Source organism: Hydra viridissima, unplaced genomic scaffold (genome assembly GCF_058129835.1).
Source record: "Hydra viridissima isolate aposymbiotic clone 2 unplaced genomic scaffold, HvirCarnegie_v1 scaffold_6, whole genome shotgun sequence".
NCBI lineage: Eukaryota > Metazoa > Cnidaria > Hydrozoa > Anthoathecata > Hydridae > Hydra > Hydra viridissima.
The window spans coordinates 2,917,484-3,129,839 of NW_028324305.1; the positions used below are offsets into that span (position 1 = coordinate 2,917,484).

The 212,356-nt window shown below is 30.8% G+C and overlaps 10 protein-coding genes, 2 long non-coding RNA genes and 3 pseudogenes across 17 annotated transcripts; 8 read left to right on the forward strand and 7 right to left on the reverse strand.

The window, feature by feature from the left end:
- Positions 1-3,388: 3,388 nt before the first annotated feature.
- On the forward strand, positions 3,389-21,998 carry LOC149886629 (uncharacterized). 2 transcript variants are annotated; one of them, XM_090090601.1, is made up of 4 exons: positions 3,389-3,501; positions 9,826-10,086; positions 14,329-15,636; positions 17,137-21,998. In XM_090090601.1, exons 2-4 carry the CDS (start codon positions 9,837-9,839, stop codon positions 20,184-20,186), a joined length of 4,608 nt encoding a protein of 1,535 aa, XP_089946727.1. In that variant the 5' UTR covers positions 3,389-3,501; positions 9,826-9,836; the 3' UTR covers positions 20,187-21,998. The 2 variants fall into 2 exon arrangements, with proteins under 2 accessions (XP_089946727.1, XP_089946728.1); XM_090090602.1 differs by lacking the exon at positions 14,329-15,636 and having other exon boundaries at positions 3,424-3,501.
- A 21,255-nt stretch (positions 21,999-43,253) lies between these two features.
- Positions 43,254-44,186, forward strand: LOC149886630 (uncharacterized). Its single transcript, XM_090091394.1, has one exon. The coding sequence runs from the start codon at positions 43,254-43,256 to the stop codon at positions 44,184-44,186; it is 933 nt and encodes a 310-aa protein (XP_089947520.1).
- A 16,882-nt stretch (positions 44,187-61,068) lies between these two features.
- On the reverse strand, positions 61,069-62,016 carry LOC149886631 (uncharacterized; annotated as a pseudogene).
- Positions 62,017-66,918: 4,902 nt separating this feature from the next.
- LOC149886632 (uncharacterized) lies at positions 66,919-99,314 on the forward strand. The gene is made up of 4 exons (XM_090091050.1): positions 66,919-67,224; positions 77,720-77,980; positions 95,923-97,230; positions 98,731-99,314. Exons 2-4 carry the CDS (start codon positions 77,731-77,733, stop codon positions 99,312-99,314), a joined length of 2,142 nt encoding a protein of 713 aa, XP_089947176.1. The 5' UTR covers positions 66,919-67,224; positions 77,720-77,730.
- On the reverse strand, positions 86,886-87,628 carry LOC149886633 (uncharacterized). The gene is made up of 3 exons (XR_016453532.1): positions 87,593-87,628; positions 87,412-87,462; positions 86,886-86,961 (listed from the first exon to the last, which is right to left on the reverse strand). It is a non-coding gene; the product is annotated as an uncharacterized LOC149886633 (long non-coding RNA).
- Positions 90,654-94,976, reverse strand: LOC149886634 (uncharacterized). Its single transcript, XM_090090437.1, has 2 exons — positions 94,880-94,976; positions 90,654-92,677 (listed from the first exon to the last, which is right to left on the reverse strand). The coding sequence occupies exons 1-2, from the start codon at positions 94,974-94,976 to the stop codon at positions 91,305-91,307; spliced, it is 1,470 nt and encodes a 489-aa protein (XP_089946563.1). The 3' UTR covers positions 90,654-91,304.
- A 1,637-nt stretch (positions 99,315-100,951) lies between the features above and the next one.
- On the forward strand, positions 100,952-105,542 carry LOC149886635 (uncharacterized; annotated as a pseudogene). Its single transcript, XR_016453510.1, has 2 exons — positions 100,952-104,704; positions 105,377-105,542. The product of XR_016453510.1 is annotated as an uncharacterized LOC149886635 (transcript).
- Positions 105,543-112,665: 7,123 nt separating this feature from the next.
- LOC149886636 (NACHT, LRR and PYD domains-containing protein 9-like) lies at positions 112,666-153,834 on the forward strand. 3 transcript variants are annotated; one of them, XM_090090723.1, is made up of 5 exons: positions 112,666-112,758; positions 113,698-113,958; positions 126,118-127,428; positions 135,749-136,805; positions 153,695-153,834. In XM_090090723.1, exon 4 carries the CDS (start codon positions 136,302-136,304, stop codon positions 136,773-136,775), a length of 474 nt encoding a protein of 157 aa, XP_089946849.1. In that variant the 5' UTR covers positions 112,666-112,758; positions 113,698-113,958; positions 126,118-127,428; positions 135,749-136,301; the 3' UTR covers positions 136,776-136,805; positions 153,695-153,834. The 3 variants fall into 3 exon arrangements, 2 of the variants coding, with proteins under 2 accessions (XP_089946849.1, XP_089946848.1); XM_090090722.1 differs by lacking the exons at positions 135,749-136,805; positions 153,695-153,834 and having other exon boundaries at positions 126,118-128,025; XR_016453429.1 differs by lacking the exons at positions 112,666-112,758; positions 113,698-113,958; positions 153,695-153,834 and adding an exon at positions 135,324-135,364 and having other exon boundaries at positions 125,673-127,428; positions 135,749-137,116.
- LOC149886637 (uncharacterized) lies at positions 114,435-118,240 on the forward strand. The gene is made up of 3 exons (XM_090090724.1): positions 114,435-114,873; positions 114,967-116,137; positions 116,364-118,240. The coding sequence occupies exon 3, from the start codon at positions 116,473-116,475 to the stop codon at positions 116,986-116,988; it is 516 nt and encodes a 171-aa protein (XP_089946850.1). The 5' UTR covers positions 114,435-114,873; positions 114,967-116,137; positions 116,364-116,472; the 3' UTR covers positions 116,989-118,240.
- Positions 119,748-120,292, reverse strand: LOC149886638 (uncharacterized). Its single transcript, XR_016453097.1, has 3 exons — positions 120,242-120,292; positions 120,088-120,150; positions 119,748-119,809 (listed from the first exon to the last, which is right to left on the reverse strand). It is a non-coding gene; the product is annotated as an uncharacterized LOC149886638 (long non-coding RNA).
- On the reverse strand, positions 131,241-132,424 carry LOC149886639 (uncharacterized; annotated as a pseudogene).
- On the reverse strand, positions 144,150-157,582 carry LOC149886640 (uncharacterized). Its single transcript, XM_090091395.1, has 13 exons — positions 157,397-157,582; positions 150,604-150,632; positions 150,338-150,420; positions 150,153-150,199; positions 149,923-150,038; positions 148,200-148,342; positions 145,956-146,054; positions 145,754-145,845; positions 145,510-145,636; positions 145,065-145,195; positions 144,885-144,987; positions 144,656-144,735; positions 144,150-144,510 (listed from the first exon to the last, which is right to left on the reverse strand). The coding sequence occupies exons 1-13, from the start codon at positions 157,580-157,582 to the stop codon at positions 144,229-144,231; spliced, it is 1,518 nt and encodes a 505-aa protein (XP_089947521.1). The 3' UTR covers positions 144,150-144,228.
- Positions 157,583-180,290: 22,708 nt separating this feature from the next.
- On the forward strand, positions 180,291-189,692 carry LOC149886641 (uncharacterized). 2 transcript variants are annotated; one of them, XM_090090725.1, is made up of 4 exons: positions 180,293-180,382; positions 181,357-181,617; positions 184,705-186,015; positions 187,909-189,692. In XM_090090725.1, exons 2-4 carry the CDS (start codon positions 181,368-181,370, stop codon positions 189,690-189,692), a joined length of 3,345 nt encoding a protein of 1,114 aa, XP_089946851.1. In that variant the 5' UTR covers positions 180,293-180,382; positions 181,357-181,367. The 2 variants fall into 2 exon arrangements, with proteins under 2 accessions (XP_089946852.1, XP_089946851.1); XM_090090726.1 differs by lacking the exon at positions 181,357-181,617 and having other exon boundaries at positions 180,291-180,382.
- Positions 189,693-189,737: 45 nt separating this feature from the next.
- Positions 189,738-190,409, forward strand: LOC149886642 (uncharacterized). The gene has a single exon (XM_090090727.1). The coding sequence runs from the start codon at positions 189,738-189,740 to the stop codon at positions 190,407-190,409; it is 672 nt and encodes a 223-aa protein (XP_089946853.1).
- A 9,200-nt stretch (positions 190,410-199,609) lies between these two features.
- On the reverse strand, positions 199,610-208,486 carry LOC149886643 (TBC1 domain family member 5-like). Its single transcript, XM_090091396.1, has 12 exons — positions 208,406-208,486; positions 206,488-206,587; positions 205,804-205,850; positions 205,583-205,689; positions 203,851-203,993; positions 201,612-201,718; positions 201,418-201,525; positions 201,161-201,287; positions 200,712-200,842; positions 200,533-200,635; positions 200,304-200,383; positions 199,610-200,158 (listed from the first exon to the last, which is right to left on the reverse strand). The coding sequence occupies exons 1-12, from the start codon at positions 208,484-208,486 to the stop codon at positions 199,877-199,879; spliced, it is 1,416 nt and encodes a 471-aa protein (XP_089947522.1). The 3' UTR covers positions 199,610-199,876.
- Between the last annotated feature and the right edge of the window lie 3,870 nt (positions 208,487-212,356).

Consider the following 212,356-nt stretch of genomic DNA (forward strand, 5'->3'; position numbering starts at 1 on the left):
GATGGTATTCATTTTTATGGTGTTCTTAAATTAAATCTATGTGTCTTGTTTATTAGCTACATAGCAAAAAATTACAATTAAAGGTTTCCTCGGAGATATGCACGAATCTTTGTCTTGATAGTGCTCATTATCTTGCACACAAAAATTCTGAAACTATTTCACTCTCTTTCTCCCATGGTTTCAACATTGCGTCGGCAGTTTGAATTACCTGTAACTTCTTAGACATGTATCTCTTGATAATCGCCCAGAAATTCTCGATCGGTCGTCATTGAGCTCGGTGTGGAGAATTCAGCTCTTTCGGGACGAAAACTAACTCTTTGGCATTTATCCAATCAATCATGTGTTTGGCAAAATGACAGAAGACGAGGTCTGGTCAGAAGGTGGGACCATTATGGGAATCGATAAAAGGTAGCAGAAGTTTTTGCAAGCACTCAGAAATTTAAAGTTTCTTAGTCATTATCTGAGAAGTGACAAACACCTTAGACTTACCGCCACAACTGCATATCACTTGCCATATCATGAACTTTTTACAGAACTTGTCGCACTTAAACTTATCGTGAACACCAAATCGCTTGTTTGAAATATAAAATTGGCGATCTGGGATCTGTTTTAAGTCAGTTTTGACGTAAGTTTTATCGTCAATTCAAAGGCAGCCATTTTGATTTGTCATCACCGAGTCAAATAACTTTCTAGTTCGATTTTCGGAAGCCAAATTCTGTTTCTCATTGCGATTAGGTACTTTCATGATTTTAAAAGACTTCAAATTAAAAAATTCACGTACTTTCATCACGCACTTTCATCACGTACTTTCATCACGTACTTTCATCACGTACTTTCATCACGTACTTTCATCACACACTTTCATTACAAATGATCTTGAAGTTCCGTATTGTTGAGCTCGAGCTCTCTCAGATAGATTGGAATTTTGCTTGAATAATTGCTTTAAGTTCTCAACTAATTTCTTATCGAGGAACCCTCGTTTTCTTCCTGCACCTTTCTTCTGTTGAGTAGTTCCAGATTCCCGGAATCTAGAAATCACACGTTGGACTGCTGATCAAGGTACTTTGTTTGGCTTTGCGATTGAACATTGTGAAGCGCTTAAAATCCAAATTAATTTGTGCAATACGTTTTTAATATACTAATATAATTAGTATATTATAATAATTAGTAATAATTAGTATAAATTAAATTTGTGCAATACATTTTCGCGAGCTTTTACCTGTTTTGACGGCATTTTAAAAAGTATGAGAAATTTCTTTTATAATGTTTTATTTTTCAATAGCTAAGACACATAGCTTTAATTTAAGACATAAACCGAAATTTTAGACTGATGCTTTATTTAAAAAATTCTCTGTTAAAAAGTGCTCAAACCATATGTAGCCAGTCTTTATTTCTTATAATTTTTAAGGAGGAAAATAAGTTTTATTTTGTATTTTACCTGCTGTAAACTCACAAGTTATAATATCACCTGTTATGTTGTCATCTGGAGTGTTATTGCCATCTGGAGTGTCACAGTTAAAATTTTACGCCCAATAACTTTTTCTGACAAATCACAATCGAAAGTATATTATAATAATCATATACATAAATGTTCAATCTAATTCATTTCAATTTAATTCTGATGTTATCTTTAATTTTAACTTAATTCTGATGTTATCTCCTCAAAACATTACAATGTCTTCTAGACATTATAATGTTTCGACGAGCTGTTTGAACTATGATGTCTTAGTCAAACTCAATTGTAACGTGCTGTGTCAAGGAATGGAAACTATTAGCAGGCATATGAAAAGTATTATGGGATACATGCTGAGAATCAAGACGAATCTTGACCATCTTAAGTTACCTGCGGGTGTTAAAAACCGACATTCCGAAGGTGGTTAAGAAGCGCTTTAAATAATAGGCCGTTGCTACTTGAAGCGCAATGCGCTCTATTCAGCCATAAGCTACTCGGAACGCAATACTTTGTACGCATGCGCTAAATTTTTTTTTTCTTTTTAAAATCTTGTTGATGTTAACCCTGTCCCCATCCCTATCCCTATCCCTATCCCTATCCCTATCCCTATCCCTATCCCTATCCCTATCCCTATCCCTATCCCTATCCCTATCCCTATCCCTATCCCTATCCCTATCCCTATCCCTATCCCTATCCCTATCCCTAACCCTAACCCTAACCCTTACCCTAACCGCCTATCTAACCAGCTTTATTGTGAAATATAAATCGCACTGTTATAATAAAATAATTGCGCATGCGTGTACAATATTGCACTCTGAGCAGCTTATGACTATGTAGAGCGTATTACGCTCTACGAAGACACTTCGTAAATAATAATGCATTTGCAATTCATAGAGTTTAGGTAGAGCTAACAAACCACCCAAATAAACGTTACTTTTTGCGCGTTGGCTGCTTGTCGTTATAAGAAAGCAAATGGTATGATGATGGTATTCTATCTTGATATACTATCTTGTATTAAAGCTGTGACGCATGATGGTTTGCCTAATCCAGCTTAACCAACAATATATCAAGTCAACTTACTGAATAAAAATAGTGATAATGAAGAAGAGGAAAATGAGGAATCATGTCATTATGGGAAGTCTCACTTTTCCAACCAACTAAAACTTGATGACTAAGTTAAAGATTTAACACTTTCAAAGGTTTTTACAGAACTGCTTGCTTCGAGGTTGAAAAAAATGAATCTGTTGCAACCTTACGTGTATATTTTTTAACTACACAACAAGACAAATACCTTGTTTTCACAACTACTTTACATTACTTTACATTACTTTACAACAGACCAATCGGAGAGAAGCATTAAAATTAAACTACTTTTTTTTACTTTAACTTAAACTTTAAACCTTCCAAGTCATGACGTACGAAGAATCAGTAATTACAAATGAATTAGTAGTCACAAAAGAAGCACTAATGTAATTGGTGCTTGTTGTCAAATGTAGAATTAATAAATTCAGGTTTAAAACTGGTTACAAGAAATCCTCTTTTTATCTACAAAAGAAATTCAAATTCCTATATCTCAAAATTCATAAGCAGTTTTAAAATTGACGTATAATCCTCTAACTTGCTGTGTATTGACTATTTAAAAACATGGCGAAAAGTTTTTCAAAGAGAAACATTTAAAATGACGCCTTCAGGTCAATAATCAGCATTTCTAAAAAATTTCAACTTTAATCATGACATAGAATAAATTCGGTTCAATGTACTTTTTCAAACTTTGTCTGCATTTAACCATACTAAATAAATTTATAAATTATTATATTTAGTAATAAAAGAAGTTTAAACTAATGTATTTAAATCTAGGCATTTTACCATTACTAAGCATAAAAACAGCGATTAATATTTCCACCAACCAGATTGTGTTATTTTACATATATACAATCATTGTGTTATTTCAGTGACTTTTAAGAGACGTCAGCGTGATTTTTTGCTTCGTTGCTTGAGCTCATAAGAAATTCTTTAAACCGTGCGTAACAAGAATAAGTGGCGTACCGGTGAGTTTTTTTTTTTTTAAATAACTTTAAAATTTCGAATATAAAAGCTTAAACTAATATAAGACAATAATATTTGATTTCTCGCTTTTATATTCTTTAATTCTATTGGTTTTTTTTTTTTTAACTTATAAAGAATAGCCGGCGTTTCTTTTCAAATTTTAATTGGAGTACTTTTCATTTTTGGCAAATGGAAAATACTCTTATTCACATTCGAATCTAACAAAATAAAGTTAAAAGCAGCGTCGTTTTTATAGAAAAATTGAAAGACTCAAATGTGAATTAGAGCATTTTCATTTGTCAAAAATGAAAATGGATACCATATTTTTCCGTTTCGGTCAAAGATTTTTCTGAATCTACCAAAAAAAATTGCGCGATTGGCTGCAAAACCAGAAAGGCGCTAAATATTTTAATATCGTTTCTACGTTTCTAAATTAATTGCAATCATTTTTAATACTTCCATCAATTGATCAACAAGATCATTTCCTTCCAATCGATAAAATTAGAGGAGACCGGGTTATTTGGCTGCAGGGGTAAGTTGACATATTCGTTTAACATAGGAGTACTCCACCAGAGATTTTAAGAATTCACATGGAACCTTCCTACTTAACAAATTCATCTTCTAGTAAAGTATCAGGACAATTAGCGTATTTGTAGTTATAGGAGTTATAGCGATTTTTATGTTCTTTATTAATTTTGTAACTTTCGTAACAATGTTACTTTTGCAATTTTAAAAAGAAATAGTACATGCATACATACATACATACATACATGCATACATACATACATACATACATACATACATACATACATACATACATACATACATACATACATACATACATACATACATACATACATACATACATACATACATACATACATACATACATACATACATACATACATACATACATACATACATACATACATACATACATATATACATACATACATACATACATACATACATACATATATACATACATACATACATACATTAGCTACATGTAAACTCGAATAGATGTAATTGTTTTACGGCTCACTCGAACTTGTCATACTTTGTGTTTTTCAATAATTTAAAGGATCTGTGGCCCTTTAAATTATTGAAACTTACCCCTATTCACATTAGCCGTAAATTCACTAAAGTTATATGATACTAAAGATCAAAAGACATGCGAAATTACAAAAGAAAAACAGAGAGGGCTATAATTCCTCAGAATTTAACAAAAAATGCTATTGATGCTATTTTAGTAGGAGAAAAGTCTATTCGGAAGACAGCAAAGACTATAACATTCCTGCAAGAAGCCTGTGCCAATATTGCAAAAAAAACAACAACAACAAACCAAACAAACACTAGGTTATATCAAATATAGAAAGGTAGACATAGGCTTTTTTATGCATATATATTATATATATATATATATATATATATATATGTAACATTTGTAACACTTTAATCAATATATTTGTCTAGGTCTTCAACAATTTACAAAAAGATCTTTTAGCACAATATTTCACAAAAGCTTCTAACATTTGTTAGGGCTTTCTCCATAAGAAGTGAGGAAACTAACCTTCCAGTATAGAAAAAGCTAATATTCACAAAATGCCACAAAATTGGGCTAAATGAAGCAGCAAGAGAAGACTGGTTCACTGCTTATCTCAAAAGACACAAAATACTATCAATAAGAAAACCTGAAGCATCAAATCAAGCACGTGTTTCCAGTTTTATTCCCACTAAAGTTAGAAAGTTTTACAATTTAGAATCTGTTCTTAATCATTAAAAGCTGGAAAGTGGAGATATTTAGAATATGGATGAAACTCTTGTAACCACAATTCAAACTCAAGATTATGTTGTAGCTCGTAAATGCTTTAAAAAAGTTGGACGAGTAACTTCTACTGAGAAACCCTTCTTGTTAGATGAATGAAGTTCAGTTTTAACAGTTTTCTCATCATTTCCTCAAACATACTTGAAGATCAAAGGAATGACTTCTCTTATCACTATTACTCATGTTGACTTAACAATATCAGAGAACGACATGCCAGAAGAAAATTGCTCAAAAGATTTAGAACCATATTGGCTTATCTCATCTTCTGGCAATAATGATGTACTCAATCCAGATAAGTCGATTGCAATTTTAACTCATGAAGTTTTGAGACCATTCAAAAAACTTCAGTAACAAAAAAATTTTAAATAAAAAGGGGAAGAAAATGGATGGTCATCAGTTCCACAGTTTCATCAAATATGAGCGTTTAAAAAAAAGACAAAAAAATCTGCGAAGAAGAAAAAGTTAGATTTAGAAGAGAAAAAGAAAAGAAAAAAGTTTGTTTAGTTTAAAATTGAAACGAGTAAAAAGCCAAATAGTAAAAGAAGCATGCATGTAATAGAAAAAAGTCAAAATCATTAAATAACTTAGATGATGAGAAATGCTTTTATTTGGTTTGTGCTGGTACATTTTCTAAAAATATACCTGTAGTTATATCGCAACACACCGGTGAGATGAAAACAATATTTTCTTCAAAAAAAAACCCCCCTTTACAATGTTTCTCCTTCTTTTATACCGGATAATAACCATCAAAAATGCGATAAAAACCAACACATATTTACAGCCAACACTTATTTACAATTATTTTTGCAACAACAAACTTTCGCAACGAAATCTTATTCCTCCTTGATCCTTACGGATCGTAGAGATAGCATTCAAGATACTTTGAAGTCGTTCTCGACTACTCTGTCGCAAAGGAAGGTATGCTTTCATAGTTTGTTTCTAGCACACTTTTAATTTGGTATTTATGTTTTCCGCGTTACCTTGACAAGTGTCAGTACTCATTTCCATTTAAAAGCTAAGGATAGTTCATAACAACTGAGTATCATTTCGAGGTCTGGTGTGCTTCCCATGACGTCGAATACCGTTCACTTTTATGGTTTCGTTCAACGCATCTCAAGTTATTATAGCTGACTGCCACTTGGTATGGCGCATCGCATTTGGTAGTTTCAGCTAAACTTTATCGCCAATTCAAAATCTTTTGTCCGTGTCATTTTTCGCCGAAAAGGTCTCCTTTCACTTGGTTAAAAAACCTGAGGGTTTTAATATGTATCTATAAAAATAAGCATTTTTTAAAAGTTGCGTATCAATTACAGCTGCTTAGCAAGATTTTATGATACTTTCTTGATTTCTTTTCTTCATATGAACCATTACTCATTGACTTCCTAAATTATTTAAAAATAAACAATAAAATTTAAAATGTTAAAAGTTTCATTATTATAATAAACAGTTTAGAAGTCTAATATAAAGTTCTTATTCTAATAATAATGCATTCAACAAAGAATTGTATTCACTCTAATAAATAGATATAACTAAAATGGAATTAAAATTAAGGTTCTGAACAAGTCTTAGGAATCCTTATGTGGAACAATGTTTAATATTTTCAACAAGCCTTCAAAATTGAGTCAATTTAAAGCTGAGTGACAAAATTCTTTCTCAAATGCAAAACGCTTGGGATTCTTATCTTTTCAACTTTTCTGACAATTAATTATTTTTAAATTTTTGCAAACATAAAAAAAACATACGTACTGCGTTGTGTGAAAAGACCTCAGAAATATCAGATCAGCCACCACTAGCATATACACAAACTGTCAATTTTGAATGGCTTTTAAGATTTAGAAATAAGATCAAACGAACGTTAAAACTTCTGCTTGAAAATTTTTATATCCGGTCATGTGGTTGTACTGTTAATACAAATACTTTAATCATACTGGTATCCAAATTTAAAATTTTTCTAATCACAGCTGGCTTATTTTTGGCTTTCGAAAAATTCATGGCTATTCTTTGGTAGAATTTTTCTTTGTTATTTCACTGCAGAGATTTTGTAAACAGTGTTGAAGTCCCAATCCATGCTCCGAATCCACCATCATTCGTTGTGGTATAAATAGTTGACAAACTTTAATTTACAACAAAAGTGTTGTCATGAGGTGTAAACTCAAGGTTTTTTAAAAAAAGATTTCATTTTATAAATGTTCAAACATCCTGAATAAAAGCAATCTCTTATGCAAAACAAAGATATGGTGACGGGTTGTATTTGGACTGTTTCCCAGTGGGCATGCATCGTCCGCACGACGTCCCACGGACGTCCCAAGGACGCCTGGACGTCTTATGGACGTCCTACGGACGCCGCGCGGACGATGCATGCCCACTGGGTTGGATTACAATTTTTCCATGTTATTTATTTCCCATTTCAAAACTCCAACAGGACAAACACTATACTATACATATTGCGATCATCCACACCTCTCATTTTAGTTCCTGCATTGTGAAACTCAAATTGTTTATTTTGACCATCATCTCCCACCTTACAAATAATATGTTATCGCGTTCCTCGTGCTAAATTTTTAATAAAATTATCTTCATCTTTCTAAAGATATTCAAACACTTTTATGAAAATATGCCTTCGGGGAACATGTAATAAAAGTTGACGAAGAGTGAAAGTACCATTTTGATAATTTGTCAAAGCCATAGGAAGGTAAGACTTAGTCAAAAAAAAGGTTAAAACAGAGAGTCCTAAGATAAAATATTGATATACCGAGTTAATACTCATATACCGAGTTTCCATTCAGAAAAACAACACAAAATTAAACCGGTTTTTGAATAAAACTCACAATAGTAAGAATTATTTTAAAGCCAGTTGTCACAGAGGTCTTCTAAATATTTTTGCATAGCAATTAAGTCAATTCACAAAAGCTTTATTTTGTTAAAAAAAAAAAAAAGTCGACCTTTCTGACCATGTGCTGAAATCAATCAATGTTAAAGAAAACAAAAAAGCAACAAAAAAGTGCTTTGAGCAAAAACCTTTTTTTCTATTTCTAATATTACATTCAATTAAATATATAATTGTTCTAAATTCGCATAAAAATAATATAGAAGTTTAAAATTTATCATATACTTTGAAAAAATGTTAACAAAAATAGGAGTTTTTTTGAAACCTTGAAAAAATCCTTTAAATATCAAAAGGTTAAAAAATTAAAAAACAATTTTTTTTATAGTGAATTTAAAAAGAAAGAATAATGAAAAACTTAAAAAGTTTTAATATAAAAAATTACTAAAAAATATGTGCAAATTCCTGTTTTTGATTAGCGATGCATAGAGGGCTTATCCAATGCATCGATGAACCTTTCCTTCAAGCGTTTCTGCCTTTGGAGAGTTTTAGCGTTTACGTTGATTCTTGGACAAAAAATTTTGATTTAAACATCCCTTGTCTACCATAGCTGTCTATACCATACCATCAGCTTTTAAATGAACAAATGATAATGTGTTAATTCCACCCTTGTTAAGAAGCGAGGTGGCGCAGATTCCTCACTCCTGCACTCGTTTCCCTGCAGCTTCAAATATTTTGATGCAACACGTCAGTACCACATTTAAAATATCGAAGGTTCCTCGGAAACAAATTCTTTACAAGTGAACAGTTCAAACATATACTACAATCTCATATTTGGCTCAATGGCCCGATTGGCCTGTAGTTTTCTCGCAAAAAATCAATGAGTCCTGCATAATTGGAAACATTATTTTACACATATTTGTGACAATTGTAATGGTGACGATAAGTAGTGTATTTGTCACTACTCATATTATATAATAATGAAGTTAATATTTACTCTTTTGTTCTAAATATTATATTGACTTAAGGGCAAATAAAGTTAAGGTCAAAAAAAGTTATGGTCAAATATATTTTTGGAGAAAAATTATCATCAGTTTCAATAAAAAAGATGCATTTGAAAACGATGGTTAATCTTATTAAACTTGTCTCTTTTTATATTTTATGTCAACTAATCCTGCTGGTGTGGGTAACTCACTCCGGGACGGGGTAAGTTCGCACACCTTTCTTTCTTTTTTGGAGGCCCTTTTTGTTCTACCAATTTTTTTTTAAAATAGGGTTTGACATTTGAATATGGTTGCCGACTTTATATTCTTTTGAAATCCAGTTTGATATTTTCAAAAATACTCACCCGGAAACACACAGAATTAAAAAACTATAACTGTAGCCAACTAGCCCCGGTTCCACTTACCGTGTTTTTTTTAAAATTGGCAATGAACCAGTGAAATCTCAATCAATATTTTTGTTTAAGCTCCATTTCCGCACTACTAGGAGTTAATTATTGATAAGTTCGGCTTATCTTATCTAAATTGTAAGCATTTTTCAACAAGAGTTTTTTAACAACTATATTTCAACAATATTGCGATGCTTTTAAACGGCTTAAAATGTTTAGTGTAAATAAAATTATGAAAAATCGATTTGTTAAAACTTAAATACAAACATCTTGTATTTTTTCAGACACGTTCATCATGGATCCCAGAATAAAATCCATGTTGGTTGATAAGATACCTTCTGAGTGGAAAAGATTTGCACATGATGCTGTTTTTTCCCAAGCTGCTATTGATTATATCGACCTCGATAAACACTGTGATCAATGTAGAATGGACGAGCTACTTAGATTGCTCGTTTTACGAAATCATTCTGACTTTATGTCTGTGGTCAAAACGTCTCTTACGCTGATGGGTAGAGAAGATATTTTGAATGAGATCCAAATGATTTGTAAGTGAAGCTCCATTTTTTAATGGACTTTTTAAAACACATTTATCTTCTATGAAAAAGAATATCCTGGTAGTATTTGACATCGTCATTAAATTATAATATCTCTAAGAAATATTGGTATCTAAGACAACGTCACATTAAAATACAAGTTCCGCAAAGTTTTTTTGTGAAAAGCTTTATCGTTTTTTAAAACAAAACGTTTTTTTTTTAAAAAAAAAATGTCTAATGGGAAAAGCTTTATGTAGATATTTCTTTTTATGCAAATAACAATAATGAATTTTTAGCAGCTTTTTGCAATTCGCTTTCAGAAGCAATAATGCGTAAAAGTAAAACAACAATATAAAAACATTTTCTTCATATATTTAATATATACTCATTTAAGAATTCTTTCTGAAAAATATTTATAGATAATAAGTTGCGGCATATATGCTCGGGTTCACATTTTATGTCAAGTGAATAACCTATCTATACTCGCTTATATACACTTAAGCGCAAAATTAATGCACCGCTTATAAATTCCGACATATTTTGAAAATTATTGTGTATTTCCTGGATTTATCAATTACAAAGATGATAATAATGTTCATTGTTACGCCTTTTGTAAGTTTTATTCCGTTTCCCTTATTTAACTTGGAAGTTATAACAGCTTTTCAAAAGTAGCATGTTTTGCTGTAATTAAACCTCACTTCTAAAAGAAAAGTATGTGTTGGCTTTAAACTGTTTTAACAGTGCAAAAGATAACTGTCATTTGAGCAACAGATCTGTTCGTAATTCAGCGTTCTAGACCAAATATAAGTTGTGATGAATGTGTAGAGTTGTTAATTTTTCCAACGAAGTGTTAACAAATCGCGAACTTAGTAGAAAATTTGGAGTGTCTCATACAACAGTTGGTAAGGTTCTACAACGGTTTGGAGAGACCATTGATCACGCTAGACGACTTTGCCAAGGCGGACCACGAGCTACCAACGCCGTGGAGAACCGATTTTTAATGCTATGAATACTGAGAGAACGGTTCACTACAGCACGAAGTCTCCAAATACAACTTGCAGAGGTTCATGGACCTGCTAATGGTCAAGTTACCATAAGAAGAAGAGTTCGTGCTTTAAATTTTCGACCTCAGCAGCAGCTATTGGTCCCAGATTGTCTGTAGACCATCGAAGGAACAGATTGAATTTTGCAAGGAGGCGTATGAATTGGGAAATACATGATTGGGGACAGGTCTTATTTACTGATGAGTCAAGAGTTTGCCTTGTAACTTTTGATCGCCGTCCAAGAGTTTACAGAAGACGAAATGAAAGATAAGATCAATAGCCACTATATTCACCATGACAAAATTCAAAATACGCATACAATATTTTAATAACAATCTCAAGAATTTCACGAGAATTATAGAAGCTGGTTGTATTTTTGTTAACTCTAGGGATTCTTCCATGATATTATAAACAACAAGACTTCCTTTTAGAATTGGTCTTGAAAGTAGCAAGTTCTTTTGTGTTTTTATGTCACATAAATTCCTCGAAGCATCATGAACTTTTGTTGCAGCACTTTCTTTTTCTGATACTTCTTAGAGAAGTTGATCTAAAAAAACTTTTTCTACAAAATTAGTCACAAAACAAGAAACCAGAGGAGCCCAGATTGGAATTAGTTTTCAAATCAATCTCTTTAATAAAGTTAATAATTGGGACAAAAATAGCAGTTATATTGCTGGCATGTGGCTTGCACAAAAGTTGAGGAGCATTCCAAACAACAAAGTCAGTGTAATAATCTTCAGATAAGCCTTATGTATATATAAAAAAACCATAACTTCACGACTTACGATTGAAAATTAAATTCAAATTGTATCTTTATTTGACAAATTTGAGAATTTTCAAGATGTCAGAAGGCAACGGAGAAATTATTTATTATTCCATCATCTCATGAGAAAACGATTTGATAATTGGTTTACAAGTTTATGAAGAAAAGCAGTGTCACAATGATTCGTTCTATTGAAAAATTGAAAAAATTGGAGATATGGTTGAAGAAACGAAGAATTTGTCTATTCAAAAGGCCGCTATCTAAATGGGGATGAGGACAAGCAGCCATTATCGTGCTATTCAAAAAGTAGGCTTTCGATCATTTAGACCAAGTACAGTACAAGAGCTAAGTGAAGATGATTTGGACAAAAGAATGGAATTTTGTGAGACTATAATTTCAAATTTTAAAGAAACTTCCAACTTGCTAAACCAAATGATTTGGTCATATAAGTGCCAATTAATACTGAACGGTTCTATATTCAGTCTCTATTTTTACTGTTAGGCCTCCTCCAATAGACACAACAAACACTTTTATAATGGAATAATGATGTGGTGATGAGTAACTTCAGATGGTCTAATTTTTCCATACATTTTTGAAGTTTCCATCACAGATGGTTCATATCTACAAAGGGTTTTTACGTCTTCAGTTAAACTAAATGGCATATACTTTCAACAAGATGCCCATTAATTCTGACAAGTTAGAAGCAGGCTTGATTGAGCGTTTGCATAATGATGCAAAGGCAGATGAAGCCCAATCAATTGGCCTTCTTGTTCTCTCGACCTTTCTCCTCAGGACATCTTCCTTTAGGGCGACTTAAAGAATATTTTATGTAAAGACAGTCCCTCTATAATTGGTAAACTTCATGAATGGATTGAACAAGCGTGTGCAGAGATAGACATAGACATGTGTAAAAGATCCTACGAAAACGTAGTAGTCCGTTTGAAACGCTGCTTTAGAATAAAAAAGTTGAAAAGCCGCATATACCATTTCTTTACTTTGATTAATTATATCATTAAATGAAGTTATAAAGAACAATCAATGTTTATTACTTGTTTAAATATTTCAATCAAAAGCATGTACAGAACTTATGAAACACCCAGTATTATATTTAATTAATGTGATTTTTAAAAAAAGCTCTATCATTTCTTGCTTGAATTTGCTTTGATTACACGAGAACTCACTGCTTAAAGGCTCTACATTAAATGAGTACTGTTTTTAGAAACTTGACATTTAAAGTTATCTGGCTAAGAAAAAAGATCCCTCCTAACCTTCTATTTTCTAAACTTTCATTATTATCCATACCTTCAACCAAGTATTAAACTTTTATAAAAATTTGTTCCTTAATGAATGAAGAATTTTAATATTTTTCGCTTTTCGTTTTTTGCGGCGTTAAAGTAGTGCTTAGATGATTTATAATGTCAAACATCTTAAAGTATAGTTGACTAAGCAAAGAATCTTGAAAAAGTGAGCTAACGAAATGAATTGCTGCTTTTTTTCCAATGGCAGTTTTCATTCTCTAAAAACTCTGCTCTATGTTAAAATTAGCTGCCTTACAAAAATTGCATAAAACTAACACTGTTCATTAAGAGGAAGTATTTAGAGAAGATAATATACACTTTTTAAAACAAATTATTTTAATCAATTTTTTAAAAATTTTTTGATACCAGAAGCCTTATTGTATCAACCTCAACAAAATAAACTTGAAATATACTCATACGCTTTTTTGGGAATTTTTGATTATGATGTTAATTTTTATCCATCTTCACCTTAAAAACCGGTTTCAAGCTAAACCAAAATTAAATACAGATTTTCACATGCTAACGTTCTCAGAATTACTTTTGGGCGTTTTCTTATCTAAAGCTAGTCTTCAAACATAAACACATCTTTTACAATAAATTTAGTAAAGGAAAACCCGAAATTATTCATTTACCTTGATTTATGTGTCTTTCTTATAGACTATCGTTTTAACATTCCCATGAGATGCACATTCAACATATTGACAAGCTTCAAAGAAAAGATGAACAAAACTCCGTGCTTGTAAACTTTTGTCAAAAGTCTTTTGTTCTAAAGTTTAGTGCAAAAAGTTCAATCAAATTAAATCTAACTAACTATTTACCATCTATCAAGTTCATGTCCATAAAATACTCTCAGAACAGTTTGTCAACTGCATTATTAGAGATAACTCTCTCATTTGAATTTATAAAAAAATGATTTAAATTTAAAGTAAAATCTAAACAATATTGAAAAATAAAAGACTGCATTTATACTAACTTTCCAACAAAGTTGCAAAAATATTTTACTTTTTCTTTAAGAAAGTTCACTCTTGTTAGATAGTGTAAGAAATGCTTATTCAAAGACAGCAGATTACATTTTTCGATTTTTCGAGGAAAGAAAAAATTCCGCAGTTCATTTATTTCAGTCCTGTAACTTCACATACCTCTTGTTTAGATGCAAGTGACCAGCTGAAAGCACATTATCAAAATACTTACGGGACATGTCGACATAAACAAAGTCAAGGAAGCGATCCCAACCCTGTCGTTAACAATTTAATGTTAGCTTCAGTAGAAGATTCAGACTTAAAGATGGTTACTGATGACTTTAACGAATGGGAGTACTTTTGTCATAAACAAACCAGTTACAAAGAAATAAAGTACGAGGAGGTGTTTGATAGAAGCTCACGTTTGATTTTGATTTCAGGACCTAAAGGTGTTGGGAAAACGAACTTTCTGCAAAACTGTCTTTATCAGTGGTCAAACGGATTACACTGGAAAGATTTAAACTTTGTATTTTATTTCGATTTCAATAGATTCAACGAACTGCAAAATGTTTCAAGCATGAAACAACTCATAAAGAAATTTTACAAAAATATTTTAAAAGGGTACGAAGTTTCTTCGTTTAATACCACAATGTTTATTATAGATGGATTAGATGAGTTCCTTTACATAGAACAATTAATTAATCATAAACCATCAAACACCATTCCTATAATAACAGTGCTTAAAGATGCCTTTAGTTTAGAAACATGTAAATGTATTATAAGCGGAAATGTCTCTGCTGCAATGAGATACTGGAGCACACTTAAAGATTGCAAAGATGCGTCAAGCATGCAAATTATGGGTTTTAACATAAGTGGAACAAAGAGTTTCCTAGAAGATTTGTTGGAGAGTAAAACTCTAAAGACTGACATAGAAAAACTTTATACAATATCATGTAATAATGCGGCTTTGCTCTCTGTTTCACTTTATTTGAAAGCAGTTTCTTCAATGCTGCTCACTTTAAACATTGAGTCTATCAAAACTATGACAGAACTACACGCGCTACTTTTTCTACACTTTATGCAACAAAACAGCAAAACGAAAGAACCATTACCTCAGCTAATGCAAATATTCCAGCAGCATATTTTAAAGGTCTGCGAAGTAGCCTTCGCTCTGTTGGTTAGAGGAAAAGTGAACCTTTCGCCAACTGAGCTTGGCTTGGTTCTAGATGTAAATGGTTTTGAACCGCTTGGTTTTATAAAAAAATCAATCGTAAGTCAACAATATGAGTTTGTTCATTTGGTTTTAATGAGGTTTTGCGCCTCTATTCATGTATTATTCAACGTTAATTTTCATGAAACTATTAAAAACGAAAGATTGTGCCACTGCATGCCCTTTATTAGCGGTCTTGTGCACTGCAACGAGAGAAGCTTTTTAAATTTAATTTGCAAGCTAAAGGAACCATTACACAAACAGGCTTTTTGGCTGAGAGACGTCTGGGGTAAGACAACTTATTTTTTTAGTAGTAAAACATTTTTGTCATATGATCATAAGTTTTTATATATTTCCCCAGCTACTTCTAATATAAAACATTAAAGATTAAAGATTTGTTGAGGAATTATAACAAAATTTGGATTTGTTAATAACTCTCATTTTAAAAAGATTGGTTGTACAGTTCGGTTATGTGTCGTGTATCGATACATAATCGATACATAAGTTCGATTATGTGTCGATAATTGCTAAATATTGGATTTCTATGCGCTTATTAAAAAAAAAAGCAACAACCAAAAAGCAGCTTTTTAAAGGCATAAAGCTATGGTGATTTATTTACCATAAGAGTTTAGCAACTTATACTCAAATCCCTTGTATATGACTATGATTGGGCTAAAACCTGTTAAAGCTGTTTTTAAAAGCTTTTTGTAAGAAACTGATCAAACTTGTATTACAAAAAATTACATCAACACGGCTTTTAATATTTGTTTCCGCCTTAAAATGATAATGCAATCTACATCTTTAGAGCACTGATTTATCAACTTTTCTTTCTAATCAACCTCGAGTACTCAAAGAAAAAATTAAGTTTTCATTTATATAAATTAAGTTACATTTATCGAAAGGACTTTTTTGAGTTTATCTTATCTTTATCTGAAAAACTCCAGAAATACCTTTCACTACAACTTTCAAGAAAATATACAAGTGATTAAGTCATTAAACAAACATAAATTACGTATTCGGCGAACATTTCCATTAATGTAAGGATAAAAAAACTCTTCTGTGAAAGTTCTTTATCATCTAGTTTAAGAGTTAACCTCAGAAAAATTATTATTAAAATACGTGTTGCTTTGTGTCATGAAAACAAAAGATTGATGAAGCAATCTATCTGTTAAATGCAATTTTATTTAAAAATCGATTCCCTAAAATTACTTATTAAATTTGTGGAAGTAATGTAAAAAACAAGTATCTAATTTGTGACATTTCTAAAAAAGTCTTTGACAATATATATTAATATATATTTAAGTAATAATGCATATTTTAGGAATTAATATTCTGTTTTTTAAATTAAAGAAAGTTTTATGTCAAGTGTTGAAGGTTTCCTTTGAAGTTGTTTACCAGTGATAATTTAAAAGTAATTTTTTTTACTGAAATTATTTTATTGTATCGTATAGGTTTTTTTTTCAATTTCATTTTCAGCAATTGGTTTCAGAACCTGTTAAAACCTGTTTTCTTTAACTGTTGATGCTGAGTTAATCAAAATTTACTCTTTTTCTTTGCAAAAATATTTTTTCATTTCAAAAATATTTTAAAACCTTTCAAAAAATTAAGTTAACTGAGAAAAACATTACCCAGAAATAATGATTTTTAAAATTAGTTTAATTATGACTGAGAGATTCCCAGATATCTGCATGAATATCATTTAACTTTAAAAGTTAGACAATTAGAAAGAAAAAGTAACTATCGTTCTAGGAGGATGAACAATGAAGATATTCTTTTCTTTCTTTTACAGAACACAATGATCGTGAGCTTTTCGTCGAATGTTTCTATGAGGCACAGGTTTCCATTAATGAGAATTTAAAAAATCTAATTGAAAATCAATATAGTTGGATCAAAGAGACCGGAATGGGAAATGCTGCTGATCAAATATCAAAACAAGAATATTTTAGAGACAAACTAATAGAGGCAGGAATCAAAATAAATTACTTACAGTTCCTTAAAGATGAATCATCCAGCAGATTAGAAGATTTCAATGAGAAGGGAAAAGATATTAATAAAATTAATCGAAACTTCAATATCGCAATGAGATTGTATGAAAAACAACTAACTTGTGAGGCAGAAAAAATCCTGCAACATGTAGAAAAAATGCAAATCGAACATTTAGGGGAGAAAAATGAAGATACACAAAAAACTAAATACTGGATTGCAATGTGCTTATATAAAAATAAACAATATGATAAAGCTGAAAAAATGTTTAGAGATCTAAAAAATATGGAAAATGAAGCATTAGGAGAGAAGCATGTAAATACACTAAATACTCAATATCTGATTGCAAGATGTTTATATGAAAAACAAAAATTTAAAACTGCTGAATTAATATTTATAGATGTGGAAAAAAAACAAAAGGAAGTTTTAGGAGAGAGGCATGCAGATACATTAAATTCGCGATACTGGATTGCAAGCTGCTTATTCAAAATGAAACAGTTTGATAAAGCTGAAAAAATGCTGAGAGATTTAGAAACTATGCAAAAAGAGGTATTAGGAGAGAAGCATGCATATATCATAAATACTCAATACTGGATTGCTATGTGCTATTATGAGAAACAACAACTTGACAATGCTGAAATGAAGTTTAGAAATGTGGAAAATATGCAAAAGGAAGTTTTAGGTGAGAAACATCCAGATACAATAAGTATTAAATATTGGATCGCAAGATGCTTACATGACAAACAACAACATATTAATGCTGAAAAAATATTTAAAGATCTAGAAGTTATGCAAAAAGAAGTATTTGGAGAGAAACATGAATATGCGCTAAGTAATAAATACTGGATTGCAATGTGCTTATATAGAAATAATCGATTTGATGAAGCTGAAATAATGTTGAGAGATTTAAAAAATATGCAAGTTGAATCTTTAGGAGAGAAGCATATACATACACTAAATACTCAATATTGGATAGCAAGATGCTTATATGAAGAACAACAATTCGGTAACGCTGAAATAATGTTTAGAGATGTAAAAAGAAACCAAAAAGAAGTGTTAGGAGAGAAGCACACAGAAACACTAAATTCCCAATTCTGGATTGCAAGTTGCATATTTAAAATGAAACAGTTTGATGAGGCTGAAAAAATGCTGAGAGATATAGAAGAAATGCAAAATGAAGCATTAGGAGAGAAACATAAAGAAACAATAAATACTCAATACTTGATTGCAAGATGCTTATATGAAGAACAACAAAATGGTAACGCTGAAATAATATTTAGAGATGTAGAAAGAAAACAAAAAGAAGTTTTAGGAGAGAAGCATACAGAAACACTACATTCCCAATTCTGGATTGCAAGTTGTTTATTTAAAATGAAACAGTTTGATGAAGCTGAAAAAATGCTGAGAGATTTAGAAACAATACAAAAACAGGTTTTAGGAGAGAAGCATGCATATATTATTAATACTCAATACTGGATTGCTAGGTGTTATTACGAGAAACAGCAACTTGATAATGCTGAAAAAATGTTAAGAGACGTAGAAGTTATACAAAAAGAAGTTTTAGGAGAGAAGCATGAAAATACAATAGATACTAAATACTGGATTGCAATGTGCTTATATAAAAGTAAGAAATTTGATGAAGCTGAGAAAAGGTTTAGAGTTTTAAAAAAAATACAAAGTGAAGGACTAGGAGAGAAACACGTAAATACAATAAACACTCAATACTTGATTGCAAGATGTTTATATGAAGAACAGCAATTCGGTAACGCTGAAATAATGTTTAGAGATGTAGAAAAAAAACAAAACGAAGTGTTTGGAGAGAAGCATGCAGAAACACTAACTTCCCGATACTGGATTGCAAGTTGCTTATATAAAAATAAACAATTTGACAACGCCGAAAAATTGTTTAGAGAGGTAGAGAATATGCAAATAGAAGTCTCAGGAGAAGAGCATGCAGATACAAAAAACATTAAACGCTGGATTGCAGTATGCTTACACGATAAACAACAATTCAATAATGCTGAAGGAATGATTAGAAATGCAGAAAACATGCAAAAAGACGTTTTAGGAGATAACTATAAAGACACAATAAATACCCAATGGTTGATTGCAATGTGCTTTTATAAAAAGAAACAGTTCAGTAATGCTGAAAAAATATTTAGAGATGTAGAAATAATGCGAAAAGCAGTTTTAGGAGAGAAGCATGCAGATACTCTAACTGCTCAATGTTTGATTGCAAAATGTTTATATAAAAATAAGCAATTCCATAATGCTGAAACTATGTTTAGAGATGCAGAAGTTATGCAGGAAAAAGTTTTAGGAGAGAGCCATATAGATACACTAAATACTAAATACTGGATTGCAAGGTGCTTATATGACAAAGAGCAACTCGGTAATGCTGAAATAATGTTTAGAGATGTAGAAGAAATGCAGAAAAACGTTTTAGGAATGAGGCATGCAGACACACTAAATTCCCAATATTGGATTTCAATGTGCTTCTATAGAAATAAACAATTCCAAAACGCTGAAATACTATTTAGAGATTTAGTAAGTATACAAAAAGAAGTATTAGGAGAAAAGCATGCACATACAGTAAATTCTCAATACTGGATTGCAAAGTGTTTATTTGAAAAACAAGATTACAATAACGCAGAAAAATTATTTAGAGATGTTGAGCTTTTGCAAAAAGACATTTTAGGAGAGACGCATGAATATACACTAAAAACTAAGTTCTTGATTGCAACTTGCTTATATAAAAAGAAAGAGTTCCATAAGGCTGAAAAAAGGTTTACTGATTTAAAAACTTTGCAAAATGAAACATTAGGAGAGACGCATGCAAATACATTAAATACTTAATTCTGGATAGCAATCTGTTTACATGACAAACAACAATTCAATAGCGCTGAAAATATGTTTAGAGATGTAATGTTTAAACAAAAAGAGGTTTTAGGAGAGATGCATCCAGATACACTAATTACTCATTATTGGATTGCAAGGTGCTTGCATGACAAACAGCAACTCGATGACGCTGAAAAAATGTTTAGAGTTATAGAAAACAAGCAAAAAGTTATTTTAGGAGAGAAGGATGAATGTACATTAAATACAAAATATTGGATTGCAAGTTGCCTATATAAAAATAAGCAATTTGATGAAGCTGAAAAAATTTTTAGAGAATTAGTAACAATACAAAAAGTGGTTTTAGGGCATAAGCATGCATATACACTCAATACTCAATATTTGATTGCAATGTGCCTATATGAAAAGCAACAAATTGAAAGCGCTGAGGAAATTTTTAGAGATATAGAAATTTTTTATATGGAAGTTTTCGGTGAGAAACATTCAGGTACGATAAATCTTAAATACTGGATTGCAAGGTGCTTACATGACAACCAACAGTTCGATAATGCCGAAGAATTATTTAGAATTGTAGAAATTATGCGGCAAGAAATTTTGGGAAAGAAGCATGCTGATACACTGAATACTCAATTCTGGATGTCAATGTGCTTATTTAAAAGTAAACAGTTCCATAAAGCTGAAAAAATGTTTAGAGATATAGAAAATGTGCAAAATGAAGCTTTAGGAGAGACGCATGAAGACACACTAAGTACTCAATACTGGATTGCAATGTGCTTATATGCCAAAAAACAATTCGATGACGCTGAAAGAATGTTTAGAGATGTAATGTTTATACAAAACGAAAATTTAGGAGCTAAACATGCAGATACATTAAATTCTCAATACTGGATTGCTAGGTGCTTACATGACAAACAGCAACACGATCTCGCTGAAAACATGTTAAGAGATGTGGAGTTTGTGCAAATAGAAGTTTTTGGAGAGAGGCATGAATTTACTCTTAATACTAAATACTGGATTGCAATGTGCTTATATAAAAACAAACAATTCAAAAAAGCTGAAAATTTGTTTAGAGATTTAGAAAATATCGAAAAAGAGGTTTTAGGAGAGAAGCATGCAGACACACTAACTACTCAGTTTCGGATTGCAAAATGCTTAAATAAAAATTAAACCAGTCGTTAAAATCAACTATTCAATTATAATATTTTCCAATTGAATATTTTTCAGTTATTTGTCAATTTTTTATTAATTAATTTTGATTAATTAATGAAGAATATTAGTTTACTACAAATCGAGCTTTATCAATATTTATGGATGAACAAAAAATTTGCGGAATGATGTTTAATGAGCGAATCGTGCATATCCTCTAAATGCTCACTTTGATTAGCAATAATCTAATATAAAGTTTAACAATTCCATAACGCTGAAAAATTGTTTCTAGTTATAGAAAACATGCGAAAAGACGTTTTAGAAGAGTAGCATGCAGATACAATAAACTATCAATGTTGGACTGCAAGCTGCTTATATGACAACAACATCTTAATAATACTGAGCACATGTTTAGAGATGTATAATTTAAACAAATAGAGGTTTTAGGAGGAAAACATTCAAATGCCCTGAATACCAAGTTCAGTATTGCAAATAAGTTATATAAAAAATAGCAGTTCGATCGGGCTGAAAGGATATTGGCTAAAGAGTGTTAATAAACTTTAAATTGGCTTCGATTGAAAACCTATGTTTTTTTTCTCGAAAATTTTGTTGGTCTTTTTTATATATATTGTTTAGTCACTGACAATTAAGTTTCATTTAAAGCAATTAAGCTCTTTTTTTAATCCAGTTATCCAATCCAATATTTATGAGATATGTCATTAGGATCTGTAATGGTGGTACTTTATATCATAAACTACTGAAGCATGTTTAGAAAGTATTCAAAACATTAAGTTTTGGTGTTTAACATTGACTTGTATCTTTAATGTTACTGAAGGCTCCAGGGGGAAAAGCACAGATATTCATTTTCAAAAATTTTCTTATTTGCAAGTTCTTCATCATGTACTGGTACCTAATACTTCTGAAAATATCCAGACCGAAATCTTCCCCTGTTGTCTTCAATAGTTGCAGATTGATAAACTAAGAAAAAAGAGTTTAGTCACTAAAAGTCTTCATGAATAATAGACCGACTGCCTGATTTTTAAAATTAAGATAAAACTTAGCGTACTTAAAATTTGTCTGGATGAGTGAATTTACAAGTACGCATTACAAACAAACGAGTTTTTATAACAAAACCAATTGCTCAGAGACATAAATATTGAAAAGAAACAATTTCCTTCAACTATTTTGAGGGCATCATTTGAAATTTTTTCAAAACTAAGTAGCAACGCTGTTCTTATTTCTTTAATCCTGTTTTGAAACCAGTTTAAGAAAATAAAAATGTTGCAGAATCTCATTCATTTTTACTTCAACTAAAACAGAACAAAAGAGAAGAGGGAAAAGAATTAAAGAAGAGAAACAAAATGATGTTGTAATTTACATTGACATGTACCAGTATCTGACAGGTGTCAATCTGATTTAATTTAATCAACATGCTGGCCCTAATAGAAAGTTAACCGTTAATATTTTTTTAGCTTATTTGAGGTTTTGATTTAAGTGTTTCTTTTTCGTTTATGAACTATGTTTTATCTGAGTATATGAAATTTGTATTCTTAAGTTTAAAATCGAGAAGTTTTTACTGTGGGTAGAAATAACTTTAAGTGTCATTAAGGAATTTAAAGGTAAACTTAAGAATAGAAAGGAGAAAGTAAAATGAAAATGAGAATCGAATTAAGTTTGACGTATTTAACTTTTTGAGATCCATTGAAACTTTGACTGTTGTAGTAATTCAAGCTGGAAATCACATAACGTTTATTTAAAATAGAAGTTTACGGTTAAAGCAGTGATATTTAAATTCTAAATCTAATTTCAATTTCCATTTTTACTTCGTTCTTGTAGTATTGATTTAATTTCTAATTTTAATTTTACTTCTTTTGAATCAGTTGTGATGAAATTAATTTCAGTTCAGTTCTTATGATTTTAATCATTTTAGTTCTTATTTCAGTCACTAAATCAGTTCATACTTTACTTCTATCAAATTTTACAGCAATTAGTAGTCCTAACGACACATTTTTTTGAAAAAATTAAAGTGTAGTCTTGAAGTGTATGAATTTGGGTAACTTGTACTAGATACATTCATTTAAAAAAAAAATCTTATGGCTCCTTCCGGGGCCTTAAAAAAAGAAAATCTTGCACTACCCCGGGGTAAGTTGGCGCAAACTATAAAAAAGATTATTAACGTATTAGTCAGTAAAAATGTATAAAAATTATTTATTATTTCTATGAGCTAGTAGCAGTTAGTAGTTTGAATATGAAGCCAAAACAACACCCCACCTTTGTTCCTGGTTACAAAACAATACCCCACCTTTATTCCTGGTAACAAAACAACACCCCACCTTTGTTCCTAGTAACAAAATCCCCTAAAAAAATGCAAAAATATTTTTTTTGTAAAAATAAATTTTTTCAATATTGTTAGAAATAAAAATTTAAAAAAAAATTAATTTTATAAAGACATTTTTTGTTTTCCAGCTTCCCCTGTGAAAATTTTGCCAATAAACCCCAAAAGCTTTTCAATAAACTGCCTATAGATCCTGAAAAACGACAAGTACTAAAACAACCTGACTGATAATAGTAAATCAACTGTGACTGGAATATTTATAGTAGTTTTATTCATAGGACCCAACATGAAATGGTCAATTAGGAAGGGTCCCTGAGATTTCTGATACTTTTTGATAAAAGACTCTGCAGATAAACGCAATTCGTCAACTTACCCCTGCTGACAACTAGTCCCGGTCTCCCCTATCATTATTTCAAGAAATAATGTAATACATAAATTTCAAGAAAAATATTTAAACAATTTTTTAACTTAGTAACCATAGTAACCACCTTAGTAACATCTAAATAAGCATACAAATAGTCATAAAATAGTCATTCAATGATTCAATTGAGTTATAATAAGATTTTTTTTTCGAAATTGAAAGAAAATATCTGGTTGAATTATAATTACAAGTTTTTGTTCAGTTTCATAAAAATTCTCATCTCTAATGATTTTTTCATTCGATTGCTGCGACCAACAGTTAAAATTCCACAAAGTGAAAATATTCTTTCTACAAACGCCTGTAATGCTGGGGCGGACAAAATTGCAATCTTGCTATACTTGCTTTTGTTTTGTTTCCAAAAGAGCAGGCCGTTACTTGGTAGCGCTTCATCACCGCTTATGTCTATCAAATACCTTGACAGCTGACTTGCAACAGTGAGATTGTCTTGGTTATAAATTTTTCCTTCTTTTGTAAAGATTTTATTTAACAAGAACTTAAAGCGCTTTATGGCAGCAAATTCACATTCAGATCCATTTGACTCAGCAGCAGCTTGTAATTCTTGTTCTACTCTACAAACATTTATTATATACATCTTTGCTGTATGGAGCAAGGTGCCCATTTCCGGTGTAAGGATAAAGACAGCAACGCACAGTGTATCGCTTCATACAAGCTAGGTGGACAAAAGTCATATCAAGAAATCAACTAATTGATAATATTTTCACAATAACAGTCCCACATTAGTAATAACTTGCGGTGTTAATTATGAAAAACATTACAGAGCAATGAGTTATAAGCAATTAAAGAAGCATTAAAATGTAATTTAATTTTTGAAAAAAATTAATTAAAAGTTTACAATGGTTGCAATTAACATTTAACAAAAATTAAAGAAAGCAATCATTTTAATGCAGCAATGGATTTTACTTTTGAGGGTAAGTGCTATTTAATTACATTAAATATTTTATCTAAAAGTTAAGCAATATGTGTTAAAATATGGTTTAAAAAACTGGGTTAAAATTGTAAAATATTTTTTAGTTTTTAATTTTTAAATTTATACAACTTTTTGTATCCACATGTATCCAAGCTAATTTAATAACAGTGTATAGCTAAAGTCCTAAGGTGTACAACAAAGAAAAAATTTTTACCACAAATTCGCAAAAAAATGGTCTGCAGCACATATGATGATGGAGCGTTTTTTAAACAAAAATAAAATTTGATTAGAGGGGGCATATGTAGAATTTAAAGTAAGTATATACCAAAAATGTACTTTTTCATCATCTGGAGATATTCAAGGACGACCAAAAAAGAACTTTGAAGACTCGTCCTTTAAAACCAAAAAGCGAAGGGTTGAAAACTTAGTAAAATCGCAAAGTGCAACTGAGTTGACCACAGCTGCTGAAGTAGCATGCTGTGCGTTGGGGCACAGAAACCAAGCTACTTTAATCAGAAAAAGTCTGGAATCATCAGAAAAAATTAAATCAAAAGACTTTATTTGTGGGGGCAGGCAGTTAAATCGTGACGAGGAATTAGCTTATTACATTGACTCTAAATGTACAAGTCATTCTTATAAACAGACGAGAAAGTGGTCTTTAAAGGCAGGGCATATATTATTTCCATCTTATTATAGTCTATGCAAGTCGAAAAAGTTATGTTATCCATTAGATGAACATATTTCTGTTACAGAAACACGTGCCGAAATTAGCCTACAAGCTATACTTGATAAAACTACTGAACGCCTAATTGAAGCCCAATGCGAAGTTCTTAAAAGTATTGCTTTTACTACGCCATTCACACTAATTAGCAAATGGGGATGTGATGGGAGCTCCGGTCACAGCACATACAAACAGAGATTTAAAAACTCTGATGCTACTGATGAATTTCTGTTTGTATTTTCATTTGTTCCGTTGAGACTGAGTGACGGTCAAAATATTATTTGGCAAAATCCACGACCTTCATCCACGCTTTATTGCCGACCAATTAAATTTATTTTTTCAAAAGAAACAATTCTTTAAACTACAACAGAAACTAACCAAGTTTTAACGGAAGTTTCTCAACTTGTTCCAACATCTATAAGACTCAAGGAACCTCAAATTACTGTTAAACACGACCTAATACTATCAATGATAGATGGAAAAGTTTGCAATGCCTTGACTGACACAAGTTCCCAACAAAAATGTTACATATGTGGTGCGACTCTTAAAATGATGAACGGTGAACTAAAAGACTTAGTTGTTAAAAAAGAACATTATGGTTTTGGTCTGTCTACTTTGCATGCGTGGATTCGTTTTTTTGAGTGCATGCTACACATTAGCTATCGTTTAGATATAAAAAAGTGACAAGTTAGAAGCGATGAAGATAAATTTAGTGTCCAAAAACGTTCAGAAGATATCAAACAAAAATTTAAAAAGCATATGGGTCTTATTGCAGATAAACCAAAACCTGGCTTTGGGAATACAAATGATGGGAACACAGCTCGCAGGTTTTTTATGAAGCCAGAGTTGAGTGGCGAGATTACGGGTTTAGACATCAATCTCATTAAAAATTTCAGTATTTTATTAAGAACACTTTCCTCTGGCTATGATATTAACTATTATGAATTTGAAAAGCTTTGTTCTGAAACCAGAACTCTTTATATTAATCTGTATCCGTGGTACTATATGCCTGTTACTGTGCACAAAATACTTGTACATAGCACGGAAGTTATAAAACATGCCTTCTTTCAATAGGACAACTGTCGGAAGAGTCTCAAAAAGCCCGCAGTAAAGATTTTCGTCGATTCCGCGAACACCATACAAGAAAAAATTCACGTATTTGCACAAATATAGATTTGCTCAATATGCTTTTGGTAACATCAGATCCTGTCATTAACTCACACAGAGAATTTTCAAGTAAGAAAACTGGTAAACTACCGTTGGAAGTTTTGAATTTAATTATCCCACCTATAATACCACCACAGCTTGATGAAAATAGAATTATGTGTGACGATGAAGATTATTTAGAGTCCGATTCATCGGGTACTGAAAGTAACAATGATTCATCCGATAATAATTAATTATTAATAAAATATTTTTTTATTTTACGTAGTGTAGTGAGTATATTTTTATATTTTGTATATTTGTAGTGAGTGTATTTTTATTTTAGGCAAAATTTTATTACATTATTTATGTGTTGAAATTTAGTTTTTATTTTAATACTTAATTATCTTTTTCAAGACAAAAACTTTTAAAAACTTAAAAGTAATAAAATATCGCCTTTTTTACAATAAAATTTAAAAAAAAAAAATACTTTTATAGTAAAATTGACTTTTTGACGCCCCTTTAAGCTTAAACGGGGTAATTTGGCCTCTGCCTCCCCCAGGCTACCCAACTGCATAACTAATCAATAAAACACCAAAATATTATTAACTACATTCTCAGGAATGAAACTAAAAAGCAAAATATTTTTGTCCACCTAGCTTGTATGAAGCGATACACTGTGCAACGGTTGTTTCTAACAAACATGCAGCAGACGGAAGAGGATTAAACGTATCTGAGTCCGGCTTCAGAATTGATTGAAACCGTTGACGTAGATCTCCAAGAAGATTCGCTGTCAAAGACTAGTTGGTAGGATATTCTTGTAAATGGCATTCCAAATTGAGTATAGATGGTAGAACCTGTGAAAGAGACTGGGCATTGGTCTGAAGTATATCTGTTTGTACTGCAAAGGGTTCCAAAAGTGAAGAAATGTTTTGAAGACGAACCCATTCACTTGCTTTGAATGTGTCGATTCCTAAATTTAAGTAAACCGTCTGAAATTAAAGTTTACTAATAACAATTGCAATAACTAATAATTATCATTGATATACGTCTCTTTTTTCCATACTGTTGTGATGTGGTTTAAAAGGCAGGGTAAAGTATTTCCGTGCTATTAGTAAACCTAATTTAAAGGCTATATACCCTGTCTTGTTTTTTAATGATAATGACTAATGAACTTTTTACAATTCATTACCATTTTCGTTTTTTTAGTTTAAATAAGGTAAGACGCAATTTTATCGATTTAATAAAATTCCGAAAATAATTTATATACACTAATAACATAAATGATAAAATAATATGTACGAATTTCTGTAAGAGCCTCGTTCACCGATGTCTTTATTTTCAACGGTCAATCATCTGATATCTACTGTTCCATCTTGAGGTGCGGTCAGTTATCACAGACCTCCCACACTTGTCAATAAATTTCTTAATTGCCACACTTGATTTCCTAATTCTTGATACAACTTGTCTCGTTTCTAAGATGGTTGCACTATAATGTTCATAAACTGGTTTTATGAGAAGCTGGAGTGTGTGAGCCATACAGGGCATTCGACGATATAGAATATGATCTGGCAGAGATAAATCAGTTTGTTCTGACTGAGACTGGATCTCTTCCTCATCAGTTTCATGTTCAGACTCGTCAGATTCAAACTCATAAGATTCAGATTCGTCAGATTTCTTAGCTGCATGCACTTCCGGTAAGAGCCTGATGGCTTTAACCATATTAGACCCGTTGTCTGAAACAATCAACATAACTTGATTTTCTCCAATACCCCACTGGTCAAGAAATTTTTTTAAACATTCGGCAAGCATCTCACCTGTGTGGGGATGTTGGAGTTCCATCAAATTTAGGAAAGCATGTCGTGCTTTATCAATGGTGGTGTCATAGAAACAAGCAGATATTCCAAGGAACGATGCTGTGAGACCCTTCTTCGTCCAACCATCAAGACAAATTGTTACTTTGCGTGTACGATTTATCAAGTTTTTCAGTTGTGCAGATTGTAAAAGAAAACGCTCGTTTATCCGCTTGTTCAGTGTTGCAGACCCTGCAATGTAAAATTTAAATCAGTTAAAATTTAATGCACATCAGTTTGTGTTTTTAGTTACTATAGTGTTACATTAATGATACTATAATTACAGGGAAATATTTAAAAATTGTTTAGGATTGAATGAATTTAAAACAATAATTTAAAAATTTATTTGTGTTAATTATTACCTGGAAATTTAAATTTTGGGTCAAGCGTTTTTATCATCTTTCGAAACGACGGCTGATCTAGCAATACCATTAGATAGCTGGTATTAACAATCATTTTATCACGCTAACCTGACGCACTTGATATTCACTTGATTCCGTTGGCCACGCGGTGATTCGGTGTTCAAAGCACTCTCTTATTGTCTGAGTTTTTGTCTTTCCACTATTTCGGAAAGATGTAGAATTGCTGTCATCAATTTTATGTTTCAAAAATATTTTTTCTGCATTTCGTTTTTTCTTTTCATCCGTGTAACATTTGTGTGTGTCTTTATGTATTCTCTGAATGTGCGCCACCAAGTTACTGGAATTTTTTCCGGCAAGAGGTGCGCCACATACGCTCTCATTATTTATGTCCTGTACTAGACACATGGATTTGTCATTTTTTTCATCGTAAACGAAGAATTTCCATACAGGACTGTCATGCTTCCTACCAGCCAACAACCTTGATAAACTCATTTTTCTGTTACTGATTGATTTGCAACTCTTAAGAATCTTTAGATGTTTATTTTATTTTACAACAAAAGATTGAATGCATTGAATTTATACTTAACGTAATGACAAGCGCGTGACCAGTTTTGTGGTCCATTGATACATTCTATAATCATTCCGAATATCATTGTTATGGTCAAACATGTGCGCCAATTTTAAAGCAAGTATGTAAAATTTGTAAATTAATTGTCAAAAAAAACTAATTAGTGTATCAAATTTTTTTAATACTCAATAATTTTCGTTCGGTAATAATTCCTAATTCTATTCCTATTTTTGTTTATTGATGCTTATATTCAATTCTGTTTCAGTTTTCGTTCTTCAGATATATCCTAATTTTAAATTTTTATTCACATTAACGAAATCAATTATTTTTACTTCAAATTTTACTTCACGTTAATGAAAATATCACTGGGTTAAAGAAGGTGTGGTAACCGAGCAACGATTAATCGAATAAAAAAAACTAATAGTTATTCGATTTATTTCCAAATAATTTATCGATTAGTTTACCGTTTTAAAAAATCAAAAAAACCAGGCCAAATTTTTATCTGATTCAGCTGAGGAATGTGAACAATACATTTTCATTGCGGTGCACAGTGGGTCAGATATCGAAAAAGCTGGTCAAAGTATGAAAACGTTGATTTGCCTGAAATTTCATGGCAAATATGTTTTGAGGTTATTTATTAAGAATTTGCTGAAAAAAAAAGGAAAACAAAATGGCGTATCCAATATGGTGAACATTCATGTTAAAAAATTGTTTAAATTGTTCATAAATGGGTTTTAAGGATAAATAAAGAATTTGACAAAAAAAAAAATTAAAAAAATTAAAAAACAAAACGGTGGATCCAATGTGTCCATAAATGCTAAAAAAGATGGCGTCAAATATAGAAAAAAAAACATTCTGTTTTAGTTACAATCATTTTAGTTCTTTTTAATCTTAATCTGTCTCTTTGTTGAAATCTTCATTTTATTCAAACCCTGTTTCTTAGGCATCTGCGTCAGAGTCTTCATAATCTTCTGCTACAGGAACCAAAAGGGCAGCAGCCTCTAGCAACAAAGTCCTCAATTTTTTTGGTGTTGATTTTTGTAGAGATAAAATGTAGGGGTCTGTGGTTTCCAACAATCTAATGAACACGTCTTCCATAGTCTTAGCTCTTGAAAACTTTCGAGAAAAACCCAAACGATATTGCTTTATTAACTTATTGGTTGATTTTTGAGCATCCTCGGACAGTTGACCATTAAGTAAAGTAGCCGAAGAAATAATGTCTGGTCCGTGGATCAGCAATCTATGTACTGATGTTTGCAAAATATTCTTTTGTTATAATGAAGATCTCCTTCCTCGAAAGTTCATATACGGCAGCCAGTGGATCTGATAAATCTGAATTTAAAAAATCTATATTATACTTATTTAAAATTTATCTACTCAATATTTAGTTCAGTTTTCTAACTTCTTATTTTAGTAAAGTATATAATTGTATTTATACCGTCATTTAAATGAGTTCTATCCATTTCCAAATCATTTGCAAAATATTCCCTTTAGATTTTCCCATTAGATTTCTTTAGACTATTTGTTACAGAAGAGCTTATAAATACTATGGTATTTGAAACTAATTGCTACGCAACGCAAGAAAAAAAGAAACAGCGTCCCCTCAGAAGAAGCTCACACTTTAAAGATTGGAAACCAATAAATTCAGAAGATATGTGGCAGTTCCTTGGAGTTCTTCTTCATATGGGGTGTGTCAAAATGCCATCTTTAGAATACTATTGGCATTTTATTAACAATGAAGATTCGGGTAGTGGACCCTTGTTTAAAATTATTGGACTTCTCGATCATTTAAATAATGCAATGGATAACATCTACTGTCCTAATAAAAATATATCAATCAATGAGTCAATGATGCTTTGGAAGGGACTTCTTGTATTCAGGCAGTATGTAAAAAATAAGACATAAGTATGGTATCAAGTTCTATGAGCTTTGCGAATCAGATGGTATTGTACTAAAAGTAAAAATCTACTCTGGCAAGACAACTCTTGATAAACATTTGTTGGTCAAACGGGAGCTACTGTTTTAGATTTAATAGAAAAACTTTTGGGAAAAGGTTATCACCTGTACACCGATAGCTTTTACAAGTCCTTTGAATTAACAAAGCACATGATAAATCAAAAAACATATATTTGTGGTACTTAAAGAACTGACCAAAAGTCAAATCCAAAAGAGTGTACAAAAGCAAAGCTGAAACAGGAAGACGTTATAAGCAGAAGCAGAGAGGGTGTAGTAGTTGCTAAATGGAAAGACAAAAGAGACGTGCTAATGATTAGCAACTTGCATTCGTTGCAAATGATTGAAGTGACAAATAGGAGAGAAGAGAAGAAAATGAAACTCAACATTATTAAAGATTACAATTACTATATCGCGAGGTTAGAATTATTTTGTTCTATGTCCTATTTTAAAAGTTGGGAGAAAATTAGTTATTAATTTTAGTAAGTAATGATTACTTTTAAAACACGCTAAATTTTAGAATTTTTTTTCTAAATAATTTGTTTAAACATAAATTACTTAAAGTGTAAGTTATTATTTCTTTAAAAATTAAAGCTAAAATTTTAAATAATTTTTTCTTTAAGAAAAAAATCAAAAACTTTCTCCTAACGTTTAAACTTGGAGATAGAACAAAATAATTCTAACCTCGAGATATGTCAGGAGTAGATAGGGCGGAACAAATGGTATCATATTATGATTGCCTAAGAAAGACAATCAAATGGTATAAAAAAGTAGCACTTTATCTCTTTGATACTTGTTTGTTTAATGCTTACTGTGTAAACAGCAAATATGGGGTAGATAAAACAATTTCCTTACTTAAGTTTAGAGAATTAGTTGTTACGGATTTATTGGGTGAACGTTTGAACGAAACTGCGCCTTGAATTACCAATAATAGTTTCCACTACTTGTTTTTAATACCACCGAATGAAAAGAAAAAATTCCCAACCAAACCATGTCGAGTCTGCTCCAAAAGAAAACGTAAAGAAACACGATATGAATGTGCTGTTTGTGAAAATAGACCTCCGTTATGTATTGGCGAATGTTTCAGAATGTATCATTCAACAGAATATGTTTACACTTAAATTTTCATGAAAAAAAATTAAATCAATACCAATGTTTTATTTTTATATGTTTTAAGCTATTTCTGTCTTTATCCGCATTTAATTTAGGTTCCCTGGATTTTTAAAATAAAAACTTGAATGCTATACTTTCTGAAACCAAATGTGAAGCTAAGAAAAAAAAAAATGAACAGACAAAGCCAGTCATGCACAAATAATATTTGAAATAAATTAGTATAACTACGAGTTAATTCGTAGTTGGCAAGCTCATGACGCCGGCTTACTACCAGTATTCTCGTAGTTAGTAATTATCAAAGTCACGCTAACTTCGAGTATACTCGTAGTTGGCAAATAAATGACGCCAACTTACTACGAGTATACTCGTAGTTGGCAGCGAAAGTGTTAAACTCCAAATAACTTGAAAAATACAGTAACCTTACTAAAAGTCTGCAAAAATATAAAATCCCAATTTAGGAACAGTAGGAGGGTGCAGTATAAAAATTAATCTTTTGACATAATCTATTATGCTAAGTTAAAAAAATTAGGGTTTGTTTGATTTTTGCTATACAATAATGAATTATCATACTTACATATAAACAAAAAAGAAATTTTATTTTATTGCTTAACAATTAGTAAACTGAAAAAGAAATAAAGTTATTTTTAACTACGCAAAGATGATAAGTCTAAAAGCAGGTTTGCCACTCCAATTTCAAATGTTTTTCCCTAAGTTTTCCCTTAGTAAGGAATGTTTTACCTCAAGTTAAACTTTTGGAACTTCTAAACTTCTCCAGGTTATTCCGAAGATTTTATTTGCACGTATTAAAACATATTATTTATACTAACAAGCTAAAAAGTTTTACAACAACAATTATATCTTGCAAATTCACTGTTATCTGTTTGACAATTCATTCTTTAAAAAAAGCAAATCATGGTACAAAAATGGAAAAAACATTTTTTCTGTAAACAAAGTTTTCTAGGTATTCCCTGGATTTTTGCTCCATCTAGGTTTGCTAGGTATTCCAGGTTGAATAAAAACCCTGTAAAAAGCACCACGTATTAGCTGCATTTGTAACTATCCATTAATAAAAAACATTTAACTATAAAGAATCATAAGATTATAGCTTTTCTTTTTGGCATCAACTAATAATTCTTACCAATACCGCTTGAAAACTCCCAGTTGATAAAAGCCTTAGTGCTATTAGTACTTTTGCTTCTGAAAAAATTGGGTTGGTTCTAGGGATCGCCGGTTACAGTATACGGTATACTAATTTTACGGTATACTTTACCGTATACTTGGTATACTAAAAGTTTGTCGTTAGCGTTCTATCGGATGATTCAAAATAACATTTTGAATTTTTAAAAAAACGCAGACCTAGAATGTTTTTATATGCTCGTACGCATGCGTTTAAAATGAAAAACTACCACGCTGGATTTTTTATAAAACGAGTTTCGTTGACATAAATAATATATCTATATAGTTTTATATATATATATATATATATATTAGGGCGGGCCTAATTTTTTGTCGATTAGAGCCGCCCCATAGGATGATTCTATGGACAATTCTATGCATTTTTGGTGAAGGAACCATAGGTCTATCTCGATTTTCGAGTCTCCCACTTTTCAGAAAAAGATTTTTTCCCATAACATCGTTTTCATTCAAAATTCGATTTTTATTCATCGTTATATTATCTTTTTTATGTGTATATAGGGGGTTTTTGGGGTCGAGAAATTAATTTCTGATCTTGATTGTTACCTTTGACCACCGCCAGAGGGCGTTTCATTCATATTTTAACTATTTTTTGTCTATTTTCCGAGAAAAATTACAAGTTTTTCGGTAAAATTGATCTTTATTTTATTTTTTTCAACAGAAATTCAACTTAAAAAATAAGAACATGTATAAAAAATAAAAAAAAAAAAGAATTTAGTAAGAAAAAAAAGCGACAAACTGTTGTTGCTTTCAAGTCAACAACGTATTTAAAAAAAAAAAATTGGTAAAACATCATTACCGACATATTTGGCCGAAAACCAAACTGATTCTTAGGGGCGAAATGTCGTTTGACATTTCGCTTTCAACTATATTCTGTTTCCGTTGCTCATTCATTCTAGAAAAATCTGCGAATGTTAGCACATGAATTTTCAGTTTTGGAAAAGAGAATAAAATTAATCTTAAAAAATAATAATCATCGTGCGTATTTACTACAACATTTTATATGAGAGTATTTTTTTGTTTATGTTTTGTAAACAAAGCGTCTTCGAGTCATTTATTTAGCTTCGTTTTTCGTTTCAAATAAAAATTTGATATTTGAATATAAATAAAATTGTCACCATTTTTACCATTGTGTATTTACCAATTTGTAGGTGGAAAAAATATATTCAAACCAAATGCTTTAAAATATACTAATTTCAGTTATTTTTTAATTCTTTTAGTAAAAGTATACAATGGATCCAAATACATTGCCGTCTTCATCGCAAACCGCAACAACATCAACAAGGACCGAAAGTCATTTGAAGCATTTGCCTTCGCACGATGTTACTGTTTTTGGTGCATCTTGTGATTTGAGTGGACTAAATCTGCCAACGAAACAAGATATTTTAAAATGTTTTTTTTTCTTGACCGAACGTGCTAAACCGCAAAACAAAATGTTTTCGTATAAAACATTCGTACCGCACGTAACAGACAAATTGATTGAAATTTGGAGTCAACTTAATGTTGGAATTCTAACAAAAAAAAGTGTTGTTAGAAAATTGGGTACATTGATTGAGAAGTATCAAATCGAAACGAAACATCCAAAAATCGCCACATTCAGAACGTTTGTGCAATCTACAAAATAATTATTTTACATCGGCAAATGTCAATGTGACTCGAAGGCAGCATTATGCTCATGTGGATTGATTCCAGATCGTTTGAAAGAGTTCATGCGAGATCAGTCTACTGTCAGAAGATTGACGATACCGGAATTCGAAGAGCCAGTACCAACGTCAACAATGGTATCAACAAGTGTTGAAGAGAGCCATTTAGCATATGAACCAAGTACTGATACAGATGAGCCAAGTACAAATCCACAAGATGTTCCGCCAGTGATACGAGGACCGTATACTCCCAGATACGATGCTTTGAACTTCGCTGCGATGTGTGATCGATTTGGTGTGTCTGATAGAATAGCAGCAGCACTCGCAACATCTCTTATGCAAGACATTTACGTAAAAGATGAACATGGCAATCCTATCATCATGGATAAAAATAAAGTGCGTCGAGAAAAAGCCAAATGCAGAAAAGAATTGCTTCTTAAGCAGTATGATGCATCCAATTTGATAGCACTTTCATTCGACGGCCGAAAAAATGATGCTTTAACAATGGAAAAAATCGATGAGAAGTTCCATGCAAGGATCGTGAAAGAACCACATCTAGTTGTTTTGAAGGAACCAAATTCTCAATTGATAGGCTACACAAAAGTCAAAAATGAAGATGCTGAACACAAATTGATGACATTCAATGCATTTTTCGTCGAAAAAGAAATTGCTCTCGATGCATTAATCGGCATATGCTGTGATGGTGAGCCAACAAATACTGGCGGAAGAAATGGGGTTTTGCGTTGTTTTGAATTGCATTTGAATAGACCGCTGCATTGGTTTGTGTGCCTTCTGCACTTCAACGAGCTGCCATTTCGTCACTTGTTTGACACTTTGGAAAGATCATCGACCACTGGACCACGAACAACAACCGGAACGTTGGGCAAACAAATTGAAACGTGTGAAAATCTTCCGGTATGTATCATTTGTCATTTTTCTCATCATTTTTTTCCATTATTAAATGGTAAAATTGCATTTAATTCATCTAATTTCTTTTATTTCAGCTTGTACATGAATTCGAGATAATCGTGCTAGAGAACATGCCACCTGATTTAGATCCATTTGAATTATCCACCGATTTAAAGTACTTATACAAAATGGCCAATGCAATTTCAAATAGTGTTGTTCCTGCGGATTTGTCTCACATTAAACCAGCACCAATAGCACATTCACATTGGCTCACCAAGGCCAATAGATTGTTGTGGTTGTATGTGTCAACTGAAAATCCATCAAGGAATTTAAAAATTCTGGCAACATACATAATTGTGCCGATGCACTTCAACATCAAGTACTATAACTCGGTGGTCTTCGGTAGTGTATTATTTTACAAATTCATTCGTTGGACACAATATTTGGATACAAATCTACGCGGAGTTGTGAATAATGTCATTAAAGACAATTCATATTACGCACATTCCGAAAATATTTTGTTAGCTATGTTATTTGATGAAAAAAAAGAGACACGAAACATCGCAGTCAAGAAAATTTTACAATACCGAAGAAATCTGTACGACCCGGGACATCTTAGAGTTTATCAAAAACCTTTGATAAACTTCAATTGTACAGATTATACGAATATGATTGATTTAAATAAAGATGATGTCTTATTCGAACCACCGTTTACGCATAGCATTACGTATGATCATTTGGAATAATATTTAGAATACGATCATCCACCATTGCCTAATCCAAGAATTCCGGTACACATACAGGCAACGGAAAGACATGTTCAATTGCTGGCTAGCGTTTCTAAACGTGTTTTAGAAAAAAGTCGACACAGTGTTATGGCAGTTTCATCGGAAAGCCGTGCAAAATACCCCAGACTTGAAAGCAAGAGAGACTTTCAAAAAAAACTTATTTTGCTTTTCTTCCACTAAATTCACTTTTTTTTTTATTTTTTACACATGCCCTTATTTTTTAGGTTGAATTTCTGTTGAAAAAAATAAAATAAAGATCAATTTTACCGAAAAACTTGTAATTTTTCTCGGAAAATAGACAAAAAATAGTTAAAATATGCATGAAACGCCCTCTGGCGGTGGTCAAAGGTAAAAATCAAGATCAGAAATTAATTTCTCGACCCCAAAAACCCCCTATATACACATAAAAAAGATAATATAACGATGAATAAAAAATCGAATTTTGAATGAAAACGATGTTATGGGAAAAAATCATTTTTTGAAAAGTGGGAGACTCGAAAATCGAGATAGACCTATGGTTCCTTCACCAAAGTTGCTTAAAATTGTCCATAGAATCATGCTAGGGGACAGCTCTAATCGAATTTTTCGGCTCCATACAAATTGGCCCACTCTAATATATATATATATATATATATATATATATATATATATATATATATATATATATATATATATATATATATATATATATATATATATATATATATTAGGGTGTCCCGTTTTTAGGGACACATTTTATTTTGACTGCTCCTATCATTTTTCTGCTGCATATATGTGAGAAAATGAGATCTGTAAAGTTTTAGAGCTCAAACTTTATTTTTGTGACTACACAAGCCAATTAAGTTTCAAAAATCATGATTTTTGGGTGAAAAAGCCTATTTTTACAGTGCTTGTGTAGTCACAGTTTGAAAGATACAGGCTAATCTTATGTTGAACCATGAACTATTAACTCTCATTTGTTAGAAAAATATTGGGAGCAGTTTGAATAAAACAGTTAGTTAGGTTTGAAGTGAGTTCAAAGATACGCAGTTGACACAATTTACCCATTTTTATGTGGTTTGATGCAGTTGACAAAATCAAACAAAATACTGATCTAAAATCCTAAGATCAAAAATAACACCCTTCTCTGCTGTGGATTCTCTCATGATTTCAAGCTCATTTGTGAGGAAAATTGTCAGTATTTGGTTAAAAAGGTCACTGCTATTTATGAAAAAGCTGGAATTCCAACATCCAGAGTGGACAAAGTACAGAAGAAAATAAGTGAATTACTGATTTCTCTTCAAAAAAGGCATACCACTAAAGAAGTAGAAAAGAGAATAATTTTCAAAGACAATATTTCGACTGCTCTTTTTCATGTTATGCCCAGTGATGTGATACAGATATTAGAGAAAGATAAGAAAAGATCTCAGGTAGACAAGGCAGAAGATATCATTTTCATAAATGATCAAAGAAGTTGCAGGAAAATGTACATTAGGAAGAAAGATAAAAGGTACATTTATTCTGCTCAAAGATCTCAACAGGCAAGAGTAAGAATGTCTGGAGCAGATCATGACCAGAGTTATCAGTCTGAGCTGCAGGTTTCATCTTCAAGTGAAACAGAAATATCTTCAGAGGAAACAGACACCTCTAATTCTACAGACTTGAGTAAAGATGAAATAGATCCACAACCATCTACATCTGCTGGCATAGTAGGAGATACTGTCCTTATTTAGAAGATTAAACATGTAAGCATCAGAGCTCAATCCGATATTTTAAAGCAGGTTGCTGATACAAGTGGACTTTCCAGTAAAGGTATGTCAAAATCCAATATACACAGAATTGGTAGGAAGGTCATACAGGAAACAGCGGAGGAAGCCAGGGAAGCTTTAAAAGCAAAGGCTGGATCAAACATGATTCTTCATTTTGATGGAACGCTAGTCAAAGAGTATACTGATGGAAAGAAACACAAAAGAGAGCGCTTAGCATTGAGTGATGGAGAACATTTTTTGCTTGGAGTACCTCCTGTCACTGATTCTACTGGAGCTTGTCGTACTGAGAAGATTATTGAGATTTTAGAAGAAAACTCACTAAGCTTTATTATCATAAAATTTAGAGGTTTAAATGAGTTTTATTTTTAAAATTTTTGATCTTTCTTTCACATTTAGCTTTAAAAGAAATGCAAATCAAGCAAGGTAATATTGTTAATCTGTTATTTATTTACCCTTTAAAATCTACTTCATTTTTTTTTTTTTTTTTGGTGGGGTGTGAGGCTCCTTGACTACAGTGAAGGCAGAAAAAAAACTATGATACAAAACCTTAATTTCAATTTTATTTAAGGTTAGGAGGAGTTTCACGTTAACCTTGGACAGTAATCTTTTTAGTGGTAGGATAACGTGATAAAATACTCCTTCTTTATCTGCAAAACAGGTAAAAATCAAGAAGGGCTATCTGGTTGTAAATAAATGCTTTTACTCTTCTGTAATATCAATTATGATATGGCATTATGTAAGGCCATGCAAACCACACAAGTGGGAATACATGAATCTTTAAAAATTGGTTGGTTTCGAATTAATCAAGTATATTTTGGACCCACTTTTTTACTTCTATTTAAGCATATTCACAATAAGTTTTTGTAATTAGTTTGAATATTACCAGTTGTTAAAATTAATTATCTAGTTTAATATGTATTTTTTGTTTTTTGTTAAAATAACTTATTTAGTTTAAAATGTACTTTTGTTTATAGTTCGAAAAAAGGTGAGTTGGGTACGTAGTATGTATTGCAATTTTAGCTAATTTACTAATTTTGCTAAAAGTATTGTACAAAATTGCATAAAAGCAATTTGTACAATATTTTTCTTTTCTTTTCAGCTAAAAGAAAAGCAATGCTGGGTAAAAATAATGTTTATCTGTTTATTTTATATATTAAATATCCTGAACGTTATTAAGTTAATATTGAATGAGTTACAGTTTGTTGACCTTATTATCCTCAAGAGCCCATCATTACCCTAAAAAAAAAAATGATAAGTTTGTTTGGTTTGCTAAATTTATTTTCTCGTTTTACTTTTTAAGTTATGAATCATTAGTTTAGTTATTCTAATGTATTTGAAATGTGTTTGCATTACTGGTGTCTACAAATTAAAAACCTTTAGAAATCTGTATAAGCTAGATTAAAATAAGTAGTTTAAGTATAAAGAAAATTATAATATTCATAATAAAATTTGAATAGTTAGCAAATGTTTAAACAAAAAGTTTATTTAAGGACCACAAGAAAATATTTACACACCACAAGAGAAACGTGTGTCATTTTTTAACACATTTTACTTTTAGTTTTGTCATGTGATTAATTTCTTACTCTTTCGCATTTTTTACATTTTATAGGACTTACACGAGCTGATTTTCAAAGTTGGCGACTAGAGCACCACGGGCCGATTCTCGCTGTGCCTTCAAGGTTTGGAGGCGAAATGGCAAGGCAGATTTTCCAAATTTCCGCAACATGTCACGTCTTGGAGGTGGTCGAGGTGGGCGGGAAAGAGGTGTCGTGGTGAACCACTACTGCTAGGTTTAATATAGTAAAATAATGTTGATACTGAAAAAATTAGCAATTACATGTGAAAAAATTCTGTTTTAATATTGTTAACCTACTTTTGTGCTTTTATCTTAACTTTGAAAAATAGATCTGAGTCAGCAAAAAATAAGAATAATATACAGACACCTTAAAAACGTTGCAACTCTTCAAGGATACAGCCTCTAAACTTTAAAAATGCAGAATATCTTTGTTGCCAACACTGCAGCAGAATTTATATATATATAATGATCGTTATTAAATAATAAAAGAACGCGGGAACTCGTAGAAGACCATACGGCCTTGTCGTCAAGTACCGCTAAGAAATGATTGTGGTAAAATTTATACGATATTTGAGTTCTTTAAAGTTATTTAATTTAAATTTAAAATTAAAAAATGAATTCTTTAAGCTTTCGTTTAAAAGAAAAGTAATTACTTTGATGAACAAAATCCTCAGTAAAATTTTTCAAAACTATTTTATTCTGTAAGAATGGTCCGCGATAATCAATACAAAATTTAAAAAGACTTGTTAGAAAAATGGGCTGCTTAATAAAGTTATCATTGCGTAAAATGTATTTATTTTTATCTTTTGATGAATACAAATTATAGAAAGAAAATGGGGATGAATTCGTTTTACATTTAAATCTACAAAAGCTATAAAAAGTTTTTTTAACATAGTAAAAAGAAGCAAATATAAGGTATTTTTCTAATCAGCTTGATAAGCATAAACTCGACACAAAGAGGACTTGGGCTGTTAAAAATGGACTAACAGAAAAAGAAAAAAAGAAGCACACTTGCTTACCAGAAAAACTAATTTCCGATAAAAAAAAAAATTATAACAAGCGAACCAAATATATGTCAAGAATATAACGAATATTTTGTTAATGTTGGCCCCTCCCTTGCTTTTAACATTGTGCAACCAAATCAAACATTTGATAATTTTATTGGGAGAAAAACTAAAAACTCGTTTAATAAAAATCCAGCGTGGTAGTTTTTCATTTTAAACGCATGCGCACGAGCATATAAAAACATTCTAGGTCTGCGTTTTCTTAAAAGTTCAAAATGTTATTTTGAATCATCCGATAGAACGCTAACCAAAGTTTGTATACACATTAGTTTACCTATTTACTTTTACTTGTGAAATATTTTCGGACTGACCTGATAATCTGATAATTATATTATCTTAATTAATTAAATTACTGGGCCATGTCTAGTATTTAACTTATCATAATTAAAGTGTTTTTTTTTTAATTCAATTTTTTTTCCTTAGGTTTACTTAGGAAAAACTTTAATTTGTTAAGTTGTTATATTTTTATACCACGCTGTTTGTGCTGCTCTTCACCGTTTTAAGGTTGTTTTTTTTACTGGTTTTTTGTTTATTCAATGGATTTCTCTGATCTGAAATAAATTAATGATAACATATGTTTGTATCATACTCTTGTATTTAAGTATACTATTTAATGTCTGATCAAATTTACAAGCATGTCTCTTTCTTTGGAAAAGGTTCAACAAGAAAAATTTATTGCAAATATTGTGATAAACAAATAACAGCACACTCAAAATTGAGATGGGTACAGCATTTAAGGGGATGTGAAAGAGTGTCTGAAGAGGTTAAGTTGTGCTTCAAAAATAAAAAAAGAGAAGTTCAGAGTGTTTTAGTTGAAACAAAAGGAAATCATAATATGACCTCACAAACCTCTGAACATTCAGTTTTTAAAGAATCTGGGCAGCCTGCTAAAAGAACTATGCTAAATTCATACTTTGACACTATAAACAAATATGACATCAAAAAGATAGATAAATCATATGCAAGGATATTTTTCCATACAGGAGTACCTTTTGCATTAGCTGATTCTTCTGCTTGGAAGCAACATCATGCTAATCTTAGACCTGCATATAAACCTCCATCTAGTAAATGCATTAGTGGGCGCCTTTATAAAGATGCATTAAATGATGAAAAATGTAGAATAAAAGAATATGTTGATAGTTCTGAATATGTAAGTATAGTGACTGATGGATTTTCAAACATTAATGCGAATCATCTCATTAATTATTCAATTCATGTTGAAAATAGGACCATGAAACCAATTGCTTACAAAATTGAGCCTACTGGTCAAGAGCAACAAACTGGTATTAATATTGCAAAACAGATAGAAAATGTAATTCTTGAGGTTGGTGTTGATAAAGTTACAAGCATTGTAACTGATAATGCATCAAATATGAGAGCTACATGGGATATTATTGAAAGAAAATATCCAAAAAATTTTGTAATGGTTGTGCTGCCCATACAATTAATCTTTTAGTGAAAGATATATGCCTTCTTCCTGAATTTGTGGATATTTTAGAAAAGTCTGAAAAACTGACAGCATTTGTTAAACAAAGAACATCTCTTGTTGATCAATTTCGTATAATTCAAAATCGTGTTAAACAAGAAAATAATTCGAAGGAAATGCGAACATTATCACATGCAGTTTTAACACGATGGTATAGCCATCATACATCAGTTGCCCGTAATCTGGAAAACAAATTAGTTCATTTGAATTTAGTCAACTCAGGTGCTTTCTCACGTATATCTCCATCCACAAAAAAATCAGAATACATAAACATTGTACAAGATGAATTTTTTTGGGAAGACTGTCAATGTTTTATTAATGTTATGAAACCATTATCAAAACTAGTAGGTAAACTGGAATCAGATAGTTGTCTACTTTCTGAAGTTTATATAGGATTTATTAACTTAATGCAAATACGGTGTGAGGACTCAATATTGAAAAGTATTGTTTTACGTCGATGGGAATTTATTCACACACCATCTATGGGATTTGCATATTTTCTTGATCCACGAAATCATGGTGGTAGAAATATGTATAATGAGCCTCCTCCATCCAGTAAAAGTGATCTTGTTATGGTCCTTGAATTACTTCCAAAGTACATAGTTGAAACAAGAGGATTTTGCAATTATCAAACTTCAAAAAAAGAAATAAAATCTTTTCAGAGACTATGTGCAAATCCAACATCAGATTTTTTAGCTCAAATTAAATTAATGGATCCTGATATCTGGTGGGGAGTTGAGGGTGCAAGTAAATTTCCAAATTTAGCAAAGGTTGCACGAATAGTCTTTACTATTCCAACTTCTCAAGCTGCAAGTGAACGAATATGGAGTTTGTACGATTTTATACATTCCAAGCGTAGAAACCGACTTGCAAAAGAAAAAGCAATTGGCTTAGTGCTCATGTATGCAAATGCCACACTCCATGAAAAAGAAGCAAATATTGCTGATATAATGCTTGGTAATACTAGTGATCATGATAATGATGAAGATGATGTTTCTATTGATTTCACTCTAGAGACTTCAGTTGATTCAAGTGATTTGTCATCTTAAATGATTAATTAAAAACTTTATTAAATTACTAATAACAAGTTTACAAAATCTATAAATATTATCATTGAGAAATATTGGAATTTTGTGCAAAAGATTAATATAAATGTTTCTGTTTACTTTTGTATTTTTTTATTTCTGTTTATATTTGAATATGATTATTTTACTGTTTTTATTCAAAATTATTTGAAAACACAAGAGTTTTTTTTAAAAAGCTATGTTCAAAAAAAAAACAAAAACATGTTTGCTTTAAAAATGAAGCAGTAAGATAACAATCCAGTAATATGTGATTGCTGATTTTGATCAACACCTTCATCTTTTTTCTTTATCTAATGAGGATGTAGTGCAAATTTAATAGTTACTATTTTCAAGGGGTTATCTGGCCCATCAAAAATTAAAAGCAAATTTTTGGGGTAGTACGACAGTCTGGACCTACAGTATTGATATTATATATATTAATTTTTAGCAGTGCTTATTCCTTATATTAGTAAACATAAAAAGTTAGTCAAAATTTTTCTCAATTTTTTTTTTGTTTTCTCTTTTAAAGTAGTTAAATGTGAAATGCAACAACAAAAAAAAAAGCATTTTAACCCTGCGCTAATTTGACTATTTTAGCTGGGTGCTTGGTTCGGAAATAAAGCAAATTTGTCTGGTTCCATCGTCGGCTTCTATAATCCAAAGATAAAAGTAATATTGTCCGTTTGTGCCAATTCTCCCTGCCAAAAAATTATTTTAATTTTATGTTAAAAGCAAAAAAAAAAAAACAAAACAAAAGCAACTGGAAGAAATGAACCAGGGTCACCGGCCAATAGATGCTTATGCTTTCCCGATCAACATAACTCCACCAATTGTTTATAAAAAAGCATTTCTTATATAATATAACTTATATTAAGTATCACAATAAAACGCAAAAACAAAAACATTGAATAAAAAACAAACAAATATGTTTTAAACGTGGTAAAAATTCAAATCCTTAACACCTCTTTACAAATTTGTATTACGGTTTCGCCAAAAAATCAAAGAGTAAAAAGTTTAGTTTACGTCATACTTTACAGTATACTTTACGGTAAACTATACGGTAAACTATACGGTAAACTGTGTACTAAATTTTTAGTATACCGTATACTAGCGATCCCTAGTTGCTTCTCAATATGATTGGTGACAAATCATTGTGTAACATATTGACAAAATCTCTTATATTTTTTTTAGTAAACGAAGTTTTTGAAAACATTCCAAATCAGAGTATTTGCTTAAAGCAACACGCTGAGTCTCATGCCAAATTTTATCTTGACCATGTGCAGCTAGAATAATTGGAAAATCCCTAAATTTGTATAACGCTGTTAAAACAACAATATGAACTATGATTTTACAAAGATGTCATACTATTATATATATATATATATATATATATATATATATATATATATATATATATATATATATATATATATATATATATATATATATATATATATATATATATATATATATATTAGGATGATGACTTTTATACAACCTCGTTTCCCTGTATCATAGTTTGATGAGCTTTCATTCAAGATTAAATAAAATATTACATTCAAGGCGATTTGATAAAAAAACCTCACGCACAAAATGGTTTTAACAATTTTATTTATTAGCTTTTTGGGCAAATTTTTTAAGTCACTGTAAGCAGATACAAAATTGAACACAAACTGTAGTGTCACATGCATACAGCATTATATAGGATCATCAAACGCACAAGGAAGTCAAATATTCACGATAATGTCATTAGAGAGGATGAATCTCAGTGGGAGGTTGTCCTTATTGCGGCAGGAGTCGTGCAATTCTTGCATAACTTTAATGTCACGCTCGCAGCATTGGTTGCTTCGGCAATATTGATTGGAGAGTCATCTGTTTTCCAGTGGGTTTTTAAGCAACTGAGAACTTTTGGGTAGTTATTCAGAGCTTCAGATGGTTCTTCAAAATCTTCAACGCGGAATAATTGATTGCTGAACCAATGGTCAGCCCATAAGTAACAAATGAATGAACAGATTTTACGCAACCTGATCCGGGTTTCTGGCATCAGAACAAACTCAAGAAGGGCTAGAATAGCACGGGAGTTCCAGCGTGCATTGCTGATGTTTGGGATCTGTTTGAAATTCACAAAGGGGGTCTCATTCCTCTCAGTTAAGTGACGGAAGACACGAGTGAGGTGGTAGAGAAACTTCATGTCATCTCTCCAGCCACCTGTTTCCTTAATCTCAGTTTTACCGTTGCTGAAAGTTGCTTTCTATATATCGTAATTGCTCATTAAACCCTGCACAAAGAAATACTCGTTGTTTGGTGATTTAGTCGACCCATGGAACTCATCGTCCATGACAACGCGAAGAACGTGGTCTAGCACATGGTGCTGGCAACTGATGAACTTGGGTTTGGGGTGACCTTTCTCTTCGAACATTTGCTCCAGCCGAACAACAACCCCTGCTTCTTGCCGGTATTCACGTTTGTTGTGTCGGCAACAATCATCACAACTGATCCCCACAGTTTGAACTCCTCTAACACATCCTGGAGTCCTTCTGCGATTGTTTGAGCTTTCCCATCTTTCAATTTTAGCGCAGTCAACTTAATTTCTTTAGATTCATTCTTGAGGACCACGGCCTGATATTCAAAGCCCTCAATGTGTTTCCCGTCAAAGTGCATGCTCCACTTCTCCTGATGAAGCGTGCTCACCAATTGTTTCTTCACCTGAGCAGCTCTCGTGTAGATAGCCTTGTGGATTGCTGATTGACATAGGGTTAGGATTTTAATGCCCTCACCAGAAAGCTAGCGGCACACCACTGCTGCGCCGTGGGACGACAGCTTTGAGCATGAAACAAGACGTCTTGCAACGCCTGTTGGGTTATGCTTCCTTTACTCATTGATGTTGCATTGTCATCCTCCCAAGGACTGTTTGCACTATTCTCGGATGAGTCCGTGCTACTTTCGGAAGAATCAGGTAGCGCTAAGCTGGTAAGTGTGGACACAGTCGCTTCCATTGCCCTCTTTCGCTTGGATGGGTGGATGGTATTGAGACTAGCAGGTTTGCCAGTCGAGTAACCAACGTGACCTTTGCTCTCAATATGCAGTTTGTAGAGGTTCTCATACTCTTTGCACAGCCATTCGCCTTTCATCTCGGTCATGTCAAACATTTCATTCAATGAATCAAAGTTTTGTTTTTCTGCAGCGCTCGTAGTCTTTCAGAAGTTTCGCTAGTTTTGCACAAATGGCTTGATCAGATACATGCGGGAAGTTCAACGTTTCGCTCCATAGGTCTTTAAGCTCTACAGCAATTAAACCGATCCTCTCTCTCCGTTCTTTGGCAGTGGATTCAAGAAATTTGAAGCGTCCAATGACGTGCTTTTTCAGGGGCATGCAACTCCGTTCGCTCAAGAGTGCTTCATAAATTGCCACGTTGCCTCTTCTTGGTGGGGCTTGAAACTGGACTAAGTTCTTTTTCCAGGTTTCCTTGTTCTTCTTCGTGTTAGAAGAGCTCTTCTTGAACGACATGTTGCCTTCTACTCAGCAACTGAAATAGGAAAGGCCTTAGCGTCAATATTATTTACGTAACAAATTAAAGAAACTGTTATTAAGATTTCAATTGAACTGATATTGTTAATATATTTTATTTCAAAAGAAGCAAATAACGATTATAGAAAATGAAAAAGGCAGACACTAATAAAATATTATATGTTCAATTATAATTTGCGAAAGAGTTAAATGTAACTTACCAAAAATACAAGAATCTCTTTACACTTAAACCATAGACTGCAAACTGCAGACTGCAAAATAGCTGAAGAAAGTTTTAGAACTTTCCAGAAGCTTCCCGAATAATTATGTTACTGTGACGTCACTTTCCTGGCTGATGGCGCATAAAGATACACGATGTTTTGAAAAACTCTTTACATTTCTCTGCTATATAAATTATTGCACAAGTCGGCTTAATGACTTAAGTTATATACGGGATATATATATATATATATATATATATATATATATATATATATATATATATATATATATATATATATATATATATATATATATATTGTTTAGAAAGTTAAATAAAATGCTAAAATGCCTTCATAAATAATATTTCAAAGTGGTTTGTGCGTGACCTTTTTCAATATTTTAATGGAATAAACGTAATTTTAGTCATTAGTAGGCAAAAGTTCATTCATTCGTGCTACAGGAAATAATGTTTGAGAAAATAAATCAAAAAGTCATCACCCTAATATATATATATATATATATTAGGGCTGGCCAAAATAAAAAATGTTTGCAAATTACCCCTGCCTTCATGAAAACTTTTTTCTTAAAGTATAAAAACCATTATTTAAAAAAAAAACATGTTATAGGATGGTTCTGAGTACTGCCGAAGTTGCTTTTAAGATTCAAGTTTTTATGCTAAAACACCCCCCAAAAAATATATCAAAAGCGAAGATAAAGAAGTGAGAGGGGGCAAGGAACATTTTGTATCAATTCCAAATGTTCAAAATGCAGTTTTTATAATGAAAGATGTTTTACTTTTATAATTTAACTCAACGATTGCATATAATCCTGTTTCCTTCAGTTTCGGTGTTGTGATAATGGAAAAAAAAGTTAATCTTTGTATTGAACCATGTCAGAGAATAGTTGCTTTTTATTCAAATTACCAACAAGTTTTCTATGATTTTTAGCATTTCAAAAATTTCGTTTCGTACTGGATCATCCTAAAGTTAACCAAACATTTTATATATATAACGTATTAAACTTTTCAATATGTTTTATAAATATCTTTGTTTTATATTCGTAGGGATCAAAAGATAATCCGAGCATAACTTGATTCCTTGCTCAGCAGCATTGTTGGTAACATTGACTGTTTTAATGAAAAATTTCATCTTCAAATAGTTTTCATCTTCCTCCCATTCTGAAGGAGGATGTTTGAGCCATTTGGCATCATCGTTCATATTATAAAAGAGCAACCAAGGTTGTTTCCCATTATATGACAAAAGCTCTGACTTCATTTGAATTGATAGAAGAGTAGGTTTTCCAGAATTGATAGCAAGTGGCTCTCCCAAAATCTTTCAACTTTAACACAATTTTAGTTTTTTCATTTGCAGAAAGTTTATTAAAAAAGAGACTGAAGACCGACACCTCCTCATTTTGAAACCAAGAGTGCCTGTTAAGAACTTCTTGAGCTTTAAGAGCTGCGACAGAGAAGCCTGAGATCTGTCCCAGAGCTCCTAGATCTTTTTATAACTGAATATTATTAACTCGTGCATCAGTACCTTTTTTATCTTCTAGCCAAGCTTTAACATACAGAACTGAGCTGAAGGTCAAAAAAATCATTAATTTTACTGGATCAGAATTAAATAAATCTTCTTTAAAGATAAATATCTTTGTTGCATACAATAAATGTGACATCCATCTGGCATGATGTTTCGCTCCACTAGTTTCTGGTTCTGATCCGCCTAAGAGATAAAGTGCTAATTCCGCAGCTTCCTTATAATCATTTCGTAGATGTTTAGATTTTTCTTTTTTCTCTATGAAAACAGTTTCGTCTGCTTTCTTTTTGAAGAAAGAATTTTCGAGATCTAAGGAACTATTGAAATTTTTTAGTGGAACCTTCTCTGAGCTAATCCATTCTTTCTGAAAATCTTTGAAATCTAAATTAATATCAGTTTTTGTTTCATTTTTAAATAAAGAGTTTCAAAATGCTCCTAGGATCAATTCTAAATTATGATAGCGACAAGCAAGCCAAAGAAGAGTTTTCATTGATTTGCATTCCTCTAGAAGAGTTGCAGCTCCATTCTTAACTCCTGTATTACAAGCAGTTGTATTAAAAACAACAATGATAGCTTTAAGATCCCATTTCTCAAAGTCTTCCAAGACGCCCTTGCAGATACCAAGTCCTGTACCAGACTGTAAAGGTTTTATTGATAATATTTTGCCTTCAACACAATTAGGAAAACCACTCACTAAAACAGTTAAATACTCAAACATTTGGCCAGAGATTTATTTCAAAAGTTTCCCATCCTAGTAAAGTGTCAAATAATCTGATTTAACATTATTTTTAAATTATGTTATTACTTTTCTTGCCATCACTTGGCAATTTTGCGTTTTTGATCTTCCTATGGTATTTATTGAAGTGTTCGCATCCTCAGGTTTAACACCCCCTGCATAAAATGAAAATAAAAGATTGTTCAATAATACTTTTTTTTTTATTAATACAAAACTAACCTAGAACTTGCACAGCAGAAGCATTCATTGTTAGCTGAGAAAATATGATAGCTTTGTTCTGTCTGCAGCTGCTGTTATCATTCGATGAGAAATAAAGTTTCTTTTTAAAACCAGAGTGATAGCATCTGATCCAGTATCTTTCCTTGCTTAAGGTTCACTTTTAGGAGAATTCTAAGATGCAGGAGCCATAGAACTATTACGTTCATTAACTTGAGATTCTTGTCAATGAACCTAATAGATCAATGGCTTCTATGGCTAAAAGTCACTGCTATAATCATCCAACTGAACAATTTCTTCATCATTCATTTTTATTTTCTTTTCCTTCTCAGTTGCCATCTGTTTCTTTGCTACTATTGCTTTTTTTCTCTTAACACTGAAGTCTAGCACATTATCTTTTACGCCAATATCTCCAGCTTTTATTCCATTTTTGAGAGCTGTAAACCAGGCAATATCTTTATTGGCATCTTTAGCTGGTCTAAATTTTCTAATGTCATCTTTACAACTAGGAAAAGTAATATTAAAAACTCCATCTAATGCTTGATGGAAGCTCTGTTTAAGTAAATTCTTCATATTGAAGTCTTACTTTTAGATTTTGCAAGTAAACTCCATTTTTCATGTAGCTTTAGAATATTTTCAATACTGTACTTGACTTGGTTATTGGGAATATTGGCTTTATCCCAGAATAGTTTGGCTGACTTCATCGTAAGCATTGCAGCTAATTTAGATTTTAAAATATTGCTTTGAGCATGGAATGCCTCCCTAACCTTAGAAAACTCTTTATAGGAACTATCAATAATTCTCAAGTGATATCATAAAAAGAAAGACACAAGTTAAATTAAAATTCTAAATAAACTTTCAAAAGCTTAAATTATGTCAGTCAGACTTAAAATTGTGTTAAGTCTAACCTAAAAAATTTGTAAACGCTTCTGGTAGTGGGCAGAGAACTTGTTTTTAAATCTTCTAAAGAATATCCAACCAACCATTATTTGTTTGTTGACTTTAAAACTTTCCTGTATTTCTTTTTCACAGACTTTCTCAATTTTCCAGATTTAATACCTTTTTTCTTCTGTTTAAGAGGTGATGTTCTTTTCATTGTCTTTTTAATTTGAAACTGTAATGTGTGTTTAGTAATATGTGAAACTGTAATTTAAAAAAAATGAGCATCAATTATCTATTATACCTTGTTTATTATTACGCCTTTTTATGAACTTTGTTTACGATAATAAGAAGCATTCCGCAATTATTTAATAAGTGTTTTACAGAATATGTTAAAAAAGACACCCCACAAAAATCTTTTTATATAAAAAAATGTTTTCAATGATAAAAGGAATTATATTTATTGCAACCATCCTCACAATATCTTTTTTGAAAAATTTATATAACAGTGTGGCTAGTATAGCATCTATATAAGATGTTCTATGTTACATTATAAAGATGTCAAATTATGTGATATAAATAATATGACAATATATCATCTAATATAAGATGCTGTATCATTATATTAAGCTTTATATACATAATATAACATCTTAATAAGATGTTATATCATTATGATGCAATTATTTTTTATTAATATTTATGATTAAACCTTATTATAATATATATTATTTATGTATGTTAAGATACCTAATAATATATCAATTTGACAAAAGAACTACATATGCATCATAACAATGTAATGGCATTCTCATTATTTAGTGATTTTAAAATTACGCCAAAGTCAAGGCAGCTAATAGCAAACTTAACTTTTTTTCTAAGGGTCTGCGTATCGTTTCATTTCCATATCGTTATCATACCGATATGTTATCGGAAAAAAAAAAGTGTCATCTGAATGATTACAACTTAATATTGTTATAAAAGTTTTAACCGGTATTGTAGTTAGTTTAATTCTCGGTATATACCGGAACCCTTGTCAATCCCTTAATTTTTTTTTCCGATATATCGGAATGAAAACGATAAGAAAATGAAATGATACGCAGACCCTTATTTTCTTCCGTAAATTGAGTAGAGCGAGTTTCTAAAAACTTTGGTCAACCCATTTCAGTTTGGTGAATATCGATAGTTTAGGGCTGAACTTACGGAAAAACTTATGAAGGTTTTTTTGAAACGCAACTGCGCAAGTTTTGTGAATACGACCTTTACAATTTTAAACTTATGCCAAACTGACGTCAGACTGACGCTAAAAAAATGGTGAATATGCATCAAGAAGAACTTTTGCGGAACGTTCTTAGAACGGGCCCGAACGTTTCTAACGTTCGTCGAACGTGCTCGAACGTTTTGTGTTAGCTGGAACAGCATCAAAGTTGAGCGTAGGTTCTTTTCGGTTTCTTACACTTATATTACCTTGCTCTGAGTCTCCTCTAACTTTCAGAATCATGATAAATGCAAAAGTTCTATTTTCATTTGGCGAGCTAGCAAGAAGAGAAATTAGAAGAGGCTCAGAATGAACATGAAATGCCCCATTTTGAATAGACTTTGTAACGGCATCCTTAACTTCGATTGTTTGACCTCTTAATAAATAAAGAAGTTTGATTAGATGATTGGGATCATCGACAATCAAGTGTTTCACCTTGATTCTAAAACACATATGGAAGTATGCTTGAGCCACGAACTGAGAAAGAACTTTTAGATTTTTTAAAACATTACCTTCAAAGCCATGTTCACTAATGTAAAGCCAAAGGATTGCCAAATAAGTTGTGAGCCACCTGCTATGGCGAAGATTTCCACATTTTTTGTTGATATGTGAAGGATTCAAGATACCTGATTCAGGAGAAGAAACTAACTGCAGCTTAGTAGAGCGTCGGTGGACATTGACTTTAAAATGTAATCTGGAATTTTAATCAGTGGTTCAATCTGTCTAATTGGCTCAAACTTTTCTAGTCGTTTTAAGTGATTTAATTTTGATAATAGTTGCCTATAGGCCCTTTAAATCCATCCTTGGAGTTTGTAGGCCCATCAAGAGTTGCAATTAGGTGTCTTAAAGGTATCTCATTTGTATGCAGCATGCAAATTGACCAAAAACATTTTCTTCCAATAAGTTTTCCCAGATGAATTAACTATACACCATCGTTACCAGACCCAGTCATTGAATTTATGGAATCTGATCCAATCACAGTTATAGTTTGATCAATTCCTCTAGGAACCATCCAGTTATAAAGTCCAATTGCAACTTCTTTAGTTGGTTTGTTTGGACCTTTTTAAGGTGTGTAATGGATCAAGTAGTTTCCATCTGGTTCAGAATTAACACTTATTTTTTCTTGCTTTTCTATTCTTCGACAAATCGTTTTAGTAATTAAATCCTCCATCAAAATTAGAGTCGGATCTTTTCTTCCTTCTACAAATATGCCTTTGATAGGCACTTCAACAATAAGTTTTTCTGATGAAACTCTAGTTTTATCTAAAAGCTCTTGACTGGCTCCAGAAATTTTTTTAGGATCACATGCTAAATTAGCCATTTTGGTAATCAAGTAATTAGATTTGATCAAATCTTGAAGAAAAGCAGATACACTTGCAGATGTAGCAGCAGGTGATATGTCAAATCGAAGAGATGCTAGTGCTGTATTGGGGATCTTTATATAATTCTGTTTAATGGTAACAAATGGGGAAGTTTTTTGTTTGATATTATTAGAGCTCTCTTCAGAAAATATTTCAGTTGCATTCCTTATATTTTAGGTGAAGTGTGAACCTGTGTATTTATATGAGCTTTTTTAATCGAATTTTTTCTCTTTTCTAAAGATGCAGTATCTGTTATTTTTCTTTTCCCTGCCTTAACTTGTCTTTCTGTTTCTAGCTTGTCTATTTGATACAATTGGTACCCTGATTTTCACCAACCTTATCTCGTTGAGATTTGAGCCATAATACATGAAGTTGTGGTACCTTAATAACTTTAGAACAAATGCGTAAAATGTGAACTTCAGCAGCACATTTTTTAACTTCCTTACATGGAGAATTTTCATCTGTAAAAACTAATATTTTGCACCTACATTTTGTTACATCCAACAACTTGTCCAGCTTTCCTTCCCACAACTTGACAACTTTTTCTTTGTTTCTTTTTGATTAGAAATGTCTCTAAACTTATTCAAGGCAGTTAAAATTTTATCTGAAAGCGTTTTTTGAGATATGTCTACAGGAGTCTTAAACAAAGCATTGGATTGAGACAATTCTTTCAATACCAAGTCTGCCAATATCACAGAGATATCTTTTACAGATAGATGATATCTCCAACAAAAATATAAAAATTAAACTGTTATAAAATCGTTTGTTAGAAATACTTAATATTGTAATGTTTCCTACCCAGGTGTCAGTTGCCGTCCAAAGACACTCAGTGGACCTCCAGAAGTCTAGTGTATGTCCTAAGGGTGTCATCACACGTCTCACGCCCCACTAGTTATATATTGAAAATGCACTTATCAATATCGTGTCAAAAAATTCACTTATCAAGATCGTCAGAAAAAAGCAAATTTTCTTAAATATCTTTCCTTGTTACATCCCTCAGTGTAGGAACTTAAGTTTCCAGCCAATCTTTTGCAACTGCGAGATATTTAGTTAAGCTAGTTGTAGTATTATGTCTAGTCTGTTTTAACTTTGAACTCTCCATGACACAATATTTTATTTAATTTATTATTCACTGAAAAACAAAAATAATTATAGTAAAAAACCACAATAAAATCAACAAAAACTAGAACTTTTTGATATAACAGGCACATAAATAAATCCACATAACACAAAGCAAATACTAAGTACTAAGTAATTGTGTTCTATAATTCATAGATTACAATTAGAAATGGACTAAATATCCATTAAAGTCCATTTGTCTAAGTTAGATAATTAAAAATTTAGAGTTTTGTTGATTTTTTGTTTTAAAAATAGTTTTTATCGTATTTTTACATTTTTCAAGTTGATTTTTACACAAAAAAAAAATTATTTTTTTGTAATTTTTGGTTGAATATTGCTTAACTTACCCCAAACCATAAAAAAAATCTCTCCCCAATTGTCATTTTCAAAATATTTTTAGTATGACATACCCTAGTATGTAAATTTACTATATATTCTATAATAGATTGTATTTAGATATCAAGATGTAATGTAAAAAGAAGATTTAGGAGAGAAGCACGCTGTTACAATTTATGCTTAATTCTGTATTGTAAGGTGCTGATATTCTAAAAAACACTTCAGCAATTCTAAAAAAAGGTTTAGAAATTTTGTGTTTATTTGAAAAAATATTTTATGGCAGAAGCTTGTAATTATATTATAAATACAACAGTAGATTGCAATATGCTTAAACAAAAAGAAATATTTTAATAATGCTGAAAAATTGCTAAGACATAAAGAAGTTTTGCGAAAAATGTTTTAGAAGGTATTAGTGCACATGCACTAAATACTAAGAACTTTCTTTCAAGATGGAAAAACTAATTAAAGCCACAAACATTTTTTGGGAAGATGTTACTAAAAGAAAAATTCCTTACTCAATCTAAAAAAAAACATCATAATTCGCTGAAGCCGTCTAATATCGATACTGATGGGAGAGTGAACCCAGTCGATAACGCTAAAAATGTGTTTAGAGAGTTTGAGGTCATGGTAGGTTAAGGTCAAGTAAGTTAAAGGAGGGGTGCATGTTGATAAACTAAATATTCAATAGTTCATTGCATGTTGCTTATATGATGAGAACCAATTAGATAACGCTGACGTAACATTTATATAGAATTTATTCGAAAAGAAGTTTTAGATAAGCCAGCCATATAAGGCTCATAAAGATCAACGTTTTTGCTCACTCGTTTATGGTCGGGGTGAATCTATGAGGTAAGGCAAAACAAAAAAACTTCAATTAAAGTAAACAAAACCTTTAACATAAGGTTACTTATAGATTATATAAAATCGCTCAAGCATAGCAAATATTTATTTAATCACATAGGAATCTAAATATTAGCATTTAGTTTATCATATGTTCGTCTTCATAAACGTTTTTTCGCACATCTACTATATCTCCATACAATATTTATATCTTTCAAAAAGGCAAAAGAATGTTTCTCTATCAAAACCTCTTTTCTTTAGCATTCTATATCACTAAGCAATATTCAGCACTTTCAAATTCAATTCAAAACATATTTCAATTTGCTGTTTTTTACTTCTCTCCTAACTCTACTTTTCGCAAACTTTCTACAAAAAAATATTCTATGAAAACGTTTCCTGTGTAATCTAATTATTTCTTTTTAGATTAGCACATTGCGATGCAGTATTGAATATTTAAAGTCATCTTGCTTCTCCTTACTAGAATGTACACCCCTGGTGTTCGATCTCACAAGTTTATAAATTCGCAACTTTTTAATCATGTTTTGGTACCTAGTACTTCTGACAATATCCAAGCGTAAAACTTCCTTTGATGTCTTCACGGATTGATAAACGAAGAAAAAAAAACATTTGGTTACTGAAAGTTTTTTAAATAAATAATAGACAAACTGCTTGACCTTTAGCCTGAGTTAAATAATATTTCAACTATTTTCGAGCTATGAGTTTTGAAATTTTTTGAACTTAGCAACTATAATACGGACGCTGAATTTGTTGAGCAAAGCATTAATTTTTTCGACTTTGTTTTATGCAACAAAGTCATAAAGTGGGCACTTTACTTTTTGTTAAATGAACTTTACAGTTAGTGAGTTGTAAATCTTGAGAACAAACCACTGAAATATCACTTCCTAAGAAAATTTCTGCAGAAATACTTCCAGAGCTTTTTATTGAGCATCCTCTACAACATAAATCTAATAGAAGAAAAAACCCTCGATTTGTTGATAAGTTATAACGAATATTTTTAGCTATACCAACGCAAAGCAATTTGTGATTATGTAACAGACTTTAAAAAATCTTTTGGTTTGTTAACTTTGTTTCTTGTTTAGGCGGCACATTTATTTCTACTACAATTTTTTTTTGCTACAATAATATTCAAAGGTAAGGAGAAATTGGTGTAAGTTTGTGGGCATGCCTTTTTGTTCCGCGTAATGACGCTCCAATTTTTTTTGTATTACGAGCGCACTTCTCTTCGCGCGCGAAATACTTTTTTCTATTTTTGATCATGCAATCTTTTCCTTCGGAGAATGTTAGTATCAATAAAAAACTCTTTACATTAAAAGGTAATCAAACGGTCCGACGGTTTCTTTTAGTGTCAATACGAAACTCATGTAAAATAGTTTTATAAACGCGATTTCTCGCAACACGAATCGTTTTGTGTAAACATAGAAGTGGAATAAAAAATTATGTCTTACAACTTTTAACTGTGCAGCAGATCAGAAGTGAACTCAAAAGGGAATAAACTGCTTAAAGTGTTTATGATGGCATTGGTTTGAAGTATAGTAAGTGTTTAACCCTATACACTTAGTGTTTAAGACAAAAAAAAAATTTAAGTAAAACAATCTTGTGAATAAAGTACTTTTTTGGCAGTAACTTTTTTTATTTTTGAATTTAGATAGCATTCGTTGTTAATCATACAAGCTCTAAAGATAACTTAACGAAAAAATTTATCCTTAAAGCTTATCTGAATAACTACGCCTGATATCAGTGGAAAATTGAGTGGGCGTATAACATTTGAAGTTTTTTATTTGTGAAAGATTTCTTTTTGTGTTTTTTAATGAAGCTTTTAAGTTTATATCGTAAATATTGAGATCTTCGTAATTCTTTTCAAAATACCAACTTTAGAACCAATCTTCACAGCTTGTCAAAATCTTTTTTATCTCACTTTTTTCTTTCGAAAATGATTCCTTTATCCAAAATCAAAATAATTTGTAGTTCGTTCATCAGTCAATTTACGGTCAAATTTTTTAAAAATGTATTTTTTATTTATATATATATACAGGCTCTGCAAGCAAGCTTTCAATTCGGTATTTGTGAAGCATTCCGCGATAATGACCTTATTACGGAGAGTACTTGGGACAGTCTACTGCGTTTTATAATAGATATCTTCGAATTCGGTTTAAGTTGTTGGAAGAAAGTTATTCCTGTTGAAGAAAACTACTAGACTAAAAATATTTTTCAAACCTAATCTGATTTAAGCTTATTTAGACTTTATTTTTAACTTGTGAAAATTATTTTTTGGCCGTCTTTGGCCAACTTAGGAGGTATATTTTATTAAGATCGTCATCCGTATGATTTATAAAAAGTTTATAAAAATGACTAATGTATAAAACATATAATAACATTATCAAAAGTCAGAACCTCTTAGAAAGCTCACAAGCAACTCATGCTTCATTTTTGTTCGTTAACTGCTACACTTGAGGTATTGAACTTATTCTTCCAGCCAGATGCCTTGCAAACTGTCTACCCTCCTCCGGGGAAGACCCTTGAAACGCCATCCCAGAGTTTGCCTACACTTCGCAGAGTGGACGATAAGCATTGGATAAATATTTGGTGCACCAGCATAATCCGGATACTACACCTGGTCTTAACCATTAGGCAGAGAAGCAAGCTACTACATATCAAATAAAGTAAACGATTAAAATAAATTCTTATTCATAACGTTGATAAAAAAAATGTTGTTCTATTATTAACGATAATCGCTTCAACTTCGACTTGTGCGAAGGAAGTTTTTTTTTTAATTTACATAAGAAAAAAAAAAAAAAAAAAAATCCAACACTTTTGTTTTATTAATAATTGGTAACGAAATAGGAATTAGAGAAATATTCTGAAACAAAATTATTCTCTGACCGAGTATATTTAACCGTGGTTTGAAATATTGATTGATTATTGAATAAAGAGAATTCATGTTGCATACAAACAAAGGATTACAAAAGATGCACAATTTAAAGTTCAAAATCATTAAATAAAAATAAAACGAACCTGAAAACACACGGCAGAGCTGTAAATGTTTACTTGTTTAAAAGTTTTCAATTCACCATAACGTTCATCTCACTGGATTGAGATTCCTCAGATTAAATGGTGACCGCCTTATTGCCCTCCCAAGAAACAACCTGAAGACTTGACTCAGAGATCTTCATACTTCAAAAGTTGTTCAAACTTTGAACTATCGGAATGTTGGTAATGGCTCGTTATATTTAACAACAATCCAAAACGATACACATTCATCACTTATAAGCGAAGCTTGTACTTGATTTAATCTCCTTAAAAAACTTTCAGAGAAATTCTTTAAACTAAACGATCTCAAGATAATTTTTAAATGTTTGAAGAAATCTCAAAAAACAATATTGAAGTCCGAAAATATTTTTAAGACCCTAAAAGACCTTGGAATGAGCAAAACAGCAAATTCAAAGTCTTTGTCCAAACTTTGATCTTTAACAGCAATACAATTATTTTCATTTAAAACAAATTTTATATTACTAAAGTTACTAATAGAGATACAAAATGCTCAAAGCTCAAATCAAAATTTGATAAATTTACTGTAGATTATAAAAGCTTGGGAACTATACGACAAAACTACCCAATTTTATTCCAAAGACAACCTAACATTTAATTTTTTATAATTCTATTTGATTTTTATGAGGAACAGAAATAGCAGAGCTTTCTACGTGATCCAAATTGGACTCAAAAAAGGGGTTACATATTATTACATCGTGTATCTTCTTTAGTACATCTAAGAATATGAAGGGACCGTATTTTATGTATTTGAGATACTTTACAAAGAAAATATACATTTCAAAGTAATGTTTGTTAACTTTGCTTTTATTTTGTAGTTGAAGACATCTAAAATTTGCATATCCGAACTGTATTATTTTATATGACATTATAGCATAAGTCTTCATATTGAAAAGGGTTCCCAAACAAACCCCGTTTCAGACTCCCTAAAACTTATGGCTGGCATTAATAATAATTGCACTCTCCTACTTTTAAGTGCGATTCGTTAAATGGATCACTATTATTAGCAAAAAGTTTGATAAACTCTTCTTCGTATTCTTCATACCATTTGTGTCTCTCCTTTCAATATTTGCATTTTATTTCTCTATTGTGACTTGCAAATGAAATTCTTTATGATTCCGTTTTGGTTTTACAATCAATATTTCATTGTTGTGTGAATATGCAGTGCTACATAATAGGTTAACCTTGTTTCTTTAAAATTCTGTCTTGAAGAAAATTACCAGCTCGAGTTTTTATTTGAACAACTAACTACACTCTAAAGTAGTATGGTGTTTTGAAGAACCTTAGAGGGTTTTATCATTACGTTGATTTGTTATGCGAATTGATGAATTAAGCAACCACTAGACTTACATTTGGAAGGTTACTCAAATATTAATGATGTATAAATATAAATGTTATGTTACAAATAAAAATGAAATGTTAATTATTTTAAATTTGCAAAGTAACCTTGCAAATTTAAAATAATTAAGATTTTATGTGTTTTGTCATATATTTGTAAAATTATTTTTATTAATTAACATTTTAATCTATCTTTAGTTAATTTTTTAGGTATTAAGAGTAAGTATTAAGATTTTACTACATATAAATATTATTTTTGTACAAATACAATAGACTATGGCAAAAACAAAAAACCTTTCTGCAAATTACAGCAAAACACCCAGTTTTGACAAAATTGAATAATGCGATAAATTTTGAAAAATGAAGGAATTTTCTTCATCTAGTAAAGCTAAAATAACTGTATTATGCACGTGATATCGAATTCTATCTATAGTAATAATACTACACTTTCAAGCTATTTCCTTTTTATCAATAATATCATTAAAAAAAAAGATAATAATTTTTCCTGAAAGCTTCTTGCTAAACGATTCGAACATAGATTTGATTATCATATTTTTCATTGAAAAAAATCAGAATATCCTATCTCTCAACACCGTCTCAGCTGATGCCAACTTGCGAGATTATCAAAACTTCTAGAGGAAGCAAGCTTTTTGAATATAAGTATTTAGCTTCAATACGCATGCACCATAAATATAAGGTAATCCATTTTCATTAATCAGATGAGCATAATGGAGCATGAAACGAAGCTCGAGCGTTAAATTATTGGGAAAAAGTTAAATAACGTTTTGCAAAAACTCCTCTATTAAAAATTGCAGACATGTCAAAACAGTTTTTGAAATTTTTGGAGCAAATACATAATCTGCAATATCTCGCAGCTGTCAATAAAGTAATCAATACACTTTAGATATTGGTATGCAGTTGCCAACCATGAATGTTAGTAACCGAAACAAATGAAACTTCTGTGATGCAGAACCAACAAAATTATAAATGCATCAGTACAGATAGCAAATGGTACTAGTTTGTTTTTCCTGTCATTTCTGCAAATTTCAAAAATGTTAAGCTCTGTATTTATCTGTTCTATTGTAATTATATTCTGTACTTTGAATTTTAACAACATTAAACTTACTAATTGTGGAACTGTTCCTTCTAACATATCATGCATGATGTGTGGTGGAAAAGACTGTAAAACATTAAAGTATGATAGGTCTAACAAAGGGCATCATTTTTCAATAGCATACACACTAGAAGAAATGTGACCGGGAGCAGAAATACCAGCTAAATGACAATGATGCACTTGATTGGTACAAATTGTTGTATCAGATTCAGCCAAAATTTTATTTTTGTCAACATAAGAAGTTATGCACTGACGACAAAAACGACCAGAATTAAAAACACCAGCAATTTAGTGGAAGCCAAAAACCAGCTAGTTCATGGAAGCAAAGAGTATCAGCAAATATAATTGCAACCCCATCAAACAATCGAACCTGGATTTTATCAACTGTAACAAAAATGCCCTCATTTTGCAACACCAACAAATCCTGAATTAAAGGTCTTAAAACTTGCTCCTGTGTTTTATACATCTTGATAAACTTCTTTTATACGAACACATAAATTTATATTCTAAAGTTGTGAAATAAATATTATTCTTCAATGTTGCAATAAGAAATAAAACTTTATATACTGAGTGATGAGCTCCAATTGGATTGCACACTTCAAATTCATGACAATATGAATGGATACTTAATGCCTTCTTTTCTGTAAAAATAACATTTTTGTTTACAATTTAAACAATCTGCATATGAATGTAATAGTTTTTATTTTGTTTTGATTATCATTTTGATAATTGTTGATAGACTCATCTTTTTCAAGTTTTCCCTTTATTGAATTCCAGATAAGCTCATTTTAAAGTATTTTAGTAATGGTAAAAAACTGCTACATATTGAAAGGTTTCACAGCTTGGTGTTTTTAAACCATTTTCACATTGATTTTCATTCATGGAGTGTCATTTTGTTTCAACTGCCAAAATAAGACCTAAGTTTGACTTACAAAATGAAATAAACTTTTGGATAGAATTGACCACTGATAAAACTTTATCTAAAAGCAAATCACTGTTTAAAAGTTGATTTAAATTCCTGTTATATACCAGGTTTTTCCCAAGTTGCTGCTTTATTAGATCACAAAAAATGTGTCTAAATTATGTTAACAATGATTGAACTTCGTTCCCTAAATGAATTTGAACAACAGAGAAAAAAAAATATTTTTCTGCTCTTGCAACTACAAATATAGCATAATGTTTCTGCAAGCGACTGAGTAGATTAACTAGTGAGGATAAAGATATGTCACCTAAATCAGAATCAAAACTACTTGTTGCAAGACTGCAGTTGTCAGTGGTAGAATCAATAACAAACTCTGTTGTGGTGCTATCACCACACTATCTGCTAATATTTGATTTTTCATCGTTTCACTCACAATTTTGTCAGAGTTATTTCGTAATACTTGCGCTAAAAACTAGACATACTTTTTGCACATATGGCGACATAAACATTTTACAGATTTATATTTGGCTGGACAACAAAACATTACGCACTGGGAAAAAATAAGGGGTATGTTCATGAATGATGCACAAAAGTTGTAAATAAGTTTGCACCGGGTACTTCTGCATACCACATGTACAACAAATCAAACACAATTTTTTATTACATGCAGCCATTTCAAAAAAAAATATGTTCTAAATACAAAAAAGGAAATTAAGTTCAACATCAGTATAATTACTATAAAACAGTCAAACATTTAAAAACTCAAAACGCTTGTCTAACCAACAATTTTTTTTGCCTTAAATCACCTATACATTTCTGCCCTAAATGCAAACAAACTTCTTCAGTTGACCAATTTAAGAATTCTCCCATTCCAAACTTTGACTGAAAACTCAAAAAAAATAATTCTACTTTTAAATTTGATCTCACTTATACAACAATGTAATGATTACTATTGTAATGCAAATGATTACTATTGTTCTAAATTACGTTTTGAAATATGTTGGGATCATTGTATAGAATCCAAAATTTATATCGTATCTAAAATAAATTTTACTAACTGATAAAGTAAAATCGCATGGAAGCTAATAGCCATTGATAGTAAATAATTTTGTTTCAGAATTCATATCTCGTCAAGTTTATAAAATCCACGTTGTAATCAACTAACACGCTAAGTAAGATAATATATAGAGAGAAAAACAAAATGGTGTTGTTCTCAGTTTCAATTTTCATTATTATTTTAACTTAACTTAATACGTGAAATAAAGTTTTGCTAAACTTCTGTAATTATTAACTGCTTTACATCGCGTTAGGACAAAAAAGCAATATTAATACTGAATGAATCATTTCCTGTTTTGGGAAAAAAGAGAGTTTTGTTTTATTGAACCATTTAAAATGAGAAATAACTTTAGAAAGTAAACATAGAAGACTTTGTAATAGATGTCATGTTAGTGAGCACCAGTTGTTTCTATTACTTTTGCAATGCTTTATGCTTTTAAGTTGTGCTACGATGGATATGCATTTTTTTTTTAAAAAAAATTAAACACTGTATTTATAGCTGCTCTACGTTGAGATCTACAAAAGTCCTTATAAAGTTATTTCTGATCACGCTTTTAGAAATAAGGTGCTCCGTTGTACTGCAACGACCTTTTACATTAAGTTTTTATAGCATCTTGTAGCTTCTACGTTTAAGACACAAGTCATTTTATTACATTCTCGTTAGAATAGAATAAGCAAGTTCTTTTAATTTGATTATTTAATCTTTCAGATATTATTGCTACTATTGCGAACTCAAATAATGATGTTCACTTTTATGCTATTATAGATATTTAATTTTTACTACAGCTGCTTTTTTACATCGTTGTAAATATAACAATTAAAGTCCGGGTACGTAAAATTTGAGCACATTTTAACGGAAAATGTTTTAAATAAAATATCAGTTTAAAAGTTCGGTCTTATATTAAAGCTGTGTCTCATTTATTAACTAAATAAAAAATTACAATTGGAGGTTTCCTTGGAGGTTCAGGAATCGTTGTCTTGATACTGCTCATTATCTTGCACACAACAGATTCTGGAATTTTTAGCCCGACTTACGGCCAAATCTGCATATCGCTTACCATATCATAAACTTTATACAGAACTTGTCGCACTTTAGAAACTTAAACTTGGCGATCTGAGATCTGATTTAAGTCAGTTTTGACGTAATTTTCATTGTTCATGTTTGAAACATAAAATTGGCGATCTGAGATCTGTTTTAAGTCAGTTTTGACGTAAGTTTTATCGTCGATGAAAAGGCAGCCATTTTGATTTGTCATTACTGAATCAAATAATTTTCTAGCTCGCTTTTTGGTAGCCAAATTCTGTTTCTTATTGCAATTAGGTACTTTCATGACTCTATAAGACTTCAAACTAACAGAGTTTACGCACTTTCATGACGAATGATCTTGAAGTTCCATATTCATGAGTTCGAATTCTGTCCGATAGGCTAAAAAATCATTTAAGTGTTAAAGGATTTTTTTAAATTGTCCAATTGCTTCTTTATGCCTTGGGTTTCGGAAAAACTTAAAAAAAATTTAAAATTTTAGTTATTTTTACTACATTAACTTTTCTTTAAATTAGAACTAACTTTTTAAAAATATATTAGTTATTTTCGGTTCCGGTTTCTGCTCCTGTTCCGGTTTGGATTTATTTTCGGTTCCGGTTCCGGTTAGGAATATTTTGAATCTATTACCGGTTTGGTTTTTGTTCCGGCAAAATCTCTGTTCCGGTCGATCACTAATGACATAACTCTAAGACATCAACGGAAATTTTAGACTAATGCTTTATTTAAAAAACTTCCCGTTACAATATGTAGTATGTAAAATGAAAATGTAACTTCATGTAGCAAATCTTTATTTCTTATAATTTTTAAGGAGGCAAGAAAGTTTTATTTTGTATTTCGCCTGCAGTAAATCCACTTGTTATAATATGACCTGTTATAATATGACCTGTTATGTTGTCTTATGGAGTGTTATTGTCATCTGGAGTTCTACAGTTTTAAAAATTATTTTGTACGCTCAATAAGTTTTTGAAACCACTGATCTCTATAATAACTGGATAGCGCAACTCCGAGCAAAACTTCTTATTTTTTAACGCCAAAGTCGCCATATTGGAAAGCCCCGAAAATTTTAATCCCGTAAGCTTTAAGTTCTGTTTTTCGGCTTATCGCTTTATCGCTTTATCGCACATATCAGATTTCATTGTTCTGGGGCTTTCCAATATGGCGATTTTGGCGTCAATTTTGATATTAGAGATGCGCTATCCAGTTATTATAGAGATCAGTGTTTGAAACACATCACAATCAAAAGTATATTAAAATACTCATTTGCATAAATGTTCATTTGTATTCATTTCAATTTAATTCTGATAATATCTTATCACTAACTTACTGGATAAAATGGTGATAATGAAGATGACAAAGAACAGGAAGATGATGAATCTTGTCATTATTGGAAGTCTCTCTTTATCAACAAACTAAAACCTGATGATTGAGTTAAAGATTTGACACTTTAAAATGCTTGTGCAAAATTGCTTAATTCGACGTTGAAAAAAAGGAATCTATTGCAACCATACGTGGGTATTTCAAACTACACAACAAGACACACACTTTACGTACACAACTTTAGAACAGACAAATCGAAGAGTAGCATTAAAATTAAACTACTTTTTTTACTTTAACGAGTCTTAAAACTTCCAAATCATGACTTATGAAGAATAAGTAAGAGCTTTAGTTAAAACGCTACTTAAGTATGTTGGCACTTATGAAAAGTAATCTGCGGAATCATCAAAAACAGTGTCACAGAAGCAACGGTAAAAAAGATAGTGCTGTTTTAAGCTGATTCTATTTACATACATTCATCATATGAGAGCTTTATCAAACGACACGGGTTGAAATTGAGACTTTTCTAGAGAGCGAAAAGCTTTAGTCACAAAAGAAGCACAAATATATTTGGTGTTTTTTTTCTAACCTTGTGTTTAAATGCAGAATTAATATATTCAGGTAAATAACTGGTTTTAAGAAATCCTCTTTTTATCTACTAAAAGAAATTTTAATTCCTATATCTCGAAATTCATTAGCAGTTTTAAAATTGACGTTTAATCCTCTCACTTGTTGTGTATTGACTATTTAAAAACATAGCGAAAAGTTTTTCAAAGAGAAACATTTAAATGGCGCCTTCAGGTCAATAATCGGCATTTTTTAAAAATTTGAACTTTAATCATGATACAGCATAAATTGGGTTCGATGTACTTTTTCAGTTTTTGTCTGCATTTAAACCGTAGTAAATAAGTTTATAAATTAATAGATTTACTAATAAAAGAAGTTTAAATTGAAATACTTAACTCTAGGCATTTTACCATTACTAAGCATAAAAACTGCGATTACCATTTCCACCAACCAGATTATGTTATTTTACATATCTCCAATAATTATGTTATTTCAGTGACTTTTAACAGACGTCAGCATGGTTTTTTGCTTAGCTGTATAAACTCATGAGAAATTTTTTAAACCGAGCGGAGCAAAAATAAGGAGCGAACCAGTAAGTTTTTTTTCGTTTAAATAACTTTAAAATCTTATCTCGAGTATAGTAGCTTAAACTAATATGTAACAATAATCTTTACTTTCTTCGTTTTTATCTTCTTTCATTTTATTCGTGTTTTTTTTTTTTTTTAATTTAAAAAAAGTAGTCAGTGCTTTTTTTCAAATGTGAATTGGAGTACTTTTCATTTGTCAAATAACAAAATGGATACCATATTTTTCCGTTTCAGACAAGGATTTTTCTGAATCTGCAAGGAGGGGGGGGGGGGTAGGGATACGAAACTATACAAGCGCTAGATATCGTAATATCGTTTCTACATTTCGACATTAATTGCAATCATTTTTAACGTTTTCCATCAATTCATCAACAAAAACATTTTCTTCTAATCAAAAAAGCTAGGGGAGGCCGGGGCTTGTTGGCTACTAGGGTAAGTTGACATACTCTATTTAACTTAGCAGTTTTCAACGGGAAATTTTAACAATTCTCATGGAACCTACTTATTTAACTAATTCATCTTCAAGTGAAGTGTCGGGGCAATTAGCGCACACATATAGAAGTTACAGCAATTTTTATGTTTTTTAGTAATTTGGTAATTTTTGTAACTATATTACTTTTACAATATTAAAAAGAAATAGTATTAACTACATGTAAACTCCAATAGAGCTGATGAAAGTGAAAATGTTTTATGGCTCACTCAAAATTCTTATACTTTGCATTTTTCAATATTTTGTGTTTAAAGGATCTGTGGGCCATTTTGTGAACAAATAGATTTTAGGGTCAAGTTGGTACAATAATTGTAGGGCTAGTTGGCAACATGTGCCAACTTCCCCTTATTCAGATTGTTCAAAATTCATTATATTTATATGATAGTAAAGATCAGCCGACATGCGAAATTACAAAAGAGAAACAGAGAGAGCTTTAACTTCTCAAAATTTAATAAAAAATGCTATTGATGCAATTTTGGTAGAAGGAAGGTCTATTCGGAAGACAGCCAAAACAATAACATTCCTACAGGATGCCTGTCCCAATACTGCAAACAACAACAACAAACCAAGCAAACGCTTGGTTGCACCAAATCTATACAGGTAAGAATAACCTTTTTTATGCATATATATATATATATATATATATATATATATATATATATATATATTACATACTGTGTGACTTTTTTAATACTTTAAGAATAGTTCACTGCTCACCTCAAAAGATGCAAAAAAACTATTTATTAGAAAACCGGAACCAACAAGTCAAACGTGTTTCCAGCTTTAATCCCACTGACGTTAGGAAGTTTTACAATTTAGAATCTGTTCTAATTCGTTTAAAGCTGGAGAGTGGAGATATGTAATTTCTGCTGAGAAACCTTTTTTGTTAGATGAATGAAGTTCAGTTTTTACAGTTTTCTTATCATTTTGTCAAGTATACCAGAAGCTCAAAAGAAAGACTTGTCTTATTAGTATTACTTTTGTTGACAATATCAGAGAACAACAAGTCAGAAGTTTATCGCTCAAAAGATTTAAAACCATATTGCCTAGTCTCATCTTCAGGCAATAATGATATACTTAATCCAGATAAGCCAGTTGAAATATAACTCCTGAATACTTGAGACCATTCAAAAAAACTTAAAAAACAGAAGTTTAAATAGGGAAAGAAAAAAGAATTACATTATTACTAGCAAGTTCGTTAAAGAAAGTTTTAAAAAAAGAAAAAAATCTGCAAAAATGTTAGATATCGAAGGGAAAATGAAACGAAAAAAGTTTTTTAAGATTAAGGTAAAAGGCTAATTAATAAAAGAGGCATATAAGTAACAGAAAAAAGTTAAAATTATGAAAATAACTTCGATGATGGGAAATGTTTTTGTTTGGTATGTGTTGGTTTTTCCTTTCCTAAAAGCCAACACAGTTTTAAAACGAACACTTATTTACAACCATTTTTGCAACTATCAAATTTATTAATTCCGTAAAATTATTAAAGCTCAAATAAATTTCGCACTGGAGTCTTATTCCTCCTTGATCCTTACGGATCATAGAGTTACCAATCAAGCTATTTTGAAGCCATGAGTCGTTCCCGAGTACTCCATCACAAAAGAAAGTTTTACAAAGGAAAGTACACGTTTGTTTCTAACACATCTCTAATTTGGTATTCATAGTTTTCCGTGTTCTCTTGAAAAGTTTCAGTACTCATTTCAATTTCAACTTTAGAGATAGTTCATAACGACTGAATAACATTTAGAGGTCTAATGTTTTTCACATGACGCGGAAAACCGTTCACTTCTACGGTCTGGTTCGTTGAGCTGGGCAACTGCTAATTTTTTTGAGTCTGATATCAGAAAGTCCAATGGTTTGAGTTTCTAATCCGATATCGATAGTCCGATATTTTTATGATTTGCCCGTCCGATTATCGATAATCCGATAGACCGATAGTTTTAAAAATTTAAAAACTTTTTTCTAATTTTTTTCATTTGTTTTGAAAAAAACACACCATTTGACCAGCGAGAACTGCTCAAATGAGATGTGGGTCCTGCTGTTGCCTCTGACTCTGTTTCATCTATTAACGGTTTTCTCAATGTCTTCTTCCAGGCGGCCCTGAGTGGCCACTATATCGTCATTTCTCATATAGTTGAAGTGGTCATCTTCAGCACCTGCTATCAATTCGATCCCGCCAATATCCTCAAAAGGTCTTAACTTCATCACTACCCCAGTGATGATACTTCTCTTGACGTTGGCCTTCATGAACATGTTCTTGTGCCCAACAACTCCTAGCTGAAGTAAGGGTGGAGCAATAACAAAAATTCAAAGGTAAGGATTTAAATACTGAATATTAGGACCTGTTACTTTGTGAGGTAGGTATGTAGGTACAGAGACGGTATAATTGCCAGGGTTATAATTAGGTTTTTTCTACAGGGGGGAAGGGTTTAGCTCTTTTTTTTCTAACCTACATTAGACTAGCCTAACCTACCTTAAATAAAATTAGCTTAACCTAATCTATCCTATCTTAGCGAAGGCAAACCTAACTCTATTTTCATTATCCATAAATTATCCATTATGAATAAACTAAGTAAATATTGAATAGATAATAAAAAGTAGCTTTTTTGTTAAGAATTCTGAGGCAATTACAGTTTTGTACATTAAATTTGTGACGAACTTTAATTAATTTCAGAAACGCTACTATAACTAATGAGTAGAAAGTCACCTTGCTAATATGTACTGTATATATATATATATATATATATATATATATATATATATATATATATATATATATATATATATATATATATGCCAACACAGTCAAGTTAATTCAAAAAAATTTGATAATTTTTCTAAGCTTATTAATTCAAAAACCTCCATAACTTTATTGCTGCAAAGTAAAAAAAACTTAAAAAGGCGCAAAGAGAACATGGAAAACCTCTTCGAAAATATAATATCAGTAAACTTGTAGAAAATCTCAAATGATTAAATAAAAATCGCCACAAATACGCTCTTAAATATCTTAGATGAAAAGAGCCACAGCTAAATAAATTCTTCAAGTTTCAGAAAAACTTTTTAACTTGAAGAGTAGAACTATTTAGGTTTTTTTTGTTTCCAATAAAAGTAATAAAATTGATAAAAACAAAAAAGTTAACAAAAGACAAACTAAAAGCTAAAAAAAAGCATGTTACCTTGGCAATAATTAAAACAATTAGTTGTCTCAGATTCGTTGCTATAACAACAAAAAGTTGTGTGGATACAATCTCTCCGTCTTCGTATTGAACCATTGCCACAAGTCACATAACATTTTGACCAATCATTCAATTCTGACCAAATAGCTAAAACATTGCTGTGCGTATGAGGTGAACATAATACGCTTTTACACGTTTTTTTTTTTTTTTTTTAAGAAACCAAACAAGGGTAGCTTCATTGTATAAGGTTTTTTGAGAATGTTCAAATAGTGCAGGGGTTCTCAACCTGGGGGTCATGACCCCCAAGGGGGTCATATAGCTTTTCTAGGGGGGTCATGAAAGTATTCCATTTTATCCATAAGGGGGTCATTTACTTCTAGCATTTAATACAATTTTTTAAATATGCATTATAGTTTATAATAATTACAAAAAATAAGTGATAAATTATTACAAAAAATAAAGTGATGAACTTAAGATTATTGTGAAAACCAGATCACTCAGTAATAAGAAGCGTACACATCACATGACTTTGTTTCTTTACTGATTGATCTGGTGTTGAATGTCATGAGTGATTATTATTTTGACCTGAAACTTGGATATTTAACTGACATTTTCTGAACTGAATCATCCTTACTTGCAACTGCAGAGCAGAGAAACCAATACCATTGATTTTAGAGACTAAATTAAAGCTTTCATCAGAAAATTGGCAAATTGGCACAGAAAGATAAAGTTAGAAAATGTTGCAATGTTTTCAAAATGTTCAGATATATTGGACAATCGTGATGTGATGCTATCTTCAGAAATTAAAGAAATGATTAATGAACATTTGAAGCAGTTGGCATCTTAAATCAATAACCATTTTCCAGAGCTGTCAAATGAAATAGCAACATTGGTCAAAAATCCATTGAATGCTCCCGTGACATGCATTCCAGATAAAAAATATGCTGCACAGACACAGTTAATGCAGTTGCAGGAAGATGCATCTGCAAGATTGATGATCGAAAAGGAGAACTTAGTTGCATTCTGGTCAAAAAATAGTGCCAGTTACCGAATGTTATCTGAAATGGTAATGCCAGTGCAATTGGCATTTGCATCAATTTACAGGTGTGAATTTGGTTTTTCCACAATGGTTAAATTAAAGATAAAACAAAGAAGTGTATTGAACATTGATTATGATATGAGGCTTGCAAAATCAAAGATAAAACCAAGAATAGAAAAACTGTGCTAAAAAGTAACAACAACCATCACACTAACCTAATGTATAAATAAAATAAATTATTATCTTTTTAAATTGAAAATCAATAGTTTTAATGTTTTTTTGGAAAATATATTCAATATTTGCTAAATTGGGGGGGGGGGGGGGTCACTGTTTTCTGTTAAATCTTAAAGGGAGTGCTGGACTAAACAAAGGTTCAGAACCCATGAAATAGTGTCTAGCATTACTGAAAATGATTAATGTTGTGTTACAAACATTATCAGCAGGATTGCAAATTGATCCAGGTGCTTTCCAACTGTATTGTGAAAGGGGTAAGAAAATAATATTACGAAAGTTTTTGACTGGCGTATAAATGCAACTAGTATACTGTTCTTTGCATGTATTTTATCAGATATTTAGTATATAAAAGAAGTCAACTTTCAGATTTTTTCATAAGAACATCTAGCTTACAAATATAAGAGTTCATAATTTGTATAGATAAAAGAAAGATGAGTACAAAATGCTACTCACTAACTATATTACGATGAGTTATAAAAATATTAGCATTAATTTTATGGGCAGAAGAAAAACAAAATGTAAGGAAATCATGATAGACTCAAAATCAGGCTGCACTAGTATACTGTTCTTTGTGTGTATTTTATCAGATATTTAGTATGTAAAAGGAGTCAACTTCCAGATTTATTCATAAGAATATTACGGTACAAATAGATATACCTCAAATGTCGTTATCACAATTTCTGAATTTGCACTTCTTTAAAAAAAAACAATTTATTACACATATCAAAATTAGGAAGACGGAAATATAAAATTTAGACGTTCCGACAGTCGAAGTACGGTAGTTAGTTTTTCAGTCCGATAGTCCGGTACTTTTAACTTAATCCGATAGTTATCAGAATATCGGATATCTAATACTAACAGTCCGATTGTCGAAGTCCATTATATATATTAGTTCGATAGTCCTAAAATTTTTTCTTAGACCGACAATAGCGGAATATCGACTTTTATCGGAAGTGCCCACCTCTGTTAGTTCGATACATCTTGAGTTATTGAAGCTGGCTGCCACTTAGTATGACACTTCGCATTTAGTTGTTTCAGACAAACTTTATTGCCAATTCAAAATCTTTTGTGCTTGTCATTTTTTACAGGAAGGTTCTCTTTTCACAATTGTTTAATACCAATCGGGTTGCTGCATATTTTTGTCCATCGGGCTTACACCGTTTTGGTCGGCAGAAAAATTCCACCAATATTCCACTTCTCCTATTGACATTTTTTATTTTTCTGATATTCTCTTAATCGTACGGTGGTTTCTTTCCGCAAATCCGTTTCCTTAACAATAATTAGCGGCTCGAAATCTAGTACGCATTCCCCAACTATTAAAGGAGCTCTGTATTTTTAAAGGTCGGCTCGTTGTCTGTCAATATTTCATACGGTGCTCCTCGTTCATAAAAGATAAGACGGTGGATTGAAATTATCGAAACATTTCCGTATGAGTTTGATAGTTGTCGCTACAATGCGTATTTTGAAGGTTAATTTTGCTCAGAATCTTTTCAGCACCATAATGTGTAACATCCTACCAAATCTGTTCCAGCTTTCTTTCACACCCAATTTCCCTTTTACCCACCGTATGAACGCTGGATCTATAGACTGACATGGTTAGAAATTTTTGATCACGTTTAGAACGTCGTTTTCATTTGCATTTGCAGTTGCTTTGCGAACAAAATTTAACGCTCGATTCACTCCAAAGTGTCCACTTCTTTGATGTATATCGGAATTGTGTTCGGCCTCCACTACTGCAACTCCAACTCAACAAATCTGACACTAAGTCACAGTCAGTTAGTTTAGCCGTCTGCTCAATTATTAATGCATCAGCTCAATTATTTTCAGAAGGAACGAGTTTTACTTTAGCAATAAGATTGTATTCTCCTATTAGTTATTTCAGCACGTTTAGTCTTCTTCGAATCATTATTTCACCAGTTTCTTTTGATCTTAGCCTTGATTCTCCAAGCAAAAACCCAGTGGAATAGTGTCACGGAATCGGTAAAAGTAGTCACTTCTTCAGTTTTCATGTCAGAGCCATATTCATTCCTCGTACCAAAGCGTCCAATTCTGCCATATTTGTATGAACATTAGACCTTTCTTTTCTCAGCCAAGTTGCATTTTCCACTGTGTTTCATCAATTTGAATAACAGCACCAATCGCTGAAGAACTTACATCAATCCACACTTTTCGCTCATTATTACGCACAGCCCAAATACCAAAATTTCTATTCACCATAAACTTTTTTTAACTTCATACATCACGATCTTCATTGTCCCAACCCTTTGGCAAACTAACAACGATTAAAGGACTTCAAATCATTCGTAATTATTCACAGACTGGTAAATGACCAACCAGCTGTCCATTAATTGAATACACCACTTATCTGGTTAACTTTTGCGAACTAGTATTAACTCGATTTCCTTTGGACAACATCAATTAGTTACCAACTTTGCGCACACAATACCCTAACGCATGAACCACATCATCAGCAGTTCACCTTTTTTTGTAGCCAAATCATATTTATAAAATGGCTCTTGACATAATTGAGACTCACCACACTTTTGTAGGCAAAAATGTCATCCACATAAGCGAAAGTTCGACTCTTCACAAATCATCTCGATAAATAATGACACTTACAACGGATTTCATAATCATTAGCCCAACATTTAATCCGAAACCAAGTTATGTCAAGCAATACCTTTTGGTTTGAAAAACCATGGTTTTGAAAGACTAAAGAGATTTATCTGTTTTTAGTTGGAGATAAGTCTTGAGCAAATCAATAATCGCTGGTTTGTTGCCCATTTTCTCCATTCTCTTAGTTTTTCAACACACACACATCTGCATATCTTATATATGCCTCAATAAAATCATTGACTAATCTCGAGTCAAGAACAAGTCGGATTTTTTTATTTTTGTTTTGCTGAATAATAGCCTCTAAGGGAATTTGACCTTTGTGCGGTCCCATCTCATTTTCGTCACACTCTAACAACCAATTTCAATTAATCTAATCCTGATTTTTCATAGTCTGTATTTCCATTTTTGTTGGCCTTACTTTTGACTACAATGGCACTCTCAGGCAAAGAACCTATTGGATACTTTTATTCATTTATAAGAGAAACACCATGAGCCACCAGCCTATGCACAGACTGAATTTTGAATGGCTTTTAAAAGCTAGGTATTAGAAATGAGACCAAACAGACTTTCAGATGTCTGCTTGAAAATTTTTATATCCGGTCATGCAGTTGTATATCCGGTCATGGGGTTGTAATGTTCATATAAATACTTTAATCATTCTAGTATCCAAATTTAAAATTCTTATAATCACATTTGGATAATTTTTTGGTTTCAGTAAATTCATGGCTGTTCCTTGGTAGAAATTTTCTTTCATATTTAATTGCAGAAATTTTGTATGCAGTATTGAAGACCCAATCCATGTTGCGTATCGACAATCATTCATTGTGGTATAAATAGTTGACAAACATGAATTTAGAACAAAAGTGTTTTCATGTAGTGTAAACTCAATATTCTTTAAAAAAAAAATTTCATTTTGTAAATGTTCAAACTTCCTGAATAAAAGTAATCTTTAATGCAAAACAAAGGTATAATGACGGGTTGTATTTGGACTGTTCAGAATACAACTTTTCCATATTATTTATTTCCTACTTCGAAAATCCAACAGGAAAAACACTACCCTATACACAGTTCGATCATCCAAACCTCCCTTCATAGTTGCTACATTCTGAAACTTAGATTGCTCGCTTTGACCATTACCTCCCATGTTATAAATAATATACATGTTATCACGTTCCTCCTCTACTGAGTTTTTGATAAAATTATCATCAACTTTTTTAAAGATATTCAAACACTCATAAGAAAATGTGCCATGGGGGGAACACATGTATTAAAAGTTAACGAAGAGCGAAAGTACTATTTAGATTTATTAAAGGCATGGGAAGGTAAAACTTAGTCAAATGAAAGCTTAAAACAAAGAATCCTAAGATAAAATTTTAATATACCGAGTTTTATTGAGCTACGGAGTTTCCATTTAGAAAAGCTACACAAAATTAAACCTGTTTTTGAATTAAACTCCAAGTAGGAAGAATAATTTTAAAGCAAGTGGTCACAGAGGTCGTCTAAATAGTTTGGCAGAGCAATTAAGTCAATTCACAGTAACTATATTTTATCAAAAAAAAATCGAACCGACATCTCTGACCACGTGCTCAAACAATCAATTTTTAGGAAAGCAATAAAGCAACAAAAAAGTACCATCCCAAAAACCTTTTTTTTCTACTTCTAGTTTTACATTCATTCAAATATATGATTATTTTAAATTCGCATAAAAATAATATAGAAATATAACATTTATCATTTTTTACTTTAAAAGAATCTGAACAAAAATATACGTTTTTTTAAACCTTAAAAAAATCCTTTAAATATCAAAAGTTTAAAAAACTAAAAATTTTTTTTTTTTAATGGTAAGTTAAAAAAAAAAAGTTTTAGTTTTTTAAACAAAATATAGCGCCAACAGCATAACTATCAGTCACATCTACACGGTTCAACACAACTTTTACTTTGGGTAACATAATACTAATCGGATCCATCACAGCTCTAAACCTTGACGATAAAAATTCTAGCAAAATAATCCAAAAACACTTCAGCTTTCTCTCCGTTAGTTAATTCACGTTTTGTGAACAGTTCATTTGCAGTGTAGGTATCTACAGAAAATGCTGCTAATAACACACGCTCGACTTCTACTAAATCTCTTTTTTCTTTCGCGATCAAAGCATCGTATACTCTTTCGCGGTCAACAGGCTGCTTTTATGAGAAGAATTGAAAAAAGTTGTTCAAATTAAGATTCTGAGTTTCACCAATCACTTTCGTTTTTCGTATCCAAACCGTGGCATTGGAAGTGCTATCATACGTTTCAAACATATCAAACAATCTCATACTTGATTCCATGGCCCGGTTAGCTTGTAGTTTTCTCGCAACAAATCGATGAGATCACAACAATATTCTCTTCAAACAAAAGCCCTCTTTACAAAATTTCTCCTTTATTACCGGAAAAATTTCTCCTTTATTACTATTTTAAATAATGTATAACATTTGAATGTAGTTTCCAATTTCATATTCTTTTGAACTGCAGTTTGATATTTTTAAAAAAAACTTATCCTGAAATGCACAGAACTCAAAAACTAAACTGTAGCCAAATAGCCCAGGTCCCATCTATCGTGATTTTTTTTTTTTTAATTGGGATAAACTAGTGAAATCTGAATGATGTGCATTTTCTGAAAGCTAAAGTTCTATTTAATTTTTTTGTTTCTCAAATCTCCTTTCAAAACCAAGAGCCTCAGTTTAGATATGTTTTTGTTTATACTCCATTTTCGTTCTAGAGATAATTTATTGATTTGTTCCGCCTGTCTTATTTAAATTGTAAGCATTTTTTTACAAGAGTTTCTTTAACATATGTGTTTTAACGATGGTGCAATATTTTTAAACGGCCTTAAAAACATTAGTGTAAATATAAATATGAAAAATCAATTAGCTAAAACTTAAATGCTAAGCATCTTGCATTTTTTCAGACACGTTCATCATGGATCCCAGAATAAAAACCATATTGGTTGATAAGATAGCTTCTGAGTGGAAAAGATTGGCACATGACGCTGTTTTTTCCAAGGCTTCCATTGATAAAATTGACCTCGATAAACACTGTGATCAGTGTAAAATGGACGAGCTACTTAGATTGCTTGTTTTAAAAAATCATTCTGACTTTATGTTCGTGGTCGAAAAGTCTCTTGCGCTGATGGGCAGAGCAGATATTTTAAATGAGATCCAAATGATTCGTAAGTGTTGCTTCGTTTTTTTATGCACTTTTTAAAAAGCATTTATCTTTTATGAAAAAGAATTTCCTAAGTGGTAAAATATGACACCGTCATCATAATGCAATATTTCTAAGAAATACTGGTATCTAAGACATCACATTAAAATACAAGTTCTGCAACATTTTTATGTGAAAAGCTTTGTCACCCGGATTGGAAGTAAATTATTTTCGCTATTTTTGTAAATGAATTTGCTACATTTTAATATAATTTATGTTCAGAGATATTAACGGTTAAGTATAATGCTATTGACTTTTCTATATATAGGTTTTTTGTACCAATGCTCCCTTACATGGGGAGCATTGGTACTCAATGTGTTTTCATTTTTACAGTAAGAAATTTCATCAAAAAAAAGTGCTATTTGAATGAAAAATATAGTAGATTTTAAAACTAACAAAATATTTTATAACATCAAGAAACACAGATAATTTATCTAAATAACTAGTATTTAAACAATTGTATTTAAATTGCATAGGTGCATAGTGCTTATTGTATGAAAGTATTAGCAAAACATTTTAGAATAAGAACCTTATTGTAAAAAATGTATTTTACCACACGGTACTAAATATATATGTAATCTACAGAACAGATATTAAAAATTCTTTACCAATTTTTAGCGATTTAAATGTACTATTCCTCACTCTTTACGAGTGACTGCTTCAAGCAGCGTGTACAGTTCCGCAAGCCTGTTAGAAAATCCAATTTTTACGCCTTTCAAAAAATGATCTAGCGCTAGAGAAAAGCTTAATTTCCAAGGTCTCTTTGTAATTATACTGGTTAATTTTCCTAATATAAATATTTTGAAATTCTATCTCCTGAAGAGAAATGTATCCCATATACCTTTCGAGTCACCAATGTCTTGTACTCTTGGAACACAAAATATTTCCTAATATTTCTTTGAAGCTAAATCTTTTAACGATAAATCTCTCTTTACGATTTTATTCATCACTAAAAATAACCAGTGAGGTTTTTCCTTACATCAATTATATCTTTTGATCCTATTTGTCACCCTTAAAAGCGCATTTCTGGCAGCAACATAACAGTCAATACCTTTTTTATTAAGACACCTTCGAACTGTGCTATGACTAACACTAGCGTAACCAGCCTTATTACTAAACTCTGCTGACAGTTCTCAATTTGAATTGTTCAAAGCGAGTATTAAATTTTCAGGATTCTCTAATGATTAATTTAAGAGTTATTAAGTTTAAATTAATTGACCTTAAAATTTTCACACATTTTTTTTGTTAAATTTTTTTCACCTTTTTCTCATTTTTTTTTTAAATTTATTTTTATTTAGGATATATGATTTTTTATTTTTTTAAAAAGCATGGAAATAATTTAGGTAATTGCAAAAAAATCTAAGTCACCTTATATTTTTGAAAGCCACTGTATATCTGTAAAAAAAACCATAGCTTCACAACTTTCGATTTAAAGTTAAATTTAAATTGTTTTTTCATTTACCTAATTTGAGAATTTTTAAGAAGTCAAAAGCCAACGGAGAAATCACATATTATTACACCACCTCATGAGAATGCGATTCGATGGCTGACAAATATAAGGAGACATGCAGTGTTACAATGAAAAAAGATTCGTTCTATTGTTACAGTGGGAGCTGTTTAAAACGTAAGAGATATGGTTGAAAAAACTAAGATTTTGTATATTCAAAATGACCGCTTTCTGTAATGGAAATGTGCTCAAGCAGTCATTATCATGCTATTCAAAAAGTGGGCTTTCCATCATTCAGATCAAGTGCAGTTTAAGGGCTAAGTAAAGATGATTTCGACAAAAGAATGGAATTTTGTGAGACTATGTTGTCAAAGTTTGAAGAAACGTCCAACTTGCTAAATCAGATGATTTGGTTAGACAAGTGTGAATTAATAATGAACGGTTCTATAAACCGTCTCTATTGCTACTGTTGGGCCCACTCTGATATATAAAAACAAATACTTCTGCAGAATTCAAAGAACAGAGTTGTGCGGAAATATATTATAGTCTATCATGTGGTCTAATTTGTCAATACATTTTTGAAGTTTTGTTCACAGATGGTTCATATCTACAAATGCCCTAAAGAGTTTTTATATCTTTAGTTGAACTACATGGTGTAAACTTTTTTATTTCTTACAAGTGAGAAGCTGGCTTGATTGAACGTTCACATAACGATGCAAAGGCAGACAAAGCCCAATCAATTGGCCTTCTTGTTCTCCCGACCTTTCTCCTCCGGATTACTTTCTTCGGAGCTACTTGAAGAATATTGTATGTAAGAAAAGATCCTCTATAATTGGTAAAGCTCATGAACGGATTAAACAAGCGTGTGCAGAAATAGACATAGAAATGTGCATAAGATCCTACAAAAACGTAGAGGTTCGTTTGAAACGCTGCTAAGAGCTCTAAGATACACAACTTGAATGGACGCATATATCATTTTTTGTTTTGATAATTATACCAATAAATGAAGTTATAAAAAAACATGCTTTCTTATTCCTTGCTTGAATCTGCTTTGATTATACGCGAACTCACTGTTTAGAGGTTCTACATTAAATGAGCACTGTTTTTAGAAACTTGACATTTAAAGCTATCTGCTTATGAAATAAGATCTCTATTTACCTTCTAAAGTTACCTCCTTACCTTCTATCTAGTGTTTAACTTAAATAAAAATTTATTCCTAGTTGAATAACTTTAATATTTTTCGCTTTTCGTTAGTTATTTAAGAAGGTTAAAAGACGTTAGACGTTAAAAAAAAAAAGGTTGAATGATTTTTAATGTCAAGCTTCTTAAGATATTGTTCATTAAGCAAAGTATCATAAAAAAGTGAGCTAACGAAATGAATTGCTGCTTTTTTCTAATGGTAGTTTCATTCTCTAAATAATCTGCTGTAAGTCAACATTAGCTGCCTTAAAAAAATCGCATAAAACTAACACTGATCATTAAGATGAAGTATTTAGAGAAGACAATATACACTTTTTAAAACAAATTAATTTCATAAGTTTTTTTAAGATTTTTTGATCCTAGAAGCCTTATTGTATCAACCTCAACAAAATAAACTTTGAATATACTCCCAGTAGGCACGGCGATGTTGGTTTAACGTTTAGGCAACATCGAGTGCGACATCGCATTAACGTTGGAAATAGAAAGTTGGATCGACGTTAATATGCGATGTAATCGCGATGTCAATTTTTGATGTTAAAACGATGTTTATATCCGATATAATATTGACGCCAAATCGCGATGTAATAGCGATGTAAATATTCGATGTATCTGCGACGTTGTATACGATGTCGCCTCTATGTTGGAAATTGAAAATCGGATTAACGTTAGAATATGATATCAAGCCGACGTAAATCAAGCGATGTTCAATAAAATATTTTATTGAACTTAGGTTCACACGTGTGAACCTCAGTCTTAGGTTCACACAGAAAAAAAATATCAAAATTCAAGTACTTTCCAGGACCATTTTCCTACTTTTCCAGGATTTTTGCAAAATAGTTCCAGGACTTTTCCAGGATATTTCCCCCCCCCCCCCCCCCAAAAAAAAAAAAAAAAATTACAGGACTTTCCAGGATTCAGCTATAAAAAATTCGGAAAATTTACTTTGAAGTAAACCATTTAAAAAGATAAAAAACTTTACTAAAATTTTCATAAATAAATCTATCTAATAAAACACAAAGCCTAAAGTATAAAATAGTGTAGTGCAGTCTTGCCTTACATGGAAGATGGAAAATACTGTCTAGTTCTTATTCAGCTTTTTTTCTATCAAATCTAACTCATCAATTTCCTTCCGCTTTGCTTTACATAACTTTTTTTGTTTATTAAACTCTTTTAAAAGCGTAAAGTCACTTTTCTTTTCTGCCTCTATGGCAAGTTTGTCCAACTCGTTAGATAACAACTCAATTTCACTTTGAAGAAGTCGCCGTTTTGCCCGAACTGCTTTTAACTCATCATCAACAATCTTTCGCTTTAACGCCACATTGTCACTTTCTTTTTTTAATTTTTGTTTTCTCAAGTTTTCATGGTATGAGCTGCTTGCTTTTCTAGCTTGTTGCTGCATTTCTTTGGTAATTTTGATGCTTTCAGGAATTTGTCCTGAAGATGAAAGGTGGTCTTCAATGATACGTAAAGCAACAAGGGATTTCTCCTTCAAGTTTTGAACCAAGTTGCTTATTTATACTAAAACCACGTTCTATTAATGACTGACCATGCGAGAGCACAAAGATCAATTTAAAAACCTTCCAAACTTCTTCATAAGCTGTATTTTTCCCAATGAAGTCTGAATAAAATTGGTCAAGTCGATCATTTTTAAGGTAAAAATTTTGAAATGCGCTTTTGTTGATGTCAACAATTTCAAATAGTTTTTTGTATTGTTCTTCCGAAAGCTCCGCAGACTTTGTTGACAGACAATTACAATTTACTAATTTTTGTAAAAGAACAAAAAAACTTTTGACACAGTTACTTCGTTTGCTATCAATGGCCATTTGGATTGGATTTACAGATTTAGCAGAGCGTACAATGGAAACTTTTAATGGGGACTTGTCAAAAAAATGTGCCAACAGAACTGCTAAAAACTCCCCAGCTTCACTTTTAAATGTAATTTCTCTGTAATCGGTAGAAGCTAGATTGGCTTGGTCAAGTTTTAAACGAGAAGCAAATCCGATATCAATGTCTGCTGGAGGTTTTCGAATATTCCTATCGTTTATATCAAGTTGAAGCAGCTGATAAAGTGCATCACATTTCTTCAAGACATCTTTGAGAATAAATCGGCTCAATAAGTCTTTGATAATATCACCTAGAATAGCACTCATAAATGGTACCATGGGCTTATCTGTTTATGGGTTAAACTTTTTAGAAAGGCATTTAATTTCTCGGATACCATTTCAAAGAATTTCAATTTTGCTGGTAAAATTGGATCATGTATCATAGCTTTTAGTATCTGCCAACTTTTATTATTGACGCCAGGTAGCTTGCTTTTTTTTAGACCACTAACGTATGTTACATATTTTTTGTAACCATCAAGAAGAGATTCAGCTTTTCGTGCACAGGTTTCATTTTTGCACCACCTGTTCCCACAAAATTGAAGTGGATATTCCAGTGTTTCAGCAATATTTTCATAAGTTTCTCGCCATGTGGGCAAATCGTGTAAGAATTGCCACATCGATTTCAAAGCATCATTTATTTTCCAGCCACTTGCTTTTGCACCAGCTTTCAAGCTTCCTTGAATGGTGTGAAGACCACATGTTCCTATATCAATTTAGTTCTTCCTCTTGCCTTTGTTCACTGAATTTTTTGAGAAATAACAAGTTGACATTGGGACCATCAGAAGACACTTGTAAAATCTTTGCTTTGTCAATTTCGGATACACCACTGAGAAATGTATTTAAAACACCCTCAGAAGAGGACCGGCCCATAAACTCTGAATTAAGATATCGAGTATTAACGATGTCAGATTTTTTATTCCAAAACCTGACTAAAATATCCATTTGTCCTTTTTGAAATATTTGATTAAGTGATTCGTCAAACGAAATAGTGTAATATGGAGCAGTTGAAAGGGTCAATAATAGCTCACTTTGAAAATATGGAGCAAGTCCATATGTAGCCACATACCCGGTCTTTGTTTGACCACATTGAAATGTCTTTGCAATATTGCTATCAGGGAACATTTTTCTGAACAATTCTCCAGAACTTGATGAGGTATTTATTGAATGTCTCGAGTAAACAGTATTTAAAACCCAGCGTATCTCAGCTTCAAGTGTCAATGATCCTATAAACAATTGATCAATTGTTTTTGAATTGCTTAATTGTGATATAGCTTCAGAACAAGTTTCTAGAATAGAAGGTGGGGAAGTTAAAGGTGATAAATATGATTTAATGGTTTGCTCTAAAGGTTTTCTTTGTATATGCTTTTTGCTTCTCATATGCAATGTTAATGCAGCCTCTCCCATGTTAGAAACGTTGATTTTACTAAAGCAATAGATACACTTAGCCATTGATTCATTTATCTTTCGAACCCAGGGTTTAAATTGATCATCATATAACCATTTTTCTTGAAATACACACTCATTCTTAGGCATTTTTTTAATCTATTACACTAAAAGAAAAAACATTTTGAAAAAATCTAAACGTAATTTTAAAAACTGACTGCAATTTAAACTACGCTATTAATATTAAACTAATTTAAAAATTAAAAATATGAAAAAATCTCAATCAATCATATAATTCTTATCATGTCAAGCATTTTTACAAATATATTAAGTAGAAGCAACCAACTGTGTACTATACTTTACATTTTGAAATATTTATCTTAATCAAAATATGATTACATTGGTGAGAGGGAAAATATACTTGATTATGATATTATTCATAAATCAGAACTATAAGATTTAACATCTTAAAATTAGTTTAAAGTTTTAACTATAGAACCCACGTAACTTAAAAATATGGTTAAAGATTTTGAAATTTAAATCCTTGAATTTAAAAAATTCCAGGACTTTTCCAGGATTTAAGAGAAAAAATGAAAAGTTCCAGGACTTTCCAGGACACTTGTCAAATTCCAGGACTTTCCAGGACTGTGGGAACCCTGTAAGACGATGTACATCATCGGTTATTAATGTTTAAATATAGACTACATCCTTAATTAAAACAAAGAATAAAAAAGAATTTCAAAATATAATTACGGTATTAAAATATAAAACATAATTTACAAGTTATTTACTTTATATATTTCTTTTATATGATATAAATTTTTTATGTTGAAGACCGTCTTCGACCTGTGTCCTTGTCTGGAGCGTATCGCAAAATATCTTTGACGCTATTTAAAATGTCTTCTCTGTTAAATCATCTATCCTTCATTGCGGCACCTGAAATATGAAAAATGACTTAAAAATTAAACGTATCAACTATTCAAATAATAACTTTCATAACAATTTGAATAATTATTTCTATAACAACAACAAAAAAAGGCATTAAAAGCTACTATTTTAAACCAACTCACTATTTATATTATTATAATATTTAAAAATGGAAATAAATGTAAAAAAAAAAGTAAGTGGAAAAATAAGCATAGTAATAAGGTACATAGTAATAAAAGTAAAGCTTCTAAAAACTGAAGTAATTTATAAAACGTACAGCACACAACTTTGCATATATTAAGATTTTTAAAAGCTTGTTTTTTTGGTCTTGAGTCTTTAATATTTTCAAGGCGATTTGTTCCTTTAAAAAAGAACTTGACGAACACATCGTACGTAGCGACGCTAAAACAAAATATTTATATTACTATTGTTTTATTTAAAGAGAACGATTCCAAAGCAGTGTTAAACTCCAACTGAAAAACCTTAATATACTACTGTGATCAAAAAGTAAGGTGAATTTTTTTATAAAATGAAAAATCTTTATTTATTCTTCCAAATCTGTATCGTCCCCCTCAAAATAATCCCCCCCGGTCCCAATGCACTTTTGCCAACGTTTTTTCCAGTCTTCGAAGCATGCCGAAAAGTCCTCGGTAGGGATAGCCTTCAATGCGCGTGCCGATTCACGTTGGATCTCTTCAATGGACTCAAAACGATTTCCTCGGAGTGGTCTCTTGAGCTTTGGGAACAGCCAGAAATCACACGGTGCTAAGTCGGGCGAATACGGTGGTTGTGGAGCAACATGGGTAGAGTTTTTGGCGAAAAACTCACGAAGAACCAGTGCTGTGTGCGAAGGCGCATTATCGTGGTGCAAAATCAAAGAGTTATTGGCCCATAATTCCGGTCTCTTTTTGCGAATAGCTTCACGCAAACGTCGCATAACGCTTAAATAAAATTCCTTGTTGACAGTTTGGCCAGTTGGAAGGAATTCGTAGTGCACGACACCACAAAAATCAAAGAAAACAGTCAACATGACCTTGATTTTTGAGCGACTTTGACGTGGTTGCTTCGGTCTCGGCTCGCCTTTTTCACGGTATTCACTCGATTGGTCGGTTGTTTCAGGGTCGTATGCGTAGACCCAAGTCTTATCGCCAGTAATAATTTGTTTGTAGACGTCTTGATAGTCAGAAAGCATAGCTTCACACGTTTTAACACGACGCTCTTTTTCAAAGAAATTGAGAAATTTCGGCACCAAACGTGATTTGAGTCTTCTGAGGCCCAAATGATCCTTCAAAATCGCTTGCACCGACCCAAATGATATTCCAACCATGTCAACAAGGTCTCGAATGGTTAACCGACGATTTGCAAGCACCAATTCTTTGATTTTGTTAATGTGGCGATCATCAATCGAAGTCGATGGTTGTCCGGAGCGTTCCAAGTCATCAACACGTTCTCGGCTTTCTTTGAAGTCTTTGTACCACTTGTAAACATTTTTTTGAGACATAGTCTCTTCACCGAAGGCCTTTTGCAACATTCGATACGTTTCAGCTGCAGAAATATCATTCCGCAAACAAAATTTAATAGCACTTCTTTGCTCAACAAAATTAGACATCGTGAAAATCGCCGAATGCACTTTTGGTACTTCAGAAACAAGCGTAAACAAAAAAAATAATTATGAGTTTGACATGTAATTTGGCGCAAATGTTAATGACATTCCTACCAACTTAGAAATAAAAAAGATTGGACGATTCGAATAAGACGGGAAGTTTAAATTAAAAATTCACCTTACTTTTTGATCACAGTAGTAAACTTATATATTGGATGATATGATAAGAACAAGTGTTCAAACTTAGCTATTTTATCTAAGAAAATTATTTGCTCTAAAGTACACAATATTTACTATACCCAGTGGACATGTATCATTCTTAGAACATCTTAAGGACACATGCCCACTAGGTAAGGGCAATAGCTAATACATCTTCAATATATTGAGAACCTTTCCATTTAACGGAAAACCTTAGCAGCTACATTGCCAGTTAACGGAAACCCTTTAACTGGCAATGTAGCTGCATCTTTTCTACTATATTGACTTTTAGTAAAATGTTCTTCCTAAATGATTTTTTTTAATCAATTAATTAATGAATTATACTAACACTATTATACCGTGAATTATACTTTACTATATTTAGTATATATATTTAGTATATATATTTAGTATATTATATTTAGTATATTTATATTTAGTATACTATATTTAGTGTATTTAGTATATATATAAAAACATAAAAGTAGAATTTCAAACGGAGAAAACTACACGCAGACTCCGTCAGGTCAAGTTATCCTGCTATTAATATCCTGCTATTGGCATCCAGCACAACCTGCCTCATGTTAACGTCAGGAAGGGCATGCGGTTGTAAAAAATTGCTTCAACTCTTTCATAATGGCATTGATATGTCACTATGGAGAACCATCCAAACCACGCAAGTGTGAAAACATGGATTTAAAACTAACAGAAAGAAAAATAACTTACTTAGTATAATCAGTGTTTATGTACGGTACCTCAGAATTGTTTTGAACTTGTGAACTACCAGAGGTCTCTTGAAAATCAACCTGAGAAAAAAATCAAAAGTAAAATAATAGTAAATAAAGTAGTATGCTTTACCTAAAGATATTCTCTTGTAAAATAAATAATATTTATTGATTGTTTGTAGTTTGGATGATAGCTGACAATGAAACATACCTCTTCATCATTGATTTTCTTTAACTTACATAAATTCTAGTAAAAATTATTATTATTAAATTTATAAAATATATTGTTAAAAAAAAAATACAAAAAAATAGATCATTACATAACCTAACATAAAATAAAAATTATATAACAGTATAACTTTACAAAATTAATAACTTTTAAAAGATCATTACTTGTTTTCCAGTTTCATTGCTGGGTAAAAACACTCTCTTTAAATTTTTTAACTAGAAAAATAAGGCAATGATATACTCATCTATATATTCATCATTGTCAATCATAATTATTTCATGATGATTGATCAAAAAATATTTAAATAAAATAGAAAAATAACTTATAGCTAGCTATACTTTTTCATTGAAATTTGATGAGATTTCATTCTTTTTCACACTTGATGTCTGATTCTCAAAATGCAATAACTTTTCTAAAGTTAATCCAGAAAAAAAAAGAATATATAAATTCAATATAAAATTCCACTTATGGGTAAGATGAGCATCGCCATTTTCTGAATGATTTTGTCGTAAAAGAGGTTTTGGTTTAGAAGTATTCACTTTTAAAAACTTACTTTAAATTTTAAAGTTGTTTAAAAAAAAAAAAAAATTATGGAAAATATCTAGTTAAGCATACAAACTTTCAGAAAAGGCTCAATACAATAATTAACTCCCTAATGACTACAAAAAAAATCAGTTAAGCTACGTTCTAATTTCAAGGGGAAAATAATTTTTTAAAATCATAAAAATTAAACAGATTACAAATTTGCATATACCTTGATAAACATATATTTGCGATGGTGGTGTAGGAAACTCTTCAACATTTTGACTGTTATCTACAAATTATAGCAAAATACTATTTAAATTAATTTGTTATAACCCAATTTTTTTTAATAATTATTTAACACAAAATATCTAACATAGAGTTAATTTTTTGCTAAGCAAAAATTATATTGGATAATTACAAATTAATTACCATATTGTTTTGTTTTATTGATTCTATAAAACATCATAACATATTTAAAAGCAATTATTAATTGTTTTTTTAATTATTTTTTTCTTTATTGGTGAGACTTTTTCATTATCTGTGGAGAACCAGTCGACTTGCGTATTGCATATTTCATTGCAAAACTCATATGTTCCTAAATTAAAATTTAAAAACATAAAGAAAATGTTTTGCAAATATGATAGTTGACATTTTGTTTAACAATGCTTACCAAAAACCTTAGTTTTAATTAAATTTTTATTATAAATTTTTTCCTTGAGTGATCAGGCTCCCTTCGTCCATAAAACGCATGTTTCACTTCCAGAAAATTGTTAGGTGGCCAAAAAATATGGCTTCTAGCAACTACCTAATTAGATGGGATAACACCTGAGGTCTCTTCATCTTCATCTTCATTCCAAATAGCCCAACAAAATGGCTCTTTCAACATTTTATTCATGTTTATGATATGTTAGCTACTACAAAAAGGATCTCATGCTTCATAGTATGTAAATTTTTATGAATTATAAAAAATTATTTTACTATTATTAACTATTTTTAAATTATTTAAAATTAATATTCATTATATACTTTTTTTTAAATAGTCAATAACAATATATTTTAAATCCTTAGTCCTTTAAGAGATATAAATGTTAAACTTAACAATACAAAAATTCATTATCACATTGAAACAGCAAGTTTAAATAAAGTAATAGGAAATCAACAAGTTAATAAATTTTGCAATGGAAAAAATAACTCTAATTGAAAAATATTAATATAATATTTCATGATTAACTTCAATTAATATAAAATCATCATCTTGTTCCAGACAAACTAATTTGTAGCAAATATCAGATAAAGTTATGTATTTTCTTTTCATTTTATTGAACTTAGAAATTTTGTATATTCCAAAATCTGATGAGTTACAAGAGATGGTAAAAAGGTTATCAATGGCACAAAAAGGAATAACATTGCAATCAAACTGTGATTCTTAAACTATTTCAATAATACGCACAATTTCAAGTGATTTTAAAATGAACCATCCATCACGATCATTTGGTACAATTTTGTCTTAGTGCCATAACAAAAATTGCTACTTTTTAACTCACTCAGGCGATTTGCTAATTGGATGAGAGGTTTATTTTCACTTTTTACAAATTTTTTAACAATTTGAAGAAAATTCTCAAAAGGAAAACTTTAAAGATCATGAAGGCTACAGTTATGATACAAAACATCTTCATGTAAATGAAGCAAAGCATGAACGTTATAAAAATAAAATTGTGGCCCATAAAAGCCTTGAAGATTTGATACAAAAAAAGCCATTAACTTTTTTGCATAATCCAAGAAATGTTGTTGTTTCAAAACATTTGAGTTGCTCATTAAGGATACTGAAATGCTTAAACACAAGAAGTTCTGGTATACCTCTTTTGAAAAAATATTTTTAAAAATTATTGGTCCAGTGTACAACAGGAATTGTCGAAACTCAGTTGCTTTAAAACGCTTAAATTCATCAAGTGAACTTGGTTGTCGAGCGAACTCACTGGGCATTTTGTTATGATAAAAAGCAAATTTATCAGACATTTGTTTTTTTTGCTGACATGATAGGCGACAAATACGTGGGCCTTCAAACCAATATTTTATTAGCCGCTTCATAACACCAAGACAAACACAATGCATATAGTCAATAACAAACTCCTTTACACACAATATTCCATAATCTACTAAGGGAGCCCTTCGTAATTGATGAGGCTCACAGCAAACATTATTTGTTCCTAATGAATGATTTAAATAAATATATTCTTTAAATCAACTTTAGTAAAAACAACCCTTCTATCATATTCTCCTTCAACTAAACATCGCTCACATGAATGATATCCTCTGTGATCTTAAATATTCTTTAAAAAAGAATGTGCAGGCGCATCACAAACAAATGCTTTAATTGAAACAGGTAGAACTTTTCCATTGTGTTCAATCCCAATAAATTTAAGCAATCTAAACTCAGTTAAAAGTTCATTCAAATAATCAAATAAATTATCTGGTCTCTTTTACAACAAAATAGACATACAATAAATGGCTGCACAGTGGTCCAAATGGTGGACAAAATGAAAAAATCTATATTTCTGGACTAAAATTTTTTAATGATTTTTTGAAACTACAATAAAATTCGACTTAAATGGAAAAGACTAGAGGTGATTATCATGCCTGGTTAAGAAATGACAACCTTTCAAAGTTTTAAAAAACATGTAAAAAAAACGTTCACACCGCAGAGTTAGATTTTTCACATACATTTTCTAATTTTAATTATATGCAGCAGATTTATAAACAAAAATTAAAAAAAATATTTCATTTCTCACGAAATTGAATGAACAAAATAAAAGTATTAACTCCTTTTTTTTTTTTTAACGTTATTAATAAAAAAATTTCATTTCTTTTAAAAAAATTTAATGCAAAAGTCAGTTTCTGCAAAAAAAAATCTCTTAAATTTTGTATACTTCCTCAAATATCTCAAAAACCGGAAATTTGGTAATACTAAACCATATATTATTTAGAAACTTCATACTGTTGCCATTGTTTTGGTATGCCACATATATTTACCAAACACCCGGTTTTTAAGTTATTTGTGGTTATAAAAACTATGTTTAATTGTTTCTTTAAGCATAATGCACAAGTTATTTTATCTAAACTTTTAAAAAGACTAAAAAAATAGCAAACGCTCAAGTTTAATTTTTTTATTTTACATAAACAAAGTATTAACAATGTCATTTTTATGTACTTTGAAACATGTTTTTTTACTATGCCCTATCTCACTACACAATTTGCATTGTAATCGACCTTTGTTCCTTTGCTCGGTAACTAAAGGGTCAGAGCCCACCCAGAGTCTTTTAAAACAATCTTCCAAGTTCTGCAACTGATTTGTTTTTCTTGATAGTTTTTCTCTAAATATTCTAAGTTGTTTGTTGTTGGCCTCCATGCCTTCCTCGCTCCATGATTTAAGTCCTGTATCATTATTTAACTCAATAAGCTCCCAAGTATGTCCTAATAACTTATAAATAGTCGGTGTCAAACTAACCCAGGGCACTTCTTGTCGAAGAAGAATGTTTGTCTCCTTACATATATCTCTATATTTTTTTATGTTAATTTTCTGACTAGATGACATAGCACGAATAATATTAGACAACAAGAAACCGTACTGCTCTGCTAACATTCTGGCATGTTTATTTGAAATGTAGTCAGTAATCAGTTTTCTATTTTTCTCATTATAAAGAAGATTTCTAGCCACGTTGCCAGTTGTAGTACTACCCCCTTGACCTGATGAATCTGCAAAATCCCACTTGATACCTGTTTTTTTTCCAATTAAATCCTGTATATTTTTTTTCTCTATTTCAAGGAAGTGCGTAGTACTGGCTGTCTTAGACTCTGTCCATGCGTGAACTCCTGCAGATAAATGAACCACAACTTTCATAAAGTGGTCAAATCCACGGAATAATGCATGGAGTACTTGTACAGACCTTACGTTAGATCCAGCTATTGGACTTGCTGTTTGTCCATGGCGAACATCATAATCCTTTGACTTTTTAGTTAAAGAGCCGTCTTCTTGAACTAAATCCAAAAATATCTGCTCCATGGTTTCGATGTCTCTATTTATAACGAATCCCTGTTCAATTGTACATATATCTTCACATTGTTCCTTAGATAAATCACAAAGATCACAGTAAGCACCTCCAAGGCCCTGAAATATATTTGATGCTTTTCTGTCAAAACTGTCTGCAACAATGTTTACTTTAATATTCAAATATTGTCCGTTGAAGATAATAATGAAACCTTCCTCCTTCATTGTTTTTATATCCGCATTAAAAACGGTTAAAGATTGTGCATTCTCACGTGATTCTTTTCCCATTTGAAGCATAAGAGGCCTCTGTGAAAAATCTGAGTTTGGAGATATTTGTTCCCATATTAAGTTGTTTCCATCTGCATTAGAGTTTAAAAGTAAAAGTAAAAAACTTCTTGTTCTGTATAGAGAACCATATTGAACGGAGAAATTACCAGAAACAAAGTAATATACTTTTACTAAATTGTTTTTATCGTGTTCAGTGTTTAATGTTTGTTCTTATTCTGAATTGAATAATTTTATTTTAAAAAGCTTTAACCCATTTGGCGACGAAAATGTGGTTAAACAGTTTTTATTGTTAATTGTTATATATGGCTTTTAATGTTAATTTTTGAGGGTTTTAATTCAATATAAACTATTGCTAGAATTCGTAAATAGGAAGTTTTAATTCAGTGATGAATGTCATTACCTAATTCCTGTGTTTAATGCAAGCTATAGCTTGCATGAATAGTTGTAGTTATAACTACGCAACATAAATAAAATACTATACAATATTTTTATTTTGTAATTACAAATCATTATTTATGGTTTACAAAATTACATAATTAAAAAGTTTGATTCGGCGTAAAAGTTTAGGCTGCATACACAGTAATCGCAGGGGTTGGAAAATGGTTTTCGCCGCTCCTTTATGAAAAATACAAGCAAGTAAAGGAAGGAGGTAGTGCTGTTAGGAAATTTAAAAACTAGAAAGAAGAATTTTTTTTTTTTTTTTTTAACACCCATAAAAAAGTGACGCCCTGGGCGGATCAGCACCCCATTTTTTGCACGATTGCTACCCTGATGTTAACACATAGGCCGCAACTTTATAATATAAATCTGAGGCAATTTTGACCTGCCTTCAAATAGTTATATAAATTTGTCCGCAAAACAGCCCAAACGGACCACTGTGGGCTGTAACTCTGAAAACCTTGCTAAAGTTGGTCAAAATTGTGTGCTGGTACTCTTACATAAAGGCAATCCATCAACATTTATTAGCATCTCAATTCTTTCAACAATTTTTTGAGAATCCTTTAAAATTTGCTCTATTACTTTTTTAATGCCAAAGTAAATGTATTCACCACCACACAGCTGTTTTATATTTATATACTTAGAGGTTTTTAGAAGTGTTTTACAGCCTTTTGGAAAAGAAGATAAACCATTTTTATTCAAAATACTTAACAGTTCATTGACAGCCTTCCTTGTACATCTATTACGTGTAGCCCATGCTGCTAGATTGCTAACTAGCACATCAGATTTATATAACAAGTAAAGATGATGCTATTTGACATGATTGATTGCCTGATACAGCATTACCAAGCACTGAAACGTCTCTATTTGCAGTTTGCTAAGTTGAAAATGAATCTGATGCATAGTCAGAGTTAATGTTACCATCATAACCATCATCTATAAGATTCAACTCGTTGTTTTCATTTTCAACCTACAGCAACCAGGTTATTTGCTTATAATTTTAGAGCAGTTAATCAAATTCACTCAATATTTTGTAAACATTTTGTTTTCAGGCCATAGAATTGGTACACACATTATTGTAAACTTATTATTAAAAAAAAGACATAAACAACCCCATAAAAACCCTTAAAAACTACAAAATAAATCCTTACAAATTTCAACCTCTATGGTAAATTCTAATATAATGTAATTAGAGGGACTACTATTAATTAAAATTTATAGCTAGTTGAACACTCTAACTATAAGGCATTATATTTTTATTTAGTAGGAGTATTACTAATGTTTAATTATGCACACAATTGTTTTATACCATATGTATTTAATAGATAAAAATATTAGTAATTTTGTAAATGGGGAAACCAAAATTTATTATAAAAGTGAGAAAAAAACCTTTTGTTGTTGGAAAACCAATATCAAAGGCGGGGGCAAAAAATTTGTAATAGCAAAAACATTTTAAATCCTTTTAGATTCGTTGGCTGAAGAACTTATTAAATGTGGTTTTAACAAACTCAAAAAAACTTGAACCTGGTGTGTGGAAGGGTGATATATATACATACATATATATATATATATATATATATATATATATATATATATATATATATATATATATATATATATATATATATATTTGAAGCAACTGTATAGTTATCTAAATTGTTTCTTTAAACGTCTTTAAATTGTTATTATCGCATTTTTTAAATATGAAAATAGTCGAACTTGTATTTTTTTGGAGAGACTATTTATATGGAGTCTCAAAACAAATAATATTATGCGCTAAAGCTCACACAGTGCTTGACAAGAACATAAAATATGACTGTTGTTTTTAATTAAAAACTAAATTTTTTACATATTTATAAACCATAAAAAAAACCTTAAACACCTTAAAAAAGCTTTAAAAACCTTAAAAAAAACCTTTAAACACCTTAAAAAGAAAATATCTTACGGTATTTGTTTTTTTAAGGTGTACCTACCTGTAGTTGAGTTAACTTGAATATCAACGCGTGCCAATTTTAATGATATATCACTAAATGTTTGATAGAAAAATCGCTGAAATTTCCCAGTGGGCATCTGTGACGACGTCTGTACGATGTCTTATTCAAATTATATATCAAAGTTGGATAAAACCACTAGTTTTACGTTGTTTTGACGTTAATTTAACATCGCAACTCGATGTTAATTTTCGACGTCATTCTCACTTTGTTGCGATATTGACTTTACGTTGGCGACGTCGCTAACCTAAAACTAAAATCGAACCGACATGAGAATGACGTCGATGCCCACTTGGGCTGAAACACTTTTTGGGAATTTTTGATTATGATGTTCATATTTATCCACCTTCACCTTAAAACAAGTTTCAAGCTATACAAAAATTCTCACACGTTTTGTTATCTAAAGATAGTCTTAAAACATTAAGACATCTGTTTCAATAGCTTTAGTAAAGAAAAACCCGTACTTCTTCATTTGGCTTCATTTATGTGTTATTCTTATAGATAATGATTTAACATTCCCATGAGACACACATTCAACATATTCACAAGCTTTAAAGAAAAGATGAACAAAGCTCCAAGTTTGTAAACTTTAGTCTAAAGTCCTTGGTTACAAAATTTATTGCAAATAGTTTAATTAAATTAAATCAGACTAAACACTGTTAACCACCTAACTGTTATCCTTCTATCAAGCTCATATCCATAAAGTACTCTGAAAAGTTTGTCAACTGCATCATTAGAGAATCTTCTCTCCATTGAAGTTATACATTGATATTCGGTAAAGTTTTTAATATTTAAAATGAAAATTAAACAAAATTAAAAAAGAAAAGAAAAATTTCATTTACATTAATTTGCCAACAAAGTTGCAAAGAATTTTACTCTTTAAGTGTGTTAACATTGATTAGATAGTGTAAGAACATCTTATTCAAAGACAGCAGGTTACGGAAAATTTTTCCATTTTTCGAGGAAAGAAAAATTTCCGCAGTTCATTTACTTCAGTCCTGTTAATTCACATGTTTCTTGTTTAGATGCAAGTGACCAGCTGAAAGCACATTATCAAAACACTTACGGGACATGTCAACATAAACAAAGTCAAGAAAGCGAGCCCAACCCTGTCGTTAACAATTTAATGTTAGCTTCAGTAGAAGATTCAGACTTAAAGATGGTTACTGATGACTTTAACGAATGGGAGTACTTTTGTCATAAACAAACCAGTTACAAAGAAATAAAGTACGAGGAGGTGTTTGATAGAAGCTCACGTTTGATTTTGATTTCAGGACCTAAAGGTGTTGGGAAAACGAACTTTCTGCAAAACTGTCTTTATCAGTGGTCAAACGGATTACACTGGAAAGATTTAAACTTTGTATTTTATTTCGATTTCAATAGATTCAACGAACTGCAAAATGTTTCAAGCATGAAACAACTCATAAAGAAATTTTTCAAAAATATTTTAAAAGGGTACGAAGTTTCTTCGTTTAATGCCACAATGTTTATTATAGATGGATTAGATGAGTTCCCTTACATAGAACAATTAATTAATCGCGATTCATCAAACTCCATTCCCATAATAACAGCGCTTGAAGATGTTTTTAGATCAGAATCATGTAAATGTGTTATATGTGGAAATGTCTTTGCTGCAATGAGATACTGGAGCACAATTAAAGATTACAAAGATGCGGCTAGCATGCAAATTATGGGTTTTAGCATAAGTGGAACAAAGAGTTTCCTAGAAGATCTGTTGGAGAGTGAAAATCTAAAAGCTGACATAGAAAAACTTTACACAACATCTTTTAATAATGCGGCTTTGCTCTCTGTATCACTTTATTTGAAAGCAGTTTCTTCATTGCTGCTCACTTTAAACATTCAGTCTGTCAAAAATATGACAGAACTACACGCGCTGCTTTTTCTACACTTTGTGCAACAAAACAGCAAAACGAAAGAGCCGTTACCTCAGCTAATGCAAATATTCCAGCAGCATATTTTAAAGGTCTGCGAAGTAGCCTTCGCTCTATTGGTTAGAGGAAAAGTGAACCTTTCACCAAGTGAGCTTGGGTTGGTCTTAGATGAAAATGGTTTTGAACCGCTTGGTTTTATAAAAAAATCAATCGTAAGTCAACAATATGAGTTTGTTCATTTGGTTTTGATGAAGTTTTGCGCTTCTGTTCATGTATTATTCAACATTAATTTTCATGAAATTATTAAAAACAAAAAACTGTGCCACTGCCTGCCCTTCATTAGCGGTCTTGTGCACTGCAACGAGAGAAGCTTTTTAAATTTAATTTGCAAGCTAAAGGAACCATTACACAAACAGGCTTTTTGGCTGAGAGACATCTGGGGTAAGACAACTTCTTTTTTTAGTAGTAAAACATTTTTGTCTTTTGAGCATAAGTTTGTATAGCTCAGCTACTTTTAACATAAAACATTAAAGATTAAAGATTTGTTGAGGAATGAGAGCAAGATTTGGATTTGTTAATAACTCTCATGTTAAAAAGATTGGTTGTACAGTTCAATTATGTGTCGTGTATCGATACATAATCGATACATAAGTTCGATTATGTGTCGTGTATCTCTCTGTATCTTAAATGAACTAAAGTTGCTTAACGAAACAGATACACTAATAACTAAATATTAGATTTCTATGCGCTTATTTATAAAAAAAACAACAACCAAAAAGCAGCTTTTTAAAGGCATAAAGCTATGGTAATTTATTTACCATAAGGATTTAACCTCTTATACTCAAATCCTTTGTATATGACTATAAATCGCAAAAACCTGTTAAAGCTGTTTTTAAAAGTTTTTTGTAATAAACTGATCAAACTTATATTATAAAAAATTACATCAACAAGGTTTTTATATTTATTTCCGCCTTAAAATGATAATGCAATCTACATCTCCAGAGCACTAATTGATCAACTTTTCTTTCTAATCAACCTCGAGTACTCAAAGAAAAAATTAAGTTTTCATTTATAAAAATTAAGTTACATTTATCGAAAGGACTTTTTTTGAGTTGTCCTTTCTTTCTTTTACAGAACACAATGATCGTGAACACAATGATCACTTTTATAAGTTACATTTATAGTTTGTTTGATCAAACTACACATAATCAAAGTACTACTCTAAGGTGCTTAATACAAAGGAAGGGGTTAAGCAGTTTCATTTAAATTAGTTTTTTTAGTACATTTTATTAGTAAATTTTACTTAAAACTAAAAACGGAGGTCTTCAATTTCATAACTTTTAGTTATAAAGAAGTATATTTAGAAACGTTTATTTTTATCTTTACTTTATATTATTTAATCAATTAAATAATAAAAAAAAAAAAGTTTATAGCCCCTCCCCCTCCCCCAATTAATATAGTTTTTTCCTAATAAGTAAATTACCAGTGTTTTCATTGGTAGTTTTTAACAGTTTAGAAATGCTAAACTGTTTATAAGAATACGTATTTATAAAAGTTTTAATGAGGTTTTTAATATTGTTTAAATATCCATTGTATTTTTTCTAGATGCATTACTACTTTAATTAAAGTTTTGGATTACTTAACTAAATCATTTTTATTTATAATACTTTGATTATGTGTTGTTTGATCAAACAAACTATAAATGTTACTTATAAAAGTGTTAAAAAAGTAACATCACTATAGTGTTAATACTTTTGTAGTCATAAATTTATTGCTTTGTTTTGTTTTTCATAGCATTTTCACTAACAAATTAAAGTTTATTCGCCTATTCCGTAAATTTCGTGCTTTTCCATAAACTGAAACTTTGAAGACCAGATACTTTCACAGATATCTCAATTCGCGATGCCTTAATTCAACTCTTGTCCTTTCTTTCTTTTACAGAACACAATGATCGTGAGCTTTTCGTCGAATGCTTCTATGAGGCACAGGTTTCCATTAATGAGAATTTAAAAAATCTAATTGAAAATCAATATAGCTGGATCAAAGAGACCGGAATGGGAAATGCTGCTGATCAAATATCAAAACAAGAATATTTTAGAGACAAACTAATAGAGGCAGGAATCAAAATAAATTACTTACAGTTCCTTAAAGATGAATCATCCAGCAGATTAGAAGATTTCAATGAGAAGGGAAAAGATATTAATAAAATTAATAAAAACTTCAATATCGCGATGAGATTGTATGAAAAACAACTACCTTGTGAGGCAGAAAAAATCCTACATCATGTAGAAAAAATGCAAATCGAATATTTAGGGGAGAAAAATGAAGATGCACAAAAAACTAAATACTGGATTGCAATGTGCTTATATGACAAACAAGAATTCGATATTGCTGAAAAAATATTTACAGAAGTGGAAAATTATAGAAGAGAAATCTTAGGAGAGAAGCATGTAAATACACTAAATACTCAATATCGGATAGCAAGATGTTTATATGAACAACAAAATTTAAAACTGCTGAATTAACATTTATAGATGTGGAAAAAAAACAAAAGGAAGTTTTAGGAGAGAGGCATGCAGATACATTAAATTCCCGATGCTGGATTGCAAACTGCTTATTCAAAATGAAACAGTTTGATAAAGCTGAAAAAATGCTGAGAGACTTAGAAACTATGCAAAAAGAGGTATTAGGAGAGAAGCATGCATATAAAATAAATACTCAATACTGGATTGCTATGTGCTATTATGAGAAACAACAACTTGATAATGCTGAAATGAAGTTTAGAAATGTGGAAAATATGCAAAAGGAAGTTTTAGGTGAGAAACATCCAGACACATTAAGTATTAAATATTGGATCGCAAGATGCTTACATGACAAACAACAACATATTAATGCTGAAAAAATATTTAAAGATCTAGAAGTTATGCAAAAAGAAGTATTTGGAGAGAAACATGAATATACGCTAAGTAATAAATACCGGATTGCAATGTGCTTATATAGAAATAATCGATTTGATGAAGCTGAAATAATGTTGAGAGATTTAAAAAATATACAAGTTGAATCTTTAGGAGAGAAACATATACATACACTAAATACTCAATATTGGATAGCAAGATGCTTATATGAGGAACAACAATTCGGTAACGCTGAAATAATGTTTAGAGATGTAAAAAGAAACCAAAAAGAAGTGTTAGGAGAGAAGCACACAGAAACACTAAATTCCCAATTCTGGATTGCAAGTTGCATATTTAAAATGAAACAGTTTGATGAGGCTGAAAAAATGCTGAGAGATATAGAAGAAATGCAAAATGAAGCATTAGGAGAGAAACATAAAGAAACAATAAATACTCAATACTTGATTGCAAGATGCTTATATGAAGAACAACAAAATGGTAACGCTGAAATAATATTTAGAGATGTAGAAAGAAAACAAAAAGAAGTTTTAGGAGAGAAGCATACAGAAACACTACATTCCCAATTCTGGATTGCAAGTTGTTTATTTAAAATGAAACAGTTTGATGAAGCTGAAAAAATGCTGAGAGATTTAGAAACAATACAAAAACAGGTTTTAGGAGAGAAGCATGCATATATTATTAATACTCAATACTGGATTGCTGGGTGTTATTACGAGAAACTGCAACTTGATAATGCTGAAAAAATGTTAAGAGACGTAGAAGTTATACAAAAAGAAGTTTTAGGAGAGAAGCATGAAAATACAATAGATACTAAATACTGGATTGCAATGTGCTTATATAAAAGTAAGAAATTTGATGAAGCTGAAAAAAGGTTTAGAGTTTTAAAAAAAATACAAAGTGAAGAACTAGGAGAAAAACACGCAAATACAATAAACACTCAATACTTGATTGCAAGATGCTTATATGAAAAACAGCAATTCGGTAACGCTGAAATAATGTTTAGAGATGTAGAAAAAAAACAAAACGAAGTGTTTGGAGAGAAGCATGCAGAAACACTAACTTCCCGATACTGGATTGCAAGTTGCTTATATAAAAATAAACAATTTGACAACGCCGAAAAATTGTTTAGAGAGGTAGAGAATATGTAAATAGAAGTCTCAGGAGAACAGCATGCAGATACAAAAAACATTAAACGCTGGATTGCAGTATGCTTACACGATAAACAACAATTCAATGATGCTGAAGGAATGATTAGAAATGCAGAAAACATGCAAAAAGACGTTTTAGGAGATAACTATAAAGACACAATAAATACCCAATGGTTGATTGCAATGTGCTTTTATAAAAAGAAACAGTTCAGTAATGCTGAAAAAATATTTAGAGATGTAGAAATTATGCGAAAAGCAGTTTTAGGAGAGAAGCATGCAGATACACTAACTGCTCAATGTTTGATTGCAAAATGTTTATATAAAAATAAGCAATTCCATAATGCTGAAACTATGTTTAGAGATGTAGAAGTTATGCAGAAAGAAGTTTTAGGGGAGAGCCATACAGATACACTAAATACTCATTTCTGGATTGCGAATTGCTTCTATGAAAAACAACAATTCGAAATTGCTGAAAAGAAATTTAGATATTTAGAATCTATGCAAATAGCAGTTTTAGGAAAGAAGCATCCATATACACTAAATGCTAAATACTGGATATCAATATGCCTATATAAAAATAAGCAATATGACAAAGCTGAACAAATGTTTAGAGATTTAGAAATAATACAAAAAGAAGTCTTAGGAGAGAAGCATGTATATACACTAAACTCTCAATTCTGGTTTGCAAGATGCTTATATGAAAAACAACAACTCGATGATGCTGAAAAATTTTTAAGAGATGTAGAAAATATGCGAAAGGAAGTTTAAGGAGAGAACCATGCAGATACACGAAATACTCAATACTGGATTGCAAGATGCTTATATGACAAAGAGCAACTCGGTAATGCTGAAATATTGTTTAGATATGTAGAAGAAATGCAGATAAACGTTTTAGGAATGAGGCATGCAGACACACTAAATTCTCAATATTGGATTTCAATGTGCTTCTATAGAAATAAACAATTCCAAAACGCTGAAATATTATTTAGAGATTTAGTAAGTATACAAAAAGAAGTATTAGGAGAAAAGCATGCACATACAGTAAATTCTCAATACTGGATTGCAAAGTGTTTATTTGAAAAACAAGATTACAATAACGCAGAAAAATTATTTAGAGATGTTGAGCTTTTGCAAAAAGACATTTTAGGAGAGACGCATGAATATACACTAAAAACTAAGTTCTTGATTGCAACTAGCTTATATAAAAAGAAAGAGTTCCATAAGGCTGAAAAAATGTTTACTGATTTAAAAACTTTGCAAAATGAAGCATTAGGAGAGACGCATGCAACAACATTAAATACTCAATTCTGGATAGCAATCTGTTTACATGACAAACAACAATTCAATAGCGCTGAAAATATGTTTAGAGATGTAATGTTTAAACAAAAAGAGGTTTTAGGAGAGATGCATCCAGATACACTAATTACTCATTATTGGATTGCAAGGTGCTTACATGACAAACAGCAACTCGATGACGCTGAAAAAATGTTTAGAGTTATAGAAAACAAGCAAAAAGATATTTTAGGAGAGAAAGATGAATGTACATTAAATACAAAATATAAGATTGCGAGTTGCTTATATAAAAACAAGCAATTTGATGAGGCTGAAAAAATGTTTAGAGAATTAGTAACAATCCAAAGAGAGGTTTTAGGAAAGAAACATGCGCATACCTTAAATACTCAATATTTGATTGCAATGTGCCTATTTGAAAAGCAACAAATTGAAAGCGCGGAGGAAATTTTTAGAGATGTTGAAATTATGCATATGGAAGTTTTCGGTGAGAAACATTCAGGTACGATAAATCTTAAATACTGGATTGCAAGGTGCTTACATGACAACCAACAATTCAATAATGCCGAAGAATTATTTAGAGTTGTAGAAATTATGCGACAAGAAATTTTAGGAGAGAAGCATGCTGATACACTGAATACTCAATTCTGGATGTCAATGTGCTTATTTAAAAGTAAACAGTTCCATAAAGCTGAAAAAATGTTTAGAGATATAGAAAATGTGCAAAATGAAGCTTTAGGAGAGACGCATGAAGACACACTAAGTACTCAATACTGGATTGCAATGTGCTTATATGCCAAAAAACAATTCGATGACGCTGAAAGAATCTTTAGAGATGTAATGTTTATACGAAACGAAGTTTTAGGAGCTAAACATGCAGATACATTAAATTCTCAATACTGGATTGCTAGGTGCTTACATGACAAACAGCAACACGATCTCGCTGAAAACATGTTCAGAGATGTGGAATTTGTGCAAATAGAAGTTTTTGGAGAGAAGCATGAATATACACTTAATACTAAATACTGGATTGCAATGTGCTTATATAAAAGTAAACAATTCGAAAAAGCCGAAAATTTGTTCAGAGAATTAGAAGTTCTCGAAAAAGAGGTTTTAGGAGAGAAGCATGCAGACACACTAACTACTCAGTTATGGATTGCAAAATGCTTAAACAAAAATTAAACAACTCGATGTAATCAATTATTTAATTATAACTTTATTCAATTGAATATTATTCAATTTCAAGTCAATTTTATATTGATTAATATTGATTAATCAATTAAGAATATTAATTTTCTATTAACCGAATTTAATCAACTTTTAGGGATGAGTGACAAATTTGCGAAATGATGTTTAATGAGAGAATATCCTCTAAATGCTCACTTCGGATAGCAATAAACTTAAATAAAGTTTAACAATTCCATAACGCTGAAAAATTGTTTCTAATTATAGAAAACATGCGAAAAGACGTTTTAGAAGAGTAGCATGCAGATACAATAAACTATCAATATTGGACTGCAAGCTGCTTATATGACAACAACATCTTTATAATACTGAACAAATGTTTAGAGATGTAAAATATAAGCAAAAAGAGGTTTTAGGATGAAAACATTCAAATGCCCTGAATACCAAGTTCTGTTTCGCAACTTAGTTATATAAAAAATAGAAACTCGATCGGCTAAAAATTGTTAATAAACTTTAAATTGTCTTCCGCTGTAATCCTATATTTTTTTTCTCAAAAATTTTGTTGGTCTTTTTTATATTTATTGTTTAGTTACTGACAATTAAGTTTCATTTAAAGCAATTAAGCTCTTTTTTTAATCCAGTTATCCAAGCCAATATTTATGAGATGTCATTAAGACCTGTAATGGTGACTTTAAATCATAAACTACTGAAGCATGTTTAGAAAGTATTCAAAAAATTGAGTTTTAGTGTTTACAATTTACTTGTATCTTTAATGTTATTGAAGACTGCAAGGGAAAAAGCACAGACATTCATTTTCAAAAATTTTCCTATTTGCAAGTTCTTCAACATGTACTCGTACTTAATACTTCTGACAATATTCAGACGAAAATCTTCCCCTGTTGTCATTAATAGTTGCAGATTGATAAACTAAGGAAAAAATGTTTGGTCACTAAAAGTCTTTATGAATAATAGACCGACTGCTTGACTTTTAAAATTAAGATAAAACTTAGCTTACTTAAAGTTTGTCTGGATGAGTGGATATACTAGTACACATTACAAACAAACGAGCTTTTGTAGAAAAACCAATTGCTCAGAGACATAAGTAATGAAAAGAAACTATTTCTTTCAACTACTTTTAGGGGATCATTTGAAATTTTTTCAAAACTAAGTAGCAACGCCGTTCTTATTTCTATAATTTTTTTTTGAAACCAGTTTAAAAAAATAAAAATATTACAGAATCTCAGTCATTTTTACTTCAACTAAAACAGAACAAAAGAGAAGAGGAAAAAGAATTAAAGAAGAGAAATAGATGGTGTTGTAATAAACGATGGAATTCAAACTAAAACCTTTACAGTGACGTATACCAGTATCTGAAAGGTATCAATCTGATTTAATTTAACCAACATGCTGACCCTAACAGAATGTTAACCGTTATGTTTTTTTTAGGTTGAAGTTATTATTATTATTACTATTATTATTTTTATTATTATTATTATTATTATTATTATTATTATTATTATTATTATTATTATTATTATTATTATTATTATTATGATTATTATTATTATTATTATTATTATCATCATCATCATTATTATTATTATTATTATTATTATTATTATTATTATTATTATTATTATCATTATTATTATTATTATTATTATTATTATCATTATTATTATTATTATTATTATTATTATCATTATTATTATTATTATTATTATCATTATTACTATTGTTATTATTATTATTATTAATATTATTATAATTAATAATGCAATAGTAAAATTTATAATATCAAATTATTTGAGAATTTTGAGGTTTTGATTTAAGTATTTCTCTTTCGTTTATGAACTTTGTTTCATCTGAGTTTATAAAAATTGTATTCTTAAATTTAAAAGCGAGAAGTTTATATTGTGGGTAGAAGTAACTATAGGTGTCATTAAGGAATTCAAAGGTAAACTTAAGATTAGAAAGGAGAAATTAAATGAAAATGAGAATCGAATTATGTTTTACGGATTTAACTTTTTGAGATTTATTGAAATTTAGACTGTTCTAGTAATTCAAGCTGGAAATCAGATAACGTTTATTTAAAAAAATTTACGGTTAAAGAAGGTGTGGTAACCGAGCAACGATTAATCGAATAAAAAAAGTTAATCGTTATTCGATTAATTTCCAAACGATTTATCGATTAGTTTACCGTTCTAAAAATCAAAAAAATCTGGCGTCTTTTGAGAAATTGATTCCGCTGAGGAATGTAAATCTAATTCCGAAAAGTTCTAGAACATTTAATGACGTTGGGGATTTAATAGTTTTTACCAATAAGAATTGTAAATATGTGTTTGTGGTGATTTATGACGGTTTGTGGAAGGATATTTTGGGAAAAGCATAGGGTATATGTAAAGGAGAAAATTTGTAAAAAGAGAGTTTTAGTTAGAAGAGAAAAATATTGCTATTTATTGATTTGTTGATTGCGAGAAAAAACTACAGTAAACAATACATTTTCAGTGCGGCATTACAAATATCTTGGTCGCCATTTACAATGTTGTCTGAAAAATTCGTTCTAAAATTTGGAGCATTTTTTATCAGAAGATAAAGACAAGTCAAATATTCAAGTGCAAAAATTGTTCAGTCAAACTTAATTTCTATTCATCAACTTCAAGTTTCTTGTATCAATTAGAGCACAAACATAATATTTTGCAACCTAAAATTGTTTCAAAAAAGTCGAAAACTTAACAACCAAGTTCTGCTGCCTACTTTAATAAAATAGGTAACAAAGCTGAAGAGGTATTAGCTCGTTTAACAGTTGTAGATCGTATCTCATTTGAAATATTGGCCAATAGCAAAGATATTAAAAATAGCAAGAAAGCAAAGTAACCATGCTGACATACTATAAACATACTATAAAAGCAATTGCTATGAACCAGGAGCGGATCCAGGGTGTTGCAAGTGAAGAAAGCAAAGTAACCATGCTGACATACTATCGACATACTATAAAAGCAATTGCTATGAACCAGGAGCGGATCCAGGGTGTTGCAAGTGAAGCAATTGCAACAGTCAACTCGGACTACATTTATTAATATTTTCTACACACATACATAAAAATATATATATATATTTTTTTATTTAAAATAACAAAAATTTTAGATCAAATTTTGGCCGCTGTTGTAGCTTAACTAATTTTACTAAATCAAAAAATAAAATTTTCGCTAAAAAAACCTTCAGTTTTTGTAGGGTTTTGTCTCTCTTGTTCATAAATTTTTCTAAGAATATCAAACATTTGGCAGCGTAGCTACTTAATTTTGACTGGGATATATGTGTTGCAACTGTAGCAAAATCCTGTTTGTCATGTTTTTAAACAACTTTAAGCTTACCCCCTGCATTTTTAATATTGAATACATATTTAGTATCACCTTTTTATTCACAAAGAGGTCTTATATAAAAACTAAAAGCCATTAACTGAGAACCTGTAGCAGGTGTAGCAAAAAACCAAAATTGTACTTGGTTGAATTAATATTACTTTTTATATGGTTTATAAACTTTTTTTAATGAAAGATATAGAGCTGTATTAAGCGTTAAAAGCAAACAATCATTCTTTAATACATCAGATTAAATTATGTAACACCGCCAAATTAAACAATTTCTGCCAGCAAAACTTTTTAAATTTTTGAAGGGTATCTATCTTAGGAAAAATAAAAAAAAAAAAAAAAAGGTCCTCCGTCATCTAGCTACGCCACTGTTGCTGTGGCTCTCTGGAAACTCAATGAAGTTAAAAAAAGCTCAGACAAATGACACTTTGGTATTGGATTGGTTAGAATAAATGGTTCAATGCTTTCAGAAAGAGCAGTTCTTAATTCTACTGACAAATTAAATAAACTTAGATTGAATTTAACCATTAATATCTTTGGATATGTCATTGGTAGTGCTTCAGTTATGAAGAAAATAGAAAAAAAAAGAGAGTTATCAACTAACTTTGCCATTGCTATGGAATTCATCTTGTAGTATGTGATATTCTTTATTAAAAAAAGTTTAGCAATGAAAGAAACTCAAAGGTAACTAATAAGGATAACGAAAATGAAGAAGCTGATTCTAATACTAATGATGATACTGTCAATAAAGAATGCTGAAATGAAGAAAGTATTAGCTCTATTGATGAGGAAATCTAGTTTAATGAGGACTACGGTATTCGTAAATCAAAGGCTCGTAAAATAGTCAAGATGTTTAGAAAATCACATCTCAAAAATGATATTCTTCAAAAAATTGGTACAACTGATTTAGGAAAAGTGCTTAAGCTTATTCAGAATATTAAAACAAGATGGAACTCTCTAATCAGTATGTTAAAACAATTCTTGGAATTAAAAAATGCTGTTGGAAAAGCTTTTGCTGATAAATCCAGAACTGATTTGATTTTAAAAGAAGAAGAAATAAAAACACATCTCTGATATTAATCAGGCTCTCGATATTGTAGAGCTAAGTCTTATGGGATCGGGAAATAGAGACTGTAATCTGATAAGACATAATAAAATTATATTCTTTTTACTACAAAATCTTAAAGAGAAAATTACTAACATCAGTCAAAATTTATTTACTATTGTCTCTGAGAGAATTAATGAAAGAAAAAACTGTAATATTGTTGGTTTAATTTTCTATTTAGATAATCCGGGTGCCTATAAATCAGATTCAGAATCACCAGGTAATCTTTTAAAGTACCCAAACAAAAATGAAATTTCTAAAACAGCAAGAGAAATATATGTTTTTTGTTTCAACATGAGGATAACCAAAGGAAATGTGAACTAGAAGTTTAGGTAGCATCAGAGTTTGAATCCGCTTCTAATACGGAACAAACGAGAGAAAAAAACTAAAGCTGAAGAACTAGCAGAAATTATATCATCTAAAACTTCATAAATAGGAGATTTAAAAAGCTAAAGGACTAACTTGTAATTAATCTCTTCAAGAAATTTTGGTTTGCATTAAGTGTAAAATAGCAGTACTTGAAAACAGTTGAAAAAGGTCTTGCTCTTTAGAAAAGATTTACAACACCATGCTAAGTTTTCCCCCATCTTCTAAAGAAGCAGATAGAAGTTTTAGTACTGCTAGTTTGTTTGTTACTAAGTAACGAACCAGTTTAAATGATAATATTATTAAAAACTCACGTTTTTTAAGATCATTTCTGACAAAGAAAGAGAAATAAAACTTTTATGAGTAGCAATGTACTTTTTGTAAATTGTAAAAATTCATTTTTAAAAATTAATCAAAAATTAGTTGATTAAGTTTAAGGAAATTATTCGTTAATCGATTAATTCAAAATACCTATTAATCTACAACTCCTAAGTTAAATATAAAGATAAACAATTGATAGTCCTGCAATCAATGAAAAACGAAAGGAATCCAAAGTTTTTTAGCTTATATTTTATGTTTTCTCCTTTTGACAATATTCTCAAGTTTTAGTCAAATTTGTGGAGTTTGATGAAAGCTTTTCAGAAATATAAAAAACACGCTTGTCAACAGGATAGTATGAGAAAACGAAACAACCATAAAGAGAAAACAACTCAAAAAAACTACTCTTTATTAAAGAAAACTCTCGTAATAATATACCCATATATCATACGTAAGGTCTTGAATGTTAAAAATTTTTTTGAATATTAATGGCTGCCCTCCAAACACTTTCTCAAGCATTTTCAAAATTGGGATGCTTCTAAAAAATCGTAAGTTGGTTGTTTGGAAAACGGTTGTTTCCTATAATAGACAAGAGTCACAAGTATCTGTAAAGAACTCTAAATTTAATTCCTCGCGAATATGAACAACTGAAGACCACGGGGAAATCCGCAGTTGTAGAATTTGACATATCTTCACATTTCAAGGCACATTTTCATCATGGAATACTTATGACAATATGCAAGAAAGAAACCGCCGTTAACAGGTGGATTATCGAGGTGGATTATCGAGGTGTTAAAAAATTTTTGAAATCGTATTTGCACAATAGGTATTGTTATATTTTGACATTATCAGTCTGAACTATATAATCAAGTGTTTGAGCAAAATCATCATCCTTAGATAACTGTTTCATCTGTTTCAAGATGTATATTGATCAAGTGTTTGAGCAAAATCATCATCCTTAGATAACTGTTTCATCTGTTTCAAGATGTATATTGATGGAAACTTTTTATCCCAGTAACAGTGGTTGCTATTGAAAATCTATGCCCAAGTTTCTTTCGTGTTAGCTTCATTTCTTCAGCAGTGATATATAAAAACTTGATCCCACGGATTGATTTTTGATAATATTCTGCAAACTAGCAGTGGCAACAAGCCTGTTTACAGGACCACCAACAACATCAAATGATGATTTGGCATGGTTTGTTCCAAAGAGATTCCAGATGCAACTAACAGGAAAATCTACGGTATGGTAACATAAGTTATAAAAGTGTTTGCAGCTTTTACACTGTCCTGAACAGCCATCAGAAAAGTAATGAGATTTTGTTACTATGGGACAATGATTAGTTTTTATATAATTAATTGTTTGATGCATAACTTCATGAATAAATTCAACATCGTGCTTTAAATCATCAGAGATAACGCAAAAAGTAGATGCCTCCAATTTCATATTCATGCAATAGATGACTTTTGGGTAAGGTAACATAGTTTCTTGCTCCAATCGTAACTATGAATCTCATCTTGCCCTACAAAAGTATAATTCTTTGCAAATTCTCCCAGGGCTTTGCATCATCAGGACTTATTGTCTCATTAAGATGCGTTAGATAGTTTTATTGTGGCTTTGTCATAAATGAATTAGAAGTAATATTATTAGAGTTTTCACGCAGAACTTCAATCTTATCTGATGCAACAAGAAAAGTTTCAGTGACATTCAGAACATTTGCATTTTTCTTTGTAACTGCTTTTTAAAATTGTTTAACTTTCTCTTCCCGAGTGAAAGTTTGTTAGAAGATTTAACAGAATAAACTTTTATAGGAGACACTTCAAGTTTACACAAAGTTCTGTTGAGCAATGATCTTGTTGACTTTTTGTGTTATTTTCTCTACATATTTGGATTCAGCACCCTCAAAAATGGTTATGTACTGATTTTCAGCTGTTTACTTCCACTAGAATTTGAATTATTCCAAAAAAAATTGATGCTTTAACATTGATCATGGTGGACGTGAACAAAAAATATCGCATTTTAGGCTAAACTTTAAAACATCAAAATATTTGAAGAAATTGGAGTTGGGAGCTAAAATTATGCGAAAAAAGTTTCTCTCAAAGGAAAAATACTTTCTGACGGAAAAACAATATCAAGAAAAAATCGTATTACTAATCAAGTCATAAACACACTTCAGAACAATTATGATTGTGGTATTAGAGCTAATAAAGGGAACTTATCTAGCATGAAAAAGGCAATAGCTGCAATTATTTATCACTGTTTAGAAAATGCTTTGCCTGAATAATGTCATAAGTATTGTCATAAGTATCCATTGAATTCATGGTGTAAATACAAGGCTACCATTGAAAATAAAAATAATCAATATAAAAGTAAAGTCAGTATTCCTGCAGCTATTGCAGATGAAATCAAAAATATTTTCAGTTATAAAGATTTAGGAAATGATACTTTACTTGAAGCTTGTCTTGCTGGTGAAACACAAAACTTTAATGAAGCTTTGCATAGTTTAATATGGAAACGGTGCCCCAAATAGGTTTTAGTAAGAAAGTTATTGATTGATATAGCTGTACCATCTGCAGTGCTATGTTTCAATGAAGGTGGTAATGGTTTGTTAAGTGTTTATCATAGCTTTAGTTTGCAACCTGGTCAATTTTGTATATACAGCTTACATATATATGATATAGAGCGGATAAAAAGTTTTAAAAAAAATTAAGTGGTATTGTTAAAAAACGAAAAAAAAAGCCTAGAGCAACAAAAAAGAGTTTTGATGATAAAATTATTGCTACAGAAGGTGAAATGTATGCTTTTGGAACTTCTTAGGCTTTATAGTAATTGTTTAGATTAGTTGTTATTCTTTTATTGAGTTTTTCTCAGATTTGCATTTTTTTAACTTGATCAAATTTGTTAAAATTTTCAGTTACACATTTCAGGAGATACTTGGCATAATCAGGGTGGGAAGAATCTCGTTTGTACCGATCCCAATGAACTTTGATGTTCGAGTGCAAGGTTTCTGTTGCCTGCTCACTGAAGAGGCCCAATCCCATTTTTTTCGTCTTGATGAACTGAGGCACATGGAAAAACACTTCATGCGCTTTAGGGGAAACTGAAATCGGAAGTTTAATGTAGCTCGGTTGGAATTGAGCAATCTTGGATTAGTAGTCAGGGTCCAAATTCTGGCCAAAGCAAGAAGTCACAACATCCTTGAATAGCGTAAGTGTTTGAATGAAGCCATGAGCTTGAGCAAAATTTTTCTTTTCTGAAAGCAGTTGGAGTTTGCTCACACCTCTCAAGAGCTTCTTGCAGTCATTCCCATTGAAATGACCACCATGGAAAGGCTGGATGGGCCTTGGTTTCGGGCAAAAGATCACAAAGAGTTACTTTTATATTGATGTTTTAAAACGAAGGATGATTTCTTTTAACTTAGCATTACATATTTATATGTACATATATTTTTAAAGTAATAAAATAAAGAAACCAAAAACGTACTCACAAGTATACGTCCGTCTAAACAAGTATACGTCCAATCGAGTATCTGTCCAAACGAGCATCAGCATTTTACTAATTTTACTAATTCATACATATTTTCACAGCTTTTTTTTCCATTAAAACTAAGTGTGGTGTTACTTTTAGCATTATTTTTCATTTAAACTTCATTTTAAAATTTTTGATTTTAACCTATAAACATCATTTGGTATTATTGATTAAACATCTTTTGGTTTACATCTATTGGATTACTGATTTTGAGTTGTAATTACAAAATTGCATCTGTTTCTGGATTTGTATGTTGTAGTATGCTATTGAGCAGCAGAGCGACAACTTTTTAATACTTATTTTTTCAAAATTTTCCGCTAAATTTAAAATCATTATGATGTTTTATCGTTATTTCAAAAACGGAAAAAAATTCCTCAAAACTTTTGTTACTTTAATTAATGCTAAGGCTAATAATTTTTTATTTAGCGAAAGTTATTTAATAACAGTAGAAGCACGAAAAACGATTTCTGACCTTGTGTCAAATGCAGACTTTATGTATCTAGTTTAATATATAATGTATAATAATAATGTATCCAGAATAATAGAATAAACTTATCTGTTAAATTAAATTAGAATTCCTATTTATCAAATTTCATAAGAAGAGTTATCCTTTTATTTGCTCTTTACAAATTTATTACACATTCCTTAGATGAGTGATTTAAAGTAGCGATAACAACTTTAAATCACTCATCTAAGGACGTTGCGAAATCTTTTAAACCGTACGTAGCAAAAATAAAACGGCGAACCGGTGAGTACACATTTCTTTGTTTAAAAAACAATAAAATCTAATTAATCTCAAATTTAGAAACATAAACCTGTATGAAACAATAATCTTCATTTTCTTCGTTTTTTTATCTCCTTCCTCCTTTTTTTTTTTTTTTTTTTTCTATAGAAACTAGTCTAGCATAAATGAAACCTGGTCGGAATTAATAAAAGAACCAAAAATACGAACCTTTTTTTCCTTACATCCGCAGCTTAAAAAGTTACACTCAGCACTCAATCATCTTTAATACCCACCCTAAAAATTGTAAAGTACCGAGTTAAAAAGAAAATAATTTAAATGAAAAAAGAAAGTAAAAAGAAAACAGTTTAATTGATCCATTTTGGATATCGTTAAGGTTAAGGTTAGAGAGGCAATTGCTACCTCCACATTCCCTCTATGCTTGTGCCACAACCATGCTACCATTATATTAAATATATGTTAAAATAAATATTGTAATACCGTTTCTACTATTCCTCATTAGGTGGAATCATTTATAATATTTTCCATCAACTGTTCAACAAAGATGCTTTTTTTAATCGAAAGACGGAGGGCTTTTTTTTTTTTAATCGGGGAGGATCCAGTGGAATCTGAATGAAGTTCATTTTCTTTACGCCTAAGTTCTACTTAACCTTTCAGTTTTTCGCCAAATCCCCTTACAAATCTAAAATCCTTAATTTTTGTTCGTTTTTTCTTACGCTTCATCTCTGTACTAAGAAACATTTATTGATGAGTTCATCTTGTCTCATCTAAATTATAAGAATTTTTAAGCAAGAGTTTCTTAATAAGTGTGTTTCAACAATAGTGCGATATTACTAAACGGCTTTAAAAGTGTCAGTGTAAATATTAAGTTGAAAATCCGATTTTAAAAGATGAATGAATAGAGTGTTAAAAAAAGTAAATGCAGCAAGTCTTGCATTTTTTTAGGCGCATTCGTCATGGATCCCAGAATAAAATGCATTTTGGTTGATAACATAGCTTCTGACTGGAAAAGATTCGCAATTAACGCGGTATTTTCCGAAGCTGCTTTTGATTATATCGACCTCGATAAGCATAGTGATCAAAGTAAAATGGACGAGCTACTTAGATTGCTTGTTTTACGAAATCATTCTGACTTTATGTTCGTAGTCGAAAAGTCTCTTACGCTGATGGGTAGAGCAGATATTTTGAATGAGATCCAAATGATTCGTAAGCGTAGCTCTGCTTTTTTAAATGCGGTTTTTATGCGTCATGTAAAAGAATTTCTCAGCTGGTATTTTATGACACCGACTTCAAATTTAAATATCTCTATGAAATATTGTAATATCATACACACCTTCACATTAAATACCAGTTATGCAACATTTTTTACGTGAAAAGCTGTTCTATATCACCCTAGAAGTTTGCAAAAATAAACTTCCACTTTCAAGTTTCAAGGAAAAAATTTATGTAGACCTTGATAATTATGCAAATAACAATAATGATAAATTTTTACCTGCGTTTTGCGATTTATTTTCAAAGCATTTTCTAATAAAAGTAAAACAACAATATTAAAGCATTTTCTCCGTTTTACATATACTCATTCCAAAATTCTTTGTAAGAAACAGTTGCAAACAATAATTTGCCACGTTGTCTTTTTAACAATAGCTTCTTTTGTCATTTTTCTTCATTGTATGATGAAATAGCAAACTAATAAACTATTCTGATATTTTTTTCTTCACGATGGTTTTCAATATTTCGGTTTCTATCTAAAAAATGGCAAAGATTTTGTAATATTCAACATCTTCCTAGTTTCCTTTTTAGGGACATCCATAAAGTACGTACGCAGGTATGGGGGGAGGGGGTTACCAAAAAACATACAAATGCATACAAGGGGAGGGGGTGTGTGTTCAAGACAGCGAGTACCTACGCGGTTTGACTATCTTTCTCAAGAATTTTTCCTATAACTTGATCTGTATATTAACAAAAAGTAAATAAACTTCTCGAATGTAAAAAATCTTGTTTTTTTCTGACTTCGGTCACTGAAAGAAAATTGAAAGCGAGCGATCATTGTTCAAATTTTTTTTTCTTTAGTAACGTCGTTTGATTGGACATTAAAAGCAAATTTTTTCTATCTTCAGTAACGTCGTTTGATTGGACATTAAAAGCAAATTTTTTTTTTATCTCCAGTAACGTCGTTTGATTGGACATTAAAAGCAAATTTTTTTTTTATTTCAGTAACGTCGTTTGATTGGACATTAAAAGCAAATTTTTTCTTAATTGTTTTGTTTTGTTTTTTTACTTTTAATTACGCAACTTGGTTTTTATCTTTTTAATTAAAACGTTACAACAAATTAAACTTTTATTATTTTAATTCAATATCTTATTATTAACTTTTTAGTAACAATCTACTACTTCAAATTATTATTAAAGTTAAAACGTATTTTTTCAATTATAAAAAACAAATATTTTTAGAAACAACTATTTTAATGCTAATAGAGACCAATACCTTTACGAAATGTAACTGCAACTATTTTGAGTCAGGTTTTTTTTTACGTTCTTCGCTTTAATGACGCTGAATCTTATGATTAAATTGTTTATTTTTTTAAAAAACTTTTATCTTTCTATTCGAATAATTGAATACGTTGCAACAAAAAAAAAAAAAACTGCTTATTTTCAAGATGTCGTACGAATTTGTTGGGAACGAAAAAAAGTATCTTCAACTCCTTGAGTTATATAAGAAAGCAAATTCAACACTTGAAAAACAAAAGCAGTATCAGCACGCACAGGAATTGTGGAAAATAGTAAAATATGATCAGTATGAAAAAAAAGTAAACGAATTAAAAGTGAAAGCAACTAAGTCAAAAGGATCAATTATGTCATTCTGGGGAAATGCTTTATCACCGCCTAGCAAAAAAAAAAAGATATTGATCCAGTGCCGTCTTTGTCAAATAAAATACAAAGTTTTCCGAACGCAACTACGACAGAACTTGATAGGATTGAACTTAGTAAGCCATTTTTTTAAATAATTTACATAATTTTCCTCTCGTGATTTTCTATATATTGAATTCAACCGAATTGGTAATTAAACATTGTATGACTATATCGCAATCGCATAGTTTTATTCATCATAATTGGACAACTCGACCAACTTCTCTACATCCAATGTCTATGACTGTCAAGAATTTATAATAGTTCATTTTTGGGTATTTCCTAATTTAGATGTAACATCAAACGAGAAGGAAAGAGCAAATCCGACGCAAGTTAAAAGTCGGAAGAAAATCTCAGATTTTGAATCACAGCTTTCATCCTTGATAATCGTACGCTATTCTGGTTTGTCTGCTGTAACGAGGAAACAATTAGACAATGTGAAAGAAAGCATAAGAAGAGAAAAAACAAACTTGGAAAGGTAAATGTTAAGAGATATATCTAATAGAGCCTAATTAAGAATATGAAAGACGTTTTGGCCATAAAAACCAAACTTTTAAACAGGCAGAAACTTTCAAAACTTTGTTTTTCAAATTGTCAAAAAGAATTTCTAATTGAGGATTTACAAAGTTCGCAGAATCCAGGAAACCTTAATTATAGAAAGTTTTATAACGGAATCAAAGATTTGTGTAATATTTTGTTTTCAGGTTAATTCGTGAATCGGCACGACAAAGAAAACGGAGACAAAAACTTAAAGAGGGCATCGAAACAGTTTGTTAAAACAACCCTGAAGTATCAAGTGCTTTAAAACAATTTATGCGAAAACATCCTGGACGACCACGGCTCGATATTGATCAACCAGAACTTTTATTAACAATCATAAAAATTTTGCAAAATTCATCAGCAGCAGACGACCGTCGAAGAACATGTCTTCGTAGTTTCTCCACTTTGGATGATTTTCAGAAAGAGCTGACGAAAATAGGCTTCAACTTCAATAGAAGTGGTTTGTACCTTCGTCTTTTACCACGACGTGAAAACACTTTTGAAGGAAAAAAGAATGTCAACACAGTTCCAGTGAAGCCACTACGTCCAGAAAACTCACTGCGAAAAAGAAATGATGATAGAATGTTTGCCAAATCCTTTATTGATGACATGTTTGCAGTTTGTAAATTGTTTGGACCAAAAGCTGTGCTTTTCATGTCCAATGATGATAAAGCAAGGGAACCGTTGGGTCTTACTGCTGCAAGCCTTCAAGCGCAGTTGATGATGCATGTGGAATACAAGGTCAAACTTATGGATCATGACTTTGTCGTTGGCCCACAGCTTAAGTAAATCCCATCGCTGTATGGCATATGCGAAATTAACAATAATGGAAATGTATCCAACAGTGGAGACACTTTCATACGCATAAGAAGTGGGAAACACGATACATCGAATGCTTTTACACATGCTTTTGATGTTAGGAAGCTTTTTAAAACCAAGTTAGTGAGACGTGAACCAATAATGATAATGAAGACTGATGGAGCTCAAGATGAGGCACCACGCTTTCCCAAAACGTTAGCAACTGCTGTTGACCTCTACCGCTTGCTGGATTTAGATATCTTGCTTCATGGTGTGAGTGCAGCTGGGCTTTCAGCCTTCAACCCCATTTAAAGAAAAATGGCACCTCTTTCTCGTGATTTGGCTGGAATAGTTCTTCCCTATGATTATTTTAGCAATCACCTTGATTCTTCTGGGAAGACAATCAACCAAGAACTGGAAGTAGAAAATTTCCAAAAAGCGGCTGGCGTTTTATCCCAAGTTTGTGAGAAAATCTTCATCGACGGTTACCGTGTTAATTTCCGGGCAGTACCAGTTGGAAAAGCAAATAAACCGCCGAATCCTGATCCTGTTTAGGTAGAGAAGCATTGTCAGCAATCGCGATACTGTCTACAAATTGTGAAATGCCAGGACAAGTTATGTTGTTCATCGTTTAAAATAAATTGGCTGAATACCATCCCCCCAACGTTTCATTCCATTTCCGGCCATCTACGAGTACTGCGAGAATGGTTACAAAGCGATGGAACCGTCTCGATATTTTAAAAACCCATCAAGCCATTCAAACTTTGCACCTCTGACGCATAGGCTTTTGCTACAAAATATACCTACAGAAGGCTTAAAGTACAAAATTATGCCATTTGGTTTGTATTGTCCTTCATCGGAAAAAAGCTTTTAAACGGAATTTGCGACAAATGCAATAAATACTGGCCAAGCGAGTAATAAAAGCATTAAACATTGTAAGATCTCTAAAACCAAGTCCACCCACAGTGAGTATTAGGCCGCTACCGTATTTTAATGCCTTTAAATACCACATAGTTACATCCTTTCACCTATATCGTTACTGATTTAAAATAAAAACGATATCTCCGATGATTGAATCAACTTAATTACAGAATAAATTTCCTTGCATTTATTACAATATATGTTGAGAGAATTTTATTTACATAAATGTTCCTCTGGCCATCGTTGCAGCAATCGTAGTAAAGATTGATGAGAATTTTAGTCTACGCGCAATATTGGAGCTTATATTGAGGATTAACAGCCCATTCAAACGATCCTGTGACATACTTGAAGGGTGAAGTTTCTTTACCTTCTTCAGCACCCTGAAAGACCGTTCAGCTGTACCCACAGATACAGCTAATATTAAAGATATGCGCAATTCAACATAGACGTTTGGGAAGATTGAAAGGAATCAAAGTTTCTTCTGAAAGAAATAGTGAGGCTTGCATGCTAATATGAAGTTTTTGGGATATATCCGCTTAAGGCTAGCTATTGAACACACAGTTACTTATGATGGTCTAAATGTAAATAGCGGTATTTCTTTGCCAGCAGTATTGCGGTATTTCTTTGCCAGCAGTATTAGTTACTGCAGACATAGAAATATCTCTATTTACACTTGGTCCATCAGAACTTGTTACCATGTCTTCCTGGGACTGCCGTAACTTAGAATGTTGAGCAAATGAGGCAAGTGCTAATTTGGTCCTCATTTTCTTAACAGCTTCATGTTTTAAAATCCTCTTCTTAATTGCACCACTTTGAAATACTCTCTTTATTAGTTGATTAATCATGAGATGCATGAAATGTATGAAGCTGTTGTGCACAATTGTTGGTTATGAGCTGTCGAAATATGGTATTAAATTAATAGCATACTTTCTAGGTACAGAAAAGTTAAAGTTGGGTCATTCCAGTAGAATTCAACTAAAGGTTGGTGGCACTATGTCTCAGATTTTGCTCTTCTTTTGAAATTATGTTAATAATAATAAAATATGAACAATTTGAAAATTTCAATGCATTTGCATTATCCGTTACTAAATTATCGGCATTAAAAGATTTGCGATGGAAGCCTACTTTTTAATAAACTGTATTTTTGGCATTTTAATACCTTTATAACTTTTTTCTGTAATATAATAAATGCATATTTTTTTATTTACTAAATAAATGTAACTTAGCCTAGATAAAAAACAAGGTGCAGCTTATTTATTTGATTTCAGAAAAAAAATATCAGCACACAAAATTTGAACAATTTTCATTAAATTGAAAAAAGTACTACTTTTATGCCATTATAATTTTTTTCTGATGTATAATAAACTATGTATAATTTTAGAACTATAATCTTTGCCATAAAAGTAGAATTAAAATTTAAAAAATCTTCATTTATTGTTTAACAGAAAAAATATATACATCGTTAAAAATTGCCATTGATGGAAATCGACAAATTTTGGGCTTAATTAAAATAGTCAGTAAAATTTTCTGATACCTTGTACCAAACTAATAATGACAGCAAATAATATTCATGTATAGTATATTATTTAGCAAATAAAAGTTTTCATTTATTCAGTAACATGTTAAAATGACAGGCCATTATATATTATGACATAATCTTATAATTTAGCACACTAATCTCCGCTATAACTAATTTTTAGAAATATTTTTACATAAACTGATATTACAATAAAACATTTTTATTCAACAATACAAAAGTAATGATGCCATCCATACATTATTTCAAATCAAAAAATATAAAATTGTCTTTTATTTGTGCTTTTAGGGTACAATTCCGGCTTCCCCAGAATTTCTTGAGCTCATGTCACAGGTTCCCATAACAGGAATCATGCTGAAAAGTAAATTTATATATAAAAATAAAGATTAGACAGTAAACTAATCTTCTTCAACATAAAATTATGAATGTCTTAGATTATTAAATAAAAATAGGCTGTACATGTTAAGTAATGACAGAATATCTGATTAAATTCATAATTTAATATATTGCACATCATTATTAAAAAATTGATCATCAACTAAACTAATCATAGTTATGATGGTTATTGACAATTATAAATAGTTTACTAATAATTTATTTCTCATATTTTATCGGAATATATATTGCCTCACCTGATGTCAGTCAATGTGTTGGATACAGAAGTGGATTGTATATTTTCACATACTTTGATTTTTCTGAAATTTCAAAAAAGGAATAAATTACAAAAATGTATGCTTCCTGTTTATTGTTATTGCTATTATTTCTTTTAATTAAAATTATATTTACTTTTTTTTATTAAATAAGCTTTCTTTAACTGGAATAACAAGCGTTCCATTGATAAACTCACTGAGAGTATAAGCAGCAAGACCATTATCTGTTATTCGAAAGGCATGGAAAGATCGGGTTCCTCTTATTGGATCAGTCATCTTTTGGTATCGAGCCTGTAGAAATGATTGGCATTGAGAAACAGCTAACTTATCAACATAGATGAATCTAAAATTAAAATCATATTTGTTCATTACTATATCATTTTTACTAATTATTTTTCATACTTTTTCATTCATTACCATTTTTTAATTATTTTTTTTTTATCATTTATTTTTTTATTTCAATTTTATTATTATTTTATTTTTGTATTTGAACAAATATTCATGATATGTTTGAAGTTGAATTGTAACAATGTTATTGATTCAAAATAAAATACAGTTAGTGAGTGTAAAGTACTTACTCTATTCCTTTAATCTTGTCAATACAACAGTTCATAATTCTTTCAGCATTGTTAAGAAGGTGTCCCTGGAGTGATAACTTAGACAACACTCGTTTCACAGTACCTCCAATACCGTCACATACATTTTTGCCGTGGCTTGTGGCAAAAAAATTCCAGGAGGCTTCTACACCAAAATCGTGTTTGTGGTTTGCAAGATTCACTAAGTTGTATCTAAAATCGTAGAAATGTATGCTGTACAGCTTTACAAAGGTTGTTAATAAGCCTATTATTACAGGTATAGATTACTCACCGATTTTTGTATTGTGCAGCTGATCCATCACTGAAATAATGAATGTGTTTCAATTCTGAAACCAATGATTTGACTTTTGGTTAAAGTTCTTTAAGGAATGTGTGAACTGCAACATGGTTATGATCCATGGAGTTTGACAGTATGCAGTAACATTTTGATGTTAACCTATTGGTTGTGTTGTAGTAGGCAGCAAATGGATGTAATGTCACTTGAGTGGCTGAGAAGTATGCTGCTTGTATGGAATTTTGAACAATACATGTATAATTTTCGGCAAAGTCACCTATAACCAGAATTTCATTTTGCGGTAGAGAATCCTTCAGATTTCTAAGGTATGCAGCTTGTCTATGCCTGACAAATTCATGAATGGATAGTTTCCAAATATCGAGACTTAAATTTTCAATGAACACATGTGCATCTTCTGTGATTGTTGTTAATTCACTGCGGTCAACATTTACCCATTGTTTGAAAGTGTAAGTGTCACTATTTGTAGCATATCTTTCCAGTTCCATCTTTACAGCGTTAACTCCGCCACAGTTTTCACACTTGTGGAGCATGCATTCTTCTGAATTTACACTGCATACTTGTATAGCCATCATGGTTTTTAGCTCTAAGGTACTATCAAGAGCACAAAGTTTGAGTTTTGGGTTTTCATGATACTGACATACGCAAACACTGTGTGTACCAGAAGACCCTGCCAAAACACACCATTTAGGCCTTAAACTGGCAAATGTGGAGAAACCAACCTTTATTTCTGGGTATTTTAATTTGAACGCAGCATAAAGTTCCTTTAAGTTGCATAGAATTAAAATTTTTTGTTTATGTGATTTTCCTACATCAGTATTAACACTAATATAGTCTTTCTTGCCGGGAAGTAAACGAGAATTTTCTTCATTTTCATAAAACTCTTTTATTGTTTTAGTAACATCAGGTGTCAACTTCTTTGGTTTGTTGTTTTCCAATATTCGATCTCTAAGTATGCCTTTTTCATCCCTTAGTTTTCTTGCCTCTCTTACCATATACTGTGTAGTGTTAAACTCTTGCATTGTAAATTCAAATGTCCAATGTATTGGGACAAGTGTCAGCAATTTTATTTTTTCAGTTATGTTAACTTCTCTGTCATACTTCTCCCTTAACTTCATAACAAAGTAGTCTAATGATTCTGCTTTAAGAGTTATTTCTGCATCACTGGCTTCAATGATATTAACAGAGTTTACTGATTCATTCAGCCTTCGAACTTTAACTTTGACTCTACTTTGAAGTTGTTCATAGCTTCTTTTTTTGCTAATTATAGGGGAATGTCCAAACGATGTTAATCTTATGTTGAGATCTTCAACATTTTTTCTTATATGTCCATCATCTATATAATCAGGATCATTTTCTATTTCAACACTGATTCCATCATTTTTTGCTCTCAGCTTTCTTAAGCAGGGACAACATATCTTTTGGCCAGGAATTAGGGAGTTGTGGATGCTGTGATGAACAAGAGTTATAGGGGTTAAATTCTTTTTAATTACCTTTGTGTGAAGATTCAGAGGATTACAACAGCTACGAAAATTATTGCCATAGTATCGAAAATATTCCATTTCATGATGAGTGCAAATTGTCTTCAAGTTTTGTACACTAATTCCTGTTCTCACGCTAAGCAAATATTTATGTTCATGTGTTATATCACAAACATCTGACTTTGTGACATAGGATAATTTGTGGCACTCTTGATTTAAATGATCACCTAATGAACACGTATTGTTAGTCATTATGCCTGAATAATAATAAATTTTTACTATAAACTAAGAGTTAATAGTAAAAATTTCAAATGCTTATAAACTAGTTTCTTTAGTGACTACAATGTCTTTAAAGTGTTTATAATAATTTAAAACTAAATATGTTTTTAAAGATGTTTTACTTCAATTTAACACATACTATGAAAGAAAAACAAAAACCTAAGTACTTTATTAAAAAAAATTCTTTAATTATGGCTTAATGTTTTCTACATTTTACTTTAATTTACACACACACACACACACACACACATACACACACACACAGATATATATATATATATATATATATATATATATATATATATATATATATATATATATATATACCCAGCAAGCACACAACGTTGAAATAACGTTGATCAACGTCGATCAACGTTATTTCAACGTTGTTTCAACGTTGTGTGCTTGCTGGGTATATATATAAATATATATAAACGCTCATATCTTTTAATAGGTGTCATTTTAACATGTTACTGAATAAATGAAAACTTTTATTTGCTAAATAATATACTATACATGAATATTATTTGCTGTCATTATTAGTTTGGTACAAGGTATCAGAAAATTTTACTGACTATTTTAATTAAGCCCAAAATTTGTCGATTTCCATCAATGGCAATTTTTAACGATGTATATATTTTTTCTGTTAAACAATAAATGAAGATTTTTTAAATTTTAATTCTACTTTTATGGCAAAGATTATAGTTCTAAAATTATACATAGTTTATTATACATCAGAAAAAAATTATAATGGCATAAAAGTAGTACTTTTTTCAATTTAATGAAAATTGTTCAAATTTTGTGTGCTGATATTTTTTTTCTGAAATCAAATAAATAAGCTGCACCTTGTTTTTTATCTAGGCTAAGTTACATTTATTTAGTAAATAAAAAAATATGCATTTATTATATTACAGAAAAAAGTTATAAAGGTATTAAAATGCCAAAAATACAGTTTATTAAAAAGTAGGCTTCCATCGCAAATCTTTTAATGCCGATAATTTAGTAACGGATAATGCAAATGCATTGAAATTTTCAAATTGTTCATATTTTATTATTATTAACATAATTTCAAAAGAAGAGCAAAATCTGAGACATAGTGCCACCAACTTAGATGGAAAATTGTTGAAATCTACTGGAATGACCCAGTTGTATATAATTAATCCAAAAAGAAAGTCTTCTGGCCAAAATGACAGAGAAATCTACCCTGAGGAATTTTGTGTGATAGAAAATAGAAAAAATTATACGTATATATGTAGATATATGTAATATATGTAGAGGCCAATGCAAAACTCTTTTCAAACAGGCTGTTGACGCTGCTGATCTAACACAAAAAATATGCTGTATATATTAGTTTTGTTTTTATACACACACACAAACACACACTCACACACTCACACACTCACACACACACACACACACTCAAACTTATACACATTGTTAACATTTTTTGTTTGATAGCACTGTTATATTAACTATTATAATCTCTTGTTAATTTTGAATGTATATAATTTTTCAATTAAAAAAAATTTAAAAATTTATAATGGTTATAAATATTAAATCTAGATGTGAAAATGTGAGTGCAAATAACTTACAGTTTGATCAGTTCCATAAGATAAGTTTCAGATGTTTTTAAAAAATTTTAGTAAAATATCCTTTGAATATTACAGGATCTTATGATCTGGTAATAGTCATAGGATAATTTATTGACAACTGAGTACTTATTTCACCCAATTTAGTTAATCTTATAAGATCTTCCATCTCTTATAAATCTTACTAAGATACTGCACGAAAACTTAACTTTCAAAAAAATTTGCAAATCATAACAAGGTCTTCCAAGTTTTCTTGTACGTCTTGCAAGATTTACTAATCTTACTAAGATTCTTTTTAATAAATCCTATTAATATTTGCAAGATTCGTCGCTCTGGGCATTTAAAATTGGGTTCCACCTATAGATCGTAATCATTTAAAAGACAGTTATGGATTTCAAGAGATAAACTAATATCTTAATCTTCTGTTAAAAGGTTAACATATGCCATCTGCTACCATTTGCTTTCTGTATTCTTCATATCTTCTATATTTCCCATAAACCACACTCATAACTTTGATTGTTAAAAATGACGGTCGAAAAAAGTCATGTATTGTTTTCTAATTTGTCAATAATGATTAAAAAATATGTCACTTTTTCCTGGAGAGAGTTACACATTTTGTTTTCTAATTTGTCAATAATGATTAAAAAATATGTCACTTTTTCCTGGAGAGAGTTAAATAATTAGTTCTGGCTCAATTTAACATTTGTTAAATTGAGTCAGAACTAATTATTTAAAGACTCCGGGTTAGGGGAAAACCTCAATGAATGGGACAGTTTTTCCAAAATGCTTTTTAAACGTAGATAAAATTGTTTAATATATAAATTTAAATATGTTTGATAACCACTGACTCTTGTTTAATGATATAGTAAAACAAAAAAATTGGATTTTCATTTGGCTATTGGTAAAAAGAGAGTTTTATTGGAGCATGATATTTGTCCCATTCATTAAGTATGTCTCATTGAATGGGACAAACATAAAAGAATTAAAAATAAACGTATTTAATTCAATCATTTTTCAAAATAGTTTATTAATTGTAAATGTAGTTAAATATATAGATACATACATAAAGACCACACAAAAGATATTTTTAACTTTAAAAATTTTAACTCTAAATAAATTTCGATCAAAGTAGAACTTTCTCATTTTAGAATATTATATTTAGCTATTTTTATTTAAGTAAAATATTGCAGTATAAAAGTGTGTAAATAATACCCATTACCCATGGGGATAAAAGTAAGGGACTGCAGCATCCCTCTGCTGAGCTGTAAATAATATTTTATTAAATTCATTCAATAGGTAGTATTTTGTCCCATTCAGTATGCGCATCACTTTATCCAAAAACGATTAGTCACACCAAAAACACCATTAATTAAGTTTAAATGTTTTACTCACTGTAGTACTAGAGGCTGCTATCTATTTAAACATGGAATTTTATTTTCCAAAACTTCAAAAATTGCTGGAAAATCAGAAAAAAAAATAAAATTTTTTAAAATTACTTTTTACATTCGAAAACACAATAACATCAATAGTCATTACGGTTATAGAGCAATAGGATGGATGAGTCGATCAGTAGAATTCTTGTTTCTACCATTCTTTGTTACTGGAATTTGAATATCCTTACATCGATGCTTCTATGAGAATCTGAGTTTGTCCCATTCAATAATCGTCCATTCATTAAGGTTCTCCCCTATAACAACTTTTCGAATTTTCGAGGAATGAAAAACTTGCGTAGTTCATTTTCCTAAGTCTTGTCACTTCACATATTTCTTGTTTAGACGCAAGTGACCAACTGAAAGCATAATATCAAAACACTTACGGAAAAACGCATCGATGTAATCAGAGTCAAAGAAACGATCTTAACCCTCTGGTTAACAATTTAAAGCTAGCTTCAGTAGACGATGCAGACTTAAAGATGGTTACTGATGACTTTAACGAATGGGAGTACTTTTGTCATAAACAAACCAGTTACAAAGAAATAAAACTCGAGGAGGTGTTTGATAGAAGCTCACGTTTGATTTTGATTTCAGGACCTAAAGGTGTTGGGAAAACAAACTTTCTGCAAAACTGTCTTCATCAGTGGTCAAACGGATTACATTGGAATGGTTTAAACTTTGTATTTTATTTCGAGTTTAATAGATTCAACAAACTGCAAAATGTTTCAAACATGAAACAACTCATAAAGAATTTTTACAAGAATATTCTCAAAGGATACGAAGTTTCTTCGTTTAATGCCACAATGTTTATTATAGATGGATTAGATGAGTTCCCTTACATAGAACAATTAATTAATTATAAACCATCAAACACCATTCCTATAATAACAGCGTTTAAAGATGCCTTTAGTTTAGAAACATATAAATGTATTATAAGCGGAAATGTCTCTGCTGCAATGAGATACTGGAGCATAATTAAAGATTACAAAGATGCGGCTAGCATGCAAATTATGGGTTTTAACATAAGTGGAACAAAGACTTTCTTAGAAGATCTGTTGGGGAGTAACTCTCTAAAAAGTGACATAGAAAAACTTTACACATTATCTCGTAATGAGGAGGCTGTGCTTTCTGTCTCAATTTACTTGAAAGCAGTTTCTTCAATGCTGCTCACTTTAAACATTGAGTCAGTTAAAACTATGACCGAGCTATACGCATTGATTTTTCTTTACTTTGTGCAAAAAAATTGCAATACGAAAGAAGCATTACTTCAGCAAATGCGAACATATTAGCAGCATATATTAAAAGTCTGCGAAGTAGCCTTCGTGTTATTGGATAAAGGAAAAGTAAACGTGATGCAAAGTGAGGTTGGCTTGGTTCTAGATAAAAACGGTTCTGAACCGCTTGGCTTCATAAAAAAATCTATCACAAGTCAACAATATGAGTTTGTTCATTTAGTTTTAATGAAGTTTTGCGCCTCTGTTTATGTATTATTCAATGTTAATTGTCATGAAGTTATTGAAAACAAAAGATTGCGGCACTGCCTGCCGTTCATTTGCGGTTTTGTGCACCGCCAAGAGAGAAGCTTTTTGAATTTAATTTGCGAGCTAAAGGCACCATTACACAAGCAGGCTATTTGGCTCAAAGAGATATTGGGTAAGACAAATTCTTTTTTTAGTAATAAAACATGTTTTTGTCGTTATAACATCTGTTTGTATATATTTACTCCACTTCTAAAAACAGCTTTATCAACAATATCTATTAATATAAGCTACTCTATATCTGTCATGTATTGTCTAAAAAGTAAATATCATATAATGAAAATGAAAATCATCAAAGTATATTAGTAATGTTTCTTTATTACTAGAACACAGCATTTGTAGAATAAACCAAACTTATATTATTTTTTACCTTTTACTCAAAACTCTTTTACAGTGAAAAAAAGTAACAAAAATTTTGTGTAATAAATATAGTTAAATAGTTTTAGTATATTAGAGATATCTATTAAAATCTATTCATTTTCGAAAGTAAATATCAAAGACATTTTAGTAAAGGTTCTGATTGTTAATACTCTCACTTTAAAAAGGTAAAGTGTGTTACACTGTAAAGTTTGATTGTAACTTAATTTGAGGTTAAAAAAGTTTTTTTTATTTCGGCAAAGCGGATAACTGATATTCGCGTAGAACTTTATCATAAAAAAAAAGATTTGATTACAACTGTGTTGGTTAAAGTGGAATATGTAATGTTTGTTTATATCTTTATTCCTTTTTGCACAACAGAGTTATTATTTTGCTATTGTAGGAGTTCCAGTCAGATTTTTCGTGTATCGATGTTCTCCATGTCTTAAGTTAACCAAAAATGCTTAACGTAACAGATACATTAATTCCAAAATATTGAATTGCAATGTGCCTATTTAAAAAAAACAGCCAAAAAGCAGGTTTTTAAAGGCAAAAAGCTATGGTGTTTATTTACCATGACGATTTAACTCCTTATAATCCAAATCATCGTAAATGACTACATTTGCGCTTAAACAGGTTTTAAAATTCTTATTGTAAAAAACTGATCAAACAAATATTAGAAGAAAATTACATCAACAAGGCTTTTAATATTTATTTCTGCCTTAAAATGATGATGTAATCTACATCTTTTAAGCAGTGATTAATCAACTTTTCATTCTAACCAACCTTGACCACGCATAGTGTTGATATTCCTCGAGTACTAAAAGGGAATATTAATTGAAGTTACATCTACCAAAAGAACTTTTATGAGTTCAACTATTTTCATCTAAAAATCGTCGTCACCGGTACTGTCTTCGACGGTACCGTCGTCAAAATTTCCATTTGACTATTTCCACGATGGAAGAGATAAATTTCGTGTTTAAAAATTTCTTTTTTCGAAAAACTTCTTTTCATTAATTGTAATTTTAACACCTTAAAATTATTGTTAAAATAAATTTTGAGTAGAAAATATTTGAACCGAGTAGATAAATTTGATGAATGTTAGCGACTGTTTTTTATTTTTATTTTTCGAAAAAGTGAGTAAAATTTGAGGGCAAGTTATTGCAATATTTTAAACAAAACATATCCATATTTTTGTTTAGAAAGAATCTTTGAGATTATATATGTCTTGAGTAAAAAAACATTTACTCTTTAAAAATATTTCAAATGTCTTTTTGTCACATTCACATCTGCAAAAATTAGGTTTCGTCACTGAACTAAAAGCTAAAAAATTCTATTATCACAATGAAATTAAGACGAGGTTTTTTTAGAAATTTAATGTAAAAGTTTAAATTAAAATCTATTATTTCTAAAAAAAACTCGCTTTAAGGCAAGGTTTTTTTAGAAATTATAGATTTTAATATAAACTTTTTATAGTATATAATCAATGAAAGAATTTTTCAACTTATTTTATAAAATCTTTAAAATATATTTTAGACAACAAATTAAGAGTCCCAGTTAAAGCATAATGGCATGATAATTATAAAGCGAATGAATTCTCATGTTCTATTATTCGAAGTCTTCATTTTAATAAAATAAAAACCAGGTCGTGAATACTTTGAAATAATAACTTTTAAACAAAAAAAAATCATTAATCAAGATGGCGAATATTAGGAATTTGTCGTATAATTTTGTACTTTCAACTTCAAATTAAAGCACTTTCCATTGATTTTGAGACCCATGTTTTTATACGATTCTTAATCAACATAAAATTCTCTATCAAAATCAATCATAAAATTAGGGGGGAGGGGGGAGGGAGAAAGTCGAGTTGCGTCAAAACTACTTCACCACCATGATAACTGGAGGTACAACCAACAACACAGCGTTTATTAACCATAATTACTATTTGTTAATAAAAAGAAGCTACAATTAAGTGTATGAGGTTTAGTTGACGTAAAGTTTTAGCAAACGCTCAAGTTTTTCACCTATGCCGGATTTACTCATTTAAAATTTATAGTTCAATATTTAAAGTATGTTAAGAATGTTTGTCCATCCAACAGAATATACGTATTTTAAACTGACCTTCTATCTTTTTTCGATTTAAGCAAAAAGAAGGCCGTGTATTTAAGTAGGCCATGCCCATTAATATTTATTTACTTTATTTACAAAAAAGCCATAACATAAATACATTTGTATCACATATGATATTAAAGTTAATGCTTGTTTAAATTAAAATTTACCACCGCAGATTTTAGCTTTTCTCCATAACTTTTTTGTCCTATGTTTCTTTTATAGTTCATCCAAGATTTTTTTAATTTGTGATGAACTGATTCACCACATTGTTCTGCATAGCTACCTAAGTTAATATTATTGCAATCTACAAAGGTAGTAATTCCAGAAAATTTTTTTATAGTTCAAATAAACATATATAATTTATATCATTGTTTAGAGCTTGACCTGACTTAAAAAATGAGGGGTCATTCGGTCTTTGAAGTTAAGCGGATCTAAGGTTATTGAATTTTTTGTTGTGCAAAAATTGATGAATTTTTGTCGAAAGGTATAGGGCTTAAGTATGGAAAATTTGCAATGTTCTGGCACCGAAAAAGAGAGTATTTTAGGATCATATTGACTTTTGAATAACTTTTGAACCGTTACTATATTTGACTTAATATTTTCCATATTGATTCAACAACTATAAAACAACAAAATACCAACAAAAAAAATTTTGGGATTCCCCAGAATTATCTATTTTACAGACTGAGGGTTTTTAATTATTTACTTTGCTTTGGTGTCATATTGACTCTTAAATGACTCTTGAACCGTTATTACATTTGACTTTAAGTTTTTTATAGTGATCCAACAACTATAAGGAAATAAAATAACACAATTTTTTTTTAATCTGTGCGGACTGCCCAAGTTCATCTATTTTACGCAAAATCAAACAAAAAACGTCATAAATGCAAACTCAAAATCAAAACAAAAAACGTCATAAGATATGCGAAGGAATATAGATATATATATGCATAATTTCTATATACAAATCCTTGGAATCTGTTCTTCAAGAAAACATAAATAAATACTTATTATAAAAAGAGGAAAGACTAAACTTGCAATTTCCACAAGGACACTTTTAAAAAACACTTTTTTTTCTATAGAAATAAAAGTTTTGAAACGCTAAGAACTAAAATTTTATGAGTAAAAGTTAAAAAGTGTCCACATTCCATTAGATTCCTCATCCCTTTTTTAATATATGCGGAAAGATTTATAAAAATTGGATGTGTTTTGGTACAAGGGAATCCTAGCCTCCAAAAGCTTCGTTTTAAAAAAATGTTCCCACTTGCAGCTTTTTTCTTAAAAGTGGTCTTAAGATATGGATAAAATTTAAATGAAGCCATATAATCCATAGCACTTTCTATATAAGGCTGGAAAGAGGTTGAGTAACACTAATTGATTCAAAAAACCTCAAGGTGTTTGCTTAAGCATACAAAAAGATATAAAAGAGTAAAGTTCATGAAAATTTCGTGTTTTTTGTCAAACGTCAAATGTTTTTCGTTTAGCCGTGGAATCGCCAACAAAGGTGAGAATGTGACACACTAAAATATCTATTTTCCATGAAACTGTCAAGTCATAGCCAAATACATCTTTTCTATATAGTTGATGAGTAGAAAATGAACTTTTGAAATCTTCAATTTTAACAGAAACATCTGTATCCATTTCCAAATCAAACACATCTGATTTCACTAATGAAAACTTAAGCAAACAATTAGTTATTGGCAAAATATTGATTGTTGCAGTTAAGCTAACATCCCTCTTCAAAATATCTAACAGAATAATAAATCATTTATCATTGTTTCCATCTAAACCTACACCATGATACCCTCTCATTTATATGTATTGTGTTTTCAACCAGCTTTGAAAAGCTGGCCAAACATGTTAAAGCAAAGTACCAAGTTTATCCACAACCCCTATCATAATGTGAAGCTCAGGTGGGGGAACAATGTGTTCAAGAAAAGTTTTTTGATCTTCTTTTAAGTAAATTAAATGAGGGTTTATTACATTTTTGTATTTCTGTATTTTCAATCTTTTTTTTATACCATATACAAATTGATCATAACATAAGTCTATGAAGCCCAACGTTCTTATTTTCCCTGCTTCAAGGGAGCACTCTCCTTCACAATACAGACAGGCATATTTGCCAGAGTGACTTGGAAGTTCGAAAACACTGTTCGCACACTTTAGATTGAATGCCATGTTCACTTCTTCAAGTTGAAGAGGTGCCAATAATTCTTGGAGATTGCCATTATCCTCTGAGACCATCTCCACAATGGCAAGAATATTTCATCGCTTCATAACAGAATCTTCATATATTTCAAAAGTAAAATAATGATTTTTTAGATCGAAAACATCAACAATAACTCAAGAAGTTTTGACCACCATTTAAAGATATTCAGAGTTTCCTGCAATTCAGTCATTTTAAAATTAATACACAATTCTACAGCACTTGTTAGATTCCTGTGTAAAGTAGAACATAATTTTTTGGTTTTATTTTTAGAGAGTTCTTATGCATTTTATAGCTCCATAATATTTTGAAACAAGTTATGATTTACTTTCGTTCTTTTTGTCTTAATTTCATTTACTCCAACTGTAACAGAGAGAAGATTTCCACCTGTAAACATCTTGAACTGCTCTACACTTACAATGCTTTCACGATCCATTTTAAGCTTTAACAATCCAGATGCTACTTGTTCTGCATGATTATCTCCAAGTGATTCACTAATATCTATGATATTGGTTACAGCTTTACTTTTGCAACAATCATGAGAAACTCCTCTGAAATTAATAGTAAGAATTTTATAACAGTTTTTGAAATAAGTAAAAACAACATAAAAATCTATTGAATCAAACTGTAAAATAACATAAAGAGAAAAAATGTTTTAACTGATCTTATTTTAACCTTGTTTTTAAATTATAAAATTATAAATATAAATAATCTATACTAAGATTTAAATAGCAGAGTCCACAGATTTTTTCAGCCACACTTAAAGAATTTGACCCTGGCTAATTATTTGTCTGGATACATAGCAGTAAAGAGGTTCGCCTAATAGTATTCCTATTTACCTGAAATACATTACTTTCTATCAAATCCATTCCTTTCTATTAAATACGTTATTGTACCTGAAGTATATTATATAACATCAATATGTATGTGTTTGTGTATATATATATATATATATATATATATATATATATATATATATATATATATATATTTACATACTGGCTAGAGAGTATATCAAAGGTACTTTAATGTATATGTATATAAATGGGTTATTTTGACTACCATAATGGCTGACTTTATTAAAACTTTGGAAGAAAAAAAGCCAAAAATTATGCGTTTTAATTTTGAAAATATATATATTTAGACTTAGTTCAGATTTTTCTGACAACATGTATTGTGTTTACTAATGCATATGATTGATTAAACGTATAAAATCAGGAGTGGGGAGAGTTTCAACCTGGGGGTCAATATGGAGAACAGTGTTGCTTCACTTTTTCTTTAAGGAGTTTTTGTGAAGTTAGACATCTAGATAATACATACAATTGGGAAGGATTAACTTGTAAAACCGGTAAAGATAGGCAAAACGACATCTTTACTCGACTTGAAGATTTATAATATATTTGAACTAAAATTTGGCATTTAAAAAAAAAAAAAACCTATCTAATTATGTTTTTCGGAATGCTGATAAAAGAAAGAGACGTTCAGAGTAAGATCTAAGAGATATCGAGAGAAATTGGAAGTCGATCCAAATAAAAAAGCAGCTTATGCTGCTAAAGCAAAATTAAGAGTTTTAAAAAGTCGCTCTCTAAAAAGAAAACTTTTAAATCAATCTCAAAGACCAAGCTCATCTTTTAAAAACGTTCAACAAAGAGGAAAAGCATTTAAGAAAGTCTTAAAAGCACTACCAACTTCAAAGAAGAATCAATCTAAAGTTCTTTGTATTCTTTCAAATAGCTCTGCTTGGAAAGATAATTCGGGTCTACCTTCAGCATGTTCAAAGCTGTATTGTCTTTTTGAAAGTGATGTTTTAGCAGTTAACTTTTATAATGAAGATGAAGTTTCCCAAAATCACCAAACAAAAAAGATGTCACTCGAATTCAATTATCTGACGGAAAAGCAAACAATATTCAGATACGTTATTTATATTATACGCTAAAAGAAGCTTTCGAGTTATTCAAGGAAAAGCATCAGCACATAAAAATTGGACGTAGCAAATTTTGCGACCGTCGTCCACGCAATGTGAAATCCGTTTCAAAATTTCCGCATAACCTTTGTGTTTGTAGTTTACATGAAAATATGCGATTTGCCTGAGATGCATTAACAAAATCAATTCAAGCGTCTTCAATCAAACTTGGATCTGAAATGATGAAAAACTTTGTTTGTGAACCGTACACCTACAATTAGGCCTATGACAAATGCATTGCATGCAAAGGTATGAAACAGTTCGATAAACACTTGCAAACTATAAATACATTTGGTTTCGAAGCATCATGGGATGAGTGGAGAAGGCCTGATACTAAAACATAAGCAAACATTGAAAAAATTTAAAAAACGTCTACTGTTACAGAACTTATCCAACATCAGCGATGCGTGATCAGTTCGTTAAACACGAATTTGTAAAGAAATACCAATCAACAATTTTTAAGAAACTGCAAGTTTTGACCAGTATTAATTCTGAAATTGCGGTAATCCAAGTCGACTGGGCTGAAAATGCTAGGTGCTTCTATCAAAATGAACCACAAGCTGCTCAATTTGGTCAAAATCAAGTTTCTATTATGACCCTTGCAGTCTGGAAAATTGAGTTAAAAACCTTTGCCATAGTTTCTGATTTAACTGATCATACAAAGTCTTCCGTTATATTGTACATTAACAAAATCCTTATTACTGATCAAGTCAAAGAAGTACACTTGTTCAGCAAATATGCGACTTCTCAGTTCAAAAACAAAACCTCTATGGCTGCAATGGCTGTGGTTGATAAACATTTTCATAAAAAATTCTTCTTGCATTTTTTTGCAGCGATGCACGCAAAAGGAATGGTTTACGGAGTAGGAGCTACTGCTAAGCGAATCGCAGCCCTGAGAGTTAAATCTAGTCAATGCGAGGTCAGGTCAGCAGCGGATTTTGCGTTCGCATTACATATGTCAGAAAACGACACAAGACAACAAAAAAATGAACTTGGATTCAGTTCAACTTTAATTTATTCAAGAAAAATCAAAGATATATCAAAATCACATTATTTTTATGTTCACAATGATACCGTTGTTCCGATGCTTTCACCTGAGTATAAATAAAACTTTTTACAAAATGACAAAATTCACCTTAAAAGTTCACCTTAGAAAAAGTATTATCATAAGGGGTCTGGATTTGTAACATGAAAATAAATTATCGCTGAAAACTCCCTGTTAAATGCAATTTCATCCGAAAATCGATTCTAAAATTGGTTATTAAACTTGTGGAGCTAATGCAAAAGATAGTATGTAGTTTTATCCTAAACTGACATTTTTTAAACACTATTTGACAATATACCCTTTAGCAGTCGACAATCTGTTTTTCAGCTTAAAGAAAACTCTGTCAAGTGTCGAAGGTGGTCCTTGAGGTAAGTTAAAGCATAAAAGTTACAAAAAATTATCATATTCTCTAAAACTTTTTTATTGCTTCCTGTTGGGTTTTGTTCAACTTTGATTTTTGTAAAAAGATTCTTTAAGTAATTGCTGAATTATTTCAAATGCAGTCTTTTTCCTTTCTAAATTGCTAAATAATCTTTTACAAAACACATTAAAACCATTTCAAAATTTAAATTAACTGAAAAGATATTTTCCTAAAAATAATGACTTTTTAAATTAAAATCAAAAAAAGCTGTTGGAGCGGAAAACTTTCGCATGATTATCATTTGCCTTTAAAAATACATAAATTAGAAATAAAAAGTAACTATTGCTCTATGAGATTGAAAAATTAAACTATTCTACTCCTTCCTTATTAGAACACAGTGATCAAAGTAAAGAGCTTTTCATTAAATGCTTCTATGAGGCACAGTTTCCTATAAACAATGATTTCATAACTCCAATCGAAAAGCTGCTTGTAAATGTACAAGTTATGCGAAAAGAGGGTTAAGGAGTGAAGCATGATAAAACATTAAATACTCAATACTGGATTGCAAGGAGTTTATATGACAAGCAACAACTCGATGATGCTGAAAAACTGTTTAGAGATGTGGAAGCTATGCAAAAAGAAGTTTTAGGAGAGAACCATGTTGATGCACTAAATACTCAATACTGGATTGCCATGTGATTATATAAAAAGAAGCAATACCAAGAAGCTGAAAAGCTTTTAGAATTGTTGAAATAAGGCAAAAAGTTGTTTTAGGAGAGAAGCATGCAGATACACTAACTACTAAAGTCTGGATTGCAATGTGCTTTTATGACAAACAACAATTCGATAATGCTGAAAAACTGTTCAGAGAAGTAGAATTGGTGGGAAAAGAAGTTTTTGGAGAGTAGCAAGCAGATACACTTGTTACTCAATACTGGATTGCAATGTGCTTATATGACAAACAACAATTCGAAAACGCTGAAAAGCTGTTCAGGAATGTAGAAGTTTTGGGAAAGGAAGTTTTAGGAGAGATGCATGCTGATGCACTAAATGCTCAATACTGGATTGCAAAGTGTTTATATGACAAACAACAATTCGATAATGCTGAAAAACTGTTTAGAGATGTAGAGGTTATGCAAAAAGAAGTTTTAGGAGAAAAGCATGCTGATACACCAAATTCTCAAGTCTGGATTGCAATATGCTTGTATGACAAACAACAATTCGATAACGCTGAAAAGCTGTTTAGAAATGTTGAAGTAAGGCAAAAAGTTGTTTTAGGAGAGAAGCATGTTGCTACACTATATACTCAATACTGGATTGAAATGTGCTTACATGACAAGCAACAATGCAATAATGCTGAGAAAATGTTTAGAGATGTAGAAGTGATGCGAAAAGAAGTTTTTGGAGAAGCATGCTGATACACTAATTACTCAATACTGGATTGCAAGGTGCTTATATAAAAGGAAGCAATACCAAGAAGCTGAAAAGCTGCCTAGATGAAAAGAACCAATACCAAAAAGTTTAATTGCTTCTTTGAAGTGTTGAAGTAAGGCAAAAAGTAGTTTCCGGAGTTAAGGATGCCGATACTCTAAGTACTTAGTACTGGATTGCAATGTGTTTAAATAAAAAACAAAACTTTGATAATACTGAAAGACTGTTTAGAGGTATAGTTGTTATGCGAAAAGAAGAGAATGAGAAGAGAATCATCGTGATTCACTAAATTCTAAATTCACTGGATTACAAGGTGTTTATATGACTAACATCACTTCAATAAAGCTGAAAAGTTGTTTAGAGTTGTAGAAGTTATGCGAAAAGTAGCTTTAGGAGGAAAGCATGCTGATAAACTTAATAATCAATACGGGAATTCAATGTGTTTATACAACAAACAATATCGATATGAAAAATTGTTTAGAATTAAAGATGTTGTCCAAAAAGAAGTGATTTGAGATAAAGACGATAATTCTGCCATGAGCTTGATCACAGTGTTTTCAGCTAAACATAAGTTGAAACACTAAATACTCAATGAGGATTGCAAGGAGCTTATATCAATATCACTTCTATAATGCTGAAATCTATTTAAAGATGTAGTAGTTATGCGAAATTAGATTCAGGAGAAAAACATTCTTCTTCAATAATTACTCAATTATGCATTTCAATGTGCTGATATCACAAAGAGCAATTTGATAAAGCTGAAAAATTGTTTTGAAATGATGAACTTATGCATGAAGAAGTTTTGTTAAAAAAGCATGCTGATGCAATAAATACTCAATAGTGGATTGCAATTTGCTTAAGTAAAAGGAAACATTTCGATATAACTCTGATAAGCGATGTAGAACTCATGACACTTGGATTTAGCTTACATTGATGCAAATGTACTTAACACTTAATGCTAGTATGCAAGATTCTTATATAATAAGAAACTATTCGATAACGCTGAAAACGTGTTTAGAGATATAGAAGTATTGGGAATTGAAGTGTTAGGAAAGAATGACATCGATGTATTAAAAACTATATCCTGATTTAAAAGGTACTTATATGACAAACAAAACTTTGATATCGCTGAAAATGTGTTTAGAGATGTAGAAAATTTGGAAAATGTGATTTTTTGAGAGAGTAGTTTTGATACTTTTAGTACTTTATTCTTGATTGCAATGTATTTGTTTCGTCTGTAGTAAGAGCATTTCTGTTGTTATGGTACCCCACAGTTTATTTGTGTTTGGTTGATTGTCATGCACAATATTTTCCACGCATGATATTTTAACGCATAACATTTTAACGCACAACATTTTCTTCATAGATTTGTAAAGAATTGAATGCCGGTGTTTTTAAAAATTCAATAAATATTAAAAAGCAGCAACCAACGCCTTGTGGACAAATTTAATATAGTACTAGACACTGTCAACGACGTGTGGTATTGAAAGAGTAAAATGACTAAAAGACATGCTAGATAATAAGATCTTTGATTTAAACTCTAATTTAGCTTACTGTTATGGATAACAAAAAAAAAAATAACGGAATAAATCCATGAGCGATAATAGAAGGAGTATTAGTAATGTCATAAGGACTCAAATGTTCCCAACAAACCCCAATGATAATGTTCTGACAAATCCCCATTTAGCCAGTACATTCTAAAACAATTTAGTTAAGGTATCCTATGCAAAAAAACTCTATAAAAAGCACATGTTAAGTAAGTCCAAAAAATATTCAAATAGTAGTAGAAGTTATCAAACTATTTTATTTTCTTTAATAATACAAGATTACAGATATTATTTTATAAAATACAATATTATAACAAACTAATTGCATTTACAAAAATTTACTTTCATGTGTTCAATTCTTTAAAATTCTTGAGCAGAAAATCTAATTTTTTATAATTTGATTTATCCAACAACAAAATAGTATGCTTTTAAGTTCTTTAAATCTTCGTAACTTATTTGTTTTAATAAATTGCTCGTAAGTCGGTGCAAGAGTTCTGTTTCCACAAACCCAGTGTTCCGACTAACCTTGGTATTCTCTATATACAAACAACGAAATAAGTTTTACTAGGCATTCTTTTATTTTTACGTTAGATTGTCTACAAGTCATGACTATATCGAAAAGGTTAGAAACAATTTGCAAGTGCCGCAATTCAACCCGTTGTGTTATTTAAGTTGTTTACATCTTTGTATTCTCTAAGTAATTTCAATTTTAAATTCTTTAGATAGAAATACACGACAAAAGTTTGAAATTTATTGCATTGCATGTTGCAAATGACTCGGACTAAAGCAGTTTTCAATGAGTATTACCCTAACAATCAAGATAGAAGTTGATTTTTTTCAAGCTGACAAAAATGGCTGTCTTTGTTAATCTATTGACACCCCTAAAACGGCAACTATAAAATTTGTCAGTTGGCTGAAAAACAGAGAAATGGTTTTTTGCAAATAAAGAAAAAAATTTGTTGAAGACCTCATAAAAAAAGACGTTTAATAAGTGCCATGTTTGTTTTAGTAAACAAAAAAAGCACCTATATAAAGTCTGAGTGAAAATATATCATAACTTTAACGCTTTAAACTCAATCTTTGAGCTGTGTCTATGTTGAATTTAAAAAAAGTACCAAAGCTATTGGTTAAGCTAAAGCGATGTGAACATTTCTTTTTATTTAAATGTCTGGTGGAAGAAAGGAAACAAAAGCGTACAATAACATGTAAAAGCAACACGTTTTACCGGCAATCCTAAGAATATATTTATCATAATGATTTCAAGCCAATTATCAGGTTCCCTCGTTATATTGTTGACACTTGCTTTAATAATATTTTAAGTCAAAACAAATAAAATTGTCAGATCTTCAAAGTTCAATTTTAACAAGCAAATATTGAGTTTATGGAACTTTCATGTTCTTATATATTTTCACTCAGGTGATGTTTAGCTGATGTTTGATGCTACGAAAATAGCAGCATAATAAAATATTCTACCTAGAGGTGTGCCAGATTAGGTTTTTTATTTTCGATCGAGTTCGATTGAGATTTCAAAAAATTCGATCGAATTCGAGTTCGAGTTTGAGATTATAAACAAACGAGTGAAAGTGTACATTCAATTCATTTAAGAATGTCATCATCAACAAACCATGCTTATCCTAATGCTAAAAGTCTACAAATTTTTATGAAGAAAGGTAAGTTCTTCTACATGCTCTGATAGAAAAATGAGCAAGCCTAGCAAGATAAGAAAAACAACTTTTATTTTGCTCCACCATGTCAGTGGACAACCATCGCGCCCCATTGCCATATCTTTCAATTATGTCTTCACATCATCATCAAGCGCACTCGTACTTGACACATCAGCATCAGTAACATTGTCGTTGGTTGCAGTTGCTGTCATCATGTTATTGAGGGGTTTCCACCAGCCTGTTGATTATGTTTCTAGTGTAGATTCCGTCACTGAGTGCAGAGACTGGACTGGTTTTGGTCCTGAAGCTGGTACTGTTGGAAGTTCTTTGAGTAATTCACAAAGCTTTGATAAGTTGGCCGCCAGCTTCTCAAGTTGTTTGCAGTAAAGTGACTTGTACCAGGGATCTACCAGTGTGAAATTGCATCTGGCTAATAAAGTGTTACAGAAATAGTTCAAGGAATATAGATAACTAGATATTAATACATTAGATGAGTATGATCATGGTCCGTAATTCAATTGAAGTTAAAGAAAGCTTTATGTGGAAATAGGTAATTAAAAATTAGTGCGTGATTGATAATGACAGTGAATGTCGAAAAAAGGTTGATAAAACTCTGAAATATTCATTTATATACTGAGTCTGGGTATATAAATAATTATTTATGTCACCTCTTCAAAAGAAGAAAATCTTCTTTCTAAAGATGCCACAACTCTCCGCGCCAGTGAAATTCCAGAGCTTCTGTTTGCAATATCACTGATGAAACTTTGCAATTTCTGGTGTAATCCATGCAGAGCTGGTATTTTCATAGATAACGTTGGGTAAGTTTCACCACACAGCTCTCTGCTAGCCTGTTCAAAAGGAGTTGAAATCTTTACATAACCCTCGGCAAGTTTCCATTCGTTCGTAGTGAGATTCTCCACCATACCAGTTAATTCGGTTTAGGCTGATAAGGGCGCTTTCTCCTCGATAAGGCGTTGAATCATGTAATGGTCGGAATTTCAGCGCGTTGATACACTCATTATGAGCCCATGCTCATCTCCTTTTTAATTGCTCTTGTTGTGCTTACAGCAATGGAGATGATTGAATACTGTGATGGTAGTATGAGACGAATTTTTTACATTTCGCTATCATACTAATCATGCCTTTAATTTGGGACACTGCATCATTAATTAATAATTAAAGCGTATGAGCAAAGCAAGGTAAGTCCATAAAGTTTTGGCACATGCTCATTGCTGCTCTCATATTACTACCATTATCTCGAAGAACGTATATTGGTAGTAATATGAGAGCAGCAATGACTTCAATTGACTTCTCAAGAGATTCAAATATTGCTTCGCCCGTATGTGACACAGCCACAAGTGGTTTATTCTCCAATCTAATCGCATTTAAAAACCAGCAGTTAAATATATCAAACAAAATGATATATAGGAATCCAGTGCGCGAAAAGACAATATGTCTGTGGAAATGTAATAGGATGGCATAAAGCACTTATCGAGAAACTTCTCTATAATTTACATCTTGTGTAGATTCTAAAAACGTAATTTCAATACAGAATGAAGACAGTTCTAACAAAGTTCAAATATCTAAAATGAATAAAGAAAATGAAACATATTCAACAGCCGTTATTAACCATGCAGTTGTTTTCAGTGAAGGTGTTATAGCAGTGATAACATCTTCACTGTAAGGAAATGAATAGATTTTACAGAGAGCTATCAATTTTTATTACTTTTCTAACGAATGGCTTGCGTAGAAATAAAAGACGAGTTAAGAGGTAAAAGATTGTTCTCCGTTGGGATAATAAAGTTGTTAGCCATAATTAAGATTATGCAAAAACGGTTGGAGTATTTTGAAATACCATATGTTTTTTCCATTTGCACTGACACTATTGCTGCAATCACTGATTGTATGATTGGCTTTGGTATATTGTTGTGCGAAAAAAAAACTTTCCGTTCCGAAAAATATAGAACACTCATCCTAACCAAACAAATAATTTTTTTCGTAACTGTTACAAAACTTACCCAACTTTTATGTTTCAGTTATAATTTTTTGAAGTATTTAATAACTTCTTCATGTTTTAATAAACAAAAAAAACATTCGCTAAATTAAAAAAAAAAAAAAACCGAAAATGAAAATCTTTTCATTTTTTTCTACTTTTAAATATTCCAATAAATAAACAATCCAAACATCAACTTAACATATATCAGCAGATCATATATTAGTAGATATAATCAAGTTTACAAAAACCATGCTAAACGTGTGTGAAGCAAAAAATTTATCTTTGCGTATAGAAAAGTTGTCCCAAAACAGGAATTGAAAACCACGAGTTTTAAAGAAGTGTTTCCCAAAGTTGAACCGACGTCTTACAAGGGGCAATATGATAAATAATTGGAAACCAGGTATATTTGCCGCATTTCGAAAAGGAAACCAACTCCAATGCAATCATTTAAGTATTTAATCATTTAATATTTACTTTAGATTTACTAAGTAATAAGCTCTCAACAATACGAAATTTAAAAAAGTGTTATTTAATTAAAGTTGTGCAGCAGACGCACAATTACTCTTATTTTAAATTCAAGATATTTTGTCAAAGGGCACACGCTATACCGCAGTGCAGTTTATATGTAAAATGTACGTCGCCTTTGTGGAGATAAGATACTCAAGTTTATTATGCAGTTTTATCTTAATATATGTACACAATTAGTTCTCAATAGCTGAAAGAAATTTACATATTGTGACAGTTCTTCAACTTGTATTGCAAGTTCAGCTAAATTGGTTGACGAAATGCAAAGTAGTTAATGATAATCTAAATTCTAAATGTCATCGATTTAGAAGAATTTCTTTTCTGAATTTTTTTTTTAATGTTTTTTGTTAATTATAATCCAGCTTCAATAATTTATTTTTAAATGTTCATGCTAATCTGGAAATGAAACGCTCATTTTGAAAAACACGTATTTCCATCTTTACTAATATTTTTAAGTTTGTTTGTAAAATTTTTTTTACATTTGAACGAATGACATGAAGCTTACAACAAGAAAATTCGAAATCTAGTTTTTAAAAGCAGCTGGTTCATAAAAACGCACCTTCGTTCAAAGTAGTGACCACTGTCATAAGCTTTCCTGTAAGACATCGTTTTCTTAAGCCAACTGGTTAGTATTGCGAACCAAGTTGTTAAAAAACGGCCCATAAAAAAAAATAAAACTCAGTCCTAGTATAGTTGAGGAGGTTTGTGGGCGCAACGTAACACCAGGAGCAAAAATGTTTGCTGCCTCACAAAATGTAAGCAAGCTTTAAGTCACAGGAGATAGATAAATAGTTATTAAAGCAATTCTCTCACACACATAAGAAACTCAAATACTAAAAAAAAAAAAACTAACTAGATGACTCTTATTTACCGTTTAGTTGTTATGACCTATAGCTCTCTTTGCCCCCCGCTAGCTCTCCCAATGCTCAGCAGAATAATTAAATGAAATACCATGCATGCTTATTAATATTTATAGTAAATAAAATACTTTTTAATACTAAATCTAACATTCAAAATATCCCTTAAGTCTCCAAAATTTGTAATAATAAAAAACACAAGACCTTCGGAAGTAAAAAATTCCAACTATCCTAGGACGCTATAGCAAAAAAGGGTTTTCAAAAAAAGAAAACATCTTGAAAATGCTTTACGTGATAATATTTGGTTTTCGGCAGTTTTTACATTTTTGAATTCATCCCACGAATCCGCTCGTTATTAAGAAGTTACAAGCTTGTAATTCGGAAAACTTGCAAAGGAAAAATTTACTGCTTTAAAGAAAAAAGTACTAAGAGTTATAAAAAAACATATAAAAATATTCTGTAAATATTAAATATTACAATTATTAACTTTTCGGTCATTTCTTGTTTCTATACAAATAATGTTATACAATGATAAATTCTCGGCCATTTCTTCTGTTTCTTTACAAAAAATGTTATACAATGATAAACTCTCGGCCATTTCTTGTTTCTTTACAGAAAATGTTATACAATGAAAATTTTTCGGCCAATTCTTCTATTTCTTTACAAAAAAATGTTGTACAATGATAGATTTTTCTTTAAAAAGTCTAAGCAGCAAAGATTAACAACTTTTGGTTTAAATTTCAATATACAATTCGGTAAAAAATTTCCAGTATTTTCTATTGATGACTCACATATGGTGAATTTCTAAATCACCATTATATTGATGAATCATATTATATGCTGAATTTTCCTCAGATAATTGGAGAAATTGAAGGGGAAGCATCATTTGTCCTAACTATTCTAACACTAGATTGTTCTTTATGCCGTAAATCATCATGTGAGTAATTATCAAGTAACGAGCTTGCTTCTTTCACTAAAATGGTTGCGTTTTTGTTTACGGTTGATATGGGTTCTGTATCTCCTAATAGCTTTTTGCTGTGAGACGCTGAAGCAATATGACGATCAATGTCTTTGAAATCGACCTCGTGATCAAGTAAATTTAAATTCGGACCTGCTTTAAATATTTCACGGATCTAAAGAAAAATATTTTAGCGAGGATCACAAACCACGAATACGCAAAGTATGCGAACATCACTTTTTTAAAATAAATTTTTTAAAACAAAAACAACTGCGTAATTCAACTAACTTAATAATTTCCGAATATCGAAAAAAACACACCTGTTTCAAACCAGCTATGCTTAGAATTGCTATTTCATCGTTAAACATTTCTTCTTTAAGCAAACGGTGCTGCAAAAGACCTACGCAAAAAAACAGAAGCAACAAAGAAGTTGTAACAAAGAAATTGTTTACAAAAAAAAGCAAAAGAAAAGTTAATGGAAATATAAACGTAACATCAGCAACATTACATTCGAATCTTTCGATCTTTTTAACAAAGAAACAAATTTACTTATATACGAATCCATTTTATCTCCACAATAAACACACAGCGAATGTAGTTTGGAAAATTCAGTTTGCATATCAAACAACTGTTCTTGCAAGTTTACGCTATCCTTTAAAGAAAATTCCATTAATATATAATAACGGTTTTATAATACTTTTTTTTTTTTTTAAAGACAACTATGCTTACCTCATGACTCACCCCAGTATTTTCTACACCTTTGGTCTGCTTACTTGAAACCATACCTTTTAATGGATTTTGAATGGAATTAACTTTTGTTTTAAACTGCGATATTTGCGATGCGAGACGCGAGCTGGTTTCTACAACAAGAATCTCATACAAATACATATATGTATGTGTGTGTATATATATATATATACATATATATATATATATATATATATATATACAAACATATATATATATATACACACACACACACACACACAGATATATATATATATATATATATATATATATATATATATATATATATATATATGTATATGTATATGTATATATATATATATATACAAATAAATACAAATGAGCAAAAATAAATATATATATAAAAAAAGATCAAGACATCAAAATAACATGAAGAACATCAGTAATGTTTTTATTTTTAATTAACCATTGAACAAAGATGGCGATTCTGCACTTTCATGGTCATCAGAGCTTGGATCAACAGGATCTAATCCCTCGGCTTTTTCATTTTGAAGAATTCTATCTTTGTTTATTGAATTTATTGATTGGGAAAACTAAAAGTACATTAAATTTTATGTTTATCTACTAAAGATAAATTAAGTGTTCAAGTACACAAAATTGAGTTCATAATTTTGCACTAGGTTTTTATAAACAAACTTAAATAGTAATACCAGCTGTTCCCTTGTCTTCCCAAGTCTGTTTCGAACTGGATGCACTTTGCGTTGTGAGGTTGCTATACGACCTACATTTACATGGTCATGGTCTGCATTCATTTGAGGCTGTATACAAAGAATGTGTATCATAAAGATACAAAGTGCCTTTCTAAGTGAAGAAGTATTTTAACGAAAAAAACTTTAAACAATACTTGGTAACTTCGAAGTAAACGTGCCTGCTTAAGTATATATCTGGAATCAGTGTTTCCAGGATATTTCATCAAGTAAGATAAACAGCTATTGAAGTCATTTTGGAGCACTATAAAAATATAGGGATTTATTTTCTTTAAAGCTTTAAGATTTTTAAAAAACATATATTTGAACATGTGATGTGTTGTATATATAAAATAAAGGCGTGTTGTTTATTCTGTAATGTCAATAACATAAGTAAGTTGTGCAGATTATGCAATTATTAACCGTTACGGAAAACAAACAAAAGATATTAGTAATTATACAGGAAAGTGGTTTCTATGAATTTGAACTTACAGCAAAAGCAAAAAAATCCCAAGATAATTACTAGTTAAAAATAGTACTAATCCATGTTTGCTTAAGATTTACAATTCATCAAATGACATTAAAATTTTCCCAACAGTTACATATCCAGACATTATTAACAACTTCTTATTTTGACCACATACATACACAATAGAACAACTGAAAGACTATAAAAACCTTCATTTAGGAGTAAACACTTTTATAGTCTTTCAGTTGTTTATAGGGGTATAGCAGTTAAAACAATAGATTACAAAACCATTGAGTGTAAGTTATAATCTTAAACTGATTTTACTACAGCTGACAACTTGCAGAAAACATTAAACTTTTTTGAGTAAAACATTGTTTAAGGGGTTAGTATGGTAAAAATGCAGCAAATTTTTGAAATAGTGAGAACAAAGCTCTAATAGGCTTTGAAAAAATGGCTTGTTTGTCCACGATAAAGACAAACATGTATTTATTTAAATCTGCTGATGCAAATTTATATTTAAAAAATTGGTAACAAGACAAAAGCTCCCATTTTTTAAGCAACAATCATAAGTACAGTAATTCTTCACTACAGTAAGTTCACTATAGTAAGCACACTATAGTAAGCATCCTATAGTAAGCACCCTATAGTAAGCACACTATAGTAAGCACACTATAGTAAGCACACTATAGTGAGCACAGTATAGTAAGCACACTATAGTAAGCACACTATAGTAAGCACACTATAGTGAGCACACTATAGTAAGCACACTATAGTAAGCACACTATAGTAAGCACACTATAGTAAGCACACTAAAGTAAGCACACTATAGTGAGCGCACTATAGTAAACATTCATTTAGAGTTAGATTTAATTGCACCTGCAACAGAACAGAATTTTTGTTAATGCAGATAGACATATAGGGTGCATATAACAAAGCCAATTTCGAATTTCATTTTTAACTAAGTCTATTCAATTAAACTGGTTGTAGGAAGTGCTCAACCAGTTTACATTTAAAATAAGTAATGGCAAGCATTGAAATCGTCTACCATTGAGAATAGTGTTGGCATGCTTCGACTAGATTGGAAAGCTATTGATTAAACAATCAAACTCAAAGCAAACCTTGGATTTTGTACTTTACTTCAGATTTACTTGAGGTCAATACCTAGTTAAGCAGAGTTGCAAGACCTAGTTAAGCAGAGACGCATTGATGAGAATGGCGACTGAAAATAAATGGAAGAATATAGTTTGCACAACTTAAAATGTTGAACCAATGAAACTTGCAATCATTTTGTTAAAGATGTTCATTTTGATAATTGGTAAAATTGTAAATGCTATCAAGAAATAGACTGAAAATGGTTTTACTCCAACAACAGTGGTAAAAGAGGCAGCAAAGATGGAATTTATGTATGGAAAAAATGTATGGAAAAAAAACATCATTTTTTGATATTTTTGTTCTTTGTATTAGGTTTGTTGAAAAGTATTAAAAAGATTGGTTATCAAAGTCTGGTCCAACTTTAACTGAATGCTGTTCAGGCAATATGGTCATTCAAGAACATTCCTTAGTTTTATTTCAATCATATTTTCCATTGTGTACATCTTCAGTATGACCAAGGATGGACTACAATTGAAAACCCTTTTCTATTGTTGCTTCATTACCTTAGACAAAAACTTGATTTTTTGAAAAGGTCAATAGTGACTCTTATCAGCCCAAGTTTCTCTTGTATATGAGGAGCAAATAATGACACGTTTTGCAAAGTATTTAGTGCTTCATATTGTAAAGGCATGTAGTGCTTTTATTAATATGCATTTGTCAGGATTATTAATGTTGGAGGTTTTGTCCTGCACACTATTGTTATAGAGCAAAGAGAATGTATGTAATCAAACCACAAACAAATTATCTAAGCAAAGAAAAATATATAATCAAATTTTAACAAAAACTTACACACTCCTCGAAGATTGATGAGCATTGCAAGAAAAACATAATCAACTAGATCAAGTAATGCTCCATCAGCAAACAATGCATCCCAATTTGTTAACAACCGATTTAATGGAAACTCACGACCAAAGAAAAGATGTATCCATCGACTTAACAATAAACTTCATTAAAAAATATGTTGATCAACATATTGCCCATAGCGCTTTGGACTTTTACTTCGGGTAAAAAACTTCATCAAAAATTTTATCGTTGCCTTGATTGAGTTTTAATGTGGCTTAAAATGTTGCAAAAATTAGCTTTTGTTATAACAAATCACAAACAACAAAACAAATCACAAACAACAATTCTACTACTAAAATAAAACGTAGATATTTTCCAAATTTTTATATTTTATCTTTTATTTATTTATTTATTTTTTATTTCAGCTTATATATATATATATATTCATATGTATATATATGTACATATATATGCATGTATTCATATGTATATACATACATATTCATATGTATATATATACATATTCATATGTATATATATATACATATTCATATGTATATATATATATATTCATATGTATATATATATATACATATTCATATGTATATATATATACATATTCATATGTATATATATATATACATATTCATATGTATATATATATATATATATATATACATGTTCATATGTATATAAATATACATATTGTAGTTGCGTCATTGTGTAATTCATTGTGCACAATGAATTAAGAAATGATATTTAAATTGTAAAAGCGAATGAACGTGAGGATGAAATACATAACGTATATAGAATGTAGTCGTCTTAATATCACACATATTCATATGTATATATATATATTCATTTCATTTGAGTTCTAAGAGATTGCAAGATAAAAAAAAAAAGGAACTCAAAACTAACAATAAAAAAAAAATACTAATTCAAAAATAACTCTAACTATCCATAAAAATACAATCCTAGCTTGCACAAAAATCATGATTCTCATCAATTAAATACTTAATAAAATATCCAGGCTTTAAAAATGAAAATGCCTTGAATTATCAATTCGGTGGATGGTAGAAGGAGCATTTGTGTTTGGGACTGCTTTAAGTTTAATGGAGCAAACTTGTACAATACACATACAGGTCATATCAACCAACTTTTTTATAGCGATGCAATGGAGCTTTATGATTCCATCAAAAGTCAAGCTGATTGAATGAAGTAAATGATAAGAGTTCAAACAAAATAGAGCTCCTGCCATCTTAATACCCAGGCCTGCTTAATAAACAGAATTGAACTCAATCTGAGCCTGGATAGGCAAAGATTTTGTCAAGGTCTGTTAAAATTTAGTAGAAGGCTGAAACAAGAACTAGATGCCATTCGGAAAAGAGTTCTAACCCAAAATCTGCTACTATCTAGAAATCTTAATGTGTAAGATATAGAGCTTGCAAAAATGCTCAAAGGAGCTTATTTAAAATTAATTTGATTTTGTTTTACTTTGTATTTTTTTTCAAATAATGATTTTAAAAGTGAGTTTATGTCAATGGTTCTCATTTTATGTTACATTGAACTATATGCAATAATTCTTAGTTCATCTGTTGTTTTTTTTAAAAAAAAACATTGCATAAAGCCATTAAACAATTAAATATATCAACCAAATGCACAACTATTAACTAATGAAAATAAGCAAACGTTTAAAAAAAGATAGTAAAAAAGCAAACAAACTCCTTTCATCCCATACAATTGAGGACATATTTCACTTTTTTGGAGATGTTGACAAAGAGCACTATCATAATTTATCATCATACACCCTTGGATATGATTCAACTTTTCAGATATAGCTGTTACCTATATAACCAATAAAAAAAGAAAAATATTTGCTGCCGTGTATAATCTAAATGTTTCAATCTAATAATCAAATTACAATTGATGAAATGTGAAATGTTAGCTACAAAATTATACCAATTCAATCTCAGCAGGATTTCTGAATATTCTTTGTTCAACATAACCTTAAACATTTACAATATTTAACCGTTACCAGTTCTTAACCAATTTATTACCAAAAACTTTGTTTGAGCAAAAAGCAATTTAGCAACAAAAAAGCAGCAGCAATACAAAAATAAAAACAATGCCACCAAAAACAAGACTTTTTTGTTTTGGGCTTTGTGGTTTTGGTAGATTTGTGAACCAAGGTTGAATGGAGTCCATTATCTTTGCAAACAATATGCTGCTATTAAAAATTATGGTGAAACTTATTGAGTTCTCTCAACTGAACATTTTTCTTTATCTTTTTATTTTTTTATTTTTTTGGAAAGGCAAATTTAAAAATAGAAAATGATTTATGATACTCAACAACATAAACTTGGTAAAAAATTGAAAAGAAATATATACTATGAGTTTTTTTCAACATCACTTATGTCCATGATTTTCTTCAGCTGATAGCTAATAACAACAATAAAGTTAGAAGTAAAAATAGTTTCTAGAAAAAAATTAGACAAAGATAAAAGCAAATGATAGTTAAAACAGTAATTTGTCTAATAGAATAAAATAAAAAACAGTGTAGTTTTTCTTGGTTTAATGCCACGATGTTTTTTATAGATGGATTAGATGAGTTCGTTTACATAGAACAGTTAACTAATCACAAACCATCAAACGCCATTCCTATTACAACAGTGCTTGCAAATGCCTGTAGTTCATAAACATATAAATGCGTTATAAGTGGAAATGTCTCTGCTGCAATGAGATACTGGAACACAATTAAAGATTACAAAGATGCGGCTAGCAGGTAAATGACGGGTTTTGACATTTGTAGAACAAAGACTTTCTTCAAAGATCTATTTGGAAGTAAAACGCTTAAAACTTATATTAAAAAGTTTAATACGTTATTTCGTAAAAAAGAGACTTTGATCTCTGTATCACCTTCTTTGAAAGCAGTTTCTTTAATGCTGCTCCTTTTAAACATTCAGTCTGTTAAAACTATGACCGAACTACCGTTACTTTTTCTACACTTTGTGCAAAAAGCTGCAATACGAATGAAGCATTGCTTCAACTAATCCAAATATATTTCAAAGCAGCATATTTTAAAATTCTGCGAAGTAACTTTCGCTTTGTTGGTTAGAGAAAAAGTGAACGTTTTCCATAATAAGCTTGGCCTGGTTATAGATAAAAACGGTTTTGAACCGTTTGGCATCTTAAATAAATCAATCTTCAAAATTAACACTATGTTCATTTGGTTTTAATGATGTCTTGCGCCTCTGTTTATGTGTTATTCAACGTTAATGGGCATAAAATTATTAAAAACGAAATAATGCGTCATTGCTTGGTCTTCATGTGTACCGCTGCGAGAGAAGCTTTTCGAATTTAATTTGCGAGCAAAAGAACAAATACACAAACAGACTTTTTGGCTCAAAGACATCAGAGTAGATGAAACTTTCTTTTTTAATTAAACGTATTTTTTGTCTTTTGAGCATCGATTTAAATTTATTTCCTCTGCTGCTTCCTAAATAAAACATTTGCTAAGATAATTAATTCTTTTCATTTTTACGAGTAAATTTTTATGGGATAGTTTTTAAACATTGTTGAAGTATGGTAACGAGATTTGGACTGTTAATAACCTTCAATTTAAAAAGATTGCTTGTATAGTTCAATTGTAACCTAACTCAACGTGAGCAAGTTTTTTTTGTTTCTAATGGGCGGATAACTTAAAATCGAGCAAAACATAGCCATAAATAAAGGCTTTAATTACAATTAAATTGGTTAATCAAATTTCAATTTGTTAATTTTGATTTTATCTTTTATTCATTTCTTGCACAATAGGTTTATCATTTTGCTGTAGTGGGAATTCCAGTCACATAATTATACACATTACGCTTTTGCCTTTTTGATTAGGATTTATTCTTCCCATTTTCTATTTTGAATTAAATTCATTAAGTACTGGTATCTATACTCTATGAGATTTGAATAAACCAAAGTTGCTTAGCATAACTGATATAAAAAATTCTTCATTTTAAATTGCTATAGGCTTATGTAAAAAAAATGACCAAAAAACGGCCTTTCAAAGCCATAAAACTATGGTATTAATTTAGCATAAGCCCATAGCCCTATATACTTCAATTCACCTTAAATGACCGTAAGTGCTCATAAAAAAATGTTTTTTAAAAACGTTTCACAAAAAACTTATCAGTCTAACATTATGAAAAATTACATCAACAAGGCCTTTAACATTTGTTTCCACCTTTGAATGATAACGCAATCTTAATCTTCGAATCAAAGATTGATCAACATTTCATTTTAATCTTGACCACGCGCATAGTGTTGATGTTCCTCGAGTACTAAAAGAAAACATTTATTTAAGTTGCATTGATCGAAAGAACACTTTTGAGTTCATTCCACCTTTATCTGAAAAATTCATGAAAGATTTTAAGTAAATCTTTCACGGAAGTATACTTAAGTGATAACGTAGCTAATGAAACATATTAATTAACTATAAACATTACCAATTACCATTATCGGAACATCTTAAGAGCGGGTTTTTTTATCATTCAGTTTAAGAGTTTACCTGTGAAAAAAGATCAGTATAAAGCGTTTGGCTTCGTAACATGAAAATAAGACATCGATGAAGAGTTTCTTTTAAATGCATTATAATCGGAGAGTCAGTTATAAAATTTGATTTTTATATTCTTAAGAGGGTATGTATTTTTACCATAAATGATGCTTTTAAAAAACCCTTTGACAAGAAATACTTAAAGTTTGATTATCCGATTTGCAACTTAAACTAAATTCTACTAATTCAATTTAAGTTAATAATTTACATAAAAATATCGCTTCTTCTTGGACTACTTCGCTGTTTCGTTTATGATTTTGTTTTGATTCTTCAATTAAAATAGGCTGACCATGGAATAAATTTACGTTAACTTGTGTTCAAAGACGTCAAGGGAAAACCCTAAATTTCTGCATGGTTGTCATTTGAGAAGAGAAAGTTTTACTGTAAAAGTTTTATTCGCGCTATAAATCCTAAGCAAGTTTGCTATTTGCAATAAATTAAAAAAAAAATCTACTTTTCTAAAAGGATGAAGAAGTTTTTTTTTTCTTTAACAGATAACAACAATCGCGAGCATTTCATCGAAATATTTCATAAGAAAAAAGGTTCCTATAAAATGTGTTAAAAAAACCAATTGAAATTAAAAAAAAAGGATAAAGAAAGCAGAAGAAAAAAATGCTGCTGATCAAAAAGCAAAGCATATATATACTTTGGAGACAAAATAGGCATGGCAGGAACGAAAATAGATTGCTCACAGTTCCATAAAAAGATAACTTTCATGCTTCAAAACGTCAGTAGGTTTCAGTGAGGAGGGAAAGAAAGTTTATGAAATAGCTGTAAACTGTATGAAAAACAATTAAATGATAACGCGGAGAAAATGATTAGAAATATAGAAGTAATGCAAAAATATGTTTTAAGAATGAAGCATGCTGTTACACCATATACTAAATGTTGTATTGCAAAGTGCTTAAATATTGAAAAACTATTCAGCAATGCAAAAAAACTGTTAAGAAAATTAAGAAGGAATGCAAAAAGATGTTTTAGTAGAGTAGCATTCTGAAACACTAAATACTCAATATTGGATTGAAAAGTGCTTACATAAAACAACAATACGATAATGCTGAACAAAGTTTAAAAACAAAGAAGCTAAACAAAAACGAATTTTAGGACAAAGGCACACAATATTTTTTAACGCTGAAAAAGTGTAAAGAAATATAAAAAATAGGCAAAACTAAGTTTTACGAGAGAAGCATGCTTATACATTAAATACTAAATACTGGAATGCAATGTGCCTATGTAAAAAACAGCAATATAAAAAGGCTGGAAAAAAATCTAACCATGTAGAAGTTATGATAAAAGACTTGTCGGGGGATATGCATGCTCATACCTTAAGTACTCAATACTGGATTGCAACGTGCTTTTATATTAAACAGTTCGGCAACGCTGAAAAAATGTCAAGAGATGTTGAAATAATGCGAAAAGAAGTATAAGGAGAGAAGTACGTAGATAAAATTGCAAGGTCTTCATATTATAGGAAACTATAATACAACACTGATAACCTATTTAGAGATGAAAAAGTTATGTAAAGAGAGGTTTTAGTAGAAAGCATGCTCAAAAACTAAGTTCTTAATGCTGTACTGGAATTTGATTACATAAAAATGAACAATTCGTTAAAGTTGAAAAAGTGATTAGAAATGTAGAAGTTAGGCAAAAGAGGTTTAGTTACAGATGCATGTTGCTGCACTAAGTACTTAATGTTTATTTTCAAGGTGTATATATCAAACAACAATTAAGTTACGCGGAAAAACTGTTATGAAATGTAGATTTTATGCAAGACATTTTTTGAGAGAAGCATGTAGATCCACTAATTACGAAGCATACTGTTACAATTTGTACTCAATTCTGCATTTCAAGGTGCTGATATTGTAAAAAACATTTCGAAAATGCTAAAAAAATGTTTGGAAATTTTGAGTTCATTTGAAAAAAGCTTTTAGGGGAGAAGCTTGTGTTTACATTATAAATATAATACTGGATTGAAAATGACTTACACAAAGAGAAACATTTCAATAATGCTGAAAAATTGTTTTTGAGGACGCAATAGCTAATTAAAATCACAAACATGTTTTCGGTAAAGTGTTACTAAATGAAATGTTGCTAACTCAATCTTAAAAATACTAAAACAAAATAAAACATCACAACTCGCTGAAGCCGTCCGATTTCAATACTGATGGGAGGGTGAAGCCAGTCGATAACGCTGAAAATGTGTTTAGAGATGTTGAGGTTATGCAAAAGTAAGTTTTGTGCATTTTGATGCACTAAATATTCGATATATGATTTCATGTTGCTTACATGATGAGAACCAATTAGATAACGCTGACATAACATTTAAATATGTAGAATTTATTCGAAAAGAACTTTTAGTAAGGAGAAGCAAGATGATACTTTGAATTTATAAATCGGATCGCAAAGTGCTTATGTAATAACAAATAGATAACATTGAAAACGTTTTCAAAAAAATTTTTTTTGTAGAAAGTTTGCGTGGTGTTAGGAGAGAAGCATTGTTGTTGACGCCCTTCTGAGTTATAACACAATATTGATTTGCAACATTTCTGATATAAGAAAACTTAATCAATCATGATTGAGGTTTGTCCATGGAAGTGATGAATATACCATATGAACTTTGATTAGAGTTACATGCAGATTCTCAAAATTTTAAATGCATAATTGTGCTGTGCTCAAACAAAAAACAGCAATTTGAAAGTGCTGAAAATCGTTTGTTGATGTAGAATGTTTATGAAATAAGGTTTTAATACAGAAACCTGCTTTTGTACCATTATCTTTTGAAAGATGTAAATATTATATTGAGATAGAGTAGATTTGCGGAAAAACGTTTCAGGAGAGGAGCATATGATAAACATAATGCTAAAGTTTAGATTTCAATGTGATTAAGTAAATATTTGCTATGCTTGACCTATTTTATTTTACGTAAAAGTAACCTTAGGCTTAAGGTTTTGTTTACTTTAATGGAATTTTTTTTCTGTTTTGCCTTACCTCATAGATTCACCCCGACCCTGAACGAGCGAGTAAATACGAGCTCTTGATCTTCATTAGCCTTATGTGGCTGGCCCATTTTTAATGTATGAAACTTAGCTCTAAGGAGTGTTAGCAGGTAGAGACTTCTTAATAACATTAAGTCAGGTTCCGCAGTTCCGCAATTCACAAGATCTTTTCGAACATCAAACAGAAACTTTAAAATACTGCAGTAAATAAACATGTTTTCTCCTTTTTTTTGCTTTTTGGTTCTAAAGAGAGGATTTAATAAAAAAAAAAAAAAAAGAAAAAAGGGGTTTATTCATCTTTTCCTTTTTATGTCTTTTGACCCGAAAAATAAATTAGATTCATCCCACCTGATAAAGCTCCTTTTTTTTATTCCGATGATTTAATCATACCCAACATCTAAGAGATACGTCAATAGGACTTTTTTTGGTGACATTTAATATCATAAGCTACTAAAACTACTTGCATTTTAATTGTTATTGAAGACTACTGGGGAGACACCCTTGGTGTTTGATTTCACAAATTTTTAAATTCGCAACCTTTTTAATGATGTTTTGATACCTAGTACTTCTGACAATACCCAAGTGTAAAACTTACTTTGATGTCTTCACTACTTCTGGATTGAAACAAAAAAAAAAAATATTTGGTTACTAAAATATTTTTAAAATGAATAATAAACCGACTGCTTGACCTTCATCCTGAGCTCAATAATACTTCGACGATACTACTAGGAAATGAGGGTTCTGGCTCATTTTCATTTTTCGCAAATATTTTACGCGTGCTAACTTTTTTGTGCGCATGGGTTCCTATATTTTTTACGCATGGAGTGCATTTTTTTTATCTTTAATTCTTCGGTTCTGGCTCATTTTTGTTTTAACCAAAATGTAACCGTGCATTTTTTTTAAAAAACTTTATTTTAAAAAATTTTTCAGTTTGTAATGTCACTACAATGTATTAACAGTGTGTTGAAAGTCGTTTCCTTCATCCAATTTTTTCAAGACGTAAAGACATAAGTGACCGCAGTAAGAAGTGTCACCAAATTGAACCCTTTCACTGTTGTTAAAGACGGGGCTTTCTAAGTATTTAACGAGCTCAACTAGAGGAGGTTGAGCATAAGAGTCAAAGCTAAATTTTTTATTACCGTCTTTATACCAGCACACCCAATGAAACCGTCAGTGCTAGAGTATTGACCAGTATTGACAATTCCGCATCCATTTTTCCTAGTCTATTTTGGAAGCTTATCCCTAACGAAAACGCCTCTAAAGTTTTTTATTTTCAGCTTTTTCGCAGCCTTTATCAATTGAAAATTCGTTAAAGCCTCATCAGGTAAGACAATTCCTTCAACGTCGATCATTTTGTTACTCATTTTATTTACATTATTGTGTTGTTTTTAATTTGTAATGTCCGTGAGCGAGGGTCTGAATTTCTACTTCTAAAATCATTCTTTTATCTTCGTCAGCGCTGAGTGCAGCATTGTTAATTTCTTCATTGTAAATTTCATGCAGATGGCAACGGATGACGTTCATTTTCTGAGCTATTGATTTTTACTTTTCAGACAGTTTTTATAATCGTCGTGGGTGATGTATTTTTTGACAACATTTCTTTTTACCCCTTTGCATTTTTTGTGCTCTTTTTCACGGAGCTTGTAAGAGTATAATTTGGACCGAAGCCCGACAAATTCTTCAATCTGCTTTCCTGCGGTTTTGTCTTTGAACATTCCAATGACCTTTTTGTTTGCACCTGTTTTGAAACCAACGCTTTGAATGGCAGGATGGTTTTTGTCAAATTCCCTCATGTCAAATTTGCTCATCACACCCTCAGCAATGTCTTTGTAAAAATTGTCCGTTTTGATTTCATAAATGAGGGAGTCGGTGTCTGTCATCAGCAGCATTGCACGATCAGAGTATTTTTTCTTGATGTAATCGTAGTGGAATTCAAACATTAACGTTTTGCTCAAATCCAAGGTGCACAACCCTAAATAAATGGGCTTGTCATAAACCAGCTTTGTTTTCTTCATGTGCACAGCGATCAAGTTTTCATCGAATCTCGTGTATCGTTCGAAATTGGGCTTGGTAGGCAAATTTGTGGTTTCTTTTCTTGATGTGACCAGTCTTACGTCCACTCGCTTTTCAATGTTTTCCATGGTTTTTCCAAAGACTGAATTATTCATCAGCTTGAAAAAGTCCTTTTAAAAGTCGTTGGTGGCAAGAGTTCTTAAATGGGGGTTAAGATCGATGTATTTTTTCAGCCAATCTCTTTCATCAAATTTGATGCTTCTATGCACCTTTGCAATTTTCAGTCCCAATCGTTCATATAATTCCAGGTTTTCATATTGGATGACATAATTCTTTTTATTGTTTAAATTTGGAACGAGCTTGTCCACTTTGTTAATGGTCAGTCTTTCAGGAGCCAAAGGGTAATCGTTGTGCTCATCGTGAAGAATTTCAGGGTAATCCAAATCGACTTTCAAAATACATGGCATTGATTTCCAATCGGAAAGTTTGTCTTCGCTCATCCAATCGAAACCGTGAATGGGATGAGGTTTGCACATAGCCCATCCGTACAAGTTGTTAGCGCCCAAGTACTGGATGAATGTAGACTCTTTGCTGGGGTCAAACGAATCTCCCATGTATTTATTACTTGAAGTACCAAGTCGGTTTGATATCATGCCGATTCCTCCTCGGATTACTTTCATAGCCATCAGCAACATGTGGTAATCTCTCAGAAGCTCCAAATTGATTTTTGTTAATTTTAAAGCGGCGTCCCATGCCAATCCTGGAGAGGTGTAATGCCAGGCAGGGTCGAGCTTGAAATTTTTCATGCAGACGTCTCTGAAATTCTCAAACACATCCGCCAGCATCAGCACATCAGAGACGTTGTACAAGTCGTGGTAATCTCTGAACGTCTTGCAGTGAAATTCATCCCAATCCGTTTTGACGAGTGAATAGTTTTCATCGCTTATTCCTTCATCATTCAGTTTGGAGAAAAGCAACTCTTTAGGGGGCAATTGCGTTTCTAAAAACTTTTCGATCGAGTCCATCCAATCGTAAGGGTAAACGCCTTTTCTGAGCAATAGATCAAACTGCTTTCCGGAATGATATTTGGCAATGTTTTTGCAATGATCATTGGTTTGATTATTGGGCAAATTATCCAAACTGGAGGCCATGAATCTGAAGCTGTCAATGAATCGTTATTCTCGTTTCACTTCATGTAGTTTACCATCTTTATTAACAAACTCTCCAACTTTGATTTGTTTTGAAAAGCTGATATATTTTTCCTCGTTGTTGGGGATGCAGCTTAATTTTCCACCTTTCAATTTCTTGATAAACAAGTGGCTGCCGTAACCGGATAAATTGTGAAAGACGATAGGGAAGAATTTAGGGATTTGATATTCCAAGTTGCAGCTGCTGTGAGCAGCTCCTCTATACTTTCCAGTCAAATGGCAGTGATCGCGCACTTTGTCATTCTCGAGAACTTCCTCGCAAATGTGACACACTTTTGCATCATTAAAATTCTTAATATCCAAACGGGTAAAGACTACATATTTTTTTCTTTTAATTATTTCGCAAATTTCAGTAATGTCTTTTTCGAGCATTTCACAAATATTTTGGTGATGTCGTCCGCTTCGCTTGTTGCCGTGAACGTCCCGGCCTTCCTTCATAAACAGTTTTGTCGAAGCATTTGATGAAGTAATAGAAGGAGCTGGGAGTGTGCTTTTGGTACTGTTTGGTGTATTTATCGTCCGTGTTGATCGGAGCGATGAATCTTTCAAAGTTGGCATACATCACAAACTGAATTCTTATCGATTTTCCTTTGTTGGTAAACTTCATGGTTGAATTATTTTTAGGAAGTTCGATTGTCTTTTGTGTTAGTCATGTTGATGATTGCCTTTTTGCTCTCTAGAAACGGGTCTAGACGAATCCATGACGAAGCGCTGAGGGGATTGTAATCAATCATGTTAATGTCCATTTTCAAAATGGTCATACTTTCCAGGATTTTATCTTGGTCATACTTTCCAGGATTTTATCTTTACTTGGTCATACTTTCCAGGATTTTATCTTTTGCTCTATCAAACAGCTCTTCCAAATCCGTAGCCTCCAGCACAATTTCAGTGTGGGATGAAAAAGGAACAATTTGAAATGTTTCCTCTCCAATAATAATGCTTACATATTTCATCTCGCACGTCAAAACAATGCGCACTTTTTTATTTCTGTTTTCGCTCACAACTTTCACTGCTCCATTTCTCACCTCCAAGTCTAAAAAGGCGGAGGCGTCATGATGATTTCCTTCGACTTCATGTGAAAATTGTTTAACAACCCGATCCACAACATGATTGGTCAATGTATAATTTATTTGTGGTTTGCTGAATTTAATTGATTTGAGAGACTTTATTCTTTTTTCAACTCCGTCTCTAACATCGCTCACTGTTTTCTTCACCGCTTCTGGGACGTATGGATCAATCGATTCAAGCACATGGTTGAAACTGTTACCAACCACATTTCTTATAGCCGTCGTCAACCTTGAAAATAAACCAGGAACCAACACAGGCGTCGAATCTGGAACAGGCTCGTCAAGGATGTGACATGGAGTAACAACAGCTGTCGGAGCAATTACAGGATTTTGCAAATGAACCAGTTTTGGAGCAAGAGCTGGTTTCCACATGATAGATTGAGCGATATCTGGTCTTGGTGGAATTATGGACGGTTTCGGAGCGATGACAGGTCTCGCAACGACAGGTCTTTGAACAATCATAGGTCTTGGAGCGTGATAGGTCTAGTGTTGTTTATTCCTTCCACGAGACCGTCCTTTCGCATCTTGTAATAATATTTTTTTGCTCGTTCTTTGGCAATTTCTCGCAATTCTTTTAACGTTTTGTTTTCCATTTTATATATGGAAAGATTTTTATTTCAGTCATTTTTAACTTTTCGCTCATTGGCGATAAATTTTTTCACTGTTTCGTTTACCATTTTTATTTGGAAAAATTTTATTAAAGTCAATTCAGTGTTTTTAAATTTTCCGAAAATAATTTAAAAAATTTTCAGCGGTTTCAAGCAGCAGGACTACACCATCTCCGCAGCCAATAATTTGAAATGACTTTTTTAAAGTCTTCCCACTCTTCTGCAATACTATTGTTTTCCGACTCTTGTGCAATATCGTCATCCGACTCTTCTGCAATATCGTCATCCGACTCGTCGTCTGATTTATTCATTGAATCCTAACGGCCCGATTCATCAATCAGATACCGATCGCCAGATTCATGAATCACATACCGATTCCCAAAGTCATCAAAATAAAACAGATACCGATTACCAAGTTCATCAATCTGATACTGATCGCCAAATTCATCGATCACATACCGATTGCCAGATTCACCATTCAGCGCGTTTTCCATCTTTTTAATTTGTGAAGAAATTTATTCAGCTCAAATTCAATTTTTTAACTCTTTCTTGTTAAAAAGTTTTTCAAATTCAAATGAGATCAAATGACTCTTGAAAAAATGAGACTTTGTCCGAAATTTCTTCTTCTTCTTTTGTTTTCACCACAACATTTGAAATATCATCTACCAGACATGTGAACCCGTCACAGACGTCCGACCATTCTTTCCGTGGTATGTCGACAACCATTTCTTTAAAGATTTGAAATAATTTCGGTGGCATTTTTTTTATGAATTCACACAAATCTCTCGAGGGAGTTAGCTCTGGAAGGCAACCTTCAATTGATTTACAGATTATCGCTCTCACGATGTCACCCTTTCGCATTTTTGAATAATTTTTTAATTTTCTCTCTTTGGCGATTTCTCGCAATTCTTTTAGCGTTTTGCATTGAAGCCACTCTTCCGTCTCCCCTTCAGAAAAAAACATGTTCATTCTCCATCTTTTTGTTTGGAAAGATTTTATTTAAGTCAATTCAATTTTTTAACTCTTTCTTGTTAAAAAATTCTTTTAATTTCGACTTTGCCGTCTTTGCGGTTATCAATTTTTTACGGACCATCCTTTTTAATAATTTTGACTTTATATCCCTTGTCCAGTTTTCCATCTCGACTCTCTAAGTAACCCCATCCATGTCCAGTCGCTTTTATAGCTTTGAAAATGGATTTGTACTCAGTCACCTCGCCCGTATCTATATGAGTTTCAAAGAGACAGGTTTTTTTTGATGAAATTTAACCAGGTGTACTTGGGATTGAATGGTTTTTTTTCTTTTATGTCATATATTCTCGGATGTCCCACATTTCTCTTTTCTTATGCTCTTTCCAAAATTAAATCTTTATTGATCAGATTATTTTCAGCCGCGAGTATCATCAACGGCATCAAAGTGTCTTCCGTTTTGGTGACACCATTTTTCATCAGGAAATTTTTCAAATAAGATGTTGTGTATCTCATTTTTATTTGGAAAAATTTTATTTAAGTCAATTCAATTTTTCAAATTTTATCAAAATGGATTCTTAATAAACAGCAGTCATGTTGGTTCCGTCTGAAACAAATTTCATCATTTTGTCTAAAATGACCACTGCGAATATGATGGTATTTGCAAGAGTCGCTTTTCGTAATTTAAGTTTCACGACCAATTCAGCAGTTTTAGATACCACTCTCTATTTTTTCTTGCTGATATCGACAAAGAACAATGACTACAATTTTACATATTCAAGCAAGGACAAACCAGATTGACAAACAAGTTCGTTTGTGCGGCAATATTTTTCATCAAACGAGAATGCATCTGAATGGGCCATAACAACTCTCTTTTCTCCAAAATTCAAGTGGTAATTGTAATTTGGATACTTTATTCCATTAACGGTCACGTGAAAGTTGCTAATATCAGAATGGAAAAATATGGATGGATTAACAGTTTGACTGGTAGATCTGTTCTGCTGAAGTCCCAATATGATGAATCTTGGAACGCTTTTGTTCGTGATTCTTCCGAGCGACCATGCGAATTCTGTGCAACCAGATGGAATAAGCTGCCTTTCGCATTTGTTTGATTTATAAGCCACTTGAATGGGTATCTTTTTAGCCATTAAATTCATGAAATCGTTCTTCCTCAAAATATCCAATTCAGGTCTCGGCATATAAAGTCTGAACTTTTTAAAGTCAATCATTCCTGCACTCACGCTCTCAGCTCTGTAAATAGCATCATCATTTTCTTTCTTTGTAAAGTTGATGGTGTGTATGAATCCATAAACAACTTTGTCATATGTTTCGTAACAACCAAAAATGTGCTTCAAAGGAATTCTAAATGAGAAACCTCCAATGGATGTGGTGTCTGCAAACAAGTGATTCTTCCTAACGTTGAATCCTGCATTTCCTACAAGATTTGACGTAACTATATACCAGATCTGTTTTAATTCATCTGCAAGCTGAAAACCGTAGGATATTTCATCATTCCAAGCATGGTGGTGGCTTGACCTGGATAAATGACCCTCTCCACTTGCTCTCCTGATAAGTCACAAGTGATATCGCTGAACAAATACATCAAGGCATTGCTCACTAATGCAATCTTGTCTGTGGCTTCGTAAAAAGTACCATCACTCTTTTTTAATATTCCTTCGATGAGGATGAAAGCCTCTGATGGCACGGTTTGAATCGATTGACAGTCAATCTCAAAAGTGATTGTTCCTGAAGAATTTAAATCGAGTTTGGTGGGAAGGTACTTAAAAAAAATCAATTTTTTCAATCCCAATGTCATACTCTGGATTTTCGGTAACTCTTAATCTGTCGGTATTTATTAGTTTTATATGAAATTAAAAAAATTAATTCATTTTACGCGACTAAAATATATCAAACTGTTTCAAACTGTTTCCAACGGTCTACACGGTTTCAAAATGTTTCACCCTGCTTCAAACTGCTTCTTCAAGCTCCTTCAAAATATTTTAAACTGCTTCACATGGTTTCCAAATGCTTCACGCAATCTTTATCCCATTTCCCATTTTTACAAGGTCTTGAATTCTGATCGCATTCTTTTTTGTCATTTTCTCTCTAATTATCGATGAACCAAACAAATTTTTATGCATGTCGTAAATCGGACTCTCAGCACCATCTGGCTTCACTGTCTCGGCTAAAATGTTCGGCTTCACTGTTCCAGTCTCAGCGTTCACTTTCTCAATTGCCTTCTTTCATTTATCGATGACCACGTCTTTGGCGGTGGACATGGCAGAAAAAGCCAACTCTTTACCAGCAGATTTAGCAGCCATAATCGCCTCTCTTCCAATTTCGCTATTTGCAGCATTTTTAAGCAAATTCGCTGTTGTTTTTGACATGCTTGAAGCTGCCGCTCTCCTAAAAAAATTTTTAATCATGTCCACAATGCCATCTCTTCCAACGATGTGCTTTTTAACATATCTTTGATTATTTATGATTAACATTTTAAAATAAACAAATAATTTTTTTAAATAAGTTTTTAAATGAGAATTACATATCGATATACCTCATCAACGATTTATATTGGTCTTTATTTATCTCTCCTTGCCTCAGCAGCTCGTCGCATATGGACACAGCCTCGTTTCTCAACCCTGTATTTCCAGCATCCCAAGCAGCCACACTCAAGTCGAGCCTTTGCACGAGAGCTTTCGGATCGCTCGGAAGAAAAATCACTCCACGACCTTTTTTTCCCTTTTTCAGAACGCGCCACTTTTTCCCAAATGGGTGCAATTATTTTTCGATATTTTTCGCTTCTGGAGGCTTTTGGCTTGTTCGGATGTGAACCAGATCTTATGGCATCACTATCGATCAGAATTTTTTCATAATTTTGCAAATTTTCATCAGTAACGTTGCTCCATTTTTAACGTTGCTCCAGGAGTAAGTTTTGTCAAAAGCTCCCAAAGACCGTTTGTTCCTTCATATCTTTCTTCGCCAATAATCATATCATTCCCACCCACAGACATCTCCATTTTTCCAATATACATTTTATCTCCAATTTTATTCATTTCAAAATTCCTTCTCTTTTTTCGGTCGTAAACCTCAGTGTACATGCTCAAGTAATGGGACGAAATATCAGCGAATTCCTGCAAATCACTTGATTCGAGCACTGGTGGATTTTCGACTTTCATGCTTTTGATCATCTTTTAATTGCTTTCGATCAGCGGCTTGTATAGCTTGCTCAAATCAGCCTGAAAACTTGGCTCTAAAATAATCTCCTTGAGACTGTTCTGATGAATTCTCTTTCTGCTCTCAATCACTTCTCTCACAATCTCATCCCTCTTGTTCGGGTCTTGTATTTTAAAAAAAACCATGGGTTTTAAAATACGTGTAAAAAATCATAAATAGGTTTTTACGTTTATGTCGAGTGAAAAAATTATTTTTTTTTACATGTATATGCTGAGTGAAGAAATTTTATTTTTTGAATATCTTGTTGAACGCTTGAATCGCGTCCTCTCTTCCTTTATTGATCAAAGACTCTTTTGTCAGTTGATCCATATTGCTTTTTGTTTTTGTCCTTATTTCATCCATCAATAATTTAAATTTTTGAAGCTCGCTTAAAATCAATTCGTAGTTGCTGTCGCTTATTTTTCCATCCATTAACGCTTTTGAAATGTGGCTTCTGATGGTGTTCAATTTAGACTCTGCATGAACTTTCAACTTTTCATGCTCCTCCGCTTTTAATGCCAGCTTTTTGTTCACTTGACCTCCAACAATTGATAAAAACCCCACTCAAATGGCAACACCCTCGCACGCAATCGCCGCTGGACTGGCAATAATGTTTGATAAAAGCCCAATTCCCTCAGTCCCCAGAGCAATCCATAATACCTGCATCGAATTGTCCGAATTCGATACGATTCTGAAAGCGCGATGGTACTTTTTGCTGAGAGCCAATCTCTTTGCTTTTTCATCCTCCATTTCTTTTCGGATCTCGCTTATTTTTTGAAGGCGGTAAACGTACTCTTCATCCGCCGGAGCCGTCGGAAGAACCGAATAAGTTTTATCTGTGTTTTTAAATATTTCCATTTTTTTAATCAATTATTTATTTTAATTCAAATCAATGTGATTAATTTTACGAAGTTTTTCACCTTTTTTAACAATGACGTCCTGGTGGTTGTAATTGTGAATGACCATGATGACGTCATCCACAGACTCTGAAAGAATAACATCGTTTTTGTGGTAATTCAATTGATCTCTGATTTTGTTCATCAAAGTAACGACTGCAATACCTTTATCCAATTTCAGTCCGACTGACAACGATATCGTCTTGTGTGATAGAGCAAGAAACCTAATGTCATTCTGACCAAAAATCTCGTGCTTTCCGTTAACGTTTTAATTGGTAGGATGATCCAACTTTTTTATGGGCACAATGGTTTTTTGTTTGCGAATGATTTTTTCTATTCTAAATATGTCTTGATGAGTCTTTTGCATTTCCTGTTCATAAAAAGTGTCTTGAATTTCTTCGGCATTGGCATTAGTGAATTTATACGTGGGAGGATCCGTGTACTGAATTTTCGACACCGTGAAAACCTCCTCAGTCCATCTCGGTGTGTACCTTTTTTCAAAATTAGACTTCTTTTTAGTGATCCTCACTTTGTCGCCCATGGAAAATTTTGGTTGTTGTATTTCTGTTTGTACCTTTCCATACAGATTCATCCAGACCCTATTTTTGTACTTTTCTTCGCTGGCTTCGGCAGGAGTCATTTTCTTGGAAGAGTGTTTTGTGTTGTTGTAGCTGCTCACCACTTCGTTTAAAACGTCAATATATTTTTTGGTGTTGTGTGCTGAAAAGTATTTAAACATTTTCTCTTTCATCGTTTTTATTCCATCGTTCAACGACGCAACTTTTTTCTTCATTTTTAGTGGAGTATAATTGCACTCCAAGCGCTTTCACATGCTTGTTGTAAAATTTTTTTCCTTTGTCCACTCACATTTTGGAGCACCTTTATTCTTCGAATATTTTACTTAAAGCGTCAGCCACATCATGACCCGTTTTACTTTTTAAGGGTGCGATCCATCCATACTTTGAAAACACATCAATCACCAGGAGCAAGTATTTTACGCCGTTGTTTAATTTTGAAAACGATTGCATGTCAACTAAATCTGCAGCCCATATTTCATCAATATCATTCACTATCACCCTTCTTCTTTTGAAATGATGAATCACTGGTTTGTGAAGCTCCTCTGCAAGCTGATCCGTCCATTTCAGATCACTCATGGGAATTTTTTTTTTTTTTTAACACCTAATCCGAATTTCGATTTGGCTTTGATGACTGGAGTGATGAGCTTTCTTTCGTTGATTTCCTTTTGCGTGGGGTTTGGTATGGAGTTCATTTCTTCAAGCATCATCTAATCCGCCACATTCCTGTTTTGTCTGTCGCTGAAATATTTATAAGCAAGATCGTGATGGTGTGCGGCATTGTCCACCCTAACAACAGGTTTGCTCCATTCCTAGTAAATCTCGGTGGAAGTAAGTCTTAACTCGAGGTTTGTACCTGGACCTGCAAAGTTCATCCCTGGAATGTGCATTTCTCTAGGGAATTTAGCCCACGGAAGCTTGATTCAGATGGACAATTTGTTGAGCGATTCTGTCAAGTCGCCCCCTTTCTTCGACGAAATAAATTTATTCTTGGTCGTTCCGCAAACATCGCAAGTCCTTTTGAGCATATTTCTGTTATTTCTGGAAACTTCGTTCCTCAAGTGAAGAGTTCCGTTCTTCTTTTGCATTTGACGCAGTACATTTTTTATATTTAGAAAAAGTTTTTTAAGATAAAAATGGAAATTACCTATTTGTTATGGAATATCGGTAAGAGCAAAAGGAACAACCACAATCTTTTACCGAGAAGTATAAGAGGAATCATCATCGGAAAGTCCGGCTGTGGAAAAACAACTTTGCTGCTGAATTTGCTGCTAAGACCGGGATGGTTGGATTATAATCCTTTGCAGGTGTTTGGAAAGTCCCTTTTCCAGCCAGAATACAAAATACTGAAAAACTCCTTCGAGAAGAAACTGCCAAAAGAAGTTTTTCTCGAATTGTCTACATTCAAGGGGATATTGAAAAATTGAATTTAAATCCTTAATGTGTCATTGAGGAGATTTCGAAAAGTTATGATGACAAAGAGGACATAGTGTCAGTTTTTTGAAACAGCTGATGACGTGCCTGAACCTGAAGATCTTGACGCATCGAAAAACAATTTAATGATTTTTGACGATTTGCAATTGACCAAACAAAACAAGTGCGAGAAATATTACATCCGAGAAAGGCATTCCAACGTCGACTGCTTCTATTTGGCTAAAAATTATTTCATGCTCCCCAGACAAATCATCTGAGAAAATCCCAATTTCATTTGCCTCTTTCCGCAGGATTCAAAGAACGTCGACCATATTTATCGAGACAACGTCGCTGTAGACTTGAAAAAAGAAGAATTTAAAAAGCCATCATTGATTTGTCTTCCAAAAAGGATCATGGAAAATATCGGAGCGGATTTGACGATTTTTATATTCCAAATAATCCAATTTAAAAAAAGGAGAAAAGGTTGTAAGTTTGTAGGCATGCCTTTGTGTTTCCCGTAATGATAGCCCTACATTCCCACCCGTATGTCCATTATGGCTGTAACTCGCTTTCCCTAAATCTAACTCATTTGTAGTCGTTTCTTTACATGTGATTGGCTTTATATATTGCATTAGTTGCTAAAGTCGTTGGCATCTTCTCGTTTTCTCTTACTAGTGTTTTAAATTTAAATGGTTGACTTTAGATGAGTTTTGATTGCTGCAAATGGTGTTTTGATTGCTGCAAATGGTGTTTTGATTGCTACAAAATCATGTTTAAAATTAAATTAAAAGTTCTGTCTGGATACAATGATTTTTTGGAACACATAACAAACAAATGAAAGTTTGTAACAAAAACAAGTCAAACGAAATTTTCAGTGACATAAATCTAACGAGATCAGTACATAATAATCTAACGAGATCAGACATAAATCTAACGACAAAAAAATGAAACAAAACCATTTTTTTCAACTAATTAAAGGCGATCACGAGTAATTTGTTCAACATTAAATAGCAACACTAAATAGCTAGCCCTAATAATTAGTTAACTGTTTTGAGTTTTTGGACTAATTTAATTTGAGCGCTTATCTTTCATTCATCAACTTTGTTTAATCTGAGCATATGTAAATGTTATTCATATAAGTCAAAATTGAGAAGGTTATATTGTGAGCATAAATAATTAACTTAAAGTAGCATTGAGAAAGCTAAAGCAAAACTCAAGAATAGAAAGGAGAAAATAAAGGAAAAGGAGATCTGAACTGTTTTTGACAGATTTACTTTTTTTTCGTCTATCGATATTTCGGTTGAAGTAAAAATAAAATTTGGTTATTTATAGTGAAACAAATCGTAAGACGAGGTTTACTTAAAACAATAGTTTACGGTTAAATCTAACAACATATACTTGCTACGTGAATCCAAAGTTTTCTAGCTTATATTTCATGTCCTCTCTTATATTTCATGTCTTTCTCAAAAAAAAAAAAAAACCTTTTGTAAAAAGGATAACGTGATAAAACAAAAAAACCACAAAGAGAAAGCAATCAAAAAATATCTAAGAGTCTTGAGTACAGAAAACTCAGGGAACAATCTGTATATCAGAGGCGAAGTTCTGAAAACACTGGTTAAGCAGCTAGTCCACTGTTATAAATGTCACGGCTAAGGTTATTTTATTATTAGCATGCTCTGGAAATACATATGGAAATCAATGTTAATATAAAATGACTCTATGCTTTGTTAACAGCTTCCCTCCATCAACTTCTCAAACACTTTCTTAAAGCTTAAAAAAAGCCTAATTTTTGGTTTTTTCTCATAATACATTAATAATAAAAACTATCATTCTAATAACAAATACAGTAACAAGTTGGGGAAAATGGGGTTAGATGGAACTCTTTTTTTAAGTGAAAAGGTTGTATATATATATACCACCTGTTCACATAAAAAAGTTGTTCCAATTAATCCCGTTTTCTCCAACTTGTTACTGTAATTGTTTTTACATATTATATATAATTCTATATTATAAATTCTACATTATGTGTTATATATTCTAAATTGTGTATTATATATTATATATTATATATTAAATATTACATATTATATATATATTATATATTATATATATATTATATATTGTATTTTATATATTATATATCATATAATATATGTTATATATTATATATTACGTATTACATATTAAATATTCTATATTCTACATTCTATATTATGTATTATATATGATTTATTAAATATTATATTTTATTATTATATATTGTATATATATTCTTTGCAGTTTTTGTTTCTCTCTTCTTCAAAAGTTTTATGTAGTGTTTTTGTCACACCTGCTGGTTGTGTTTTGAGAAGTTCAGGAGTTAATGGTTCAATATGCTCAGTATCTGGTTCTGCTACTAAAATAAAGGCAAAACAACACAACCAAAGTTTATTGAAAAAATCGCAATTTTTATTATAATTATTAACACCAGTAACCAAGGCAAGTAGTTCTTAACTGATAATAGCTAAAGCAGAATCTTCAGATTGCATCATAGCCTCTGATGGTTCTGAGCAGTGTGTAACTTTCAAAGGTATATTGTCGACATTCTAAAAAATTTCCAATCGGTTGGACAGCATCCGCTGACTTTAAACACTGCATATATATTTTTCGGTGTCATTTCCAGAAAAAACTAATAATACAAAAATCACAAAAAGTTACTTTCATGTATACAATGAAAATATAAAGTTACTCAATTTACTTTATCCAACAATAAAATGGCATGTTCTTCAAACCTTCGTAACTTGTATTAACAAACTGCTTGTTAGCCGGCGCAAGAGTTATTTGTTTTAATTAACCCTGTGTTTCGACTAACGCCGGTTTCCCTTACATACAACAAAAGGAAACTAGTTTTACTGAGTATTCCGTTTTTTTTACGATAAAATGATAGTCTACGAGTCATGACAATATTGCAAAACTTAGAAATAATGTGTAAGTGTCAAAACTCAAGCTGTTAAAGTTGTTTATGGCTTTGTACTCTTTAAATAATTCCATCGTTAAACTCTTTGGACGGAAATACAAGTATGAATCTTTTAGCTGAGTATGTAGTAAATGGCTCAGAAAACAACGGTACCCACTTAGGGTTACCCAAACAAATAAGATAGAAGCTATTTTTTTCAAGATAACAAAAATAGCCGTCTTTAATACCACACACAACAGCACCTGTAAAATGTGTTAGATAACTGAAAAACAGAGAAACGGGGCAACGAGACAATACTTTTAGAATAAAGAAAAAGTTTTTATGAAGATCTCATTAAAAAAAAAAATCACTTAACAACAGCCGTGTTAATGTCAATAAAAAAAAAGACAAACACCTATATACAGTCTGTGTGAAAATATATCAGAACTTGAAAACGCTTTAAGCTAAATTTTTGAGCTGTGTCTATGTTGTATTTTAAAAAAAGTACCAAAGCTCTTGGTTAAACTAAGGCGATGTGAACATTTATTTTCTTTTAATATCTGGAGAAAGAAATGAAACAAAAGCCAACATTACGTTAAACTAAAGAGTTTTTTAAAAAAACCTTTTATCCGCTATGCAAGCAAAATAATTTCGAAACTTATTTGGTCTGTATGCAAAATGAGATTAAATACATTGAAAACTTACCAATCGTTTAAGTTTTACAAAAGCAACTGAATTGCAGAATCGTCATCTTTTGCATTATCATCATCGTCATCTACATCCTAAAGATTTATTTTTGACGTTTAAGCTTTTCTTACGTAGCGATAGTCTACTAGCTGTAGAAGTGGCCACGCTTCAAATCATTTAACAGAGCATGGAAAAACCAAGAGGAAAATTGATCCAATTTTTTAATGGGGGATCAATGTGAAGTACTTTTACTCTATTTCAAAAGTAGTAAAACTGTCAGATCTTAAAATCTCAATTTTAACTACGATAAGCAAAGATTGAGTTTAAGAAATTTTAACGTTCATATTTTTTTTTTTTCTCAGATAATGTTTAGCTGATGATTGGTTCTACGAAAACTGTAACAGAATAAAATATTCTAACATATTAAAATTACATAACAGAAACTGAAAATTTACCCACAAGAATACCATGGAAAATGCTTAGTAAGAAAAGATGCTCCTAAAATGATTCAAGTTCTCTTTCTTTTACTGATGATTTCAATTCAACAATGCCATTAATATTAAAACTTATCATAACAATAACAAAAAAACAGAAACAAAAATAATAACAAAAATAATAATAAAAATAATAACAAAAATTAAAACAAAATTATAAACAAAAATATAAACAAAAATATAAACAAAAATATAAACAAAAATATAAACAAAAATATAAACAAAAATATAAACAAAAATATAAACAAAAATATAAACAAAAATATAAACAAAAATATTAACAAAACAAATAACAAAAATAAAAATAATAACAGTAATAATAATAATAACAAAAATAATAATAAAAGTAATAGCAAAAATAATAACAAAAATAATAACAAAAGTTATAACAAAATTAATAACAAAAATAATAACAAAATTAACAACAAAATTAATTAAAAAAAATAATAATGATAACAATAATAATAAAAAAAATAATAATAATGATAATAATAACAAAAATAATGATAATAATAATAACAAAAATAATATTAAAAATAATAATAAAAGTATAGATAGCAATAATAACAACAATAAAAATATTAATAATAATAATAACAAAAATAGTAATAAAAATAATAACAAAAGTATTAATGGTAACAATATAAATAACAAAAATAATAGAAATGATAATAATAACAAAAACAATAATAATAATAATAACAAAAACAAAAATAAAAATAATAATAAAAATAATATGAGTTATATCAATAATAGTAATAATAATAATAACAAAAATAATATTCAAAATAATTATAATAATGATAATAATAATAATAATAATAATAATAATAATAATAATGATAATAATAATAACAATAATAATAATAATAATAATAATAATAATAATAATATTAATAATAATAATAATAACAAAAATAATAATAGTAATAACAATAAAAATAATAACATAAATAATAACAAAAATAACAACAAAAATAATAACAGAAATAGTAATAAAAATAGTAGTAGCAATAATAATAATAATAGTTATAATAAATATAATAAAAATAACAATAATAATAACAATAATAATAATAATAATGATAATAATAATAATAATAATAATAATAATGATAACAAAAATGATAAAAATAATAACAAAAATAATTATAGTAGTAATAACAAAAGTAATAACAAAAATAATAACAAAAAAAATACTAAAAATATTAACAACAATAAAAATAGTAATAATAATAATAACAAAAATAATGATTATAGTAATAATAATAAAAATATCAATAATGATTGTAATAATAACAAAAATCATAACAAAATTAATAATAAAAATAATAACAAAAATAATAGTAGTAATAATCATAATAACAAAAATAATAACAAAATTAATAATAATAAAAATAATAACAATAATAGTAATAATAATAATAATAATAATAATAATATTAATATAATCATATAAATAATGATGATGATGATAATAATAAAAACAACAACAACAAAAACGAATGATGAATAAATTTGTGTATTTCTTCTATTCTTTAACTATCTCTTGAGTGATCTAAATCTGAAAATGGAAGCCATTTGTAATAGGTGAAGATAATTTTTAAAACATTTGTTTGCATAAGTTTGATTGTATCCTTATAAAGCACTTATCGAGAAATTTCTTTACAATTTACACTTTGTATAGATTCTAAAAACGTAATTTCAATAAAGAATAAAGACAATTTTTACAAACTTCAAATATCAAAAATGAATGTAGAAAATGAAACATTCAACAGCCGTTGCTGACCATAGAGTTGTTACCAATTAAGGTGTTCTCTAAAAAATTAGTTGAGCGAATTAATGTTTTTCGCTTTTGTAAAAGTTAATAATCTTACAAAACATGCAATTCTTGTCCTTTTTCCTGATCCTTTCTGATTTTTCCTAACCTTTTCAGATCATTTTGGAATTCCATTTATATTATTTTGATTTTTGTTTATTTTTTGCTAGCATTTATCTACTGTCATTTCCAATGTTTTTGAAGGTGAAATCATAGAAATATGAAAACCTAAAAGTGAGTGGCGATTGCTTTTAACAATACACTGCTGTTATGGAATAAACGTGTGAAAAACAGGAGAAAACGTTTTTTTTTTCTAGTTTTTCTAACGCTTTAACAGAACCCAGACAAAAGATATTCTTTTATTTGAATACAAAACGCGAACGCTGACAGAAGTTGAAACATCTAACAGAAGAAAAAAAATGCAATTCTCAAGAATCATCATTACGCTCTTGCATTCTATGGCCATTTCTTTTTCTCCGATCCAGAAGCCTGTTTTTCTGAGCTTAGCAATAAGGCGTTGCACAGTGGAAAACTGTAGAGCAATAGCATATCATAAATGTTGTTTACTAATGTCGCTACTGTCATTATATTTCAATTTTATTTAATAGTTTAATTGTCAATCATTACTATAATGCAGGAATTTCACATAATTTTATGTAAAAATAAAAGTTTGGAAGCCCTACTGTTTATTACTTTTGCGGATGTTCATTTCAAACCTGTTCGCTTTATCACTTTAAAAGTTAATTTTCTATAAAACTTTCTAGGAATAAATATAAATTATTATACATTTTTGAAAAGCTCATCTTATAAAGATTTTAAGAAAATTATACATTTTTATTTATATAGTTCAGTTTAGGAGTAATTATTTGAACAATAAAATAAATGAAAAAAAAAAAAAATATTCTTCAAGTTCACTGAGACTTTTGCCAGTTACCCACGCTTTCCCAAGCTTTACATTTAACATAGTATTGTAGCCTAGGTGTTTATTAAAAACGTGTATAAGAATGAGTTGCAGAAGCGTGCGGTTTCCGAAATTATCGAGAAAAAAGTGATAAAAGTAAAAAAAACAGAACACCGCTTTTTATTGTGGTTTTAAATTTTGGTCATTTATAACAATAGCTTGGTATATGTTTTTTAATTTATTATCAATTTTTTATTGATACCATGGCATTCTTGTATTTTTGCATTCATTTTATGGTGAATGTACACTGCCAATATATAAAGAGTTGAAACATTTATACCAGTATAATAAATTCACAGTGGAAATTAAACCGACAGGTTTGACTATTGAATATTATGTACATTACTTTTGTGACTTGTTAAAATGACAACTTTTAAGTGTTCGAAACGTAAATTATTGCTTTCCTATATTGATGGAGGAAGGACAGTTGAGGCACTGTCAAAAATTTTAAAAGAAAATTATCAACTTTCTGAGGACAACTTGTGTTTCATCATTAGTGATATTCAAAGGCACATTATTCCGTCGTTTAATTAACGATGGATACAGGCGTCACGGAAAAAGGATGGTTTTTTATCTAAGAACAGTGATTGGTTGGATTCTGAATATTGTGTACCTTTACCTAACTCAGAAGAGGCAATTACCGACTCTACGCCATCTACTTCTTTTGAAAAACGCGGAAGACCGTGTGTGTTTTATGGAGATTCGTCAGAATCCAGCAAAAAAAGAAAAAACACCATGTTACATAAGGAATATGGATTTGAGCACATCTTTAATACATATCTTCATGCGTTACGTTCAGTAGGAGAAGAAGCAGAAGCAAAACTTGTGGAATCATTAAGGATTGCTGATAAAAACTAAAAAAACTTGCTTATGATAGTGGTCATTACTTTGAACGAAAGACTTGCGTTTTCCATAAAACGTGTTTTATGGAAAACGCAAGCCAGAAAAGTATGCTAACGGAAGAAGAAGCACTCAGCGTGTTTATTGACTTAGATTTAACAAAAGCAAAATATTTGCACATGAGGAAGGTGACAAATGAACGAAACTGTTCCATATTCCCACCATATTGTAAAATTCAAGAAATTAAACAGACCTGCTATCCACAATCTTCTGCAATACAAATTACGAACACACATGCGAAAATTCTGGAACTGCAACATTTATTGGATCACACTGTAGCTAGAATTTTGACCATAGATTCCGTTTACAGTATTGAATTCAAACATTTACTTTTATATAGTAAATGGGGCTGTGATGGTTCATTTGGCCAAAGCCAATACAAGCAGAAACTTCCAGAGGAATCTGAACTTATTTCTGATGCAAATTTGTTTACTAGTTCTTTGGTGCCTATCAAACTAATTGATATAGTAACTGGCGCAGTTGTTTGGCAAAATCCGGCACCTTCATCTGTTCGTTTTTGTCGACTTATATGCATAGAATTTTGCAAAGAGACTCCCGAGAAAACTAAAGCCGTTGTAGATGAAATAAAGTGCCAAATAAACTCTTTGCGGCCATCTATAATTAATAAAAATGGTAAAAGTGTACAGGTAAAACATGAGCTTTTTCTAACAATGATAGATGGAAAAGTGGCTCAGGCATTAACGGATACGTCTTCTGGGTCTACATGTACATTATGTGGAGGTACTCCACGGTAAATGAACGATTTGACTAATGTGGCTTCTAGGCCTGAAAATGAAAATTCGTATCAATACGGATTGTCATCATTACATGCCTGGATTCGTTGTATGGAAATGATATTACATATTTCTTACAACTTTTCTAAACATGGGCAGCCACAAGTGAAGAAAAAAAACGGCGAAAGCAAGAGAAGAAGATCTTGGCGCAGAAACATTTTCGTGAGGAGCTAGGGTTGATCATTGATAAACCAAGACAAGTAATTGGTAATACCAATGACGGTAATACTGCTAGAAAATTTTTTTACAATGCAAGCCGCTCTGCTGAAATCACTGGAGTGGATGAAAATTTGATTAAGCGATTCTACATAATTCTGCAAGCCCTCTCCTCAGTTGTTATGATAAATGCCGAAAGTTTTGGTAGTTATGCTGTAGAAACTGCCAGAATCTATGTGACCAATTATGGATGGTACTATATGCCATCTTCAGTACACAAAATCTTACTTCCCGGAGAAAATTACATAAAGCATTTTGCAGTAATTCCTATCAGTCAACTTTCAGAAGATGCGCAAGAATTCTGGAATAAGGATTATAAAAAATTTCGCCTTCATCATGCCAGAAAATGTTCTCGATCAGTTACAAATGAGGATGTATTTCATACCCTTCTGTACACTTCCGATCCGTACATCACCAGCATTAGAAAACCGTATAACAAAAATGTGCAAGAACTTGATGAAGATATTCTTCAGCTTTTGAAAGTCAACAAACTGATTTCAGGAACTGAAAGTCCTTGTGATATAGTACCTTTAACATACCTATATATTATTTCATAAAAACAACTATTTAAAAATTGTTGTTTAGAAACTGTTTTAAATATTTCTATAATTAGTAAGCATTTTATGTATTTTTTGTCGTTTTTAATAATTTTAAGGATTTTCATACATTTGTAAAGTATTATGTTAAAGTATGAATTAAAAAAATGCCAATTTTGAAGTTTTTGATTTTTATTTATTTACTTTTAATTTTGTATTACAAAAAATTCTTACAAAAAGTATTCCATTAGAAGTGTCACATACTTCTTTACATTTGTGCAAAATTTCAAATCTCTATTTTTAGTAACAAAAAAGTTATCGATTTTTGGTCCGAAACACACCTTTATTTTCCACTGTGAGTTGTGTAGACGCTTAGAGCATTTCTTTTACCTACTTGAAACAAAACTTTATTTCATTGCTTTTTTAAAAAGTATTATCAGCATGATAATTACTTTTTAAAAAAGGAAATCAACTTAAATTCAATCATTTAAGTCTTAGTGAAGATTTACTTTAGTAATAAACTTTCAGCAAAAATAAATTTGAAATTGCAGCAGACGCACAATTACTCTAAACTTTTATTCGACATATTTTGTCGAATGGCACACGTTATACCGAAGATGCACGTCGCCTTTATGGAGATAAGATTTTTTTTTTTAATGTTTTTTGATAAAAATAATCCAGCTTCAATAATTTATTTCTAAATGCGTATGCACTTTAGAATAATCTGGAAAGGAATCGCTTATTTTGGCAAATATGTATTTCCATCTTTACTTAAATATTACATTTACTTAAATATTTGTATTTACATTTGCACAAATGTTATGAAACTTTCAACAAAAGACTTCGAAATAAAGTTTCTTAAAACAGCTGGTCTATACAAACGTACTTTCGTTCAAAGTAATGACCACTGTCATAAGCACGGTTGTTTTCTTTCAGCGAAAACAGCTCACGAAATAGAAAGAGAAAATGGTCCAAACATTAAAACTTATTAAGTTTTATCATTAGCTGCCCTTCAAATATTTTCTCAAATATTTTTACAAATAGAACTCTTCAAAAAAAAATGTTTATCAGGCACAATCGAGTCACTATCGAGCGGTTTAAAATGTTTAAATTTAAAAAATACTGAAGTTTTAAAACCGAACGTTTCAGTTTTCTCCAAAGTAGAAAAAACTAACAACTCTGAGTCTCCGACTGAAAAAGCAGCTTATTGGTAGTGCTTCATTAAGAGTATTACAGACAGAATAAAATATTATGTGATCGTAGAATTTCGGGGGTTTACTTTTATACTACTTTTATACTAATGTTTTAATACGTAGCATGACTTCTTTTAATTTAGCTTTATATATTTATATATATTTTTTTTTAAAGTAATAAAATAAAGACACCAAAAACTTACTCAGAAAACATCGGACACATTTTAACTTATTGATATTCGTCTAAACAGGTATACGTCCAATGGAGTATCTGTCCGAGCGAGCATCAACATTTTACTAATTTTACTAATTGATAGGGGAAATTCGGGTAATATGGGATACCCCTATTATCTACTTATAGGTCAGTGCTATAAAATATTTGTTGAATTGGAAACGAGGCTAATGTCAGGAGGTTTCTTCCGCAAGTATAAGTTGTTCTCTTTCGAATTATTTGCGTCTGAAAAAGGTCTTGCAAATTTTCACCAGTGAACCTTACATAACATCGACTTTGTTACAGGAGGTGCAATATAGTGGGTTAATATGAGATACCTAACGTGGGCAATATGGGATACCATCCATATTACCCACGTTATTTCAATTATTTTCTGTTCATCTTATTATATTTTTAATGCTAATTCTGCTTTTATTGTTTTGTCAGTATTAAGCTAGCCAGGCACCTCTAGTGATACACCCATGTTGGCTAGTGACATAGGTCCTTACCCCGTAGCTAAAGAAAGGGTGAACAGAACCAGAAGGCGTAAGGGATTTACTGCCGTGCTGACAAGTTCCCTTTACAAACAATCGCTTAGTGAGAAGCCTGAAAAAAATGAAAAGACAAAAGGAAAATCAAAATTGAAAAAAAAAGTTTTTCAGCCGAAAATAAAAAGTCAAAACAAGCAGGCGCAACAATGACGAGTGTGTTAATGGTTGATAATGACACTCCAAGCATATACTATACTGGCTTATTCTCGGAAGATGGCCAAGGAGAGCAGTGGGTCATGTGCCAAACTTGCAGAAAATGGGCCCACACAGAATGTGCAGGGACTGATGAAGACGAATTTAAATGTGATTTATGCATTGACAGCGATTAAAAACTGAAATTCTTTTTTATTAATCTTTTCTTTTTTTTGTAATATTAAAGCTGTTTTTACTTTTTTTTATAAATTTTTGTTTTGTTTCATTGATTTATAAGATCTTGCATAACTCATTACCATCCTTAGCTGACATTGATCAGGTGTTCCATATTACCCCACCCTTGAGGGTAATATGGGATACCAACATTTTCTGTTTATTAAATTTTCTCAATGTGTATTAAAGCTTTTAGACTCATCTTTTACAGAAATGAAATTTTATAGCTATTGAAACTAACTGACTATTAGCAACAACATTAATTTTCAAAATTTCATTTTTATAGGTCGTTAAAATTAACTATCCCATATTACTCCACTTTTTCCTACATATTTTCAGAGCTTTTTTTTAATTGAAACTAAGATGTGGTATTACTTTTAGCATTATTCTTCATTTAAATTTAGTTTTTAAGTTTTTGGTTTTAACCCATAAATATCTTTTGGTATTATTAGCTTACTGATTTTGAGTTGCAATTATAAAGGTGGATCTGTTTGTAGATTTGTTTGTTGTGGTATGCTATTGAGCAGCAGGGTGATTTTTAATATTTATTTTTTCAAAGTTTTCCGCTAAATTTAAAATCAGTTCGATATTTTATTGCTATTTCAAAAACGCAAAAAAACTCCTCGAAACTTTTTTAACTTTAATTAATGTTAAGGCTAATAATTTTTTATTTAGCGAAAGGTATTTAGTAACAATAGAAGCACGAATAATGATTTCTGACCTTGTTTTACTTGCAGACCTAATGTGTCCAGATTAATAACTTAATGTATCCAGTATAATAGAATAAATTTATCTATTAAATGAAATTTTAATTCCTATTTATCAAATTTTCAAAAGAAGCGTTACCCTTTTAATTGCTCTTTGCAAATTTATTACACATACCTTAGATGAGTGATTTAAAGTAGCGATAACTTATGAGGACGTTGGGAAATCTTTTAAGCCGCACGTAACAAAAATAAAACGGCGAACCGGTGAGTACGCATTTTTTTGTTTAAAAAACTTTAAAATCTAATTAATTACAAATATGGAAACTTAAGCTTGTATGCAACAATGATCTTCCATTTCTTCGTTTTTTATCTACTTTCATTTTATCTCTTTCTTTTTTTTTTCTATAGAAACTAGTCTAGCATAAATGAAACCTGTTCTGATTTAAAAAAAGAACCAAAGATACGAACCTTTTTTTTAAAAAATTCTAACTACTCATCCATTTTCTTCCTCACATCAGCAGCTTAAAAGTTACACTCAGCACTCAATCATCTATAATAACCAGCCTAGTAATTGTAAAGTACCGAGTTAAAAAGAAAACAATTTTAATGAAAAATGAAAGTAAAAAGAAAACAATTTAATTGATCCAATTGGGTATCGTCAAGGTTAAGGTTAGATTGCCGATTGCTACCTCTACGTTCCCTCTATGCTGGTACCACAACCAGTATATCAAATATATACTAAAATAAATATTGTAATACTGCTTCTACTATTTCTTATTAGGTGGAGCCATTGTTAATGTTTTCCATCAATTATTCATCAAAGATGGTTTTTTTCAATCGAAAGACGGAGGGCTTTTTTTTTTTTTTTTTTGGGGGGGGGGGGGGGAGGAATCAGTGGTATCTGAATGAAGTCCGTTTTCTTTACGTCTAAGTTCTACTTGATTTTTCAGTTTCTCGCCAAATTCTCTTTCAAATCCAAAGTCCTCAGTTTTGATTTGTTTTTTCTTACGCTTCATCTCTGTACTAAGAATCATTTATTGATGATTTCATCTTGTCTCGTCTAAATTGTAAGAATTTTTCAGCAAGAGTTTCTTAAAAAGTGTGTTTTAACAATAGTGCGATATTACTAAACGGCTTTAAAAGTGTCAGTATAAATATCAAGTTGAAAATCCGATTTTAAATGATGAATGAATAGAGTGTTAAAATAAAGTAAATGCAACAAATCTTGCATTTTTTAGGCGCATTCGTCATGGATCCCAGAATAAACTGCATTTTGGTTGATAACATAGCTTCTGACTGGAAAAGATTCGCAAGTGACGCGGTATTTTCCGAAGCTGCTATTGATTATATCGACCTCGATAAACATAGCGATCAAAGTAAAATGGATGAGCTACTTAAATTGCTTGTTTTACGAAATCATTCTGACTTCATGTTCGTAGTCGAAAAGTCTCTTACGCTGATGGGTAGAGCAGATATTTTGAATGAGATTCAAATGATTTGTAAGTGTAGCTCTGCTTTTTTAAATGCGGTTTTTATGCTTCATGTAAAAGAATTTCTCAGCTGGTATCTTACGACATCATCTTGAAAATGTAATATCTCTAAGAAATATTGTTATCATAGACATTTGCATGTTAAACACAAGTTCTGCAACATTTTTATGTGAAAAGTTGTTCCATGTCATCCTAGAAATTTACAAAAATGAATTTCGACTTTAAAGTCTGAAGGAAAGGCTTTATGTAGAACTTGCTTTTTATTCATTCAAGAAATCTTTTTGTGAAATATTTCCAAATACTAATTTGCGACGTTTTCTATTTTGCACTAGCTTATTTTGTCGTTTTTCTTCATTGTATGATGAAAAAGCAAATTACTGAACTATTACGACATTTTTTTCTTCAAGATGGTTTTCAACATTTCGGTTTCTATTTAAAAAATAATAATGTTCCTAGTTACCTTGTTCGAAATGTTGCTAAACCAAACCTTTAATTGACCAAGGAAATCCATTTTGTTGAAAAGAAACCAACTTCCCTCTTTAATCAAACTCTTTAAATGAGTTTTAATGTATGCAATATCATGTTATTGCATGTAATATCTTTATAATAATCTAAACTGAATGCTTCGATTTTTAAAACAAAGGTGCACTCCAAAGTGGCTCATTGTAAAAGCATTAAACATTGTTTGATCTCTAAAACCAAGCCCACACACAGTGAGCCCCTAGGTCGCTTTAACATTTTAATGCCTTTTAAATACCAAATATTTACATCCGTTCACCTATAAAGTTATTGATAAAAAGTAAAAACAATATTTTCAATCATTAAACATTAACTTAATTACAGAAATGATTTCCTTGCATTTATTACAACAAATATTGAGACAATTTTATTTACAGAAATGCTTCTCTGGCCTTGGTCATGGTAATTGTGATAAAGATTGATGAAAATTTTAGTCTACTCGCAATATTGGAGTTTATATTGATAAGTACCAGCCCATTCAAACGATCCTGTGACATACTTGAAGGGTGAAGTTTCTTAACATTCTTCAGCACCCTGAAAGACCGTTCAGATGTAGCCACAGATACAGGTTGTATAAAAAATATGCGCAATACAACACAGACGTTTGGGAAGATTAAGAGGAATCGAAGTTTAAGCATCTTCTGAAACTAATAGTGAGGCTTGCATGCTAATATGAAGCTTTTGGGATATAATTGCTTCAGAAAGATAAGCTTTTCAAACAATTCTGCATCTGCAACCAATTCAAAAAAGTTCGAATTGGTTGCAGATGCAGTCGCTATATCCCTTGGATTTTTTTGCTCTCTCATTGCCAAGTTATCTGCCATTTCGTCTATAATTTTTCTCTACAAACTCTTTTTGTACTTGTACTAAGGCTAGCAATTGAACACACATAGCTCCTTATGATGGTCGAAGTGTAAATAACGGTATTTCTTTGCCAGCAGTGCTTTGTTACTGCTGACATCGAAATATCTCTATTTACATTTGGTCCATCAGAATTTTTTTACCAAGGCTTCTTGAGATTGCAATAAGTGACAATGTTGAGCGAATGAAGCAAGTGATGATTTAATCCTAATTTTCTTTACAGCTTCATGTTTTAAAGTCTTTTTCTTCTGCTTACTTGCATCACTTTGAAATACTCTCTTTATGAGTTGTTTAATCATAATATTCATGAGGCTGTTATGCACAATTGTTGGTAATGAGCTCTCAAAATATGATATTAAATTAGTAGCATACTTTCTAGGTACAGAAAACTTAAAGTTGTACAAAATCAATCCAAAAAGAACGTATTCTAGCAAAAAGGCCAGAGAAAGTTACCCTAAGGAGTTTTGTGTGATAGTAGAAAAATTTAAAGAAGCCAATGCAAAGCTCTTTGACAAACAGGTTGTAGAAACAGTTGATATACCTCAAGAAGTATGCTGTATACATTAATTTTGTTTAGTATACACACACACACACACACGCACACGCACACGCACACGCACACGCACACACACACGCACACGCACACGCACACGCACACGCACACAGGCACACAGGCACACAAACTTACGCACATTGTTAATATTTTTTAGTTTGATAGCACTGTTTTATTAATTATCATTAACTCTTATTACTTATGAATATAAATAAATTTTGAATTAAGTTAAATTAAAATATTTATCTTGTTTATTAATATTTAATCTTGAAGTGAAAATATGGGTTCAAATAATTTACAGTTTGACCAACTCCGTTTGATCTTAAAAATTTTGGAAAAATATCCTTTGAATATTATAAGATCTTAAGATCTTGTAATATTCATAGGATATTTTATGGACTAATTAGTACGTATTTTACACAACCTTTTTAATCTCATAAGATCTTCCATCTTTTGTAAATCTTACTAAGAAATTGCACGAAATCTTACAAATCCTAACAAGGTCTTGCTAGTTTTCTTGCACGTCTTCCAAGATTTACTGATCTTACAAAGATTCTTTTTAATAATCTTGTTAAGATTTGCAAGATTCGCCACTATGGTCTTTTACAATTGGGTTCCGCCTTTAAATTACAATCATCTAAAAGACAGTTATAGATTTCAAGAGATAGACAAATATCTCTATTTTCTGTCAAAGGTTTACATGTGCCATCTGCTACCATTTTCTTTCTGCATTCTTCATATCTTCTATATTTCTCTTTTCTCCTATTCTTCTAATTCCTTTTCTCCGATGTGATTGATAAACTAAGCTAGTTCATTCCAGTGACCTTCAATTAACAAATGATTTTTCGCACAATTTCTATTCCTCTAATCATAACAATACTCTAACGAATTAGACTAGCATTTTTGGCATTGTCAATCAATCAGACCCTCAACAATAACAAATAAATGACGGTCGAAAAAAGCTATGTACTGTTTTCGAATTTGCCAATAATGACTAAAATATGTCACTTTTTTTGTTCAAAGTGTTAAATACTTGTTAAATTGCGTAAGAACTGTTTATTCACAGACTTAAAGTTATATCAAGTTTATCTATTTATCGAGGAAAAGAAAACTTACGCAGTTCATTTGCTTAAGTCCTGTCACTTAACATATTTCTTGTTTAGATGCAAGTGACCAGCTGAAAGCATATTATCAAAAAACTTACGGAACAACACATCGATATAAACAGAGTCATAGAAAAGATCTAAACCCTCTCGTTAATAATTTAAAGCTAGCTTCAGTAGAAGATGCAGATATTAAGATGGTTACTGATGACTTTAACGAATGGGAGTACTTTTGTCATAAACAAACCATATACAAAGAAATAAAACACGAGGAGGTGTTTGATAGAAGCTCACGTTTGATTTTGATTTCAGGACCTAAAGGTGTTGGGAAAACAAACTTTCTGCAAAACTGCCTTCATCAATGGTCAAACGGATTACACTGGAAAGATTTAAACTTTCTTTTTTATTTCGAATTCAATAAGTTAAACAAACTGCAAAATGTTTCAAGCATGAAACAACTGATAAAGAAATTTTACAAGAATATTCTCAAAGGATACGAAGTTTCTTCGTTTAATGCCACGATGTTTATTATAGATGGATTAGAAGAGTTCGTTTACATAGAACAATTAATTAATCAAAAACCAACAAACACCGTTCCTATAATAACAGCGCTTGGAGATGTCTTTAGTTCAGAAATATATAAATGTGTTATAAGTGGAAATGTCTCTGCTGCAATGAGATACTGGAGCACAATCAAAGATTTCAAAGATGCGGCTAGCATGCAAATTATGGGTTTTAACATAAGTGGAACAAAGAGTTTCTTAGAAGGTTTGTTGGAGAGTAACTCTTTAAAAAGTGACATGGAAAAACTTTACACATACTCTCGTAATGAGGAGGCTGTGCTTTCTGTCTCAATTTACTTGAAAGCAGTTTGTTCAATGCTGCTCACTTTAAAAATTGAGTCCGTTAAAACTATGACCGAGCTACACGCACTGATTTTTCTGCACTTTGTGCAACGAAACTGCAATACTAAAGAAGAATTACTTCAGCAAATGCGCACAAATCAGCAGCATATATTAAATGTCTGCGAAGTGGCGTTTGCGTTGTTGGGTAAAGGAAAAGTGAACGTTTCGCAAAGTGAGCTTGGCTTGGTTCTTGATGAAAATGGTTTTGACCCGCTTGGCTTCATAAAAAAATCTATCATAAGTCAAAAATATGAATTTGCTCATTTGGTTTTAATGAAGTTTTGCGCCTCTGCTCATGTACTATTCAATGTTAATTGTCATGAAATTATTGAAAACAAAAGATTACGCTACTGCTTGCCATTCGTTAGCGGTTTTGTGCACCGCAACGAGAAAAGCTTTTTGAATTTAATTTGCGATCTTAAGGAACCATTACACAAACAAGATTTTTGGCTAAGAGACCTCTGGGGTAAGAAAACTTCTTTCTTTAGTATTAAAACATATTTTTATCTTTAGAGCATCGGTTTGTATATGTTTCCTCCGCTACTTCTAAAAAAACTTAATCAACTATTACATTTAATATAAACTAATCTATATCAGTTAAAGTCTTTTCTCAGAAGAAAAAATCAATAATAATATTATGAAAATGAAAATCATCAAAGTATATTAGTAAAGTTTCTTTATTTCTAGAACACACCTTTTGCATAACAAATCAGACTTGCATTATTTTATTTTTTTTTTACTGAAAGATATTGAACAGTGAAAATAATAACAAAATTTTTGAGTAATTAATTGAAATAATTTACATATTAGAGATATCTATCAAAATCTATTCATTTTTACGAGAAATAATAAAAGCATTGTTATAAAGATTTTTGAGGAATGATACAAAAGCTCGGATTGTTATACTCTCATTTTAAAAAGAGTGCTTGTACAGTTCGATTGTAAAATAACTTGAGGGTATTTTTTATTTCGACAAGGCGGATAACTGGTATTCGCGTAGAATTTAACAATAAGTAAAAGCTTTGATTACAGCTGTATTGGTCAATCTAAGTTGAATGTGTAACGTTTGTTTATACCATTCATTCCTTTCTTGCACAACAAATTTATCATTTTGCTTTTGTAGGAGTTCCAATCTCATTTTTCAGCCTCATGTATCGACGTTCTCTATTTCTTAAATGAAACAAAGTTGTTTAACGTAACAGATACATAAATTTCAAAATAATAGATTGCAATCTACTTATTGAAAAATAAGCCACCAAAAAGCAGCATTTTAAATGCATAAAGCCATTGTGTTTATTCAACTTGATAATATAATCCTTTATACTCCAGTTAATTGTAAATGATTATATTTGCGCTGAAACAGGTTTTTAAAATCTTTTTGTCAAAAACTGATCAAACAAATATTAGAAAAAAAGTTATATCAACAACGCCTTTAATATTTACTTTTGCCTTAAAATGATAAGGCAATCTAGATCTCTAAAGCAGTAATTGATCAACTTTTCATTATGATCAACCTTGACCACGCATAGTGCTGAAATTACTCGAGTACTAAAAGAATATATTCATTAAAGTTACATCTATCGAAAGAACATTTTTTAATTCAACTTTTCGTTATCTGAAAACTCCAGATATGCTATCGTCTTCAATCATTTCCATTTAAGTAGGGATAAAAAACCTCTCCGTAAAAGGTCTTTATTATCTAGTGTAGTAATTCACCTTAGAAAAAGTATTAACTTATTTGTAACATGAAAACAAAATGTCGCTGATAACTCGCTGTTAAATGCAAATTCATCGGAAAATCGATTTTTAAAATTGGTTATTAAACTTGTAAAGGTAATGTAAAAAAAAAATAGGTAGGTTTATCCCAAACTGTCATTTTTGAAACACTCTTTGAAAATATACACTTTAACAATTAATAATCTGTTTTGCAGCCTAAAGTAAATTCTATGTCAAGTGTCGAATGGGATCTTTGAGGTAAGTGAAGGGAGTTAAGTTACAAAAAACTAATGTTATTTTTGAAACTACTTTATTGATCCGTTTTGGTTTTTGTTCAACTTTGTATTTAGCAAAGAGATTCTTTGACTCATTGCTAAATTATTTCAAGCTTAGCCTTTTTCTTTTCTAAACCACTAAATAGTCATTTCAAAAACACATTCAAATCTTTTCAAAAATTAAAGCAACTGAAAAGAAATTTCCTTTAAAAAAAGAACTTTTTAGGTGAAGTTCAAATATTGGTGGAGAAGTCCCAATTTCATAAATGAATATTATTTCACTTTAAAAGTAAATAAGTTAGAAATAAAAGTAACTATAAATCTAGGAGGATGAAAAAAAAAAAACTATCCCATTCTTTCCTTAATAGATAACAAAGATCATGGGCTTTTTATCGAATCCTTCTATGAAGCACAGGTTCCTATAAATAATACTTTGAAGACTCTAATTGAAAACTCAAAAAGATGGAGCAAGATGGCAGAAGATAAAACTAACGATAATCAACTAATAAAACAGAAATACTTTACAGACCAACTAATAGAGGCAAGATGTAAAAAAAAGTTAATAAAATACTTTAAATATAAAACTTCAGTAAATAATAGCTTCAATACAAACTCAAGAACATCATCAGCTTTTAATAAAGAGCAAAATAATATAAATACAATTGCTGAAAACATCAATATTGCAAAAAAGTTGTATGAAAAACAGCAAATAGATAACGCTGAAAAAGTGTTTCGCAAAATAGAAGCTATGCAAACAAATGTTTTAGGTGAAAAGCATGATGATACAATAAATACACAATGCTGGATTGCAATGTGCTTAAATAACAAACAACAACTTGAAAAGGCTGAAAAAGTGTTTAGAAAAGTAGAAGTTAATCAAAAAAAAGTTTTAGGTGAAAAGCATGCTAATACAATAATTACACAACACTCAATTGCAATGTGCCTTTATAATAAGAAACAATTCGATATCGCTGAAGAAGTGTTTAGAAAAGTAGAAGTTCTGCGAAAAGAGGTTCTCGGAGAAAAGCATGCTGATACAATAACTACACAATACAGAATTGCATTGTGCCTTTATAATAAAGAACAATTTAATAACGCTGAAAATGAGTTTAGAAAAGTAGCAGTTCTGCAAAATGAAGTTTTAGGAGAGATGCATGCCGATACAATAAATACACAATACTGGATTGCAAGGTGCTTATATGACAAAAAACAAATCGATATCGCTGAAGAAGTGTTTAGAAAAGTTGAAGTTATGCAAAAAGAAGTTTTAGGAGAGAAGCATGCCGATACAATAAATACACAATACTGGATTGCTAGGTGCTTATATGACAAAAAACAAATCGATATCGCTGAAGAAGTGTTTAGAAAAGTTGAAGTTATGCAAAAAGAAGTTTTAGGAGAGAAGCATGCTGATACAATAAATACAAAATACTGGATTGCAAGGTGCTTTTATGACAAACGGCAATTCGATATCGCTGAAGACATGTTTAGAAAAGTAAAAGTTATGCAAAAAGAAATATTAGGAAAGAAGCATGCTGATACAATAAATACACAATACTGGATTGCAAGGTGCTTATATGACAAAGGGCAATTCGATACCATTGAAGAAGTGTTTAGAAAAGTAAAAGTTATGCAAAAAGAAGTATTAGGAAAGAAGCATGCTGATACAATAAATACACAATACTGGATTGCAAGGTGCTTATATGAAAAAAAAGGTTTCGATATCGCTGAAGAAGTGTTTCGAAATGTAAAAGTTATGCAAGAAGAAGTTTTAGGAGAGAAGCATGCTGATACAATAAATACACAATACTGGATTGCAAGGTGCTTTTATGACAAACGGCAATTTGATATCGCTGAAGACATGATTAGAAAAGTAAAAGTTATGCAAAAAGAAGTTTTAGGAGAGAAGCATGCTGATACAATTAATTCACAATACTGGATTGCATGGTACTTATTTAACAAACGGCAATTCGATATCGCTGAAGAAGAGTTTAGAAAAGTAGAAGTTATGCAAAAAGAAGTTTTAGGAGAGAAGCACGCTGATACAATAAATACACAATACTGGATTGCAAGGTGCTTATATGACAAACGGCAATTCGATACCGTTGAAGAAGAGTTTAGAAATGAAGAAGTTATGCAAAAAAAAGTTTGAGGAGAAAAGCATGCCGAGACTATAAATACACAACACTCTAATGCAATGTGCCTGTATATTAAAAAACAATTCGATAACGCTGAAGAAATGTATAGAAAAGTAGTGGCTCTGCAAAATGAACTTTTAGGAGAAAGGCATGCTAGTACAATAAATACACAATACTCGATTGCATTATGCCTGTATTATAAAAAACAATTCTATAACGCTGAAGAAGTGCTTAGAAAAGTAGAAGTTATGCAAAAAGAAGTTTTAGGAGAGAAGTATGCTGATACAATAAAAACACAACACTGGATTGCATGGTGCTTATATGACAAACGGCAATTCGATATCACTGAAGAAGAGTTTAGAAAAGTTGAAGTTATGCAAAAAGAAGATTTAGGCGAAAAGCATGCCGTTGCAATAAATACACATTACTGGATTGCAAGATGCTTATATGAAAAAATGCAATTCGATAACTCAGAAAAAGTGCTGAAGTATGTAGAAGTTATTCGAAAAGAAGTAATAGGAAAAAAGCATGCTGATATAATAACTACAAAATATTGGATTGCAAGGTGCTTATATAAAAAAATACAAATTCAAAACGCTGAAACAGCATTAAGAAAAGTAAAAGTAATGCAAAAAAAAGTTTTAGGTGAAAAACATGCCGAAACAATAAATCCACAATACTGGATTGCAAGGTGCTTAAATAACAAACGGCTAAATAACAAAGGTAAATAAATAACAAAAGGCTGAAAAAGTGTTAAGAAAAGTAGAAGATAAGCGAAAAGAAGTTTTAGGAGAAAAGCATGTTGATACAATATCTACACAATACTGGATTGAAAGGTGTTTATATGACAAACGGCAATTCGATAACGCAGAAGAAGTGTTTAGAAAAGTAGTATCTCTGCGAAAAGAAGTTTCAGGAGAAAAGCATGTTGATACAATATCTACACAATACTGGATTGCAATTTGACTGTATAATAAGAAACAAATCCATAACACTGAAGAAGTGTTTAGAAAAGTGGATGTTATGCAAAAAGAGGTTTTAGGTGAAAAGCATGTCGATAAAATAACTACACAATACTTGTTTGCAATGTGCCTGCATTGTAAAAAACAATTCGATAACGCTGAAGAAGTGTTTAGAAATGTATTAATTATGCAAAAAGAAGTTTTAGGAGATAAGCATGCTGATACAATATCTACACAATACTGGATTGCAATGTGCCTGTATAAAAAGAAACAATTCGATAATGCTGAAGAAGTGTTTAGAAATGTAGTAGCAATGTGAAAAGAAGTTTTAGGAGGAAAGCATGCTGAGACAATAAATTCCCAATACTGTATTGCAATGTGCCTGTATCAAAAAAAACAATTCGATAAAGCTGAAGAAGTGTTTAGAAAAGTAGAAGTTCTGGAAAAATAAGTTTTAGGAGAAAAGCATGCTGATACAATATGTACACAATACTGGATTGCAATGTGCTTATATGAATAACTACAATTCGATAACGCTGAAGAAGTATTTAGAAAAGTAGAAAATAAGCTAAAAGAAGTTTTAGGAGAAAAGCATGCTGATACAATAAATAATAACACTGGACTACCAGGTGTTTATTTGACAAATAACAATTTGATATCACGGAAAAACTGTTTAGAAAAGCAGATGTTAAGCGAAAAGAAGTTTAAGGAGAAAAGCATGCTGATACAAAAAATACAAAACTGTGGATTGCAATGTGCCTGTATAGAAAAAAACCATTTGATAACGCTGAAGAAGTATTTAGAAAAGTAGAAACGAAACGAAATTTTAGGAGTAAAGCATGCTGATACAATAAATACACAATACTGGATTGTCAGATACTTATATGACAAACAACAACTCCATATCACTGAAGATGTTTTTCGAAAAGTAGAAGTTATGGAAAAGGATGTATAAGGAGAAAAGCATTATGATACAATAAATACCCAATACTGTATTGCCAGTTGCTTATATGACAAAAAACAATTCTATATCGCTGTAGATGTGTTAGGAAAAGTAGATGTTTACCGAAACGATGCTTTAGGAGAAAAGCATGCTGATATAATAAATACACAATACTGGATTGCCAGGTGCTTATATAACAACCAACCAATCGATCTCGCTTAAATAGTGTTTATAATAGTAGAAGTTAAGCAAAAGTGAGTATTAGGAGAAAAGCATGATGATACAATAACTACCAAACTGTGGATTGCAATGTGCTTACATGACAAACGGCAGTTCGATAACGCTGAAAAAGGGTTTAGAAAAGTAGAGCTTAAGCGAGAAGAAGTTTTAGGAGAAAAGCATTTTGATACAATAATAGCACAATACTGGATTGCAATAATGCTGAATAATAAGAAACAATTTCATAACGCTGAAGAAGTGTTTAGTGAAGTGGAAGATAAGCGAAAAGAAGTTTTAGAAGAAATGCATGCTGATACGATAAATTCACAATACTGGATTGCAATGTGCTTATATAAAAAACAACAATTCGATAACGCTGAAGAAATATTTAGAATAGTAGAAGGTAAGGGAAAAGAAGTTTTAGGAGAAAAGCATGCTGATACAATAAATACACAATACTGGATTGCCAGGTGTTTATATGAAAAACAACAATTCAATAACGCTGAAGAAATATTTAGAATAGTAGAAGTAAAGCAAAAAGAGGTATTAGGAGAAAAGCATGATGGAACAATAAATGCAAAATACTGGATTGGAATGTGCTTATATGAAAAACAACAATTCGATAACGCTGAAGAAGTATTTAGAAAAGTAGAAGATTAGCGAAAAGACGTTTTAGGAGAAAAGCACGCTGATAAAATAAATACACAATACTGACATGCCAGGTGGTTATATAACAACTAACCAATCGATATCGCTGATGATGTGTTTAGAAAAGTAGAAGTTAAGCAAAAAGAAGTATTAGGAGAAAAGCATGATGATAAAGAAATACAAAATAGTTAATTGCAATATGCTTATATGAAGAACAACAATTTGAGAACGCTGAAGAAGTATTTGGAAAAGTAGAAGTTAAACGAAAAGAAATTTTAAGAGAAAAGCATGCTGATGCATTAAATGCAAAACAATGGGTTGCAATATGCCTGTATAATAAGAAACAATTCGATATCAATAAAAAACTGTTTAGAAGAGCGGAAGTTAAGCGAAAAGAAGTTTAAGGAGAAAAGCATGCTGATACAATAAATACACAATACTGGATTGTCAGATGCTTATATGACAAACAACAATTCGATATCGCTGAAGATGTTTTTCGAAAAGTTGAAGTAATGGAAAAGGAAGTATTAGGAGAAAAGTATTATGTTACAATAAATACATAATACTGGATTGCCAGGTGCTTATATAACAACAAACCAATCGATCTCGTTGTAGTAGTGTTTATAGTAGTAGAAGTTACGTAAAAGTTAGTATTAGGAGAAAAGCATGATGATACAATAAATACCAAACAGTGGATTGCAATGTGCTTATATGAAAAACAACAGTTCAATAACGCTGAAGAAGTATTTGGAAAAGTAGAATTTAAGCGAAAAGATATTTTAGGGGAAAAGCATGCAGGCAAGTTAAATACAAAACAGTGGATTGCAATTTGCCTGTATAATAAGAAACAATTCGATATCCCTGAAAAACTGTTTAGAATAACAGAAGTTAAGCGAAAAGAAGTTTTAGGAGAAAAGCATGCTGATACAATAAATACACAATACTGGATTGCGAGTTGCTTATATGACAAACAACAATTCGATATCGCTGAAGATGTGTTTAGAAAAATAGAAGTTAAGCGAAAAGAAGTTTTAGGAGAAAAGCATGATGATTTATTAAATACGCAATACATGATTGCAATGTGCCTGTATAATAAGAAACAATTCAATAACGTTGAAGAGTTGTTTAGAGTTTAAAAAGTTATGCAAAAAGAGGTTTTAGGTGAAAAGCATGCTGAATTAATTAAAACACAAATCTGGATTGCAACGTGCTTATTCGACAATTCACTAATTAATAATGTTATGAAATGTAGAAGTTATGCGAAAAGATGTTTTTGATGAATTGAATGCAGAAACAATAAATGCACAATACTGGATTGCAATGTCCTTATATAAAATACAGCAATTCGATAACTCTGAGAAAGTGATTAGAAATGTTTAAGTTATGCGAAAAGATGTTTTAGGGTAGAAGCATGCTGATGCAATAATTTCTTAATCCTGGTTAGCAAGGTGCTTTTATGAAAATAAACTATTAGATAAGGTTGAAAAAATGTTTAGAAATTTAGAAGTTATCAGAAAAGAAGGTTTAGGGGTTTACAAGGTGCATATAAGATAAACAACAGTTTGATAAGGCTGATAATGTGTTTAGAAATGAAGAAGTTATGAGAAATGAGTTTTTAGGGGAAAAGTTTACCGATGCAATAAATACGCAATACTTGATTGCAATGTGCTTATAAGGCAAATAACAATTTGATAAAGCTGAAAAAGTGGTTAGAAATATAGGAGTTATGCAAAAAGCAGCTTTAGGGTAAAAGCATGCTGATGCTATAATTATACAATACCGGATTTCGAGTTGCCTTTATAATAATTATCAATATGATAACGGTAAAAATGTGTTTAGAAATCTAGAAGTTATGCAAAAAGACGTTTTAGGAGAATAGAATGCAGATACAATAAATACCTATTTCGGGATTGCAATATGCTTACTTGAGAAAGAACAATTCGATAACGCTGAAAATTTGTTTAGAAATGTATTAATAATGCAAAGAGGACTTTTTGGGTAAAGGCATACCAATACAATACTTTTGCTATAATGAATTGTATGGTGCATTTATGACAAACAACAAATCAAACAAACGCTGAAAATGTTTTTAGAGATGTATTTATTATGCAAAAAAATGTTTTAAGAGAAAAGCATATTTGTGCAATGAATACACAATATAGGCTTGCAATGTGCTTATATGACATTTAACAATTTGTTAACGCTGATAAAAGTTTTAGAAATTTAGTTGTTTTGGAAAGGCAGGTTTAAGGAGAATAGCATGCTTATGCATTACTTACTCAGTACAGGTTAGCGAATATTTTACTTTTAAGGAATCTTATCAATATAATTCTTAAAAATGTTTAGTGATGTAGAGATCATACAAGTCTTGGATTTACTGTAGGATGATGCTTATTCACTTAATATTCAATGCTAATTTTCAAGGTTCTTACTTAATAAGAATCTATTAAATAACACTTAAAAAGTGTTTAGAAATGTAGAACTCTTTCAACTTGAAGTGTTAGGAAAGACTGACCTTTTTTGAAAAACTGTCTTGAGTTACAAGGTATTTATATAAAAAACAACGCTTAGATATAACTTTTAAATTGAGGTAAGAGATGTAGAAAATTTGCAAAAAGTGATTTTTGGAGAGAGGTTTTTTGATATTTTAAATACTCTGTTGTCTATTGAAATGTATTTCTAAATAACAAGACCTTTTATTGGCTCTCTGAAACAGCTGATAATAGGTTGTGTTATTAAGAAATACAAGCCATAGGTCAATTATATGATGAGGTGTTTATTAATAAATTAAATATGAGAATATAAGTAATAATATGGCGCCATGCTTTTAACGTAAGTTAAAAGCATGGCGCTATTCTTGTTCGCTAATCTCGACTAATGCAATCTTTTAACAGTTTTTTAGTTTTTTTTCATAACCGTTTAATAACCTTGACTTTTCAGGTACGGACTTTTTTTTGTTTAATTTTTGCAAGTATTTTCTTTTCTGGCACTTTTTTTAAAGCTAGGCACTCTGGCACTTTAGCTAAAGCAGAAACTTCAGACTGTACCATAGCCATTGATTGTTCTGGGCAATCTGTAACATTCAAAGGCATATTGTCAACATCCGAATAAATTCGCGATCGATTAAACAGCTTTCCCTAACTTTAAACGCTGCACATATCATTTTCGGTGTCTTTCCCAGAGAATCTATATTGGATTCAAAGTTTGGAATCTCATAAATAGTCATTTTTTTGCCTTTGTATGCATTTCTCCATATTAAGGTATCCCATGCACAAAACTCTATAAACAGCACATGAAAAGAAAGTCCACAAAAAATACTACTTAGATGTTGTCAAACTACTTCATTATCTTTAATAATACAAGATTACAGTTATTTTCTTATAAGTAACAAGATTTTAGTAAACTAATCACAATCACATAAATTTACTTTCATGTGTTCAATTCTTTTAATTTAAAAAATGATGTTTTTTGTTTAAACGTTATTTAAATATCTTGAGCTCAAAATTTAATTTTTTATAATTTATTTTATCCAACACAAAATAGTATGTTTTTTAGTTCTTTAAACCTTCGAAACTTATTTGTATTAATAAAGAGCTCGTTAGTCGGCACAAGATTTCTATGTTTCAATAAACGAGGCGACTTGGCGGTTTTTTCCAAATAAAGAAAAAATTTTTTTAAAGAACTCTTTTAAAAAGACGTTTAATAAGTGCCATGTTTATTGTAATAAACGAAAAAAGCACCTATATAAAGTCTAAGTGAAAATATATCATAACTTGAACGCCTTAAACTCAATCTTTGAGCTGCGTCTATGTTGTATTTAAAAAAGTAGTAGTTATTTGGCTTGAAATCATCATGATAAATATATTCTTAGGATATATTATCATCATCATGATAAATATATCCTAAGAATACATTTATCATGATGATTTCAAGCCAATTAACAAATTCTCTCGTTAAAATGTTGACACTTGTTTTTATAATATTTATTCAAAACAAATAAAATTGTCAAATCTTCAAAGTTCATTTTTTACAAGCAAATATTGAGTTTATGGAATTTTCATGTTCTTATATAATTTCACTCAGGTGATGTTTAGCTGCATACGAAAATAGCAGCATAATAAAATATTCTAACAGATTAAAGTTTTATTATAAAAACCAAAAAGTCTCCCAAAACTATGGAAAATGTTTTTTATGAAATCATGCTCTTAAAATGCTGCATATTCTGTCTCTAGAATCATAATTATAATAATAGTAATAAGTCTGGTGGAAGAAAGAAAACAAAAGCGTCAAAGTAACATGTTTTATCGACAATCCTAAGAATATATTTATCAACTTGAAGAGTTAGGAAAAGAATTTAAAGAAAGTGTAAATTGTAAAGAAGTTTATCGATAAATGATTTACGAGGATACAATCAAACACATGCAAACAAATATTTTAAACATAATCTTCTCCTTTTGTAATTGGCTTCCACTCTCAGATTATGATCACTTAAAAAATAGTTAAAGACTTAAAAAGATAAACAATAAACATCTTCATCTTTTGTTATGTTTTTTATGTTGTTGTTATTATTATAGGTAATATTTTTATTGGTATTAGTATTACTATTAATATCGTTATTATTATTAGTGCTATTATTGTCATTATCATTATTATTATTGCTACAATTGCTGTAATTATCATTAATAGTAATATTTTTATTATTATTATTTTTATTATTATTTTTATTATTATTATTATTATTATTATTATTATTATCTTTATTATTATTATTATTATTATTATTATTGTTATTATTATTATTATTATTATTATTATTATTATTATTATTATTATTATTATTATTATTATTATTATTATTATTATCATTATCATTATCATTATTATTATTATTATTATTATTATTATTATTATTATTATTATTATTATTATTATTATTATTATTATTATTATTATTATTATCATTATCATTATTATTATTATTATTATTATTATTATTATTATTATTATTATCATTATTATTATTATTATTATTATTATTATTATTATTATTATTATTATTATTATTATTATTATTATTATTATTATTATTATTATTATTATTGTTATTATTATTATTATTATTATTATCATCATCATCTATAATATAATTCGTTTGTTTGAAAAAATTGTTTGAAAAAAAGAAAACCACGAGCTTTAAAGAAGTGTTTCCCAATGTCTTACAAGGGCCAAAATGATTAATAATTGGAAACCAGGTATATTTGCCGTATTTCGAAAAGGAAATCATTTTCAATGCTATCATTTAAGTATTTAATCATTTAATATTTACTGTAGATTTACTTAGTAATAAGCTCTCAACCTTATGAAATTTAAAAAAGTGTTATTTAATTAAAGTTGTGCAGCAGACGCACAATTACTCAAAACTTAAATTCGACATATTTTGTCAAAGGGCACACGCTATACCGCAGTGCAGTTTATATTTAAAATGCACGTCGCCTTTATAGAAATAAGATACTCAAGTTTATAACGCAGTTTTATCTTAATATATGTACTCAATTAGTTCTCAATAGCTGAAAGAAGTTTACATATCGTGACAGGTCTTCAACTTGTATTGCAAGTTCAGCTAGTTGACGATATGCAAAGTAGTTTACGACAATCTAAATTCTAAATGTCATCGATAGTAAAAGAGTTTCTTTTCTGAATTCTTTTAAAGTCTTTTTTGTAAAAAATAATCCAGCTTCAATAATTTATTTCTAAATGTTCATATCTGGAAATGAAACGCTCATTTTGAAAAACATTTATTTCCATCTTTACTAATATATTTAAGTTTATTTGAATATTTTTTTTTACATTTGAACAAATGACATGAAGCTTACAACAAAAAATTTCGAACTCAAGTTTTTTAAAGCAGCTGGTTCATAAAAACGCACCTTCGTTCAAAGAAGTGACCACTGTCATAAGCTTTCCTGTAAGACATCGTTTTCTTAAGCCATCTGGTTAGTATTGCGAACCAAGTTGTTAAAAAACGGCCCATAAAAAAAAAATAAAACTCAGTCCGAGTATAGTTGAGGAGGTTTGTGGGCGCAACGTAACACCAGGAACAAGAATGTTTGCTGCTACACAAAATTTAAGCAACCAAAATTTAAGTCACAAGAGAGAGATAAATATTATTAAAGCACACTTTTAAGTTCTAAAATGATTTATCTATGGATAAGTACAAAATATTACATATCTTTTCTAGGGAACATGTTTTACACTAGGCTTACCTAGACTTATAGAACTATTAAGAATGCATCAGGTATATATGTATGTATGTATGTATGTATGTATGTATGTATGTATGTATGTATGTATGTATGTATGTATGTATGTATGTATGTATGTATGTATGTATGTATGTATGTATGTATGTATGTATGTATGTATGAATGTATGTATGTATGTATGTACGTATGCATGCTTATATATTTATTAGGAATCTTTCGAGCGAAAAAATGGCCCCATGCAACAATCTGGCCTGTAATGGGGCAAAAGTGTTTGTGATGGATCAACATCCGGACTGTTGCATTAATGGTGAAAAGCTATTTATAGTTAACTGAAAAAATTGTGCAGAATTATAATAAAATATGAAACTCAAAAAATTAAAAAAAAAAACTAACCAGATGACACTTATTTACCGTTTAGTTGTTGTGAACTATAGCTCCCTTCCCCCTTCCCCCCCTTCCCCCGCTAGCTCTCCCAATGCTCAGCAGAATAATTAAATGAAATACCATGCATGCTTTTTAACATTTATAGTAAATAAAATACTTTTTAATACTAAATCTAACATTCAAAATATCCCTTAAGTCTCCAACATTTCTAATAATAAAAAACACAAGACCTTCAGAAGTAAAAAATTCCAACTATCCTAGGACGCTAAAGCAAAAGGGTTTCCTAAAAAAGAAAGAAAACATTTTGAAAATACTTAACGTGATGATGTTTGGTTTTCGACGGTTTTTACATTTTTGAGTTTATCCCACTAATCGCTGGTTATTAAGAAGTTACAAGCTTGTAATTCGGAAAGCTTGCCAAGGAAAGATTTACTGCTTTAAAGAAAAAAGTACTATGAGTTATAAAAAAACATATAAAAATATCCTGTAAATATTAAATATTACAATTATTAACTTTTTGGCCATTTCTTCTGTTTCTTTACAAAGAATGTTATACAATGATAAATTTTTGGCCATTTCTTCTGTTTCTTTACAAAAAATGTTGTACAATGATAAATTTTCCTTTAAAAAGTCTGAGCAGCGAAGATTAACAATTTTTGGTTTAAATTTCAATATACAATTCGGTAAAAAATTTCCAGTATTTTCTATTGATGACTCACATATGGTGAATTTCTAAATCACCATTATATTGATGAATCATATTATATACTGAATTTTCCTCAGATAATTGGAGAAATTGAAGGGGAAGCATCATTTGTCCTAACTATTCTAACACTAGATTGTTCTTTATGCCGTAAATCATCATGTGAGTAATTATCAAGTAACGAGCTTGCTTCTTTCACTGAAATGGTTGTGTTTTTGTTTACGGTTGATATGGGTTCTGTATCTCCTAATAGCTTTTTGCTGTGAGACGCTGAAGCAATATGACGATCAATGTCTTTGAAATCGACCTCGTGATCAAGTAAATTTAAATTCGGACCTGCTTTAAATATTTCACGGATCTAAAGAAAAATAATTTAGCGAGGATCACAAACCACGAATACGCAAAGTATGCGAACATCACTTTTGTAAAATAAATTTTTTAAAACAAAAGCAATTGCGTAATTAAACTAACTTAATAATTCCCGAATATCGAAAAAAACACACCTGTTTCAAACCAGCTATGCTTAAAATTGCTATTTCATCGTTAAACATTTCTTCTTTAAGCAAACGGTGCTGCAAAAGACCTACGCAAAAAAACAGAAGCAACAAAGAAGTTGTAACAAAGAAATGGTTTATAAAAAAAAGCAAAAGAAAAGATAATGGAAATATAAAAATAACATTAGCAACATTACATTCGAATCTTTCAATCTTTTTAACAAAGAAACAAATTTACTTATATACGAATCCATTTTATCTCCACAATAAACACACAGCGAATGTAGTTTGGAAAACTCAGTTTGCATATCAAACAACTGTTCTTGCAAGTTTACGCTATCCTTTAAAGAAAATTCCATTAATATATAATAATGGTTTTATAATACTTTTTTTTTTTTTAAAGACAACTATGCTTACCTCATGACTCACCCCAGTATTTTCTACACCTTTGGTCTGCTTACTTGAAACCATACCTTTTAATGGATTTTGAATGGAATTAACTTTTGTTTTAAACTGCGATATTTGCGATGCGAGACGCGAGCTGGTTTCTACAACAAGAATCTCATACACATACATATATGTATGTTTGTGTATATATATATACATATACATACATACATACATACATATATATATATACATATATATATATATATATATATATATATATATATATATACGCACATATATATATACACACACACATATATATATATACACACACACACACATATATATATATATATATATATATATATATATACACAAATATATAAAAATGAGCAAAAATAAATATATATATAAAAAAAGATCAAGACATCAAAAAAACATGAAGAACATCAGTAAAGTTTTTATTTTTAATTTACCATTGAACAAAGATGGCGATTCTGCACTTTCATGGTCATCAGAGCTTGGATCAACAGGATCTAATCCCTCGGCTTTTTCATTTTGAAGAATTCTATCTTTGTTTATTGAATTTATTGATTGGGAAAACTAAAAGTACATTAAATTTTATGTTTATCTACTAAAGATAATAAGTGTTCAAGTTAATTTATCTTTAGTAAACAAAATTGAGCTCATAACTTTGCACAAGGTTTTTATAAACAAACTTAATTAATAATACCAATTGTTCTCTTGTCTTCCCCAGTCTGTTTCGAACTGGATACACTTTGCTTTGTGAGGTTGCTATACGACCTTTATTTACATGGTCATGGTCTGCATTCATTTGAGGCTGTATACAAAGAATGTGTATCATAAAGATACAAAGTGCCTTTCTAAGTGAAGAAATATTTTACCAAAAAAAACTTTAAACAATACTTGGTAACTTCGAAGTAAAAGTGCCTGCTTAAGTATAAATCTGGAATCAGTGTTTGCAGGATATTTCATCAAGTAAGATAAACAGACATTGAAGTCATTTTGGAGCACTATAAAAAATATAAAGATTTATTTTATTCAAAGCTTTAAGATTTTTAAAAAACATATATTTGAACATGTGATGTGGTGTATATAAAAAAATAAGGCATGTTGTTTATTCTGTAATGTCATGACATAAATAAGTTGTGCAGATTATGCAATTTTGAAGCATTATGGAAAAAAAAACAAAAAATATTAGTAATTATCTATGAACTTGAACTTACAGCAAAAACAAAAAAATCCCAAGATAACTACTAACATTAAAATAGTACTAATCCATGAATGCTTAAGATTGACAATTCATCAAATGACATTAACATTTTCCCAACAGTTACATATCCAGACATTATTAACAACTTCTTATTTTGACCACATACATACACAATAGAACAACTGAAAGACTATAAAAACCTTCATTTAGGAGTAAACACTTTTATAGTCTTTCAGTTGTTTATAGGGGTATAGCAGTTAAAACAATAGATTACAAAACCATTGAGTGTAAGTTATAATCTTAAACTGATTTTACTACAGCTGACAACTTGCAGAAAACATTAAACTTTTTTGAGTAAAACATTGTTTAAGGGGTTAGTATGGTAAAAATGCAGCAAATTTTTGAAATAGTGAGAACAAAGCTCTAATAGGCTTTGAAAAAATGGCTTGTTTGTCCACGATAAAGACAAACATGTATTTATTTAAATCTGCTGATGCAAATTTATATTTAAAAAATTGGTAACAAGACAAAAGCTCCCATTTTTTAAGCAACAATCATAAGTACAGTAATTCTTCACTACAGTAAGTTCACTATAGTAAGCACACTATAGTAAGCATCCTATAGTAAGCACCCTATAGTAAGCACACTATAGTAAGCACACTATAGTAAGCACACTATAGTGAGCACAGTATAGTAAGCACACTATAGTAAGCACACTATAGTAAGCACACTATAGTGAGCACACTATAGTAAGCACACTATAGTAAGCACACTATAGTAAGCACACTATAGTAAGCACACTAAAGTAAGCACACTATAGTGAGCGCACTATAGTAAACATTCATTTAGAGTTAGATTTAATTGCACCTGCAACAGAACAGAATTTTTGTTAATGCAGATAGACATATAGGGTGCATATAACAAAGCCAATTTCGAATTTCATTTTTAACTAAGTCTATTCAATTAAACTGGTTGTAGGAAGTGCTCAACCAGTTTACATTTAAAATAAGTAATGGCAAGCATTGAAATCGTCTACCATTGAGAATAGTGTTGGCATGCTTCGACTAGATTGGAAAGCTATTGATTAAACAATCAAACTCAAAGCAAACCTTGGATTTTGTACTTTACTTCAGATTTACTTGAGGTCAATACCTAGTTAAGCAGAGTTGCAAGACCTAGTTAAGCAGAGACGCATTGATGAGAATGGCGACTGAAAATAAATGGAAGAATATAGTTTGCACAACTTAAAATGTTGAACCAATGAAACTTGCAATCATTTTGTTAAAGATGTTCATTTTGATAATTGGTAAAATTGTAAATGCTATCAAGAAATAGACTGAAAATGGTTTTACTCCAACAACAGTGGTAAAAGAGGCAGCAAAGATGGAATTTATGTATGGAAAAAATGTATGGAAAAAAAACATCATTTTTTGATATTTTTGTTCTTTGTATTAGGTTTGTTGAAAAGTATTAAAAAGATTGGTTATCAAAGTCTGGTCCAACTTTAACTGAATGCTGTTCAGGCAATATGGTCATTCAAGAACATTCCTTAGTTTTATTTCAATCATATTTTCCATTGTGTACATCTTCAGTATGACCAAGGATGGACTACAATTGAAAACCCTTTTCTATTGTTGCTTCATTACCTTAGACAAAAACTTGATTTTTTGAAAAGGTCAATAGTGACTCTTATCAGCCCAAGTTTCTCTTGTATATGAGGAGCAAATAATGACACGTTTTGCAAAGTATTTAGTGCTTCATATTGTAAAGGCATGTAGTGCTTTTATTAATATGCATTTGTCAGGATTATTAATGTTGGAGGTTTTGTCCTGCACACTATTGTTATAGAGCAAAGAGAATGTATGTAATCAAACCACAAACAAATTATCTAAGCAAAGAAAAATATATAATCAAATTTTAACAAAAACTTACACACTCCTCGAAGATTGATGAGCATTGCAAGAAAAACATAATCAACTAGATCAAGTAATGCTCCATCAGCAAACAATGCATCCCAATTTGTTAACAACCGATTTAATGGAAACTCACGACCAAAGAAAAGATGTATCCATCGACTTAACAATAAACTTCATTAAAAAATATGTTGATCAACATATTGCCCATAGCGCTTTGGACTTTTACTTCGGGTAAAAAACTTCATCAAAAATTTTATCGTTGCCTTGATTGAGTTTTAATGTGGCTTAAAATGTTGCAAAAATTAGCTTTTGTTATAACAAATCACAAACAACAAAACAAATCACAAACAACAATTCTACTACTAAAATAAAACGTAGATATTTTCCAAATTTTTATATTTTATCTTTTATTTATTTATTTATTTTTTATTTCAGCTTATATATATATATATATTCATATGTATATATATGTACATATATATGCATGTATTCATATGTATATACATACATATTCATATGTATATATATACATATTCATATGTATATATATATACATATTCATATGTATATATATATATATTCATATGTATATATATATATACATATTCATATGTATATATATATACATATTCATATGTATATATATATATACATATTCATATGTATATATATATATATATATATATACATGTTCATATGTATATAAATATACATATTGTAGTTGCGTCATTGTGTAATTCATTGTGCACAATGAATTAAGAAATGATATTTAAATTGTAAAAGCGAATGAACGTGAGGATGAAATACATAACGTATATAGAATGTAGTCGTCTTAATATCACACATATTCATATGTATATATATATATTCATTTCATTTGAGTTCTAAGAGATTGCAAGATAAAAAAAAAAAGGAACTCAAAACTAACAATAAAAAAAAAATACTAATTCAAAAATAACTCTAACTATCCATAAAAATACAATCCTAGCTTGCACAAAAATCATGATTCTCATCAATTAAATACTTAATAAAATATCCAGGCTTTAAAAATGAAAATGCCTTGAATTATCAATTCGGTGGATGGTAGAAGGAGCATTTGTGTTTGGGACTGCTTTAAGTTTAATGGAGCAAACTTGTACAATACACATACAGGTCATATCAACCAACTTTTTTATAGCGATGCAATGGAGCTTTATGATTCCATCAAAAGTCAAGCTGATTGAATGAAGTAAATGATAAGAGTTCAAACAAAATAGAGCTCCTGCCATCTTAATACCCAGGCCTGCTTAATAAACAGAATTGAACTCAATCTGAGCCTGGATAGGCAAAGATTTTGTCAAGGTCTGTTAAAATTTAGTAGAAGGCTGAAACAAGAACTAGATGCCATTCGGAAAAGAGTTCTAACCCAAAATCTGCTACTATCTAGAAATCTTAATGTGTAAGATATAGAGCTTGCAAAAATGCTCAAAGGAGCTTATTTAAAATTAATTTGATTTTGTTTTACTTTGTATTTTTTTTCAAATAATGATTTTAAAAGTGAGTTTATGTCAATGGTTCTCATTTTATGTTACATTGAACTATATGCAATAATTCTTAGTTCATCTGTTGTTTTTTTTAAAAAAAAACATTGCATAAAGCCATTAAACAATTAAATATATCAACCAAATGCACAACTATTAACTAATGAAAATAAGCAAACGTTTAAAAAAAGATAGTAAAAAAGCAAACAAACTCCTTTCATCCCATACAATTGAGGACATATTTCACTTTTTTGGAGATGTTGACAAAGAGCACTATCATAATTTATCATCATACACCCTTGGATATGATTCAACTTTTCAGATATAGCTGTTACCTATATAACCAATAAAAAAAGAAAAATATTTGCTGCCGTGTATAATCTAAATGTTTCAATCTAATAATCAAATTACAATTGATGAAATGTGAAATGTTAGCTACAAAATTATACCAATTCAATCTCAGCAGGATTTCTGAATATTCTTTGTTCAACATAACCTTAAACATTTACAATATTTAACCGTTACCAGTTCTTAACCAATTTATTACCAAAAACTTTGTTTGAGCAAAAAGCAATTTAGCAACAAAAAAGCAGCAGCAATACAAAAATAAAAACAATGCCACCAAAAACAAGACTTTTTTGTTTTGGGCTTTGTGGTTTTGGTAGATTTGTGAACCAAGGTTGAATGGAGTCCATTATCTTTGCAAACAATATGCTGCTATTAAAAATTATGGTGAAACTTATTGAGTTCTCTCAACTGAACATTTTTCTTTATCTTTTTATTTTTTTATTTTTTTGGAAAGGCAAATTTAAAAATAGAAAATGATTTATGATACTCAACAACATAAACTTGGTAAAAAATTGAAAAGAAATATATACTATGAGTTTTTTTCAACATCACTTATGTCCATGATTTTCTTCAGCTGATAGCTAATAACAACAATAAAGTTAGAAGTAAAAATAGTTTCTAGAAAAAAATTAGACAAAGATAAAAGCAAATGATAGTTAAAACAGTAATTTGTCTAATAGAATAAAATAAAAAACAGTGTAGTTTTTCTTGGTTTAATGCCACGATGTTTTTTATAGATGGATTAGATGAGTTCGTTTACATAGAACAGTTAACTAATCACAAACCATCAAACGCCATTCCTATTACAACAGTGCTTGCAAATGCCTGTAGTTCATAAACATATAAATGCGTTATAAGTGGAAATGTCTCTGCTGCAATGAGATACTGGAACACAATTAAAGATTACAAAGATGCGGCTAGCAGGTAAATGACGGGTTTTGACATTTGTAGAACAAAGACTTTCTTCAAAGATCTATTTGGAAGTAAAACGCTTAAAACTTATATTAAAAAGTTTAATACGTTATTTCGTAAAAAAGAGACTTTGATCTCTGTATCACCTTCTTTGAAAGCAGTTTCTTTAATGCTGCTCCTTTTAAACATTCAGTCTGTTAAAACTATGACCGAACTACCGTTACTTTTTCTACACTTTGTGCAAAAAGCTGCAATACGAATGAAGCATTGCTTCAACTAATCCAAATATATTTCAAAGCAGCATATTTTAAAATTCTGCGAAGTAACTTTCGCTTTGTTGGTTAGAGAAAAAGTGAACGTTTTCCATAATAAGCTTGGCCTGGTTATAGATAAAAACGGTTTTGAACCGTTTGGCATCTTAAATAAATCAATCTTCAAAATTAACACTATGTTCATTTGGTTTTAATGATGTCTTGCGCCTCTGTTTATGTGTTATTCAACGTTAATGGGCATAAAATTATTAAAAACGAAATAATGCGTCATTGCTTGGTCTTCATGTGTACCGCTGCGAGAGAAGCTTTTCGAATTTAATTTGCGAGCAAAAGAACAAATACACAAACAGACTTTTTGGCTCAAAGACATCAGAGTAGATGAAACTTTCTTTTTTAATTAAACGTATTTTTTGTCTTTTGAGCATCGATTTAAATTTATTTCCTCTGCTGCTTCCTAAATAAAACATTTGCTAAGATAATTAATTCTTTTCATTTTTACGAGTAAATTTTTATGGGATAGTTTTTAAACATTGTTGAAGTATGGTAACGAGATTTGGACTGTTAATAACCTTCAATTTAAAAAGATTGCTTGTATAGTTCAATTGTAACCTAACTCAACGTGAGCAAGTTTTTTTTGTTTCTAATGGGCGGATAACTTAAAATCGAGCAAAACATAGCCATAAATAAAGGCTTTAATTACAATTAAATTGGTTAATCAAATTTCAATTTGTTAATTTTGATTTTATCTTTTATTCATTTCTTGCACAATAGGTTTATCATTTTGCTGTAGTGGGAATTCCAGTCACATAATTATACACATTACGCTTTTGCCTTTTTGATTAGGATTTATTCTTCCCATTTTCTATTTTGAATTAAATTCATTAAGTACTGGTATCTATACTCTATGAGATTTGAATAAACCAAAGTTGCTTAGCATAACTGATATAAAAAATTCTTCATTTTAAATTGCTATAGGCTTATGTAAAAAAAATGACCAAAAAACGGCCTTTCAAAGCCATAAAACTATGGTATTAATTTAGCATAAGCCCATAGCCCTATATACTTCAATTCACCTTAAATGACCGTAAGTGCTCATAAAAAAATGTTTTTTAAAAACGTTTCACAAAAAACTTATCAGTCTAACATTATGAAAAATTACATCAACAAGGCCTTTAACATTTGTTTCCACCTTTGAATGATAGCGCAATCTTAATCTTCGAATCAAAGATTGATCAACATTTCATTTTAATCAATCTTGACCACGCGCATAGTGTTGATGCTCCTCGAGTACTAAAAGAAAATATTCGTTTAAGTTGCATTGATCGAAAGAACACTTTTGAGTTCATTCCACCTTTATCTGAAAAATTCATGAAAGATTTTAAGTAAATCTTTCACGAAAGTATACTTAAGTGAAAACGTAGCTAATGAAACACATTAATTAATTATAAATATTGCCAATAAAAGAAGGATCGTAACATCTTAAGAGCGGGGTTCTTTATCATATAGTTTAAGAGTTTACCTGTGAAAAAGGATCAATATAAAGTGTTTGGCTTCGTAACATGAAAATAAGACATCGATGAAGAGTTTCTTTTAAATGCATTATAATCGGAGAGTCAATTATAAAACTTTATTTTTAAATTATGAAGAGGGTATGTAATTTTATCATAAATGATGTTTTTAAAAAACCCTATGACAAAAAATACTTAAAGTTTGATTATCTGATTCGCATACTAAAATCAATTCAATTTAAGTTAGTAATTTACATAAATTACATAATGTAAACACAAGCTTCTAGGGGACAATGCGAGTGATCATCGTGGAAATTTCGGGGACTTTACAGGGAGGTAAACCAAATTGGTGGGTCTTTCGATGATTTTTAAACCTGGACCCACGTCGGGATAAAAGGAGTAAATGAAAATTAATTGTGAGCCGTTGATGTATGCCGACCCGATGACGTTGTTGACGATTCTAATCGTGTTGAAGCTTGAAACTCTGACAATGTCGTCGAATTCGTATTCAGAATTGGAATCCAATTGTCTTTTTGTGAACCCCAGAAGTCAGGCGATGCTGTTTTCCACGTTCAAGTCCATCAAATAATTCAAGCCAAGCTTTATGGTTGATTTTAAAGTGTTTGAATTGGATCCAATTTTGATGTTTTCAGGGGAGTAGCTGATTTTATTTTTGGCAACGTAGCTTGCACTTTGTAATGGATAATTTTTTATTGTGTTTCAGACGGACTTTTGCAAGTAATTGTTGATGTCGATGATGTCGTAGCTTCCGTCTGGAATGGTGATGTTTTCCCTATTGCCTCCGTTGTTCATGCTGTACCTGAAAGAATTGTTTCTGCTGGTGATGTTTGGAAAGCTGTTGTACGTCTCAAGACCGAGAAAAGCCATTTCATAAGTTTTCCCTTTTTCAAAAACGATTTTGTCCAAAAATTCTATTATTATTACGTTGGAATTTCCATCCACGTTGATGATTATGCCTGACATTTTTTAAATGGACGAAATTTTTTTAAAATCATTTTTTTCAATGACCTCTTTTGGAAAATAAAAACTGTCAAACCCGCTTCGATATTTTCCATAGTATTTTTTTGATGACAAATCAATCACAAATCCGTGAGGTTGAGACCACTTATGTCAGCAAAATTTTTAAAACTCTTCTTTCTTCATGTCGCTCGAAACATGGTCTTGATAAATATGGCCTACATTTTTTGAATCTTGAGGAAACAGACAAATAAAAATGGTGTTTTCTCTGATGGTTTGTCGGGGGAGCATGACATAATTTTGAGCGAGGTAAAAGCAGTCGACGTTGGAGTGTCTTCCTCGGATGTAATATTTATCGCAATTGTTTTGTTTGGTTAATTGCAAATCGTCAAAGATCATCAAATTGTTTTTGGTCGAATCGAGATCTTCAGGTTCAGTAACATCGTCAGCCGTTTCGAAAAACTGACACTCCATGTCCTCGTTTTCGGAATAATTTTTTGAAAGGTCATTGTAACGCATTCAGGGTTTAAATTCAATTTTTCCATTTCGTTTTGTACCTTGAACAAATCGAGAATAATCTTTTTTGGCAAATTCTTCTCGAACGAACTTTTCAGTATTTTGTACTCGGGTTGGAAAAGAGATTTCCCAAAAACTTGCAAATGGTTGTAATCCAACCATCCAGGTCTTAACAGCAAATTCAAAAGCAAAGTTGTTTTCCCACAACCTGACTTTCCGACGATGATTCCTCGAATGCTTCTCGGTAGAAACTTGTTGTTGTTCCTTTTGCTCTTTCCAATATTTCATGACAAATCCAACTTCCATTTTTTTTAATTAAAAAAGTTTTTTTTTAAAATAAAAAATGTACTGCGTCAAATGAAAAAGGAAAACAGAAACAATCCATTTGAGAAACGAAGTCTCAAAAAACAACAGAAATATGATCAAAGGAACTTGTGACGTTTGCGAAACGACAAAATGCAAGTTTGTTCCTTTGAATGAAGCATTTCAAATGGGGGAGACTTTGTAGAATCGATCAACAAATTTTCAAAAAAAATTAAACTTCCTTGGGCAAAATTTCCAGGAGAAATGCACATTCCAGGCATGAATTTTGCAGGACCTGGAACAAACTTGGACAAAAGACTCACTTTAACCAACATGTATCAGGAGTGGAGCAAACCGGTGGACAGAGTGGACAACGCAGCATACCATCACGATTTGGCTTATAAATATTTCAACGACGTTCAAAACAGAAATTTGGCAGATCAAATGATGCTTTAAAAAATGAACTCCATTCCGAACCCAACTCAAAAAGAAATCAACGAAAAAAAACTCATCACTCCCATCATCAAAGCCAAAGCCAAATTCTGACTGGGTGTCCCTGCGAAAAAAAAAAATTCCTGAGAGCAGTCTGAAATGGGATGACCAGTTTGCATAGGAGCTTCACAAACCGGTGATTCATCATTTCAAAAAAAGAAAAGTGTTTGTGAATGACGTCGATGAAATATGGGCTGTAGATTTGGTCGACATACGCTCTTTTTCAAAATTTAACAACGGCGTAAAATATTTGCTCATGGTCATTGACGTGTTTTCAAAATATGGGTGGATTGTTCAATTAAAAAGCAAAACGGGTCTTGATGTGGCAGAAGCGTTGAAAAAAATCTTTGAAAAAAGAAAGTGCACCAAAATGTGGGTGGACAAAGAAAAGAACTTTACAACAAGCACGTGAAAGCGCTGGGAGTGCAGTTGTATTCTACTGAAAACGAAGAAAAAAGTTGTGTTGTTGAGAGATGGAACAGAACGATGAAAGAAAAAGTGTTTAAATTCTTTTCAGCAAACAACACCAATAAATAGATTGACGTTTTTGACGAAATGGTGAAAAATTACAACAACACAAAGCACTCTTCCATCAAAATGACTCCAGTTGAAGCCAGAGATGAAAAAAATAAAAATAAGGTCTGGATGAACCTGAATGGAAAGATGCAAACAGAAAGATCAGAACCGAATTTTTCAATGGGTGACAAAGTGAGGATCACAAAAAAGAAGTCCAATTTTGAAAAAGGGTACACACCGAGAAGGACTGGGGAGGTTTTCACAGTGTCGAAAAATCACCACACGGACGCCAACGATGAAGAAATTCAAGGAACTTTTTACAAGCAGGAAATGCAAAAGACCCACCCAAGACATATTCAGAATTGAAAAAATAATTCGCAGAACAAAGAGCAAATCATTACTCAAATGGCAAGGATATCCAGACTCGTTCAACTCCTGGGTGGATCATAAAGAATTGATTCGTTTTAAAAAATGATTTAAAAAAAATTTCTTTTCTTTTTAAAAAAGATGAATTTTGTGATAATTGAAAATTTTGATGAGAGCAAACTATCGGTTGGAGAAATTTATTCCGCAACCAAACCAATTCAGTACTAAAAGATTCCGCTTTTTTATGAGTACCCCTCTGGAAAAGGTCCTGTCATTTTGAGGACTCCAGTTTTGTTTTCTCTGGGTGTGTTTAAAAATTGCAGTTTTGGAACGAAAGAACTGAATGGATATTTCATGTCCTTTCTCGGTTTCAACGAAAAAAATGGAATGAACGAAAAAGAAAGAAAGTTCATTGAGGTGACTGAAAAAATATCAAAATTTCTTCGCAATCAAGTCCAGGAAATGATGCCCACTTTGAAAAAAAGGAGGAAGAACGAAAAAAATCATGACGGAAGATTTGTCCACTTATAAAAACAAATCTGTTTATCCAAACGCAGCACCCATTTTATTCGGGAAGTTGTTCACAGAGAAAAACGAAAAAAACATTGAAGTGTCTTCTCTGTTTTTCAAAAAGAAAACGAAAGAGTTCTTGAAAGCGAATCCTTTGGAATATGTTCGACAAAAGTGCTACGCCATCGCCTCTTTGAAAATTGAAGGTGTTTTTGTCGGAGCGCAGATAGAGTCCATTCAGTTTAAAATTCCCGAAGTGATCATTGCAAAAAATGCACCTT

Coding starts and splice junctions, on each gene's coding strand:
- LOC149886643 (XM_090091396.1), bottom strand. CDS start 208,486: ATGCATTTAAAAGAAACTCTTCATCGATGTCTTATTTTCATGTTACGA. Junction 201,526..201,611: donor TTTTACTTCGAAGTTACCAA/GTATTGTTTAAA, acceptor CTTTGTATACAG/CCTCAAATGAATGCAGACCA. Junction 200,843..201,160: donor ATCGCCATCTTTGTTCAATG/GTAAATTAAAAA, acceptor TTCTTGTTGTAG/AAACCAGCTCGCGTCTCGCA.
- LOC149886629 (XM_090090601.1), top strand. CDS start 9,837: ATGGATCCCAGAATAAAATCCATGTTGGTTGATAAGATACCTTCTGAG. Junction 10,087..14,328: donor GAATGAGATCCAAATGATTT/GTAAGTGAAGCT, acceptor CCTCTTGTTTAG/ATGCAAGTGACCAGCTGAAA. Junction 15,637..17,136: donor TTGGCTGAGAGACGTCTGGG/GTAAGACAACTT, acceptor TTTCTTTTACAG/AACACAATGATCGTGAGCTT.
- LOC149886640 (XM_090091395.1), bottom strand. CDS start 157,582: ATGAGGGAATTTGACAAAAACCATCCTGCCATTCAAAGCGTTGGTTTC. Junction 150,421..150,603: donor GAAGAAAATCATGGACATAA/GTGATGTTGAAA, acceptor AATTTTTAATAG/CAGCATATTGTTTGCAAAGA. Junction 146,055..148,199: donor CATCAATCTTCGAGGAGTGT/GTAAGTTTTTGT, acceptor ATATTTTTATAG/TGCTCCAAAATGACTTCAAT.
- LOC149886630 (XM_090091394.1), top strand. CDS start 43,254: ATGCGAACATTATCACATGCAGTTTTAACACGATGGTATAGCCATCAT.
- LOC149886642 (XM_090090727.1), top strand. CDS start 189,738: ATGTGCCTGTATATTAAAAAACAATTCGATAACGCTGAAGAAATGTAT.
- LOC149886632 (XM_090091050.1), top strand. CDS start 77,731: ATGGATCCCAGAATAAAAACCATATTGGTTGATAAGATAGCTTCTGAG. Junction 77,981..95,922: donor AAATGAGATCCAAATGATTC/GTAAGTGTTGCT, acceptor TTTCTTGTTTAG/ATGCAAGTGACCAGCTGAAA. Junction 97,231..98,730: donor TTGGCTGAGAGACATCTGGG/GTAAGACAACTT, acceptor TTTCTTTTACAG/AACACAATGATCGTGAGCTT.
- LOC149886637 (XM_090090724.1), top strand. CDS start 116,473: ATGCGAAAACATCCTGGACGACCACGGCTCGATATTGATCAACCAGAA.
- LOC149886634 (XM_090090437.1), bottom strand. CDS start 94,976: ATGCCCACTGGGAAATTTCAGCGATTTTTCTATCAAACATTTAGTGAT. Junction 92,678..94,879: donor TCAAGTTAACTCAACTACAG/GTAGGTACACCT, acceptor ATTCAGAATAAG/AACAAACATTAAACACTGAA.
- LOC149886641 (XM_090090725.1), top strand. CDS start 181,368: ATGGATCCCAGAATAAACTGCATTTTGGTTGATAACATAGCTTCTGAC. Junction 181,618..184,704: donor GAATGAGATTCAAATGATTT/GTAAGTGTAGCT, acceptor TTTCTTGTTTAG/ATGCAAGTGACCAGCTGAAA. Junction 186,016..187,908: donor TTGGCTAAGAGACCTCTGGG/GTAAGAAAACTT, acceptor TTTCCTTAATAG/ATAACAAAGATCATGGGCTT.
- LOC149886636 (XM_090090722.1), top strand. CDS start 126,255: ATGGTTACTGATGACTTTAACGAATGGGAGTACTTTTGTCATAAACAA.